The sequence below is a fragment of the Notechis scutatus genome, chromosome 1 (genome assembly GCF_049901735.1).
Source record: "Notechis scutatus isolate UNSWTSFEM ecotype Mainland chromosome 1, rNotScu1.2, whole genome shotgun sequence".
In the NCBI taxonomy this organism is placed as follows: Eukaryota; Metazoa; Chordata; class Lepidosauria; order Squamata; family Elapidae; genus Notechis; species Notechis scutatus.
The window spans coordinates 214923606-215165725 of record NC_142009.1 but is presented as its reverse complement, the minus strand read 5'-3'; the positions used below and the strand labels follow the sequence as shown (position 1 = coordinate 215165725).

The 242120-nt window shown below is 37.8% G+C and overlaps 4 protein-coding genes across 9 annotated transcripts; 1 reads left to right on the top strand and 3 right to left on the bottom strand.

Annotated features, from left to right (window-relative positions):
* Positions 1-15731: 15731 nt before the first annotated feature.
* Positions 15732-57972, bottom strand: ZNF148 (zinc finger protein 148). 3 transcript variants are annotated; one of them, XM_026665440.2, is made up of 7 exons: positions 57693-57972; positions 36252-36597; positions 32745-32870; positions 30709-30832; positions 30141-30224; positions 19901-20019; positions 15732-18967 (listed from the first exon to the last, which is right to left on the bottom strand). In XM_026665440.2, the coding sequence occupies exons 2-7, from the start codon at positions 36579-36581 to the stop codon at positions 17366-17368; spliced, it is 2385 nt and encodes a 794-aa protein (XP_026521225.2). In that variant the 5' UTR covers positions 36582-36597; positions 57693-57972; the 3' UTR covers positions 15732-17365. The 3 variants fall into 3 exon arrangements, with proteins under 3 accessions (XP_026521225.2, XP_026521223.2, XP_087806312.1); XM_026665438.2 differs by having other exon boundaries at positions 32745-32873; positions 57693-57969; XM_087950186.1 differs by lacking the exon at positions 57693-57972 and adding an exon at positions 57401-57470 and having other exon boundaries at positions 32745-32873.
* Positions 57973-69356: 11384 nt separating this feature from the next.
* Positions 69357-95644, bottom strand: SNX4 (sorting nexin 4). Of its 2 annotated transcripts, none has more exons than XM_026665437.2 (14): positions 95330-95644; positions 89404-89522; positions 87470-87608; positions 86239-86388; positions 85061-85108; positions 83185-83240; positions 80586-80658; positions 79306-79367; positions 77380-77445; positions 75996-76085; positions 74043-74142; positions 72428-72573; positions 71688-71802; positions 69357-71018 (listed from the first exon to the last, which is right to left on the bottom strand). In XM_026665437.2, exons 1-14 carry the CDS (start codon positions 95558-95560, stop codon positions 70971-70973), a joined length of 1443 nt encoding a protein of 480 aa, XP_026521222.1. In that variant the 5' UTR covers positions 95561-95644; the 3' UTR covers positions 69357-70970. The 2 variants fall into 2 exon arrangements, with proteins under 2 accessions (XP_026521222.1, XP_087806313.1); XM_087950187.1 differs by having other exon boundaries at positions 95210-95618.
* An 8059-nt stretch (positions 95645-103703) lies between these two features.
* Positions 103704-160385, top strand: LOC113410743 (TGF-beta receptor type-2-like). 2 transcript variants are annotated; one of them, XM_087950185.1, is made up of 8 exons: positions 103713-103993; positions 106379-106561; positions 135981-136131; positions 136727-136929; positions 143048-143850; positions 144878-145019; positions 149796-149923; positions 158408-160385. In XM_087950185.1, the coding sequence occupies exons 4-8, from the start codon at positions 136797-136799 to the stop codon at positions 158615-158617; spliced, it is 1416 nt and encodes a 471-aa protein (XP_087806311.1). In that variant the 5' UTR covers positions 103713-103993; positions 106379-106561; positions 135981-136131; positions 136727-136796; the 3' UTR covers positions 158618-160385. The 2 variants fall into 2 exon arrangements, with proteins under 2 accessions (XP_026521221.1, XP_087806311.1); XM_026665436.2 differs by lacking the exon at positions 106379-106561 and having other exon boundaries at positions 103704-103993.
* On the bottom strand, positions 160110-223988 carry OSBPL11 (oxysterol binding protein like 11). Of its 2 annotated transcripts, none has more exons than XM_087950183.1 (13): positions 222987-223988; positions 201914-201982; positions 197245-197420; positions 195962-196062; positions 193178-193357; positions 190701-190902; positions 188358-188503; positions 185883-186023; positions 180766-181264; positions 171546-171732; positions 165790-165972; positions 163893-164046; positions 160110-161867 (listed from the first exon to the last, which is right to left on the bottom strand). In XM_087950183.1, exons 1-13 carry the CDS (start codon positions 223208-223210, stop codon positions 161790-161792), a joined length of 2340 nt encoding a protein of 779 aa, XP_087806309.1. In that variant the 5' UTR covers positions 223211-223988; the 3' UTR covers positions 160110-161789. The 2 variants fall into 2 exon arrangements, with proteins under 2 accessions (XP_087806309.1, XP_087806310.1); XM_087950184.1 differs by having other exon boundaries at positions 195983-196062; positions 222987-223963.
* Positions 223989-242120: the final 18132 nt, after the last annotated feature.

Sequence of the window (242120 nt, the reverse complement as noted above, 5' to 3'; positions counted from 1 at the left end):
TAAAGAAAGGGATCGTACTTTGACACTGTGTTGGCTGTCGTGATAAACTTTTAAGAATTTTATTAATGAATCAACTTACTCCTTTTTTGTTGCTTTGAACTAGCTTTGAATCCTGAAATTTCCATTTCTCAAAAGAAAGAGGCAAATTCACTATATTTTATTCTTAATTTTCTCATCAATTTTTAGAATAGTTCATTTATAGCACAGAAAAAGGAGAATTGGTAACTTGAAGCATCGTTAAGCTCTTAATGAATTTATCCAGGCTGTTGCCAAAGTTAAGATATATAAAATAAGACTAACAGCAAATGCTAACTTTTATAAATATATTGTGTATCACCGACAAATATTATCTGAAAGAGACATGGTTGGTCAAATATTTCCTAAGATAATATTTTCCGAATGCTGTTACTGAATACTTTGTTTTGCTATAATGAAGTAGAAAAACAGTATTTTGAAATTATATTAGAAACGTTTGAGACAGAATACATCTACCAGACCGTTAATAGTTCGTTTTTGTCTCTTTACAAAATATTAGCTATCTTGCTGAGGAAATTAGTTTACTTACAAACAGCTTTGCAGTTTGTTTAGCTTATGCACTGACAAATTGTCCAACCCCCCTCCCCCCATTGCATAGAGGAAACTGAGTTAAGCACATCCTGATCTCGTGTAAATTGTCTCCTGGAGCAAAGAAGGCTTCCAAGGCATTTTAAAGGTCTAACGGGAACTGTGGAAACACTAAGATGGTTTGCGGTAGAAAAAAAAAAATCTAACACCACAAATCGGTGTCTAAGCACAGACAACATAAGGCCCACCCACTTTGAATTTTTTTTAGAAGCATGAAGAATGCAATTCACAGCTTTAAGTGATAGTTCAAGTTGATCTGAAACTTCGATGGCAGAACATTTGGAGAGAGAATTCTGTAACTGCAGAGATGAGGAGAAAATCTTGTTCTTTTCCTGCTGCAGGCCATTTTCTCTCACAAACCTTGCTCCTTTTGACTCATAGTTTCCTTCTGTCTTTCCCCTTGTGACTTTCCTGTCTTTTTCCTAAGAGCAACCAAGAAAGGGTAGAAAACTCTTAGCAAGATCTAATTTCATTACCCATAGATCTTAATTAACCAAAGAGTTCCACTGGCTCATTCCCTTAAGGTAATCTGGAACTTGTGGCATTGTAAGGGGGGGAAAAACATTACAAATGAAGGCATTGCAGATATTTTGTCTGTTAATTAACCTTGTTAACCAACCAGCTATTGAGGTCTCTCAGTCATTTACAGGTCAAAACAGGAAAAAAAACTTGTTAAAACCAGATATATTAACATCGAAACAAAATAACCAAGTGTGTGTATGTATATAATTGTAATTGTTAAGTGAATCATATGGTTGTTAAGCAAATCCAGATCTCCCCATTTGCTTGTCAGAAGCTGCCTAGTACGGTCGTAAATGGTGACCACATTACCTCAGGATGCTGCAACTGTCAAAAACACAATCCAGTTGCCAAGCAATTTCAATCCTGTAACTGTAGGGATGTCGCGACAATTGTAAATGTGGGGACCAAGTCTTTTTTTTTTTTTCAAAGTTGCTATTGCAACTTTGAACAGTTACTAAAAGAAGAAGTTGAGGACAACCCAGGACAACTCTAGGACTCTCCTATCGGAGCATCAAATAGGACTTACAATTCTTCTGAGCCCAGACCAAAGAGTTCTAATACTACCACATCTGAGACACCTATTAATAACATGAGTATACTATTATTATAATATCTGGAGTAGTCTTCCCCCAAGTCAGTTTCATACTGGGAAGACAAAGCACAGAGACTAGGGTTCAAAACGGCTTAGCTTCACATATGGAAGTTAAGATAACCAAGGTGAAATTTCCTACCATGATTTCCAAAAATTGGATGTCCTAAAATCCAGCTCTTGCCCAAAGAAAAATGGTGGTTGAATTGAAAAGTATGGTACTGAATTGAACGGTATCAAGCAGACAAAATGAAATAGAAAACGTGGCTACAAAATGTTGCAGTGAAGCTCCCTAACGAATGCAGTATTTTTAGGGCAGCAAGTTGCTACAGCAACAGCCCCTTGCCAAATTAGTGAGAACTTTCACAGTAAAGTAGGCATCCCACAGGATCCTAGATTCTGGTAAATAGGAGGCATGGGGGGGGGGAGTCAAAACCTTGCAAATGTTAAACAAAAAAAGGGGGGGCAGAAAGCTGTTCCAAACAATTATTAGATTAGAAACAGCAATTATGATAAATAGGAAATAGGAATTATGATAAATAGAAAAAATATAGTTCCAAGAGAAAATGGTAAGCCAAGGAAAGTCCAACTTGGTCCTCTCTGTAAGTGATGAGCTACAACTTCCATTGTCTATAGCAGGAGTGTCAAGCTGGGGTGCTTAGACCTGGCCTGCAGGGCTACCCTGGAAACAGCGAAGGACCGGCCTGTGGTGCTTCTCAGCAAAAACAGCTTGGGAGGGCCACATGTGGCTCCGTTTTTACTGGCAGAGGATTGTAGGAGGCCGTCACAGCCAAAAATGGAGCTTGGGAGTCCATTTTCGCTGGCAGAGTGCTCAGGCCACCACAGGTGCCCCTGACAAGAGTGACATTGAGCTGGCCCTGCCCACCCCAGCCACACCCACCCTGGCCCCCGAGGTCAAATACAACCCTGCTGCGGCCCTCAATGAAATCGAGTTTGACACCCCTAATTAGCAATACTTGACGTAGCTGATGAGATTTGTGTTCAGTGCATCTGGAGAATGCTAGGTTGAAACCTTTGTATAATAGGTACATTGTATCTGGTCAGTTTAAAACTATCAACCTTTATTTTAGCAACGAGAACCATGTGGTCTTCTAAGGCCATATGCCATTCTTGGCTCACTTTCAAAAGTCCGCTGGAAACAATTAGATCCACCCTTTGACCAAAGCTATCTGTTGCTTCCCTTCCCCCCGGTAGCTTGGGAGAGAGAACATGGCATCTGAAAGAGTATGAGATACAGAAAGGGGAACAATTAAGAAAGGAGAACAAACAAGAAAGAACAGGTGTCCAAAAAAAAACAAAAACCCCACACACACAAAGGAGGAGAGGAATGGCATCAGCTGTTTTAGGCTGTGATGACATCCTGTGTTGGATTCATTTCCACCTCCCAAAGCCACCTGGGTAATGCCCACTGGAATGTTTTTTTTTTAAGTTTCATCTCTGCTTTAAGATAGCTACTGATAGCATAGAAATGACTTTAATTACTATCGTACACAGAAGAACAAGGTTTTCTTTAAAAAAAATATAGGAACCATTGTTTCTTTGATTTCAAATAATTCAGATTTTGGATTGACTTGGTTTTGTTATGAATAGGCTTTGACTGAAGAGTCACCTGAGGATACGAATACTGTAGTTCTGAAAGAGATTTGAAAGTATATGGTTTCCAGTGATTTTGTCTTTTATATAGGTAGGTTGCCTGGTCCCTATGTATGTCCCCTTTGCACTTGTAAGCTCCCAAAGCATTCTTAGATTGTGCTGCCAGATTTTAGTGGGGAAATGGCCATTTCTCAGTGATGTAATTTTTAGTTCAAAAACACCAAAATAAAAGTAGGAATGGGAATGTATATCTGTGAATTGTTGTTCATCCCACTCCAAATCCAGAAAATCTATTTAAAAATAGCCTGAGTAATTTACTCTTTCTAGTAAAGTCACTGGCTCACTGGAAGACCTCCTACAGCAGGCAAGAAATTTTTATGTATTTTATTTATTAAACTTGTATGCTGTCCATCTTGCCAGATGGGCCATGTTGAGACGAAGAGAAAGATGCAAGCTCATTAGAGATAGACAATTATGGGACAGTTGCTTTTTTTGAGTATCAGAGACACACAGCTACTAAATTTGCCTCTATTCTGCTTTGAAGATATAATTTCTAAAAGGAACTAAATAGTGATTACTCTAGAATGTTGGGACACAATTGGACAGAGCAGCAGTGAGTAATAAAAAGTAACACTGCACAATTGGGACACAGTTGGAGAGAGCAGCAGTGAGTAATAAAGAGTAACACTGCCCTAACTATAGCAGTGAGATACTTCCTTGAGAGAGCTGTGCAGATATGAATAAAGAGATAAAACTACGTATTCGTCAGCAATAGGAGTCAAAATATTGCAGAAGTTCAAGGGAGAATTTAGGAGGCTCAAGGGCAATTAATTTTCCCAAAGGGCCACGTAACAAACTGGGACAGTTAAGGAAGGCCAAACCAATGTAACCTGATTTGATGTTCTCAAACTCCATCACCTCAACTCCTTAGGCTGCTACAGGGAAAGGGGAAGCACTGCATGGGCATCGAAATGCACTTTCTCTCCTCACCCTCCCGCAACCACCAGCCAACTAAAGGAGCACAGGGTGACTTTGCAAAGCTGGACCCGACTTGGCTTTTCCTGCCCCCTGTGGTACACTTATTTACTTTTGATTTCTAATTTCCGATTGACCTCATGTGGGCTGGAGAAAGACAGCCAAAGGGTTGGATGTGGCCTGGGGGTGATAAAATGCCCAGGTCTGCTCAAGAGGATTCTTTTCCTCCAAATTAGCTCGTCTTCTTGCCATTATCAATGCAGTTTGTTTCCTTCTCCTGCCTCCCTTTCTCTAGAATCAATTCACATCAGTGTTCAGATGGAAATTGGGTGAAAGAAATTAAGGCAATTGGAGGCTGCGTTCCTTCTTATTGCTTGCAAGCTTTAAGAATGCAGATAAGCCATTCAGCAAGATGAATGGCAGGAATGTGGATGGCCCCTGGCTTCCAAGATCTGGTCAACAACATAGATGAGATTGGAATATGGAAGTATGGAGCATAAGTGAGCATTATTGTTTTGTTCTTCAGTAATCTGAACTCCTGGGACTTAAAAACTCCTCACAACATAAAGAGCAGTTTAAGTAAAGACAACAGAGAACCCAGCCAGTACATGAAAGGGCTTGAAGGAGACCAGATACAACATGACTTGCAACAAGCTCTTCCTTGCCTAAGAGCAAACTGAGGCTGTGTCTCTATGATGTGCTAAACCAGAAAAGGTCATTTAATCTGCGAGGGCATCACCATTTTACTTCCTGTTGCCTGTGTATTTTTAAATAAGTTTTGCTCCTGACCATGTTTTCCAAGCCTAACTACCCTTCTGAATTTCTGAAAAACAGGGCTGTTGCTCAAGGTGAAAAAAAAAAAAAAAGATTGCAAACTTAATTCTGAAAGTCCACAATGGGTTTGCTTCAAGTAAGTCAGCACACCAAATAGAGTAGCTAAAGAACTGCAAGTGATCATGGATAAAGTATCTGTACATGCAGACTTGTTTCTGAAGAATAATTCCATCAGACATTAAAACCAGACAGTCAGGAAACTGACCCCCAACAATATCAATAGAAAATCAACAGAGCCAGATCAATAACCAGGGAGGGCATCTTTACAAAAAAAACAAAACAAAACAATAACACAGGAACTAAACAACTGAACACCACAAGTGGTCACTCATATCTCACAGCATAAGTCATTCAAAAACATTATTAATAAGCTACAGAATATACTAGACAATGACACTACACTGTTGCAGGCATTGGGCGGTGGGCCCAAACTTGCACAGACACAACCACTCAACTTGAAGCAGATTCTCACAAACAGCAAGAAACAACAGGACAAAATGCCGATCATGGGAACCAGACTCTGCAACAAATCCCAGACATTTACTTTGTCTCCACATCTACAACAACAGCAGGCCCCAACAAGCCTATACGATTAGAGGTGTTTCTCCTCCAATAAAATTTGTCCCTCTGGATTCCATTTAGGATAAACAGAAGAAATTTTGTGCAAAAGAAATGACACAAGGTTAGCATCAAAATCAGACAAGGTAATGTCAAAGCATTCCAACATCTCAGGAATCTCCATAGTGACTGTTTTATAAACTTTAAAAGCATCATCAAGTGAGAAACTATTGAACTCAAGAAACTTCAAATGTTCAGGGAATTTCAGGACAGCTCAACAAATACAATGGGTTTCAACACATTACAATTGTCAATTAATAAAGTAATTGTAATCTGTCTCCCATGTAACCTGTATCTGCATAATCAACCTTTCCCATCTCATTCTAATCCTTCTTGAAGCTAGCCATTCCGGGCATCAAATGTGTGACATGAGCTGCAGTTCGCAGAAGCTTATCTTTTAAACAAACATTGTTAGTCAGAAAAGATGCTATCAGAATCCAGATTTCATAGGTGATATGTGGAAACCAACAAACAAAGATGTCCCAAAGGTCTTTTTTTTTTTTTTTTTTCAAAAGGCAACTGGATCTTCTTGGTGTTTTCTTTAAAAATGTTTTGCTTCTCATCCAAGAAGCTTCTTCAGTTTGGAACAAATGTACAGCATTTGTACTAAAATAAATGTTGGTGAAATCCAATTGGCTCTATCTGCTGGAGACAATTGACAGAAAAGATTACCCTCTTTCTACTACACATTCTGCACCCTTAAAATATATTGCTGAGGGCTTGAGGGGAAGAAGAAAAAAGGAAGAAAATGAAGTTAGCATGCTGCATTGGATATCACCAGACTTGTTCCAGACAGTCCTATTCTTTAGAGGGAGAAGAAAATAATAATAATGGACTTGCATTAGTAGAAATAATCAATAGAAATAATTAATGAAGATTCCAAAAGAATTATTAAAGTATACAAACAGTTTATAGCCACCATCCTATGTCAAGTAACATCTTACCTAATCAAATCCTGGAGAATACCATAACTGAATTCTTCCATTCAGTTTCATAGACCATCTTATTAAAACCACTGCAGGCGAAAACATTGTTTCAGACTCTTTTGGTGGTATAAAAAGATTCAAATCCAAAGACAGTACTTCTACTATGGTACTATTCGGTCAAAGAATGTTACTATACTGTAGCTTTGTTGCTATATTCTTCATATAGTATCATTTAGGCACATGGCTGTTTGAAAAGGATGCCTATGTCAGGCCTTTCATCCCAATGGCTTCCGATCAAGGGTGACAATTGTAAAGCTGTGGCCCCTATAGCTACTTCAAATCATACTGCTCTGTTTTTAGGCACAGAAGGAGCCATGCAGTTTCCTGTCACTTTGAGGCCCAAAAGAAACAAAAACTGTAGTGTAAGCCAGTGGTTCCCAACCTTTCTGGCTTGGTGGACCAGTGGGATGGGGGAGAGGGGACGGTTCTCACTGTGAGTGGCAGGTGCGTGGGGGACCGCCCGCCACTCACGCAAATGGAGTTTCGTGTGAGTGCCTGCCACTCGCAATTAGAGCTGCATGTGCACTCACCTGCCGCTTATGTGGCCCGGTTCTGAACAGGCCATGGCGTGGTAGTGGGTCAGGAGCCGGGGATTGTGGACCCCCTGGTGTAAGCCTTAAAATAGGCTTAATTCATATAAACATGTAATTTCCCCCACCCACCCCCCGTTCCTGAAGGAGAAAATGGTAAATTCCAGCTGAATGTGTGCTGCAACCACTTGTTCTCATCCTATTAGTGTGATGGTATATGGGATTTTCTGCAGCAACAGCTAAAGAAAACATTAATTTTCCTTCTAGAACATTAGGCTGTAAGGGGTAAAAGCATAGTATTTATCTTTCCTTTTTTTAAAAAAGAAGCCAATCCCACAGTGCACAGCAAAAATGAATTTCTGTACGGTATCTTGGTGAGACCCAACCGAACTCACCAATCCAGTGAATTTATAACTTGTAATTCATGCTGTAATATGCAAATTGGCTTATATTGAAATGGCATACATTTATAAGCACTCTGTTTAGGTGTCTGTGGAGATACTCAATCATCCAGGTCATGGCTGTCCCAAAGGTGCTTTTACCAAAAGGCAATGGGACTTTTTTTGTTGTTTCTTTGAAAATGTTTCATTTCTTATGCAAGAAGCTTCATCAGTTCTAACTGATTCCCCACCACTCCTTCCACATTGGTCCACCACTTATTCCCCACAGTCAGAACTGAAGGCGCTTCTTGGATGAGAAGCGAAATGTTTTGAAATTTTAAAAAACCCAAGAAAGTCCAGTTGCTTTTTGAAAAAAGCACTGTTGAGACATCTGTGTTTACAACTGTTACCCTAAACAATCCTTGTTTTGTAATGTCTGATTGAAAAAGATAAATCTTCCATACATAAAATATAGTTTTTGAAGTCCTATCTTGAGCAAGAAGGAGTGATCAATGTCATTTGTAACCTTATCATCTAGAATATAACTTAGTAAAAAGAACTAAAATATTAACATTAGTATTAAATGCATGCTGTTGTTAAATAATATTAAGACTACCAGTAAGAGAACATGCAAAATAAGATATTTTTTAAAATATTAATATAACAATGAAAAAGTATGGTATAGAAACTATGCAGAAGCAAGCTAAGCTGTGAAATACAGTTAAGTATCTAAAGCTTAGCCATACTAGCCTATAACTTAATATTTAAACTTTGACGTCTTTCTAGGAATCAGAATATTAATTTATATAAATACAGTGAATATTGGTATCAATGAAATATTAAAAGTTAGATCATCTATGTCATCATGATTTTCCACTGAAAAGTGGAAGTCAGTTCCTGGAGATTATACATGCTGCAGTGCAAAATATAGCAACTGTATATGTTGTTATGGGATCATAGTCTAGGTCTAATAAACAAAGAGAGGCTTGAGCTATATGGGGAGATAGTAGCATTTCATATTTCTTCCTCAATTAACACTGAAAACCATGTTCAGGAAATTTAACAGATCCAGATTTCAGAAACCTCCATGTCCCAGATACATGATGTTTTATTTCCCCTCTAAATCAGTTAAAGTGACAGAAACTTTATTTTGGTCATTGACCAATAAAAGTACATTCAATAAAACAAAACAATGCAGAACTCTCCCCTAACAACAAGAACTATTAGCAACCAATTGTGGGTGAAGTTTACACATAATGCGGCAATACTTAATACTTTTAGAGAGCTAAATTTATCTAGATGGTTTGACAAATAGTTATGAGAGTCCCCAGGAAATTTAAATAAACTTGAAGAGAGGATATCACACATGCAACAGTAGAGGTTTCTAGTTTTAGTAACACTTCTAGATCTACATACTTCTAATTGCATAAGATGTGCCACAGGTACTACTGTTCACCTATAGTATTCAACAGTAAGATTTGAAAGCCTATTTAGGTCAGACTGGTGATCTGTGTCCATATTCATTATTTCAACACAACAGGGAGGGCAGATAAGAGGAAGAGAGATCTAGGAAACCTGATTTTATCATCAGGGATTGCTTTCAAACAGACTGAATCTATCCTCCAAAGGCAGATGAACTGTCCCCAGAGAGAAAATGATAGTTTTAGCCAGTCATTTAGTATAGGTGTCTTTGGTCCAGCCTCTACTATTACCAACACCAGTGACTAAGATGAGACACCTGGATTTGATCTTCAAATTTTAATTTCAATTTGCTCAGTGGACTAGACACAGCTATGTACTACAGAACATTTGTCCCAGTGTTTTTACTATAAATAATATATAACTTTTTTGTTTAGAAGACTCTAATGGCACATGCATTCCTTTGAGTATTTTAGGCAATATAGGAATATGAAAAACCATCCCCAGACACTAATTAATTGCTTATTTGTGCACTGGATATGCCCTCCTAGCAAAATTCAGGGTTTTGATCTTTTGATAGGTAAATTTCAATTTATTCTCTTGAAGACTTATGCCAGAGCCTTCAATACTCTTCCAAGACCTATATTAGCCCTAAATAATATAACAACATAGGAACACGGTGGCTTATGAGGTTAGGACACTGGGTTGACAATTGGCAGTTCTGCATTCAAAACCCAGTTGCTACCATGAGCGAAGGTGAGCTCCCATCACATGGCCTAGCTCCTGGTGATGCAGCAGTTTGAAAATGGATGACCGCAAGTAGATAGATGGGTACCACCTCAGCGATAATGAAAGATGCTCCCAACTAGGTGTCCTCCAGGCAACAGTGATGCCACTGGCTGATCCTTTCAGCGCTTTGGTGCTCCCGACATGGAAGTATAGTTTATACCTACATTGTCTGTATAAATTATAATAATTTCTCATTCAATTTAGGAGGATGAAAGTCCAAATTTGTTAGGTAATTTGCCAAGTCATTTATGTAAACAATAAAGGGGATAATATACATCCCCGTTTAGCTTTTTTGACTCGTAGAGTGGATGTTAAATTACCTTGGGGATATCACTGGTTTATGGCATAACACTGCTTTTATCCCATCCTCCTGATCTCAAACACAGATTCTTCTGCATGGCAGTAACATTTGTCTTTAGCTTTATAACCTCATCAAAAATTAGAATAATGTAAGAGACATTGAGGAAGCTTCTAGCTTCTCCCACAAATCAGAAAATGCTGACTTAATAGTATCCCTGTATAAATGTACTATACTGCCTGTCATGAGTATTTGTTTCGGAGAGATGCAACCTGGATGATTTCAATACTGCTTGTAAGAGAGTAAGGATGATTAAACTCTATTGCCTGCACATATATTCCATTCAAATCATTTTACCCTTATGCCAAATAACCTAGTTTCATGGATGCTACAATTATTACAATGTACCTGAAGACAATTTCTAACATTTTTAAAAAATGAAAAATGTTCATAATGATGGGGCAGTGACGCATCAATGCCCCATCTGAGAATCCTTAAGCATGTTCTTTTAAAAAGCCTAATTTTAAAGAAAAAGATTTCATTTTGATTTTTGAGTAAAATCTTTTCTGTACTAATCCTCTATTCCTTGGGTGTCAAACTCACCATGTCACATTGCCGTCACATGATGTTTTGCGATGTTCTCCCTATTCACGGAAGTGGGGTGGGCATGGCCTGAACATGACACACCCAGCCCATGGGCCACTAGTTTGACACCCCTGCTCTATTCCTACAGGTAGTTCTGGCCAAATTATCAGGAAGTACTTGCTGTTGGATTCTACTTACAGAGTTCATTATAGTCCGCTACTATTGGTTGGAATTGACTGAAAATACAATACAAGGTTTGGCTGTAATAGAACCTTAACCTGAGGTCAGAGGTAAGATTAATGGAAAAAAGAGCAAAGCAGTATTTGTCTATAGTATCTATCCAGTTCTAAGAGCAACATTCTTTTTGATTTCTTCAGTTGCCATATTTAAGGAATCAACTTTTTTTTTTAAATATGCTTATTATTTTATTTGTTTAAAGCACAAAGAAAAAAAAAGAAAAGGCAAACAAATGATGCAAAACTGAAAGCATGACATTAGGAGTGAATTACATGGATGAAATGACACGTGTGATAATTTATTTTCTCATACACACACAGTGGGAGGGAGAGAGAGAGAGACTATTACTGCGTGAAAACGTGGGAGTTTGTTCAAGAATTGCACAATCTATGTTTTGGAAAATTTAATTATTATGCAAATGTGCTCACTAATATTTCTTTTGTTTCTTACAACAACCTGCATTTTTCCAATAAGCAACCCATCATATGTGCACAATCACCACAGAAACACACAGTCATCACAAAATTCCTGATATTCCAGGAATCCTGCATTACCTAATTTATTTCAAATACAAAATAATTACACAAATGTATAGATTCAAGGTTTATACAAAATGGTCTGTATTATTTATACATATTTTTAAATTTTTAAATTCAAACTGGGAATTTAATTGGTTTTGATGAAATCATAAGTAACAGTAAAACAGATTTGTTATTGTATGCTAATACTGTGTTAACATTAAAATAGATACTCATTAATATTAGAGGGGATTTTATGAACTGAAAGTTAAAGGATGCATATGGTTTCAGGAAAACAAATACTGTATCAGAAAATGCATTCCAGTAGAATTCTGTTCTTTCCTTCAGTCCAAACATAGCATTCTTTAATGGGCTGTACAATAAAACTTTATGCTTTCTTCCAATCTTATTTCTGGACACATTTATAGATCACACAGCATGGTTCACTGAGTGCCCTCTAAAATTAAAGTTGGATTTATTTGAATACCAGGACTCTTTTCCCAACACTGTTAAAATAAAGACAAAACTATGGAGACAAAATCCATTATAGTTTCCAACAACAAATTTTCCCCCAATACTGTTGCAAAAATTCCTTCTACTGAAATGATTTGCTACAATAAAAAGCATACATTACATATAAAAAGATACCAGTGTACTAAAAGTGACAGAAGTGAACTAGCAAATCCTTCAAAGCACATATTATATAAATGACTAGCATTTAAAAACATTTCCTCCTATAAAATGTAGGTCATTTACATTTATAAATCTTTTCCCCCACTGAAATGAGTGTTCAAATAATTCTGTTATTCAACTCTGTACAGCTTGAAACCAAAGTTCAAACTTAGTTTCTGTTTGACTTTTTGATTTCTTTCACTTGAATTAAATAAAGCTCATCTCATCAGCTAATAATTCCTATAGCAAAAAGCAATTTTATAAAAATAAACCATGACTCAATGCTCAACTGCAGTGTACAATATGAACAGAACTATCTCCTTGTATTGCACAAATCTGATTTATAGAGATGCATATTCGTATTTTCAATCGGCACAGAAATGGTGTGGGAGAAAAGTCTTTTTTTCTTCCTTCCAGGACACTGACACTGGCATTGGGGTAGTCTTCATCCTCTTACAGAAGTGCAATTGAGCCATTAGTTTCATAATGAATGTGTGTGGCAGGTGCAATACAGATCTAAACTCTGTTCTTCCTGCAACTCCGATTGTGCTGTGTAAACAACATTATGCTTCAAACAGAAAAAAATGTCGGATTTATTGATTAAAAACTTAAACAAAACTATTGACTTCCCCAAACAGTTTTTGGAACTATCCTTATGCTACTTGTACAGTTAGCACGGTTAGGCATTATTGCTTACATACAGTACATCATATGCCTCCTGATATAAAGCAGTACAATGATCTGTTTATGTACAAGGTTCTTTTTTTTTCCTTTTTAGTTTAAAAACAAGCTGTAAAAACATTACATACTTTACAGACAATACAAATTCCCACATTGGTACTCAAGTCTAACAAATGGAATGCATAACATTAATAAAACATCATAAAGGAAGACTGACAGTAAGTCCTTGATTGTCAAGACACATTTATATTTTATATATAAACTCTTAACTGTGCAGAATCAAAAGATTCAATCATAGGTATATCCTTATTTAATAACTCATATTTACAGAACAATATTGCATAAAAAAATAAAATAAACATTTACATATTTCTATTTTTCCATGTACTGGGGGTAAAGAATGCAAGAAACAACTCTGAGAAAATTGCTTGCTTCAATTTGTGTCTACTACCAAAAGAACTCTCTCTCTCTCTTTTAATTATAATTGAAAAGAAAAACAGTGATTTCTATATGTATAGCAAAACCAATTAGAAAACTTCCCTGAAACAAATTAATTGAAAAATAATGGAAGCTAAATTTAACATAATGTTGTTTTTCATTCATTGTAATACTTCCTCAGGACATCCTCCTTGCACGCAAAAAGAATAGTTAAAAGTCCTGCATACCTAAAAAAACATGCATGAACAGAAATTAAAAGCATTTCAAAAAGTTGCAAGGCTTCTGTTGAGCAGAATTTAAAAAAATATAAACATAGTTTTTATTAATAATTTCATCAATTGGAAAAATTACATGAGGTTTTACCAAATGAAATACCCAGATCACAAACACATTTCTGTTTTCTAAATTTCTGAACTAAATTCTAATATCTATATCTCCCTGCAACTTGAGTAAGAATTTCCACCCAACAAAATTTTAGGTTGCAAATTTACAAATACAAAGCAAGTTAATACTGAAATATTCAAGCAGGCTGATCTTGGATCCACTATGGATCTTCTTCAAATATTCATGAAACATATTACACACATCATCAAAAATAATTTGAGGAAACATGGAACATCCAAGTGGAGCTATTTCTGAAGTTAATCCCAAAACTATGGAAATAAAATCCAAAAACTATCATTAAAATGTATTATTCACACTATTGATTTGAATCCCCTTTTAAAGTCACAAAATAAATAAGGAAAAAAAGCAAGCATATGACATTATAATGTATTTCATTCATTTTGTCCACAGCCTCTTAATTTGCAGCACTTACACAAATGCTCTGCAATATGCTTGGCTAAAGTTACAGTCATCGTTTTAGTTCTACTACATGACTTTACACCACTCAAGAGAAACAAGGGAAAAACCACCTTGGGAATTATCAGATATTCCACAGAAATTACAAAAACGTTTTAGGTTTCGACACACTGCTTGTTCTCTTGAAATATTGTGGCAACCTGCTTTACCTTGGAATCTATATTAAAAGTTTTAGACTGATTTCAGAAAAAGCAAGAAAGGTGATCTAACATAAATGAAAAACAAATTATTCTAACTGCTCTTCAAACATGTAGTGCACTGCAATTCATCATGTTGTTTCTCTTTAAATAAATCATTCTTGGTAAATTATATAGCCTGAGTCATTGAGCCCCCCAAAATGATAAGGTAGCTATTTCAGCTCTAAATCAAAACCCAATTCCTTCATTTACAATATTTTTTCAAGAAAGACTCTGAGATCCAGCATATATCCAAATATGATCTACTGAAGACTGAGAAAATAAGAATTTTTAAAATTAAGCAGTATATTTCCATTTAAAAGTGACACCAAAGGATAGTCAACCCGAACTGTAAATATACTGTTGAGTTTAACAGGATTTTAGGACCTTAGCTAAAATGTCCTAAATAAAATGTAATAAAACTTTATTCAAGCAAAATATAGTTTTAGTAGTACTATCTCACAATGTACTGTGTGCATGAAATAGACCTGTAAAATTTCCTCATCTTAGTTAATATAGAAAGCTGCTTTTAGGTAAAAAGTAATTTGGGATCTTACGTTATTTTTATGGACAGGATGACAAACACCAAAGCTAACGCTTCTACTAATACATGAGCTATTTCATGCATACTTCTATGCCGTTTTGGGTTTAAACATTTCTTCCTAAAGCACCCCCTTCTCCAATTAGGAAATGCTGCAGATTTAAGGATGCTATAGAATAGCATCAATGCATCTCATCTCAAGAAGCCATCATAATCAAATAGCCATGCACATAAAGCATTTTAAATGTCTGCTAGAGTTCATTCTCTGCCTCCCTTTACAATATTCATTTTTTCATATTAGGTTTGTTCATATGAAGTAAACACCTACATCTTCTTAAAGACCCAGGCTCCACACACCTTGGGTTCCTCTTGGCTATCTGCAAATGGCTTCAAACTTTCCTCGCTTTTTATTCCAGCTACTGAACATGTCTACATTGTTTTAATTGCCCATCTTGCTTACTTCACTGGAACACAATCAATTGTTAACTAAATAAATAGGGGAACAGTGAGATATCGTGCTGGACATGCTCAGTTAAAATTAACATGTTATTGGGGCAGAGATACAACTAGCAAATGGAAGAATAGAAGATTAATTGTTTAGAAGTATTTGTGTATAACTGCATCATTATTCGGGTTGTTTAATAAGGTATTTAAATTTGTAGGCATTGTGTAGAGGAAAATGGGATGCAATTTCCGAATTGCAATTGAAAGGAATGTACAATGAATGTTGAGACTATGAATCTACGAAGATTCACAAGTAGATTTAAAGAGCTTTATCTTGCCATCCAGAACTCTTAGGTAAATACTATGATGACCTTGATACAGAAGAGAGGAAAACTGCCAATGGGATAACAAGCTATGTTTAATTAAAAGTCACAATTACTTTGGATTTTTTTTCTTAACCAAATTTTTAGATTTTGTGAGAGACAATAGCAAGGAATATATCTTAAAATAATATGTGCCCCCCTATCTGAATTATTTTCATTTGGGAAAGAGAAGCACTCAGCTTTTCAGTAATACTACTTATAGTTTTCTATTAATGGATACATAGAATAGAATTCATGAAAAGAATAAAATATTTATTCTATTACAGACCGGAATAAAAATCATTTTTTCCAGTTTTAAAAATGGTTAAATTATGCCAACATTTATGTTAAGTAAAACCATGCCATTTAAAAAAGTGTATATAGAATTGTTGCAGCATACTGTTTAACTGAGGACAACTTTACAGTGAAATTGGGAAAGGGACAACATTTACACTTTATTGTATATGAAATATATTAAAATAGGGACTGTATAGCTTTCTGTCACTGACACTGTTCACCAGCCCTGGCTGGCAAAAAAGTACAGTGAAATTGCTCATCCAGGTTAAGAGATGCAGCAAGAATAACTGCTTTAGAGAAAGTTTATAGTATCTAACAAGCTGAAGTGCCGAGAGTTTCTGGGTAAGTAAATCTAATTTTGTGGATGTTAAGGCATCCCCTTTATTTTCATTTTTAATTTTTAATTTTTTTAAAAAAAATCTATAATGTGAGGTGAAAATAATGCTGGATAGTGAGCCTAAATCTCAAAAATAGTTTTTTCAATTTTTTTTAAAGGAGAAATATGAGGAAGGATCTAAGTGCTCTAATGTTAATTATTGCAAATTTGTTGGATGAAATACAGTTAAATTTTAAATCCTGGAGTTTTATCATTAATGGAACATTACAAAACTGGGAACATAGACTCCAAAGCTAAAATCTAACCATCTCATTAACTGTCATAACTGGTAAAAATTAATGAAAATTTAAATGCATGAATAAGAGGGACTTAGCTTTTAAATAACTTTTAATTAATCAAACATTTAAATAGGAAAATGTGTCTAGCAAACATTATTTTCATTAAAGAGTATTAAAGGAAATCAATAGAAGGGTGGTAATGTGGATTTAACAGTTTTTTTAAAAATAAGTCCTGTTCTCTCCCCCCCCCCCCCTCCCCAAATGTTTTGTAGCTTCTAACTACAATCTCCTGACATTTAAACTTTTGGATTTGTACAGCTTATTCATATTCCCTGATGAAGTGCAATAACTGGACTAATTAGGAAATGCAATATGAATAATTTCATAATGATCATTCTCTCCCTAATCATCATAGTTAACCAAACTAGGAAATTATTATGGGAGAGATATCGTAACTGGATTATTTTTTTTTTGGTTTGCTTCATTTTTTTAAAATCAATCTCAACACAGCAAATTCCTGATCTCAAAAAAAAAAAAAAAAAAAAAAAGGAAACAGCCACCTGCCTTTTCAGTGGGCACCCACTTATAAGGCAATTCAAAAAGAATGACAATTAATTTAAAAAATTATTAATATGCTGTACCAGCTTACTTTTTCATTATAACACAAGGCCTTCAATCTGTATAGAAGCCATCTTATACAGAAGACACTCATTCTCAACAGACCTGTGGTAAAGTGCCAATGTTATTTCTACAGGTTTTCTTAGCCAAATGTTTGGCCTGTTGTTGCATCAGGTGATGAGTTCATCCCTGCCCGAGCATCATTTACATTCACCAAAGGAAATTCTGGGAAATCAGCACTTGCCCCTGGCCCCCGCAGGTTCACTTGTCCATTAGCAGTATTAAACTGAGATGATAATCCAGCTCTTGTTCCATGATACTGAGCCCTGAAGGGTTGCTCAAACGAGCCTATCTGATACGCTTGATGGACAGGCTGTGCCTCTGCCTTCTTCTGAGAAGTCACTTGTTCCAAGAAGTCCTGGGTGGAGGACGATGAAGAGTGATTTGGCTCATCACCTGAAAAGGGAAAAGAGTGCTGCGAATCGCCAACTATAAGTCCAAAGTGAGACTTGTCCGGAGTTGTTCTCAGGGGAGAGTTCATTCCCGATCGGAAACTGTTAACAGGTATAGATGCATAGACCTGTTTGTCAATAGCAGAGAATGCTGGTTGTCCTGTAAGAGTCTGGTTGTCATTCACAAAATTAAGGCTTGAGTTGTTCAAATAGGCATCATTTTGGCTTGTCCTGTCCAAAGCTTGCTGCAAAAACTTGGAATATTCCTGTAACATACTGGCTTTATCAGAGGATGAGCCTTGAGAACTTGTCCCAACATTTTCCGTTTGTGTAACCTCTGAGACTTCAGAAGAATTTATGGATATACTGGAAGTCACTTCAGTATCAGCCACGTTGAAAGCAATTTCATGCTGGCCGTTGGCTTTATGGGAATAATGGTCTAAAAGAGTCTGAAGTACCTCATCTGGAATGACACTTTTGTCATGGTTTCCTTTAATCTCCACATTCAGTGCCGATGTATCCAATATCGATGCTGTGCTACCTTCATCTATCACACTTGCAACAGCTGCTTGAGTGACTGATGGCTGTGAAGCAATAGTGCCAACATTCAAGGCATATTCTCTGCTGTTACTATTAGCTGCTTGGAGATACCGCCTCTTCTTTAAAAACTGCATTGCATCATCATAGTTTGTGCTGCTGTGGACGGGTTTACTGGGACCTTCCTGTAAAGAATCAACTTGGTCGATATCAGCGTTGCCTTCAGCATCCAGTAAGCCTTGTTTATCCACAAGATCGAAGGCATATTTTGAAACCTTGCTGTCTTCATAAGAAGCTAGGGATGAAATGGTCTGACTCTGTTCTAGTGGCTGCTTGAGGGTTCTCTTGCTGTTAACTTTTTTGAGCACTAGTTTAGGTGGGTGTATCTCTCCAGAATTTGCTTCCTGTAAATGCCCTCCAGTGACAGAAGAATGGGGCATCTCAACTGCATATTCCGCCACCATATATTCATCCTTTATTTTAGTACTGCCAGCATACAATGGCAAGAAATCATTCTTATCTTTCTTATGTTCAGACTTGTCCATCCCAGTTTCTTTATCCATCCCAGATTTCAATTTCTCTGTTTTTTGCCTCTTCTTTTTTGGCAAAGAACAGTCTTTCAAAGATAGAGGGAAGCCTTGATCTTCATCAGGAGCCAAAAGGCCAACTTTGGTGGCACTTCTATTGGGTTTCTTGTCACGGTTTTCATGGCACATACGTTTGTGTTTCAGTACACGATCAGTCCTGGAGAAGAACTACGGGGAACATGGTTGGATTAGAGAAGGGGGAAAAAGCAACCTTTTGGCCAATTTATTTTTTGACATGGGAAGGTCTTCATAAGTCATTTTGCTAATGTGATAATTTTAAAAATTCCCAGAAAGGCATTACAGACAGAAATTGTAGTGTGAAACCCTACCATGTCAAAAGATATGGCTCAGAATTTATGTTAAAACAATTTAAGTTATTACAAAATTCAACCATCTAATTCTGTTCAATGGCGCTGATTTGTCTCAGCTTCTCTGCTTTTGTTTTTTCTGCAGCTAAAAATATGGTTCCCTAAGGGTTTATATTTTTTCCTTGTTGAATAATTCAACCAAATTCAAGTAAAAGTTTTGCAAATAACATAAATAAATGTGCTCCTCTTCTACAAGACACATGTTAACATCACCTACTATAATACAGTTTGTCCTTGCTTACCAATGGTAATTGGGACTGGGAACTCGTGTCACTAAGCAACACATTCATAATGGGTGACATGTGGCCACGCCTATTTACAATGGCAGCTCCATGCTATTGCGGTGTCCCGTGATTGCCATTCCCAACCTTTTCCCCATTGATTTTGCTTGTGGAAAGCTGGCAATGAAGGTCACAAATGTTAATCACATGATCAGAGGATATTGTGATGGCCAAAACTACAAGAATCCCTTTTAAATACCCCTCATTCAGCAGAGTTTAAATTTTGAACAGTCGGTGACTGAATGGATGTTAAACAAAGACTACCGATGCTACCTGTACAAGTTTATCACTTTTCTTATATTTATTTCCCTGATGTACAGAGGGAATTACATGCACTCTTATTACTCAAATAGAGAGATGAATTACCCTCAGTCTTATTAATTAGAGAGTCTTATTAATCAAACAGTTCTAACAATTTTCACCGTATCTTTCTTTTGTCCTTCTCTAATTACCTGAAAGCAATATTCACACTGATAAGGCTTCTCTCCACTATGAGTTCTCTTATGTCTTTCCATGTGATATTTCTGTATGAATCTCATGCCACATTCATCACATCGAAATGGTTTCTCACCTAAGAATAAAAATAGAAAGTATTGTTAAAAAATGAGAAATAAGATATATGTATGCTTCCATATTAACATGCAGTAGTTTTACTGTCAAATACAAGATACCAGCACAAAACGTTACAAGAAAATGCCATAATATTCAGAACATACACTCTGGAATGAAAACCATTATTGAATATATTTATTTTCATTCTGGTGTCTCAGAACTAGAAATGCAAAACAAGTATCAGACACATATTCTCTCCTAAAAAGTTTTTGACATGAAGAGCTATGTGATGGGTGGGGGATATTTCTTTACCATCTAGCAATTTAAAAATAGTAAAATTTTGTACAAAATTTGTTGCATTGAAGATTTCCTATTATTTTTTCTGACTTTTATAAAGAGATCAAGTAACTGTACTAGCTTTGAATACACTGTAGTTAAACTAATTAAATATCCAAATTCTGCATTTATTTAGTTAGGCAATATGGAAAGAAAGTAAATTCCTGGGGAAAATGTTGTATGGTATCTTTAGTATAATTTTAGATTAATCAAAGTTCTCTCTGATCTTCCTTTAAACTACTCCTGAAGAAAAGAAGTAATTCCATGTCAAATCAAGAAAACATAGTCCTTGAGGGTTGTATGAATATCATGGATTTTCTTAAAAATGTACACAAACATAAAAACATAAACACTATACCTATAGTTTTTAAAATGGCTTTCAGGGATCTAATTTTCAACCCCTCAAATATATGCTAAAAGTGATCTTTTCCCATAAAATACACCCTTATTTGTTTTGCCTGAAAATGAGATGTGCAGCATTCACAACTGTTAATAAAGTCTTGTTAATATCAATTCTTTAAACAATGACAATGGCTCTGTATTTTTAAAACTACCACAATTGATAATCAAACATTTAAGAGAAAAACCAAATTCCTTTTTGATTATCTGCTATCTGCTTGTCAACTCTGATCTCCAATTGTACTTTACTTTCTATTTTTCACAGAGATAACAGCTCCCAATGAAAAAAACTCTTAATGAAAAAAAATAAAACTGTAGTAATTGTAATTTTCTTCTAGTTGCAAGTTCTAATCTGATATTGGAAATAACTTTCATGTCTTTAAAATTATATTTGTATGTATACAGGTAGTCCTTGACTTATGACAGTTCATTTAGTGACGTTCAAAGTTACAACAGTACAGAAAAAAGTGACTTATGACTGTTTTTCACACTTGTAACTGTTGCAGCATCCCCATAGTCATGTGATCAAAATTCAGATTGCTTGGCAACTGATTCATATTTATGACAGTTGCAATATCCTGGGACCATGTGATTACCTTTTGTAACCTTCTGACAAGCAAAGTCAATGGGGAACCTAGATCCATTTAACAACTGTGTTACTAACTTAACAGCAGTGATTCACTTAACAACTGTGGTAAGGAAAGTCATAAAATTCCCTTAACAAGTGTTTTGGGCTCTTTTGAGGTTTAAGTCAAGGACTACCTGCATTGACATTCAGTCTAGTTCTGCTTCTAATAACTGAAAGTGCACAGTAACTGTAATATAAGATAAGCTGTAAAATAAATCACAATTCAAAATCTTCACTGATAACCTGTCATAATGCAAGGAGAGAGGTTGCTATTCAACTCGAGGCACAAATGACCTATCTCAAATTATCCTACTTAACATATTATGGAAGGACCTAGTTATCTGGAGAAGGCTCTAAGGCAGAGAAACGTGGAAGGAAAGAGAAGAGGATGGCCGGCAGCAGGGTGGATGGACTCAGGTACAGTGCTGATGAATATACTGTTGAAAGAGTTGAGTCTGTATTGGCCAGGTGAAGGACAGGTCATCACGGAGAAAATCTATGCAGTCACTAGGAGTGAAAAATGACTTGACGGCACATAGTCAATCAGAATTCATAAACCAGAAGAAATAAAATATTTGTTTGAATAGGAAAGCCTGAGGCGAACCATTATTTAATTTTAAAAATAGTGAAGAAAACCTTTGAAACCAAGATTTTGGTTTCAATGGTTTTTATATCTTCACTCTTATATTCAACTCAGGGAGGGAAAGAAAACTTTTTTTGTGGAAAAGATGGGCTAGTCCAGGGGTCTTCAAACTTGACAGGTTTAAGACTTGTGGACTTCAACTCCCAGAATTCCTCCTCCAGTCATGTTAGCTCAGAAATTCTGGGAGTTGAAGTCTACAAGTCTTAAATTTGCCAAGTTTGAAGACCCTTGGTTAGTCCATGGCAGGATTTTGAGGAGAAATCACATGGTTTGAAATAAGAAACGGGGGGGACTTTTCTCTAGAATTTTTCACAAGGCAAATTCTACCACATGCAATTGGATAAATGTTGTTGTGGTGCTTTTTTAACAAATGATCCCTGCAGCATATTGCAGGATGATTATAACCCTAGATAAAAAAATATTCTCTGTACATCAATTATCAAGTTACAAATATCAAAAGTAATCATACTGTAACAAATCTGACATTAACAGTATCTTGGATTTTGAAATGTAAGTTCACGGAAATGTGTTCTTTGAAATGTCAAACATGTCATTTTATCACATAGTACAACATGTAGAAAAAACTACGTCAAAGTATATGTGGTGATCGACTATAAAACCATAGCATACGTCATGGAGTTACCTTTTATGCAATACCTGTGTGGCTGACACTGCTACTCTTGACCATGAGCTTCTACACGTTCATAGGCAGCGTACTATTCTACAGTGAATAACACTTGTTAAAATAGTAAAGTATACTACTGGTGATTCTAGGGTGGATGATTCTGTTAGATATGTAGGACATGGTGAGCAATGTGAAGTTTGGGGATATAATCACTTATAAAAATAAAATTTATTCATGATAAGAAGTTGCAAGATAATTCTCATTTTTGTTCATATGGCATGGAATAAGGACTTTGGAAAACATATCTGTAAAGATAAATCCAGTAACAAATTAGTAGATAATAATGGTGGCAATACTCAGATAACAGAATATGTAAAAATATTAAACAACTGCTAAAATTCTATGTTAACAAAAGACTTACTGATTAGCCTTTAGTCTTGGCACTACTGGAGATTTTTTTTAGAAAAGTGCTACTCCCTTCACATGCTCCTTTTTAAAACATCCCAGACAAGGGTTTTATTTTGCCACCAAAAGTGAATTATTTAGGAAGCCCAACACCACTTCTCCTGTTATTTTAAAGGACTACTTAGTATTATCTTCTCCCCAATACTTATACTTTTCATTTCCTTTTTTAATCTATTGTTTTCCTTTCCATAGGATGTGTTATTTTGGTTTAGTTTAAACCTTTACATTGTAATAAATATTTGGAATTAAACCAATTCAATCTCGCTGATTTAAAACTAATTGAGAATTTCAGTCCATTTGTGCTGCAATTTTCTCTGGCAAACTCTGTTTTCTAGTCCTAAAGCCATATTTGTATACTTTTGGCATACAAGAGCAGCAAGCTAAAAAGCAGTAAGTTCAGATCAAAAACAAACTGTAGTTATTAATTACATTTATCTGTTGCCATCCCCATTCAGATTCTACCAGTATTTTGTTTACATGCAATTAAAATTATGCATCATTAATGTAATTACTCCCTAATTGCATATTCATTTGATCATTTCTTCCTTCTGTTACAGTGAAAGGCTCTGCATTCAAGGTTTTCAGGGAACATATGCAGCACTTGAATCTCAGATTCTGCTCCTTTCCTAAACTGTTTTAACCATGGTTTATAGAATGCGCCACATCTGGATGCAGCTACACAACGTTCTAAGGATTGTATTGTATTGCAAATTGCCAATTGACCTCTGCAGTCAGAGGAATAATCAGATTCGTACATAAAATTAAGAAAACCTTTGAAATTATAAATTATAAATATCATAAACCATAGTTTAGAAATCATAAAGGCTTCATGATATATGAATCAGGCCACATTCCATTTAGATATATTAGTAATGTAGTCTCATTAACCTTAATCTGAGATTATGAAGAAAAACAGTATTTATTCTGGTTTGTATACTGCAATCATTCTTTTCCGTGAGACACTTGGGAGTGAGGTTATGTTATTGCCAAATGTGCCAGAGAGGTAGTTGTGTTCTTCTGTATTGGACAGAAGACCATAACTGCCTTGCTAGGAAAAGGCAATTTCAAGATGTACCTTAAAGGAACTGTGGGAAGCATACTCACACACCTCAGAAGCATAAAATATTTTGGGATATATTAAAAAGGCAGAATATTATATTTCCCTAAAGGGGAAATGGAGAAACATGTTGTAGAGGCAGAAAGCAGCCCCAAGTCTTTCTTAATAGCCCACAGCAGATGCCAGCATTTAAGAGATAAATAGCTTATTGAAAGAGGAAGACAACTATCAAGATGGCTCTATTCATAAGCAAAGCAAATACTGCAGGCAGAAATCCATTCGAGACAGGATATTTTGAAACTCCTTGCAGCACAGCTAAGAAAGGCAGAATGATAGGATTAGAAAATAACTCCTCACCAACACAGGACGAAAGCCATTAGCCACAATAGGAATTGTCTAGCACCCTTTCAGAACACAAGCACCCCCAGAACAGTTTCTTCAAAATCACAGAAAGCTATAAAGATTCATCCACTCATTCAACCATTTGTTCAGCTGACCCAGAACTGCCCACTGTCTTTGTGGTGCTGTTCAATAAACCATCTTTCCAATCAGCCTCCATGTTGTTTCCAGCTTTTTTCTCCCAGCTTGGAACTGAACCAAATGGATTTTTCTTCCAACAGAACCATGTGGATTGGTCAAGGAATTAGCATTAGTAATTTCAAGGTCAATGACAAATATGATCAGTTAAAGGTTCTGGCCAGGGCTTTAGAAGGAAAAGATATGCGACAAAGGAGTTGTTTGTGACTAAAAGAAGCCAAAAGAAGGAAAAGGATAAGTCTTCCCCTCCAAAAGCAACCTTAAATTGGGGAGGTGGTAGTCATATGATATTAAGAAATCTGGACTCAGTACTGTACACCAGGGGTCCCCAACCACCGGCCGCATGGACCGGTACCGGGCCGTGGAGCACTCTTTACCGGGCCGCAAAGAAAAAAATAAAAAAAATGGCGGCTTTCTTCGCCGGTGAATGCTGCTGGGATCGGGATCAAGGACACAAATGAAAGAAGGGGAGGGAGGAAGCAACCGAAGCCTGTCCTGCTCTCTGGCTCAGCCTCTCAGTGCGCCGCTCCTCCACCAGCCCAGGAAGAAACTGCTTCAAAGAAGCCGGGGTGGCTTTTCCTGTCGCCGCAGCTTCCCGAGCGCCCGTTTCACCCCACCCGCCCGCCGCCGCTCGCAGTTCAATCCACAGTGCTCCGTTCTGCCTGCCTGCCTGTCTGGTTGTTTAGGAGCAGCTTCCGCTGAGAATAATAACTATTCGCCTCTTTTTATCAGCCGAAGCTGTTCGAAACGAAGAAGGCAGGCAGGCAGGCAGGTAGAACGGAGCACTGTGGATTGAACCGCGAGCGGGCGGGCGGGCGGGGGGTGAAACGGGCGCTCGGGAAGCTGTGGCGACAGGAAAGCCACCCCCCAGCTTCTTGGGCTGCTGGAGGAGCGATAGAGTGACTGAGAGAGGAACGAGGCAGACACCTGAGGGAGGGAGGGAGACACCTGAGGGATGGGGCTGAGGAGGCAGGGCCGAGGCGCTCCCTGAACTTGGTGCTTTGCTGGCAGGCGTTTTATTACCCGACTAGGTAACAACATCAGATGTTACCTAGTCAGGTAATGAAACGTCTGCAAGCAAACTACCAAACTCGGATTCTCCCCCGGTCCTTGAAAAAATGTTTCTGCTTGAAACCGGCCCCTGGTACAAAAAAGGTTGGGGACCACTGCTGTACACTTTCATGAAAATCTCAAACAGGCAATAGAACTCAGGACCTAAGAGTTTCAGGAAGATGAAGCATGAAGAACAGATCTGGAAAGTGATTCAGCTTGGAAATCAGAAGCAAAAGAAAAAGTGGAGAGCAGCTGAAAGCTGCTGAACTGTGCAGGTTTTGGTTGATGAATTTAAAGGAAATGTGCTCTGAGAGACAGGCCACTGGGTGCTTATTATGTGGAAAAGAAAACCATCAGCGAAGCATACAAAATCTAAATATGGCTATCGTATTTCAACTTGGTACATGGAAAGTAAGCAATTTTTAATTAGGCCAGTTTGGTCTAGTGATTAAGGCATCAGGCCAGATGCTGGGAGGCGGTGACTTGAAAGCTGGCTTTGGGCCAACTCACACCAATTCACTTTACGGGGTTGTTGTGAAGAAAATAGGAGGAAGAAGTAGTATGATGTGTGTTTGCCACTTGAGTTACTTATAAAAATAATAAGGGTGAGATAAATAAATAAAAATACAGTGGAACCTTGAGTCACGAACACTTCTTCACGACCAAATCCGGTGTCAGCCCAAAATTTGGGGGAAATTGTTGCTTTGCTTACGAACAGATCCTCTTAGGTAAATGAATAGTACAGCTGCAGTGGATTTTCCCTCTCTGCGCACTTCCAGCAGAACTGTAGGCACATGCGCAGTCTCGCTTCTGTTCATGACCAAATCGGGTTGCAACCAAAGTCCTGGAACAGTCGTGACCCGAGGTTCCACTGTAAATATTATTTCCCTGCCCAACTAGAATGGTGGGTCTCTAACAGTGGGATCAATTCCTTGCCTTTGCCACAATACCATACAGGATACTGAGATTTTGTTAGATTTACTGTTAATTTTGGTGACAACACTTTTCTTTAATAAAGTCCCACTGACCCAAGCATTAAAAAATTCACAATGGAATGATCATATCATATTTAGGTCACCAAAATCTTGTCAATCACTAGATAGCAGCAATAAAGATACAATAAACCCTACTTGTTGACATCCAGTTGTCCCCTGGATTTTTGCAACCCAGTTCATTTAACAGCCTATTACAATGTGTGACTGTAATGTATACATTATAATGTAAAGCTTCAAGAGAAATCATCAGTAAATGACGGTAGGTGTGGTTGTGTTTACATAACTGGTATATGAATTACATGACACCAGCTTGGGAAAGGTACAATGAAGTCCTACAAGGAGCAAATGTACCCCTTGCCGAAGTCACTCCCTGAACACACAGACTACATGTGGTCAAGAATTCAGTTATCAAACCGATCTTCCAGATTAAGAAGAGTCACAATGCACAATTGAGATTTTGTATATAGGTATAGTGCTTCAAAATATTCTGGGAACTATATTACAGGGTAGAAGTCTCAACCCACTGGCCATGGACCAGTACTGGTCTGTGGCCTGTTAGGAACTGGGCAGCACAGCTGGACGTGAGCAGCAAATGAGCAAGCAAAACCAAAACTATCTCCCCTGGTCTGTGGAAAAATTGTCCACAAAACCAGTCCCTGGTGCCAAAAAGGTTAAGAGACCACTGCTATCGGAGGAATATAGGACAGTTGGAGTTTATCAGCCTGAAATTCAGTACAGTTTATTCCTGTTCATGTGTGTGGTTAAGGTAATTAGAAACACTAGACTACTATTTGTACCTCAGCTAAAATTTGGGATCTATGTTACCCTGTTAGAGGAAAGAAAATGAAAGTGGAAAATTATTTCTTTAAAACAATTTAAAAGGCAATACAGGTAATCCTTGACTTACAACCATTCATTTAGTGACTGTTTGAAATTACAAAAAGGGCCTTGTGGCCATTGTAACAACCCTGTGGTCATGTGATCGAAATTCACATGCTTGGCAACTGATAGGTATTTATGACTGTTGCAATGTCCTGGGATTCTTTGGCGACCTGACAAGCAAAGTCAATGGAGAAGCCAGATTCACTTCTAACAAACTGTGTTACTAACTTAACAACTGCAGTGATTCACTTAACCATTGTGGCAACAAAGGACATAAAAGGAGGCAAAATTCATGTAACTTCTATCTTGCTTAGCAATGGAAATTTGGGGCTTAATTGTGGCGATAAGTCAAGGACTACTTGTAGCGAATTTCCTGCGTATAAAAGGAGAAGCAAAACCGAAACTTCTTCAGAGAACAAAACGATTTCTAAATATCAAATGCATTTTAATTGTGTGCTGAATTTCAGTGACAAAGCCCTTGAAATCTAAATTAAATGTAACTAAAACATTGAAGCAGAATTTCACACACAGAAAGTTACAGCTTATACATTCCAGTTCTTCCTGGTCAAATACATTTGCAAGGGAGCACCGGAAAAGAATTTAGAGAATTTTTGCTACACAGTTTACGGATCATCTGATATTATATATAGCACTTATATGGTCCTAATACGGCTACAGCAATTATACAAATTGCATACTTTGGGATTTTAGCGTTTGTTTATTTATTTGTTTAAAAAGCAGCTGTTGTTGGCTTTAAGTAAGACTTAAAGAAAAGACTTAAGAAAGAAAAACATGCAGCAAATATAGCATCTATCCTCCCCCATTTAAAAGAACCTTACGGGTACTGATCACCAGCTTTTTTCTCCTTTACAAGAAAAGTAATACTGTCAAGATTCTATTTTGGGAGGTGAAAAAATGATCAACAGGGAAAAGGAAATGTCACTTCCTTCTTCGTTTCTGATCGAAGCTTCCTATAGCTAATTTTTATTATCATTCTGGGTAGCACTTTGGATTCTGCTTCCAAAGGATGCTCTGGAGTGCATGAAAGCATGAATGTTGCTACTGTCTCACTACCAGAGCAGCTGCAAAATCCTAGGAAAGGGTGGCTCTATTTTAGTATATTTGCTTTCCCGCACATTCTGAAACATGTTCTGGAAATCAAGTTTGAAGCTATATATAGCTCGGCTATTATTTATCTTAGAGGAGAAACACTGCAAGTTTCAATCATGCCATGTACTAATATAAACTAATACAATGGAATTACAGGTTTATTGGAGCTTGTTTGTAATTTCTTAGCTGGCTTTCCCAATGATAATTGCCCTGTCACAAACAGATTACAAATCCATTCTATTTGGAACCTACTCCTTTCATGTCATCATCTCTTCTAAGTAACATAGGAGTCACATCTTCATAAATTAGAAAAGTGTATATTCTAATAAACTGCACATATTAAGCCGGTTTATGCATATTTTAAAATAATATGAATAATCAATCTGAGTGAATCTGAAGTATTTTTACAAGTGACATCTAAGAATACATTTAGGCAATCTTTCCTCTTTGTAAATGTTGGAAATCTTTTGGAGGAGAAGTATTTTTTATACCAAACATACTGTACATGCTAATCATTTCAATTCACTGTGCAGAATGCTGACACATCCCTAGAGTGCAAAATTAGTTTTTGAAAATAAACTATATGTTTACATACTTATACTAAATTGTTTAACTAAGTAGATATCAACAATATTGAAGAACAGCAGCAGAAGAAAGCCAGGGGGAAAAAGATAAAAAGCATAGCTTGGAAAAAACAGAGGAGTCAAGATGTCAAACCACAAATCCAAATACTGTTAAAACTAAGATGCAAGCATTCCAAGATTTGTGCAGGCAAGTTCACTGTGGAAAAAAATGCTATTGCATTTCTCAAAGCTTACATATAGAATAAAAATTGCTAAGCATTAGTAATTTTACAAATACGAAATATCTCACCAAGCAACATTTAGCTTATGTGCAAGTTCTACTTTTCAGAAAAGGAATCTGAAAATTGGCATCTAGAAGTCCAAGGGGACTGTACTCCTAAATATTTATGGAAGCAATGAAAAGGCATGCACCAAAATGCCAAAAACCTAAAGTCTAAAGTCAAAGCTGTTTAGAAAATGTGGTTTTCCTCAAGTAGATTTTTAAGGCACAAATGCAGTAGAACTGTCTAATTTTGAATCTTTTTTCTTCTATTATCTTTTGTTAAATCTCTACTTCAATTTTAATTTTCCATATGAAAGTTTATAAAAGGAAGGTGCAAACATTTATACAACAGGCATTTGGGCTTTAATAATTTTGGAATATTTCTTTTTATCATTTATCCAACAGCAAATATTTTGCAAGCAGTGTTTGTATCAATTATCAGCACTTCACCACTTCTTTCATATATTAAAATAAAGCTGCCTAAATCACCCCAAACTTGGCCATGATTTGGAGAACAAAATTTTAAAATATCAGCAAAGATACTCAAGGCTCAAAGATACTCACCAGTATGAATCTTCTCATGTCTCTGTAGAAGGTACTTCTGTATGAAACGCATCTCGCACTGATTGCACTGAAATGGTTTTTCACCTTAAACAATATAATTCCACATCTGTAAGTTAAAAGCTACATACATTCATTTTTAAATACTCTCTTGTGAAATGAAATAGTAAACTATTGGAAGCCAGCAACTGTGAGCTCCCAAAATGTTTTAATTTAAAAAGGCTACATAAACTCTCTGGAATAAAATAGTGCTCCTGAGACACTACATAATATATATTTAAAACCTTCATTGGCCAAGGAAGAAACCAGAATCTATTTTATAAACAAACTAAAATATGCTACTTGTAAATACATAGTATCTCTGTGTAAGAGCAACACAATTTATCTTACGTTAACTGTAAAGACACTAATTTTTTCTGGTATTTTTTGACACCTTGGTGCATGAAATACGTAAGCTTAGATGCCAGATGTTCTGCACTTAGGAATCTAAAATATACATCACTTTATATTCATTATTCAGTCAATTGTTTCAGATTGATAATAAAAGAAACAATTTAAATTCAAGCAGTACCTGTATGAATGAAGACATGTCTTTGTAAATGGTAGTTGGTTCTAAAGGCAGCATTACAATGCTCACAAATGTGAGATTTGGTAGTTTTCAGACCAAGTGATCCATCCTCATTTATTGTAAGGATCTATTTTTAAAACGGCAAAATTCAGTCTCACATTAATTTCTGAATAATTATACTCAATAAAAATTCATATTCAGAAGGGGGATATTAAGCACTTTAGTATCAAGCCACAATGCAAAATAGGGAGTTTATAAAGGTGGGTGAACTGCAATTATTTCCTTCGGTGATATTAATAATTTGATTTTTTTTTCAGTGTTTGCAATATAGGCGAACAGCTTGCCTCTTGAAGTTCCACTGTTGGAGGATTTCTAGAAAAAAAATGGACAACTATTGTCTGGGATGGTATAAGGACCCTTGCCTTAGGCAGGGGGTCAATTAGAAGACCCCAGAAGTCCCTTCCAGCCCTATGATTTCTTGTAAATAATGAAGTAGGACAGCTAGAAACATGTTGATACTATTGCTGCTGTAAACATTTTTCCCCCTCTTAACACTGGCATCCTGCAACAACTTTAAATGACTTTCTGGGAGACCTAAGAAAAACAAGCAGCAAAATAAGCTATAAAGGGGGTGTTTGCTTACAACTTACAAACTTTTTGCTTACAAATACCCACCAACTGCGAAGTTGTCGTTTTTGTTTTACTTTGTTTTTGGGATAGCCATAATGATATCATAGTGTGTAATTTGGTCCTTTTGCGTGCAGATTGTTAGTGAAATTGTAAGATTTCTCCCAAAGGAACATTTTTAGTCTTAATTACATGTTCATGCATAAGTGGTATGCTGCCCGACAGCTTCAGCCGGGTTTCTCTGCCTGGCAGAAGCAGCTAGACGAACTACTTCAGTCCATGCTATCTTTAATCTTCTGTGTGAACCATGAATTTTGTCTTTAGTATCATTGCTATGCACTTTCAGCTAAAAGTGCTGAAATTTCTCTGCTGTTTTAAAAACACAAATCTACAGCTGGGGACTCTTAATCCCTAACTACATATATGAAACATGGCAGAAGGCATATTTACTGTCATGCTCTAATTAGGTTAAATTATAATTTTCAAAGTCATTGTTTAAGTAGGACTCAGATGCTACTTTTTGCAGGCAATTTTGAAACCTAATTTATATAAGAAAAAATCTGACGGGCAATGAAAATGGAGAACATGGTTCTTTTAGTGTTTTCAGATTATGAATGAAACAGCTATGTGAAATGTTCAAATGGTTCTGCATACACTTAATGAAAGAAACTGAATTAAACAGGGGAAATATTTTCAACAGTGATTATTTTCAACAGAGACAACATTTGACATTCTCAAGCTTAAACCTCACAGTATGAAACTTGCCACTTAGGACATACTGCTGAGTGGAAATTAACGAGGACAAATAATTGGAGTTCACATTTGCAAATGGCCACACAATGTAACAGGGAGTCTGAATTTTAAAATACGAGTTTCATTCCCAAGATCTTACACATTTTTGACACAGTTAATGGAAGAAAATGCAAGATGTAAAACCTTAAATAATAAGGTTCAGATCAACACAATTTCTTTCAAATTATTACAGCTATGATTATCACTTTTTCACTGTAAGGTAATTATTTCATTTCAGATACACACAATGATTACTTTCAGCACTAATGCATTTTATGGGTAAAAATAAAGTTCATAAAATCTAGTGTTATTTAATTTGCCTCAATACTAAGCCCTTATTAAAGCTGTTTTATTCATCTAAGTATTCTTTGCTAAATGGTCTTTGTACAGCACAATTATAGAAAAAATATTTAGAGAAGGGCTTTCCTGAGATGCTAAAGTACACACTAAAGGTTTATGCTGTGAAAAGAAGTTCAAAGAAACATGCCATGAATATCTTTGCTTTAGAACTGTTGCTAGGTGAATCTATTACTGGCAGATAGTATTTCCAATGGAATGGATGGATTCCATGGTAAATCACCGTGCCCTTTAATTACCAGGTCTTTAATTAATTGTCTTACCTTTGCTGGAGAACGCTGCTTTCTTTTCTTCTTCTTTTGCATATCTATGCCTTCTCGCATTAACTTTTTGTCCCGTTTCTGCTGCTCAGCCACATCAGTAAATGTAATTTCTTGTTTCACACTGATCTGCTAAAATAGCAATTGTAGCATATTCTAAGAAATAATGGCAAATTCATTTGCAAGGGCTCTGTGCTTTTTTATTATGGTGGATTTGAGGGGAGGGGGAACATTTATTGAATGGTCTACTGATCTTGCTCTCTTGTTATATATATATATATATATATACACAGTTATATTTGAATTATGTGCTATACATACAAATAAAACCTTGATTTATTGGAACAAATATAGAGAGGCCATGTTTATTACTGCCAACTGCATTAAATCAGATAGGATGTCATCAGTTGTGATATAATTACAAAAATTATGCAGATTTCAGTAATGATATTATTTAAATTATGTAAATGAAACAAATACAATGAAAATTTTGTCCACTGCACCTGATGCCCATTACGTTAAAGTCTGTTAAACAGGAGATTTACTTAAACATTTAAAACAGATAAACCATTTTTAATTTCTTATTCATGACAATACAAAAAATAAATTCTCCCTCAAATTAAGCTCAACTTCTGATGCCAGATGGACATGATTACATGGACACATCCATCCTATTTTCTTGGCAACAATATTGAGGTCATTACCACAGACTTTCTCTTACATGTTTATTACTTCTCAGCCTTATGAAGCCTTGGGATTCCCGGATAGTCTGTCTATTTCTCAACTATTAACCAATTCCATGTTTAGCTTTTCAAGTTCAGATTGAGTCAACTAGGACCTGACATTTGCTGTCTTAGTCACAATATGCAGGAATGCCAATTTTGCAGTGGAAACTTGAGCTGAGAAATTGGCTCATTGCTCAAAAAGGCAGTAATTAAATTGGTACCTAGGTCATACCGTTGTATTTCTAATCTAAATTTTTGATTGCTATTTCTCAGAGTTACTATATAATTCTCAAAAGAACGTGAAGTTCCAGGATGTTTTTGACTGAAATTAATGTTATTTTTCCTACAGAATAGCAATTACTATAATTCTTTAATGTTTTCTTGAAAAGACAACTTACATTCAAAGCAGGTGTTAAAGTCAAAACAGGTTATTTCCCACAGATAAGTAAGACACAAATGTGTTCAGTTTGGCATTAAGATTTAGACATATGGCTTTGTTCTACCTAAGTGTTTATAATAAAATTCTCATGTTTTATGTTTTATATCTCATTTCCCTTCCCAAGATTTTTAACAGAACCTTCAATTGTAAGATCAAAAGGCAAAATCTGACAACATACATAATGAATTACCGTAAAACATACAAGCAGACCTTGCTTAGCAACTGCCTTGGGTAGTGACCGTTTGATATTACAACTGTGATAAAAAGAAGTAATTCTGTGACCAATGCCCATATTTAAAACCTTTCCAGTGTCTTTCCCTCTCTCTCAGTCATGTGTTTGCCACTACAGTCGGTTAGTATATGCTGCCCTATTCTTGATCCATTTTTTACTCTCCCCCCCTCCAGCAGAGTTGCCTAAGCAAGCTAGTTGTTCCTCAACCAAGTTTTTTCATGGTATAACTGCTCCCTAAAAAGTTCTAAGGCAGGTTAACAAGCTCAGCTCTGTGAACTTAATCAGCAGGCTTAATAGCTGCTGCCTGTAACTGACAAGACTTTAATCATTTTCACAACTTTGACTTTTGTTTGCTTCCTAAGTAGCTCACGCTAAGAGCAGTCAGTATGCTAGGCAAACAGCTGGCACAAGCGTATTTCCCATTGTGTATCTGCTTATTTTCTTATAATCCTTTCTTTTCCAATGAATATACAAACACTACTTCCCTTCTTGCTGATTATCCCAGCCAAAGAGTGAATATTCCCAAGGGAGCGGGAGAGGGGAGGAAAGGACTCTAAAACAGTGGTCCCTAACCTTTCCAGCTTGGTGGCCCAGTCCTGGGGGGGAGGCATGTGAATGGCAGGTGAACGCGCATGCCCTTCGGTCACACAAATGGAGGTTCACATGCGAGCAGCAGATGCTTGTGCTCACACGCAAAGCTCCATTCGTTTGGAGCTTCACCCACAAGCACAAGCAGCCTCCGCTTGTGGAGCTTCGGGCGCGTACTTGCCTGCCACTTGTGCAAGTGGAGTTTCACCTGCACATGCTTGTTCAATTTCTCCCACAGCCCGCTTTCGAACAGGCCCTTGGGGACCCCTGCTCTAAGAGTAGAGTTCTGGAAACCTTACCCACTGTTTGGCTAAGCTGGCTGTTTAGGGTTGTAGCCTTCTGACACAGTAAACCAAAAGAAAGCTGAAGTAAAATCATAAGCACATTCACACTCATGTGATTTTCTACTTAGTGACCACTTTGCTTAATGATCAAGTTGCTGGTTCTATTTGTTGATCAGTCAATGAGGACCATCTGTAGTTGCTAATTCTCAAGCTCAGAAATTCTTCAATTATAATTAACAAAATTGAATTTTTGTTTCATATTTTCAGAATCAAGATTTCTCAAGTCTTGAACTATCTGAAATGAACATGTTTGCCTACACATATAATTTTTATATGGTGAATGAAAATCCATACCTAATTTGAATAAACTTTAGATCTGACATGAATCAAGAAGTGAATTTTACTGTGTAAAATCATCTCAGAACCCTACAATATTCTTTAAAGTTTATCTTCAGTAGAAATTTTGTAAAAACAGATATAAAAATAACTCACAATCATGGATAAATCCCATGATAAAGTTTTTGTAAATTTCATCAACATTAGTCAAATAGTTTGGCTTTAAAAGCAAATTTGTGCTTGTAAAATGCTCATATCAGATATCTTTGTCTTTCATTCAGGATCAAAGTCACCTTGTATATATGCAAAAACTACAGTGTCCCAGCAGAATTTTCAGTGCAGCTTATTACCCCCATGTTTTCTACTACATTCTCAATCCCTCACTTTAATTGCCATGTTTGTTGGCTCTTCTGCCTCCCTTCAGTCCTTATCAGTGTCTTCCTGCTCACTCTCCTCCAATCGCACTCATCTATTCATTTGCTTAAGGGCTGGAACTTTTCTAAGAATTCCAGAATGAACAAGAAAATAAACCTGCAATTCTGGAGGAGGAGGGTGTTTATAGTGTTAATAGAGGAAAACACTTTTTTAGTGTCATAATCCCATCAGTAATTTTAAGAACCATTACTCTCTTTAGACCACAGAGAAGAGGCTAGAAAGGCCTTTAGTAACAAATATATAGTACCAAGATGCACACAACTAGAAAAACTGGATGAAGTTATCTTAGAACAACCTTTTAAAAATATGTTTCCTCCCACTTTGGTTTGTCTTCAAACCAAATCAATCATTGATTAAAGAAATAAGATACCCACAAACCACTGCCTTTTTCTCATGATTACCTTTTGCTCACACTTTGACTCAATCTCTACATAATCGCTGCAGGCAAAATTAGAGAAAGAAAATACTTACAGGAACATTAACTGCGTAATGAAGCCCTTGAGGAAGTCTGTCTTGTCCCTCCATGTCATCATCATTTTTCACCGTCTCTTCATGAACCATAAGTTCATCATGTGGGATCATTTCTTGCGGCCGGAGTTCACTTTCTTGTAAAACTTCATCTGCAGAAAGAATTTCTTGACGTGCCATAGCCCGGTCTTGAAGCACTGCCTCTTGCCGTTCCACAGAAATTGCTGACTGATTAGAGGTGGCACCCATTCCAACCATATCCCTCGATGACTGCATCTGTTCTATGCTACCACATTTAAGAAACAATCCTCCTAGCTTATCTTCAATGTTCATTCTTAAGTGCAGTAACCTATAAGAATGGAATTAATAAACCGAGTTGAACACTATATATATATATGAGGTACATCCTCACGTCTTGCTGACAGCGCTGCTGAAAAGATTATTTTCTGACTTAAGTGCAGTATAGGGAACACAATATACTTTACTGATGAGACAAAAATCTAACTACAAGAGTTTTGTCAATCCCCTCCCAGAAAATGAAGTACACCCCCCCAAACAAATAAAATACTTGTCACCTTTAAATCTCAAGCTTGGCAATTATACAGAATCAAAACCATATACATTACTAGAAAAATACAGAACAGGATGTACAGTATTTGCCCCAGAGATCCAACACTATGGCACTGAGTTTCTTGAAGAATGTCAGAGTGCACCTCCTATGACTATGTTACTGGGAGTCATAGGATATTCAGAAGATTTCCTCTTCTAAGAATGGGTGAGGCTTGGATTTCCGGGGCGGGGGGAACGCTAGCATTGGATTCCCCTCTTCCAGACTGACTGTTTAAAAGCTTCAGCAAAACTCCCCCCAATGAAATTCCAACATCAGAAAAGGGGAAAATGAGGAACATTGGAGACCACACTCAATTGAGGAAAACTTTGGATCTGTGGAATCCAAAGGTCTCCTATTCATCAATGACACTTCCAACATAGGAATACGTATTTATAACAAACCTAATTTCCCTCCCGTTACTTGCAAAGGGGAAAAATAGTAAATAATCGCCACCCTCATTTTGGCTCTGTAGCATGAGTGCAGCAGGGCTTTGAATATGAGAGGCTACAATATCAAATAAGAGGCATAAAAGCTATTAGAAGTCAGCGTTATAAAATATATATATATATACAGGAATGTATATTTGCAAAGTGGAAACCTAATTTGCTAGCATGTAATCTGTGCCAATGTGATTTAATTATGGAATACTTTAAGCACAAAGGAATGCTTAATTTTACCCACTTAATGTGCATTTTCTATTGAAAAGTTGCTTCCAAGGGGTCGTCTTCAAGGACAGCCTCCTTGAAAAGAGAGAGTCCCAGTGTCCAATTGTGAAGTGATTAGAGCCTGAGTGACTGCCTGAAGGGCCTCCCAATCTGGGAACAGGCACAACTGGCACACCAGATGGATCTGTGCAAAGGCCCTCCTAGCCATATCTGCAACCTGCTCTTTGACTTCCAAACTGTACTCCAGTCTCAAATGAGAAAGTGCAACGCAAGGCCAAACTGGGATATTTGTAAACTGATTTAATATGTCAGTTCCTCTATTAACCCAAACACATTCAGACTGGGATTATCCCAAAATGTAAATCTGTTATAAGAATAATGTAATCAATGGTAGAGTTGAAAATCAGGAAAGTTAAAATCCCTATCTAAACCATAATTTAGATAAAGAAACTAGGGGAGTGTTGTTCTTATTAAAAGCATTCTTCAAAACTCACCAAACCTGCTTCAAGTTCCTTAAAAGTATTAGCAAGGAATTCCTTCTAAGAATTTTAGAATAATATTAATTATTACAACATTTTTCTTTCCTTATAACGAATAGGAAATATATCTCTCTCTCTATTATCTATCCGTTTATATAAATATAAAACTGGGGAAAACAGGTTGAAATATTTGTCCAGAAATGAAAAGGCCGTTCTTACAATAATTATTCCAAGATATTTAAATTCCAAGATATTTAAACAATTCTAGAATTCAAAGAACAAACTCCCATTTTTTACAGATTTTCACAAATAAATTACAGCCTATGGCAAATTTTAAAGACTTACTCCAATTAACTGAAATACCTAATAATTTACCAAACTATGGCATAATACCAATAAATTTTGCCACAAAATATTCACAATTTCCAATAAGACATAATATATTATCAATATATAAAAATAATTTGTTCAACTCCAGCCATTTTTATGGCCAGAATATCCTTTGACTGCCTAACAAACGAGGAGAGGTCACACTTGATGAGTTACATCAAACATCTTGACAGGTAAAGAAATAGTCCCATCTGTAATGATCCTGGTCTTTGTATAAATCCAACAAATGAAAAGAAGGAAATCCATGTTTGGCCAAATCTTGACTCAAAATTTCAACAACTCTTTTCTTCACCTAATGAGAAAATTGCCAATTCTATTTTTTTAAAGTAATATTATGCATAAGATATCAATTAATAATAGATAAAGGCTTATTGGCCTTTTCTGAAACTAGACTGCAGGAATTAAAATAAAAGTACATCAAACCTTCAATTTAACTATTTAGGAAGACATTTATTTGTTACATCTAAATGTCTTTAGTCTATATAGAAATAGCACTTAGACTTATATATCACTTTATAGTGCTTTATAGACCTCTCTAAGTGGTTTACAGAGTCAGCATTTGCCCCCAACAATCTGGCTCCACATTTTACCCACCTTGGAAGGATGGAAGGCTGAGTCAACCTTGAGCCTGGTGAGATTTGAACTGCCAAATTGCAGGCAGCTGGCAGTCAGCAGAAGTAGCCTGCAGTACTGCATTCTAACCATTGTGTCACCACGGCTCATATCAGAGTTCCCCAATCTTTTTGGCTTTGCACACCACCAGGGAGGGAGAGGGGATGGTTCCATGCACTGCTCATGTAAATGGAGAGTGCATGCATGCACTTGCTGGGTGCTCCCGCGAGTGGGAATGCACACGTGCACTCACCTGGCGCTTCCACGGCCCAGTTCCAAAAGGCTCAAGGCCTGATAGTGGGGGTTTGGGACCCCTGGTCTATATAACAGGGTTGCTGTCAACATTTTAGTATCAATGTTTATTAAGGAATCAAGCAGTAATTTGTATAATCAGCCAAACCTTTACCAGGCTTCAAAACCACTGTCATATTATCTGGATAAAGGAAAGTAAAAGAAACTTTATTCAAGCAAGTTTCATTATAACTTTCCAACAATGAAGAAGAACCCACCCTCCTTCATTATGTATGTTATATTACTAAGTTGGAGTAGGAATTTTCTTTTTTTCATACCTTAATAGGTGTTAATTCTCATACATATAAAAGTGCAGCCAGATAATTAACTAGTGATATGTAAACTTTGGAAGAACTATAGTAGTTAAAATGATTAATACCTCTCTCAGTAACTTTTTCTTTGTTATGTTGAGAATATTTTTAATTAATTATATATTTTGTCCTGAGCATCCTTAGTAGAAATGTCTTTCCTCTTACTCTCTCTCAATAGTCTTGTCTTATATAATTCTTCTGTCTGTCTGTCTGTCTGTCTGTCTGTCTGTCTGTCTGTCTATCTATCTATCTATCTATCATCAATCATCGTTCATGTTTCTTGATTGCACATTTCCCACCTGGATGAAGTCCATAAAAGGAATTAAGTTCCAACTGAGCAGATACAAAAGCTTTCTATGTTTCAGGTGTAAATTGGTTTATACATGTACTCATAAATTCCTTACTTCTTCTCTCCAAATGCTTTTGCTCAGATTTTTTAAATGTTTTTTTCCATGAAGCATAAGCAACAAATAGATATATATGTCTTAAAATGAATCTGAAACGCAAATAAAGTTCACAGGGTGCTTTTCTTTTTTTAAAAAAATCTTCAAAAACCTTGTTTTACTTTTTTTATAAAATGTGATAATGATAAATAAAACAAAATAATCAAGCATATATTGGGATCAAAAAAGGAAAATATGAAAAATATATTTCCTTCAGCACCGAATTAAAACTGGAAATTTCCAGAATACAAAACAAGGTAAAATGGAATCAGAAGTTTTTGTTGGTTAGGTAAATACAGATGTGTAGCTAACTCTACTAAGGTTATTTTTAGTTACTGTGTATTTTAGTCAGCTTTACCGGCCAATACCCATGGCTTCTATTCAATCTCATGCTATTTGGTTAATTCAGGATTTTGGTGCACAGAATTACCCTTTCCTTTCTGACACATCTATATTATCCAGGAATTTGTCCACAATATTATAATTTTCCTGTGAGTCTATTACAGAACTTTGGAGCAGCAGTATATAATGTCAGCACTATAATCTCATTTATCATTAATTTTTAATGATAATCTTGATTTATAACTTTAATCATTAAGGTTTACATTTTCCTTTTTCTTATATTTAATAAAATTGATCTTTAAATCGTAAAGTGGGTATTTTTCTCCAACTCTCAAAAAAGGGGACAGATTTATCTAGTCACACACTACAGATCTACAGATTTTATTATTGTTGTATAATTCCAATATCACTAATCATGTGTCATGGCCAATGTTGATCAGATGTATTCGTCATTTGAGCTCTATCCAGAAACTTGGGAATTGCATTGGTAGCATCTAATTATTTATGAACTCCACAGCTCCCCTATTTGCACTTGGGCTATTTTAAATTGTTCCAAATTTAGATAAATCAATTTCTAAGTCTTTGTGGTACTGCATCTGGTGCCACAATAAGAAAGCACCCCTCTATTTTGGCTTTTAATATACCATTCCTAAGCCACTGCCATAATTTGGTATTGTCCAACTGCCCTTCAATGTATTTTTTTAAATGCTCATGGAGTGCTTTGGTTGTTTTAGAGTGTTGTTGTCTGCATACAGTCTGCCAGATAGTTCTTCTTGGATCCTGCTCATTTCTATTGTGTCCAAATATTTTTTTACAGATCTTTTAGTATGGTATCTAGCACACAAGCCACTATTGGCATAATTACAACTTTCTTATCCACATTTGCTTGCTATCGCTTTAGATTTCTCTGCTTTTTCTTTCTCACTGACCCTTCTATCACCAGCTACTGTGCTGTCAATTATCCACACTTGGTTTTTTGTAACCACAGCCATAACTGGCTTATTGTGGAATAAATTGTGATTGGTTTGTATGTGTAGGTCCCATGGGATTCAAAAACCTTTCTGTTCTTTTCTTCCACATTGTGACTGGGTTGCTGGTAAGATGTAATTCTTAGCTAGATTCCAATAAATAAGACCACTTTACTGCATCTTTTAAATAGTACAATCTTCTCACATCCACATACCAGGTGTTCCTCCTGTTCTTTGCATAACTGACATGTTTTCTCAGTTTCAGCTTTAATTACACTTATATATTGCGACTGTTCTTGAGTCACGAAAATAAGCTTTCTGTTTCCTTCTTTAATGTGCCTTTTTGAAACCACTGCCATATATATTTTTATTTACTAACTTCCCTTGAATGATGTTAAACTACCAGCCATGTAATGGCTTATTTTGCCAATTGTGCATTTGTATCACCAGCTGCTCATTCTAGTATACATGCTTGATTTCATTGCTTTTCAGTACGGTATACTTCCTTTGTTAGGTCGTTTAGTTTATCTTCTTGGCTATGTATTCAGCCAGAAATCTTTTTTTTCTTCAATTGTTTCCTTCATTTGCAGCACTCCATGTCTGCTTTTATTAAAGGGCACACATGACCTATCCATCTCACTATAGGGATGCAGTGCGCAGTCTATGATCATAGTTTTAATCTAATGCCTCTAGCTCAGTCTGTGTCTACTTTATAATTTCAGCAGAGTATCAAAAAGTGAGGTAACTCAGGTCATGACGGCTTTAACAGCATTTTTTTATCATGAAGTTTGGACTTTCCCTACCAGTGGTGGGATTCAAAAAATTTTTTACTACCAGTTCTGTGGGCATGGCTTTGGTGGGCATTGCGTGGCTTGGTGGGTATGGCAGGGGAAGGATACTGCAAAATCTCCATTCCTACCCCACTCCTGGGGGAAGGTTACTGCAAAATCCCATTCTCTCCCCACGCACTAACCTGCTTTCCAGCTCTGTTCTCCTGCGCAGGGCAACAAAAGAAGACCCAGCCGATCAGCTGGGACTCGGGAAGCAGAGAATAGATGGGGGCAGAGCAATAGATGGTGGTATTTGCAGGTTCTCCAAACTACTTAAAATTTCCGCTACCGGTTCTCCAGTTTGTGGACATCCATATATGTAGCATTGGATCATTTTTCTCAATAAATAGAATGCTTCTGACTCATTTAATTGGGTTCTCTCGTTTCAGGACTTGAATGGATAACAAATCACATTTTAGGTCACATGTATTCAGAAACATTGAAGGTGTTCACAAACTTTTAAGAATTACTATAGTTTCAGGTAATCCATATATAGGAGGTGCAAAAGCTGAGTTGAGGTTTCAATGTCTGATATCCAGTCCAAATTTTACTCAAAATTATTAACAGGAGAATCAACAGTATTACCAATACTGGTCGTAATAATGGTAAGAGGAATATTCCTGAAATATTCTTTTGATGTTAATGTAATGGTATATGGGAAAAATCTTAGGAGTCAGGATGAAGTGATGCTGCCAAGGCCCTAGACAATGGTCAGATGAAAGAATTTTACTCTAGTCATAAAGTTGGTCTTAACAAGTAGACCAGACAGGAAACACAACCAGATAAACTAATTGTACTTTATTGTAAAGCTATATTAACAGAATCTTGCAAATCTGAAAGTAACATTTTTCTGCCATCATCTTTAACAGCCCAAGAAATTAGGAAGGGTCCTTTCTTAAATTCTTGCTCAGTCCACTATGCAGCGGTGGGTTATGTTCTCTCTTATCTGACAGTTCCCTCTTTGCCCCATCTCCCGAAGTCTTTCCCACATATTATTACAGTTAACTTGGCTGATTTATTCATGACTGATTATCATCTATGCTTCCCACAAGTGCATTGGTGTTTTTTAAAAAAATTGTGATTCACTTCAGTCATTTCCAAGCACTCTAAAATCCAACTCTGAGGATAACCAGTCAAACACGTTAGCCAAGCAACATGCTCATTTTTCTCCTTTTACAATTTTCTAAAAGCAGTTTACTAGAAGCTGGTCTTTAATACCCTTTGTGTTTTATCTATTTCTTCTTAACTGGTAATACTTGTTTTCTAAGTGAATTAAATAGTACCTGCTTGAATACCTGATTCTGAACAGTACCATAAAAGTTCATTTATTATTGTTGTTATTTCTCTGCTGGTCAGGTACTCAGGTAAAACAACTATAGGTAATCCTTGACTTACAACCACAACTGAGCCCAAAATTTCCATTGTGAAGTGAGATGTTTGTTAAATGAGCTTTGCCCCATTTTATGACTTTTCTTGCCACAGTTGTTAAGTGAATCACTGCAGGTGTTAAAATATTAATACAGTTGTTAAGTGAATCTGGCTTCCCCATTGACTTTGCTCATCAGAAGGTCACAAAAAGTGATCACATGATCCTGGGACACTGCAACCATCATAAATATGAGTCAGTTGCCAAGCATCCGAATTCTGATCACATGACTATAGTGATGTTGCAATGGTTGTAAGTGTGAAAAACAGTCATAAGTCACTTTTTTCAATGCTGTTGTAAGTTTGAACAGTCATTAAATGAACTGTTTTAAGTAGAGGACTATCTGTACACCAAGGTGGGTCAGGTATGTAAATTCACAGGATTCCTGGGAGAGGACAGTTGAGACCTCCTCCCAACTTTCACATAATGGGCTCAGCTGTGCCACTAAAGATCTATATATTACAGTTCCCTATCAGATCAACTGAGAATCAAGATACTAAGTAACAATCAAGTAAGGGACACATAAAATATGGAACTGAATTTAACCAAATTGAATTCCAACAAATAATGTTATAATACAGTGGTCTCCAACCTTTCTGCCTTGACGGACTGGCAGAGGCGGCGGTGGAGGGGTGGAAGAGAAGATGGTTTCATGCGCATGCATGCACCATTCTCACAAATGCAGCTTCTCAAGCGCATGTGTGCAGGCATGCACTCACCCACCACTTCCACATCCCAGTTCTGAAGCAGCTGCAGCCCAGCAAGGGCCCATGAACCGGGAGGGGGGGGGGTTGGAGACCACTGCTACAATACTTTCCACTTACAAGAAATAAATTTATCAAGGAATAACATTGGGACGTGGTGGGGCAGAGGCTTAATGATGCTGGAACTCCTGGCCAGAAAATGGCCTGCACTCTTGTGGTTTGAGCCTGGCTCCAGGAGATGGAGTCAGCGCCCATCACTCAATCCCGAGCGCCTGCCCACCCAGCAGTTCGAAAGCATGCAATACTGCAAATAGATAAATGTGTATCACTTTGTGGGAGGGGGGGAAACCTAGCTGCATTTGTGTGGGCAGAGAGCAGAAGCCGAAGTTGGGCCTGGCTAGATGTGAAGCATTGAGACACCAGGAGAGGCGAGACTGGCTAAGGAGCCCTGAGGAGTCAGCAACCTGAGTGCCGTTAATTAACTGATATAAGGAGAGGTGTACAACTACCAAAAGGATGAACTAGCAATCTAGGCTGTCAGCAGTGCATTTTGTCTAGCACGTGTGAATTTACCTAAGCTAAATAACTAAATAAGTAAACAGCTGGAATAATATTTTGATCCAAGCAAACAGAACAACTAAATACCTTCACCTTTTATGTTGTGACACATATCAGAGAAGGAAAGCCAATGGTAACTATGGTTCCCAAGTCCCAAGAATATTTTCAGTGATGGTCCTGATAGGTCAGGCACTTAGGTTTACATGGCAAGAAAAAGAAAATTATATGTAACGGTGTTATTTTTCAACAGGCAATGCAGCTTTAAAGGAATAGTAGCTGAAATTTCAAAAAATAGCTGGATATTGAAATAAGGCAGCCAAAAACCAAATTGTATCTATAAGAGAAACTGTTCACAAAACAAGCTAATAGAATATATTTATACTGTTCACACATTAAGGGCATATAAACTCCAGTGAGCTAGTATATACCTTGGTTTTAAAAAGGGTAACTTTTAAACATAGTGTTCTTCCTATTCTCAACATTATATTCAGCTTCCTTGGGTATTCTTAAAATTTAACAGATATGAGACAAATATACAAATTCCTCATTTATGGTGGCCATACAATAAATGAGGGATTTGTATATTTGTATACAACAGTCCCATTTTTAAAAAAATCTGATTGTCAAAATATATGGCGTATGGATGATAAAAGTTGATTTTCTCATTTCTTTGCAAAGAAGTCAAGAGTTGCTTGCATTTGGCTCAAATGCTTGCAAAATTCTAAACCGTGCTTCTCTGATGACCATCCCTGCTATACCCACACAGGAAGCTTTGCATGATTTAATAAAAGCTATTACCTACACAAAGAAAAACATGAAAATAACAGATTCAGAAAAACGTTGCACAACTTGAGATTCCTAAATTTAATTACTGGCCTCTACTATGAAAAGTTCAACTGATCTTTTTTCTGTTGAAATATCAAGGAGGGAATAATTAATTCTTAATCATATTAAACTTTGTGAAAGTGGCTTACAAGTTGCTACTTTTATCTCTGAAATCATTTTTTGCACTATAGTCTACATCAGAGGTGATAAACTTGCATCATCACATTGTCATCACATGACATATTGCAACACTTTCCCCCTTCACTAAACCGGGCGTGGGCATGGCCCACATGTGACGCATCTGGCACGTGGGCCATGAGTTTGACAGCCTTGGTCTACATCTTGGGGATTTCCTGGTGGTCTTCCATCCAAGCAACATTTTGCTTTTTCAAGAGAAAGCGAAGTCAACTAAGTATTACTTGAGATGGATAGTTGTGCTTTTATATATTATTGATAGAAGTATTGGCATTTCTAGTATCCCTTCAATAGAATAGGCTCCATCAACTCCTCTGAAAACTTTACATTCTCCCATCTGTTTTGAAGGTCTCAAGAATCTTCTAATAAAATGGAGAATAAAAGGAAAGAAATCTAGTGCTACAATAAATGTTTTATTATCTTAAATATTAAAGAGTTGTTGAGATTATCTAAAACTTACAGATGCTAAGAATATCAATTAGCAAAAGAAAATCTACTGGTATAATTCTAAACTGCATAAATAATACCGTACTCACAATTTAAGCCAGAAAAAAAGATAGGAATTGTTACTATCATATCTAATTTCATAAAAACAGAATTTAAATTTGTGAAACAGAAATATTGATATTGTCCAGGTGACAACTCCCAGTATATTTTGACTCAATGCCTAGGTCTGATTGAAGTTAGGCAGATTTCTGCGCCTCTCAAGGATAGAAGGCAGAATTGAGGTCCTGTCCCATCAAAAACTAAATGTGTGGCAGACAGATGTAGAGTCTAAAGATATCCTTAAAATCAGATGAAACCCTGGAAAGTAGGATCCAGATTATGTCTGGAGGGTTCAGTTTATAAATGATATAGGATAAGTGGTATTTGATTGGCTTCAAAATTATTATTTTAGTATATACTTCTATACCTTAGCAATATTAACAAATTTATATCTATTTCTAACCCATCCTTCAAATATTTGAGATAGGTGTACTTTAATAACAATAATTAAAAGAAAACAAGTAGTAATTATAGAAAAAGCATTGTATGAAATATTTGCTGTTTTGTTTTTTATACAGGCCAAAAAAATCAGAGTTAAATATATACAGTTAAACTTTCTTAGGAAGCAAATCAGTAATATAAGTATCATATTTTAGAGATATTTACAGAGATGTCTTTTCTTCAAACCCGTTGACTTCAATATAGGTAAATAGGTTGTTATGAATCAATAAAAGTAACTAGCATAAAATGCAAAGTAGGGTTTGAAGGCCTGCACACCTGATTGGTCCTCAAACAACGAACAGGGATTGGTCAGGATGAGGCCACTCCTTATTGGTTATTATTTGAACTTATCACAAAGGTTATTGGTTAATAGGGTAGCAGCCAACCCTATAAAAGGGTTACTGCTGCCCATAGAGTTTGCTCTGTTCTATTCCTATTCCTGTTATTATTAAAGAGTTGAAGTCACTGGTCAGATGTCTGGTCTCCTTATTCTTCAAACGTAACATAGGTAATAGATGAGAGCATTATTTTAAAGATTGCAGGGATTCAGAAGAACCTAACAGCAGTTTTTAAGGCTAACTGAGCAATCCAATATGCTCAATATGCTATCTTCACTTCAAATTAACCAAAACAATGAAAGCTTACAAGTGGAAGTATAAAGAGGAGGTTGAATTATTGATATTTTCTAGAACAAATGCTGCTGGGGAGCTAGAATCTTCCTCATGAGGCAACATACACAATTATATTGAAACTCAGAAGACAACCCATTTAAAAGAGATAAGATTTTAATACAGGTAGTTCTCAACCTACGATCATAATCCAACAAGCCCCAGTCCCCAGAGGAAGTCATGAAGTGTGGTTCCTTAAATGGAGAACGGAGTGCATCAGAGGTGAGAGAAGTCCTGGGAAGCCTAATACAGACCTAGGTTCAAGGACTCATGGGGGGGGGAGAGTTGGGTGGTTTTATAGCCTCCCTGTGGTCAGTCGTAACAGCAAATGACTGAGGGGCACTGCAGCGGCCGTAACTTTGAAACAGGATCTTAGGTAGCTTGATGGGGGGGTGTCTCTCATAACTTAGTGGCTGCTAGGTGACCAGTCATTAAGCAACACTATTTATAATTATTTAAATAAACACCAAAAATGTTTACAAAGTACCTATGAGATCTGTATCACTGTTTCAGCTTCAGAAAAACCAAGAGCTATGGTAAGGTCTATTCTTTTGTACCCTGTTTCTCCAACAATACGGCCTCCCAATAGGAAGTCCCAGCATGTTTTATAGGCATGAAATGAAATTAAGCCCCTCCCGAAATTAAGGCCTATATTAAAACATGCGAAATGGGGGGGGAAATGGGGGGGGGCTTGCCATTAGGAAGTACTTTTGTTGCACACCCGGATATGGTGCTGCCTGCGTTGACCCCGATACGAAGTACCCCACCAACACCGAGGTCAACATCTAAGCCATCGCCGCCCACCCAAAGATGCTAGGGGGGAGGAATTAAGTCACCCCCGAAAAGACAGCCTAGCCATTTTTGGGGGGCTCAAAAAAAAAAAAAGACCCGGCCTTATTATATGAGAAACACGGTACTGCATTTAGAAAATAACAGAAAGAATCCATCTAGATCTGTTCACTTTGTGGTGTACATATTTATAATTTCCCTGACATAAGATCTGGTATCAGAATAGGACTAAAAGTACAGACATCATTGCCCAGAAATTTAGGATGAGCCTTTATTTGGATGAGAGTGTAATTTTTCTATTCTCGTAACAATCAAGGCAAGACATACTGAAAAATATTACAAAAGTTTTCAAAAAATAGTAAGGTAGACATTTTATTAAACTTTCTTTGTTGGATAAGTGCCAACAGATTACAGATGGAGTGGATGCCTGAGAATAATTTTTATCTATGGCTGTTTTAGAAAATACTAATGTCTCTGTAAGCTCCTCATTTGCTATTTTAAGAATAGCTGGATTTCTCCCACACAGTTGCTAATAGTATACTTTATCCTTATATAAAAGTTATGAACACCACCTTTAAAACAAGCAAACAGTAATTGGGAAACCTGGTTGCCTAAGCAATGAAAAGAAAGGATCTCATCATTCAGCTGGATTGGGGGTTTTGTGCATGTCATCTGGTATTAACAGTTCTAAAAGCACTTGGTTTCTGATTGTGGACTAGACTAGTTCATCTTCAGGATGATAATGAATGGTTTCACTTTTGATTAGATAATTATTTCCCACCTCTAAATTACCTTTACAGTGTGTGATAATGCAGCTGTGAGTTTTTCCCAAATTATATTACCTACTGGTAACAAATTCTCACATTATTGCTGTTTCGGTCTCCTCATGCTGCCTATGAGATACAAGGAATGTACTCCTCATAAGTACAAGGATGAATTTAGGAGAATGGGGTGGAGTGGGTTATCACATAACCATTAATTTATTGTAAATCTGGGAACCCCAACTTCAAAAGGTTAATAAGATATAAGCTAATAGCAAAAGTCATTCAGGGATTGGGGGGGGGGGGGACACCTTTTCAAGCCAAAAGTAAATATTTCAAAAACATGGACTATTTTCATTTATGGAAAAGGGTAAAAAGATGGGTCTCTCTAACCGAAGGGAAATATTTAATCCATAGAAGTGGAATTCAAAGGGAGGATATAAAGTGCAGTGGCAGTGTTCAAGATGAGATTATGAAAAAGAAAGGGGGTTGTGATTTATTCTAGTACAAACAGGTCCCTGAGCTTCTAATCTCCTTCTTACTCCCACTTCTCACCAGAATCTGCTTTCTTGTCTCCTCAGAAGATCAAAAAGGTACGAGCGAGTATTAACAACTCTCAAAGGCACTGATGGTAACAGACTGTACAATTTAGACCACCAGGGCCTCATTGTTCCTATTGTATTCTGGCAAGAAGACTAAGCCAATCTGTGGTTGATTTATCTAGTTACCTTTACGGCTTGGAAATGGGGAAAAAATCCAATCCATATTAATGTTCTGGATCTCTGCTTTATAACTCATGGATTTGTTTGTTTTTTTAACCTGCTGTGTGCTGCATAGAGTAAATATGAGATGGCAGCTATTCCTTCTTTAAATAAATGCAGCAGTATATAAGGTGATGAATTGCTGAAGTATACAATGAAGGGATCTGCTTAATATGCTGTTTAATGTTTCAGCAGGTTGGGAATTTCCATGCCATTTTGCTGAAGTGTCAGATTTTCCCAAGCCTTATAGACAGTAATTGAAGGATACAGCTCTCTGATTATTATGCTTACTCTAAGAACTAAGCCATTAAAAATAAGTCCAACAATGTTACGGACAACAATTGTCCATAAATGGAAGTTCTTATTTATGCAGAAGCAGAGTTCACTTCTGTATCGTTTCTTCCAGCCTGTGTAGTGGAATGCCTTGAGGGGGGGGGGGTAGAGAAGGTGGGCTCACACCTTTGGGAGGGGTAAGCAATGGCTCCCTGAGTCTTGTTACTCTAAAATATTCGTGTGATCTCAGACTATTTCCTTCTGATCCTGCCAGAATTTGCCCTCACCACCTTCCTTCCATTTCCTCCTCTTTCTCTTTCTTTTTCATAGATGAGCCTGTAATCTTCTATCTTTCCATTTATGTTTTGATTAAAACTGAAAAAGCCTGTCCACCCAAATACCATCCAGGGGAACCTGGCAAAAGAAGAATGTCCATGATAATGTCAGTCAGTGGTACATTCTAGGAAGCTCTGACAAGATTCATGTGTTCTTTGAAGAAACACCGATTGTGCTGCTTGGAGTTTCTGGTAAAAAGTTCAAAACCTCAGAAATAGGATAAGGTGCTCAAGTGTCAGGCAACAGACACTGGTGGTAGCTACTAGCTGTATAAGTTCTGGAATGGTGACATACAAGTAAAGAATTAACTGAGTTCCTGTAGGTAAGCTTAGCTATATGCAAAAAGATAATTCCAATTGTTTTGTTGATCATTCACAAAGCAAAAACATTATTGGGCTAAAGTACCATTCTTTCAAATTTCCCATCACTTTTTTTGGGGGGGGAGGGGGGTACTAGGGAGAAGAAAAAAGTAAATTTAACAACTATAAAGTAGACCATGAATTGAAAATATCTGCCAGGAACCAGATATTACAGCATGCCCTCATGATCAAAAATCTGGTGAATAAACAGATTGTTTTGGGGGCAAGGAAAGGTCATGACAGGGAATGAACGGCACCATTTTTGAAATCAAGTCAAACTTTGAGGGGAAAAGACAGCAGTCAGTTTCTTGAATATGGTAGATTGGTAATAAAGTCCATATCTCAAGACCCCTGTGGAATGGGAACAAAATCCAACACACCAACTAGAGGTTTAGCATCATAAGAGGTGTAACAAGGAAAAAAATATAATCCTTAGCATCTGCTGGGAAACAAGGCCACCAAAAGCCATTGAACGGGAGCTGAGTAGTTATAACAGTCCAAAATGTCCACCTTGCTAGCTGTTATGATGGAGCTATAAAATGTCCTTTCTTAGAGACTAAGAGAAATTCAGTCAGACATTCTATTGTAGTTCTCCCTAATTCCAAAAAAGGGGAAGAGTGAATTGGGGGAGGGGTGATGATGGTTCCTAAAGGTTATCTAGTCAAGCTCACCCATATGGATCTTCAGCTGGGTGAGAATTTGCTCAGTGATACAGGGAAGCATGTCTTCCAGCTCCTGGTGTTTCATGGACCAAGGGCAGTGGAATTAAGGGACAAAGTTCTTAGGTTGCAGAGTGGAAGCTAGAAAAGGGTCAAGGTGAACAAAATATTTGTGCTGATTGATAGACCATCATCATTTGCTTGTCCTATGAGCTGAAAATTCACAGAGTTAAAATAATGGGAAAATTGTGCCCATTTGATACTCAGTGTATGGATCTGTTGGTTTTCTAGAATCCTGTTGTCTGTCTGTTCAGACTTTGTTGAGTAAGAGGTTCCTTTCAGGAATATGGCACCAATGTTAAAATGTTAAAACCAATGCTAATTGCACCTCTTAGTTATTAGGTGGTAATCACTGCTTCAAGAAAAAATATCCAGATTTTTCCTAAACTTTGGTCAATCTGATCTATTTCAGATTGTATTGAGTGAACACTGGCAAATAATGCTCTTACAAGATTTCAGAGATCTAAACTGAATCCAAAATGGCAGTATTAATGAAAGCATTGGCCATATTCGTATGTTTGAATATGTGCATTACCTTGCAGCACCCAAAATATTTCTGTGTTTCTACTATGACATTTTTGCTCCTGAAGAATATTGCTCTTACATTCTGTGATGGCATTGATTATATCAAGGGTCTTCAAACTTGGCAAGTTTAAGTCTTGTGGACTTCAACTCCCAGAATTCCTGAGCTAACATGACTGGAGGAGGAATTCTGGGAGTTGAAGTCTACAAGTCTTAAAGCTGTCAAGTTTGAAGACCCCTGGATTATAGTGTATCAGTGTACAGTATATCAGTGTAGAGATCATGCCTCTTTCTAAGTCACACATACACAAAGAATTCATGAAATTATAATATGAATAATTAACAGCTTTTTGTCTTTGCTGATTTAACTGAATTAAAAAACAGATTAAGGAGGTGGGAGACAAACTTTCAGCATTACTGTAACTTTTTAAATATAAAAAAATGCAAGCAGAAGGACATTGTCAAACACTGTAAGAAGTGACCAGGAGTTTTAAGATAAGAAAATAGCTAAAGAAAATTATGTTCATTATTATTAAATTATTAACTGTTCATTTAATATAGATTTGGGATGGTAGAGATTGCTTTTTCCCCAAAGCAATCAATATGTATGTCTATTTGTAAAAAGCATAACAATAATTTCATCTGATGCAAAGGATATTAATTGTAAAATTATAAGCATTCTTCTTTTACTGCAAGGATGTCACATTACCATTATATAATCTATTCCAGTGAGGTCAATGCAATTAAAAGGACAAGCATTCTCAGAGCAATCCTTATTTGTGAAATTCAAGTACTAATTAAACACTCTGAAATGGTATTTCCCATTATTGATTGACAAACCTTTCCCATAATTCCATCACAAAATTTATATGGATGTGTCCATTAAATTATCAGAAGTTGAATTCAAGGAAATTGAAAGAATGAAAGATATGAAAGAATCTGACTTCCATTTTCCACCAGAGAGACAGAAAGAGAGAGAGAGAGAAGGCAAGATACATTTTTTAAAAAATCACGAAACCACACAATCATTACTTTTCAAATAAACATTATAGACTTTCACAAAAAGTCACAACCTTAACCCTTTTGAAAGCTATGTCAATATAAAGACATCAACCTAACCCAAAAGGTACTGATCTGCCAGTCTCAAAGAAATCCACAGAAGTAGCGGAGAAATAAAGCCAGAGTTTCTCTCTAAAAAACAATGGTAACACTATCAACATTGCAATCTGAAAAAGAAAATTTCCCAGAACATTACTGATGCTTCAGTATCTACTTGTTTACAAAAGTAACTAGTAATTAAGAGTAAAATACAAGATTTTATTTTTTTTATTTTTTACTTTAGGTAGCTCTGCTTAAATTACTTAAATCAATTTAAATAATGTAAATTTACAACTTTAAGGATAATCATGAAAATATCTTAAAAATATAAATAAATGCTATCTATAACAAGATTTAACATTTCTTCATTTGTAGCAACAGATACCAACTTTATAAATTAGATATGCATAAAAATACATTATATTTAATTTTCATACATTTTGCACATCACGTTTCATTCAATTAAATACAACTGACTCATTTTGCACAGTAGAAACTATTTTCAATCTCTAGCAAACTGGAAAGTAGAGATATAAAATAATTTATAAACCACTGTTTACAAACACATTTAAGTGAGGTCAATAGTATGTTACATCAAAATCAAATAAATATGACAGAACTCACAAAATATTGTTACTAAGCCTCAAAAATAAATACAGAGTTGACATTTTTATAATTTTCTAAATTGATTTGAAATTTTACTTAAGAGTACCCTAACTTATAACTTGAACTTTTTCTCTCTTGTTATGTCCTACAATTCACATGCACAAGATACTTTCACATAAGATTTCTATTATAAAATTGCCCCACCTGCAGAATGATACAAAGAAATGGTAAAGGTGAAAAACAGGTCCACTAAACACAGATGACTCTTTGTAATTCCTCTCCAGAGAAAGAAAGGATTTGAGATCACCTACAGATGTTCCACCAGACAGTTGTTCCTCATGAGAAGACCACAAGACAAAGATCTCCAGATCTAGAGGTCTGGGAGATAAGGGGAAACCATCTTCTCTTATTCAAAAGACACTGGGTTCGCATACTTCCTTTTCTAATCACTTTCAGAAATGGCTTATTAACTGCTTTTCAATTATGAGGCACTTTTGAATCAACAAGTTTTATAGCACCAGGTGAGTTTCCTTCAATTCTTAGTGAAATAAGCTTAAAAACAAGTTTAAGAACTTCAAAAAAATATTTGAAATGCAGCTAAAGGGGATTAGAAATTTGATTTTGGAAAGTTACAAACACATGGATTTGAAATAAGATTTCAGAGTTAATTATAAGAATCCTTTCCATAGGAAAATGCTCTTTTTGAATTTTTTTTTTAAAAAATATGATGGAACTTTGAAGGTTGAACACAAGAGGGAACTAGAAGAAACTAAAGATTATAATTAAAGCAGAATAACATTTAAATTTGACTTGCAAATACAATATCATAACATTGGATATATTGAAGGATATTGTTGAACAATTTTAGAAGTTAATTTTAAAGGTGTCCCTATAGAAAGATTGTCTTTAAATATGTGATGGAAAAGGAACAAGTTTTACAGGACAAGGTTGAGACCTATCTGAAAGTAGATTTAAAAAATGACAACTATAAGAACAATATGGAAAAGATGCCATATTGGATAACAACTGAAAACAGAAGATGTCTTAATAATGAAAAGGGATATAGAAATACAAATCAAAAGAGTGTCCTGGAAACTTTCCAATCTCAGATTTACAAAACTGATTCGTTAAAGCTTTGAAGAATCTTGTGAGAACGGATAAAAACAGAATGAAAAGAAAAATCAAGTTCTAAGACATTATTTAAATGGATTAAAAATCAATGTTGTTAAAAATAAAAAAAATAAAAGGAAGGAATATAAAGTTGGTTTATTTGGTCAAGGTTAAAATAGATATGTTATTGTCTCTGGTAATTAATACACTTTTACCGATCAGGACTGAATGACGAGGCTTTAAGGATCTGTTTATGGAGAAGAAATAGGATATCGGAAGAAGATATATTTTGTTGTAATTTAAAAGAAGTGACAAGTTATTAAAATTGTTTATAATTGTTATGCTGAAAGGAAAAACCATTTCCTTGCATATATTTTCTTTTTCTTTACTATGATCTTATTTCTTACTTCCTTTCTACTCTATTTTTTCTTTTCTGCATTTTTTTCTTTTATTCTTGTAATTTTTGTATTTTCTCTTTTTAATTGTAATTTTTAATAAAAATTATTATATATAAAAATATTTTCTAATATCCAGAAATAACATTATCTTCTGCTGTAACATTAATTTCCTTTTTTCCCTTAATGCAAACAATAATAATCAAGAAAAGATGTTTAGTTTTCTTGGTTATTAAGAGTTAAGCTATCAGTCTGAAATTATCTTTATTCCAATATATTATTTATATCAGAATATTGCCAGCGTTAACATACGGCTAGAATAATTATACAATAGCATAGGTGCATTAAGAGATTTCTGAGCCTTTAGTGATATTTAGGCATGTCTCTACTTAAGTTGGGTCTGAATGCTCCTATCTAGTCTGCAACTACTTTTGATGGAAAGCAAATATTTTGATAGTGAATGAGTTTTGTCATTATCACAATTCATTTTGGAGACATTTTTCAGATTATTCCCATGTGGGTAAATAGGAAACTTGATGCCACTGAAAATGTTCTCCTATGAAGATTTTTACACATGATTTAACAGGTAGCTATAACCACTGCTAATAAACATTTCCTGAAAAATACAATTAACCAATTCCAATATCCCCCGCTGAAATATTTTTACATGCGCTTCCAGGGGGAATAACACTTATTAGAAATACTCCTATGTTTTACGTGCTGTTAAGCATAGGATTTGCTTCAACACGCTTTATGGCTTAAAAACAAGTATATTGTTTGTGATTCTTTCAGAGATGTGTTTCTACCACAATACCTTAACCTACCATCTTTCTACTCACTCAGAGTTTTCTCTGAATAATAGCAGTCTGGGATCTGTAAATGCTTGTTTGAATTGTGGCAAGTAGTCATTTTCAGTTCAACATGTAAATAGATAAATACAAACAATTATGTATAGAGTATCACTTCTTAGCTGTTTTTAGAATTGGACATTTCTACTCATAAATAAGCTCCCAAACATCTTATCATCTTCATCTAATAAAGTTAAAAATAAAATTACAGAAGTCTTATCGTTAGAGTATATATAGCCATCCCAAAAGTAAGGATGCCAAATAGATGGGCTCAATTATTGTCAGTGTTTCTTACTTTCATAATATAATCATGAAAAGGAATGCCATTTAATGGTAAAAGATAAAAAAAAAGACCAAAAAAATGGCAGTTATGGATTCTGCACTTTTTTTTGCATCCCAATGAACATTTATTAAAAAATAATTGCCACTGAGATTAAGCAAATTTGATTCCCTGTGCACACCTGCATAGGCATGCAGCCTCGATCTGTTTCTGACAGTCTGTCTCCAAAAAGAGTAGAATTCTGCACTAAACAGCAAAAAGAAGTCAGATACTGCTAATCCTGAATTATTTATTTTCAAGGTATTCTGAATCTAAAACCTTTTTTGAAAAACGGGACTGCTTCTGCAGGGCAGCTCACTAATCTTTTATCAAAAAATTTTTAAAAAAGATATTCAGAATAGATCAAAACCCTATCCGAGAATGGATTTCACGGATTAGGGAAGTTGCAATTTCTTCTTTTTAAATATATATACGTACATATATATTATATATGGTTCTGTCAGTCCCCTTTGTCTGTTATGTTCAGCAGCCTGTATCCAAGATCCAAGGGAACTCTTTGGCTAAACAGGAAGCAGCTAGAGTTGGACTTGACCAGGTTGTCAATCTTTGCATTCAAGGGAGTTACGATCGGTGTGTGTGTGTGGGGGGGGTCATTCTTGATAGCTAGGACCCTATTATAGCGGCAACCATTCGAAGAGCAACCTGCCCGCCACCTTTTTGTAATCCTAACTTTCCAAACTGGAGCGCCAGAGAACCAGGGGGGAAGCAACCCGTCTTGGGCCAACGCGACAGGAATGCTTCCTACCTAGGGGTGGACCGGCCTTACAAGTCCCTTTGTCTGCCAGGGTCCTTCCTCCAGCCCGTTTCCAAGAAAGCCCCCCTCGGCCGAAGCAAGAAAGTGGGGTGGTGGTGGGGAAGCCTAGCAGAGGAGACCTGCCCGCTCTCCCGCCCTCCCGCCCACCCCCGGAGCCCCCTTCCTTTGTTTGTGTACCTTTTTTCCTCCTGCCTCCCCAAAGCGCCGAGGAAGAAGCGGAGAGCTCCGGCGAGGCCTGCCCAGGGCTGGGAGACACACACTTCACCTTCTGCAAATGCAGGCCCCGGACAAGCGGGGTGTCAAGCAGGGAGATCCCGGAGTCCTTAGCGAACATCGGGCCTGACCCCGCCCGACACCCAGGGGCCACCGAGGCCCCACCGGCGCGGGCCAGAGGGGAGCCCGCGCCCCCAAACCGCCGGGCCCTCTCCGTGCTCAGGCTCCCTCGCTCGGGAGGTGGGGGGGTCCTTACCGGCGGCCCAAAACGGCGGAGTGAAGGGCGGAGGCGGGTGGCGACGTCGGCGACGGCACGACCGGCGACAGGAGGAAGAGGAGGTGATGAGGGGGGCTCAGAGCCCCCAGGCAACCAGCAAGGCTGCAGCCCCGGGCACCATGATGGCGGCGGCGGCGGCAACTGCAGAAGCGGCGGCTTCTTCCTGCAAGCTGCGGCGGCTGGCGGGCACCAGGCCGGTCGGGAAAGCGCAGCCGCCGCAGCCTCCTCCTGGCGGTGACAGCGACGGGCCGAGCCAGAGAGCAGCGCCGCCGCTGCCGCCGCGGTGCAGCTTGGGAAAGAGCCGCAGCATCCGAACCCGCCGCCAGGCTCCACTGGCGACCGCGCGCCCTTCCTGGGAGGGGAAGCTAGTGCTGAAGGGGCCGAGAAGGGCGCGGAGGGGGGCACCCACCCACCCGGGGACCGTCGTTATAACCTCGGGGGTCTCGTTCCTGCGCGGCCGGAGCCTGTTTCCCCCCCCTCCCCCTTCTCGGCCTCGGCGCTGGCTTCGGTGACCGGACCACGGCTGAAAATCCCGTCCGGGAAGGAAACATGAAAGGAGCAAAGAGCAGGTGGGTCCCTCCAGGCTGCCTTGCGGGAAGCTTCCCTGGATATTCCCACGGAGCAAGCGGTCCTCCACGTGAAGCCTGGGTACCCCCCCGAGACCTCTCAGAGGATCCGCGAATAAATCCAATAAATAAACATTGTAAAAGTTCTCCCTTTTCATCCCTAATCCAGTAAATAGCGATAGATACCCATCCACATAAATCAAAGCTTTTGGGGTTTCTCCAGCATACATTTAAGAATGTAAAGGACCTGGAGACCAAAACAAGGAGAAGAGCCGCAAGTGGAGAAGTATCCGCGGCGCCTGTTAGACACGACGGCCTCGTTTTGAGTTTAGCAAAGCCAGCACCCGTATTTAATAGATTGGGGAAATAAATAAAAAAATATTCCGTTGCGTGAACCATAGCTGCGAAGAGCATGAATATATAGGATAGGCACTCCAACCTAGGGATGATTCAGAAAAAAAGACCATTTATAATTAATGTTCCTTACTGACATTTGAGGGAGTCTCCCAACCTGTGACTCTCTTGTATTTTCCTATAGATTCGGGACCTTTTTTTGTAGAAAACACACACTTCTGCACACCCAAGCTATTAAGGAAGGAGAAAGTCAGCCATATTATATATTTTTGATGATAGTACTAAAATCCACCTATCTGGGAGCACCTCTCGTGCATTTTGATATATAAGGGAATAATTATCCTTTGTTTATGAATGGAAGAGGCAGAGTATGCATTAGTCATTTGTGTCCCAACATTAAAAAAAAAAAGTTCTAATAGTTTATAAAAGGGGGGAGCAAATTTGTATCCTGAAGCAAAGAGATGCAGAAGACTATCTGTGTATAAACGTTTTACAAAAGGAAAGCATTATCAAAGATGACTTGAAAGCAGTAAAAGGGGGCTGGGATTTGGGGAGGAGGAAAAAATCCATCACAGCTGCAGAGTTTTCTCAGAAAATGTTCTGTTCTTAATACCATCATTTTTTTTTTCCTTGGTGTCCTGGCCAGACAGCAAGGCCTCAAATAGTAGTCTTGTTCTTAGGGATGCAAGCAGTCTTTCAGATACTAAGTACAGCCCATTAAAGGCTTAAACTGGCACTTTAATTTGTTGGCAATTAATTGGATATCAGTGTATCATGTGCTGACTGCCTTGCTCTTACTGTATTGATCAAATATTTAGTGGCTATATTTTTAACCACTTGCAATTTCCAAATCATTTTTGAAGACACATGTTTAAAAATCAGAAGTGCAGGCATGTATTCTTTAATAACAGGAATACAGGCATGTAGCAGCCAGATTCCCTACACTCTAACTATTCCTCATAAATTATTCCTTCTTAGCCCTTAATCCTTATCCTCTGGACATGCTTTTTTGTCAACAATCTTCCTAAAATATATGTTCAAAAATTGATGTAATTTTAATTGTTTGAATAAAAATACCCATAGCAGGGACAATATGCTCCCAGCCACTTTATATTGCCACTGTGGCAACATTAAATCTGTATTTAATGATCTATCAACACACCAATGAATAGCTATATAATATAAATTGCTAGTGTGGAAAATCCTCAGGGATAGTGTAACTCTGAAAAGAAATTACTTTAACGTTTGTCAATATCTGTTTAAAGTCAATATCTCATTTTTTCATTAATGACATTTATACAGTCACCCAACCCCAATAATGTACAGTACAAAAAAGACCTTCACATCAAATGCAATGTATGGTGACTATCCATCATAACTGGAAGAAAAGGCAGAGTCGAACTTTTTATAATTAATCTAAAACAATTACAGTTCTTATTGTTTGCTCACTTTACTTGCGTTACTTCATTTATAAGTACCTTACCACCACACTTTATTTTCCCTTTCCTCATATGCTTATATGACAAGTATAGTCAAATTTTTATTATGATCATTGACCAACTGTAGTGGAATATAACCATTAAGAAGCATAAAGAATCTAATGTACCAAGAGTGAAAACAAAAATGTAAAAGAAATTATAAAAAGCTAGAAGATGTATAAATTATAAGTTAAAAATTAAAAGTATGTATAAAAAGTGAGAATCTGCAAGGAGTTGTGGAAGTATTAGATGGGTGTAAAGGGAGCATTAAAGGTTAGCATGTGGAAGACTGTATCAAGTTATAAAATATTCTAATATTTACAATAATAAAGTACTAGCCCAATATTAATTAAGGCCCATTAGCTTTAATTTATAAAGTTGAGCACAGGTCGTCATCCAATGAATTTTGAGCACTGCTTCATAGAACATTGTACGTATAGAATATTGTAGGTTGCATTGGTATCTGAAAGTAACAGGCTTATGAAAAAGTATCCTGTGTGTCCTGGGTATTTATGGATAATGATAAGAGGAAACAGGAGTACAGATATCTCTGTAATACAGGCACTGGAGAAATAAGCCCTGTTGGTTCTATGGTAAATATCCAGAGTCAGAATAGAATAGAATAGAATAGAATAGAATAGAATAGAATAGAATAGAATAGAATAGAATAGAATAACAGAGTTGGAAGGGACCTTGGAGGTCTTCTAGTCCAACCCCTGCTCAGGCAGGAAACCCTATACCATTTCAGACAAGTGGTTGTCCAATCTCATCCTAAAAACTTCCAATGTTGGAGCATTGTGTTTACATATCATATATCATACAATTTTACACACCATTCCAGGAAAGATCTCTTGCCTTAACACGGAAGATTATTTAGTTTTGTATTTAAACAAGCATTTGATATGGGAAACCACAAAACAAAAACCACAGCTTAAAACTCCAATGTAAGGAGCAACCAATGTTGATTAACAATTAAGAGCAATCCAAAGGTGCTTTTTCAAGAGGCAACTGGACTTTGTTTTTTCTTTGAAGACATTTCACCTCTCATCTAAGGAGCTTCTTCAGCTCTGACTGGATGGTGGGGAATGGAAGGATTTATACTGCAAGGATATGTCTGCAAGGGGTATAAATCCATCCATTCCCCAGCATCCAGTCAGAGCTGAAGAAGCTTCTTGGATGAGAAGCAAAATGTCTTCAAAGAAAAACCAGAAAGTTCAGTTGCCTCTTAAAAAAGCACCTTTGGGACAACCATGACCTGAATGACTGAGAATCTCTATAGACAATTCATCTTTAGATTTTCTCAACACCAAAAATATTATGAGCAGTAAGCATTTGACAACTAGTGCAGGCTTTTGGTACAGACACCATATCTTTTTTGTCTCTTGCAAAATAAAACCTTAGTTTTGCACTATTTGCAACTTCTGGATATTTTTCAAAGGTTGTCCTAAATAGAGCACACTAAAATAGATGAGAACTACTGGTACTACTAGATCCATCTGATTTGAGAAGGATTGTAACTTGCCCCATAGCCAAACTACCATAGCCAGAGTAAATTCAGGAACAGTTGAAGCTCAAGAAATACTCCCAGAGTATTTAGTTGCAGTTTCATCCCAGCTATTTGCTTTCTGATCAGTGTACAAAATTCTTCCTTAGGGTGATGAGGCAGCCTGATGTGCTATTCACATTTTGTTGTGCCTTAAATTATCAAAAGCCTTGATACAATCTTAGATATGTTTTTGGAGCTCCTCTGCAGTTCCTAACTGGATATGGTTAATATCCATCAGATATTAACAGTCTTATAATCTTAGATCCCATCAGGTACAGGTAGGCAGGAGTCAAACATAAGTAGTCCTCAACTTATAACCACAATTGAGCCCAAAATTTCTGTTAAGTGAGTTTTGCCCCCATTTTACGACCTTTCTTGCCACCATTGCTAAGTGAATCACTGCAGTTGATAAGTTAGTAATCCGATTATTAAGTGAATCTGGCTTCCCTATTGAGTTTGCTTATCAAAAGGTTGCAAAAGGTGGATCGTATGACCTTGAGACACAGCAATGGTCATAAGTATGAATCAGTTGCCAAACATATAAATTTTGGTCAGATGATCATTACATTTTAAAATGTAAAACGACCTGGAACCACACTGTTCACACAATGATGTGTATATAGAAACAAAAAATAAAAAAATGTACTTCAAGGGGATGCTACAAAGGCTGTAATTGCAAAAATGGTCATAAATCACTTCTCAGTGCCATTGTAATTTTGAACGGTCACTAAATGAACTATTGTAAGTCAAGGACTACTTGTGTTTGACTCCTCTCTATTTAAAAAGCTATTTTTAAAAAATATCTAGGAAATTGAAATTGTTGCAATATAAAGGTCTGGTTTCCAGCATACACAATACACTAATCACAGCTAGGCTCACCCAACACATAAACCAACATAAATCACATTAAGCTCTAATGACGTGTGAATCTGTGGACTTAATGTAGGTCCAGAGTGTCTTAGGAAAGAAAGGGAGATAAATACCTATTGAGTACAGAAGAAGAAAAACTTCTGTAGCTATTGAGATGACCTTCCTACAGGGGAAAGCGATAATAAGAATGTGTTTTAAATGGCTTACTAAAATGGCAATGGTTTTCTCTAAAAATAATGGCCTTCATCTTTAGCCTCACCAGGTTAGCTTTCTGCAAAAGTGTGCATTGTTCAGAGTGCTTATGCAAGCAAAAAGACAAACATATCTTCAATAATAATAAAGGACTGCTTTCCAGATGTGTCCATGTACCCTAATGATCTTTTCACTTCACTCATAGGTCTGAATAAAGAGGAAAAAGAAAAAAACAAGAAAATGGTTTCAAAGGTGATGCCATGTAAATAGGATGAGGCCATTGAAGAAAGGGAACAAAGCCGGCCATTTCATAAAGTACACTCCCCTTATGTCCTTGAACAGCAGAATGGTTCAATGTCATCGTTTTAGAAGATTCATATTCCTTGAGAAAATAATGGAAACAAAGCAGTAAAGAATATGCAATTAATAGTTTGCTGAAATATAAGAGACCGCTCTTTTCTAATAAGTTTTGTTGTTCATTTTTGGTTGCCTCCCTTGTAACATGCCTTTATCAAGATACCTTAAAGTCAAGCTGGGCATGAAAAAAAATAATCTCCTACATGTACTTTCTTTTAAAGTAGAGTTTGGTCAGTGTATTTAAGAAGGGAATGGGGAATAAGCCATTGTTAGGTGGTCTGAGCATCACATCTTGCTTTGCTTTTAAGCTAAGATCAGAAATTCACATAGACTAGCAGCAGATCAGGAAGCAACTGAATAGAATGACGTCTGGTTTAGTTCTTGGCCTAACAGAGACACTCTTTTTCCCAAGCCTACATCATCTCGACCTTTTCTCAAATTTGTTTGGAAGCCTACAGTTAGATTGCAGAGAAATTATGGTTAAACCACTGGCACAAAAGTTAGCAAGCCCATAATCTTTATGTCTCGATTCTTCCACCAATCTCTCACCCAGGGTTCAGCAGCACACTACTGCTGCCATCTTCTCTTCCAAGATTTTGTAGCATAAAATTGGTTTGCTTATTGAGCAGCAGTAGCTAGTTGATATTACTGGAGCTAAGAATGCTATTCACACTTAACTGCCTCAAAGGACTAAAATGCTCACCTTTTCCACTAGGTTACCGTAACCTAACCAATAGATTATTTATTACTGATCTGCATCTGCACTTCCTTCTGACCATTTTTTCCCTGTATTTCCAGCATCATCACGAGTATGTGCAGGTAGTTCTCAACTTATGAGCGCAATTGAGCCTAAAATTTCTATTGCTATGTGAGACATTTGTTAAGTGAACTTTGCTCCTTTACTGCCACAGCTGTTAAGTGAATCAATGCAGTTGTTAAGTTAATGACAAGGCGGTTAAGTGAATCTGGCTTCCCCATTGACTTTGCTTGTCAGAAGGTCGCAAAAGGTGATCACATGTCCCTGGGACACTGCAACTGTCATAAATGTGAGTCAGTTGCCAAGTGTCTGAATTTTGATCATGTGACCAAAGGGGATGCTGCAAAGGTCATAAGAGTGAAAAACAGCCATGTCACTTTTTTCAGTGCCATTGTATCTTTGAACAGTCACTAAATGAACTTTTGCAATTCGAGGACTACCTGTATAAAACATTCCCTGTTGAGGAAGAAATAGATGGCAAGGGCTTCTGTGAGAAACAAAGGCCCTATGAAATGCCTTCTAGCATGAGATTAATCTATCAGTGTTTAAGAGCAGTAAATCTCTACAATTTGCTTCCTGTCTGGAAGATACTCAAGACAGAAAATTTTAAAAACAATGAAATATAAAAATGTTAAATCTGCTGAAACAATGGAACTGTTAAATGATTTAATCTTTAAAATCCTGGGTAAATACTTTTCATTTGACTATTCTAAAAGAAATAAAAATAGAGGCTTACTGCAACTACTGAGCGGCTATGAAAACACAAACACGTATACATGCATACATTTCATTTGCAGATTTAAACTATTATTAAATTTAATTTTTAAAATTACTTTAAAATTAAAATGCTTGGGATATATACAGAAATTAAATGGACTCCCCAGAAATGTATGACAGAACAAACATTAGCCTTCAAGATGCCACCAGAGGCTGTTGTTTATTGTTGCAGTGAGTTTACATGCTACCCCTCCTGAAATGGGGCTGCATACATATTGACGACTCTTGTTAATTGTATTATGTTGCTATTATGGTTGCAGCACATAATTCCTGTAACTGGGGGAGATGTTCTCATCTTGAATTTGCATGTTAGATGCCAAACTTATCTGTTTATGGCCTAAAGGAAATGTCATATTTATTGGGACTTACTCCTTTTTTGCAATAATTTTTTATTAGGGTTTACAAATACAGAGATAAAAGACTAATGGAAACTAAGAAAGATATAAAAAATAGAGAGAGAAAGAGATCTGTAAAGAGATAAATAAAAAAGAATCAAAGCTACATAAATGACAATTCCCAGCCAGACAAGTATAAACAACTTCAGTAATTTAACACCATATCTAATACTTCAATAAAAAACAAAATATTTCTTCTTCTGAAATGCAGACTCATTTCTCACCTCAAGGACTATTCTTGCTTTTAAGTAGCATGCTGCTGGCTGGTTTTCTGGCCTTACCTTTTGGTTTGCACAACAGTCCCTACCTCCACAAAAAAAGCGTCTCATAGCATGACAAATGGTTGTCATGCTGGGAGTCCCATATAAGTTACATTTAGCTTTTGTATCTCCCTCAAAACTTCTCCAGTGGAATACCATTTAATCAATGACACAGCTGGTGATAAATACACTGACCCTTATCTTCCCACCAATCTTTCTACCAGTAAGAAGTTGGATTTAGCCATTATATTATGTCTGCTCTACAAGCTAGACCAGACCAGGCACATCAGCAGTGGAGCACCTGCATGATTGGGCAAAGCAACAACTTCTTCAAAGAGTGATTTTCATTTATCTTCTGCTTAAAATAGAAAAAGACGAAGAAGAAAAAGAGCATTTCCTGCCTATTAATATCTAAACAGAAGGTCCTCTCTGTGTACTGAACTCTGAATAGGTGCCGAAAACCAAGAGCATACTCAAAACGTAGTAATATCTAGATTACCTAGGCCAGGGACATCAAACTCATGGCCTACAGGCTGGATGCATCACATGCTGGCCACACCCACCCCTAGTTTAGGGAAAGGGAAAAGTTGCAAAACATCACCTGATGACATGAGCTTGACACCAGTGACCTAGGCTGATGGCATTAATTTGATTTTAAATTCTTGTATATATACTGCATATTCCATAGTATCATCAGTCTTCATTGGCACTGAACTGGCATTGCAATATTGAGTGTAAAGAGTTCTGCACTGAAGTTACTGAGGCAAGCTGCATATATAAATAGAGCAGGAACATGATTTCACAGGAATAACACAATTCCATCTGCTCTTTTGTGCCAGCATCCATATTTTATCTATTCTTTCCAAAGTGCTATAATCCTACTATTCACGTTCCCAAACCCCAAATTTTTAAAAAAGTGATAAGCATTGAACATGCTATACATCAAAAATTATGCTTTTCAAATCATAATTTCCATAAAACATGAACCAGAAAATAGTTGTTGTGGCTTCTGGGTCAGCTCTCAATTACATGTTATTTGTTGAAAAGCTCTAAGTGGCTTTTATTCAAGCACAGCAATATTTAAAAAAAAATCAGACAACAGCATTTTATCTACAGTAAGTGCTTGCCCAAGAATAAGGGTATTCTAATTCCTTGAAATTTCACATAGTATTTTACTGGTTGAGAAAAAGTAGGAAAGGAGCCATTCTGAAAAAATATCAATCCAAAATCCTAGTTATTTGGAGCTACTGTAGTGGTATTTCATGGATCTTTATACCAAAGAGATGTGAAATTTTCAGCCATGAATCCCACTTTTTTCCTTGGCAGTTGTTGGCTTCTTTGGAAATAAAACCAACAGTGGCTACTCTTACAAGCCAGATTCTAAATCCATATACCAAGAGAAAACATGATGGATGTAGAAGAGGGGGGAAAAACTATGTTTGTAGAAAATAAAAATCATTTGGTGAAATATGGATGAAGCTGCTTCGAGCAAAATTTGGAGTGGATTTGTTTATTTACATAAAAATCAAAATAGCTATGCAATTACTACCTATTTTCCACTTTGGAACATATTGGTTACATTCCATATGTTCCTCTTTGAGGACTTTGACCTTTTGAATAGAAACAGCCTTGAAAGTTTACTAAGCCACAGACTACAGAGTAGATTTTTGAATACTAATTGATTTCCTTATTACTTAGTTTCAGGTTAAAAGATGTAGCGTTATAGTTGTTGCAGTCCCATCTGCATAGTCAATCACAGAAAGTTACATTGGATGAAATCTGATCTGCAACATGGCCAAATTTTCACTGTTCTGGTAATGCTAGCTTTTTCTTACACATTGACCTTTATTTTTTAAATAAAAAAGCCTTGACTGCTCAACTAAATTCAGTATATTCACTAGAGGGTGCTGTGTAAACATTTTTGCCTAAGCAATTGTGTTAAGGTACAAATAATGATACTATTCCGGATGTACAGAAATTCTCAATTGTCAAATTTTCAAGAACTCAAAATCACATTCTTTAACATATAAGCACAGTTAAATGGTTTTTTTCAAGTCATATTTTACTTATTGAATGGGATTATGGAGAGTTGTGCTGCATTGACAAGTATTTGGGTTTACTGTCAAACAAAGATATGCTTGCATGCCATACAGACAACTAGATCTGAATCATTACTTCCATTATCCATCAGATTATTTTAACCTTTCATTAACAAAGTGCTTATCTATGATATTCAGAGAGCTGTTTATCCAAAATATTAGTATTTCAATATCAAAGATGTTATTATTTCAATATCTGAAATATTAGGAAATTTCAATTACTGATTTAATTATCATTATTATATTAAAATTACATTCTACTGACACCCACCAACCTTGGGCAGTTCACAAATTATTACAAACATTCAAAATAATTAACAGTACCGGAAACTATATGTAAGATTAAAGTTTGAAAATATTTTTCATTTGGATTAAAGTGGATCAATACAAGACTATCTTTTCTCTGATCCCAAAAGTGCTTTTTTCAAAAGGCAACTGGGATTTAATAATAAGATTCAAACAAACAGGCACTTGCCACATAATACCCCAGATTTGAGAAGAAAGTGCAAGAACAGGTGCCATAATCGTGACTTTGCATCTTAGGGTCTAGAAGCAACGATTTGATAGTTGTTCAGCATTTATTTCTGCTTGCAAACTCTGATGGGTTAGGATGCTTTTCAATATGATGTTTTTGGCCCATAGTTTAGATGGATGCTCCTTCAGATTGAAGGAGAGATTAGGGATTGGTCAGTGTCTCTGGCAAATGGAAGTCAGATGTCTTTAACAAGATCCTTGGATCTAGACAATTATCACCCTGTTTACCTTTTTAGGAAGGGACGATCAGAAGCTGATGTAGGCTTCAGATATACAATGCCTATCAGGCCTGGACATGAATCTGACATTGCCTTGGCCGCTTGTTGCAACCTGGAGTGATGGAAGTGTTCCAAGTTGATTCTCGTTGATGTTTCACAGTTGATTATGGTGTCCTTTTAGATGACGTGTAAGGTTTGGCTAACAGAGGCCTGGCTCTGCAGCAGTGGTGCTCTTCCCTGAGCAGGCAGTAATGCTCAATTGTAGTCCACTGGGTCAGAGATGCCATGGAAGTCTCGACCCAGTGTGTGGAGGCTGTGGAGGCCTGGATGAGACAAAATAAGCTGAACTGCAAGATGGCATTACTGCTTGGGCCAAGACTATCTAATTCTCTGTTGGTTCTGGTTATTACTTTGCCTAGCATGTCCTCCAAAAGAATAGGTCCACAACTTTGAGTTCTTTTTTGACAGCTACTGCTTAATAAATGCCCTGGCTTACTTGAGCTGGTGCAACTGTTGCAGCCCTACCCAGAGCAAGAATTAGTGACAGTAACACATCATGTCCTTATCCCTACCAGAATAGATCAATGCAGTACATCAGGTTACCTTTGAAGATGGTGAGAAACTGCAACTGGTGCAAGATGAAGCTAAGATAAAGTGAGGATGAAAGCCATGTCACCCATGTTATTCTCCTCCTGCGGGTAGTGCATTGCTTATCAGAAGGTTTCCAGGAAGTCATGGAGAGGTAGGCATTCTTTCTCTTGCCAAATAATCTCACCTCTGAGAGCTTCTCATAAAGTTTTCTATTGAGTGGACAGTATGTCAATCATACAAGTAGCATGTCTAGGTATCACTTATTCATGAAATGACCATAGTTCTGCAAGACAGTTTGGAAAGCCTACTTGCTGTAATCATATCCTCAAACTACATGGGGTACAAGAAATTGGCTGGAGAGAAACCTCAAATAGTGGTAAACTCTTACAAGAACTTTCTGGTGTGCTTCAGTAAACAGATTTTAACATTTTTTAAATCACTGCAAATGTCAATCAGAACCTTCTTGAAATCTGTAGAAATATGAACCACCACTGAACAGAAACAAATGCTTGAAAACCTTCCTAAAGCAAAATACTAGATTTTTAAATCACAGAAAATGAGTAATTACAAACCAATAATATGCTTTTCCTAAAGCATACTAATAAAAAGTCAAATTAAAGAGAATCCAAAATCAATATGAAAAACAAAACATAATAAAGGGTAGTTTTATTAAATATATTTGGCACAAACCTTTTGATCCCTTCTCAAAACTCAATACAGTTAGCAAAAGACATACTAATACATTTATTTTATACAGCTTATGAAAGAAGGGTAAGAGAAGGAAGGCACTAGGAAGATCAAGGGCATGGAAAATATTGACTCCGAGTGCCTACTGATATTAAGGCACAACTACTCTAAAAGTCTGCTATAAAAGTCTACATTTGTAGCTGCTTATTGTTTCTGGAATGTAAAAGTTTTATCAGAGTGGGGACTATATTCTACACTTCTCTGAAATGGAACAATGTGGTTGATTTACCTTATTAATATACTAGATTTTCTTTTGAAATAATTATGTAATTACAGTTAATTATTAATCTTTTTTTAAAGGTCATAAGTTTCATGATAGGCTGAAAAAGTTATCTGTAAATATTATTTCATAATGGCCTTAGCAAAGTAGGTCTGATTTGAGGAAATAAAACAGATTAAGTACTTTCTAATATGTGTATTGTAAACTAGTTAAATCGTGCTTGACAAAATTGAGTACCATGATTTTTCAAAGAAGATTCACAGTTATGTCTGGTTTCATTCCATATCCATCTCTTAAATATCATTATGAAGAAAGCAGCCAAGGACATTAGCGCTTTCTGACAGCTGGGAATAAGAAATATAAAGCTAGCAAAAAAGATCTTGCTTTTTGAACACATAGTAAAGATGACAATGCATCCTATACACCCCCTTTTCAAAGAAACCTAGACAAATGTACATTATACAAAATCAAGGCAAAGACGTATAAGCAGTCCGTATTCATATTGCAAATAAAGCCTATTTGATTTCATGTTGGTGTTCTCAAGTATTCAAAAAGGGGACATTATTATATTAAAAAACCAACTAAGAATCAAATTCTTTAAGCTCAGGGATATTGAATAAATGTAAAGTTTATATTAAACATGTTTATTGAGATCGGTGATAGTAGCTGTATGAGGTTTTGAACTGGCAAACAGAAAACATCTATAAGGAATTCCTATTGGTTTTAATTTCTGAGCTCAGAAACATCCCTGATATATAACAAATGAATATCCAAAGCCTGCCTTACAACGTTTAGGGAGTTTTGTGGGATGGGATACATATCTGAGATGTGCAACATATGATCTTTTGGAACATTACCAATAGTCGGGAGGGGGGAATTTAGTTTTGTACCACTATATTTGGAAAACAAAGAAAAAAAATCTTCATCAGCATGTGTTTACAATATAAGTTAGTGTTTTCTGTACTGTAACATATTAAAAGGGGGGCACTTGGAATTGATTTACATAGCTTACAGATTTGTGGTACGGTGAATAGTTTGATTAATGTCATCAATGGAGCCAGCTTGGATCTTTCCTATAGCCTTATCTCAAAACAGAATTACAAAGTTCAGCTTGCTACTGCATGCAAAACAAGCCACAAGGTGGCCATCAAGAAACAAGAGACTGTTTCTTTGTGCCCTAGTTTCCATAAACACACCAATTCCATGATATAGTAAATGAGGCAACTTAGCATCCATGTTCATGCATTTGTGCTTCGTTTCTCCAGCATTTTGCCAAGAAAGACAGAATTTCCTATGTCACATCTTGCTGAAACATTCTTTTGCATTTGTCCAAACCTGAATTCCCTGGAATAACAAAACAGACCAAAATAATAATAATCTGCATTTGAATTAAGCATTCAAGAAAAAAAGTGATTAACTTCCAGCGACATATCCATGTGTTAATTTCTATTAAAATTATCAACTTTTTCTCTGTCATGATGGAAGCATTCTTACAAATTCAACATGAACAAGAATGTTCTACATCCACAAGAAATAAATATACAGATGCTAGAAGCCAGGGGTGGGATACAACAAGGTTAACTACCGGTTCGGGATTTACGAGCTTCCCTGCACGCTGCGAGCCACGCTCCTGTAAATCGTCATCAGCATGCTGCGTGGCAGAGAAGCAGCCTTTGAAACAGCCCTCTTTTCCTGCTTTTTTAACTGCAGCTGTGCCTTGTTCGGCAGCTAAAGTTGAAAAATCAGGAAATAACGATCAGGTAAGAGCCCTGGTGGGCGGGTGGGCAAAAACATCATCAGAACCGGTTCTATGTCTGCTGCTCTTCAGAGCTACCGGTTCTACAGAGGTGGACAGAACTGGTAGAAACCCACCCCTGCTAGAAGCCTATATAGCCTAGAATACAACAAGGACTCTCTTGAGGTTTTCATTAATTTAGGTTAAAACCTCATATTTTAACATTTCATTTTCTGGTTTTGTTTTGTTTTTTTAAATTCCTTCTCTGTCAAGCTTACCTTTTTGCACATACTGATCTGCATCACAGCATAACTGATCAGCGCCTCCTTTAAATCATGGTTCTTTTGCTCCTTGAAGCGTTCAATATCAGCCCAAGCACTTTTCATGAAGTCTCTGAAATGAATTAGAGCAAACAAGAAGTACCTTAGCACAGAACCAGCCCCAGATAAGTGGGCTGATGACACGAGTTTATTCATACATTCAAACAAGAGTGATTCTCCAAATGCTTGCTATTTTCTTGTCTTAATTGCAATTTGTTCTATATCCATTTCATGCAACATTACCATCCACTCAAGATTTCCATTTCCTCAGCCGTTTTATTTCTGTTTTAGAATCTCCCGTTTCAGTTTTGCAATCAATATAACACATTGGCTTTAACATTTGAAGCTATATAAATACATTTAAAACAAAATGAAATCATAATACATGCTTTTCTTATTGCTAGCGTTTCATTAGTTTGTAGGAGTATTCTTGGCAAATTGTTGCTTGAAATCTTAATCTCTCAAAGAAATGTTTAATACAGATGGCTTGGAATATGCATTTAAAACTTTTTTTAAAAATGGGCTAATAAAAGATACATATACATATATGCAGTAATATTACTGAACTAATATAACTTTAGATTATCATATAAATGGGAAGGGGCAACAGTAAGAAAAGTAAAAAAAGACAGAACAAAATGTTGTGTTTAACCAGCAATGTCATAATTGTAATACACATTGGCACAAGCAATGGTTACCTGCTCTCTAAGTTCTTTGCTTTAATCTGTTCTTCTCCATCATGTATCTGTTCTTCTAGAATCTTTATTTTTGCTTCTCTTTGCTCAGGTGTCTCCTGGCCAAAAAGCTTGCTGGTCATTCCTTTCAAGGAGAACGTTCTTATCGTCTGAAAGAAGTATAATAATCAGGCAATTTAAAAAGTGTGTGACTATCTTCCTGAAAAACAAGGCAGCCAAATTTTTGCATGGGAAATGTTTATATGTGCCGTTGCTTTAAAATATTTACTTAAAGGTAAAAGGCTTTATTTTTTATCCCAGATAAAAATTATGTCCGCAGTACAATAGTCTCCCTTTTCCACTGAGTGTACAGCTTTAGGAAGGACACCCAAGGGGCAATGAGAAAAGGAGAGGACCTCCATCTAGCCAGCCATATCACCAAATCAACTCTACCAATTAATGGGATGACAGTTATCACATCCCGATCAGCTTCACACCCAGTCCAAAAGGAAGCAAGATTTGCCCAGTCTAGATTATTGAACTGAGCATCAATCAAGCATTTAAATTCCTATTTTAGTGATTTAAAGCACAACTCAGATTTATCTTCCAAACCGTAAATAGATCAATCAAGAACTTGCTGCACCTTATCAGTTCCATATCCTTATTCCGTATTTGGATTGCTCAGTTCATCTAGTTGCAGTGAAGAGTACTGAGGTCAAAACCCAGGGAGAGTAAAGGAAAAAGGCAGGATGGCACAGAATATGACCAGCAGAATTTTGTTTATACAATATTTTAAACTGAATCAATGAAAAACTGAATCTCTTTTAAAATGGCCATCAGATTCTTCCAAAGCAACAGTAATGATTGTTATAAAATATATTATTATGGAATAAAATAAATTATACGGTATGTATAATTTAATTTTGAACTATGACATATATAGAACTTACTTTTGTTGCCAACATTTAGTAGTGGAATTAAAAAAATTATTTCTGTTCTTTTCAACCATCAAAAATGTTGATAAATTTCTAGCCAAATATCTTCCTTCCTTTCTGCCCTATTCAAAAGACCATTCTCATTAGCATGTAAACTCTTTATGCACGTGTTTACCAAACACGGTATCTATTTCATGATGGTGTATATCATATTATTATACAGTTGAATGCATGTATAACATTATTTAGAAAAGCTGTATCATGTGAACTATACAGCACATTTTTAATCCAAATTAATTACGTGTCTTCCAAGTTCCTGAACACACAAGACTGTTCTATAATCTCATAAAATATCTGAAAAGATTTGTGGCAAGATTACAAAAATCCTGCATCTAATTCAACACCATATTAAACACTGTTACTGTTAAGAAATACACTTCTATTGATGTACATTAATTATTGTAAAATGCATTACAGAAGTGTACAACATGCATATACTTCTTCATATAATTGCTGACAGGAAACTTATAAAACACACATACATATAAACACACAGAGAAAGAGAACTTTATGAGCCTCTTATCAGTAAGCTATATGTCAATGCCATGTTTGTTAAGAATATGACTCTCCCTAATTTTAAAATTTGGAAAATAAAGTGGGTGGATGGAGGGATGGAGGGATGGACAGATAAGAGCCAAACTTACACCTGTTGCCAATTCCTCACACTGCTGTTTCTTTGATAGGAGATCCTGAGCAGCCATTTCAAACTCATATTGCATAAGTTCATGCTTCTTGCAAACTGTCCTGAAAATAGCCATTAAAAATTATAATTGAAAAATTCGGCTCATCAGTCCAAATCTATGTACATTCAGAGCAGAAGAATAAATCTCATAGTCCCTATCTTGAGCACTAAAAAGTATGATTCGAAGACTACTGGAAGTCTCCCAAGACCTTGACAGGGGGCTACAAAATCAAAATTTGCCAATTATTGAAGATATTTGTAAACATTTAAAACAATGTCACTTTTCTTATTACTTTATTTATTGAAAAATAGTTTTTTTTAAAGAAAAACATTTATATTAACATCTAATGGATTTAATACTGTTATTTTTCTGTGATTCAATAAAGAAATGTTATTTGAAAGTACATTTTAATTGTAAATGTGATAAATATCAATAAATATAACCCATACAAACAAATGCTCTTTTGGGATCCTCCATAAGTTTTAAAAGTGGAAAGGGGTCCTTAAAGCAAAAAGTTTAAGAATCACTGCTGTAAGCCATGTGAAATGGAACCAATCTGCAATAGAGAACGTCTTCTATGAAGGTTCTTATTTAATAGATAACCCTAGAAAATTAAAGTCCTTAATCACACAAGGGTCCGGAAAAATAAAAGAGACCCTCTCTTTAACACAAAGAGCTACATTATTTTTAAAAATAAGATTTTAAATATATTTCATTCCAAACAAACTTTAATCATCCCATTTGTGAGCTGCTCTCCCAATGTTAGATTAAACAAACAAAAATCATGCATTTCCATATTTAATAGAATATTCTGCAGAGACAGCATCATAGGTAAGCAAAAATAACACATTTCAACGCAAGTCACCAGAAAAGTCAGAAACCTTAGGATCAGAACTACCTCTTTACTCAAACTATAAGTCAATATCAAGCTTACAAAGAAAACACCATTTTCACCCCATCTTTGCATTTTAGTTTGAACCCAAAATGAATTTTCACAGGCCTGTATATTCTGGAATCATCTCTGGCTAGGCCTGTTTCAGCAGAAATAAAACTTGGGGCACCATTGAGTGTTCCAGTTTCGGAAGAAGCAAACCCCAAAGCAATTGTACACGCTTATTTTAAGCTGTGAATAAGACGGGCCCTTTCTCCACGTGATCTTCCACGTGATCTGCATGCCAGCCTGCCCATATTTGGTCTTCCAATAATCTCCATTCCATCTCCAAGTATTGGGTATCCTGCCCACCTCATTTATCCCTCATCTTCTGAACACCTTACATTCTTCCCCTGCTTCTCTAAAGCCACTCTGACTGGTTCATTGGATGGATAATTCCTAACCCTCTTATACCCTGATAATCTTGATTTCAAGGCTTGTTTGCCACAGGTATCTGCACACAAGTTTGGTCAGTAGTTCAACCTGCTTTAGAAATTGCACAAACACTGGCACACATCTGTCAGGCTAAATAGAAAGGCTAAATAGTTACTAAATCCCAGGTTCTTAAAGTTCTCTAATAACTTTGTAACATACCTGCAAACCATTACTTGTAATTCCAGCCAGTTGTAAATAATTACTTGTTCCACAAAGTACAAATCTCTTCAAAACATAGTAGAACTAGCATAATTTGAGGCTGTCACTGTCAGCCTCAGTATAAAATCTCAAGATAGGTTCTTTTTATTTCTTTGCCTAGTTCATTTATTACAGGAGTCAGCATAATTTCCATGCTATACAAAGATCAAGAAGCAAGGTTATCTGATAACAACTTATTTCAAAACTAATATGCAGAGCAAGTTCTTCCAAGTTTTCTGTATGCCCATTCTGATCATTCATTTTTATCAACTGTTTACAAATGAGTTAATTGCAATGCTTTAACTTTATCAGGAAAATTACAGCAGATGTATGAATATGCGTATGCTTACCGAAGAGCTTCTGCGTAAAAGAGGTATTCTTTCAGCTGATCTGCATAGTGTTCTTCTTCCTCTAGTATATCATCAATAGAAGCTGCATACCTGGGCAGGAAAAAAAAAGAATACCAGAAAAACAAACTCATCCCCCAAACTTCATCAATGTTGCAGGGATATTTATTTAAAAATATTTTTGTAAGGCCTAATTAAAATGCCTTGGTAAAAACATATATTTTCTTTAAAGACAACATCAAAACTGATATGAAAGATTCAGTGTCCCATTTTTGAAAACCTTCCAAATAATTACTACAGTAAAATATAAGTTCTGTAGTGGCAAACATTTCCTGCTTAAAAAAATACGTTTTATTCTAATAGAGGAAAGTATTCAAGAAGACTGGTTACAGGATTGGTAGTTAAGTCATAAACAAAAACAGAACTAAAAGAAAATTTATATTTATTTATGCCCCATAGCCATGATCAAAGAGGCATACATAGTCATCAAATATTAGAATATTTTTTAAAAAATATTGTAAACATTGTGTTGGGGCCAGGAAGAGGATTGCCTCTTGCCAATTAAGAAATAGTGTCTCAATTTATTGCCGGTTGTGGTTTGTTTCATCATTTCTTAGTTGTCTTCTAGGATCACCCTGACTGAAACAATATATAATACAAAGCCTGTCCTCATTTATTGCTATTTTGATGCAACAATGGCAGGTTGATTCCAGAAGACCCATAATTTCCTAATGGAAAATGGTACTTCGCAAAAGAATTACCATTAATGTTGACAATACTATGGAATTATCTTCCTCAATGAGCGATCAGGAAAAGCAAGCTGCTGGGCATTTTAAAAAAAACAACCTCCTGCAACACAGGCCAATAATACAGAGTTTAGAAATGTAGCAAACTGCCAAGTGAGCCCTATGTTCCGCTCAGAATTTTCTGGAAAAATTGGTTCCTTTTAATTCCATAGTCGTATATATTCTCCCCAAATTAAAATATCAAATACAATGAATATTTAAAGAACAAATTTATACAGTTACATAGCATCTGTAAAATGGAGCAAAGCTACTGCTATCAAATAAATGGGGGTGGGGGAAAATCAGGTCTGCATTACGTTGTTTTTTATTCTACAACTTTCTGGCATGGAAACTTAAAGGAAACCTTGGAACAGCACCAGCCACTTCTATAGTTTCAAAATAATAATAAAAAAAAGAAATCCCTTTAAGTCACTAGGGACTCTTTGGGCTACTTAATGCAACAGATTTTTAAAAAGCCCCAACCTAAGAGTCTATGAAATATAGCACAGCCCACACTGCTACTCTTCTCCCCCCCACTCCCCCCAAAAACCTCTTAATGTGTTCATCTGGCTTCCATCAACTCTAATGTAGCCAATACTTACACATCCATGTGATGACCAGCACTCTGAAGCCCATCCCCCATCTCTTTCTCTATTGCACTCCATTCGCTAAAAGAAAAAGAGTTAAATAAGAAACAGCACTGCACATTCTATTTGCTGTTTTTGGCAACCTATTGCGTGTTCTGTAAAATTAAAAAAAAATTATAATATCTTTTTTGAGATCACTAAAACAAAAAAAAATTGCTCTGGTTTTATTTCAGTATATAATCTAATTTCATAATAACTTAAAATTCTGAAATAGGTAAATCTCTATTAGACAAGGGTGAGTCAAGGGAAATGTGTGAATTATCAAAGCTGCTTCCAAGCTAGGATAGTAAATTGTAAAGGATGCTGTGAGCAATACATCAGCGACATCTAAAAGGCCACAATTATTGGCCTAGAAAATTGCATTTACCATGGCAAGAGACCACCCAGTAAGAGTGTCAAATTTCCATCACACTGAAGAATTATGCATATTGCATACTATGTTGGCATTTAAACTATAAACATACCTAAAGACACAACTAAAAACAACGTATCTGCACAATTATATTGGTCTCATTTGTGTTTTTTTAAGTATTAAATAGTTTATATCCAGAAATAATATTCTGCTACATCCCCCTTTCTGGCGGACAAGAGATCACTTCACATGCAAAAATGCAGGATGCAATAAAATAGTTTTACATACAACTGTCATAGATTCAAGTTTATAAGTGTTTTTAAATGAACTAATACAGCTTTATTCTGACCCAGACAGATTTTGAACAAGATTAAACATAGGTGACTTAATAGCTTCTTGCTTCTTTACAGAGTGGCTGGAGGCAAAAACGGCAATGAAACATTTTTTAAAAATTAATAATTTATTGATTAAAGCATTTTTAAATATAGATCAGCTGTATAACAGGAAAAAGGTGGGAAAAGATATAGTGGATAAAGAACAAAACAAAGGATTTACAAGAATCATAAAATTTATTTCACTTATTAATTAAATGTTACTGGGTTAATAAGTAAAAGTAAGTAAAAATCTCAATAGAAATTTAAACATTAATAATGATGTCACCAATGTTTGTCATGGTTTCAAAAATAATTTTTTCTTTTGATATTTTTCCTCTCTTTTGTTTTCCCTTTCCTTTCCGGTTACATGATAAAGAAAAGGGAATCTCAAATACACAGATGCAGCTGGGCTGGAGCCCTTTATAAGCAGACAAATAGCAATTCTTAACTCTCCCCCCCTCCCCCCCCCACTTTTGGTGAGTAACAGCATTTCATACTCTCAGTAACAAACTGCCAACACAGCAAATGGTCTCAAATACTGCTTTTCAGCAATTTCTACTGGCAGGAAAACAAATCCCAATTTAAGTTACATTTTTGTTTTAAATGAAAATAGCAGGCATAGAGAGAGAAGGAGGAAGGCTATTCATGTTCCAATTAAGCCTCCCACCCAAAATAGCCTACACAAAATGGTTATCTTTGGTATACAGCCCAGGATGCAAAGCTCTCTAACCTAAGCAGCCGACTTGGGCCTATGCTTACTGGGCCATCTGATCTCTGCCAATGGCCCCACCCCGAAAAACCATTAAGAGGCTGAAGCTTTTTCTCTACGGAAACCATTCAGGCAAGGCAGAAGCCAAACTGGCCCTATTCCATCAGTCTGTGAAAGTACAAGTTTGACGTCCTCATTTCTGATACACAATTATGGTCCATACTGCAGTTAGAAAACACTAGGGATGTGGCAAGGAATAATATTTTGTTACCTGTTCCTAACTACTCCCTCATTTCATATCCTCTTAATGGCTTATCTGTTGCTTTCAAATTTTGGCTTTTTATCGCTTCAATTGTTTTGAATGCTGACATAAAATTAAAAGGTTGGGGATAAATCTTCAAAATATAAAGGGATGTTTTTACAAAAAAAGTGTTCTTGTGTCTTACCTGAATACTCTCCCGTAATTCCCATGGACTTTATATACACCATATAAACGATCTGCCACTCTCTAAAAAAATAGAAACTATATTTAATTAAAATTATTTCTCATATGCCAGAAAAATATTTTAAAAACCATTCAAGATTTTTGAAATTATTATCTGTTTAGAGTTAGCTTAGTATTGCAGAAAACAAAAATGGCTGTGTTTACACTGATGCTAAAGTTTACTTTTTCCAAAACAAAGCCTTTATTGTGGAACAAACTCTTGTTGGAATCAGACTCCCTTCTTATTAGGGTTGTGGAGAAAACACTAAACAGTTTAAACATACTGTTTCAATTTTCTATATTGCCACTTATATAATTTTATGTGGGCACAGAGAATAAGTTGTCCCAAACCATGAGAATATGAATTTGTACAACACATAATTGAATTTACAAAAGGATAAATAAAATGACAAGAAATGGAAGCAGACTTCCTAGTCTCTTTTCCCTTTTAAGCACTGCTCAAACATATTGAACCCATCATTGTCTTCACTCCATGCTATGGTTCACCAGAACATCTACCAGATATTATACCATGGACACTAACTTAAGCATCAGAACATTTATAAAATGACTTCAGTTTTTTAAAATATACCCGTAACCATATACCCCATAGCCTCAGATTGGGAGAGAGTAGATTTGAGATACAATTTCTATCTGCAAACTGATTTTGCAGAAACATATCAGCTCTGAGGAGTTTTTTTCCTTGTAATATTCTGATGAGTGTTAATTTTGGCGACAAAAAAAGCCAGTTATGAAATCTGGCTTGCTTTCAAGTTAAATGGAGTGTTCTATTAATCAATAATAAAACAAATAAATAATTATTAACCTGAAGACAGTGATAGGTAACATACAGAGAAAACAGATTAGAAATGTGTATTTTAATGTTTAGATTCATGATACCAAGTGCAACTATTAAACCCAGAACTAGCTTTAAGGCACAGAAGCAATTAATTCCACTTCCTACACATGAAACCATCTACATACACTGCTAATTGAAGAGCTTAAACACAAAGCCCACACAACTTCTCTTTTCACAGCTCCCCAGAAAGACATCTCATATTGACTACTTCACCACATATGTCCCTATGGATTCAAATTATCCACATAATTTCTTGTATGCGGAGCATAGGCTTATTTGATTCAATCAGTTTCAAACAAGGAAACAAACGGTCCTGTGTGTTGCACATTAAGACAAGCTGACTTACATTATTTTCATCAGAATCCAAAGATGAAAACACTTACAGCTCTGACTCTCAGAAGATGCGATATGACAGACTGCAGCTCATCACTATAGTGTTTAAGTTCTGTAAATCTCCTAAAAGTACAACATGGTGCAATACATTATTAGCAATAGGGAACACAAAACTTCTTCTTCCCAAAGCAAGACAAAAGTCCTGAATAAAAAAGTCTGACATCTCACAGACAAACCCTACTCAATCCCTGGAAACATATAGACAAATCCCATTCAACCCCTTAGAAGATACAGGAAAACGGGTAGGTACAACAAAAATAATGTAAATCTTGACCCATACATCCCATTCCCAAAAGACCACATGAACAAAAAAAGAAAAAATGTGTTGAAAAATAGAGTTTAGGAAACACAATGAAACTGGTCCATTCAAAATAAAGACAATATACACATACTTAAGAGGGACATGTACTTGTTTGGGTGGCCCAGTTATCAAAGTTCATAGAAAACCTGTGGCTATGAAGGGGGGTGGGGGGAGAATCATAATTCTCTCTCCAGGATATGTTCTAGAAGAAAGGAATAATGTTTATTGAATGTTTCAGGTGTATTTCAAATCAGACTTCGTTATATGTGACTGTGAGTCTTGGAGTCCTAGTGGACAATCACTTAAATATGAGCCAGCAGTGTGCTGCAGCTGCCAAAAAAGCCAACACGGTTCTAGGTTGCATAAACAGAGAGATAGAATCAAGATCATGTGAAGTGTTAATACCACTTTATAATGACTTGGTAAGGCCACACTTGGAATACTGCATCCAATTTTGGTCACCATGGTGTAAAAAAGATGTTGAGACTCTAAAACTTAGAGTGCAGAGAAGAGCAACAAAGAAGATTAGGGGACTGGAGGCTAAAATATATAAAGAACAGTTGCTGGAACTGAGGGTAGAACAAGATGCAATGGGTGAAAACTAATCAAGGAGAAAAGCAATTTAGAACTAAAGGAGACATTTCCTGACAGTTAGAACAATTAATCAGTGGAACACTTGTCTACAGAAGTTGTAAATGCTCCAACACTGGAAGTTTTAAAGAAGTGATTAGATAACCATTTATCTGAAGTGGTGTAAGGTTTCCTGTCTAAGCAGGGGATTGGACTAGAAGACCTCCAAGGTCCCTTCCAATTCTGCTATTTCTGAGACAACTACCTCAGGCAATTTCAGCATCAAATGATACTGAATATGTTCCAAAGTGAGATAATAAGTGGAGTTTGGTCAGACCCAGTGTCCTTTATAACCAATCCAACAGAAAGCTAGTTTGAGCAAATTTTAAGAGAGCAAATTTCAAAGTGCATCTGCACTTCGGCAAAATAAGTAAAAGCAAGTGTAAGTGTAAGTACAATATAGCCCTGGAAGGCTATAACAGCTTCTTCAAATGAATGGACTCCAGAGAAAGAGAAGAGGTACTATGCTACTCAATCAGAAACCATATGCTTGAGTCATGAAAAAAGTCATGAATCCCAACACAGAAATCTTTCTGAGATTGTTTCACAGATAAATCAAAAAATGATATTACCATGGGAGTTTATTATAGACCACTTAGGCAGGAGGAACGTGTGGATGAGTCTTCTGCTATCAGATGATTAAACTTTCACAGAGGTACACAATAGAGACAATGGGAAAGTTCAAATACTTTTTTATGACCCTGTAATTCCTTAATTCAGATAGAGTTGGAGTGATTGAATGGAGCTGAGTGTTTACTGGCTGGATGCCCTTCCTGACACCAGTTTGGAGTTTGCAGCAGATGTTTTTTCTTTGCACCTTGGGAAAGAAACATCTGCCACTACCTAGGATTGAATTCTCAACCTTCCCAGGGGCAGGTGAGCTTCTTCACCACACCGCTCATTAAGTTCAACTACTAGAACATCTATTAATCTAGTTCTGCCAAGCTCATACTTGTTTTGAGATACATTACTAAGATCACTAAATCCACATCGTAGGGACTAATTGCCCACCTCTATTCTTCCTTCTTCAGACCCAATATGGAATATTGCATCCTGTCCTGGACACCAGAGACTAAAAAAACCCTGTCTATCAATTGGAGTAGGGTCAGCAGAGGGCTACCAAGATAGTGAGGGGAAGGGAAGCCAAATCTTGCCAGCAACACTTTCCCAATTTAAGGAGTTTGGAAAAATTTAGGTTTGAACCACTTGAAGACCCAGGTGAAAACAAATGAATGAGTGGCTCCTATGGACACTGCACTGCACTGGAAGAGTGCAGGCCAATATTTTGCTTATATGCAGCTGGATGATACTGTTTTTGTTGTTCTAAAATAATGTTCAAAATCTTTTAGTACCCAGCATATCCATTCTTTTGACTAACAGAAAACAGGACAATTTGATTACTTCTTTGAGCAACAAACTTTATAGCAGGATGACAACGGTTTTTTTTTTTGTAATAATCTTATAATATCTAATTGGCTATGATATCCACTGAATACTAAGTTACACTTAAAGCAGGGAGCTCCTAAAATACATTGTAGTCCTTTAAACTGTAATACTATTCCATGATTTCATTCAGAAACAAATCCCACTGAACTTAACCAGGATTCCATCTTTACATTAATATAATCGTAATTGCTTTCAGGCCCCATCACACTTACTTATCTGGATTTTTCACTCTGAATGTTGCATTAAGAGCTTTTAATCTAGAATCTGCCTGTTGGAGAAACATATGTTAAATTAGAAACAAAAACAAAATTATAACCAAAAGTGATTGTGATAATTCTTGTAAGAAGCATGCAATTTTACAGAACTTCGCAGAACAAAGTCCATAAATGGAAGCCAGAATTAAAATATAAGACATATTTTAATCCAGATCAAATAAACCAACTTTATATTTGTTCCTTTTACTTCTAATGGTCTTAATCTTTAGCTCAGTGGTGGCTAACCTTTTTTGGCTCCTGTGCCAAAAATTGTGAACGCGCTTGCATGTTAGCACCCAGAAAGCAATGCGCACCCCCCCCACACCCCCTGTGCATACATGCACAATCGCCCCTCCGCCGCTCCCTTACCTGCACTATGCCTCACAGCTGATTTTCGGCCTGTTTGAGGCCTTTTTCGCCTCCCAGAGGCTTGAAAAAAGCCTCTGCAGGCTTTGCAGGATGAATAATAGGCCCATTTCATCACTTCAGAAGTGACAAAACAGGCCTATTATTCAACCTGCAAAGCCTGCAGAGGCTTTTTCCAGGTCTCTGGGAGGCTGAAAAAGGCCTCAAATCGGCCGAAAATCAGCTGTGAGGCATGCATGCGCAGTGAGGTAAATCTGCCTGCGGCTCGCGTGCTGGCACAAATGGCTCTGTGTGCCACCTGTGGCACACATGCCATAGGTTTGCCATCATGGCTTTAGCTTGTTCAAATATTGTCATAGGATATATTTCTCTTCATTTCTTCTTTTTCCCAAGTTTTTCAAAATTTTAACAAGCATCTTTTGTAAATGCAATAGTAAAAAAATTATGAGATGAATTATTTATAACCTTAGATAGCGTGAAATCACTAAATCTGTTTATATTTATTGTGATAAATGTTGATAGTCACTTCTTTATTTTTTCTTTCTTTCCTTTTTTCTTGCAATGTTTACTCCTCCTTTCTATTATGCTATCTTTAGTATGTATTCTATTTCACTAATTTAACCACAATTCTTAAAATTATGTACAGTATGATAAAAAAACTTTACTCCACACATAGGAAAAGTTGGCACATAATTCATGCACTAAATGAAACATTATGAGGAGTTAAAGCAGACCAATAATTATGTTGCTTGTAAGCAGCACATACATTCTAATTGCCATCATGCCATATTATGATGTAGCACATTAATTCTCTCATTATAAAACATTTATATATAACATATTTTCAATATAGAGCAAGTAATTTAAAAATCAGCTTTTTAGATTCTCCAAGATGCAAATTATATTAGAAATCTATTTAGGTTTGATAAAAAAAATTACTTTAAGCTACAAAAGCAGGAAAACAGCAGCTGTAATATAAAACCCCAATTCAGATTAGAACAGTAATGTTGGAATATTTCAACATAATGCTAGGCATCTTTCAAAATATTTGTGGTAGCATTAAGTACCTCTTAAAAATGCAAGATTAATGTGTTGCTTGGCATTTAGGACAGAGTTGTATATTCCTTTCCCTGCTATCTTGCACAATCATAGCAGATGACTCCTTTCTAAGTATGATTTATAGTTATGAAGATGGTAAGGTATTGCAGAGTTACTTAGCATTTTTTGAGTGCAAATTCTCTCTTCTAAGTAACATTTTAACCCATATAGATACACATATTTCAGAAGATAATTAGAAGAATATAGAATATTTATTTTCTAAATAAAAGGTAATTATAGAAAAAATATTTTGAACTGCCTGAACTTCAGCACACAATATTAAACTCTGGCACAAAACTTCATTAGTAAGTCAGTTTACATGATTACATCATTTTGGATATATAATTATAGTGCATTATAAAGTAATTACCTTCAATTGAAACCCCGTTTCATTTACCATCTCCTTCCAGCCAGTTTCCTAGAAATAGAAATTATATTCATTATTATTTCAAAGCTTTATTAATGATGCACTGATTGTTATAACAGCACTGTCCTTCCTTACGCGAAGCACAATGCAGTGGCCCAACACTATATAAACAAAGAGTTAAACCATTCTCAGTAGGGTTAAAACTAATCTGACAATCCTAACAATAATGATACACCTATATCATTATTACATCCTATGCCAGTAAATGCCATATTTATGAAGTGGGTAAATAATTTTGTATTCACAGTTGAATACAAATTAAATGGGTAATTGCCAAATTCTATTATTGTCTGAGAAGACAATGCTCAAATTTATATATCGATATAAAATGTTCTATATAATTAAATCACTTCAAGAATAATTAATACTGTCCAGGAAATGGAAGATTGTAAAAGTAATATTGTGCATGTACAATAAATGGTAGTGCAAGGATTTATTTGATTACAGGATTTACAGTTTTAGAAGAACACATTATTTCTGCTCTAAGGCATTTTTCCTCTTAACATAGAAATTAACTTTGTTAACTTGTTTAATGGTCTTTTATGAGACAAAAGAAATTAGGCTACTGAATACACTGGATCTCTCGAAGTATTTGTAAACACTCCCAGCATCATATATTTTTAAGATTTGTTTTTTTTTAATCTTTCATCATGTTTTTAAAGGGGCCAATGCATACCAATAATGTTTATACCATGCAAGTTTTGGAATGTAGTATCAGTGACATGGAATTTTTTTTAATGCTAAACTAGAACTGTTTATCTTAAGCCAATCATTAACTTCCTAAAAAGGTTGAGGTTGGCAGTGTCAAAAAAAATCACCTAGGGATTAAAAATAAAAACAAATCAATTTGTGACATGAAAGCTTGCATTTGTAGAAGTGATGTTTTGTGCACACTCTAATTTTTATAGTTGCTGAGCATTAGAATAAGAGGAGACACAGAAAACTCTCTCATACTGGTTCTGCTATTCCATCTATCTGAATAATATCAATTGTCCTAGTTTTCAGTTAATTTTTAATCCTACTTGAGAAAGAAACCTCAGAGCTTTCTACCACAAATATATATACATATTAATGAATTAGAATTAAGGTGTATAAGTATATTTTACAAAATCCAAACATACTTGGGACAAAAATGCATTAAACATCTTTTCCTGGCAAAGAACTGGATGTGAAGCCACACGCAGAAGAAAGTTTTCCAAGCCAATCCTCCGTCGCTCTACAAAATCTGGATCCATGTTATCAGCCGAGAGCTTATGCCAAACAAATTCTGCCTGTGAAACAGGAAGGAAGTTTAATAATATGAAATATTTATAATCCACATTTTTTAAAAAGCTGTACAATATTTACCTGTCAGGAAAACAACCCTGAATTTAACATGATCCTTTAAAAGTAAGAGAAGACAAAACAATGCGGAACACCCCATATGATCAATTTATGTATAATAGATGTGAGCATTAATTGGAATAATTTTGGAGGTTTCTATCACCCATAAGAGAGAAAGAACGTTCATACACATTAGTATATTTGTGTGGATATATATATCTGCCTCCAAAAGGGGAGGAAGGTAAGAATTAATATTATTGGTTAAAATTAATTGTCTGTAATATTAGGTACCTTGTTTATAAAATTATTTCATTCCCTATCTGCATATATCAACTGTTTTTCTCCCACATGCACTCTGACACAAAAAAGCATGAAAGCATATAGGTGTACTTTTTGCTCTGTCCTTCTAACAGAAACAGAAAAAAGATCATCAAAAGAACAGGACGGAAATTTGTTAACAATAAGAGGCAGCTTCCCTGGAAGGAAGGAGAAAGCAGGAAGAAAGTTGGATGGAGGGGTGAAGTTACAGAGAGTTTATGAAAAACCCTATTCATATTTTACAAATTCATCACTTAAAAAGCTTTTTTAAGCTGCAGAATAATTTTGGAAGATGGACCACGCCCTTTCCCATTATTTCATGGAATAAAAACATTTCCTGTCAGGTAAATATGGTAGTCTAAATTTTCTTACTCCAAATGACATATAAAGTATGTTAGCCATTATATACGATTTGCATAAATTTACAATGAAGCACTAGATTAAAAAAAAAAAAAAAAGCTACACAAGCTCAACTCTTGCTCACATCTCCTATTTTTTTAAACTTTAAATGCTCCTTACATAAACCAAACGTTGTATTTGCAGCCTTAAGGTAAAGATTGCACTGAAATAAAAATATAAACCAAGAATTGCTCCTGAACCCCAAATAATATCTTGGTATGTTATCATAGAGGCATGAACTTTAACAAGCCCAAGTATGAATAAAGTGGTAAAAGAAATAACCAAACAGAATGAGCTGAAACTGAGTCTTACCCTTTTTTCTGGTAAAGGGGGTACAATGACGTGTGGATAGTTCACCAGCAAGTAATTTCTCAACAATTCAAACTCACTGTATCGTCTCCAAAGAGAGTCTGGAGGGGAACACTGTCCTTCACCCACTGACTCCACAGACCTAAACAACATCAGAACCTAATTATGACAAGATCACGTGAAGATCTGTAGAATATCTCATTTAATTTCAAGATACAAAAAGTGTATGGAGAGATTCATCTGCATGTCGGAAAGACTAACAAAGCAGACACTAACCATGCATTTTAAGTTTTGCCTACTGTACGTTTGATATGTGCTTTATTAGTTAGTTGTAAATTGCTAATTTAATTTAAATGTGCTAATTAGTTAGCAAAATAAATATAAGATAATAAATACTTTTAAGATGCTTCTATCAGTATTTGAGGGGGGAAACGATACTGTGTATTCTTCTTTCAGCAAAACAACTATAAACTGTAACAGCAAACAATTGTAAGTTGAAGTATCCAAAAACATTGTTGCATTTGGTATTCATAAGGTGATGTGTGGCAGGATATGAATCGTATACAACCACAGTGACATGTTTCCAACCCACCCTACAACATGCTTGAGGGATGGCTAATTTCCCCCCCAAAAAATATCTTCAATAAATAAGAAATTTGTAGGTTGTAAGGGATTAGGTGGCAAATCTTAGCATTGTTATCTATTGTGCAAGTGCTCCTTGAAAACATACAGCTATTTCCAGTCAGTTTCAAATGGTCTAATGTTCTTTTTTAAAGGTGTGCATGCACATCAGGCAGACAGCAGACATTCCCAGACAATATCTTTTCTCACATATGATCATAAACACCTAGCAGAAGTAGACCTCCCCAGCCATCACCTCCACATACTAGTATTTAATTCATACTGGTGAACCACTTCACTTAATGAGTTCCCAACTCTACATTCCCCAATGTATTTGTTAAATGAATGCATGGGTCATTACATGGAATAAAGGGCATGCCAGGTGCAGGGGAGACCACAGTACAGGCACAAGCAGAGTTGCCTCCAGCCTCCCAAAGTCTCCCCCACCCTGAGATACCCTATGCTGCAGACCCCATCAATCAAAGATTTTTGATTGGCAGGTTCTAAGAAGACAGCCTTTTCTGCTGCTGCCCTTATCACCACCCACCCACCCCAACTCGAGACACCCCCCCCCATTCTTCTGGATTTCTGTAAAGGGGTCAAAACTTGGCTCTGCAGACTTACATGGGGGGGACGGGGGCGGGACAAAGGGCCATGCAATTGTGGGGTTGGCTGGCACCACGAGAGCCCTCCTGCCACCTTTATTAATCATTGTTAAATGGCCATCTTGGGTTTTTTTATTTCTTTGAAATGTTATGTTAAAATTTCACCATTTTAATTTTAATCCTAATTTTAATATTCTAATGCTTTTTATATGTTGATTATATCATACACCTCCCAGAGCCCCTCTTTGAGAGCAATGGGAAGTCTAGAAACATAAATATAATATACATCAAACAAATAAAAAAATACTCTATTTATTATGCACTCTTAGTTTGAGCCACAACTGAAGCAGTAATCCAGTACTGTTGGAAGACAGTGAACCACCAATTAACCATGGACAATCTGCATGATCTGAAGCACTCATGAGCCACACTGTCCCAGCTAATGAACTGTTTTTATGTTTAAGAGGTTTCACAACAGTAAGAATTGAATCAATTCTTTTCTTATGCATTAGTTATCTTAATAAGTATGATTCTTTAAGAACATGGCTCCAAAATTGAGAACAAAACAATATCCAAGCAATTCTACTTGTTCCTAAGCTTATTAATAGAATGGAAAAGTCACATAAACCATAAAATGCATTGAAAATAATTTTCAAACTAATAGTAAAAAAAGCTAATGTAACAGTTAAGTTTATTTTGATTTTAACCTACCTTGTTTCAACTAGGTATGCAGTATACGTTTCTTGCATGTTCATAGTATTCCGTCCAGTCCTCTTTTCTGCTTCTGCAACGCTGATTTCTACTTTTTTCAATAAACAATCTTCCATGATCTTTTAGGGGAAAAAAGGTTATGTCTGTAAACATTACAGCTGTTGCTCTATATCTATTAAAACACTTCACTGCTGCCAAATATCAAATCACTGGCTCTTATAAAGCAGAATCGAGTATAATTAGCTGTATGTGATGACACTAATATCAATTTACAATGCATATAATTTAATATTTTCAATACTACCTCTATTATAATCTTTTTCACACAAGTCAGCGAAAAATGGCTGTCCTATCTGATTAGTTTATCCATTAGACAAAGAACGCAGGAAAACAAAGTTTTGCAGTGCATGTCATGGTAACTTGTTGTATCAAATTATTGCATTTGCCTGGAAGAAGGGCTAGTTTTTCCCATTAATTTGTTTAAAGAGGGAGAATTACCTTAATCCTCCTACTTAAAAGTAGGAGGTTCACTTTATCTCAAGTATTTAATCTATCGCAACTGGAATATCAGGCTTCATGTACTCCATTTGTCAGACCAGCACTCCCAGCTACTTAAGAGATACCACAGATTTCCTAGGAAAACTGAACTCCATAGGCAATCACCCTAGCAAAATTATTTCAACAACCATGGATGCTAAACAGTAACATTTCCCACAAGAATGGACTTCAAGCCATCAAGAGCATCACTGATGCCAAAACAGCATACACTGCCACCAAACTTTGTACCCACCTAGGACCATTTCACCTTTGGCAATCAGTGGCACAACTCAACTGTGGGCACACACATGGCTCATAATAAGCTAACATCTGACCTAGACCTAATCCTAAAACAGGTTTATTATTCCCTGAAACCTCTACATTATTTGAGATTCACTGATAACATCCTTATCAACTGGGCCCATGGAAATTAATCTCTCATCAAATTCCATCATGGCTTCAAAAACTTCCACCCCTCTGTCAAACTCAGCCTACAGAATGAGTCCGTGTCCTTGACATCACTGTAATACTGCAGAACCGATATATAAACACCGCGTTAAATAAAGCTACAGATTACTAGGCATACTTGGCACACTTGCACACTTTCACCTTCCCCAAAAAACACACCACCAAATCATCTACAGCCAGGCTCTAAACATCTGATGCATTGGCAAAGATGCTCAACTGATGGAATTAAACTAGGCATTCAGGAGACTGAACTATCCACATAACAGGATCAATAGACAAAATCAATTGGGCCTGATCAATTCCTTAGAAGGACTTAGTAAAAGACAGACCACACAAACAGAACAATAGAACACTACTGGCCACTCTCCACAGATCACAGCTCAAACCCACTCAAGTGAGTTATCAATTAAAAAAAAACATCCTGTTCTGAACAATGATCCTGCACTTTCTCAAGCCAACATGCCCGTACAGTATTTGCTTACAGAACTATCAGCCAAGCTGAAGCAGCAAAAACAGAACAGTAACAACAACATGGGAATGAGAGTCTGCAACAAACCCAGAAGTCTACTTTGTTCCCACATCTACACCAATAGCACCATCGCAAGACCCAACAAGGGCACACACTAGATTAGAAGTTTCTTTGTATACTCTTCTTCCAATATGATATGTACCATCATCTGCCACCAAGGCCTCCTCTTGATTTTACATAGGACAAATTTTGTACAAAAAAATGAAGTTTGATATCACACTCAGCCTTCCCTCCTTCTGAGGTCAGTAAAAATGAGGACCCAGATTGATGGGGGCAATATGCTGACTTTGTAAGCTGCTTATATGCTACTGCTTCTTCACCGTGTAAAGCACTGTGAAGCAGTATATAAAAGTCTAAATGCTAGTGCTAACCAAGGCAAGATAATAGAACAATTCAATGTACCAGGACACTCCATAGTGATTGAATTCACATCCATCAAAAGGTTTCAAAAATACAATGGGTTAAGACATTGCAATTGTTAATTCATAAGGGTATTCATAATCTCTCTCACATAACCAATATATTTTCTTCTTCCTTTCACCGGCACCTCATTCAACACATCTAATGAAGTACAGCTCATAAAAGCTCACGGCTTTTCATAACATTTGTTAGTCAGAAAAAGTACTACTAGATTCCTGATTTTTGCCATCATAGACTAACAAGGCTCTCTTCCTATGCGGGGGTCCCCAAACTTGGCAACTTTAAGACTTGTGGACTTCAACTCCCAGAATTCAATTCTGGGGATTGAAGTCCACAAGTCTTAAAGTTGCCAAGTTTGGAGACCTCTGCTATAATGTCTTAGATCACTGTCTATGGAGCTTCTCGGTCATCCAGGTCATTGTTGTCTCAAAGATGCTTTTTCAAAAGGCAACTGGACTGGTGTTTGGTTTGGTTTTTTGAGGATGATGATGATGTTTTGCTTTTCATGAGGAAGCTTCATCACTGATGAAGGTTCTTGGATAAGAAGTGAAACATCATCTTCTCCTTTCTCAAAAAACAGTCTAGTTGCCTTTTGAAAAAGCTCCTTTGAGACAATCTTAGATCACTGAGAATATGACAGAGGCATACACAACTTTTTTTGTTTGAACTTTTTTGGGGGAAATAATCTTAAATACAAAATGAGTATCTTATACTAAACACTAACTTCACCCACAATGAAGCTTCTTTTCTCCTGATTTACTTCGTATTTCTAATCAGCCATTTATATCAAATTATATGGAGTTGCATGGTAGTAAGTCCTTCCTTGAGCTTTATCCCTTGTAACGAAGCATTCAGCGTGTATGTTTAAGCAATTAAAATCAAATGTCTGCCCTCTTCCCTAGTTTTAGGCACGTTGTACATTAACTTGGCTGGCTGGCATTAAATCAGCAGGATCCTGACTAGTATTCAACCCAAAATGAAGCATTCAAAATTGGGATTCTAACAATGGGAATATGAAGGCAGATGAAATTTTAGCAGCCTACAAGAATCCTACATTACCCATGATAGAGTCCATATAGTCCATATGCATGCTGAAAATCCTTGAAGAGGAAGGAACATCTGGCCACAGTTAAATACAGCGACATTTATATCAACTAGTGTAAAAGTTAGCTTATGTTATTAAGAATCAGAACAGTACCAATTAAAAACACCTATTCCTTGAAACTTCAGTGATATAAGCTAGGGCAATGGTTCTCTGCTCTAATGTTTTAACATTTGCGCTAAAAAAATGGAACATCATTTCATAAAACCTCGGGAAGAGGGGAACACGTTAAATGTTTCATCACATTCCTCTCCCAACAACAGGTGTGCTGATAATCATGGTGCCTTTCGGCCGCATAATGGCTAAATTGCAAAAATATGCTAAGCTGACTTTAAAAAGCAGATTGCAACTGGCGGGGTCCACACAGTATGCTAAACCATAAATCACAGTTTTCAAGCCAGAATATGGCGTGTAAACACAACACGCTAAACAAACAACAAGCTGCATGATGATGTTGTGTATTGTACCAAACAGCCAATTTAAGACAGTATTTACAAAAATTCCAGATAGTAGGAAGCCAGTAAAATTGGAGACAATTAAAAGATTTTAGCAGTTCCAATTAATTCCTTAAGAAACCAGAGCAGACACCACCAACCTAAATTGTCTCTAGCGTTCTTATTAATTACAATATACAATCCTAAAATCTGTCAGCAAATCTAATGGTAAATTGATCTGTGGTAAGTTACAAAACAAATCCTGGTTTTCGTTTGGTTATTGCTGTTATTGAAGGGCCTTAAACAAGATGCAAGGAGGCAAGGCAGTTATTGAGTTTTGCCCCATTTTACAACTTTTCTTGCTACAGTTAAATGAATCACAGCAGTTGTTAAGTTAGTAACATGGTTGTTAAGTGAATCTGGCTTCCCCCATTGACTTTGCTTATCAGAAGGTCACAAAAAGGCAATTACGTGATCCCAGAAACTGCAATGGTCATAAATACATGCCAGCTGCCAACTGTCTGAATTTTTAATCACACCATGATTGGGATGCTGCAAAAAATTTAAGTGTGAAAAACAGTCATATCCCTTTTTCAATGCCGTTGTAACTTTGAATAGTCACTAAATAAATGGGTGTAAGTTGAGGATTACCTGTACTATCCCTCTCTTTTTTAAAAATAGAGAACACAACCATTGGAAAGCAGATTTGCCTCTAATAGTATTGAAAGCATACGACTGGTTCATAACAGTGGTGGAATTCAAAGATTGTTGCCACCGGTTCGGTGGGCGTGGCTTGGTGGGTGCACTTTGCATGCATGCACACACACTTTGCGTGCACGTGCACGCCAAATGTGCACTGTGCAGGCACAGAGGCATTTGCACAGGCGTAGGGTTTTCTAACTCACCTCCTGCAAGCCTGCACGATCCCGGTCGCTTCAGCAGTTGCCGTGCAGCACTATTCTATGCTGCACAAAGCAGCTGCGCTTCAAATTCAGAGGATAAAGGTGAGTATGGGAGCCCGGGTGGGTAGGTGGGCCCAAAAGCAGGCGGACAGAACCGGTTCGGTCTCCGCTGCTCATCGCTCCTACCGCTCGCCAGAACCAGGCCAAACTGGTCGAATACCACCACTGGTGGTTCATAAAGAACACAACAGACTCCAGATATTTTGAACACCAAAAATAGCAGTCTCCAGATACATTGGACTAGAATACAGGTAGTCCTTGACTTACAACAGTTCATTTAGTGACCATTCTAAGTTACAACGGCACTGAAGAAATTGACTTAGGACCAGTTTTCACAGTTACAACCTTTGCACCATTCCCCACGATCATGTGATCAAAATTCAGGTACTTGGCGACTGTTTCATACTTATAACCGGGGTGCAGTGTCCCGGGGGGTCATGTAATCCACCTTTTGCAACGTTCTGACAAGCGAAGTCAGTGGGGAAGACAGATTCGCTTAACAACCTGGGTTACTAATGTAACCACCACAGTGTTCACTTAACGGGTGGTAAGAAAAATCGTAAAATTATGGAGCAAAACTCACTCAACCCATTTCTCCCTTAGCAACATGAATTTGGGGCTCAATTGGGGTCGTAAGTCAAGGACTAACTCATAGTGGAGGGGTTGCCCTGGCCATCTTTCCAGGCAGCAAAACCATTATGGGAACTCTAAGACATCTGGAGCATATGAGCCATGGTGGCGCAGTGGTTAGAATGCAGTACTGTTTCTGCTGACTGCCAGCTGCCTGCAATTCCCCGGTTCGAATCCCACCAGGCTCAAGGTGGACTCAGCCTTCCATCCTTCCGACCAGGTGGGTAAAATGAGGAGTCAGATTGGGGGTGGGGTGTCTATATGCTGACTCTGTTAAACCGCTTAGAGAGGTCTGTAAAGCACTATAAAGCGGTATATAAGTCTAAGTGCTATTGCTATATCCAATTCTGAAGTTTTCCCTTTCCTTCCTGGTCGGTCCCAAGTCTCTGCAAAGCGAGCCGGAGCCCTCCAAAAAGGAGTTTTTGGAACACATTACAAAAAGGGGAAAGAGGTGGGGGGTCGCAGACTTTTTCAACGGGAGCGGCTTTTCCTCACATGCCCAACACCTGCTTCCCACTGGGTACAGCAAGCAGTGGAGACACCGGAGCCTTCCCCTTCTCCTCCTCTTAGGCAACCTCTGCCCCCAAAACCAGAGGTGAGGGGCTCCAACCATCCCTTCCCCTTTCCTCCTCCACCCCAACCCCAGGCTTATCACTCGGCCCAACCCCGATGCCCCCCCCACCCCCCACCCCGCTTCGCCTTCTTCCGACTGCGCTCCGCTTACCAGCGCGCCCGCAAGCCGAGCCCGCCGCGTTCGCTTCCGCCGAGGAGGCGGGGACAAGCCCGAACCACGGGGCCGCGGCCTAACCTGGTGCCCGGGGTGCAGCGGCGGAGCTTCCCTTACCGAACAAGCCGGCGGTCCGGTCGCCGCCGCCGTTATTGCAGCTGTGGTCGCCCCTGCTGTCACCGCCTTCTGATGAGCCCGACTTGGCAGAGGACCGGGAGGGGATTCGGGCTCGTCGCCTTCCTTGCCGCCGCCGCCTCCTCCTCCTCCTCCTCCGCTGCTGCTGCTGCTGCTGCTGGTCGTGCTGGTGCTGCTGCCGCCGCCAGGGCTCTCGGCGCGGGGATGCTCCATTGCGAGCGAGCCGGGAAGACGAAGAAGAAGGAGGAGGAGGAGGAGGGCTCGGAGGCCGCTTCCGCGCACGCGCCTGGCTCTTTTCAGGCGGAGCGGAGGGGGAGGAAGAGTGTGAGGAAGGGACGCGGGACGGGGAAGCCTCGCCTCCAACCCCTCCCTTCCTCTCAGTTTCGCTTCTGCGACCGTGGGGGAAGCCCTTTCCCCGCTCAAAGTCGCCTCAGGGACTGTTGCCACCATTCGCCTGGGGCTTTCACCCCGTTCCCCATGATTGAAGGGATTTCGTTTCAGATAGAAAGCGGGCAGATAAGGAAAACAAAAGAGACTTGGCGTTTCGAGCTGGGCCAAGAATTGCTCCGAGGCGTTTCCCGTTTCCCAGGGAAAGCGTCGATCTCGACCGCGGAGGGTGGAGAAAGGCGAATGCGATTTCTGCTTACTCGGCGCAACCAGTCCGGCTACTCCCGACCAAGAGAGGGTTTTCCCCCTCCCCTCCATCCGTTTTCACAGAATATAGGAAGCCAGGCGCTTGAATTCGCTTTCCGCGAAGTCTTACAACATTTAAAACAAATAAATACATTAAAACGTCAACATATAATTAAATCGTTTAAAAACCCTGCCCCACTCCGAAAGCAACAGTACAATTAGATTAGAGAAGTGATAATAAAAGCGAGGACCGAAGTATATCCAGTTTTTCTTTCTTTTTTTCTTTTATTGTTCCTCCTCCAGCAGCAATCCGTATACCCAAAATCCATAAGGTTTCTTCAGTCTAAAGGCCCCCCCGTAAACTTTTAGCTGAACATTTCTTGAATTTCTCCAGTACTAACACGCGGTTCAATTATAAACTTAGATAATATAAACTTCCAGTTATTTTTCCTAATCGGTAGTATTTCTTTCCGGATTTTTAAGCACACAGTTCTCTTTTAAATATTAAATGCAGGTTTTAGAGCAGACCCATTTGGAAGGGTAAAGGCTGGTGTTTGCTGGCAGGTTGTTCTGGTCTAATCCCTGCTGTTGGGTTTCTCGCCAGGTGCTCTCTGACAATATTTTTTAAGTCGAGTAATCAACCATGCAAATATTTGAAGCATAGCTTAGAGAGAACAAGGGAATATATTCGCACTTACTATTTAGTCCAAAGATAATTGCTACAAAAAAAATGGAGCAATCTCAACAACAGATGTGCTGACATACTGATAGGTAAGAAAGTTAAAGAGAGTCCGTAAGAAGAGAAATTGGAACACAAGTTAGTTCATCTTTAGAACCCAGCTGTAATAATAATGAGATTTATTTAGAACGCACGCAATTATTTCAATAGTATCACTGGTGTGAATTGAGAAAATTCCAAAATGTTCATCTTTTAAAATACAAATAAAAAATACAATTGACCCAGGAGACCTGTTGCAATATACATACATGCATGCATGCATGCATACATACATACATACACAACAAAGATCCCAGAGACCTTTCATAATTGAAATGAGATTTGGAGCAATAGTGGGCAATCATGCATTAAAATGACTTTTGGTTTGTAAAAACAAATCAGTCATATTTAAAGGTTTTTTTCAACTATGCACATAAGCAAAATGGGCCTATTCTACAAAGATATTCATTAGTGTAATAAGTTTGGGATGTTCCAACATCAAGAAAGTAACCATTAAAATAAATTTGGAATGAATTTGTACAAACACGAAAGAACAGAATACTGATGCACCAGATACACTTGAAGCACTCACAAATTAGATTGGCATGTATTTTAAGTAGAGTTGTGAAAAAAGTATACATGAGAAAAAGCAATAATACACATGTATTTTTTCCCTAAGCCCTAAAAGCAAAAATGTTCAGGAGGAAAAACTATTTAGAGAAAAATATTGACAATTAAGTTTAAAAATACTGTGGCCCACAGGCATCTTTTAGACCAGGGGTCCCCAACCACCGGGCTCCGGACCGGTACTGGTCCGTGGATCATTTTGTACCGGGCCGCAAAGAATGAAAGTAGGGCCTACTTTGCTTGGGCGCCACCATCTTGTTTCGACGGCGCTTGAGAAAGTGCTTCCGGGTGAGCTTGTTGGTCGTCGGTTGGAAAGCGGCGTTTGGGTGCTGAAGGAATCCTCGCGCCTTAGTTTCGTCGAAGAGGGGGGGGGGCGGCTTCGAACGAAGAGCCATCCCGATGGCGGTGGAGTCTCGCGTTACTCAGGAGGAGATTAAGAAAGAGCCCGAAAAGCCCATCGACTGCGAGAAGGTACAAAGGAGGAGTTGAAGGTGGCGGGGAGAAGTGGGGGACGGCTGGCTGGCCGGTCACTCGGCTCGCCTTGCCTTGGTCGTGCGTGCTGATGCCGGTACCGGTCCGTGTATCATTTTGTACCGGGCCGCAAAGAATGAATAATCGTGAAACTGGTCCCTGGTACAAAAAAGGTTGGGGACCACTGTTTTAGACAAAGCAAGCAAGTCAAGATGGCTACTGCAACTGACGCCTGGCTTGCTCTTTTTTTTTTTTAGCGCACCTCTACATGTAAAGGTACCCAAAGAATCTGGCCCTCCTGTGCTTTTGACATCAATTAAGTACATAAGAGAAGGATCCCTGAGATAAGGTGGTTATAATCATGGTGAATTATTATTATTAGCATGTATCTTTTTTCAGTACAAAAGAGGAAAGTGTCTCTTCATGAGTTCTCCTTATCTGCTGGATGAGCCCTCTTGTTAGTTCTCATGAAGGACGGATGAAATTTCCCTGGTTTGCACTGTGGGCGAAGGCAGGTGTTTGCTGGCAGGTTGTTCTGGTGCTCTAATCCCTGCCATTAGGTTTCTTGCCAGGCAGTCTCTGAAAATATGCCCCAAGGCTCCACAATAAAAACAGAAAGCATCATCCTTGACTCCACATGCGAATACCTTGACAGCAATCTTCATTGACTCCCCCATTTCTGGATTTAGGAATGCCACAGCAAGAGGGAAAGCGGGACCCATGTGTCACATCTGCACCTGACACTCCAGTTCTGCTTAAATTCGTCTAGTTGGGCATCAGTCACAATGCAACACTGATACAACTCATCCAAGATGACTGGAGTCGCTTGCCCTCAGTTCATCTCAGAGGTCATCCTTCAACCCCTCTCTAAACTGGTCAATAAGGGCCACCTCAACCCATGCGACAGCTCTGGGCAATAGTTTAAAAATCTACGATGAACAACCTTATTCTCCTGTTCTCCTATTTGAATTTCTGAATCTCATAATAGCTGTGATCCTTTGAAAGGTATTGCCTAAATGGCTTCTAAATCTCCCAGGGAAGTTCTGGTAGTTGTCCAGTAATGGCTCATAGCCTCCTATCAACAGTTACTATTGATACAATTAATACCTACCTACCTATTTACCATTAAAGAAAGATACAACACATTTGATTTTGCTGACTAGTATGTTTATCAATTGGACATAAATTCTGCTTTCCACACACACACACACACACACACACACACACACACACAAATGTAATATCTTTTTTGAACAATCATTTTTGCATTCTGGTATGCTGTGAATCTTGGACACATTGTTAATTTATTGTCACAAAGGTAATGAAGCCAAATACACTGAAGGCTTCTGATGCAAAAGCAATATGGTATGAATAATCCTACTGGTCAGTGATTAAAAGTAAATAAACTTTGGTGGCCCCTTCCAGCCACAAAAGCATTTTCAAGAGGAGCCAAGACCTTGTAGAAACAAGAGTACTGAAAAAGAAAACATCAAAGATGCTTCCCCATGTCAATTTCAGAGAAATTGCAGAGGCCACAAAGACAGCAGGAGGAGAACCAAACATTGAGCCAAGCACCCAGACAGAGAAACACAAACACATTTAAAAAAAAAAACTTGGAAAGTTTTCAGAGAAAAGAAAGTACCCCTATCCTGCCAGTTCTAAAGTCAGAAGAAAATGTGCTGCTCTCTCTCACTCTCACTCTTTTTTTTGGGGGGGGGGGAATAATGGGAGGGGAAATTGGCCCATAAATACCAATGTGGAAAAACTGACAGGCTTTTGAAAAAAGCCAGATATCCACATGGATTGCATGAATAAAAATTTATATAAACGAGAAGACTCAAAAGGAGGAGGCAACCCAAATCCAAAGCTTTAGTGGAAGATTCACTTGGTTTGGCAGAAGAGTTCGGGAGATAAATCATCATTATTGTGGTTGCTCCACTTACATATGATGCAGTAGTGAGCAGACCTCAGCTGAAAGTTGTGATTCTAAACAAAAAACAGGTCAAGTTGTTTGGAAGCTCACTCTGAGCCTTGGATCCTACATTTTGAATATTTGGAATAATGTCTACAGTACACTGTGCCATTTGGAGGCAGGCTGACTTTTCAACTTCATCATTGTTCATGTGCTGTTATTTTTTAATTTATTATGTCTCCTGTCTCTTTGAGGAGAGGAGGAAAAATAGGTCATGATGTTGGATTCAGTGGCATGTCAGTTTTTTGGGGGACTCCAGATTCAAAGTATTCAAGATGTCTCCTAATTTACAAAAAGAGAAAAACACAGGAAGAGGTGACCTAATAGGCAAGATTAGGTTCACATCCTGTCCCATGTCACAAGAGAGATCAGCTTGCTTTTGGCGTAGCACATTGCAGGAGATTGAACACAGTAGCTTATAAAAGCATGATTCCTGGTTTAGTATCTTGTATAAGCCAACTCTAATTAACAAAAAAGAATTGTTAAACCCTAGAGTAGTATGGTATTTGACTTTAACCACTACTTTGTGAAAGTCTTTAATAAGATTTGGTTTTAGTGGAATAAAATTGGAGGGATGAAATAAGTGGGAAAACCCTTTTATGGGATGATGTCTGGTTAAAAATCAGGACTGAAATAAACAATGGACATACACAATGTAGGTGTGTAACATATGAAGTCTGCAAGGATTTGCATAAACCCCTTGCTCTTAAGGCTGGAGTGAGTATGGTTGGACCCGTGTATGGATGATACTAAATTATTCAGAGGAGAGGAAACCAAAAGAATTGTAAGCCACTCAGAGTCACCTTATAGGGGAGATGGGAGCATGAAAATGTAATAATAAATTAAAATAAAGAAACACCTCCAGAATAATGCTGCAGCTTTGACTCCTTCCTTACATTGGACATAGACCAATTCAATTCTCCCTCTCCTAGAAATTAGCACTTCAGAATGAAATACCCTGAAAAAATGTGAAATCTCATTTCTGGGGCTTGAGGAGTTTCTCTCCCCCCTCACTTGTGCAAGAGCATATTCTCACATCCAAAGTATGAATAAGTCAACATGGATAAGCCAGTGTAATTTGTCTTCTGCCTCCCCAAAGTTCATTATGATTTATCACTGAAACTGTGCAATGAACTCCATTGTGTAAACAAAAGCTGAAGTCATCAAGGCTTTGCTTTCTTGGCCATTGTCAGCTTTCCCCTAGAAGAAGATAGAAACTCCCTACAGTGTAGACTTTTCACAGAGAAATGATTCCTAGGGAGCCCTGTCGGTATGTGTTTATCTCCCACTGGATATGTTCACACATTTGCAGTGTTGCCAGTCACGATTTGCTTGCCTGATGCTTCCTCTCCATGAGCAGCAGAGCTGCAAACCAAAGACCCATCTGTGGCTTTACTTTCTAGCCGCAAATGTCACACAGTGATTGCCTTTGGTCAGAAGAACCATTTGCTGGATGTTTGTTTTCGTCATACGTTTCTTCTGTGTGTTTTGAGTGGAAAAAATAACCCCAAATAAAGTATAAAAACCTGGGCTGCAACTGGGTTATTGAGAGGAAGAGTCATCGAGTAGATTCATGGCTAAACTATGGAAATGCCCCCACAAAAAGGCAAACCAAGCTAACTCTTTGATAGAATAGAATAGAATTATTTATTGGCCAAGTGTGATCGGACACACAAGGAATTTGTCTTGGTGCAAATGCTCTCAGTGTACATAAAAGAAGAGATACATTCATCAAGAGTCAATAATCATAAGGTACAACACTTAATAATAGTCATAGGATACAATAAGCAATCAAATCATGCTAGGAAACAGTCAATATAGATCGTAGGGATACAAGTGACAAAGTTACAGTCATACAGTCACAAGTGGGAGGGGATGGGTGATGAGGAGTGATGAGAAGATTAATTGTAATAGTAGTGCAGACTTTATAAATAGTTGGACAGTGTTGAGGGAATTATTTGTTTAGCAGAGTGATGGCATTTGAGGAAAAACTGTCCTTATGTCTAGTTGTTCTGGTGTGCAGTGCTCTAGCGTCGTTTTGAGGGTAGGAGTTGAAACAGTTTATGTCTGGGATGTGAGGGGTCTGGAAATGTTTTCACAGCCCTCTTTTTCACTCGTGCAGTATACAAGTCCTCGATGGAAGGCAGGTTGGTAGTAATTGTTTTATCTGTAGTCCTAATTACTCTCTGAAGTCTGTGTCTGTCTTGTTGGGTTGCAGAACCAAACCAGAAAGTTATAGAGGTGCAGATGACAGACTCAATAATTCCTGTGTCGAACTGTATTAGCAGCTCCTTGGGCAGTTTGAGCTTTCTGAGTTGGCACAGAAAGAACATTCTTTGTTGTGCTTTTCTGATGACGTTTTTGATATTAGGTGTCCATTTTAGGTCATGTGATATAGTGGAACCTAGAAATTTGAAGGTCTCTACTGTTGATACTGTGTTGTCTAGTATTCTAAGAGGTGATATCCATCTTTCTAAAACTAGGCTGAGTTCTTTACAAATACGTCTAATCATTATTTTGTTTCACATTGCAAAAAAAAAACTATAAAGCTTTCATGTATGTTTTTATGACATATGTATCTTTCTTCATCCATGGAATGCCACACAAAATAAAAAGGACAAATAAGGATAGGCATGACCTCTCTTAGGCATTGACCTAAGCCAGATCTATTTTGCTTCAATCATGCATCCTCGTTATCTGCTTCCAACAAACACACCAATGAGGCCTCTACCAAAGCCAACAAAAAGTCTTTTCAACCCTCTGAAAGGCAGAAAAAGTCATTTTCCATCAGCTTCATTCCTCTTTTCTCTGGAGATCCTGAAGATAGAGCGAGGCCTGAGAAATTGACTCAAATGAAAGCTCTGAGAAAAGGAAGGATTTCTGGAAAATGAATGGTTCTATCAGCTTTTAGCTGGATTAGAAAACCCTGTGTGCAGAATTAAGTTTGGAAGACACTCCTAATTACCACAAAGGGTTCATCTACATAAGATCACTGAAACAGGGAGGGGCATATTGTGCCCTGCACTCCTAGGTCAGATGTGCACTGTTCCTTTATTCAACCCATTAGTAATTTGGCAGAGTAGCAGCCATGGAGCAAGGGCCTAAACCAGGTGACCCCATCCTTATTTTGAATCAAGGAGAGAAGCAACCTAGAACTAAGGAGAAATTTCCTGCCAGTGAGAACAATTAATCAGTGGAACAGCTTTGCCTCCAGACTCCAGAAGTTGTGGAAGCTCCAATACTGGAGGTTTTAAAGAAGCTATTGGACAGCCTTTGGTATGAAATGGTATAAGGGTCTCCTGTTTGACCAGGGGCTCGGATTATAAGACCTCCAGGGTCCCTTCCAACTCTTATTATTCTGAAAGTAAAAAGTTGGAACTGGAAAATAGTGGCTCTAGCAGTCCTTCCCCCCACAGAAGGACAGACAGGCTGTCTGTTGGACTGTGTAGCATCGTTGCAGCTGTGCAATTTTATGTTACACAAATGTTTCATCGGTTTGGGGAGAGTGTATTTTCTTTTGCTGATAGGTTTACTGTTTCTTTTTCCTTTGTTCTAAAAAAAATTGCCTTTAGCAGTGACTGTAAGGAAGAGCAGAACCAAAGTGGAATGATGACCTAAAAGCAGAAACAGTGATAAATGCACAGAGGTTTTCCTAATTTCTAGATCTGTTCCACATTACTTTCTAATGGAAAGAGGTCTGATGGGGAAAGAGCTGCCGTACATGCCTTGATTTATGATTTCATCCTTTTTCTTCCAAAGAAAGGATTTGTATATTTAATCTCACAGGCAGGCTAAAATTAATGGCAGACATGAGGTGCTCTGTGCACAGCTCTGGATGGCAAGTTTTTTTTTCTTCCTTTCCTGTTCCTGAAACGGCTCGGCGTTGTCATCTTTATATCAAGCTTTGCTCTCGGTGCCAACTTTTCCTTCCCCCTTCTTCCTCCTCCTTCTCCTATAATTGTGTGCGTTCAGAAAGAGCCAGCATTCGTCGGCTCAGAAACTTCAGTTCCTGGGCGGACCCCACACACTCACACAGCTGGATTTGAAACAGCTGGATCTGCCTCCCCTTCACTGTTAGCAAGGAGCCTCACAAGCCCTGGACAGGCTGGCTGGCGGGGGATGAACCGAGCAGCACCGCAAAACTGGGATTTGGTTGCTGGCAAGATCCAGAAAATGGGTTACTGGAGGAGGCTTCCTCAGCTTCTGCTATTGCTACTTCAGCTCTGTAAGTAAGGAACTAACTTTCACTGTTTATTTTCCTTCTCTTTAAGCTTCTTTCTCCTCTGTGGGTGATTAGCTGAAGGAGACGGCCGAGAGGTTGGAGAATTTAGAATAAACTGACTTGAAAATCTAATCTGTGCTTCTTTTCAGCAAGCGGTTGGTAATTCACTTCAGTTCTTCAGGTTCTTGAAGGCAACACAGTCATTGCCGTAGCCAGGTCTGGGTCGGCATTAAAGTTACGCAAGAGAACTTTTTAGAAACGGCAGTTCAAAATTGTTGATTATATTTAACCAGACTTAATCCAGCCGAGACGTTTGGTTGAATGGTTGCGAGTTCGGCATATTTGAATGCTGAGATAGTTACAGCAGTCCTCTTCACCACCCTCTTTTTCCCATGCACTTTCACAGATTTAAGCAGAGAACTAATTAAGCTTAAGTAAACTATTGAGAAGTGAAAGGCACATTTGGGCAACAGCATCTTAACTATTTGAAGCTCAGCGCAGCCAGCACATAAGCAAATAATTCCTTGTTACGCATGTTCTGTTTATATGTCTATAATGGTCTGTTACAATTCCCATGCCGGACTTTGGAAAAACAGCCCCACGATACTACAAAGGCTACTTCCTTGGTTTATAACTTGAAGGCACTAACCCAGAGATGCCATATGCAAGTCAAAAAAAAAAAAGTATACAGACTTCTCAGATGTGCGTACTCTAAGGTATATAACACCTGCAAATATGTATATTTATATGGCATTTGTATATTTTACTGACACACCCCATTTCCATTAAAACCAGATTGTTCATAGTTCTGAGAAATCCAAGGTGAGAACTTCCAGGAAAGGTCTTCCTAATTATTAGGTGTGCCAATCCTGTGCGTTCAGTGTTCTATGAGTAAAGGTTTCCCTGTGCTGCTTATTCCAGCTTCTTTGGAAGAACAGACCGTGCACGAGGCTGTTCTTCAAAACTAACCTAGCAACCTAGAACTAAGGAGAAATTTCCTAACAGTGACAACAATTAATCAGTGGAATGGCTTGCTTTCACTAGTTGTGGGTGCTTCCATCACTGGAGGCTTTAAAGAAGAGACTGGACAGTTACTGGTTTGGAATGGAATAAGATCTCCTGCATGGACTAGAAGACTTCCAAGATCCTTTCCAACTCTGTTATCTACAGATAGTTCTTGTCTGGTGATATTTTAGAATCCAGCTATATTGGCATCATTTACAAAACTATTTGGGCAGCATTCCTGCTGCCCAGAATTCTATACAAGCTGGAGTTTCTCATGTTTCTTCTTGATTGCTGAACTGGACAACCAGATCAGTGATGAACTATTGAATGTAGGAACCTATACACAAAAACCTATACAGAGCTGTCCATACAGGCCTAATCCAACTGATCCAGTAGTACTCATTACAACTTGCAGTAGATCTGCAAGGCCTTAGGAAAAGGCACCATCTGGGATATTTTAAAGATATTTTTGACATATTTTTAATTTGAAAAAAAAAAGCGGAGGATGAACTTCCTGCATGTGACTAAGCTATGACACTTGCCTAAATAGATTTACCATTTTTACAATGGCATTTTTCTGTTTTATTTTCCTCCAGAAGATACATAGACAAACACATATCTTTTAATGTGCTAGAGATGACAACTAGAAGTTGGATACGGGTGTTTTTTTTAATTTATTTCCACTAAAACAGCCTTCCAAAAAAATCAGATTAGAGATGTGTAGCGTTGCAGTTCCTATCATATCCATATGTCTGAGGAGCTAGAGGAATTAAGTCCACATGAGGACACCAGTGGGGGAGGCTGCTGTAGGAGAATGTCTCTGATTGAGGCTAAACTGGAAGTTCAGAAAATAGGATGCAGAGCAGAAAGGAAGAGATGTATTTTATAGGATTTTGTGCAACTTTTGCCAAGAAATGTTGCATCACTCCTACTTAGCTCTTTTAGGAATTAAAAGAAGGTCCAATATAACTCATGGGTATCAGCAGCTAGAAACAGCTAACCTGAGTTAAGATTACAAGCCCTGAAGCTTATCTGCAGGTCTGCAGAACTCAGTACATAGAACTGTGCACAGGAATAGGTTGTCAAACAGGACCTATGCACATCTATTTGCAGAGACTAAAGGTAAAAGAGGAGAATAGTTCAAATCTTTCCCATTAGTTTCAGTGAGATCCTAGGCGTGGCTGAATGCTGGTCATCGGCATCTTCATGCTCACCGGCTTTCTTGAATATAAAATGTAAGCCAAATTAAATTCAACAGCTCGGTTTGCATAAAGTAAAAATAAATCCAGGTAAACTAGGGCACCACCATCACCAATACACAACACCACTTTCTGGATCATTCATATGCAGTTATTTAACTTGAGTTTATTGTCTTCCAAACAGAGCACTCAACACTTTGGGTTTACAGAAACTGTAATTAGTAACCAAATGTCAGTTAAGAGCCGTGATGGCACAGTAGTTAGTATGCAGTACTGCAGGTTACTTCTGCTGCCTGCTGGCTGCCTGCAATTTGGCAGATCGAATCTCACCAGGCTCACGGTTGACTCAGCCTTCCATCTTTCCGAGGTGGGTAAAATGAGAACCCAGATTGTTGGGATCAATATGCTGACTCTGTAAACTGTTTAGGGAGGGCTGTAAAGTGGTATATAAGTCAAAGTGCTGTTGCTATTGCTAAATTGGTTGCTAAACAAGGACTAACAAAAGTCTGAGTATGGTTATCCCCTCCCTGTCTTTGCCTTTGTGAGAATTAGGGAAGGTCAAGTCTGAGATCCTTTCTCAAATTACATTTCTTCCTTGAACTCAATATCTTTTATCTGACTATTATCTTGGTTGCACTTCATCTTAAGGCTCCTCCAGGTTATTCCTACTGCCCACTATATCAAGCCACATCCCATTATTATTGTCCTTAAATGTTGCTATCCAATGGGACCTGGGAAGGGTGTAGTACCTCCTGCCCTACTGAAGAACTTTCTTCCTGAGATCCAGCAAACCCCTCACCTCTTTACCCTTTCAAAAAGCCATAAAAAGTTGTTTTCTTCCCCACATGTATGGGAAAGCTTGGAGCCTGAGGATTGTATGGATAGATGGGCTGCATATAGTGAGTCAGGCACTTAGGATTGTTGCTTTTATGTTTCTTGCAAGCTGTCCACAATTGTGTTTTATACCATGGGCAGCAGCACACAAATCAAATCAATCAATCAAATAAACACACTATTAATACCAATAAAAATAAGCAGTAATTTTATTCATATCTGAAATGTTTCGCATTTAGGTAAACTTTGGATGAGAGGCTATGTCTCTAGCAGATGGATAATCAATTCAATCTCGGCAGCAAACCAGATATATAGAACAGGCAATCATATAAGATCAGCTAAGCCTCCAGAACTTTAATTTCTGTCTTTAATTTGCAAATGGGCATCTTTCCAGAATCACTGGAAAATGCTGAGGAATATTCTCACCAGATGTACAGGAACAAAGTCTTTGGGTTGCTCTCCATTGAGCACATGCTTTTCTTCTTCTTCTTCTACCATCGTTATCATAATCTGCCCCTCCCCTACACACTAGTATTATCATCACCACCACCATTGTCTTCAATCCATTTCACAAAAAGAAAATTATCTAGTTCTCCCCAAACCAAGGAGATGTGGATTATTGAGGTTCTTCTAGCAGAAAACTTTGAAAGAACTAGGGGCATTGAATCAGTGTACTTGACATATTCAATCCCCTGAATTGAATGCATCCCTTTGTAGATGAGTGGAGGCACAAAGCCAGCTGAGTGATTTTGGGCCAGTCACTTTCTCTCAGTCCTAGGAAAGAGGCAATGCCATTTCTGAAAAACGTTGCCTAGAAAATTGCAGGGACTTGTCCAGGCAGTTTCCAAGTATTGGATCTGATTAAACAGAAAAAAAAGGAACAATAAAATTGAGAGCCACTTTGGTGCAGTGGTTAAGATTTACAACAGAAACTGAGGGAGTGTGAATCCTAGTCCCACTTTGGGCATGAAGCCAACTGCTCTCAATCTGTCAATCCGAGGAAGCTGGCAAGAGCAAAACACTTGTGTGAATTCTGTTCTAAAATAGCCAAAGGACACCATGTTGATTATTCCCATAATATATTTATTTCTCTTATACTTGATGAGGAAGTTGCATCAGGAACATGGCTTAGTTGTTTCTGCCCATTATAGGTTAATGCATCACAGTAAGTTAAACCAAATAAACCATGTTATTTATGGTTTGATGTGTTTTGTGAAGCCATTTGGTTGGGGTTTAGTCACTAAGGCAAATCAGGATTGTACAAAGCAGGTCTGTTCTTCACTAGGAGGAAGTAGCTATCAGGAAAAATTCCCGGTTTATTTAGCACCTCATTGTAACAAACTCAAGGTTGCAGAAGCCCAACTCAGCACAACAGGATTTCCTTTCTGTACGAAGGACATCATGGCTTCCATCTCTTATATGGAGTTCACAAAAGTCATTAGAGATTTGCTTTTCTTCATTGGTGATCATAATGGCACTTCCATCAGCCTCCTTTACTCTCCCCATTTGTTCAACCATCTTTTCATCGATCACCTGTGATTTAATCTTTGGTTTTGGGGCAATTGTGTTTAATTGCTATTGGGAAATAGCACTTTCAAGAAGCAAAACTAGGTAGCATCCAGCTCCAGGGTTTGTTGATGCTATTTTAAAAAAATGAAAAAGAAGCTAATTCGAGATCTTTGATTATGTTTCCTGCAGAAATAACTCAGACTATGTCAAATGAAAAATGATATTTAAATTTCATTTAAGTAGATATTTAAAAATTCAAAACAACAGTCTTATATAACACTTTTCATTTATATGTTTGCATTTTGCATATGTTTTGCTTGTGTTATGTTAGTAAAGTCCAAAAAGATCCAATGTTTACATGCAGAGTTCTTCAAATCCTTTTACTTGAAAGCCAGGAATCAAAACCAAGTGCATTTTTTTCAGTCAGCACTGTATTTCTCAAATTTGGAAGCTTTGGAGGCTTTGGCTTCTGAAGGACTATAATGAAATTTCATCTGAATATGTTTTAAGTTTTTATAAACTATTATATAAGCAGCTAGCTGGAGCAGTTCATCATTTACTAGTAGGACTTATATCTGACTAGGTAATGTATAGGGTTACAATACAATCTTGGACCACCAAATAGTTAAACAATCCTTTATACATCTTTTTAGTCCTGTGGCACTGAGTAGGAGATGTTTTTCATGGGTATACAATATATCAAATATTTAACATTAACACATACGTGTACAATTTAGTGGCTCTGAACAGTGAAAGAATATTTTTTTTATGTTTTAACGTGGCACTGAGTAAAGGGATATATGTTTATCTGGGTGAAATGAAACTCGTTAGGGAAAAAGCAAGGGAGCAGGGGTAGGGTTTCCCTACTAATGAACCATTTTTATTGGATTTGAGTAGTTAGGCATGTGAGGAGAGAGATGGAACATTGGATGGAAGAAAGACAAACAATATGAGAACACAGAGATAGTTTGAGAGAGCCAGGAATTGCGATATGGGCTGAAATCCTGAAGCAGTTGGCTGCAGATCTTGCTAAGAGATGGTTGGCAGAGAGAAACTGAGGCAATGGAAAGCCATATAAAGACAAAGCCTGGTAAGATCTTCTGGAGGTAGTGAGGGGCACCAAGTTGTTAGTGGTGGTGGAGGAACATCATTTACAGTCGATGCAGCACTAACAGGGAGACATCTTAGGTGTTCCAACAGCTGTGGCTGCAATGCCAGGTGTTTTCAGCCAGGGTGAGTTCCAAAAAGGAAGCCAACATTGCAATAGCATGCCTGCAAGCAAGCCACCATAAAGTTGTAAGCAGTTGTAGAGAACAGCAGGAAACCTGTCTAAGGCCAAAGGAATTGATGAGGAAGAGGGAGAAAGGTTGCAGAAACAGGAAAAAAACTATAGTGATTGAAACTGTCCCTCAAATGAGAAACAGTAATTGAGGATAGGCTTCTTTGAGGCCTAAGTAAGTACAGAATGGGTGAGACAGAGGCTAGTTGGATAGGATGTTTTGGGGAGCTATATAGGTAAGGGGTGTTAGTGAGAAGTGATGTGAATGGCTATTGAGATACCTATAGAGTGACACAATCAAGAGCAGCCACTGAAAGAGTGTCATATTTTGGGATTTGAATGGAAGCCTGGTAGATGCAGAAGAGTGTGGTGCATCTCATTGTTAATTGTCCTGAGGGAGGAAGGGAGGAGAAAGTAGAGAGAAGTAGAGAGGAGGATGAAAAATTGAGGTTCTGGTGACAGAGAGATATATGGCAGGATGCAAAGACCAGGCTTCCTTCAGAAAAGGTAAATTGGAAATCAGAGACCGATTCCTATTTCTAGTCTTCTGACTTCATCACAGGAGGTACACAGTCATCCAGAACTCTATAAGCGACCAGAAGCAGACTTTTACTGATAATTCTGATGCGATTCAGGATGGTGAGCACCATCTTTAAAGTCTTCTATGGTTTAGGGCAGGGGGTCTCCAAACTTGGCAAGTTTAAGACTTGTGGACTATCTCCCACAATTCCCCAGCCAGCATAGTTGGCTGAAGAATTCTGGGAGCTGAAGTCCACAAGCCTTGAAGTTGCCAAGGGAATTATTATCTCAGAGCTTGCCTGCTATGAGTGGAATCTGATACGTTGAGCAAGAGAAGGTATGTTAAGAGTCTCTCTGCAGATGGAAGTCTACCTTAAGTAGTCTCATGTCTTTTCAATAATATAACCCCCCACCCACCCTGGCTCCTTCAGGGCAACTTTCTCTCAGATATCAAGACTGTCTCTTTCTTGTTAAGTTTTTGTAACAGCTGGCTGTTCTGGAGAACATGGGATAAATAGATGGAATATTGAACTATCTCCAAATTGTGGATGCCTTTTATTCTTGCTGGAAGACTTAATCATGTTTGTTTGCTTGTTCTTTGTTATTGCTATGGTTTTTAATATTATCACTGTGATCAGCTAACTAGTTGTTCCGAGTCTTCAGCATAGAAGGCCAGAATGAACCCAAATATTTTAGGGACACATAAATCTGACTGGAAAAAAATAAAATAAAGCAAAGCAAAATGAATCAAAACAAGCAGGATGAGCAAAATGGTTTTGAGTATGTGCCTAAATAAAAATAAATAAAAATGGAACAAGCTTTATTTCTAAAGCAAGATGTTTTCAGAATTAGTGGTTGTACAGAATAGGATTACTTTCATAAAAGTGCCACAGTAAGGAAGTTCTCTATTGAAATCTCATCAGTCAGACAGCTTTGTATGGGAAATGGCATAATATCAGGTATTCTACATTGAGAATAGAACAGTACTTATGCATGACCTAGAGCTAGTTTACTTCCAGATAAAAGGATATAGAAATGGATTTTCAGCCTAAGATTTGCATATACATTGCTGTGTATGCATTGATTCTTATGTACAATAACAAACAAAAGCTTGGTATCATGAATCAAAGACTAATTGTAGGACCCAACAACTGGATTAAGATAATACCTTACTCTTCCGCCCCATGTAGATCTAAATCAAGCACATAATTTCCTTTTTAGGATAAAGCCATTATAGCAAGAAATCTAAACTAGTATCAACTGAAAGAAATACACATGAAACAGTTTATTATAATAGCACTAATGGCTTTGAAGTTGTGGTTTTTGAGATTATGTTCCTTCAGAGCTGGAGAATTGCTGTAAAATTGTATACACTTTGGGAGAGAGGGGGAGGGGGAGAGGAAGGGGGAGAGAGAAGAGAGAGAGAGAGAGAGAGAGAGAGAGAGAGAGAGAGGAGACTCTGTCTATCCTGGCACCAGCTCACTGCATCAACCCAAAATAAGATTCTTTCCTTCTATGTTACAAAGGACAGAATGTATTTGTCCAGACTCTCTGTAGTTAATGCATATGACATATCTGTAGATAATGCCTCTAACAGTTGTACTTTTTGAGATTACAATACATTCTTTCAGAGCTAGAGAACTGGGTAGAATTCTCCTTCCTCCCCAGTCCTTCTATGACTTCTCAGAATCTGCTAGGAATTGGGCAGGAGACACATTGAGAGATGCAGGTTGGGAGAGGAGCATACAAGAAACTCTATTTGCATAGAAACAGTGGACCAATTAAACTGATCAATTGAATTAATTATTAACATTAAGATATAATTTAAAATTTCTGGAAGATAGAAATGGCATCAGCTGAAAACTGAATCGGATGCAGAAATATGGTTGCTCCTGAATCGATCTGTTTTTGTTGTTGTTGCTGTTAAAGATCGTTAAACCCCTCTCTTCATTTCTTCAAAGTTAGTGGCATTTCTAAGAATAAGGTTCATCACTGTAACAAAACAAGTTGCAAAAACACTTAGCTTATTGGATCACAGAACTGGATCTCTGAGTTACAGCAGCTGCCTTGCTCTGACGTCTCTATGTTGGCTCGTCAAAGTTCCCCCAGATGGTCAATGGAGCGCTTGCAAAAATTTCCAAACACTTCCCAGGCAATTCAACTAAATCAGCAGGAACCGATTTGCATTTAAAACAGAGCACAAGCCCTCATCTCTCATATGTTATATACTGTAATACATAACATTTCTGCCATATTTCCTGTTCCAAAGATAAGGCTAGATCTCTTTATGTTGCTCTTTGGAATCCTTTCTCACCCAGATCTATATCTTCTGCAGAGCAAAGAAACTCTAGGCAGCTTAAGTCTCCAGGTCAGATTTCCACTTGAAAAAAAATCAGTTTCTATAATACATCATTTGGTGTGTTTTTGTTCAGTCATGTCCAATTTTTTTGTGACTCCATGGACCACAGCATGCCAGTCCTCCACTGTCTCTCAGAGTTTGCTCAAATTCGTGTTCATTACGTCGATGACACTATCTAACCATCTCATCTTCTGCTGTCCCTTTCTCCTTTTGCCTTCGTTTTTTTCCCCATCTTTCCAACATCAGGGTCTTTTCCAAGGAGTGCTCTCTTCTTCTTTGGTGGCCAAAGTATTTATGCTTCAGCTTCAGTCTCTGTCCTTCCAAACAATAGTCAGGGTTGATTTCCTTTAGGATCGACTGTTTGGATCTCTTTGCAGTCCAAGGGACTCTCAAGAGTCTTCTCTGACATCATAGTTTGAAAGCATCAATTCTTCAGTGCTCAGCCTTCCTTATAGATAATTTAATATCCATTCATTCGAAATGCATTCTACTGAGGTCAATGAGATTTCCTTCCAGATGGAGTGTGCTTGTCTTGTAGGATTATGAAGTTGAAAGTATTAAGTTGCTATTCAGCCATGGAGCTTATGTGATGACTGTGGAGCTATCAGTTTTTCTCATCAGAATCTACTTCACAGGGTTAAAAGTCTGTAGAGATTCTCAGTCATCCAGGTCATGGTTGTCCTAGAGGTGCTTTTTCAGGAGGCAACTGGACTTCTTTGTTTGTTTGTTTTCTTTGAAGACATTTTGCTTCTCATCCAAGAAGCTTCTTCAGCTCTGACAGATAGATTTATATTCCTTGCAAGATTGATCCTTCCATTCCCCACTATCCTATCAGAACTGAAGAAACTTCTTGAATGAGAAGTGAAATGTCTTCAAAGAAAAAACAAGAAAGTTCAGTTGCCTCCAGAAAAAGCACCTGTGGGGTACCTCACAGGGTTATTTGTGTGAGAAGGCCTATATGTGAGCCACCTTGTATTCTCCCCCAAAAGGCGAATCTATAAACATATTTAACTTCAAATATTGGATTTGGTTCAACCCCACTGAACGATTACCTGCATGCTTATTGGCTATCCACAAAGCCAGACCGTATTTATAATAATGTAGCAGATATGAAGAGTGGGCAGGGGACCGTTCAGCCATTCCTAAATATATTATGAATTCTAGTCAGGGCTGTCAGTTCTGCTGCTTGCTGATGAAGTGCCTGTTCACTTCCAATGTGCTTAGTTGATATAGATGTAAATGAAATAAATATTACTAGCTACCACAAGTCCCAAGTACTCTCTCATCTAAAGAAAGCTAAACCTTAAATAGAGGCCAAAATAGGTATATTTTTAATAGTGTTGTAAGTGTGGGTTGCAATAAATCAAAAATAGTTAAGGCTAGGCAACTTGGTGCCTTTGAAGACATTTTGAATTACACTCCCCCCCCAAATCTTGTTCCCCCATGCTGATTGGGCCTGATAGCACAATTGGTCCAAAATATCTGGAGGGCAGCAGAGGGCAGCTGCTGCCTAAATTATGCAAATGCAAAAGAAAAAGTGATTCCATGCATGCAATTAACGCTGTGGTTTCTGTTCTCAGTAAGAACGACTTCTTTTTTATTTGCTTTTTTATAACTTAAGGCGGGGCTGCTCCTGCCCGCAGGCTGCAAGTTTGACAGCCCTGACATAGGGTGTTGCGAGACCCAATAAGGACACAGCCTAAAAATTCTTAATAACATCCCCAAAAACCCCTTATTGTACATAAATGGTTTGTATGTGTTACCACCACATTTAAAATACTGATAGGCAGAAAAGGAAAGTAAACCTTGTTTTGTTCAATAAATTTAGTTGTAAAGCTGATTATGATGGGATGGTAAAAACACTTGCTAAATTAATACAAACTGGATATAGTTAGAAAAATGGATGGATGGATATGATAGATAGATAGATAGATAGATAGATAGATAGATAGATAGATAGATAGATAGATAGATAGATAGATAGATAGATAGATAGATGATAATAGATAGATAGATAGATAGATAGATAGATAGAGATAATAGATAGATGATAGATAGATAGATAGATAGATAGATAGATAGATAGATAGATAGATAATAGATAGATGATAGATAGATAGATAGATAATAGATAGATAGATAGATAGATAGATAGATAGATAGATAGATAGATAGATAGATAGATAGATAGAGATAGATAGATATAGATAGATGATAGATGATAGATAGATAGATAGATAGATAGATAGATAGATAGATAGATAATAGATAGATAGATAGATAGATAGATAGATAGATAGATAGATGATAGATAGAGATAGATAATAGATAGATGATAGATAGATAGATAGATAGATAGATAGATAGATAGATAGAGATAGATAGATAGAGATAGATAATAGATAGATGATAGATAGATAGATAGATAATAGATAGATAGATAATAGATAGATAGATAGATAGATAGATAGATAGATAGATAGATAGACAGACAGACAGACAGACAGACAGGGGTGGAGAGGGAGAGGGAGAGGGAGGGAGGGAGGGAGGGGGGGAGAGAGAGACTTTATCCTGGGACTAGCATCAACCCAAAATAAGAGTCTTTCCTTTTATGTTACTAAAGACATAAATTTGGGAAGTTTTGGTGACTTCTATATCTCGGACATAGTTTAAAAGCTTTAAAAAAAATTGCTATTTTTTTTTTTTTTAGTCACATAAATCCTTTGTAAAGCATAATTTGGAGATGGCGAGGTAAAATGTGAACTCTTTTCACCACTTGCCATGCAAATATCAATTTGGAACAGCTTGAAGGTTATATAAATTGTTTTCATTTAATGGTACCTGCTTAAACGTGTATCTGGGTGCAAGTATTTGCGTTCTGATGTTTATCTTGAAATATTTCCTTGGATTTCATTAAAAAAAATAAATCCAAGCCAGTGGGAATGTTTCTGCTAGTACCAGCAGGTTTGAGAGCAGGCCAGGGGTCAAATGCTTCTCGGTTTTCATTTCTTTAGTATATGAATACTTCTCTTCTCCCACTTTCTTAAGGATTTGCTTTGTTCACTAATCTGATTTTTTTTCATGCTTCAGTAAAATCGTGGTCCCAAATCAATTTATGAGAGGAAACTATAGTAAACTTGAGCTTTATAGAGCCCCAAGTTGGCTTAATTACCACTAATATTTATTACTTGGATTGCCATAATGCATATCCGTTTACCTGGGAATAAGACTGCATTTATCTTGATTCTAGAGTAAGTGGAGGAGACTCCCGCTTAATATTTGATATATCCTGGATCTTGCTGTGCAGATCCAGTAGAGATGACAGAGTCTTCATTTTGCAACATTATGAAGGGTGAGTTGAAGCCTGCTGGTCCCGAGGAAGGGGATAGAATTCTCCAAGACCTCAGTCTCACTACCCTGCAGTCTAGAGTCCTTCCCTTCCTGATTCATGAACGCCTCCAGGAACATAATGGAAGGCTGAGTCAGAGCAAAGACAAAGATGTCCTTGAGTGGGAGGGTGAATGAGGGAGGTAGTACTTTCTACCTTGAATGAGATAGTTGTGCATTCAGGAGAAGCTATTGCTCAATTGGAAATTTTAGATAACTATCAATTGGTTTCCAATTTTCATTTTTTTTTTTAAAGGAAAAGTCATTGAGAAGGTGATGGGCCTGCAATAACAGAAGGAAGAAACACATTACCTGGACTGTTCTCAGTCTCTAGATTCAGGCCCAGGTATATAATTAAATCCACATTCATCACTGTCACATAGATGGAATTTCTTCATGATGATCTATCCTTAACTTGTTATTCAGGACTTCCAAGAGATTGCTCATCAGCTTGGTGCTGGTTATTCTCTTCCTTCCACTTTTTCCAAATTAGAGCCTTTCCATAGGGTTGGAATTTTGCGTAACGTAACTGAAATGGAATAATTTGAAGCTGGTCATTTGTGCCTCCAGTGCGAACTCTGCATTGGATCTATTGGTTTGTTTTCTAGGTTAACCAGGACCATGGTATTCTCAGTATTTTCAGCACCAAGATTGGAAGACGTCAATATTCCTACTATCCTGCTTGTTTAAAGTCTAATTGTTCTGTAAATTGTCACAGGGAATACTATGGTTTGCTTTTTAGATTCCCATAGTTTTTACTTTTTCAACTAGTGTTTTTTTCTGTTAATAGGAAAAGATATAGGAAAGTCAGTCTTTTTTGGTTCTTTTTCAATGTTCCAGAAAAAAATATGGTCAGTAAGACCACTAAAGAATTTTTGGAGCTTTGTAATCTTGGCTGAGTTGATTTTCCAGTGTTAAAATTAATAATTGGTCAATAACTTTAGAGTCTCTGGAGGAACCAAAGCTTCTGGAACATCCCACATGGACTTATGGCCACAAATTGTGCAGAAACAGGCAGCAGAAACTAAATTTTCATAAGTTTGCATTTAATCTTTCTCTCATTTCACATTTGTGTGTGTGTGTGTGTGTGTGTGTGTGTGTCCAAGTTTGCAAATTTACATCTGGATCTGTGTTAAGCTTTGGAAGACTTACAGTCATTTCATTTTAATGAAACAATGTAAACTAAATGGACAGCCTTAGGACTGAGCAGCTTCTCACTTTACCGTCTATCAAATTCTTTCAGGGATAAACATGAGTAGGTATAATTTTCCCCAGAAAATAACTTAGGAAACCTACTGTCAATTAAAATTATACTTTAGGTCTAATATATCAATTCTGTCAGAGGAACTTCACAGACTTAATATGAGGCCTCACTATTCCAGGAAAGAAGAAACCTTGATTTATTTACATATTCATAGCTGAATCTGCTTCTGATCTGAATTTATTCCCCTTGATATTGAATTCTTTCCAGTTGGATGAAACTTAGCTCAACCCCTTTAAAATCAACTGTCCAGCATTCATCTTTCATACTGGATCTATAATATACTAGACATGTAATATAGAGATCCGATGTAATATAGTGGTTAAAGAACTGAAATAAGATTCAAAGTTTCAAATTCTAGTCCATCTGTAGTCATGGAAACACCCTGGGTGGCCCTGGGCCTGCCCCTCACTCTCATCTCAGCCTACTTCATGGATTGTTGGAGAGATAAAATGGAGACTGTCATATAACTATCTTGAAATTATTTTTGGAGAAAACCCAAGAAAGCATCAACAGCAGCAAAACTTCTGTAGATTAGCTCATTGGTAGCTGTATCGTGCAAACAGGCAATAAACAATGCTGTGATAACATTGCAAGAATTGTCCATTGGAATTTTTTGTAGAAAACTTGGCTTTATTGTTTGCAAAAACTAAAACTATTGGGAGCATGTGTCTGAAAATGTGTTTGAGTTTTTACAAAAAGCAATTAAATTTTGTGGGATGTCAAAATTTATATTGACAGGCCAAGTCAGAATGTAATAACTAGACACTATTATAGAAAGGAAGAATGTGTGATGTGCCAATACTGGAAGGCAGTTGAACTGCTGGAAAACAACTGGAGAAAGTAACAAAATATTATGATTTACAAATTAAAGTCAAAAGGGTAAGGTAGAGGAAAAAATAACTTTTCATATTGATTGTCACTGAAACTCATGCTATATTACCAAAAAGATTCACCAGATTCCAGACCTTTTAAACTTCATTGGACTTGACACCACTAATTTTGCACAAGATCCCTTTAGTTGGAAGAGTATACATTTTGTGAAGAGATTTCCAATATTTAGTTCTTGGACAGGACCTGAATCCACGGCATCATTATACAGTTGATTAGATAGTGACATTTGCACAACAATAATATAGCAGCAACAGAAACAACCATCTAATTACTTCACCCATGTGCATCTATCCAGAACTTTTTCCACTTGTATACCCAATTTTCTGACCTAACAGTCACATAAAATTTTATTCAGAATTCCAACCAATTGTCAAAATGCTTTTTTCAAGCTCTCACACAAGGAACAGCATCTTTCAATGGAATCCTGCAAACATTTTTTGAGAAAAGATATTATTTTTTTATTATTTCTCGCTCTGGATTCAGAATTGGATTTGGACAGAGACGGTATTGGCTGTACTGCAAGACAGACAAGAAAAGTGCAACAGTGTTGTTACTTTGGATTCTCTTGGCAGATTTAAATAATTTTAACTGCATTTTAACATACTGAAGAAGTGGAAGGAAGGAGTTATTGCTTGGTGATGCCTTCTTCATCTCTGGGTCCTATTCAAAAGGTGGCAAATGCCACCAATATGCTACTGACACCTAGCTGTACTTCTTCTTTCCTGTGAATTCAAGTTTGGGCTTTCCAAGAGCCTTCCCATGGCTAAATAGTGCTGAATATGAGCAAATAAGCCAAAGCTAAGTTCAGACTAGATGATTATGGGGGTTGGATTGAAGGATTTGGGTGGAATGCCTCTTCTCAACCCTCTCCCTTAAGGAAAATGTTTCTAATACAGGGAATTTCTTAATCCAGGGTCAATGATGGATGGTTGCCCAACATTTGTGACAAGAAGGGGCTGTTATCAACTTCATCTGATAATCCCTTGTATTTTTCCATAAAGGCCAAAGGTAATACATGCCAGACTAACTTGAAGGCAGAATTATTACCAAATGCTATCCATGGGATAGCCCTTCAAGAGAGGACAGTGAAGGGGATGATGACAGAAGAGGCAGGGAAGGGCACAGAGGCAGAGGTGGTATTCAGCAGGTTCTGACCAGTTCTGGAGAACCGGTAGTGGAAATTTTGAGTAGTTCGGAGAACCGGCAAATACTACTTCTGACTGACCCTGCCCCCATCTATTCTCTGCCTCCCATCGAGTCCCAGCTGATCGGCTGGGTCTTCTTTTGATGCCCTGCACAGGAGAACGGAGCTGGAAAGCAGGTTAGTGGGGTGGAGAGGGAATGGGATTTTGCAGTAATTTTCCCCTGGAGTGGGGTGGGAATGCAGATTTTACAGTATCCTTCCCCTGCCATGCCCACCAAGCCACGCCCACAGAACCAGTAGTAAAAAAAATTGAATCCCACTACTGGCACAGATGGTTGCTCGATCTCAGGCAACACAATATCTTGGCCAGGATTTGTTCAATTAATCCCTGAGGAAAACATATTTATTACTTTGGTTTTGGTCAAGGTACTTTCTTCCTCATCAAAGAAACCCAGCTATTCAATTTCAGCCAAGCAGAACCAACCTTTTCTTCACACAGTAGACACAGCAGTTAAACTCATTCAACACGCCAAACAGAAAATAAAAGCATCCGCCTGACTGTTTAGCATTTGCGGGGAACCTGGACATTGTGTTTTAGTCAACAAATCATTACTTGTAACTGGTGGCTTTAACACAATGTCTGAATTCCATCTCCATTGATAGTTACCCCTCCTGCCCTGTTTAAGAAGTCATCTTTTAGAGATGCAATGGATCTGGGTGGGTATTTCAAATTTGTAGGAACACTTGATTTTTCTTTTGAGGCATTTCTAGCCTTCTCTCTCTCTGGTTAATCTGCTCTGGAACACAGAAGAGACCAGTGCAGATATTTGAAGTAAAACAATTGAAAGTCACAACATCCTTAACTGAATTTCATTTCAGATTTATTTATAGCCCATGGTATAGAAATACAATTATTTCCAGAAAAGATCTGATTGGGGCAAGTGATCACAGATGTTCAACAGAAAGCCAGTGTAGAACAAATGCTTGAAGAGCCTATGCTGGGGTCGGGCTGAGGCAGAAAATAGCCAGGAAATCTACAAGAAACATCCATACTTTCAACATCTGTATTAGGAACACTCAAACATATTGAAAACTTGGAGAAGGGGAGAGAATCCTCTTCCCCTTCCCTTTAGATCAGTGGTCCCCAACCTTTTTGTACCAGGGACCGGTTTCAAGCAGAAACATTTTTTCAAGGACCGGGGGGAGGGGAGGGGAGGGAAGAATCCGAGTTTGGTAGTTTGCTTGCAGACGTTTCATTACCTGACTAGGTAACATCTGATGTTGTTACCTAGTCGGGTAATAAACGTCTGCCAGCAAACCACCAAGTTCAGGGAGCGCCTCGGCCCTGCCTCCCTCAGCCCCATCCCTCAGGTGTCTCCCTCCCTCCCTCAGGTGTCTGCCTCGTTCCTCTCTCAGTCGCTCTCTCGCTCCTCCAGCAGCCCAAGAAGCCGGGGAGGGGTGGCTTTCCTGTCGCCACAGCTTCCCCGAAGCGCCCGTTTCACCCCACCCGCCGCCCGCCCGCTCGCGTTCAATCCACAGTGCTCCATTCTACCTGCCTGCCTGCCTGCCTTCTTCGCTTCGGAGCAGCTTCGGCTGATAAAAGAGGCGAATAGTTATTATTCTCAGCCGAAGCTTCTCCCAAACAACCAGACAGGCAGGCAGGCAGAACGGAGCACTGTGGATTGAACCGCGAGCGAGCGGGCGGCGGGTGGGGGTGAACGGCGCTCGGGAAGCTGCGCGACAGGAAAGCCACCCGCCCGGCTTCTTTAAGCAGTTTCTTCCTGGAGGAAGAAGGAGGAGCGAGAAAGCGACTGAGAAAGCTGAGCCAGAGAGCAGGACAGGCTTCGGTTGCTTCCTCCCTCCCCTTCTTTCATTTGTGTCCTTGATCCCGATCCCAGCAGCATTCACCGAAGGCGAAGAAAGCCGCCATTTTTTTAAAAAATTTTTCTTTGCGGCCCGGTAAAGAGTGCTCCACGGCCCGGTACCGGTCCGCGGCCCGGTGGTTGGGGACCCCTGCTTTAGATAACACCTTGGATTAAAAAAAATATGAGATCAAACGTTTTCATGCATCCTTACAATACAGTTAACTAAAATGCATCCTCTAGTCTATCATATTCAATCATATAGAATAGAATAGAATTATTTATTGGCCAAGTGTGATTGGACACACAAGGAATTTGTCTTGGTGAAAATGCTTTCAGTGTACATAAAAGAAAAGATACATTTGTCAAGAGTCAAGAATCATAAGGTACAACACTTAATAATAGTCATAGGATACAATAAGCAATAGGAAACAGTCAATATAGATTGTAAGGATACAAGTGACAAAGTTACAGTCATACAGTCATAAGTGGGAGGGGATGGGTGATAAGGAGCAATGAGAAGATTAATAGTAATAGGAGTGCAGACTTTGTAAATAGTTGGACAGTGTTGAGGGAATTATTTGTTTAGCAGAGTGATGGCTTTCGGGAAAAACTGTCCTTGTGTCTAGTTGTTCTGATGTGCAGTGCTATAGCGTCGTTTTGAGGGAAGGAGTTGAAACAGTTTATGTCTGGGATGTGAGGGTTCTGTAAATATTTTCACAGCCCTCTTTTTGACTTGTGCAGTATACAGGTCCTCGACTGAAGGCAGGTTGATAGTAATTGTTTTTTCTGCAGTCCTAATTACTCTCTGAAGTCTGTATATTCATATTTATTCTATGTAATACTAGTTGGATATCTGAGCTTCACTACAAAACTGTGTGGTCAGGCTTAGTTTTTGAGGAGGAAAATAAGGGGGGGAAATTCTGCCTCTGCCTACCAGCATCCACCAGTATTCATCTGGCTAGCGTCTTGTCAGTGTGTGAGAGTTGAGGGCTGTTTGGAAAGTGAAACAGTATTTTCTGTGTAAGCAAGGAGGAGACAGCAAGGAGCCTGGGCATGGCTTACCTCAACTGTTCTATACTAAAGCTGCTTGATGCTGTGAAACTAAAATTGCAATTCCTTCCCTCTGCTTGTGTTTTGTATTTGGAACAGATTTCTTTTCAGGGGGGGAAGGGGGAGTAGAACTCCTTAGCATCAGAGCATGTTAATAATAATATACAAAATACTAATGCTCTGGTGGTCATTTTGAAAAATCCTTTCTTAGTGAGCACCTAGAAGCCAAGAGGAACATACGTGCCAAATTTCAAGTTTGTAGGCTTTACGGTTTTGGAGATTTTGTAATGATGTGTGAGTGGTATATATCTTTCAATCATTGTGGATGGATGCTTCCTTGCTTCCTTTTAATACATTTCTAACTTTATGGAGAGAAAGGATTCAGCTGAGCAACATGGACAATTCCTTGCAGTTGTCACAGCTGTACTCTTTCTAATGGTCTTCAGGTAGAAATATATCCCAAGTGTAGAGCCTGCTCCATGGTTACATTTTCCCTTGGCTATAACGTTTCTAGATACATTTGTGTAGAACAACTGGAAGATTGAGTTGGCCCTTGATATTGATGGTTGATAATGAGGCCATTTGAAAATTACATTAAAGAGTGGGCCAATGGGACTGAGAAACCAGGGAACCAGTCAGTTCTCTAATGGACCATGGTGATCAAGCCCACAAATGTAATTCCTCATAAACTAAGAATACACACACACACACACCCCAACAGGGATGTCATTGATTGATGGATTGAATATGTGCCATCAGGTTGTTTTCCATTCCTAGAAATCTAAGTAGAGTTTCTGCGGGGGCAAAAGATTCCACAATACGGGCGCCACAGCAGAAGAGGCCTTCCCTCTAAGGCCAACCAAATGTAGCTCCCTAGATGTGCAGTAGGAACATCCTATGTAACATAGCCATTCTTGGAAATCTAATGTGACAGGCAGTTGAAATCAGGGAGGTCTTGAAAGGTCAACAGCTGCATCTTGAATTGAACCTGGAAACAAATTGGTAGCCAATGCTGCTTGCGCAACAGAGGTGTAACATGTGCTTTACCAGAAACACATAACTGCTTGTGCCCCTGCATTTGCTCCAGTTGAAGTTTCTAGATACCCTTCAAGGACAGCCCCATATAGAACAGATTGCAGTAGTCAAACTGGGAAGTGACCAAGGCATGACTGGTCATGTTTAGGGCTGCTTAATCCAGCCATTCAATCAATATGCTGATTTCCCAGGCTATCGCTAAAATGATAAATTTCACCCAAGTACACTTAGAACTGGAATCTTGACTCAAAATGGGGAGAGCATCACCATGAGTTAGCTAACCTTGAGAGTAATCTTAAAAGTGCTAAAGCAATTCAGACAGTTAACAGTTGGATAGAAGACCACCAGAATATCCCAAGATTGAAGACTAGATGTGAACATTTTTTTAAAAAAAAGTTCTGGAAAATGGCATTGGCAAACAATTTCTGCATTTTTGCCAAGGAAGCTTCATGGATGTAAATAGTTTGTGATTGAAGCAGTATATAAGCTGATGAATAAAAATAAAAATGTTGTCACCAGGAATTGACTTAAGGAAAGCTTTTTTTAAAAGAATTACCTTCCAATAAATTTCCACTTCTTTCAAAGACTTTCAGTGGAAGAATACTGCAATGATGCAAAGCCACATTATCTTTTTTGAAAGCAATTTTTTTTGGTGATGGAACATGTGTTGTTAATTAATGAAAAAGTAGAGTAAGAAAGTTGCTAAACCTACTATTAGAACGTTATGTCCCTGAACCATTAACTCAGTTTAACTTCATTCAACTTAGCCCAAAATAAAACCAGATGAATTCTTTCAGTGCTAATATGCAGATAATGTTATAAAGCTGCACAAGCATTTGAAGTACTAGCAAACTTTTTTCAAAAAGCTTCCAGATGTGGCTGAGGTAAATACAACACATCAAAATAAAAACTTTTTAAAAAGTGGAAAAAAAGGAAAACATGGAATCAGCTCTAAGCTAATTAGGTACAACTCACTCTCCAAGAATAAATTGAAGACAGAAGGAATTAACAATAACATGAATCAGCTTTCTTGCAAAGTGACACACAGGCACACACTCATGTGAATTCACCAATTCACCAATTTATTTCAAACACTGGTTCTTCTGTCATGCAAAATATGGCATCAGGAAGTGGGGCGGGAGACTTACTGCTGGTGTCATGCCAGGACAAAGGACTTCTCTCAAAACAGTAAGGAGTCAAATAATGGAAAATAATAGATATTGTTTGGAGGAACACCTCAATGACTCTGATAATCAGAACCAGGGACTTGGTTTTCTTTGCAGCTTGTGCAAGAATCCCCATTGGCAGGACCTCACTGGATTGAAAGAGAGAGTGGTAACTACCTCCATATATCACCATTCAAGGTTTTAAGTCCCTAAATTCTATCTTATTCCAGTTGTTCTAGGACCTGGAAATATTTTTGTAACCTCCCAAGGGTCAGTAACAAGTGATAGAAAGTTAACAGATCAGAGGACTGTCAAATCCAGTGTTATCTTGAATCTCACGCTGAGCAGTTATCCAACCTTTTGTCTGATCCAAGCATAATGCTATCCCAGGATTTTTCAATTGTTGAATAAGTTTTATTATTTATTTAAAAAAAGATTACATTGCTCATTTATATAGGTGGTGGTTGGTTTCCAAAATAAAATTAAAATGTTTGAAATCATAACTGCTGCCCTCACCGCAATCAAAACAACCTTGAATGGCTACTCAGCCATCATTGGATTAGTGGCTGATAGTCCACTGGAAGAAAAAAGCATGGTCCGTGCTTTTCAGAATGTGAGGAAGGCTCTGGGAACAGCGTACCCATAATATCAAGGCCATCACCAAGCAGACCTCTCACGGCAGACTTTTGATCATTGTAAAAATTGTATTATCAATTTTTAAATTCTTGTCTAATACTGTAAAATGGAGGAATTTCATCTATTCCAAGTGACAGTTCCATATCAGTAATAGGCATCTTGGTTCCCCCTGGATGCCGCCCTTGACAGATTTCTCTTCCTCCCCTCCCCTCCATTCCCTTCCCCTCCCATTTCCTCCCCTTCCCTTCCCTCCCTCTTTCCCTCCCCTTCCCCAATTTAGTTATAGTCCTATACCATTACATGCATGGCCAAATGCCTTTCGTTTAAAATGTTGGTCCTTTTCATATTCTGTGAGATCTCTCTGTGGTATAATTATTAGCTGCTTCCCAAGTGATGAAAGGAAAAGAAACTGCTTTTTTTTTTAAAGTGTTTTTTTTTTTCAAACTTATTTTTCAGTGGTCCGTAGCAATGCTTCTGCTTCTCACAATAAAATGGGTTAAATATAATTTAAAAAATTCTTCTGGGTCAAGCTTCAGTCCTGGTGACTTTCCCGAAAATATTCCTGTAGTTTCCTGGTAACAATAGGGGAGTGATTTGCCATTGCTGTCTTCTAAGATCTTTTTTTTCAACTTCCATCCAAGGAACTGACTATTCAGCTACAAAGCCCAGGCAAGATTGGTCAGTGCTGTCATCTACTATTAACTGAGGGGATAAACTAGCAAATTGAGTTTGTTAACCTCAGAGAGAATGTAATGTTTTTCTTCAGAAAGTCAGTCAATTTCTTGTTTACATTTTTTTCCTGAGCATTCTGACAAGTGATTTCAGGAGGGGTGTAAGGAACCACTTGTACAATTGTATTTGTACAATGCTTTGTCCCTAGCATTGCCCCTAGTGGTGGCTAACCTTTTGGGGCTCCTGTGCCAAAAATTGTGTGCACGCTTGTGCACATGCGCATGCCAGCACCCAGAAGGCAGTGTGCACACCCCCCACCCCCCTGCACATGCATGTGCAATCTCCCGCTCCCTTACCTGCACTGTGCCTCCCAGCTGATTTTCAGCCCATTTGAGGCCTATTTTGGCCTCCCAGAGGTTTGAGGAAAGCTTCTGCAAACTTTGCAGGCTGAAAAATGGGCCCGTTTCGTTACTTCCAGTATTTCCGGAAATACAGGAAGTGATGAAACGGGCCTATTTTTCAGCCTGCAAAGGCTTACCTCAAGCCTCTGGGAGGCTGAAAAAAGGCCTCAAACAGGGCAAAAATCAGCTGTGAGGCGCGCACATGCACAGTGAGGTAAGTTTAACAGATAACAGATAATCAGAGTTGGAAGGGACCTTATAGGTCATCTAGTCCAATCTCCCAAGCGGGAGACCCTACACCATTTCTAACAAATGGCAGTCCATATCTGGCACTGCCTGCGGCTTGCTTGCCAGCACAAATGGCTCAGCGTGCCACTGGTGGCACGCGTGCCATAGGTTCGCCATCACGGGGGCTAGGATGAGTCAGAAATTTTTACAACTTATCTTTTTCCCCCACCAAGCCTATTTAACTGGCAGTCTTCAGGCCTGTAGTATATTCCCAGTCTTTCCATTTTTCCTTAGAATATTTTTTTCTTTAATTAATCTTTTCCACAAGTCATAATTTTAGCCATAACTTTCCTTAAGGATCTCCTCTAAGATCTTGTTAGATAACTTCTCTTTGAAACCATAAAAGAAATGTTATTTTAACTTGCAAAAAAAAACAAAAACCAACAACCATTAAGCAAGTCTCTATGCTATTGTTTCACTATATGTTTAATATAAATGTTCAACAATATGTTGGAAATTGAAACACTGGTTTACTAGTCCCATTGAAACTATAACTTCCTTATTAATTAGATAGCATCCATCTATTCCCCTTTCTATTCCCCCTTTGGGTTTAATGTGATGTGCCAAAAATACAACAATTGAATAACTGATACCTTTTTCTTGCTGGATAGGCCACTCCCCTGGATTGTAGTTAGCTGTTGGAAAAGGAAGTAATGGCTTCCTCGCCAACCAAATTTTCATAAAACTCAAATCCTCCGAGTTATTTTCCATTAATGACAAGAGGAATAACAGGAGGCTGAATAATTGGCAAAGTCTACACTGTTGGTACTCCTCAATACTTTCAGGGAGCCAATTGCCTGCAGATGTTTGTGCACCATTTTAAAACTGAAAAAAACCCATCAACCATTCCACTTTTAATAATAGTTTTTCTGACTGGTTGTTTGGAAATTATTTTACTTTACCACAGGTAACCAACCAAGCAATTTTACATATTTTCAAACAGAAGGCAGACTGTGATAGAATCTCAGGGAAAATTATCTAACACCAAAAACAGTTCAGAAGTTGCATCAGTTAGGCAGAAATGCAGTGAGCTTCCTTACTGGGGTTGGTTTTCTTTCTAATAATTTTGTTGAAGTTTGTAATAAACAAAGTAAAAACTAATGTGAATTAAATTAGAAGGAAAAGAAAAAGAAAAAAAAGGAAAGCTTAGAAGGTGCAGGAGAGAAACCAATTTTTAAAAATAGAACCAAAAAAAACCCTAATATACTTTTTACCCTGTTTTAAGATTTTCAAGTTAAAAAACTCTTCTTCCCATAATATCCACATGCACTCCCCAAATCATCATCTTTACAGTCTTGGTTCAGAAAAGATCCTTTAGGAATTATAAGAACTATCAAGGATTTTATCCTTGATCAGATATTCCAATTTTGTATTCTTATTGGTTCTTCTCACAATCATGACCTTTAAATAGTTTAAACAGCATCATAGGATTTGATCTTTCATTAACTTTTGGCAGTCAAAAGAAGTCTTAAAAGCTTTTGCCAGTCCCTTTTGTAAATCCCGTAAAGAGCCAGGATTTTTTGTTGCAGCTGTTCCATGTCCAGATCCTCTTCTTGATTTGTCTTTTTTATTCCTATTTTGGTAATCTCGATTTTGTTATCTTCTATGCCTTCGATGTTTGTGTCAAGTAAGAATTGTTTTTATTTTTTCTCCTCATCCTGTAAAAGTTTAACCACTGAAATCTGTATCATTTCTGAGAAATATTTATTAATATTTTACTCAATTTTTTGAAGGATTCTGTAAGAGAAGTTAAAAATTGTAAACAACTTAATCATTTTAATTATTTTCTGGTCCTTTAGTTCCCTCTAGTGTCCATTTGCAACCTTCCAGTTTCAGTTCTTAATATTTATTTATTTATTTTATTTTATTTTGTCAAGTGAATACAAGATAACAGGTATAAGTATAAACATAGTTATGAATACATGAAATGGATACATATAAGAAGAAAAAACAATAGGACAGGGACGGTAGGCATGTTGGTGCGCTTATGTACACCCCCTACAAACATTATTTTAGTTCCATTCCAGTTGTTTCCCATGAATATATTATTTAATTATATAGTTTTTCAAATCTTACAGAAAAAATAATATTCCAAATCTCCCTGGTCTCCTAGTCCATTTGAAATTTTCTTCAATCAAAAAAGTAGCTTCCCCCCACCCTTTTTTTTTTTTTTTGCTATTTGTATATTACTCTATTTGAAACTGTTAAGACTGTTTAAAATTCCTTACATTCAAAGATGAAGGTGGAACTCAACAGATGTCAAACTTAAACTTGCCGATTAGAAGGTCTCTAATATCCATAATATGGTTAAATTGAACATTTCCAAACGTGATTAAAAGTGAATTTGACTGACTTAGTGTCCTTATCAAAAGATCTACTGCTGCTGAGAGCAAAGATGTCATCTCCCTCAGGTTCTGATATTCAAAACTCTCGGGAGACCACTGTTTTATGGTCTCCTCAGAGGACTTCTGGTGATCTCCCTTTCTTTCCTTCTCTAGAAAGCCCCAAAGAACAAGTCTACTTGCTGGTATTTCTTGTTTGTAGAGACACCTTCAGCCATCCATGAGTCACCCAAAAGTACCTTGTGGGGTGTTTTCTGATGGAGATTAAACAGCTGTCTGTCTGGGAAAGCTCCCTGCCCTAAATAGCCTTTAGTCTTGAGGTCCTAAGTGGCCACTTTCAGTTCTCTGATGTAATGATCAGAGACAGAGAGAGAGAATACTAAAATAATATATTAAATACCTGAATGTTTAATTTCAGTGGGGAGAGAGAGAGGGAGGGAGGGAGGGAGGGAGAGGCAGACAGAAACTGGATCTTGTTTTGCTTACTTACTTCTTTCATGCCTTTGTACCATATGTATTCTCCACACATATGACTGAAAATATTCAAATATTCCTAACTGGACAAAAAGGCAAAATTAAAAGATCATAATGTCACGATCTGAAATCTGTTTAAAAATCACATTTTTCATCTATCAGGAAAATCCTAGAGTTTATATAAAAAGTTGGGAAGCTTAGCCCATCCCTTCTCATGCTTTGTTTTGATCTTTGACATAACTCTGTTGTTTTAGTTCTTTTGATCTTTCCCAGATCTGGGAAATCTGCCAGAATGGAGTGGGATCATTAACAATGTTAGTGTGAAAGAAAGCCTTCCTGTGTTATCTGCCAAATTAGGTCCTACCATATCTTCATTTTTGCTTGACACTCTCTACTTTTTGCCTATGTTTAAACAAAACAAAACAGGTTGTTTCTGAAGGTGACAAATATGTGAAATCACCCACCATGTCATACACAGCAGCCTTCTCCAACATGGTGCCCTTCAGAAATATTGAACGTGAATGTCCATCATTCTCTGTTAACAGGTACTGGCTGAGGATTATAGAAGCTGAAATCAAACCTTACTGGTCACCAAACTGGAGGTAGGAAATGCAGGTAGTCCTCAAGTTCTGAATGTAATGGAGCCAACCCATTACATTTGTAACCCAAGGAGTTGCGGGGGAGTGAATCCAGTACCTTGAACACGATCACTCCCTCCTTTCGCTCACACATTCATTAATCGAATGCGCAGCTTGTTAAGTGCACATGATGTTGTGAATCAATAAAAGTTGATATTCTAAATGCAAATCAGGGGTTGAAAACCTGCAGACTTGATTGGTCCTTGTACAACAACTTGGGATTGGGCCAGAACTAGACCCTGATTGGCCACTTTGGGAATACTTCTTATTGGTTAATAGTTTGAACCTGTTGCAAGTTCATTGGTTAATAAGGTAGCAGCTAACCCTATAAAAGGGTTACTGCTGCCCATAGCTTTGCTCTGTTCCATTCTGATTCCTGTTATTATTAAAGAGTTGAAGTCACTGGTCAGATGTCTGGTCTCCTTATTCTCCAAACTTAACACATGAGGTATTTCAGGGTAGGGAAGACCATGGGGGGGGGTCCTAGTGATGGAGCAGGCCATTTGCTTAAGACCACCCAAGGCCTCCCTGACCCTGAAATACCTCATGCTCCCCACAAGTGCTTTCCCACCCACCCAACCTGCCACACCGGGTCAATTACCATGTGAAGATCTAGCAAGCTGTCTCTTCTCCAGCCTTTCATCTGTGCGCGCCTCCTGACGCTCCATTTCGGCCTCCACAGGCCAAAATGGTGCTCCATTTAGGCCTTGCCTGGCACATTGTAGGCCAAAATGGAGGTTCAGAGGGGCGGGCCTGATGATAATTTACACCCCACTCTGCCAAATCTAAAGTGGCTTTTATGCAACACACTTACGATGGCCATTTCCAGATTCAGCATTTTATACTGGTTTCTGTATCTATTGGGGACACGAAATGAATCACTCCAGCCTCTTCAGTGAATCAAAACACTGTCCCCCAGTCATGCTGTGTTGTGTGACTCCAGAAACTTAGTAACCTCTCAGATGTGAATAAAGCAAAATAAAGATGTGGGGCCAGAAGGTGCTCCATTGCAAAAATGGATTGTGTGTCTGTGTGTCAAGGAGTCAAGATGTTGGTTGTGACTGCATGGTCAAAGCCCAGTCTGGGTTACTGGCAATTTGGTTAATGATGTGCTGTGAACAAAGCCTAAAAGTCTTGTTAGGTGTTACCTTCAGGCAGTAATTGGTACTCTTCATACATGTTGAATTGCAATGACCCCTCAACCTATTTCAATAAGTTCAGTGTGTATTTCCACAGACAAATACAGCCTCCTTCTCCATTTATACAGTATATGTGACTAAATTAACAAATTGGTTTAACTTAAGAGTGATTTGTTTAATTGTGTGATTTGGTATATCATGTGAAACCAGCCATAACGCCTAAAAAGCTGTAAAGCTGTATTTATGATTTAGCATGTAATGCAAATCTAGTCAAATGTAGTGTTGTATATAAATCATTATTAGATAGGTGATGGCTTAGAACAATATGTGAATGCAGTTAATGTGTAATCACTTGGATTGATGAATTCAAATAGATGATTTATCCATACGACAGTGTATGGCCACCTCATCTGAATTCTTTGCTCACTGTGAATAATTCATTATATGAGGAATGTGAACTGACAGCCCGCTTAACCTTCTAGCATGTTGTAAAAGCTCCTACAGGTTGTTTATATTTCAGTGTATCATGCAAACAGGGATGGGATCCGACTGGTACAACTACCGGTTGCTCTGTATTGCTGAGCTGCCCGGACAGCTGAGTAGCGCTGTGTGTGAGTGCACAGCGGTTGGAAAAGCCCTTTTTTCCTGCTTTTTCAACTGCAGCTGTGTTGCGCAAAGCAGCTGCGGTTGAAAACGCAGGAAATAAAGGTCAGGTAAGAGCCCAGGTGGGTGGGTGGGCCAAAACAGCAGCAAACATAGAACCAGTTCTATGTATGCTCTCTGTTTGCTGCTCTTCAGAGCAACGGTTCTATAGAAGTGGACAGAACCGGTAGAACCCCAACCCTGCATGCAAAATTGTGCTTCTCCCAGAAGCCATGTCTGGGTGAACAGAATTATAGAAGGTTCGGCACACAGCACAAGAACAGTGTGAATTAAATAAATTTCAAGATGGCTGTGGACATGGATGCTGCGGCTAGCCGTTCCTTCTTTCAGTGTATGGTGTATATGATTCTGTGTGTTTTAGATCCTTTCCTTGATTGAATCCTGTGGGGCAAGGAGCATCTATAGTCAGCAAGCCTTGTCACAAATTGGACTGAAATGTTAAAAGGCTATTACGGATGATTTTATACATTCTCATAACCAGGGGTAGGATTCTACAGGTTCGCACCTATTCGCTAGAACCAGTTGTTAACATTCTAAGCAGTTCGGAGAACTGTTATTAGAAGAAATTACTGACCTAATCCTGTAAGGAAGGCAGGAAGGAAACATTCTGATGTTGCTTACAGAAACTGCCTCTCCGTTAACTCTTATTACATTCTTGGCAGGACTAGATTTCCTGTCTCAGGAACCTCTCTGGAGTTTTTTCCCCCTTCTTTGCTGGTACTTTACTTGTGTTGAGTGACCATTCAAAGTTACAATGGCACTGAAAAAAGTGACTTATGACCATTTGTTCACATTTATGACTGTTGCAGCATCCCCACAGTCATGAGAGGCCAGGCGAGGAGATGCGTGCCTCGATGGGAGTGATGTTGAGTTGGCCACACCCAGCCAGTCACAGGACCACCAAGCCATGCTCACCAACTAAGCCATGCCCACAGAACCAGTTGTTAAAAAATTTGAATCCCACCCCTGCTTATAACATACCAAAGGAGGTAGCTAGGCCCCTGGGGGAGCCATAGATCACTATCCCTGTAGGAAGGAGGAAGAGGCGGAGAAAGAAGAACAGGAAGAGGAAGAGAGGATGCTGTGCTGGGGTTTTATTTAGGCTGAGTAAGTTTCGACACAAGCCTTCAATTCCAAGTATATTTGTTACCAATGCAAGATCTCTGACTAACAAAATGAATGAATTAAGGCTACAGATTGCAAAGACTAAATTCATCAAGAACTGCTGTGTTTTGCTAATCACAGAAACTTGGCTTCATTCACTCATTCCAGATGCAGCTGTTGAGCTGGAAGGCTACATAGCTCACTGGCAGGACAGGAGTAGAGATTCTGACAAGATCAAATGGGGAGGTTTAAGCCTTTATGTGAACAAAAGCTGGTGTATCAATACAAAGACTGTAGACAGCCACTGCTCCATGGATCTGGAGTATATGACACTTAAATGTAGACCCATATATCTTCCATGGGAATTCAGCATGGTTTTGATTACTGCAGTCTATATCCCACCTGATGCCAATACTACCATAGCTTTGGGATTCTTGTATAACATTGTTAGTAATCAGCAGAATAAGTATCCTGATGCTGTGCATATCATAGCGGGGGACTTTAATCAAGCTGATTTAAAAGAAGTGCTCCCTAAATTCTATCAGCATGTTAAGTGTGCTGCTAGAGGAGCAAACATATTGGACAAAGTATATACCAACATCAAACATGGCTATAAGGTTATACAACTACCACATTTAGGACAATCAGACCATATGTCACTGCTTTTAGCACCAGCTTACATCCCTCTTAGGAGATGGGCTCTGCCTATAATACAGTGAAATCTTGACCAGAAGATGCTTCCCAACAACTTCAGGATTGTTTTGAGAACACCAATTGGGACATCTTTTACCACCCTGACCTAGAGGTACACACTGCAACTGTTCTGTGCTGTATCAAACACTGCACAGATACTATCACTGTGGCTAAATGTATTAGGATCTATCCCAATCAGAAACCCTGGATGACCAAGGAAATCCAGCGCCTCTTGCATGACAGGACCAAGGCCTTTAGGTCCGGTGATGGGGCAAGATACAATGTTGCCAGAGCTAATCTGAAGAAAGGTATTCGGAAGGCCAAGACTGACTATAAGAGGAAGATTGAGGATAATTTTATAGCGATAACATGAGGCAGGTGTGGTGAGGGATTCAACAAATTACAAACCATCAACCGACCAATGTCATCCCTGCTGAGGGGGATGCTTCATTGGCAGAGGAACTGAATCATTTCTTTGCTCGCTTTGAAGTGGAGACATCAGAGACCGATAAAACACAACTACCAGCCAATTGTAGCCCCCACCTCATTGTGGAGGAACAGGAGGTGAGGAGCATTCTGAGGGCTGTGGACGCTGCCGGTATCTCTAGCCTAGCCGAGTGCTTAAAGACTGTGCTGATCAGTTGGCTGGAGTCTTTACCAGGATCTTCACTCGGTCTTTATCCCAGTCCACTATTCCATCTTGTTTGAAGGCTTCTACCATTGTTCCATTGCCAAAGAAGTTCCTTATCAATAACCTCAACGATTACAGAGCAGTGGCACTCACTCTATCATCATGAAATGCTTTGAGAAATTGGTCTGCTGGCACATCATTTCTGGTCTTCCGCATAAACACCAGTTTGCATACAGAAAAAATAGATCTACAGAGGACGCTATAGCCATCACTCTTCACACTGCTCTGATTCATCTAGAACAGCGAGAGGGCTATGTGAGGATGCTTTTTGTGGATTTTAGTTCTGTGTTTAACACAATTCTTCCACATAGACTAGTGTCTCAACTTCTGGACCTTGGGCTTTCTAATTCAATCTGCTTTTGGATTATGGATTTCCTGTCTGGCTGCTCATAGAGGGTCAGATTAGGTAATCATACCTCTTCAGCCCTTATACTTAACACTGGTACACCACAGGGTTGCGTGTTGAGTCCCTTACTCTATACTCTTTATGTGCATGACTGCATTCCCACTCACATTCGTAATACTATTGCTAAATTTGCAGATGATACAACAGTGGTGGGACTTATCTCCAGGGGTAATGAGTCTGCCTACTGAGATGAGGTGGACCAGTTGCTTTCGTGGTATGGAGACTTGGTCCTCAACACCAATAAGACCAAGGAGCTTATGGTGGATTATAGAAGGAACAGATCAGACATCCAGCCCTTGCTTATCAATGGAGACCGAGTGGAGCAAGTGACCAGTTTTAAGTTTCTGGATATTACCCTAAAAGAGGACCTGACCTGGGGTGCTCACATTGCAGCCCTGGTCAAAAGGGCCCAGCAGAGATTATACTACCTGAGACTTCTCAGAAAACAACAACTGAATGAAAAACTGCTGGTGACCTTCTACCGCTGCACCATAGAGAGCATTTTAACATACTGCACTTCTGTATGGTTTGCCAATTGCACAGTGGCAGATAGGAAAGCACTCCAGAGGGTTAATGTCATTGTCCAGAAGATCATTGGTTGCCCTTTTCCCTCTTTGGAAGAGCTTTATAGCTCCCGCTGCCTTAAGAAAGTTCAAAACATTCTCAAAGATCCATCTCATCCTGGGAACCCTTTTTCTCAACTATTACCATCTGGCAGATGGTACAGAATAATAAAAGGACAAATGGGCTGAAAAACAGCTTCTATCCCAGGGCAGTAGCTCTTTTGAATTCTGCTGTATAGTGCAGTGTTGGTGTGGTGTTGGGGGTTTCCGGTTCAATGTGTGAAGGGTGAAGGATGTGTGTTTGTGTTTCTTTTCATGCTCATGGTCATGATGTGCACTGAAGATGGTGCTTGATTTCGTTGTACGAGGTGCAATGACAATAAAGTAAACTAAACTGAACTAAATTAGGTGTAGCTCAAAAGCACTCTTGGTGCAATCAACCCTTTGCACTTGGGTGTATTGATTGGGCCAAATATTTCTGCTCTTATTTGACATTTGTTGGGATTTAGGAAGGCAAAATGGATATATTAGGTTTCTGCAAGGCTTACGATCACAATTCCAAACAAGTTCTTCCAAATTACTCAGACCTGTCAATTTTTAGATAATACTTCTTTTTCTCCTACTAAGGTACATCACCTTAGGCCCTTCTTTAACCATTCATAGTTGATGGAAGACCATGTTGAAAAGCATACCACGGCTCACATGGTCAAGTAAGGCTCAGAAACATTTTCATGCTGATGCTGAAATTTTTTTTGTCCACTTTTATATTCACAGCATACCCCAGCCAAGCAGGAAGGAATGTGAACAGCAATGTCTGCAAGTGGTGTGACAATACCTACCCCACCTGTGAAAATCAGGTGTGCTACACCAACTGTAATTTTAGCTCCTATTGTGAAAAACCAGAAGAAATATGTGTTTCTCTATGGTAAGCAAACATTTAAAAAAAATTCCCAAAGAACAACAGCCTAAAATAATTGTCTATTGTTTAGGTTGCTATGTAGCCCTTTTTTCTCTGGTATTTGATTTAATGGAATCTTGCACTGGATGCATTTGCCAAAATGGAGCAGTTCATGGAAACAAAAGGACATCATTTTGCATAACCTACATTCAATCATCACAGATAAAATCTGTGTGCCTCTCTAAGAGAAAGAGAGAGAGAGGGGAGAGAGAGAGAGAGAGAGAGAGAGATCAGTGATAATATTTGTAATGCAATCACCTATTAACACTGTAATTATCTTCTCATTGGCTGAAAGTTTTTCTGAACAATAAAAATATGTTTGGAGTGGGATCATTCCTCATCCTAAATCATAATATGGTATGTTTAATTTACAGTTTAGCCTGATGGTAATCTCAGTCAATTATGTTTTATTTAAGAAACTGTGGTTAAGAAAAATATAGCTTAGTGTGAGGTGTGACCCAGGTCTTCTGCTCTAAAAAAATGAATGACAAAAATGGAAAGCAAAATATCAGACAGTATTAATATCCGTACATTAATATCTGTATCTTTTTTGTCACTTCAGGAAACAAGTCAATGCAAGTATAAAAGTAAACACTTTCTGCCACAACCCAGAGCTGCCAGTGGGAAATATCATGATATCAAGATATAACACGTCACAGTGTGTCATGGTCCGGCAGCAGAATGCAGATGGCGTTTTTTACATCTGTGGCTGTGTGAAAGAGCAGGAATGCAACGACAAGCTTATCTTTGAGAACCATACCAATGGTGAGTCTGCTTAGTGGTGACTGGCACATAACTGGAACATTCAGATATTCCCGAGTTCTCACTTATTCCTCTTTCCCACAGGACAGTCTGTGGGAGGCTGGATATATGGTCTCCTGGAAAATTAGGGCATTTTCATTATATATATGTGCGTGTGTTCTCCCTTTCCTCCAGTTTCCTCCAGGAGGATAATTTTCAGGAAAAGGCCTCAGATTTTATCCTAAGGCTACAAGAAGGAGTATTTATGTGCTGGATATCTGGTCAATTGTGATGGAGAGATCCTGTGACTCCAGAGACCAAGAATGGCCTCCTCTTAGACTCTTTGTAGATCCACCACTGCAGGTCTCTGCCTTAATCTTATCAGAAGTTAGTTTTATAAGGAATCTGACCTGTTTCCTGTTACAGTTTAAAAATAGAGATAGCATACTGTCACCAGTTCCTCAAGCATTCCACAAAACATTTGCTTATCAGGCAAAAATATAAAAACAATAAAATACCAGCCTGGAAAGAAACAACTTGTGGGAATCAGATATTTTTCCCAATCTCTGCTGGTCTTACTGGAAATCTGCACATTTTCAACCATGAATGTAGCTGTAAAATTTCAAGCAAATGTTGTGCTTTCTGGATGATGCTGAAATTTACCCTGGCAAACAGCTCTGCAAACTATTTAATGGGTTCGAATCCTCTCTGTGGCAAAACATATTGGCACATCTATACATACAGTCCTCTAGCTTTGGCTTCAGAAACACAGGAGTTTGGCATTTAAAGTAGCCCAGGATTTCCAGTGGAAGGTGGCCTTTACACCAGACTGATTTCTAGATTTATAAGCTATAGTAGCTACTGAAACGTAGTGATGCTGTCATTCATTGTCTGAACCCAACCTATATATATGTCATCCAGGGCGTGGAGTGGGGGGAGATTTCTGGCAGAGACCCAGCTTTGAAACCACAAAGAAATACAAGGCAACGTCTTTCTTTCTTTCTTTCATTTGTTTTCAAAGAAAGCAGCCTGTCTGAAACTTTTTTAAGGCTCATGCAACAATCACTGCTGCAAATTGATGACTTTGCATTTGTGGCCGAAACTTATTTAAACAGTTCCCAGGAGGCATTACTTCAGGTTTGCACACTGCAGCCCTGGAAAAAGCTCAAAAAAGGCTCTGCTTTCCATCGAATGTCACCATTTCAGGGATGTTGTCAGGCCCATCAGGTAAGTCCATTACCGAAAAAGATACCGGGGCCTCACACTTTCCAAAACAAACTTAAGTTATATCATTTGACACTGATCTTGTGGTTTAAACTTGGTGTCTTATTTTAGAAACATTCACAGCTCAAGCAGAAATGAACTGCAGCAGACTTTTTTTTTTTCCTTTTCAGAAAATGCCAAGTCAAACAGACTTTAGCTGTTTGGCTTTCTTGTTCTGGAGGGTTAGGGTTCACCCTCTGAAGTCATGCCCTGAAGTGTTTAGCTTGAGGGATGGTTTTGAAGGGCTCCTTTATTGGGCAAGAAATCCTTGCTTTGAATTTCATGAATAAGAATGGAGGGACTGTATAGGTCTCTCCATCAGTGGTGGGATTCAAAAATTTTTACCACTGGTTCTGAGGTCGTGGCTTGGTGGGCATGGCAGCGGAAGGATACTGCAAAATCTCCATTCCCTCCCCACCCCACTAACCTGCTTTCTAGCTCTGTTCTCCTGTGCAGGGCAGCAAAAGAAGACCCAGCCGATCAGCTGGGATTCGGGAGGCAGAGAATAGATGGGGGTGGAGCTAGTCAGAGGTGGTATTTGCCGGTTCTCCGAAGTATTCAAAATTTCTGCTACCGGTTCTCCAGAACCGGTCAGAACCTGCTGAATATCACCTCTGCTGTCCATGCTGGGGCCAAGAGATAAAATTTAATTTGTACTGAAATGAAACTGTTCTAATAATGATCACAATGAATTCTAAGGCCCCTGTCTTTTTTTTTTTGGCACCCTACTTTAGACCCAAATACTTAAGACCAATGGTGGTATGCTACCAGTTTGGACCAATTTAGCTGAACCGGTAGTAAAGAAAGCCTCCCATGATCAGCTGAGAGGAGGGGAAAAAAAATCCTCTGACAATCAACTGAGAGGAGAAGGAAGGGAAAAGTGCAGGATCATCCCTCCCACCTGCCCCTGCGTTTTTCTCTTCTTTATCCTCTCAGATGATTGGCGCTACAGGCCTCAGCTGATGTGGGGAAAGCTACGCGCCAGCGTTAAGCGAAGTACGGCCACCAAGCCACACCCACCGAACCGGTGGTAAAACAATTTGAATCCCACAACTGCTTCAGACCCAAATACTGGTTGGACCAGCTCTTCCATATCACTTTCTCTGCCCAATGGAATTGTTCCTTTTGGGAGCTTTTTAAATAGGCATTTCTGTTCATTAGCAGGTTGATGGAAACCTTTCAGCAGTGGCTCCCTCCTTTTGAAACATCACCCACAGAAAAACACTCTGATCACTACTAGCATTGAAGAGCTGGCAATTCGTTTTCCCGCCCCCCAAAATGGTGACCTTCTTTGGAACTTCTCAGAACCTGGTCGGTGTTTGGATGGGAGAATCCCAAGGCTGTCGGTTAGATCAGGGGTCCCCAAACTCCAGACCGCAGCCCACTACCAGGTCGTGGCCTATTCAGAACCGGGCCGCATGAAAGGCAGGCTGGCATTTGTGCGTGCAGCTCAACTCCTGTGAGCGGTAGGCCAGCACGCATGCTCAACTTGCAGTTGAGCTGCATTTGCATGTATGTGCGCACCGGCCCGCCATTTGCATAAGTTGAGCTGCTCATATGCACCATCCCACCACTTGCACGGGCCTGGTTCCCCTCTCCCCACTCCCCAGCCAGGCCACTAAACAACAAATGTGGGTTAGAAGATTAAAACAAAAATCTGAGAAGGCTATGGATGGAAAACCTCTTCTATTCTTTGCCAATAAAACTACATGGACTGTCCAAAAGGTCACTAAGAGTTCAACTCAACTCACAGAGACTTTATCTACTTGTTTCCTTAAGCTATTAAGCATTGTTAGTCTTGCCTTTCCATTTAAAAGTGCTTTGACTTTAACAGTCTGAATGAACGGACACTGTTTGAGGTAGTTGCATTTCTTCATGAGGCTTAGTTTAGCAGTTTCCACTTTTTAAAAAATCCATATTGTTTCTTAGTGAACTTAGAGGAGTGCATGCTTATCAAAAAGATAAAGCACTTTGGTTTCATGCCTTCTTTAAAATGCCTCATAATTCATAACGGCTGTTTATATTTTTAAAAGCCTGGAACAAATGAGTTACCCAAGTTTTCCATCCCCATTCTCTTGGGTTCAAGAACAGGGAGCTGTTCAAGTAAGAATTATTACTTTCCATCAGCAAAACTATTTGGCTCAGACACGTGGCTGTTCACAAGATTCTGCTTTATGCTGAATCAGTCGATTGGCCGATTGTCCTTTTCCTCAACCTGGCACTTTCCAGAAGTTTTAAAGAATAGTTTCCATTCTGTCCCGCCTACATGAGATCAGAAGTTAGAAATCAAATGTGAATAAGTGAATGCCATATACACAACTGCATTGCTTTTATTTTCAAGGCAACTTCCCCCCGCAATATATGTGTGTGTGTGTGTATGTGTACACGCACCTTCGCAACCCTATTATTTCAGCCCTCCACAATAATCCTCGTTTCTTTTGTGACCCCTTGGGAAAATTAATTGCTCACCCCTGCTTTAGAGGACACAAGGTCAAACAGAGCAGAGAGCTTAAGCAGCAGGAAGGGAGCTGGGAACAGCCCTGCGCTGCCTTTCCTGCTAGCTGAGAGATAACTTTCTAATATGGGCAACAACGCCCAGGAGGTGCAGTATACAATGGAGTGGCTATCCAAGTCAGCATTTTGATGTCCTGAAAAAACTTCAAAATGCCTTCTCAGAAGGCTGCCTGGAAGACCTCTGGAAAATCCAGATGTCACTGCTGTAGCATCCTCACCTCTGTTAAAGGTGAAATAAAAGAGGAGGAAAGGGGCCGGTGCCTGCTAGTGCTGTCAACTCTGAAGCGAACCTGGCTGAGGCCATCTTGTGCTGCCTCAAAGTTGCCACTAAGCCTGAGAGGGGGAAGGGAGAGGGGAAGTAGATAGCTAGCAGTCAAAACAAAAAGGTTTCCTGTGGGAACCAAGGTCATTGTAACAGGTGACTATTGGAGGAGGAGACGTGCCTGTCATCCATCCTAATTGGACAATGTGACTGGTGACACCTGGGTAAGGTAAAGGTTCCCCTCGCACATACGTGCTAGTCGTTTCCGCCTCTAGGGGGCGGTGCTCATCTCTGTTACAAAGCCAAAGAGCCAGAGTTGTCCGAAGACGTCTCCGTGGTTATGTGGCTGGCATGACTAAATGCTGAAGGTGCACGGAACGCTGTTACCTTCCCACCAACGTGGTCCCTATTTTTCTACTTGCATTATTTTACATGTTTTCAAACTGCTAGGTTGGCAGAAGCTGGGACAAGTAATGGGAGGTCACTCTGTTACGTGGTGCTAGGTATTCGAACTACCAAACTGCTGACCTTTCTGATCGACAAGCTCAGCGTCTTAGCCACCGAACCACCGTGTCCCTCTTTGACACCTGGGAGGGGGGATTTAACTCTTTTAATTAGGGGAAAACCAGGGGAAATGTTAGAGTTGGTTTTCACCGTCTGTGCTGACATGATCTATCCAATAAAGTTGTTCTTTGAGGAATCTACCTGCCTCAATGGGTGTGTGATTTGGAAGGCTGACAACGGCCTTGTTATAATTGGGGAATGAGAGATAAGAATACTATATAGATAGTGCTCGACTTACAACCATTTGTTTAGTGACTGTTCCAAGTTACAATGCCACTGAAAAGGGTGACGTATGATCATTTTTCACATTTACGCCCGTTGCAGTCTCCCCGGTGTTCACGTGATCAAAATTCAGGCATTTGGCAACTGGCACATATTTATGATGGCTGCGGTGTCCCAGGGTCATGTGATCACCTCTTGTAACCTTCTGACAACAAACTCAATGGGGAAGCCAGGTTCACTTTCCAATTGGGTTGCTAATTTAACAACTGCAGTGATTCACTTAACAACGGTGGCAAGAAAGGTAATCAAATGGCGCAGCGGGGGAACCCACTTAACAACTATCTGGCTTAGTGATGGAAATTTTGGGCTCGGGTTGTGGTCATAAGTTGAGAACTAGCTGTAATCTTTTTTAAAAAAATAAAACAAGAACAAGCATAAAAGGGAAAATATTATACAGCCTCTCCTTTAGTAATATAGGGAAGTGATACAGGTGATATAGAGGAGGAGCAAGCAGCCCCTCTCCTCTTCGTCTCATGCTGAAGACATGACTGAAGAGGTTGCTAGTTAAGAATGATGGGGAGCCTTAGAGTCCTTCCGAAATCTTCTGCCGCCATGTGAGCAGGAACCCAGGAACCCTTTCCTGTTGTGGAAGCAGGCATAGGCAAAGAAAGGCTCCTCCTCCAGACCACTGTGCATTACTGGGGGAGGAGCAACCTTTCCCTGATGTCACCGGAACAACCGAGAGAAAGATGAACTTCCTGTACTTTATTCACCAAAGGACTGTTGCCTGTATTGGATGCTAAAATTAGGGGACCTCTGGATTGTGGCCCCAAGTTTTGGGCTGAAAAGTTTGGTCCAGTGGTGGGATTCAAATTTTTTTACTACCAGTTCTGTGGGTGTGGCTTGGGTATGGCGTGGCTTGGTGGGCGTGGCAGGGGAAGGATACTGTAACATCTCCATTCCCTCCCACTCCTGGGGGAAGGTTACTGCAAAATCTCCATTCCCTCCCCACCCCACTAACCTGCTTTCCAGCTCTGTTCTCCTGTGCAGGGCAACAAAAGAAGACCCAGCCGATCAGCTGGGACTCAGGAGGCAGAGAATAGATGGGGGCGGGGCCAGTCAGAGGTGGTATTTGCCGGTTCTCCAAAATACTCAAAATTTCTGCTACTGGTTCTCCAGAGCTGTTCCGAACCTGCTGAATACCACCTCTGGTTTGGTCCCTAACATGCTACGGGTCCCTGGGACAGCTGTTCAAAGTAATTGCTTTGCATATGTGGAAACATTCTTGGTAATCTCTGCCTTTTCTTTTCCCTGTAGGATACTCCATGCTACATAGCAAGGAAATCATCCCTGTGGCAGCCATCAGCCTTCTACCCCCGCTGTTGGTGGCTATCATGATCACCGTGATATTCTATCTCTGCCGAACCCATCGGCAGAAGAGGCTGGCCAAGGAGTGGGCCCAGAAACACGCTCCATGCCGTGAGCGGCCTGAATCCAGCAGAGCCACCACTTACGATGAGATCCTGTCCGTCAAAATAGATCATCATTCTGCTCTCCGTGCCGGCAACCTCAACCATATCAACGAACTCCTGCCAGTTGAGTTGGAAGAAAGAGTGGGGAAAGGGCAATTTGCGGAAGTTTGGAAAGCCAAACTAAAGCACACATCTTCGGGCAAGTATGAGATGGTGGCCGTGAAGATTTTCCCTTGTGAGGAATTTGCATCCTGGAAAAATGAAAGCCAGATCTTCACCGATGCCAACCTGAAGCACTGCAGCATCCTTCGGTTCCTTTCCGCGGAGGAAAGACACTCTGGGCTTCAGAAAGAATATTGGCTGATCACTGCCTATCACAGCCAAGGCAACCTTAAGGATTACCTGTCCAGGAATATCCTCAGCTGGAGAGACCTGCAAAAGATGGCAGGTTCCCTCGTGAGTGGCGTGACCCACTTGCACAGTGACTACACTGCCGGTGGCAGTCCCAAAATCCCCATTGCCCACCGGGATATCAAAAGCACGAATGTTCTCATTAAGAACCATCAAGAATGCGTGCTCTGTGATTTCGGAATTGCTCTGAGGCTGGATCCATCTTTAAGCGTGGGAGATTTTGCCAATAGTGGACAGGTGAGCACTGTAGATCAAAACTAGTAGGTTATTTTGCTTGTGGAGAACTTGTTGACTCAAGCAAAGAGGACAGTCTCCAACACACCATTGCCATCGCCCACACCCACATAATTTCTTGCATTTTTCCACCCCACTTGTTTCTTCTCCTGGAATGTAAAGAGAAATGAAATCCTGTGTATGCTTCCTTCTGATCAGGAACATGTTCCATGTTGCATGGAAACACACATATATAGGACTCTCCATGTTTTGTGTTCTCCTGTGCAAAGGTTCATGTCGGCATGAAGATATGGCATACAGTATTAAAATTTTAACATGGTGCATGCAGGAGTTTTCTTATTTACAATTTCCCTTGCTTGAAATCAATCCAATGAAAGTTGTACCTGTACCAGTAACCCTTTAGATCAGACGTGCCACTTTGTCCCTGCATTCATTATGAACAGTTAAGTCAGTTATCATTTCCTTATTTTGGATCTGGCTCTACCCCATAACAGTAACATGGTGGCTAGTAATGTTTACAGATGGCATGGATTGCTTTCTGATGCATACACAGCACACACACACACACACACACAGAGCGCACACACACCTTCTTTATTCAGTATTGGTTCAGAATCATCTCTGTTGATCAGTTGGTTAGTGTCTCAGACTAAAACCAAGCTATTTTCCAGAACTTCCTTCTTTTTCTGTCTTTTGGAAAAAGCAGCAAAGGTATGGAGCAGCATTTATCAAACCATCATGAGTACAAATGAGTATTTCCCGAGGATATTTTTTTTTTGCATATTCACTACTAATTTCAACATAAATGATTATCATATTCCTTGGGTAAAATTCTGAAGATTGGAGATGTTCTGTATTTTATGACAATGATTTAAAAATGTATTTCTTTTATTTTGTATCCAAAGCCTACGACAAGACATGGGATGGGATGGATCAGTCATAGCTTTTTGTGTTGCCTTTAAATTGACATGATTTATCTCTCACATTTACACAAGTGTACCTGTTTTAATCTGTATGTGGTTATCATTAGGTGGGTACTGCCAGATACATGGCTCCTGAGGTTTTGGAATCCAGAGTGAACCTTGAAGATCTGGAATCCTTTAAACAAATGGATGTCTATTCTATGGCTCTGGTTTTATGGGAGATAGCCTCCAGGTGTGATGCTATAGGAGGTAAGGCAATCAACATGTCTCAATTGTCTTTTTCTGGACCAAAGGAGGGGAGCGAATCACCTCTAAATGTCAAATGATTGTTGCAATATTGTTTCCATCTGGATATTCCAGCAAGTACTGGCCAGAGGACATGGGAAAATGCATTCCTGAAATGGAAGGCATTCCAGAACCAGTAGAGAAGAAATCTGGTCATTAAATTGAAAAGTCACCTATATCCAAGAACCATCATATCAACATTAGAGTAATGACTGAGTGATTTGGCTCATTGCAATGCAGTTTCATAAAATTCACACGGGATTGCACTACTTGCCCGCTACAAAATAATTGTTATCATTAAATTACCGTATTTGCCGGGCGTATAAGGCGACTGGGCGTATAAGGCGACTGGGCGTATAAGCGACCCCCAACATTTCCACTCAAAATATAGAGTTTGTTATATACTCGCCGTATAAGACTACCCCTCTTCCACACACCTTCCACTTTTGCACTTTTTTTTTTGACGCACTTTTCTGCTTTGGACAATTTTGAAATGAGCTAATCCAATTTTGAACCAAGAATATGCAAATAGCTATGGAGTTTAGAAATGAGTTTTAAAAATATTTTTCATTGCTTACCATTAAGCGTAAAATATGTTGTAAATAAAATGAGAACACAGGAAACGTTCTCTTCTCAATACAGCTGATCTCTCTCTCTCTCTCTCTCTCTCTCTCTCTCTCTCTCTCTCTCACACACACACACACACACACACACACACACACACACAGCAAAAACCCGGACACTGAAAATGCCTTCTCTTTAATCAAGAAACAAGGAATTCCTTAGAATCTTTTTTTTTCCCCAAGTGGCCCTCTTTAAAAAAAAAAATGGAGGTAACACTTTCATTCAAAAAGTCTTCCAGTATCTGGAGTCGCTCAGACATATTGAAGTGAGGCAGGAGAGTAAGTGAAATTTGAAATGATCCAGCTACCGTTTTCTTCCCCTCCCGCCCGAAGGCCATTATCTCCACGTCAAAACGAACGAGGGGAGGCAAAGAAGCCAAACACGCTAAAAAGGATCTCTTTATTTTCCTACACAAGGTCACACCTACTTTTCCGCATTCAAAGGACAACCTCTCCTCACCACCACCACACACACACACACACCCCAATACCCGCAAACAATGTTCTGGGCATTAATCACCATTGCTACATTAACCTGGTAAATTTATACCATGCCTCCCCAGTGTTGCTTTGACGGCAAGATTTCACACAGCGGGCGCTCGTCGCTCTCTTCTCCGCTCTCCCACCGTTCGCACATGTTGGAAGCACCGTAAAACCTGATAACCCACCCGGGGCTCCCCATCCTTAACCTACAGCCGCCCGCATGCAAAACCTGCGTGCAAAAAGAAAAAAAAGAAAAAGAAAAGTACGCCACACGTGAGGATCTTCGAATCCTCTCCTCCCCACACCGCTAAGGAAGGAAGAGGGGGAAAGGTTGCGCAGCGCGTGGCGAGTGACACCCGCCACACACACACACACACACACACCGCTCCCCCAGCCTCCCTCCCGGCTGCAACTCAAGCTCGAAGTGGGAGTCGGGTCCTCCCGGCGTATAAGACGACCCCCCACTTGGAGGCATGTTTTCAGGGCAAAAAGTCGTCTTATACGCCGGCAAATACGGTATATTAAAATTGTTCTCCACTTTAGCAGAGCTCAGAATCATCTTCGCTGACATACATTAGTCTCAAGACTCATTAGACTTGGAGAAAATAGTCAAGAGAATCAAATGATACTAAATGATATATATTGTTTCAATGATAATCTCAACAGAAGTGAATGAATAAAAATTATTTTGTAGGAACAATAGTACTCTTTTACTAATTTCTAAAATGCTTAGGATTGAGAAAGGAAGGAAGGAAGGAAGAAAAGGGAGGGAAGGAAGGTAGAGAAAGAAAAAAGAAAGGTAGACTGCAGACTGTAGTTCAAGACTTCTAGCTTCACCAGTTCAAAGTGCTGCTGTATCCTGCTGATTTACAATCAAATGCCTTTTTTTTGCTCGTTGGCAGCTGTCTAAATCACAAGTAACTGTTCCAAGCAAGATTTCCCTTCTTCAGCAAGATTTATTGAGATGTAATGGATAGGATTATTAGATGAATTTCAGCCACTGAACTATTTCCAAATTAGAATCAAATTTTGAGAATTAGAAAATAGATTTGGATAGAGATATTTTGAGTTTGTTTCTAAGGATGTTCCTATGAAATGGTGATACGCAGTTCAGAGGTAGTATTCAGCAGGTTCTGACCAGTTCTGGAGAACCAGTAGCGGAAATTTTGAGTAGTTTGGAATACCACCTTTGATTGGCCCCATTCCCATCTATTCTCTGCCTCCCGAGTTCCAGCTGATTGGCTGGGTCTTCTTTTGTTGCCCTGCACAGGAAAATGGAGCTGGAAAGCAGGTTAGTGGGGTGGGGAGAGAATGGGGATTTTACAGTATCCTTCTCCTGCCATGCCCACCAAGCCACGCCCACTAAGCCACACCACGCCCACAAAGCCACAACCACAGAACCGGTAGTAAAAAAATTTGAATCCCACCACTGATGCAGTTTATTTCCATGATAAAGGAGCAGGTTGTTTATCAAAAATTCCTGAATCCTTATCAGTCTGTGAATCAACCATCAACAGCAGATTATACTTCACGCAGCAGTTATCATATACAGTATATGTTAAATAATACAGGAAAAAAGACCATGTTCATTGGTCTGTGGTCAAAGACTCCACTATTTATCTCCCATGACTATTCCAAAAACTGTAGAAATGGAAACACTACAAGATGGTGCCTCTTATTCTCCATCCTTGCAGGTGGTCCAGAAGGATACTGTTCTGCTTATTAATATTTGGATGGCATAAAGCAGACAGATCAACTCCACAAAGCATCCATGAAAAGTCTTTTTATTGGTTCATCAGGCATCCTGTCAACTCACATTTATGACGAGGTTCTTCTTAATGTCCAATCCTTTGCATATCTGAATTGTGGTATAGAAAGATAATAAGGTCTCAACCCCATGATGATTGAAGCAGCCGCATGGTAATAGATTCAGGCAAGAGTGAGGAAGCCTCCCCCAACCCAACAAAGGTCAATTTAGTGACCAATCAGGATTACAGATGTGACCACATGACATGGACTACATTTCCCAGGATACCTTAACTACATTTACCATGATGCATTCCCTTAAGGGGATAGTTCACAATTCCTAACTAACTATCCCAAATCCCATTAACTCTAAACTGTCTGGACAGCACAGATACCATGGGAGATGACAGCGAAAGCTGCTAAAAGGTCTACTGAGAAGGATGTATTCCTACCATCTAGGTCCTGATGAAGGACATCTACTAAAGTGACTAATTTTGTTTCTGTGCCATGATTAGGCCTCAGTCCCAATTAAGGGAGACCTAGACAATTCAGAACAATTGAGAGAAAGACGAACGTCCTGTACTGTATTCACCAAAGGACTGTTGCCTGTTTTGGATTAGGGGACCTCTGGATTGTGGCCCCAAGTCTTGGGCTGAAAAGTTTGGTCCAGTGGTGGGATTCAAATTTTTTTACTACTGCTTCTGTGGGCGTGGCAGGGGAAGGATACTGTAAAATCTCCATTCCCTCCACAACCCATTAACCTGCTTTCCAGCTCTGTTCTCCTGTGAAGGACAACAAAAGAAGACCCAGCCGATCAGCTGGGACTCAGGAGGCAGAGAATAGATGGGGGCGGGGCCAGTCAGAAGTGGTATTTGCCGGTTCTCCAAACTACTCAAAATTTCTACTACCGGTTCTCCAGAACTGGTCAGAACCTGCTGAATACCACCTCTGGTCTGCAACCTGAAACACTCAAAGAGCCACTTGGGCCCGTTTCCCACAGAAAACAAAACACTGGGAGCCACAAAACTTGGGTGGGCGTGGACAACTCAATGATACTCCCACCCAGTCACATGACTCCCCTTGGCCACGCCTAGATGGTTGTGGCCAATTCGACATCATTCCCACCCAGCCACTCCCACCCAGCAACAAAAACATTTTGAACACATGTACTGGGTGCAGTCAATTCTCAACCTGAATAAAAAAAGGACTGCTGTACTGAACAATGCAAAATATACAGTATATTTGCAAAATAATAGCCAATGAAAATATCTATCTTATCTATCGATGTTTGTACCTCAGTGCACAGTGTCTGCCCATCAGGGCTGTAAGATCTCACCTTCGTCTTCATGCAAGATTGTTGTCTGTGAGGTGCGAGTGATGTTTGCTTTTCAGGCGCAATCAGCTCTCAGGCTTTTCTGCGTGAGCTGCGGGTTGGACTAGAAGACCTCCAAGGTCCCTCCCAACTCCGCTATTCTGTTCATAGAGTGCCTGCCATTTTCTCCACAACCCTCCTCTAAAAGAGGAAATTTCGGAGAAGAATAAACTTGTCAAATATGGCGCTATCAAGACATGGAATCTCCAGGGGAGATTCACCTCACACCTCCTTTTCCTGAGAAGCAGGTACAAGACTCTTCCTCACAGAAAAAATCATCGCCTCCTGAATCCAGCTGCACATATTCTACCCGGTTATACGAAGAAACCAGCAGGGACATGGATCCAGCTATGCAAAGGGCAGAGCTCAGATATTTATTGGTTGATTTATCTGCAGCCCCTTGGTAGCATCTGAACATTGAACCAATAAGCACATAGGAAATAAGCATGTAGGGCTTTTCCTCCCTGTATCTCATTTACAGCAACGCCATATTTGTGATTTCTTCCATTATTGTAGAGGTGAAGAATTATGAACCACCCTTTGGATCAAAGGTCCGAGAGCAACCCTGTATGGAAGTTATGAGGGACGTTGTGCTGTATGGTCGAGAACGACCAGAAATACCAACTAACTGGCTGGCCCACCAGGTGAGTTCTCAAGCCATTCCAGACCAATGAGATGTCTGTGTTGCTAATTTTAATAAAATTATTAAAAGATAGTAATGGGAAGTCCACCAGTAGAATCTTTTCTTTGGTTGAACGTCCACCTTCTTGCAACTAAGATCAATGCAACTATATAACCAAAAAGTAATTAATTACTCTGAAATTATATTTCTCATAGTGAATTCTTGCAAAAAGCAATCCAATTTAACTACCAAAGTGCCTTTTTCCTTTCTCTTCAAAACAGTGGCCATTCCAGTGCCAACAGAAAGAAGCAGTGCATCACAGAACCCATTTCTATTTAATTTTTCCTTCAAAAATTAATTAACATTGAAATGTCTCTTAAAACATAAATCCTTGGAGCAATATTTATTTTAATAACCTTAATCTTGGCCCACCAGCTTGATGGAATTTTAATCCATCTATTAATATCCATAGCAATCTTATCTGTAACATTAACCATATTACTTTCCATATGTTTTGAAATGTTTTTGCAATATGTGATCCTAATTATTTAATATATTCTGTACAGAATGCAAAGGCCAACCTCTTGCAGTGAACTATCATATATCAAAGAAACTAAATTGATTTTTCCAATGAATTTATAACCTGAATATTTAACAAATTGTTGAATTATCTGTATCAAGTTAGGCAATGAAATAATTATCTGATGTTGCCAAAAATGTCATCAGCATGTAGAAATAATCCATACTCAGAATCCATGTAACGTATCTAATAACATGAGGTTGCCTAACACAAAGTCCTGATGGTTTGATCATTAAATAAAAAACCAGCAAGGAAAGTGAACAAGCCCACCTGTTGCCTTGCTTTAACTCAAATATTCCAGAAACTAACCAAGTTGTTATTACTCTTCTTCAGGCTACAAATAGCAAATTGCAATCCATTTAATAAAATCTGACAACCATATACATATATAATTTGCTTTACAAATTTAATGTAAACCATATCAAAAATGTTTTACACATACAAAGGTATTATAGCAGAATTCAATCTAGTCTAAGATCCAGAACATATATTAATGAATAAAATTGACTGGGTTTACTTGCATGTACCAGCAAACATCTTTAAACAGATTTCTATTTTTCCTTTTTACAGATATATAAGCAATAACTGACCCACCAATATAAGCCTTTATATGCATCTACCTGTAGATTAGTATAATTTTACTGAATTCAAAGAGTGGTGTTGTTTGTTATTTAATATAAACAAACATCATATTGTGTCAAAAAAGTATTAAAATGCCACCAACGAAGAACTGACTGAACATTTTTTTTCTATGAAATCTGAATATAACCGAGATCATAGGGTTAATTCTTGAAGCTAAAACATTTTCAAGTAAAGAAATGGAAATAAAAAATAATATTTAAAACTAGTTCTGTGGGTGTAATAAATAAAAGTGCAGATAATCCTTGAGTTATGACCATTTGTTTAGTGACTGTTGAAATGCGCTGAAAAATGTGGCTTATGACATTTATAACTATTAAAGCATCCCCGTGATAAAAATTCAGATACTTGGCAATTGGTTAATGTTTCTGATGGTTGCAGTGTCCCAGGGTCATATAATCCCCTTTTGTAATCTTCTGACAAAAAAAGCAAAGTCAATGGGGATGCCAGATTCACTTAACCGGCCTGTTACTAACAACTGCATTGTTTCACTTAACAACTGTGACAAAAAAGTTCATAAAATGGGGTAAAACTGATTTAACAAGAGTCTCGCATAGAAACAGAAACGTGGTCTCAATTATGGTGCAAGTCAAGGACTACCTATATACTCCCTTTTGTGGGTTGATATAAATTCTTCAAGATAAATATAATTTGCGTCACTTTCCAATTTTGATTATAAATCCATTGTAGGAGTGTCTGTGGGAGATTCTCAGTCATCCAGGTCATGGTTGTCCCTAAGATGCTTTTTCAAAAGGCAACTGGGTGTTCTTTTGTTTTCTTTGCATTCCTCCATTGTAGGAGGAATATTTTTACGGTATATAAAATGCATCAAATTGTCTCCGACAACCATGACATGTTCAAAAGATGCAGGAAACAATGTTGTGAAGCATCTAGGAAAGGTGTCTGTTGTTCCAAAATCTCTTTTGACTCAAGGCTTCTGGTCAGGTTTGTGCCTTAAGCCTCTTCTTTATACCAAAACCATCCATACATTTTGTTTAAGTTTCTTGGCTGCTCTATCGTTGTGTGTGTGCAGGCATGCCTTTGAGTCAGTGCTGATTTTTAGCAACTGCTTGGACATGTCCCTGCAGTTTTCTGGTCAAGGTTTTTCCAGAAGTGGTTTTCCATTGCCTCCTTCCTAGGGCTGAGAAAGAATGACTGGCCCAAGGTCACCCAGTTGGCTTTGTCCCTAAGGTTGGAGAGACTAGAATTCAGTCTTCCAGTTTCTAACCTGATGCCTAAACCAACTACACTAAACTGGCTTGTTCTACCCTTGCTAGCTAATATTTTTATCCTGATCTTCATATGATTTGTAAGCCATTTTGAGGTTGCTTCAAGGTGTACTTAGGAATGTTTTAGACTTGTGGGAAATATTTGAACTTATCCGACATTGTTGCTAGGGTATTCCGGAGGCAACGTGCATTGTTTATTGCTGCAAGTGACGTTGTTTATTGCTGCAAGTGATTATTTAAGCCAGGGGTGTCCAACCTTGGCAACTTTAAGACTTGTGGACTTCAACTCCCAGAATTCCTCAGCCAGTTGGACACCCCTGATTTAAGCCTTAAACATCTCACAACAGCAAGCCTTAATATAATAAACAACCTAACAATAGTAATTGATATTTAAACATAATTAAATATTAGTCGTATTTCAACATAATTATCAATGCCCTTTTTCTATTTAATTTCTGAATCAGTACAATTTCTATAACGCATGCATGTATCTGCTGAGCTAAGGCAAGTCATGTCTCTATCTTTTAAAAATAAAAATTTAAGCCTTATCCTTAAGCTGATTGATGATTATATGGACGTGTACCAGTGATCTTCTTGGCACTAATATTTAAGTATTTTATTTTCTTCTTCCAACATTTTTTTTTACTTCCCACCAGTTTATAGCCTTATGTATGTATGTACCCTTACGTATGGTAATTTGCTAACTAATAATTCACCAGGTTTGAAGAACAGCTAATAATGCGCCTCTCTCTTTGAAGAACAGCTGATTGGCTGGACACTGCAATAGTTTTTCCAACCTTCCATAGCTGAATGTCCTCCATGCTACCTGTGGGTGGAGCTGTGGACTAACAATCCTGTTGGTGGCTGCCTTCTTGGGAAGGGCTGATATTTCAGGTGTTGCGAAGCAACCAAATCCAAGTGAAAAACAAATTTTGCAAGAAGAATCTGGGACAAGATGGGAGAATTGAAACATTTAGACCAGGGGTGTCCAACCTTGGCAACTTTAAGACTTGTGGACTTCAACTCCCAGAATTCCTCAGCCAGCTTTGCTGGCTGAGGAATTCTGGGAGTTGAAGTCCACAAGTCTTAAAGTTGCCAAGGTTGGACACCCCTGATTTAGACAACTCTGGGAAGATTCAATTTTTTTGAATACTCACTTTCTCAAATAATTTTTATAGCTATTTTTCTATTTGTAGAGGAAAAAAGGTGCCCTGTGTGTTCAATGTTTTAAAACCCAGGTGGGCATTCAAAACACTCATTTTCAGTTTAAGTTGATGGAATCCACTGTACATCTTTCAGCTTTAATAGATGGCGCCAAATGCAATACTGGATGTCCTCTGAAATTATGTTGTCAAGAAATAGCCACTAGATAAAAATCCTGCCTTATTAAACCCTAATTTACTCTACTGAATCAAAATGTATAAAAGATAACGTACAGGATTATACCAAGTTATGACTGCATATTGCTCTTCTATGTATGTTTTGTGTATTACCCTTAATTTGACTGCCAAATGAACAATACAGGGAATTTTGGTCATTGCAAAATGATACTTTAGTAAGCCTTTTGTTTCAGCTTAAGTTATGCTAACATTATTGTGAAACATGAAATATAAAAGCTGTAAAGCAGGCTCTGTTCTTTTTAACTATCATCTGGAATCTGTCATCTGTGGCATCTTGCAATTAAAATACAGTATTAACACTTATGAAAATGGCAGCACCAGATTTAGGCGATTCCTACTTACTATGCATTCAGAAAGTCTTCAGACCCCCTTCACTTTTGTCAATTTTGTGGTGCTGCAGCCTGATTCTACAGTTGTTGAAATTCATTTTCTCATTCATCTACACATAGTACCCCCCAAAGGAAAAAAACAGAAGTATGTCGATGTGATTTTTCAATTTTTTTCTTTTTAATAAATTTACACACATTTCTAAACTTCTGTTTTCACTTTGTTATTATGGGGTACTGAGTGTAGATGAATGAGAGGGAAAATTGAATTTCAACAACTATGGAATCAGGCTGCAGCATAACAAAATGGACACAAGCGAAGGGGGTTTGAATACTGTCTGAATGCACTGTATCTGCAAGGTTGAACCTGGGTATAATCCAAGTGGGAAAAACATGGTCTGTCCTGATAGCAGGATATGGATAAGTTGTGCTGGACATCACAGTGGGAAGGTGGAATATCCAGCTGTTATCTTTGACAGGAACTTAGGATAGTTTGAGCCTGTGTTCAGCAAGCAAAATGAAGAAGTGCAGTTTGAAAAGGAAGAAAATGGAAAACTTGCCTTGATTACAATAACTGATCAAGAGACAGCTTTGCTACCATTCTCTTGTTCTTATATGCAACTGCAAAAATTAAGTAATCCATATCACCTCACCATCTGGGCTAGATTTTTTTGTAAAAATTCTACCCTAAAATTAGCTATTCGTACAAAGACTCACTTTTTAAAGTTAGAGTGCAGAATTCTGTGAGGCACAGCTATTACTTCATTTTTAAAAAATTTTCTGTTATTTCAAAACTATCCTCTCTTTCCATCACTTTTATTTTTCAGTAGGGACTAGTAGAGTCCCTTCATGCAGCTGAAGATTTGAAAAGCAAAGGAAACCCCCAGGTACCTATGAATTAACGCTTGGATGCCTTTAAAGATTAGCCTTTCTGCTTCGAAAGAGCTATTTGCCTGTTGAATTTTAAATGTTTGCTAATAAATAAAGTGTCCCTTACTTCATCTCTGTCAAGTTTCACTTCTTCCTTTCTCAGTGCAGCCACCACTCTTTTCTATTTTCATGCTTTCTAGTACTATTAGGAGGAGGAAGCAGAGAGTATCTGAATGCCTATTTTGTGTGTTAGAGGCAGAACAGTTGATATATGCACACATGAGGATTTTATAAGGCAGATCATTTTACAGAGGCACACAAGGGTTAGGGCACCAGGTTATAAACTTGGGAGAGTTTCATTTCTAGTCCCACTTTAAGCACAAAATCTTGGCAAGAAAACTGCAGGGACTAATTCAAGCAGTCACTAGGAACCCACATGGACTGGAAAGCACAACATAATGTATAGGTTATAATGTGCTTTCCACCTAGCCTTGACTCCTACAGCATCCAGGAACCAAAAGAACCTGTACTGAAAAATATGAGTTCAGTTGGACCTGTGCAGATCATGGTCTTGGAGGTGTCATCTCCAAACCTGTCAATGAAGCACCCTAGATTATCTAGGTGAGAAATTTTGCATTGGGGAAAAGAAAACATCATTTCCAACCCAGAATAAATGAAGACCACTTTAGGATGCCTTAGCAGGAAGTTGGGGATAGGATGGAGACAATGACATGAGGTTCTGTCATTGTCAAGGTGGGATGGTGGACATTTAAAGGTCTGTTTGTATTGTTAGGTTGGCTGGCTGATTTTGGAGTGGATGAGAGGGAATAGTCTTGAATTCAAGCGATTCTCTCATCAAGAAAATATGGCTCTTTCAACTAAATTGTAGCTTTAATTGTGGAACTAAGTTTGCAGAATAGTTGAATGTTATAGTTTTATCAAATGGAAATTTACACTAGGGAAGGGACTGGAGAGAGGTTGACAATGGACAAGATGTCTCTTGGCAACAATTAAGCATGAATGCTACTGTATATGCACTCATCCCACCATATTTATGGTGCCTCTGAGTAAATCCTAGCCACAAAATTACCATTATAAAATTGGACTTCCGGTTTGAGTTCCTTCACCGATGGATCGAAACTGCGATCGTGCGTGGTTTCGATGCATGCTCGCCGCCGGAGCGCCCCGAGCTGGCTGGTTTCGGGGCTAAGCCATCCCATAGAGGTGGTGAAGAGGGGGGAGACCGCCAGCAGGGTTGAGGAGAGCTGCATCTCTCCTCCTCAGCTGGCCATTACTCCCTTTCCCGAAGGCGGTTGCAGCGGTGGTCAGAAATGGCCACCTCAAAGAAGAACTCAACTGGAAAAGAATGTGCAGGAGGAAGGTAAGAAGAGAAAGTTTTGGTTGACCGGGTTAAACTGAAAAAGCAACAACATAAGGTACCCTGGAATTTAAACTATAGAAAATAACATTGTTCCCAAAGAAGATTTTGAAGCAGCGAAGGAGAGAGGGAAGGGAAAGGATTTGGGTTTTTTTTCTTCCCTTCCTTATACTGACAGCTAAGAGACTTAAGCAAGAAACTGAAAAAAAAATCCACTTTGACATTAATAGGCATTTAAACTGAAAATAAAATGCCAAAGGGATAATAAAGATTTCTGGATGCTTAAAAGCTTTTAAAAGCAGGAAAGGAGAGAAAAAGAATAAAAGGGCAGGATCTGGAAAAATGGAGGAGACTGCCTGGTACTAAAAGGAATTTACAGTGAAACCTCAACAAGATTCCTAAAAGATACATTTTAACTGAAACTTGGCAACAAAATAATAGAACCCCAGGAAGAGAAAGTGGAAAAAAGAAGAAGAAACAGCTTTGGATTATTTGGATTACTTGGTGATTTTTGGATTTTTGGTTATTGCATTTAAATAACTAAAATCAATCGGGTGGTTGTTTAAAAGTGTTTAAAATGGCATCACTCTTAGAAGAACTGAAAATGGAACTTAAAAAACGGAAAGAAGATGCACAAGAAAGGAGAGGTTTTTTTGGCTTCGTATTTCAATTCTTAGAAATGGAGATCTGGAACTATGAGAAACAACAAGAAACGCTTGCAGAACAAGAAGATTGGGACAAAGAAGAAGCCATCTTTAATGATCAAGTAATTTTATGTGGGGAGGAAAGAGGGAAGAGAATGAAAGTTTAAGATTTGAAAAAACAAAAAAAGAAGAATAGTTTGAAAAATAAGTATAATATTAGAAAGCAACAGAAGAGGGGATTACAGAAGAGAGAATTAGAAGTAGAGAGACAAGGGGGTAAAAAGGGGAGGGAGAAGAAGAGGGGGAAGAAGGAAAGGAAAAGAAGTTATGAAGGACAGAAACAAGATATAGAGAAACAGGGAAAAAGTATAAGAATTGAAAGTATAAGCCTGATTAGAGATAATGGGTGAAAACTTAATTGTAAAAGGGATTCTGCAAAGGTACATAAGATAGTATTGCTATATTACAAATAGAAATAATTTTAGAAAATATGATTAAAATGATGGATAAAATATTTATCGTAATGTAGTGGAATGTTTGTTAATAAATAAATGAAATAAAGTGAATGAGAGAATTAAATTAGGAAAGGATGGGAACATTTTAATTATTATTAATGATTTATAAAACATAAGTGAAGAGAAATATGGGGGGGGGATAATTAATTATGGAAAGTTTATAAGTGTTCCCAAGGAAGTATGATATTCAATTGAAAAGAAATGTTAAAGATGTTAAGATTTTAACGAATATTAATGATTGAATTGAATTGGAATGGAATGAGTGCTTTATTTACATATATATATAATCTTTTTTTAAGAATATAGTGTGTATTTTAAGAATGTACCAAGAAGAATTCGATTGGAATGTTATGTATTATATTGAATGTTATAATCTTAAAGGTATACATTGAAGCTTAAATAAGAGTTGAATGGATAAAATTAAAAGATATAAAGGTGTCATACTCCAATTAGTAAGTACAGGGGAAAATTTGTTTAATGAGAAAAGATAATATGAAATTGAAACAGGACAGACAAAAGTATAAATATAATGATTTGAATTGAGATAAGATAATCAAAAATAAAGTTGAGAAAATTAAAAAAGGGGAAAAACTATGTAGAAAATGTAAAACAGTAATAAGATATGGAAGAGAACACAAAAATGAGCATGAAATTGAGTTTGTGTCTGTATGAAGAAGTGATAACCCAGGACCATGCTATTTTCAAAAAAAGATGTTTTATTTATATTATGTTTTTTTTGTGAAAACCCAAATAATTTTTTTTAAAAAAAATTACCATTATAAAATTAGAATGTCTAAATATTGCAAATTGACCTGCATGAAATTTCCAGTAAGAGTTAGATCTAGGAATCTTACTTTTATGGATTTACAGCATGATTTGCTTTAAAATGGAAGTTACATAATAGTTTCCTTCTTGTTCATTTCAGGGAATGCATTTTCTGTGCGACACCATCACAGAATGCTGGGATCATGACCCCGAAGCTAGACTTACAGCTCATTGTGTTGCAGAGCGATTCAACTTGATGGAACAAACAGATTGTGATGACATTCTCAACAACAACAGCATCGACAATGAAGCAAACAAAATGGGTTGTTCAAGAGATGAGAACCAGAATAATGACAGGAACATCCAATGACTAGAGAAATAAAAGCAGGACAGAACCACCAATAGGGCATGTCTTCCAAGAAATATATGCCCCATCATTTAGTCTCCTGGACAGATAAAAAATGTGTAAGACCCATTTATATTAGATTATATTAAGGTTTGCTTCAACACAGAATCTTAATCATTTAATACTTTTTAAAAATGTAGTGAAATGCAACAGTATTCCAAGAATTAATCACTCTGCAGATTTCACATCAGCAGAATGGAAAGTGGTACTATAAGGGCTACTGCACTGGTAAACCTTGCTGTGTGAATAAAGACCACTCATGCTAAAGCAGATACATTAATGCACAAGGCATTTGTTTTTGCATTTTAAACATTTTTCTTCTTAAACATTAATTCTACAAGATGGACTAAATATTGACCCAGTCTATCTTTTTTTCTAAAGAATACTTTACAGAAGTTAAGAGGGTAAAAGCTGAGCGGTCTTATTTTTTAATAACCAAATTCTTATCACAGATTTCCTAGTTTTAATAGAGATTCAGATAATGCACCAAGCCAGATTACAGTTTGGCTTTGGGTTTAAATGTGACATATAAAAACCACCATCACAGTTTTAAAGCCATGATTTGCGTCTTACATATGTGGGAACCACGCCATTATGGGTTTAAAGGAATGGTTTAGAAATCACTTCTTGGAATGTGTTAACCCAATGTCTTTGCTGTGAACCATTCTGTTACATCATTTAAAGAAACTGTCAACCAATATGAGTCCAAAATTTAAATCTGTTAGCTCAATCCTGAAGTAACATTGTGAATTTTGCTTAGAAACAATCTTTTCTCCATTACAGCCAGTCCATATTTTAACTGAAGAAAATGTGAATCGCTTGTTCTTTAATTCTCCCCCCCACCCTATATCTAAGAAGCATAAACAAATTATCTATTTCAAGCCAATTTATCTGGTCCCCTAAACAGCCATTAGGACTTTTCAGCACAAACATCCTTCTCATCCAAGTTCCTTAGTTTTCCTTGTGAATTCAGGGAATTCATTTATATCATCCTGATATAAAGCTTGAGTTACAATTGGATTACATCATAAAACTTTCTACATGCATAAGTTTCAGTTATTTACATATATGTGACTGTCTGCAATGCGTATATCATAACCAAAATGAAGTTCTATGGAAACTGGTGAAACTTATTTTGGGATAGATTTGTTTAAAGTTATGAACTGTCTTGACATTTTTTCCCCCATTGATTGGCACCTCTCATTGAACGTTCACATATTTCCAAGTACATTGTTACTCAACAGAATTCTAAAGATCCTGAAAGCGGAGTGCTTGCTTGCAAGATCTCAATTACCTAGAGTCGCCATAAACTGCCAGGTGAGTTTTTCTAAGGGAGGAAGAAGAGAGATACTTACAGTATCCGCAATTAAAAGGAAACTTGGCATCCACACTCTGCAGCTCCAAGTACAATCAGCGCTGATTACTTCATTATTATTAAAGCAGAGAAAACAAAAAGTTCCTTTTGATCATTTTATTTCCGTCCCTCCCCGTTAATCACACATGGTATCATACACAACTCACAGTAAGGCTTCAGTGCATTTCACGACAAAAAGAAAAGAAAAAAAAAAAAAAAAGAAATACAAGGGCATATCAACCTGTATGCAGCTCATTCCTCTGAGTTCTTTTTAGCCTTTGTGGAATACAAGCGTGGTTATTTAACCACGTTTGGGTGGTTAAATATACTAATATATCCCTGTGTATGGAAGAAAAATAAAAGCACTTGACAAACACACATACGCACACATTTTCATGATGGAAGGAAGAGGCTGTTTTGTTTTTGTTGACTATGGTATATATACACTGATTGGAAGACTACATCATAAGAAATAGAGTAAGGCACAACTCTTAGAAAAATTAAGGTAGCTCATAGTAATAAGAATGAAAGCCATAAATCAGTACTATTCTTAATTGCCAGCAATTCTTGGACTTCAATAAAATATTGGTAATATAAAAACAAGGGGTACATTTACCTGACCATGGGTTCCTGATATCAGATTGCATTTGGTTTTGTATGCACCCCCATAGCAAAAAAGCAAGCCTTTTCAGGTACTATAGAAAAATTAAAGGTACAGTCCTTCTATTCAATGGGCACATACAAATGCTTGACCTTGAACAGAGAACAGAAAGGAAATTACTCTGCCTGGACAGCTTAGAACACTAACTCACTTTTGGTGATGACCCAAGGAGCAAGGAGAGAGAGGGGCAGAGAGATAAAGGAAGTAGCTTTTTTTTAAAAAAAAAAATGTTGCATAATTCAAGTCTCAATTTTCTTTTATAAGGAGACTAAATAATTTCATGGTATTTACAGCGTGAAACAATTATAAACAGCTCAGGAAGGAAATGAGGCTGGAAAAAAAAAATCAGCTGGAAATTGGTCTGAATTTTACCCTCTGCCCCATCTTCCTCTTCCACTTTATTTTTTTGCAGGCAGGCAGGAGGGGGGAAAAAAACCCTTAACAATTCTAATCTACACTACAGTGTTTTAAATATGACGTAGCTTACACGAATCCCCCATTCTTCCACAGCTATGCACGCACTGCCCTCCAAGAAACAACTTTAAAAATTAGTATCAAGTTCTGATCCAGGCATCCCATAACACTGATTTCAAGGTCAGATCTATGAAAAGTTTTCCTCTTCATGATTTTCAGCAAAAGGTAATCCAAAGCAGCAAAAAAAGGTGGCTTCTCTTTACAGGAGCACTAAAGTAGTCCAGATATGGGTGCAAACTGAACCCGAGATTTTAAAAACACTGTTCTGGTTTTATTCCGGATGTATATCCATTGGAGCAAAATAGCCTAGCCAATTCTCAATGCCTCTGCATTTAAGTTAGTTGGTTTTTTTTGTTTTGTTTTTTTAAAAGAAATCTTAGGCAGCTTTTGCAGAGTGTGCTTAAAAAGGCAATGTCCAAATAAAGGTGGTTGGTTTTTAAACGAGGGAGCAGAAACATAGCCAGAAATGTCCTTTCTCCTACCTTTTGATTTCCTACAACTTTAAAGTGCCCTAAAAGTTTTACTCTTTTTCTGCTTATTTAATTTTGTGCAATTGTATAAAAATCCAAAAGGATTCAGTCAAGATACAGCATTTTGGAAGTTGTACAGATTAGACAAAAGAGAAGAATTATAATGTAGAAATGCATCTAGTTAGTGTCCACTTCATGATTTTGTCCTGCAGGCATCTTTTTCCAGAGAGGGTTATAATAAACCCAGCCATCTCCCTGCGGAGAGAGAATGGATTGAATACTTGAATGGTTTCCTCATTAACCCTACAGCAATCACACTTTGCCCTAAGCATCAAAATAGTCTGTAGCTCTGTATATCAGATCCCAAACTATAACTTGATTATTCCCACTCACTGTAGCTGAAAGCCACAGCAGACCAAGTTTGGACATTGTAGGCAACAGTGGATGGTTTAAACCAGGGGTGTCCAACCTTGGCAACTTTAAGCCTGGAGGACTTCAACTCCCAGAATTCCCCAGCCAGCTTTGCTGGCTGGGGAATTCTGGGAGTTGAAGTCCTCCAGGCTTAAAGTTGCCAAGGTTGGACACCCCTGGTTTAAAACTTAAAGGGAAGACTGCCCTCTGGTGGACATGAATGGAGACAGGAAAAAAAGCGGTTATGGGAGCCCAGGACACCGTGAACTTATTATCACAGGAGAAAACTATGGGTTGTATTTGATCTAAAAGAACTAATGAGTTACCTGAAGCTTCAAAGAGCAGCAGGACATCTGGTCTGGTGTCAGTTTTGAGACATTTTCCTACCTAGCACGTTACACTTGTGCTAGTGACTTGAACTTGTATTATAAGTCAATATAGCTGCCTTGTTAAATCCCATTCCAGCCATGATGAGCCCTCTTAACTACCGCCAGTCTCCATCAGCAATTCAGGGAATAAATGTGAATGAAAGGAGGCAGATGAAGCCTACCGTAGTCTTGAGATTGGACAGCAGTTTTACAATAAAAATAAAGAGAAGGCAAGAGCATTTTGTCAACTTCATATTTGACAAGGAATTGTGTCAGTCGGTAACTGTGATGTATTTTAAGTAGTTCATGCTGTGTGCACATAGGAAGAAAGGTAAAGTTTTAGCAACTTGGCTTTTAACTTCCTCACATTAATGTATAATTGTATCCTTTCCCCTGAGAGATATAATCAATTTGAATACTTACAGAACCAGGGCTGAAGTTAACAGGCCAGACTGACCAAAACCTTGCTCTGAATTCTTATTGTATTATCGTATTATCCTTATCGATTATCGTATCATCCTATCCAACCATTTCACACTGTTTAAGCCTGATCCCCAAATACTGTGTCCGGTTCTAGAAATACTATAAGAAAAATGCAGGGAAGGGCTACGGGAATGACCAGGTGAGCAAAGACTGGACCTTAGGAGAATCTAAGAAAAACGGACTTGATAAACCTTGGTAAAAGTTAAGGGGCAGATGAGGTGATCACACTTCACCACCTGAAGAGTGATCGCTTGGAGGAAAGCCATGGTCCCTTCTCTAATGTCTAGAGTGGGATAAGAGTCTTGAATTACGACAAGGCAGATTTCAGTTCAGCAGGAGCCAGAAAGGCAAACAAAGAAGCATTTACTAAGCTTCCCTCTGAATAGGTGCCAAACTATTTCTCAGCACAAGCCTTAAAGCCAGAGGATTGTTGCTGGAACTGCCCATCCCTTTCAACTCTTATGATTCTACAAAGAAGCCAAACCAAAGCTACATTTGAAAACTTGTAAAGCGAACAGAAGAGGCATGAATCTCTTCTCTTCTGGGGGCTGGGAAAAATATACTTGGGGCAGGGTGTGTGTGGAGGAACAGAAGCGGAACAAAAGAGGACACCGCTTGCAACCCTCTCTCTGCCATCCTCTCTCTTCTCAGCTTCCTTTGCACATGGCAAACACGCCCAGAGCAGAGAGAGAAAAAGTGTTAAGGGGGACCTGAATGTATCTGAAGAACCCCGCCGGGCACTGGCTAAGGAGTTTCCATCTCATATCTATGGAGGAAGGAACTTATCTTGCATTGTTCTTCTGTTTAGATAACAGGCTGTGTGCAATGCCAAGAAATAAAAATAGGCATGAGAAAATGCCCTCCTGGAAAGATACCCTCGTGCTACCCAATGCTGCAAGCATTGAAACTCATACAGGGGAACCAGTAGCTGAGGCCTCCACGATATTTCAAAGCTATACCGCAATAGCCCTATTTGGGTTTTGAAGGTTCACCTTTCTGTTTATGTTTCATTACTTACATCCTTAACAAAGTATTTCGTCTGCCATGGGGTGCCTGTCTCCATCCGGAGCCTCTCCTCATTTCGTTGCTGTTCTTCAAGGGCTTTCTTATGTTCTGTGGCCTTTTCAATGTCCCCTTGCCTCAAGGACTCCGTCACGTGTTGCCACAGCTTCCTGAATTTGAAAGGAAGGAAGGGAATTTAAACCGAGGCTGTTTGCCACCTTTACTAAATGCAAGACCACGAGTATAAACAGAATGGTGTAAAAAAGTGGCATGAGGCGAGAAAGACATTATTGAATACTCCAGGAACCTGCCCTTGCTGTCCTTCAGGTGCTAGGATCATAGATTTATTTGAACCAAAAAACCAAACAAACAGTTCTCAAGTATTGGATGATTAATAGGCTGAAAATAAGTGCTTCTTTCCAACAGCTGCTCAGATCTGCTTTGCCCCTCAATTGGGTCCTGGAATGCCCTCTCTTGCTAAATAAACTTTTCTAATCTCTTGGTTAAAACTATGGGTATTCTCTTCCCTTCCCACTTTTACCTTTAAATTTTCCTCAGCCCTTTCCCATTCTCGTTCCACAATTCACTTATTATCATCCCATGGGGCGAAAAACAGGTATTGTCACCTTCTTCATCGAAACACTGTGTTCTCTAAAAATAGAGCCTTTAAACCAGAATGGATACTTGTTTCATCCTTTGTTTTTTTGCTAATGACTCCCCTGATCTTACAAATATCCCCCCTCAGGCCTATCTCAGCTCAAACGATCATTGTAAGGCAAAGGATTAGAACAGTGTTTCTCAACCTTGGCAACTTTAAGGCATGCCGGCTGGGGAATTCTAGGAGTTGAAGTCTACCACATGTCTTAAGGTTGCCAAGGTTGAGAAACACTGGATTAGAAGGTCATCTTTTAAAGTTCTGTCCAACTAACCCCTGAAATCTCACGCTAGCACTAAACAAGCAGCCCATGTGTAATTTCTTCCAGCATTCTCCTGCAATGTCCAAGATACTATGTCCCCCCCACCCAAAGTAAGGAATTTAGCATTGTATTTCAAGTTCACCACAAACCCCATGTTCCAAAAACAATTGTTGTCACTGAGGAGACACATGTGATATCTGTATCTGTGGTTAGTTTTCCAATTAAGAGAATGGATGATTCCTCTCTGATTTATGTAAAGGGGGATTGAAAGACACAAGGAAATGCCCAACAATTGGTTATATTTCAATGTGCACTAGAATGAAACTATCACCCACTTAAGAGTTAAGACCTCCCTGCATTTCCTATATGGATATGCCTCTCTTAAAATAAAAGATTGGAAAACTCAATATTTAATAATTGGACACACTTGATAAAAATGAGTAAATCACTGCCATTATATATCAAGTTAGATACAACTGGAAACAGACAGTGGCACTGAATGGACAAGTTGCACTGATGAACAATCCTAGGAAAGGGGTAGATAGCTTTTCCTTGGTGAAGGGCTGCATCTTGCTCCTCCAACCAATTAGATACTGGAAGGTCCATCATCAGAAAAACAGTAATATCCCAGCAAGGGTCAGAGCCAATTTTCCAGTCCATTCAGTAGGTGCAATTCAGGTTTTTAAATTCATGAATGGGAGCAAAAAGCCTCTAGACAATGAACTGCTTGCAGTTTTATTCTTTAAAAGCAGCTAAGGTCGGTCCCTCCTCCCAGATCCAATAGCCTAAAATTAAATGTATTCTGAGGACCACATGCTGCTTGCAGGCCATAGTTTGCCTATTGTAATAGACATACAAAACACATGCACAAATGCTGGCACGTCAAATAATGATCTTCAGTTGAACATGAGCGGAATCGTATAGCCTGAGCTACATACTGTAGGCACCTGAAGTTATATTCCATTAAGAGATCATTTTGAAAACAGTTTCTCTCACCTGGATTCGAATGGCCCTTGCTTTTCTATGGGCCGCACCCTTTTCCGTGTCACAGACAACTTTGACAAATCCATACATTTAGTTTCTCCGTTACTGTAAGTGAACTCAAGGATACTATTCCATTCACCTTGTACTTTACAAACCACTGTGTTAGTAGCATTCTGCTTCACCTCACCCGTGACCCTGAAAGCAGCAGAAAAAAAGATGTGATAAAAGATAACCTGGAGATGACCATGATATATTGCTCAAATTTATAAACAAGGAGTAATGCAGAACTTGGCAGAGTTATAAATGGCCACTGCCTGTAACCTTATTTATATCCCTATTAAAAAACAACAACTTGCATTTCGCACGCTAATGAAAACTGTTCATTTTTTGCATTCTCTTCACTAAGCTTTATGTAAAATGAATTTTTTATTTTAAAATAAATAAAATTGTTTTTACTATTAATAATCACCCAATACAGGATAATAAATATACTGTTAAAAGCAGATGGTATATTGTAATGTTAAAAGTATAATGAATAAAATAACAATGGCTCTTTGCCCAGTTTAATATACCACCAAAACAGTATTTTTGCTTACATTGTAGTGTGTAGCTAAGATTCCTCTTAAAAAGAGATATTATACTCAGTATACATTCTAATAGGCAGTAAAATTTGGAATGGATAAAAAAAACTGCAAGTTTTTCTGATACACTGATCTTGCTTTTCTACCTACAGTATAAATCAATTAAATTCATTTTATATAATGTTATACAGAACTTATACTATTCAAATAATACAATTAATTAGTATAAGCAAGTAGAAATGAAACTACCACAGCCAGAAAATAAATCACAAAATGTTATTTAAGCAAAGAAGCAATTCATCTTGCAGAATTTTGACCATTAGCAATATATTCCCTAATGAAATGTACAATGAATGTATAATGCCTGAGAAAAATACTACTCCTTATTACAGCAGTATTTAAAGAATACTTTTTCTCCATCTCTGATGGATATCTAAGGACAAACAAAATAGCTAAGAAAAAAAATAAACCAAAGATGGAAAATGGGAGCTACACATACACATACTTCCAAATGCTGCTGTGCAACAATGCTATAATATTTTGATTTCCTGCAAAGGGTCCAATTTCAATAAACTTGTTCTGGGTATGGACCATCCCATTGTCCTCTAGAACAGGGGTGGTCAAATTCGATTTCATTGAGGGCCGCATCAGGGTTGTGTTTGACCTGGGAGTGGCTCTATGTCACTCACTGAGGCTCCGTTTTCAGCCATGACGGCCCTCCTGGGCTCCATTTTGGGCCACAATGCAGGCCACTGCTAGCAAAAACAGCTTGGGAGGGCCGTGGCCTCCCTGAGCTCCATTTTCACAGGCAGAAGGTTTCAGAAGGTCATTGTGGCCCAAAATGGAGCCTGGGACACTCCCAAGCTCCCTTTTCACTGGCAGAGACACTGCAGGCCGCTCCTTTGCTGTTTCCAGGGTGGGCCCCCAGGCCAGATCTAAGCACCCTGTGAGCCAGATCCTGTCCCTAGGCCTTGAGTTTGACACCCCTGCTCTAGAATGTTCTGTTTTTCTCTCAAACTATGATCCTTTCACTGTAGAATGACTTAGGACCAAACTACATATAGAACACCATACACCAATCCACCCCCCACTTTTTTAAATAAAAGTTTTATTTAAGTTTTCACAAAACATATAAATACAAATAAAATATCTTTTTTTGAGAACAGCGTGACCCCGGGTTATCACTACTCCATACAGACATAAACTCAATACATCTTATACATTCTAATCCATATCTTATAACTATGTTTGTAATTTTTTCAACAGCTTTTCCCTTTCTTTACTTCCTATAGCCTTATTTTAAATTATCTCATTCCTTTCTTAATTCAATTACATATCTTTTTCTAATTTTTAAAATCTTTCTAATCAATGTTTTTATACTTTCGTCTGTCCTGTTTACAATTTCATATTATCTTTTCTCATGAAACAAATTTTCCCCTGTAATTACTAGACTGGAGTGTAACAACTTTGTATCTTTTTTCAAATCTTGTTTAAAAATTTAAGTTACACCTTTATAGTTATAACATTCATTTTTTTAACCTCTATTTTATAACACATACTTATTTTCAATCAAATTCTGCTTGGTACAGAATTCCCTTAAAAATACACACTAAATTCTTAAAAAAGAAAAGTATATATGTATATATATCTGTATGGTATTCAACTCTGTTCGGATATTTTCCCACGTCATTATAGTTGTGCTTTTAAAGTTGTAGCGACGTTTTGGCAGAATCTCATCTGCCATCATCAGGCTTGTGTATTGTGTTCGTCATCATCACAAGCCTGATGATGGCAGATGAGATTCTGCTGAAACGTCGCTACAACTTTAAAAGCACAACTATAATGACTTGGGAAAATACCCGAACAGAGCTGAATACCATACATATAAATACCCGCGAAAATTTAAGAAAACATATATATCTGTGTATATATGTATAACAATAGTAAATGGAATAATTATTCTATTCAAGTACAGCTCTGCCATTAATATTAGTAACAATCTTTTACATTTCTATTTCTTTTAACAAACATTACCTAGTAATATCAGTTGTCTTTCACTTTAATCATCTATGTTTCATATTTTACTTATTACTGTCTTTAAATAAAAAAAACAAAACAATAGTTATTAACAGTAGTCAATAAAATTATTATTCTTATTCAAATTCATCTTGTCAACTGATAAAAATCTTCCATGTTTCTTTTCAGGTTTTTTTTAACTTTCTTTTTAAATCATTGAGAGCCTTATTCTCTTTACAAATATTCCATTACACATCAATACAAATTTTTTCTACCACTTTAATCATTTAAACATATTTTCTAACCCTTTTCTATCTCTAATATAACAATGCTATCCCATGCACCCTTGCAGAATCCTCTCCTTAAGTTAAATTTTAACCATTGTCTCTGTGTCTTTTAAATAGGTTTATACCTTTAATTCTTGTATGCTTTTCCTGTACCTTTATATCTTGTTTCTGTCCTTTGTAGCTTCTTTTCCTTTCCCTCTTCCCTCTCTTCTTCTCCCTCCCCTTTTTATTTCCCTTTCTATCTGATTCTCCCTTCTGTGATCCTTCCTTCTGCTTCTTCTTGATATTATGATTGCTTTTCAAACTACTTTTTTTGGTTGTTGCTTAAGTTTTTAACTCCCTTTCCCCCCTTTCCCTTTTTTACCCCGCTTAAAGTTGCTTGGTCATTAAAGATGGCTTCTTCTTTATCCCGCCCTTCTTGTTCTGCCAGCATATCTTGTTGTTTTTCATAGTTCAAAATCTCCATTTTTAAAAATTGAAATATGAAGCCAAAAGATCCTCTTCCCTCTTGTGCTTCTTTTTGTTCTTTAAGTTTCATTTTTAATTCTTTAAGGAGTGATGCCATTTAAAAAATTTTTAGACAACCCCCAATTGATTTTATTTTGTTTCATTAGGATCCACCATCCAAAATTCCAGGAATCATCCAATAATCCAAAACTGTTTCTTGCTTCTTTTCTCACTTTCTCTTTCCAGGGGATTTGTTATCTTGTAACAAAGTTTCAGCTACAATGTATCTTTTGCAAGCCTTGTTAAAATTCCACTATTGATTTTTTTAAGTTCCAGGTGGTCTCCTCCATTTTCCAGATTCCATCCTCTTTTTTCCTTTTTCCCTTCTCTGCTTTCTTTCTTTTTAAAGAAAAATTTTAAATTATCCAAGAATCTTTATCCCTTTGAAACTTTATTTTCAGCTAAAAATAGCCTATTAATGTCAAAGTGGATTAGTATCAATTTCTTATTTGAATCTCTTCTTCTTAACGTTCCAAGTCAATTAAAACTGTCAATATGAGAGGGGAAAAAAGCCAATTCCGTTTCCTTTCCCTTTCTCTTTCGCTGCTTAAGATCTTTTTTAGGAATAGTATTAGTCTTTAAAATTCTGGTTCCAGGTACCTTAAATAGATGTTCTCCATTCAACCGGGTCAGTCAAACTTTCTCCTTTAAACTTCCTCCTGCACAACCTTGTCCGGTTGGGTTCTTCTTTGAGGTGGCCATTTCTGACCACTGCTGCAACCGCCTTTGGGAAAGGGAGTAATGGCCAGCCGAGGAAGAGAGATGCGGCTCTCCTCAACCCCGCTCCCCCTTCTTCACCACCTCTACAGGGTGGCTTCAGCCCCAAATCTAGGCGGCTCAGGGCTCTCCAGCGGTGAGCACGGATCAAAACCGCGCATGATCGCGGATTTCGGTCCGTTGCTGAAGAAGCCCGAACTGGAAGTCACACCAATCCCCTTCTGAAAGACAGATTTCTATAGAATCACAGTCGCTGGAACATTTTCTCCATTTTGAATGAAGATATCAAGCAGTTGATTTTTTTTTTTTGTTTAATCTAATTCTATGCTGCTAAGTAATAGACTAAGTGTATTACATTTCACTACTTCAGGGGCTGGGAGAAATATCCCGAAATGAAGACACCACTGCCAAAAAGAGCTTCCTCTGACTGGAATACTGGCATGTAGAGAAGGCTCTGATGAGTGCAGCAATTTTCAAACCTGGCACAATAACCCTTGGAAAACCTTGATTCGGGCTTGGTAAACCATTGGCTGCTAGAAAATCAGGTTTTGCAGAAAACTGCACAGTGTAACCTGGGATACCTGTAGTATTTTCAGACTAGGACTGGGAAGACCATTTCCAAATATTCCTAAAACCATCTAACTTCGAGGGCTGGTGATTTTCTTTCTCTTTCTCTCTCTTCCTCACATACCACCCCCATCCCCTCCAAGGCAGCCACATTCCTAGCCTGCCTTTGAGCTCCATTCTCAGGCTTCATGCAAGGAAAGCAGCACAAGCAGCAGAAGTCTTTCTTTCTCTCCCCCCAAACTTCGCCAGAAATGAGTCTTTGCCGGCGCAGCCTCTTGGAGCAGAATTCCTTGCAGGGTCCCAAAGTCTCATTTCTGGCGGAGTTTGGGGGAGAGAAAGGCTTTTGCTGCTTTCCTTCCATGCAGCCAAAAGCAGAAGCAGAAAGAAGCAGAAAGAAGCAGCCCGGTGGCCAGGCAAGTTTCCCCCCCCCTGCCCTTTCCCCCCTCCTCTCACTACCTTGTATTGTTCCTAATGCAAGCGACACAAGCCTTGTGTTCCCGTGTGCCATGTGGGCAGCGCAGCCTTATGTTCCCCCACAGCCTGGATTAATTGCTTGGGGGGTGTGCTCTGGGGGGTGACATTTCTCTGCGGACCACCAAAATTTTCTCGTGGGCTGTGGCCCACCGCTTGGCGACCACTGCTCCAGAATAGATGATACATTAAGGTTCTTCAAATAAAGTTGAAGAAACCATTATTCCTCTTTTTTTAAAAGCTGGGGGGAAAGTAAGAAAATACCTATCTAGACATACTGTTTGGCAATTATGGCCTTAGAGTCAAGATAAGCAAAGGCATTTATTGGATGTTTTTGCTTGGAACTTAAATCTGACAAAATTTATATAATTTTGTTAAGCCATCGAAGGTTACTTTGAAATTAAATTTAAAAGCGTTTTACAAAAATGATTTGACTTCTTTCGATTCATTTTCCAAGTTTTCAACATTAACAAAAAGATGAGTTGAGACATAATTACTTTGATGTCTAGTATCTTGTTACAAGAGCATTTCAGAAACACACGCAATCAATTTACAATAAATATTGCACAGCAGTAAAAAAAATTTTTTTTAAAAAAAAAGTCCTGCCAGCAGGAATACTTGCCGGTGAAGTTTGCCACCATAGAAAGGCTTGGTATGAAATGTAATACTTGCAGAATATCCAGTTTTTGCACAATTAACACTGACTTTCCCTCCCAGTTCTACCCAGGGGACTGTCAAAATTGACCGAGCATATGCACAAGGCAAGGAGAATGTGTAATCCTCTCCAAGTTCCAGAAGACTTAAAGTACCTGTGAGGGAGGAAAGAATAAATATGAAAACCACATTAACTAAAAGTAACTTAGGTCATCTGTGCTTAAGTCACAGGATGTAGTAGAGATTTCTACTGGGCCTCTATGCAGATCCCGAATTTTGGTATCATTCTCATTCTGTATTGCCAGTGAGTTTTGCAATGCAGTGTTATTTAAATGACAGTAAAAATTAATCTCATCTTTGTACCACTAGATAAACTCGACTTGAGGGAACATATTCATTGTAAAGAGAGAAAAAACAGGATTTTGGAAGTTTATCCAACAGGGATAAATTAATCAATTCATTTATATACTTTTTCTTCCATGCAAAAAAATTAAATCAGTTTTTAATTGGGTTTTTCAAACTGAATTCCACCAAACTTTTAGAATTCTGTGAGAACTTGAATAGATTCCATGGGATTAAGAAAAAAAATATGAAAAAGCTTAATCCCCTGTGGGGTGCGTTCCCCTCACCCCTTTAATCACTAAAATGCAGAAGAAAAAGTGGAACTTGTCACTCGCCATTCTAAAGCCCCGCCTGTTAGGGTTTGGGGATTAACCCCTAGCAGAGTAGCAGCAGTAGTCAAGCCAGGAAGGGCCCCAGAGTATACACACACTGAACACAAACACTGTTTGTAGTTTAAATAGTTTTTAATCCATTTAGAGTTTAAAACATTGTCATTCAGTCCAATAGTCATTCACTATATTTCCATCCAGTAAGACTCACTATTACAGTCCAAGTTAAGAGTCCTTACAATATCTTTATCAGCCGATAAAGATATCTTCTCCTCCTCCGGTGCCTCTCTCCAGAGGAACAAACGCTGGATATTCAGCAAGAAGTTCAAACAGTAGAACAGTAGAATTACGCAGTAAATCAGCAAACAGTAGCAAACAAGAACAGTTCAGTCACAGGCACTCACAGTCAGTAATCACAGTTAGTCACAGTAAGACACAGTTAGTCGCAGGAAGCTTTCCAGCTTCTAATGCTTCCTTATATTGTAACTTCTAACCGCACCCTTAATCGGCTAATTGCCTGCAGCATTGTGCTTAAAGTGATAAGCACTTAAACCATGATATCTAAGTTTTATATATTTATTCACCCAAACCATATTTGGTATCAATGTTATACCTAACATACTCCCCTTTTGGGTGAAATAAATATATAATACCTTTACAATCTAACCCCATAGTTTTCACAACTCTCCTGGTGCTTACTGGCACCTTGGGCTTTAGTAAAATTATCAGCTAAATTGTCCTCCGACATACAGTACTCTAGCTGAATCATCTTACTTCTTACAGATTGTCTCACGTTTAGATATCTAAGATCTGTATGTTTGCTCCTTGTTTTTATTCCAATATTTGTGGCCATTTGAATTGCTGCCTGATTATCTTCATGTATAATTATAGGATAATCCACAGTTATACCTATATCAATTAACATTTGTTTATACATTATTAATTCTGTACATAACAGAGATAAACAGGAGAATTCTGCCTCCATAGTAGACAAACTTATATGCTGTTGTCTTATTGACTTCCAGCCTATTAATGTCTTACCCAGCATTATGGCTGTTCCTGAAGTCGACTTTCTAGTGTCTCTTTCTGATGCAAAGCTAGCATCTGCATAAGCACTCAGAATTAAATCACCCTTTGGTTCTAAATACAATGAATAATTCATTGTCTTTTTAAGATATCTTAATATCCTCTTAGCTGCAATCCAGTGTCTTTCACATGGTGCAGAATTGAATCTAGCCAACTGATTCACGCAGTACGATATATCTGGTCTAGACCAATTGCTAATATAAGACAAACTACCTATTAAAGATTGATAAATCACCTTATCAAACTCCGGGCTTTGTTCATCAGTGTTGCTAAACTCCTGACTCATTGGAGTCTTAGCCGGCTTACAAAGCTCCATCTTGTAATCTTTTAGCAATTTGCTTATCTTATCTTCCTGAGATATCTTAAAACCTTTCCGTGTTTTCTTTATATTCAAACCGAGATACTTCTTTATCTCCCCTAATTGCTTGATCTTTATTCTCTTTCCTAATGATGCTATTATTTTATTTGCTTCATCATTAGTTTCAGTAATCAATGCAATGTCATCTGTGAATAGTAATAATAATGATACTTTCCCATTTGTCTCCCTCTTAAACAGACATGGATCGGCTAAACCAGCTTTAAATCCTATATTGTCTAGTTCCTTTACAATATACTGGTTCCATTCATAGCCTGATTGTTTAAGACCATAGAGGCTTTTCTTTAACAACCAACAATCATTATTATCCTTATTTTCACTTTTAATACCAACAGGTTTTTTCATATAAATAGTATGTTTTAATGGGGCGTGCAAGTAAGCAGTTTCCACATCTAGATGGTTAACTATATAGTTTTTACTAGCTGCCCACACTAAAGCTGCCCTCAAGGTTGCTGCCTTAAGACTAGGTGCAAACACCTCATCGTAGTCATTGGCATTCTGCCTAAAACCTTGGGCTACTAACCTTGCCTTATGGATTAAATTGCCATCCTTATCTGTTTTTACCTTAAATATCCATTTGCAGCCAATGGATTTCTTACCTACAGGTAATTTGGCATTCTCATACACCTTCATATCTCTTAATGAATTCAGTTCCTTATTCATTGCTGCATACCAACTTTCTTTTTCCTTAGTAGGATACTTTTTAATTTCTTCAACAGAATTAGGAACTTGATTAATCTGGCACACTGTGTTAGCCTGGTACCTATCAGGCGGTCTAGATACACGTGTAGTTCTTCTGGGAATTACAGGGCTTACAGGAGGACTTTGTTGAACTACTACCTGTTCATCTTCCTCATCCTGTTCAGCTATTGAATCTGTTTCTTCCTTTATGGGCACTATTTCATCCTGTATTTGTCTCTTTACTTTATTTTTAAAGTTACAGGGATAACTAATGGGATTTCTATAGGATTCAATAATTACATCTTTATTGGCATCCTGTTCTAATTTCTCCCATCCTTCATTTTCTAGAAATTGGGCACTAGCACTACATAACACTTTAGATGTGCCTTTCTCCCAAAATCTATATGCCCTATGGTTTGCCTGATAACCAACGAAGAAAAATCTTTTAGCTCTATGTTGCCCTTTTTTTCTGAGTTGTGCAGGAATATGCACCCATGCTGGTGCACCAAATGTGTGCAGGTAACTTAGGTCAGGTTTCCTGCCATGCCACCTGGTAAATGGTATTTCACCTGTTGTTGTATTAACAACGTTGTTCAATATGTTATTAGCACACATTGTAGCCTCCCCCCACAAAGAATCAGGTAACCCAGAATCATTTAACATTGTTCTAACCATTGCCTGTAGTGTTTGGCCTCTTCTTTCAATAAAAGCGTTATGTTCTGGCCTGTATGGAGCAGACTTCTTATGCTCTATTCCAGCTATCTTAAGTCTGTTCTGGAATTTGTTATTAATAAATTCCGTACCATTATCTGTCACCAGGGTTATCAGTTGCCTTTTAGTTTTTCTTTCAGCAAACCTAAGCCAATTGAAAAAATGTTGATATGTTTCAGTTTTGCTTTTCATTAAATAGCAAAACCCATATCTAGAATAATGGTCCATAATGCTCAGTATATATCTAGCACCCCCCATACTGGGTTTCTTTGGACCTATTATGTCTGCAAATACTACTTCTAAAGGTTCTTTTGTTTTGAAACCATTTAGCCTATTTGCAGGCAATACCTTGCTCTTATCTTCACAGCAAACATTACAACGCAAATATTTATCACAAGGTTTTAACCTTATTCCTTCAGATAACTCAACTGTACGTTTTAGCATTTTAAAATTTACATGCCCCAAACGCCTATGCAATAAATGGATACATTCATTATAAGGTTTTATATTATTAAATACAGTCTGTGCCTCCCCTTTCTTACTATTATCTAAGACATATAATGTTCCATTTAAAGCTGCAGTTACCCTTTTGTTATCTTTTTCAATTATGCAATTATTATCTTTAAAAGTAATTACATAACCTAATTTATCTAATACCCTTACTGAAAGCAAATTAAACTTTAGTTGTGGTACATACAACATTTTTATATCCTGGTTTATGCACGGACAATGTGCAAAACCTTCACCTTTCGCTTTAAGATTCCAGCCATTGGCAAGTGATATATGTTGAGAGCTTTTAGACATTTTTATAAATTTTGTCTTATCTCTTGTGATGCAGTGGGATGCGCCACTGTCAACCACCCATAGATCATTCTTCACATCAGAGTTGCTAAACATGGCTAGTTCAAATGCTTTCTTTGGCTTTTTTATATTCTGGCTTTTTCTCTTTTTGCAGTATCTTGCCAAATGTCCTCTGCCTCCACAATTAAAACACTTTTTAATTGTGTATGCCGTCGAAGATAAATTCTCTTCTTCGGGGTGCTTTAATTTGCTTTGCTGGTTTCTTTCAAGCTTTGAAGATAATTTCTCTTCTTTCTTATCTTCTCTCAGCTGGTCACGCTCACGCCTTCTTCTGGCTTCTTCTAGTATCCTGCCTGTTATCTCGGTTAATGAGAGGCTATCCTTAGGCAATACTTCCAACGAAGTTACATAGTCATCATAGCTTTGATCTAATGAAGATAATATTATGTAGACTTGTTGCAGTTCATTAAATATAAGCTCTTTTTCTTGCAATTCTTGAAAAATGCTTTTCATACAGTTTAAATGAACTAACATATCTCCATTCCTCTGAAGATGCGTTCGAAAAAGCTTCCGTGTAAGATTTATATGTGCTCCTACACTGTCCCGAACATAAATCTTCCTGAGGTTCTCCCAGCAGTTTGCAGCATTTTCTTCTCCACGAATATGGACAAGCTGCTGATCACAGAGAGTCAGTCCTATGATGCATAAAGCCTGCTCATTCTGTAGTTTAAAGTCTTGTAACTTTTCTTTATCATCATCATCAGCAGGATCCCAGCTACTCACATCTGGTGGGTTTGCTATAATGTCCCACAAACCTTCTTTACGTAGAAGTAAACTACATTTCATTGACCATGAAACATAGTTTGTTCCATCCAGCCTGGATATCATGGACAGTTGTGACAAATTTACTTGTGCCATTACTCTTCAGATATTTTAACTATTTTAAACTAATTAAAACAGTTTGTTTTTTACAGTAATGTGCAACTCACACCAACTCTCTCTGCTATATCCTGGTTAGTTAGACTATGCTGCTGGGCCCATAACCAATGTTAGGGTTTGGGGATTAACCCCTAGCAGAGTAGCAGCAGTAGTCAAGCCAGGAAGGGCCCCAGAGTATACACACACTGAACACAAACACTGTTTGTAGTTTAAATAGTTTTTAATCCATTTAGAGTTTAAAACATTGTCATTCAGTCCAATAGTCATTCACTATATTTCCATCCAGTAAGACTCACTATTACAGTCCAAGTTAAGAGTCCTTACAATATCTTTATCAGCCGATAAAGATATCTTCTCCTCCTCCGGTGCCTCTCTCCAGAGGAACAAACGCTGGATATTCAGCAAGAAGTTCAAACAGTAGAACAGTAGAATTACGCAGTAAATCAGCAAACAGTAGCAAACAAGAACAGTTCAGTCACAGGCACTCACAGTCAGTAATCACAGTTAGTCACAGTAAGACACAGTTAGTCGCAGGAAGCTTTCCAGCTTCTAATGCTTCCTTATATTGTAACTTCTAACCGCACCCTTAATCGGCTAATTGCCTGCAGCATTGTGCTTAAAGTGATAAGCACTTAAACCATGATATCTAAGTTTTATATATTTATTCACCCAAACCATATTTGGTATCAATGTTATACCTAACACCGCCCCCTCTAGACCCGAGGTTTGGGGAACTTTCTTTTTTAACAGTTTCCAAATCTGGGAAAAGTTTGAAAGCACCACAGTAAGGCCACCTCAACCTGGTGCCATGAAGAAGAGTTGAACAGCAAACCCAACAGTCTTCTCAGCCAGGAGTAGGCAATTAATTTTCCCAAGAGACCGCATGGGAAACTGGGACTCTTGTGGAGGGCCAAACCAACAGGGCTGCAGCGGCCACTGCTGCGGCACAGACAGAGACAGCCAAAAGATTGGATGTGGCCCACAGGCCACAACAGATCAGATGTGGCTCATGGGCCATAAAACACCCAGATCTGCTCTTAGCCACTGTGGCAAATGATTCTGCTGGGCTAGCATTATTAGTGCTGTAGTCCAGTACATCTGAGGAACATCTTGCTTTTTGTGTGGTGATTTCTATTATTTCCACTCCCCTACATTTATGCTGTTCTGAGGTGATAATAAAGGCTGGATATATACGAACACAATACACATTAACTAAATGCCTGATGATGGCAGATGAGATTCTGCCAAAACGTTGCTACAACTTTAAAAGCACAACTATAGTGATGTAGGAAAATACCCGAACAAAGCTGAATACCACACATGTAAGTACCCGCAAATACTTAATACACACACACACACACACACACACACACACACACACACACACACACAATTAAAACAAAACAAAAAACCCCAAACTCATAAATATTGTCATATAGATTCATATTACAAACATGAATTATGGAGCAAAACTGGCTTTTTTTTACTGCTTGTCCTGGGCTGGATATGTATCAACCATCAAAGCCAATTATTTATAGATAATATTACAGATTCACCAAAGGGACCTAAGATGTGGCATAAATGGAAATGCACAAGCAGAAGAAAAACTAAAAAAAAAAACCTGGATGAAACACACAACGTATCGTCTGATTGGGGGGGGAAATTCACATATGGAAATTAGGAAACCTGTGGAGACTGAAGCAACGTTAATGATTTTTTCAATCATTAAATTTAAAAGTCATCTTGCTTCTAAAACAAAAACATATATACCAGCTCTATTACGCTTGTTATAACTCTCAAAATATTTTTCCTAACTCCTTCGTGCTTTAGAGAAGCCTTCATTACAATTAATTAGCAGAGCAATTGTCTTTGTATGCACTTACAAGGCACTTCATATTTCATTTTTTAAAAAATCTGGTTTCTCCCAGACAATAACAAAATGCATTGTATGGCAGGATCTGGTATTTTGAGACGCAACTCAATTCACTCTCTATCCTTTTTTGATAGAATAAATGATTAAATTAACTACAGGAATGAGGTAGATATTGTGGCCCAATTTCAGCAAATCATTCAGTAGAGCCTCCCTTGAGATCATAGTGGAAAATATGGCAAAATACAGACTGAATGATACTGGTATTAACTGGATTCAGAACAATCATACCCACACAAAAATATATAAAGGGCATCATGTCAAGATGTAATGATGATAAGCAGTTTCCGTTTAGCAGAATGAGAGAAGCCACAAATGAGACCTGTACCTCTGTTGTTATGTGAAACGAACACTAAGCAAAAATGCCACTGTGCTCACAATCTTGCTTCAGTTTTTCTTTGGTTTATGGACCTGCGAAGGTCATAAATGTGACGATTGTAAAGTTACTTTTTCATTACTGTCGTAGCTGTAGAATTTGTCACTAAAAGAGAAATTTTATAGAGAATTCTATTCTAGGCCCTCATATTTATAAACTACTTGCAGGAGAAATTAATAAATAGGAAAAAATTCCTGTGAGATAAAAATGAGGAGAGACAGCAAAGAGGATAGTATCAAGATGCAGAAGGGCTTTGATTAACCAGAACAATAAGAAGGTGAATTTCAGTACAGATAAATGAAAAGTCTTTCATATGGCAAGGAAAAATGAAAGGCGTGAGTTCAGGAAGTGGTGGATTACAAGCAAACAATAGTGTGGCACAGCTGCAAAAGAAGCAAATTCAGTCCTAGACTGCATCAACAGAAGGATTTAATCAAGAGAGGACATCATTTCTCTATTCTACATTGGTAAGAGCACAATGTTTAGTTCTTGGTGCCACATCTTAGGAACTCATATTGCCAAATCAGAGTATGTCCAGAGAACTGGAACCAAGATGACAAGGGGCCTGGAAGGAAAAACTTAGTGTTGTATGTGTTTGTTCTGGAGAAGGGAAGACTGTGGGGAGACATAATAGTTGTACTCAAGTATATGAAGCGCTGTCACATAAAAGACATTATAGATTTGTTCAGGGGCCTTTCAGGAATAATGAGCATAAATTACAGAGCAACAGATTACAGGTAGTCATGAGGAGGAACATCCTAGGAATAGGAGTTATTAAACAACAGACTGCTTTAGAGGTGGCGATCTTTCTTTCACTCTAAGTATTTAACTAGTAGCTGCATGGCCATTGGTTAGGGATGCTGTAGTGTTATTCCCATACTAGGCCGAGACCACACTAGATTATCTCGTAGGTCTCTTTCCTACTTTAATTCCCATATAGGTAGTCCTTGACATATTAACCCATTTTTACTGATTGAAATTACAATAGCATTTTTCACACTTAACGACCATTGCAGCATACCCATGGATCAATATTTGGACGCTTGGCAACTAGCATGTATTTATGGCAGTTGCACTGTCCCGGGGTCATGTGTTCCCCATCTGTAACCTTCCCAACTGGCTTCCAACTAGCAAAGTCAATGGGGGAAGCCAGATTCACTTAATGACCACATGATTCACTTAACAACTGTGGCAAAAAGGTTGTAAAATGAAACAAAACTCACTTAACGAGTGCCCAGCTTAGCAACAGAAGTTTTGGCCTCAATTTTGGTCGTAAGTCAAGGACTACCAATAATTACCAGCCCGTTATCCAACACTTTAGGGCAGGGGTGTCAAACTAGGGGCCCCGCAGGCTGGATGTATCACACGCAGGCCGCACATACCCCAGATCCACGAATGGAGAAAACGTCGCAAAACATCACATGACGGCAACGTGACGCTGCGAGTTTGACACCCGTGCTTTAGGAAGTCATTAGACTGGAGCAGGCTGTGTCAAAGGATTAGCAATACATCGCAGCTCAACGAATAATAACATTTTTTTAAAAAATGCAGCAGTCCAGAGCTGTAGCTTGTAAGTGTCCGAAGACCGTAACGAGCACTGCAACATTTCCCACTTACCTTCACCAACCATGGTTACTCCTATTGACATGCCCAGGAATTTGCTTTTTGTCCAAACATGGGCGTTAACGCACATCTTTCTCTCCACGCATTCAGCATAGAACCCTGAGACTGGAGGATGATGAGACACTTGTTCTGCGACAAATCGGACGGCGTAAGAGTCTGACTCTTCTTGAGCCTGGCTCTCTTCTGAAACAGGCACTTGCTCAGAGGCAGAATGAGAGGAAGGGTTACTGTTAGTGCCATTCAGTACATCGCTCTTCCCCATCTTCCACGAACAGTGAAATGTTTCCCCGATGATTGGATTGTATGGTTTTTTGGCAATTGCCCCTTTGCGTCCTTCATGAAAGGAAGTGAGATAATACTCAACAAAACGGATCATCCTCTCCTCGGGACTTGTGGCATTGGAAATGGAAATGAACAGATCTGGATGGGACATGAAATCGGCATACATTTCCAACAAAGAGCGCTTCTCTAAAATAAAAGTGGGAAGAACCACCTACAATAAAAGAAAACGACATTACAGAAAATGCAGAACGACTTTCTGGTTTTCTTTTCTTTTTTTAGAGCGCTAACAAAGTGGGGGGTGGGGTGGGGAGAAAGGCACAATGGTATACATGACAATTGTACATTTGTGGCTTTTAGCGTTTGATATTTTCTCATACTCCATGCTTTAATATTTCCACAAGACATTTTGGAATTAAAAGAGGTGGAGGGGAGGAAGGAGAAGGGGAACAGGAAGTTGGGGGCGGGGGGAAGGAGAGTTGGCTCAGCCTTCTATCCTTCTGAGGTTGGTAAAACAAGGACCCAGATTGTTGGAAGCAATATCCGGACTCTGTAAACAGTGTAGAGAAGACTGTAAAGCACTGTGAACCTGTGTGTAAGGCTAACTGCTATTGCTAAGAGAAAAAGAAATGGGGAGGGGGAGAGGAAGAAGGAGGGGGAGGGGGTAGAGGAGGAGGAGAAGGAGGAGGAGGAGGGGAGGAGGAGGAGGAAGAAGAAAAAGAAAAAGAAAAAGAAGAAGAAGACAAAGAGAAAGAAGAAGAAGAAGAAGAAGAAGAAGAAGAAGAAGAAGAAGAAGAAGAAGAAGAAGAAGAAGAAGAAGAAGAAGAAGAAGAAGAAGAAGAAGAAGAAGAAGAAGAAGAAGAAGAAGAAGAAGAAGAAGAAGAAGAAGAAGAAGAAGAAGAAGAAGAAGAAGAAGAAGAAGAAGAAGAAGAAGAAAGTTTAAACTATCACTGTTCGCTATATCTTTCTATACATTCTATTCTTGTAAGCAATCATTGCTTTGGCCTGGCTTGTTCAAGTTTTACATATTTCATTTGTAATCCAAATTCATTTAGGATCCATTTAGTCTTGACCCTACACCTTTGTGTTATGTCACACATGCTTCGTAAGCAACCCATTCCTGTTGCATTCAACTTATTTTGTAAATTTCTTTTGGTACGCCTAATTCATGTGCAGGCCATAGCACATTCTGAGCTATTTTTGGTTCTTTTCACAATGGAACACATACTACCCACTACTTTTCAACCAGCTTTTTCACATCTTAAAATTGATTTAGCTATCTTTCCCTCTTTAAGAAATATTCTACCAAGGCACACAAAATAACTGCTTGCTTCAGGTTTTTTTTTTTCATTAAATACATATAATTTCCAATTGTTCACTCCATTTCCCCCATCACACAACTACTTGATACATTCACTTATAAACCCATAATTTTCACTCCGTTATCCAATTTTACATTCACTGAAGGTCAACTGGATTCTTCTAAAAAAAACATGGTATCACTTATATACACAGACATCCAAATAACTTCTAGCATTTGCACGTGCATTCCCTGTATATATCTCTATAGCCAAGGGGACATCACAAATCCTTGCCTCATTCCTTGTTCTACACTGAAACTGTTCATTACGTTTGCAATTTAGTCTCACACCTGCTTTACTTTCATCATCACATACTGCTTTTATTGCATTCAGCAACCAACCTTAAATTTCACAGTCACACCAAACCTTCCGTAATTAATTCCTCTTAGCATATGTTTTCTCTAAATTGACAAACATACAATAAACTTGCTTTCTCACATTCATATGTTTGACAAGGACTTGTTGAAAATCAAACCTGATATTTTCTGCCTGGCATAAAGCCACACTGAACTTATTTTACTTAGTGACAATCAAAATTCTGCCAAATGGCTTTGCAGGAAGACTTAACAAACTAATTGCTCTGTATTTCAGTTTCATCCCAAATAATTTCATCCTTAATTCCATTCCATTAGCTTTGCTGGGAGATCCTTTTTTTAGCCCTCTTCTACACATTTGCAAAACTATTTTTTAATTCCCATCAATATTTTTCATTTCTATCCACTTTTAATCTTCATCAAGCCTTGCTTGCTCTAATCCAATTCTCAAGAACTATTTTTGTTTTATGCACATTACACAGCAAATCTCACACTCTCCCACTTTCAGCCTTCATTTTCTCATGTGTATTTTTCTCCATCAACAGTATCTTTCAGCTTCTTGCTCCATCAAACATTATTTTTGTTACCTCCCATTAACATAACTTCACACATTCCTGTGAGGTGCTGAAACAAAATTCTTTTCATTCTGTTCCAAGCAGCTTTCACGTTTTTTCCCCTTATTTCCTTATTCTTGAGACAATAATCTACCTTTTTAAAATATAGCTAGTACTTTCTCTTCCTATAGTTAATTTACTTTCACTCTTTTTTCTTTCACTTTTTTCTTTTTCTCCTATATCAATTCCCCCCCCCCCAAGAGAACCTTTTTCTGAAGATGAAAAGAAAATGACATCCCACATATTAAAGAGTGGATTTAGAAAATGTGTTTTTTGGATTGTTGACTTCTACTATCAGGGATGGGATTCAAATTTCTTAACAACCCGTTCTATGGGTGTGGCCTAATTTGTGGGTGTGGCTTGGTGGTCATGTGACTGGCTGGGCATGGCTTGTATGTAAATATTATATTTATATAAATATTGCATCTTTTATTAAAAAAGAGCAACTTTTACCCAAAATCAGGCAAAGCAGGCAGGCAGAGTGATTTGCTCACAGAATCACAGATTCATTCAGAGATCTATCTTTCTGCAATCGGCTACCTGAGTTTCACATAAAATTTGCTTGGAAGCAAACTCATAAAATTTGCTTGCAAGCAAACTCACAAAATTAACTCATAACACACCATGTATGTAAATATTGAATATTTTTATAAAAAAGAGCAACTTTTACCCAAAATCAGGCAGAGCAGGCAGGCAGATTGAGTTGCTCACAGAATCATAGATTCACTTAAAGATCTGTGTTTCTGCCATCTCCTACCTGAGTCTGCACTGAATAATAGAAGCTTCAGGCTCAGCTCTGCTTTTAGATTAGTTAGAAAGCAAGAAATCCAACGATTTCCTGCTTTCTAGCTAATCTAAATCTCCCAGCACAGCAAATCAGCTGATGGTCAGGGCAGGGGGAAGGAAAAATAGCAACTTAGCAGGCAAGTTTGATGGCGTGCATGACAGATAAGGAGTGGGCGGGGTGGGGCAGGGCCAGCCAGTGGCGTGATTTTCCAGTTCTCCGGCAGGTAGAATCCCACCCCTGGTGAGAGTGCATTTTGCGTGTGCATGTAGACCATTTCCTAAAAACCTCAGCTATGCCACCTGGACAGCTGACAAGCGCTGCACAAGGATGCGGAGCGTTTGAAAATCCTCTTCTTTCCTGCTTTTTCAATCTCAGATGTGCCGCGCAAAGCAGCCAAGGTTGAAAAAGCAGGAAATAAAGGACAGCCAAGAGCCCGGGTGGCCAGGTAGACCAAACAGAGCAGCAGACACTGAACTGGTTCGGTGTCTGCTGCTCTTCAGAGCTACCAATTCTATAGAACCGGGCCAAACCGGTAACATCCCACCCCTGCCTAAGATGTCTTTAGGCTGTAAAACTAATAAGATCTGTTTTGATTTATAGCATGTTAAAGAAAGAAACGAAGTATATGTGAACTTATATCTATATATGAATCTCTTTAAGTTTCATTTTATTTCTCTTGTTGATCATGCTGTATTTTTATTAACAAGCAAAAAATAGAAAAATACCAGTTTTTCTGATTTACATTCTCAGAATCCTTCATTAAGAATCAAGTCAATCATGCTTTTTCATTTACTACTTTTCCATGGATACATAGGAATAGATTTACAATTAAGTACACAGGCAAAACATTATGCAACAATCACAACCCATGGACTCCAACTATCATATGCACCCACACAGTCCAGTTGACACCAACTCTTATTTTCGGATATACATCCTAGCCCCTTTGTTCACAGTTAGTCTTATATCTTAACCTCCTGTATCTATTCAACAAATTTACTCCACAACACCAGGCCATTTTCATTCTAATATATTACAGTTTTCTTTCAGTATCATGGACACACAGCATATCTTTCTTCCTTTTTCCCCCCTTTCATTCCTGAACTCATAGTCTTTGCCATTTACTGCACTAACTTTCTAAGTCACATTTTTTCATATGTCCCGTAATCACCACATAAGTCCATGCATTAATCAATTGATGCTTTCTTTCTTTCTTTCTTTCTTTTTTTGAAAAATAGAGAAGGTTATCAACTTGAGTAATATCCATCTAACTCCCAACATTCTTTGCTAATAGTTTTGACACCTTTTGATCAGTATTTCACAAGAGCAACCAAAGCCCAATTTTACCCCAATCAGACTCATAGTATTCTAAGGCACTTGGTGCCTGTAAGGCTATCTTGCAAGTCTACAAACTGTTGCTGCATCTCACCAATTAGGAAGTACCTGTAATGTACTGACATATAAAAAGATACACGCAATATGAAACAGTGTGAATTATACAGTTACACTATTAACATGTCTTAAACTCACAAACTTAAGCTTTGAAAGTAGAGCAGGTAGCTCATTTCAGATCCTTTCATGGGCAAATCCTAAACATCACGTTTGAGATAACGATTTTAATATGATGGCTGAATCCCAAGTCAGTTCTCTGAATTAACTCTAACATGGCATGGCTAAGACGAGCTCCAGTTTATAGGAGCGCATTTTTCTGCTTTTAATACAGATCAATATTTAGTATCAATATTTAGTAACTTACTCTTGTTAAGTCCATGCCAAGTTTGAGTTGAGAAAGAAGGTGCAAGATAACACTACGCTGTTCTTCCACAGCTCCAAGGTCATCCTCTTTATTCTCACATGTGTCTTCCAACTCATCTTCTGGATTTATTTCCTCTGGTTCCTGAGATAAATTTAAACAAAATGTAAGGTATTTAAAATACTTTAATATTTCAAACTTTTTTTGTTGCCCTAACTCAGTAGAGGCAACTTCTTAAATCCCACAAACGATGTTTCTCTTCTTAAACAACGAATAATATCAAGCTCCATATGTATACATTCTCCTTCTTTTATTCTACCTACAGATGAAGCTATAGACTATAAGGTCCTATAACAGTTTGGTTTTTTTTTTTTAAGTACTGGCAATGCAACCACCTCACATATTAAATTATGTTACAATATGGAATTTGCATCAAATAATCTTTGCAGCAAATAGAAATTAAATCGCTTCTGCACATAAACCCTTAGAAGAAAACTGCCTATTTTTATCTAGATGTCATGCCTTCCAGAGGGAGCTGTTGCTGTAGGTGAAGTATGACTTTCTATTTCTTTTCCCTGCTCTTCCCTTACACTCTCTCCCAACAAGCACACACAGGTCTAGATTCTACCACTTTGCCACTCTACAGGGTTATCAGAATTTTTTCCACAATTCAAGCTCATTATTTATTCCCTTTTATTTATAACATGTGGCTTGGTTTCACTTCTGCATGTCATTTGTCACCAGACAAATGTGACGTTCCCTAAGGCCATAGTCCAGTCCATGTGCAGAGGTCATTGGATACTTTTATTGCTGAAACAGCTATCTTTCTCAGCCACCTGAAGCCAAGAGCTGGCAATTATTACAGTCTGGCTAAAGAAAACTTCCACAATCACAAGACTACGTCTGATTTACTTTGGCCATGTCATGCGTGCCAATTCATCAGAGTAGTCAACAATGCTAGGAATGTGTAGTGGAACAAGAAGAAGGGGCAAGCAAAGAACCCGCTGGCTTGATAACATCAAAGCTGATACAAAGGTGAACATCCAACAACTGAAAGAAGCTGTGCTTGACAGGGTAGCACAGAAATCACTTGCCTCTAAAGTCGCTAAGAGTCAGACACAACTGAATCATTAAAACAACACAATAGCACCCCCATAGCTTTTGCCCTCATAAACCAAGTGCAGAGAAGAATATAGTCACTTGTTGCCTTTCTATGATGGATGGTAATCCCAACCACCCCATCTTTGCCAAAAGAAGAAAGCAGGAATGGAGCAACTAAGTAGGCTGAAAGACATCTCTGTTCCTTAGTTATTTCTGTACTCTAGCAACCATCTTACGTGGGATAAAAAGGAGAAATAATAGCTACAGGAGTAGTCTAAAAAGAAAAAAAGCTACAAAGAACTAACAGCAGCTACGAAACTAATACAATACATTCTCTACTTTCATCCTCCCACAATAATTTATCTCACTTTTATTATTTACTTATTATAGTATATACTTTTACTCTCCCTTCTCTTTCAAATGTGTACTATACACTATATTATGATCTGAAGCTGCATTCTCAGCTCTGTTATGTTCATAAGTTAGGAATGTTTGGGTGTGGAGAATTCTCCTTCACTGAAGGAGAAAAGTTGGGCATCAAGTCTTTTCCAGTGCAACTCTTCTAGGTGGTTGCAAATGCTATGAGCAAGGAAGGGCCATTTCCTGGATTATATTATATCACAGCAGAAACAAGCAAAAAAGCAGCTATTAGAATTGAAGCAGCCTCTCCTCTCCCTCCAAGTGCTGGCATTTGTTGAATACTACCTGAGCAAAGTCATCAAGATGCACCATCCCTGTTAGTCTATTAAGAGCTCCACTGATTTATGTCTAGCAATAGAGAAAGGAAGGAATAATAACCTCCCTTGCTTTATAAAGTTTACTCATAGGGACACTTCTGAAAACAATTCCTGCAATAAACAGCCATGCCAAAAATGTTTATACCCATCTTTATATAGTTGCCTCAATAACTTAGCATTTTAGAACAACCTAGTATTTTAGGGCATTCTTTCAATTTGCCTTTAATAAAAATGTAGTGATGGAATGTGATCTCCCAAGCTCATTAATATTACAAAATATCCCTTTATCTAGGTCAAGCAAAGCAAATTACTGTTAAATTCCTCTGGAAGTTCTTGATTTTGCATTCCTTGAAAGTTTTCCGGTTTAACCCCTATATTACTTTAAAACAATATACAGCTACATTAATTAAAGTTTCACTAATGTTCACTTGTCCTAATATTCAGCAACATTTGTTGCTTAAAAGAACAACAAAAAGTAAGAAACAATACTTCTTCTAAGTTTAAACTCTAGTCAAGCAGACTCTATTCTTTTATCAATAATTCTAACCATAGTTGAATATTCCAAGAATGGTCCTTTTCTTTAAAATAAAGTAGGAAAAAACAAAACCACAATACAGAGCTAATGGTTTTAAATGCTTACCCTGGTTAGCTGACCAGATTCAGAACTGGAATCTTCCTCTCTGACTGATGCTGGCTTCATTTGATCCGCAGGTAAATTTTGATCTGCTCCATTTTTGAAATGATTTGGCAAAGAAATCTTTGGTTCCAACCAGCTGATTGTTGTTCCTGAAGAAAGAGAGACCTTACGCTGAAATTTGCTCATATTTGAGGAACTGAAGCTTTTCTTAAAATTGCTTCTGCCATTCAACAGTGTCACACCCTCTCTTCCAAAACACTACAGGCAACTAAAAACTTGCTCTGCAGCAAGAAAGAAAACAGGTGGGTGCAAAGTAGCACCACCTTCTCCTTCTCTTCTCATTAGAATGAGGCTTATGACTGGGCAATGAGGACACAGAACATGTTCCTGACTAGAAGGAGATGGGGTTATGAAAGATGTAATCAGACACTAGATAAAAGAACTCAGTAAGACTAGATTGTTATATAATATCGTTAAGACCGGCTGCTGAATCAACATTGTAGGCATGCCATTAAAACAGGGAGAAGGAAATATAACCAGAATTGAACAATGCAAGCTTAAGTCAAAAAGAATGCCACCAATGGCATGCTCTGTTATATAAATTACAGTTGCTTGAAAATTTAAAAAAAAACAACCTATGTAATGATGCTAGTATCTCCAATTACCTCTCCACCCCCAGTCAGTCTTCCTGAATGGATACATTTCCTTATCAATAATGAAAATGTTCCATTCTGTTTTCAAACGCTAGTGTTTGCAGAAACTAATAAAGTCCTGTTAAAAAGAAGCACATACATAAACGAGAATAAAGGAACATCTGGGTTCAGACACTATTGACACCCTGGTTGCATCTTCAGCTTATAGTCCTGGATTTATCAGCTTATTCTTTCAAAAAAGAAACTTGGGGGAAAAAGTGCTTTACGGTGTACTTATCTGGATATACTGAACATATTTTATATACAGTACTTAAACTTCAAGGCAACTGCAGCGAAGTCTCTCAGGAGTCCTAAATATTGGAGGAGTGTGTATGTTCTACTTTGCATGTAAATCCCTACACTTACCACTTTGCATAATAATCACATTTCTATATGGTGGGCATTGTTTTCATTCCTTTATTTTTACATAGGCATATTAAAAACTTCTAAAGCATGGAAAACAGACACAAATTCAAGTGCATTCAGTTATATAAATTAAATGTGTTCTTGAAAAAGGAACATCTTCAGAGAACTGGGATCCTAAGACCATCCCAGACTAATTGTGGCCTGGTTTACAGACTGCATTAAATCATGATTGGTTTAACCACTATTAACTAAATAAGCCATGATGGCTGGTTTGCATAATGGCCTTTATTATATGACTTAATGCCAGACAGGTAACATACCTTTACCCACTTAGAGGAAAAAGCAAAATCATTTATAAATAAGCTACTCATGCTTTGATCTTCTAGTCCCAACAAGTACAAGACTATATAGGTAAAGCTTTCTAGTAATAGGAGTGTTTAACAGAGATATTTCATTTTTGTATTATCAGTACTGCTCTCTATAAAAACTGTCTGAAACAGAAATACAAGTCCAAATGACACTGAGAGTAAATTCCCACAATAAATTCACAGTAAATTCCCACAATAAATCCACCTTTTGAAGAAGAATAAACCACAGATTGCTTAGAGGTTTCTAGAAAAATACTGTATAAGATGCATTTTCCCCACCCACCCACTCAAAATTGGGTGGAAATGCCTGTGCATCTTATACAGCAAATGTTGCCGAAGCCCCGCCCATCCACCGGCCCCCACTCTTCGACATCTGCCTCCCAGCAATTTGCCTATTGCAGCAAACAGCCTGGTCAGCTTCAGCACAGCCTGATTAGCACAAGCAGCTGATTGTCAGTTGGATCAGCCTCCCAATGATCAGCTGTATCAGGCTGCAGGGATCGCCACCATCTATTGCCGCCTCTTAGTGTCCCATTTTCAGACTCTGCATCCTGTTTTCAGCCTCGGCACACCTCATTTTTGGCCACTGTGCACCCCATTTTTGGCCCAAACAGAAGCCAAAAATGGGGTGCACAGAGGCGGCAATTGGTGATGGCGATCCCTGCAGCCTGAAACAGCTGCTCCTCAGGAGGCCAATCCATTCGACAATCAGCGGCTTGTGCTGAAGCTGACCAGGCTGTTTGCTTCAAGGAGGCAAATTGCTGGGAAGCAGAGACAGATTATTATTTTTTCTTGTTTTCCTCCCCCAAAGCTAGGTGTATCTTATACTTCGGAGCATCTTATAGTCCAAAAAATACGGTAAAATGCACAACTTCTGATTTTAACCTTTTTATTCAAACAGAGCAAAGATAATAACTCACCAGTAGATAAGGATCCCTTTTGTTGTGAGGCATGCTGCAGCTGGAGAATGTGAAAACAATCATTTAAACAATTCATTGTTGCCATTGAGGTTGCCTTGAGCATCAGCAGGTCTTGGTCTAAGGAGGAAAGATGACCGGAGGCAGGAAGGCATTCAATACTTCTTACCAAATCTCTCTGCTGTCCTTCAGCTTGAGACATCTTCTGCAGATAATCAAGGCATACAGGTTTTACAATGTCGTTAACATAAAAATTCAGAAAAACTTTTTTTTTTTTTAACTTAAAACACGTCCTTGGTCAAAATGGCATTTTGTGAAAATAGCATTCCTTACAGTTTAGTCAAACGTGACCATTCCTTACAAGGGTTGTAAAAATCTGTAATTTACTCTCTAGCAAAGAAACAGGTGTCGTTACAATAATTGACAACTTATTTGCTAGTCTTCGTACTTATGAATAAGAAATAATAGTAAAGAGAAGAATCAGGTAAAAGGGGTTTTTTAAATCCAAAACCATTTAATTTCTTAGTCTCAGTGATTAACACCCAAGTTCTCTGCTTCTCAGTATAATATACTACCTTGGTCTTTGATTCTTACCCAAGATTTCAAAGTTCTAACAAGTTGTCAGATTTTATACTGAATATTGTATATAAATTAATTATGATTGTCTTCTATTTTGCATTTAAAATCATTTTATGAAAATGTGATAGGTGATTTGTTTTTCTCCTGAAAATGAGATAAATTCATCCAAGTGGAAAAAATAAGAATTTAAAGAAGTCAAGGCATCTAGAATTTTGCTACATGGTCAAAATCCAGCACAAGTACTTTATGTATTACTTCAATATTATATATGTATGAATATTATACTATCTCTTGCATCTGAGAAACCAAGAGTTGGAATCAATTCCAAATCAATAAAAGAAACAGGACTACAAAACAGCCTATTAGAAATGCTGATGCCAACAATTTTTCCAGAACTCAGGATTGTTGTTTTCCCACTTTTATATCCAGGCACCATATATGCATATTCTCATTAGTTGTCTTCAACTTTCTGAGAGTTCTCAAACATGATTCTTAAAATTTGCCTTCATTGTAGAGCTATGAGAAAAAGTAAAGGAATAATGTTCTACATTTGGTAACCTCCAATATTTAGACTTTTTTTGCTAGATCTTAAAAGTATTTGAATACAGAAGAGCCCACTGAACATTTCTGGCTGCATTTGATATTAGTTTTCATGCAAATAGAAGATTTTGTGTTCTCTTACACCCAGTTTACATGCTGTTTTCCTCCCCTACTTAAAGGCCAAACAAATCCATTTCCATCCATGCTGAATCAAATATTAATACCAGTCAGCTTTCCATCAGTGTTTGGATTCTATTTCTAATTCTGCTGCCAAACTCTAGTGCATTAAGTAAGGGTAGCATTTAGCAATGTTAAGATGTAAAGGCATACATAGATCACGCTGAAAGAGAATGGAGGATGAGATGTACAGAAGAATAATGAGAAAAGCCAGTGGGCCAAAGAAGAGGAAAAGAAAAGAGTAGATGAGGTCAACTGGGCATTCTCTGGCTCCTAACTATGCCTAAGAAATCAAGAAATATAGTGACTACACTGTACCTGACTTTCATCCATTGTTAACTAACATCTATAATGAAAAAGGAAAACTGAATGCAGGGTTGCAGAATTCTCACAACTTTAGTTTTTAGTTTGCATTACGGTACTGTCCAAAATTACATGCATTTGATGTTTTATACAGCAATCCTTTGTTCTCACAAGTTAAGATTTGTTTTAATGCAACAACAAATAAGCATTAGAAACACTCTTTTACAAACTGCCCTAGTAAGTTACAACAGTAACTCAAGATATGATGAAAAGCAACATCTAACTAATGTAAGCTGATGTACAAAATATACAAAATAGTTAGGTCATTCAAACCTGCGCTATAGATTTTTGTTAAGTCACTAGTTCAAATGTTTTACTAACCTTTTTGAAAAAAATATTGCAAGAAAGTAGCTTCTAAATAAGCCTAAGCAAATAGTAGGCAAAATATTACTTGATATATTTTAAATATTAAATATTCCTTGATATATTTCAACAACCAACCAAGTTGCTGGAAGGTGGACTGCACATACATTTAATTTATTAGTAACAGTACTAGCAAAAGAATGTCATAGACATAGAGGGAAATGTGTACATTTTTTAACATGCAACTACAGTACGCAAATAGAAATATTCAACCTAAAAGGACATGTGTTGTATCTGTGCATCCTGTGGTATTCCAATGTAAATTAGAATTATCATATCAGCGCATATTATATAAAGAAGTGTAAGCCTCAATAAGTTCTCAAAACTGGTAGGGTCCCAGTGTTTTTCCACAAAAATAATCATGGTTTTTAAGAAGGCGCAGGGGGCTTCTTCTTCTTCACCTTCTAAAGGCAAACCTTCTTCCAGAGGAACCAAGAAAAACAAAGATCCATACCAACCTCTCGTACATCGATTAAGTGATCTGGCTGCAGAATGGGAATTCTCTTCCCAGCTGGCAACTTGTGATGGCCAACACTGAAAAAGGAAGCTGCGTTTTGGCTGGGTCTTCTCTGCATACCAGGAGAGCCACTTCCTTGAGAGGCGAGAGAGAAGCTGCGAGATTTCAGAGGAGGATTGTTCTGGTGAACAAACATACATATTAGGAAATCCTTGAAAACTAATTGTTTAAACGTTCATCCTTCTCACTTACCCATTTTATTAAGTACTTAACTATTCCCTTATTAGACTGCTTCTAAATTCCTGATAATATATTGTAATACAGTTAATAATACAATCAGGTTTGGAGCATGTATTAAATATTTGGCAGGGGGGTAGGCTCCCAAACCCAGCCTCGCATGGAAGACAATGTACAGTATTGCAGTATAATCGTTAAGTGTTTGCGTTTCACTTTTCTTATAGTAAAATTTGATGAATCCTATAAAAGCTCTACATTGAAGCAGAGGGCAGGAGGTACTGTTCTTTTTGCAGAAATTCAATTGTTTTTAGCACTACTTGTTGCAAGATATACTTTTTTTAAGATACACTAATTTTTAAGCATAAGCTGAAGCTCCATCCCTCTTTATGTGAAAACTGATAGTCTGAGATAACTGAATGTTTTAATACTTGTCAAAAAATTATTAACATTCTAGTGCAGCATATTATTATTTAATTACTCTAATCCTGTGTAAACACTTGGGATGATCTAAATATATTCAGCTAAAGCATTTTTTATTTCTCAGTTTAGATCAGATGTTTTAGCTATTTTTGAAATTCCCAGATTACTTTCCCAGATTGGAAAGTATCTTAGATGAATTTTTAAAATCATAGTTAATTTGCAAGAATTTTGAAATCAGAATTAGAATAGCCTACTAATAAATAAACTTTAAAAGTTTAAATGTTTAAAAGAATATAAAATGAATTTGTTATTTTAAGGTTAGATTAATTCATCAAAAGATTTTTGTTTAATGAACAGCTCAGCATATATTAACAATTATAAATCTTTTTATCCTGAAAATAATAAATTTGAAGACATTAGATACATATTAAATCTACAGTTAATATTATTTTTATTATTGTTGATATTATTTGGAGAAGACAAGTAAAGTCTAAAAATAATAATGCAACATTGAACTATATACTGAAAACATGGAATTTTATAAATTTATGAAGAATTTGGGACATATCAAGCTTACAGTGTAGTTAAAAAGAGAAATTTGGATGATTGCAAAGAAACAAACTCTAAACTTTAAATATTGGACTGATGTACTGGTAATTAATACATTCACTCTCAGCTTTGAATTAACAAAATAAAAAGGCTAATCAGTATGATCCTATGAACAAGATTTAGTTATTTGCTTAAAATGGATTAGCTTTTATTTATTAATACTAAATATTTTTAGGTTATTGCCTTTGTTTTGCTGTTTCTTTTTCATACTTTTGTTTTTATTTTGCACTTTGTCTTTTTGCACATTATAGCAGTGCAAAAAATGAAAATAAAAACATAAACATGTGGAACGGGGGAAGCTTCTTCCATAGATCAAATCTGCCTTAGTAATTTTATTTTGGCAAAGATATAATACTATGTAAAAACAAGTATTCTTTTCCAGATGGCTGGCTAATGATAATGCTTAATGCTTAAAGACAAATTCCACGGTTTATGAGTAACTGAAAGAGGACATGATAAGCTTAATTTTGCAACCTAGAAAACTGGTTTATCAGTCATGCAGCAGCAACTTACTTAGGAACTGCAAGATACAGAGAATTCATTTTATTCCATGAATCACTTAATAGAATTCCTCAATATGTTACAAAACCTTATTTGAGATTTTCTGAGCTACCCCAGCTACAATCACTTTCACACAGGCTAGCTGCTGACTCACAACAATTGCACGATTAACTGAGCATTAACCAGGATAGTCAATACTATCAGATAAATAGTCAGATAAATATTATCCACCTTTTCACTTCTGCAAGAGCAAACACGTTCACAACCCATTTTTTTCACCTATGTTCATTCTGAAACAAGTCACACCACATTTAATACACTTTACTCCCAGATATTAACACAGGATTGCGGCTTTTAATTTTACTAAGTGAAAACAGATCCAAGACTTCCCAACTGCTCCAAGAGACAATTATACATCAAATAAATTAAAACAATTAGAAAATTACAGAGGCTCATATAAATTGACCAGATTAATAAGCCAATTTATAAAAGGACTACTGGAGGTGTATATAGCTGCTTTGTTCCTCTTTTTGGACTGTAAACACAGAAAATCTTTCAAAACATGACTTTCATCAAAGTTTCATCTAAACTTCAAATAATAGTTTAATACTTATTGCTTGTTTTAAATCCAAGGACTATGATTTCCTAAGTCGTCTTGGATTGTTTCAGTTCCTATAAAGATAAAAGTAACTACATGCACATCTAGGATTTTTTTTAACGAAATTCTGTCAAAAATAACTGAAATCTTCTCTTTAAATAATTCTGTATCATTCGTATCATTTTTTTGGATAAAACTTCAGCTGCACATTAAAGGAAAAAGGAACCTATGTCAGCTACAAGAAGAAGTTTAATTCTTAATCTGTAGAACTGTTTTTCAAATTAAATTTAAACCAAATTAAGACTTTGCTGTTGTTCTCTATTGGGTTTTCTTTTCTTTGGTAAATGTAAGTAGGATCTGTTGGTCTATTGGTCCACATGATTTGTAGACATTATACATTCTTATTGCTGCATGACTTACAGTGTTTCTGACAGACAATACCTTTCCAATTGCTTCAGTGTGGTGTTGTGTGCATATCTGAAGTCTGCTGACCCAATGCTGTCTTTCTTTGGCATCCGTAGCTGAATAAAAAGCAAAAGGAGAGGAATTTTCACAATACAGTTTCAATTCCAGTTATATCGAAAGAGTCTAACTTCCCAAAAATGGACAAATGAAGTCCCCCACCACCTACATAGCAAATGACGAGCTATTTCCACCTCTCCTAAAAACTGTTTTTTTCCAGAAGAATGTGAAAACTCCTAAACAGGAAGGAGACTATGCTGGATATTGCCAGAGGGGGAAAGCAATGTTCAAAAGTAAGTTGAATGCTCAAGGGAAACTAAACTGGAAAAATTTAATGACAGACTCAACCTCAATGGCTACAGTGGTGTATTTACCAAAACATAAGTAAAATGGCAACAATAAGAGCTAATAACAAAAGCATATTCTGTCTTTAAAATTTCATTCCTTTTCACATGGCAGAACAGAAAGTAACACCTAACAAAAACAATTTGAACACCAAACTTGATATTAAGTTTACACAAGCTAGTCAGTGTTTTCAAAGGTCTGGGTGCAGATATCTTCAAACTACTTCAAAACAACCACTGTGTTACTTTACAAATAAAACCTATAAAGGCCTGCAGCCTTGAGTTTCTCAGAAATCTCTCTTGCTGAATTATGAATTAGTTCAATGAAATAAATACCTGGATTTAATTTTCTATAACATGCCTGCTTCTCTCTCTTTCTTTATACCAACAAATACCCTGCCTGAATTCAGACAGAATGAAAGCAAAGGCCAGTACAGTTAATCCTCAACTTACAACAGTTCGTTTAGTGTTCAAAGTTACAATAGCATTGAAAAACGTATGACCCTTTTTCATAAGTATGACCTTTGCTGCATCCCCATGATCATGTGATCAAAATTCAGAAGCTTGGCAAGTGGTTCATATTTATGACCTTTGCTGTGTCCCAGGATCATGTGATCCCCTTTTGCGACAAGCAAAGTCAATGGGGAAGCCAGATTCACTTAACAAACCAGGTTACTGACTTATCAACTGCAATGATTCACTTAACAACTGTGGCAAGAAAAAGTCACCAAATGGGGCCAAACTCATTTAAGAAATCTCTCCCTTAACGAAAAAAATTGGGCTCAATTGTGGTGATAAATCCAGGACTATCTGTATAGACCACAAACCAAAGAAGTAGGATTGCATCCTAATGAACAAGCAGCAATGGAACTATTTAAAAAAACAACAACCCCGTACCTCTCAGTTTATACTGTTCTCCACTGGCAGCGTTCACTGTAAAAGTATGAGAATCTTCATCACTAGGGGATATCACAGCTCCAGCCAGCTGCAAGGTGCCTCTAGGTTTCTGGTTTCTGGACTGTTCATTCACAAAATACTCTAGGAGGCCACCTTCATTGTTTAAGACAAAATACCTGTAAATGGTGAGGGAAAAGCAAATTCAATAATCTCCCCACAGCTAACTTCCAAATTTGAGACCTTTTCAGCTAATATGCCCACATATAGATCTCAATCCAGAAGGCCGCAATCCTGTCCTACTAGTGACTATCTGCACAGAACAGCTTTTGAAAGCCCTGAATGCTTCGATGTGAGCTGGAAGCTGAACAGTGCAGTTCCTTTGGAAGACTCTGAGCTGAACTCATGTTGTCCAGCCATTCAATGCCGTTCAATGACATTACCACACAATTCAGAGAGAGGAAGGGTGCTTGCTGTTTGTCCAGTGTTAGGACAATACCACTGCAAAAATTATAATCTAAACCAGTGTTTTTTTAACCTGTCAGTTTTAAGAGGGATGGACTTCAACTCCAAGAATTTTCCCAGACAGCATGGGAAATGGGGAATTCTAGGAGTTGAAGTCCACACATCTTGACAAATTCAAAAAGCACTGAACTGATCTAAACAGAAATCATATACAGCCTGGATCTTGACTTAATTCCTTCTTGGAGGAATATAACTCACTCTGAATTTATTTTCTTTTTTTAGAGAGTGAGTGGAAGTATGGGATATATTTTACAAACAAGGGTAATTAATTTTTAAGTATTTCTGCCTCTCAGATATTTGTGCCCAATGATGTTTTTGCCAGAACATGGGAAAATAATCTGTGGAAGGTGGCATAGGGAAATGTACAGGAAGGGGACCAAATGTTTAGAAAAAACTGCCTTCTGCCATTCTTCATCTTCCACTGAAGGATGGAAAAATGTGGACTCAGCCTTTGGGATTAAGCAAGTGAGCTTTCTGTTTTCTGCAATGTTTGCATAATGCCCCCGGAACAACAACAGGGAAGCAAATGATGAGGCAATACATCAAAACCAACCAACCACATTGTAAGATAACTCTCTAAAATGAACACAAGGATGAAAATATTTGGAATATCAAAAAAAAAAAAAAAAAAGTCTATAAGGAAAATGAGGCCTGAATTCAGTTTTGAAGCTTTTATTATCACTGAGGCCTCTGCTGAAAGACTTCAAAAATCCATGAAACTGAAAACTGTGGGGTGGCATGCCATTCATACTCAGCAGCCAGCCCAAAGCAATGTCCTTGGATACACAGCCAGCTGAAGCTGGGAAGTTTTAGTAGAGGAGCCTTATATTTTGGTAGAAGCAAGAAAGCCTTCCTAACACATACAGAAAAATTCATACATATATTTATCAAATCTGTATGTTGCCTGACTCCCAAAGACTGTGTACATGTTCAAAGGTTTTTCATCTTTCCATTTTTTAAATAGGATTTTGCACATTCTTGGAGATTTTTATGCTTAGATTGAAAAATTGTTCATATAAACAGAAGAAACTGGAACTACAGAGGTCATAAGGAATCAGAAGGCATGGCTACTAATATATCCCGATTTCTTAGCTGAGGTTTTTAAATAACAAAGAAGCAGTGAAGACGCCAATAAGTAGAAGTAACATTCCAAACTTTTCCCTAATTTGAGCTAACTTGCAATCACTAATCGAAAGAAATATCTATTTTAGTCACACTGAGCCATACGATATGGCAGATCTATTGGGCAATTTAGATTAGGCAAATGATGCTGTGCTTATTATTGTTATAATAATGGTAGAATATATTTTAGCTTCAGTGGACAAATGAGAGGACTGACAATGTCACTACTCCAAATAATACCTATGCTATGGAAACATGTTTGTTATTTAAGAAGATTCCATTTTATTACAATGGTAGCACCTCTAAGATCAAGATAGTTACTACTCCATTTAGAAGCTATTGGAGGTTTCGGGGCTAAGCCACCCCGTAGAGGTGGTGAAGAGGGGGGAGATCACCAGCAGGGTCGAGGAGAGCTGCATCTCTCCTCCTCAGCTGGCCAAACTCCCTTTCCCGAAGGCGATAGGAGCGGTGGTCAGAAATGGCCACCTCAAAGAAGAACTCAACCAGAAAAGAAAGTGCAGGAGGAAGATAAGAAGTGAAAGTTTTGGCTGACCGGGTTAAAAAGCAACAACTAAGGTACCCTGGAATTTAAATTTTATAAAAGATAACATTGTTCCCAAAGAAGAGTCGGAAGCAGCAAAAGAAAGTGAAAAGGGAAAGGTTTTTCTTCTCTCTCCTTCCTTACATTGACAACTAAGAGATCTGAATAAGAAATCGGAAAAATCTGCTTTGGCATCAATAGGCAATTAAGCTGAAAATATAATTAAATGCCAAAGGGACAATAAAGATTTCTTGACATTAAAAACTTTTTCTTCTATAAGCAGGAAGGGAGAGGAAAAGAATAAGGGCAGGATCTGGAGGGAGGAGACTGCCTGGACTTCAAAAGAATCTAAAGTAAAATTTCAATAAGACTTCTAAAAGATACATTTTAACTGAAACTTTGCAACTAAATAGTAACCGCAGGAAGAGAAAGTGAAAAAAAAGAAAGTGTAAAAAGAAACAGCTTGTGTGTATTTGGATTGCTTGGTGACTTTTGGATTTTTGGTTATTATATTTGAATGACTAAAACTAATTGTGTGGTTGTTTAAAAATTTTACAATGGCATCACTTCTGGATGAATTGAAAATGGAACTTTAAAAATACAAAGAAGATGCACAAGAAGGGAAGGGCTCTTTTGGCTTCGTTTTTCAATTCTTAGAAATGGAGATCTGCAACTACGAGAAACAACAAGAAAAGACTGCAAAACAAGAAGACTGGGACAAAGAAGAAGCCATCTTTAATGAACAACTAACTCTATGTGGGGAAGAAAAAGGAAAGGGGGAAAAGAGAATGGAGAATTTAAGACTTAAAAAAACAACCAAAGAAAAGAAAAATAATTTGAAAAATAAACATAATGTTGGAAAGCAACAGATAAGGGGAATACAGAAGAGGGAAATAGAGGTAGAGAGACAAAGGGGTAAAAAGGGGAGAGAGAAGAAGAGAGGGAAGAAGGAAAGGAAAAGAAGTTACAAAGGTTTGGAGCAAGATATAAAGAAACAGGACCTATTTAGAGATAATGGGTGAAAAACTAACTGAAAAAGGGATTCTGTAAAGGTACATAAAATTGTACTGTTATATTTGTAATAGAAATAACTTTAGAAAATTGGAAACAACATATGATTAAAAAGAGGGATAAAATAGTTAGTGTAATTTAGTGAAATGTTTGTGAATAAAATAAATGAAAAAAAATGAGAAAATTGAATTAGGAAGGAACGGGAACATTTTAATCAGTCAATGTTTTATAAAATATAAGTGAAGAGGGGGGGAATTAACTATGGAAAGTTTATAATTGTTCCCATAGAAGTATGATATTTATTTGAAAAGTAACGTGCAAAATGTTAAGATTTAAATGAATATTAATATTAATTATAGAATTGAATTGGAATGGATTGTTGTTTTAATTATATTATACATTTATAATTTTTTCTTTTTTTAAGAATACAGTGTGTAGTTTTAGAATGTACCAAGCAGAATCCAAATGGAAGTTATGTATTATATTAAGTGTTATTATTTTAGGGGAAAGATATAAAGGCGTCATACTCCAATCAGTAATTACAGGAGAAATTTTGTTTAATGAGAAAAGATAATAGACAATTGAAACAGGACAGACAAAAAATATAAGTACAATGATTTGAATTGAGATGAAATAAATAAAATAAAATAAAGAAAATTAAAAGAGGGGAGAAGCTATGTAGAAAATGCAAAATAGTAATAAGATATGGAATAGAATATAAAAATGAGCATGAACCTGAATCTGTGTCTGTACGAAGAAATGTAACCCGGGATTATGCTGCTTTCAAAAAAGATGTTTCCAGCATACTGTCATATCGTAACAATTTTTATTGCAGAAGGAAAGACAAGAGGAAGATAAACAAAGAGCAAAAACGTAGCTTCCCCAGAGCCTTTGCAAAACTTTGAAAAACTCTGTGTTCAGATCTTATTTTCAAATTCACATAAATATTCACTAGAAAAAAGACAGTTGTAACTATGTCACACCAAGACTGCAAATTCTTAGTCCTACCTATTAGGGATTAAACTACAGAACAAAACCATGAAATTTGTTTCTGAATTGACCGGCAGCAAATAACATTGTAATTATACTTTCAGAAATCTCAAAATATGAGCTCCAATCTTTTAAAATCTTGCAAACATTATGACTAATCAAAAGTCAATACTGCATTCAAAATCATCTTTCTGTTGCTTATAATAGCAACTGTGCTATATCCTCCATGTTCAGATATATTTCGTAGCTGTATTTTTTTTTGCATTACCTCTTGAAGGGTAAAATACACAAAGCCCTCTGGTTCAATTAAAAATTTACCATTCCGGAAATCAAATATATGCACTAAAACAACAGATTATTGCTAAAATAATTCTTCATTCACATATTATTTTCTAAAACAATCAGAATATTACTAACAATTTCTGCCTTATAAATAAGAGCTATTCCATCTGAAATACTGCTGTTTTGGAAAAATGGACTTACCGGTACTGCCAGCCTGTTACAAGATTTGTATATTTCATCAAATAGCCAGAAATGTTTTCCATGTGATCACTGTGACAAATATAAGAACAGAGTTCATCAGCTATAGGCAAATAACAACAATTAAAATATCTCACATACATATTGCGTAATTTCATATTTGATAGAGTAATAGAAGAGACTTCATAACTCAGCACAAATGTTAAACGACTTTTAAAACAGAAATTCCTGCAAGCTCTTGCTCCTTGTTTGTCTTTGCAGAATTGATTTAGAACTGAGATGCTTTAAATAATCTACCAATCTGAAAACTGGGACCAACATTACTGATGCATAAACTACTGGAATCAGTAATGAATCATTGGACACCTCTTGTTTATAAAGCTTCAATATTAAAGATTAAATTTGGACACCTCTTGTTTATAAAGCTTCAATATTAAAGATTAAATTTGGACACCTCTTGTTTATAAAGCTTCAATATTAAAGATTAAATTACTAAATACCCTTCAGGTTTCCAACCTTAAAGAAATGTTTTTGGGCTCTTTACCTATTATTCATTATGAAAATGGAAGTTGATTAAGGTTAAAAGAATACCTTTAAAATTGAACTATACAAATAAATCACTGGCCACTATTAATTAAGGAAAAGTATATTTAAAATTTTGAAATGATACACACTTCTTGGACTCCTGAGTATCTATCATAAATCATCAACATCATTGGATACTTTTATTTTGCTTTGTGTGCCACATCTAGCTTTTCGGTGTACCGATCTGATTTTTTATATGAAAAAAACCTTATTTTAAAGCAACATTTAATTTAATGCCAAAAAAAAAAAAAAAGATTCCACTTTTCAATCACCTTTATTTATTTCCAAAAACGTCTTTTTCCTCATAAACATCCATAGAAAATAAAAATTGTGTTTTTCTTTCCGGTATGCCCACTTAAATAGAAGTTAAGCAGAACTACAGGAAAATATACTAGGAAAAAATATACTAAGCAATAGATAGGGAGGGCATTTGTACACTGGTGCTTTATAACTGTTACACATCCCCTTTAAAGCCATTTTTATAAATGTGCAAATTCTCCCACCAAACAAGTTTCCAAATGCAACCAGCAGACAAAATGAGTAACTAAAATAAGTGCCAATAACTGACACTCACTATATTACACTGTTTGGGTAATGAAATGTCTGCAAGAAAACACCAAAGACCCCTCACTAAAATATGTGCATCACAGAGCAAACCAACTCCATGTTATGTATGTTCTTCTATATGATGGATGCACAGCATCCATTTTTGCACTGTTCCCTAGGAATTATATTAAAGTCTCCCTCAAACAAAGTCTGTCCCCTTCTTGACAGCAATAGAGAAGTGGTTTGCCATTAGAGTTCAAAACCAATTAGATGCTGCCATCTAGCGGAGTAGCAATTATTAACAATCACAAGGTGCCAACAATAGAACGAAAGAACGAAAGTGTCCTTGAAAAAAATTAACACACACACACTTCAAATACACGAAATTAATTTCTGCCCAGTAAACCACAAAGAAGAAATATTGCTGCATCACATTTAAGAAGCTTTATAAGGCAGCAGAGCATTCCTCCAGGAAATTGAAGACAGGTCTATTTTTTATGTTCCACAATTAGAACTCGGGCCTTACATAAAGAGGGGATTCCAAAGAATTAAACCAATCTCAGAAATCACCTAAGCCCCTTATTAGTTCATAACAGATTAGCACTCCGAGTAGAGCTACACCTGAAAGAAATTTTAGAAATCAGAAGCTACAAATGAGTCTTGCAAATCTGAATTATCATTATTTCCTGCTCCATGTAAAAGTACCTTAAATGGTCAGAGAAACCATTCCAACCAAGATATTTAATCATGTCGCCACATCTAGATATCAACAGTGGATTATATAAAATTGTTTTAAAGTTTAATAAATAGCTATGAATGGTGATACCATATTTTACTAGGCTTTTCAACAAAAGAAATCAATACAATTGGAAACTGGCCTCCTAAACAAGCAACTGTAATAATTACCTGAAAATGGCTGCAAAATACCAATTTAACCTATTTTTCATTCAGAAGTCTATGTCACAGACCTGTCCCTCAGAATAATGTACAATGTATGTGAATAACTGAAACGCATGAAAGGATTCAGAAATATGACTCATTTTAAGTTACTTAATGAAGAAATACGCCAAACCTTTCTTGAATAACCCAAATGACAGAATCCAGCTACCTAGAAATGTCCTCCAAGGAGGCAGCAGGAGTCATTTTGTCACAATTTCTGAAAGCATCTGAAACTATATATTTATTTTTGGCATCTTCTCTCCATATACAATAATTTTTTATGTAATAATGCCTTTGAATTCACAGATTGATTGTTGATTGTGCACCTATTCTAAGGAGTTATTTCAGACCAAAATAATTCATGCAGAAAGTGAGAAATTTATGAATGATGATGAAGACCAAATTAATTGCCTACGCTCAGTAGAATGAAAGTGATATATTTGTATATCATAAATCTGGAAGCAGGTGATAACATATTTGTGGCAGAAAACTGTGGAGAAATTCCGCACACCACCACCACCCCGCAATAGAATAATCCTGAGATGAAACCGAGTCTTGCCTGCTGCAGGAATAACTTCATGTGAATAGTGTAAATGGTTTTTAAAAATTATGCTTTTAAAACTTTTGTGGTCATGAAACAAACTGCTTGGCTGAAATCTGAATTTTGGTTCAAAAATGATTTCTTCTGTCAAAGCTCATTCGTACTGACATACGGGCTGAAAAACTGCAAAAAATGATACTGCATTTGCTACTGTGCTCAGTTAATCCCATTTAAACACATAAATGGCTTTCATAAGCAGCTATGCAGGACTTTCACTTAATTAAAATCCTACACAGAATCCTCCACAGAAGACAAAGAGCCTATTCTACAGACTCAAATGTGATTAAATTCAAATCCTGATTAAAATCCTGTAGAATTAGTTTCAGAGGCTTATTATTTATTTAAATGTACAGTCACCATAAACATCCTGACTCTGGGTGGCTTACAATATCCAAAATAACTAAAAATGAACACTGCAAATTTAAATGAAAGCACCTTTAATTGACAAGTAATTGGCAAGCAGGAACGTGCAAGTGTTAAACCTCCTCTGAACAGGACTCTCATCATCCTAGCCCCTGTACCCAAGGAAACCTCCAGGCTGTTGATGTTTTAGTAAGGCCAATAGATTTGGGACCATACATGGAGGGGGGGGGGATCATTCCAGAGGGCAGGCCCCATCACAAAGAGAAGCAATCACTCTCCTTGAGTTTCAATTATTTCCGTAGAATGTAAAGAATTCTTATTTCATGGGAATTAAATTATTCAGTATTTTATAATACATTGTATACACAATTATTTTTGTTCACTGAATGCTTGCATATTTTAAAAAATGCTTAATTCTTTTGATGTCTCCTGTAATATATGAGCAATGGTGGGGCAGAGCTGAAACTAGATTTTCTCCCCTCCCCCCACCAAAAAAAATCCATTTTAAGAACAACACTCAAATAATTACAGAAGCATTTCAACCAATAAATAATCAGAACTGAAATTTAATGAAACTAGAGGAGGGAGCACCTCATTGATTGGCAGCTTTCTTGTTGATGTCATAATGCATCCTACTCACAAACTATAAGCAAATTTCAGAGAAGTAGCACAGAAAAATTAGCAGAACTGGAAAGAAGCAAGCAAGCAGAGAGGATTCAACCATGCCTGCCTCGACACAAAATAATCAGGTGAGTATTCTTAAAGTGGAAGAAACAAAGAACCTCCATATAGTAATACTGTAGCACAGGCTGTCAGGAACTTGTGTCTATCTAAAGTCGTAAACTATTCATCATAAAAGTTGGATCATAGTAAGATCACTATTATAGTTCTTATTTTCAGTTATCAGCTGACCTACTTACAAATAGGAAGCTGATCTGAAGGTTGTAAAGATTAAAATAACCCAAAATTTTATGTGCTATATAAATAGGATAGCATTTCATTCCTTAATCTAGGGATGTCCTTCAAATATTCTGAGTTAGAATGCTTATCATTCCTTGGCACGGTCAATTTTGTTTTGGCTGGCAGGAGTTGTAGCTTCATCAGACAGCCTGCCCAGTCTTATCCTGGAAAGAAATGTAGAGATAACCTTGGCGAAGGAATGTATAAGCCTGCCTTTTGTTCTGATATAAAATGGGGCATGTAGAAACTCTGTCAAGCTTTCAAGATTCTTGTTATAACCTGCAACAATAATGAGAGATATACAAGCTGCTTTTGAAAAAACACAGAAAATAGAAAAATCCAGAGATGTTGAATCAAGGCAACAGTTTCAACCACTAGTTAGTCAGAAGACCACTGTAACTCAACCATCATATCACCAACTATTGATGGCAAAAGTTTCAGCTCTACATATAACCAAAGCTGCTATGATGAGAAGTATCAGACATGAAGAGACAAGCCTAGATAGTACAAAATCAAAGGAAAGACCCACTAGTTCTCTCTTAGAGGAACGGAGCAAAATTCTAAACAGGGAAGTAGATATGTCAAGTAGAAGCAAACTTAGCACACAATCTTTGCAAAAAATATCTAGTCTTTTTCCATTTGATATCAGCAAGTTTTCTGCTGATATTGTGTTGCATGAATTACTAGAATACAACAGGACTCTGCTTCCAGGCCATAAAGCAAATCTTCAGCATGCATGGCAACTTGCACAGCAAAAGATACTACAACAATAAGTTAATCTTGCTGAAAAGTTCAGAAGCTTGTCAGTGTTTTTGCCTCAACCGGGTGTCACTACTAGGTTCCACGATTATTCTGGCCATCCTTCAATACCAGCATGGGAAGCAAACCAGCTGGGACCAGAAATAAAAAACAATATAAAAGGGGCCAGTTGTTCTTCAGCCTTTCAAGGACTAACTACTCAAGTTCAAGATTTGGATTCATTCGTTATTTGTGGAAAGGGATGCAGTCCTCTAAGAAAAGATGGAACTTCCCCAGTTATATGGCAAAATCCAAGAAGCCACTGATCTAACTTTGATCTTTTGGATTAATTCATTATACAGCAACCTTGTAACTTTCAACTTTATAATTATGATAAGGAAAAATTAAGGCATTCATACATGAATCTCTTTTGAGACCTGTGAAAACTGTAATTTGCAGTGTAAAGGCAGTTAAAATATATGTAAACTGAACTACCAAAAAAATGTAGCAGTTGATTCCTGGAATCCTTGCAGTACTGAGGATTTCCTGACCTTGTCTACCTCAAAAGGGTAACATCCATTTGGAAAGCCCCTCAAAATTTTTTCTCTGCCTGATCTTACACCAATCAGAATCAAAATAGGGTTATTCCCCCCACCCACCCATGCTCTCCATTTTCCTAAGACTAAATTACCATTTCTTGGCCCTTAATGGTTCATCCATTCCTTTATCAAGGTCATCTCTACATTCCTATAGCAATTTCTACTGAGCAAATAAATCAGAAATATTATGATGCTGTATGAATGATTTGGAAAATGAAATACCTCCAAAATTAATCATGGAAACAAATAAAGATATTTAATAATTTGCACAGAGGAGATCCAATAGGAGCTTTTCTAAATCAACATTGGAACAGAGCACGGTACACAGGGTAAATGGTACAAATAAAAAAAGCAGACATGGAGAAAGTCTAGCTATTTTTAAAAGCATAAAAGAAAGAAAGCTATCGCAAATTATATATACAAATCACCTTACTCATCAGAAGATCAAAAGCTCTCAACTTAATGGATTCTTTGGCAAAACTTCAACAGTTCAATCTGCATCAGTCCAATTATTAATACTTGCACAATCCTATGCATTGGGTAAGAATATAACAAGGTATACACAGTGCCCTGCAGGATTGGACCCCCGACCCATCTAGTCCAACACATTTCACGTTGGCCAACCAACTGCAGAAGGAAGCCCCCGAGTATCCCAGCAAATCGACTCAGAAGCAGTCACATTTCCATCGTGATTTCCATGAATTGGTCAAACCCATTTTTGAAGATAGACAAAAGCTTTTTGAAGGTAATCATCATACGGTAGCAAATTCCAAACCTGAATTATAAATTACCTACAAAGATGGATTAGGCTCTGGTTCTAATATTTTGGAAAAAGAGAAAATAGCTTCTCTTTGTTCTTTTTATCCACAACATGCCTAATTTTGTACACCTGAATCCTACCTCTTTTCATTTTCTTTCTTTTGAGACTAAACACCCCAATTGTCATAAGCATTCCTGCTGTAACCCCAAGATCCTCTTTGCCCTCCTCTGAACCTTGTCCAACTCCACTATATCTTTTTTGAGCTGCATTGACCAGAACAGCACAGATGTGGTCACATAATTGGTTTATATAAGGGCATTACGGTAATGGCATCTCTATTTCCAGGATAATTTCTTATTATGCCTAACATACTATTGGCCTTTTTTTTACAGTGGATGCACACTTTATTGGCACCTTTATCGAATTGTTTACCATTATTCCAACCTCTCTTTCCTCATCAGTCGCTGCTTGCTCTGACCCCATTAATTTGTATGAGTAGTTAGGATATTTAGGATCTATGTGCATCACTTTTTGCATTTGCTCATAGAGAACAACTTCTGCCATTTTGATCCATACTCCCCTAATGTGCAGAGCTCTCTCTGAAGTTCTTTTCAGTCACTGTTTTGTTTTTACTTCTTTGAACAATTGAATGTCATTAGTAGGCTTGTTTATTCTACTAGTCATCTCCAATTCCAGATCATTTATCAATATGTTAAAAAACACTCTGTGACAGAAACGCCTGCTAGTTAGATCCCTCCATTGTGAGAAATGTCAATTTAACAATAGCAATAGCACACCGCTTCACAGTGCTTTACAACCCTCTGTAAGAGGCTTACAGAATCAGCATATTGCCCCCAACAACAATCTGGGTCCTCATTTTACCAACTTTGGAAGGATAGAAGGCTAAATCAACCTTAAGCTGGTGAGAATCGAACTGCCAAATTGTAGGCAGCCGGCAGTCAGCAGAAATAGCCTGCAGTACTGTATTCTAACCACTGTGCCACCATGGTTCATTTACAGATAGTCCTCAATTTACAACCATTTATTTAGTGAGCATTTGAAGTTACAACAGCACTGAAAAAAGTGACTCGTGACCATTTTTCACACTTATAACCATTGCAATATCCCAGTGGTCACATACAGTAATCAAAATTTGGACACTTGGCAACTGGCATCTATTTATGATAGTTGCAGTGTCCTGGGGTCATGTGATTACCTTTTGTGACCTTCTGACCTGCAAAGTTGTTAGGAATCTGTCCACCAATTAGTTGGGTTGGCAATATATAAACCAACAATGTATGTTTGTAGCTTTAAGACAGGATCACTGTATTGATTTGTACTATGTTCCGATTGGTTGATTGTATTGCGAATTGCCATAAGAGGGAGCTAGAGATCATGGCTTGCTCTCTCTGACATTCTGTCTCTCTCACATTCTGTACCTCTGACATTCTGTTGCTATCTAAGCTGTACTTTTACCTTGATATCTTTGTTTACTGTAAATGACAAAGGCAACGGGTAAGAAGACTTTGAAATTGGATATTCTTTGGACTGTTAAACGTATATGACCTGGACCATTTATTGGACTGTGCTATTTCTTAAAGTACACTTTAACTCAATTTAATGTAGCTGTGTGTGGCTGAGTAATTATTTATAACTATTCTCATAACTACTCTCAAGGGTTATTCTGTACATATCATAACAAAAGTCAATGGGGAAACTAAATTCACTTTACAACCATGTTACTAACTTAACAATTGCAGTGATTTCCTTAACAACTGTGGCAAGAAAGGTGGCAAAATGGGGCAAACACAACATCTGTCTCCATTAGCAACAGAAATGTTGGGCTCCATTGTGGTTATAAGTCGAGGACTACCTGTACACCTATTCATTGTTTTCTATGCTTCAGACAATTGCTTACTCACAAGAGGATCTGCTTTTTATTCCAATGGGTGCTAAGTTTACTGAAAAGTCTTTGATGAGGGATTTTATCATAGGCTTTAATAAAAAGATGTCTACTGACTTGACATTATCCACATGCTTATTAATATTCTCCCCTATGCCCTTCCTATCTTTCCTACAGAGTTTGTAACAGGTGCCCACTGATTTTCTCAAATCCACCAGATTTCGGTTACATCCATAATATCTATACTAACTTCTTAGATCAGGCATGTCAATTCACCTATTCTGTATTAGTGAAATTTAGGGTTTAAAATATTTATATGTCATCTCTTGAAAAGCACATGCCCTAGTTGTGTACAGTTAATTACAGATATGATTTACAACATTAAAACACACACATATATGACAACCTCCTTACGAAGGTTTCGTATTTCTCTAAGGAAGCATCTATCTATTTATTTCTTTGAGACCAACAAAAAGGATGCACAGGAGGAAAATAATCCCACCAGGTTTGATTTACTGTTTGTGATTCCAAAGGAAGACATTTTGTCACAGTCATAGATAATAGCATAACATAAATTATACGACAATTAAAAAAGAGGTGTGCATTCCAATTTATGGAGTACTATTAGAAAAGGAAATGAAAATAAAATAGTATCGTAATGTTGCAGTATAAATAAGCCTATGGTACAGCCCTATTTCACCATTTCTGAGTCTGATAAGCTGATCTAGAAGAAAAATATTTTGAGGGGGGGAAAAAAAGGTAGGGAAATCACTCAAAATCCTTCCATATAAGAATTTAAAGCTCTTTTTTAAAAAAATGATTTTAAAGCCTTTCTCTCAAACTCAAAAGACATACAGAAATAAAGGAAAAAAATAACATGGAGATACAGAATAAGTACATGAAGGTTTTTTCCATTGTTTTCAATACTGGACAAAATGATAATGATTACTTTAAAACAAATAAATATTTCTAAACATTTCACCATACAGGTATAACAGGGAATTAATAGTTTGGGGCTAAAACGTTTTGCAGGTCCTTAGATTAAATCATGGAGAATAGCTTTATTAACAGTTCCCACGACAGACATATTTGTACCTCATTTCGACCCTGAGTATTAAAATAAATAAATAAATAGATAGATAGATAGATAGATAGATAGATAGATAGATAGATAAATAAATATGTAGACCCTGTGGGTTTTTCCTGGCTATGCTTGGAAGACCACACACCAAGAGAAATTGAGCCCCTTCTCTTTCAAGATGCCACTAGGACCCTGGATGGCATGATTTCTTAACTCTTCCTTTCTTACTATGAACAAGGAGGGAAAAAAAGAAATGCTTCTTCACAAACTTTTTATGCTACCACTGGTGATACAATGCCCAGTTAACATACTTAAGAAATACACTTTTGACTGTGATTATGTTTCGCCCAGATCTATTGTTCCGCCAATTTCTTTCTTCCTATTACTGAGAATGATCCATACATTTTGTGAATGGGACTGTTCTTCATTTTTCAAAACATCAGAATGCGCTGTCTCTGCATACAACATTTGCCTTTATTCAGTGAAGGAACAATTTAGATGCCTTTAAAGCAGGTTTGACAGTTTCCCAGAAAATCTCAGAAAATGCTAGAGGAGAACAATGCAAACCAAAGCTATTGTTGCAGGGCATTCAATGTACTCCCTTGGGATCAAAGAGAAGAGCTTCAACCAGTGTAACCATGCACCCAAAGATTTGCATTCCTTCAGCTTTATTATCTTTTGCAGGCTAAGTTTGCAGCTTTGAGAATAGTGAACAATGCTGGTCAGGATGCACAGAGCAAAGCAACCCAGCAATTTTATTTAAATAAATGTTAGCAATTAAGCAAGATAAAACTGTGTGTTAAACTATGGAATTCAGTTGTAATTATGACAGCCAGTCTGGATGGTTTTTGAAAGGGCCCAAACTAGTTATTTCAGATCAATGAATTCCAATACTGATGGCTGTTTATTACTACTACATTATAGGCAGCACACATGTATAGCTTGCTGTAAAAAAACAATTGTGAGCTTCCCAAATGCATCCAGTTGGTCCCTGTATGATATAAGGGGCTGGGCTAGATTAATTGTGGTCTTATTCCACTGTAACACAAAGCTGAATTATTTTAAATATATAAAATTATATAATGACCAAAATCTCTCATGTGATTCTTGACCCTCTTCCCTGGATACTTTAGATAAAGTTACATAAGAACCTGATATCTTCTCTGTGTTCTAACAATCAATCTAATATATAAACATTATTTAATATCCAGATTCCACAGAAATTGTCCATGCAATGCCATGTCATATAGTGTGTTAAAAGAAACCATAGTTTCTCACTCAAAGGATTCTACATTCTTTCATAAAATAGGTTTGGACATTAAATAAGTCACAGAAAAGCAGATCGAACAAGCCTTAGCACAATTTATAAATATGACCTATAGTACAAATTAAAGTATCAGAAGACTGAACATGTCATATCTATGAAATTCCATGAAGGAACTTGTTAGTGCAGAATTGGCACATGGAATTCTGATTCATTTTTCCCCCACAGTCTTCGCTTATTTATTTCCAAAATTATTCAGCTCAGTTCATTTTATGCTCTTCTGTGAATGCAAATGACTTCATTCGTCACTGATGAATGTATTTTTTCTTTTATTTATACTGAGAGTATTTGCACCAAGACAAATTCCTTGTGTGTCCAACCACACATGGCCAATAAAGAATTCTATTCTATTCTATTTATTCTATCAACAACATTACAGGCAACCCTATGAAGACTCAAATTAAAGATAATCCATTCACCTCAATTCTCTATCAAGAAAAAACAGATTTGCAGTTACCCCTCTCATACAACTGATTTTCTAATTTAACTTTTAACATATGTTGAGAAATACATTCATCAGTATTGTTGCAACTATTAAAAAGTACTTTGTTAAAATATTCTATATAATATTCTATATAATTTCAACATGCTGAATCAGTCCAAAGGTTATCTAGTCCATAAATGGTAGACACCCTTTCCAGGTGGCAAGCATGTTTTTTTCTGAGAAACCCCCAAAACAACAATTTGAAACTATAATTCAACTAGTTTTTTCCAGCAATTTTTATTTAGAGGTATCCTATCTCTGAACCGGGATGTAATGAGTAACTAACTCTATTATAACTAATACTCATTAATAACTTTATCCTCCATGATAGAAAAGAATGGGTAACACATCACCCTTCTCAAACATATCTAAGGTCTGCTATCAAATAATCCAAGCAAGTAAAAAGATAAGACAGAATATCTTCCATCTCTAGATAATCTGGAGGTTGAAATACTAAATACCTAAGTGTTTTGCTCAGAAATGTAAGCTTAAATGTTATACACCCTGAAGGTATTCTATGGATAGTTATTTACTATTGGTAGAGCCAAGAAACTGAAAAATTGATAATGCCTTATTAGTAGTATCCGTTGGCATCACCACTGCAGCTGCCTCTATGAGTTGTAGAGCTATGCCAAGCCTTCAGTTAAATAGAAGTCAGTTTGATACATATGGAGTTCTTTTTTTCTTTTTCCATCCAATCTTTTGCTCAAAATGAGGATATGCCTAAACTGTTTGGAGCCAAGACACTGGTTTATTCTTTCCTTTTTATTTGACCCCCCAAAAAGCCTTTGTTAAATAATGCAACATAGCTGAGCACAAGCCAGTTATACGTAAGGATTCAAAATGCATTTCAATACTGGATTTAGTTAGATGGTAGCTAACTAAGGAAGCAACTGTAGTAGACTAATGTGTGCTTAATCTTTTATAAATATGATTCTGGCCTGGAAATCATGCTAACCTCTCTTATCATCCCTGACTAAATAGAAGAGTTACCTAACAGTTAAGATGCTGGGCTGTCAACTGGAAGGCTAAAAATTTGAAAGTCAAGTACTGTGTGACAGGGTAAACTCTGTTCTTGCCCTAGCTCCTGTCCACCTAGCAGTTTAAAAGCAGGCAAATGCAAGCAGATAATTTGTACCACTTCAGTGGTAAGGTAACAGCGTTCAGTGCGCTTCTCCATTCAGTCATGCTGGCCACATGACCACGGAAAGGATAATACTAGCCACTTCAGCTAGGAAACAGAAATGAGCATTGCCCCCTAAAGACAGACACAACTAGACGGGAATCTTCACCTTCACCTTTTACTATAATCTACTCTCAAAATGTTCTTCCAATGTATGACTTCAATGTATGACTTCAATGTATGTCCTTTTCAGATGCAATTAGATTTCTGTTTGCTTTTTGGAGATGGTCATGCCAATGTTAAAATAAACCTACGTTAAAATGGTAAATTTATGCACGACTATCATTTCTACCCTTCGGGACATTTAAAAAGTGAGCACTCTGCTATGAACCAGGAAACTATTTACACAAATAATGAGGTGGTTTGGTTTGTTCTTCCATTTCTAAGCAACGTGTGTGTTAGGGAAAGAGAAGTGAATAGGGAGAGAGAGAGAAATTGAGAATCTGCACACAGGTCTATTTGGTATTCAGAGCTAGCACCTATTATATAAGTGGCTTACAAGGTGAGAAAAAGTAGGTTTTTTTTGTATAAGATAGAAAAGAAATAGATAAGTACATTTTTCTCCTCATGTACTCTCAAGACAACTTCAGAAGCCTTTGCATACTCTGAATATTTTTTTTCTTTCTCCCTTTCAACAAAAAGAAGAATGCACGAGCCTAATAATTTTTATAGGCATGTTTGCAAAACTCATACGATCCAAGCATAAATCAATATGGACTCCACACAATTCTTCCCTGTGACATATTTTCTGCTGTGTTTCATATCTCCAAGGTTAACACCAACCTTTCAATAACAAATCATTTGTAAATGAGAAATATACAGATACAAAACAATCTCTTTGGAAGATTTTAATGACTCAATATTACCTCTAATATGCACCGGCAGCATTTCATGTAAGTTCAGATAGCAGCGGCAAAGGACATTTCAAAGTGCCCGATGGGGAATGCAATCATATGAAGATGCCTTATGTTGAGTCAAACTACTGTCCAGTTAGTTTAACCTCACTTGAAAAACTGTTTTGGGGTGTATGGTTCATTGTCTCACAGGACACCTCCCAAATGTTTCATGATATCACTGTCTAGTTCAAAGCTTCTTTCAAACTACTGATGAGGAAACAGTGAGTTACTATCAAGAGCAAGACATTTTCTTCACAGCTGAATCAATATTTTATCTTTCTATGCAGAAAGCGCTTTTCTATTTGCATGCAGAGATACAAAACAATATGCTCATGGAATTAAAAACAAACAAACTTCCACTACATTTAGAGTATTCTATTCTTTTCTGTGCATGGAGAATTTGGCTGCTTTTTACAAAGCTACATACAGACAATATGGTGATGGGGAAAAAACCAAACAAACAAACCTGAGTCTCTTCTCCATGATCAGTACGGTAGTCCGTGACATACCACAGTTCATTTAGTGGCCGTCTGAAGTTACAAAGAATTGACAAAATGACTTATAACAAATTTTTCACATTTATGACCATTACAGCATCCCTACCTGTACAGGACTATCTGTCTGCAGAAGAGAAATTTTACTTGGGAAGGTCCTGTAAGTCAGAAGTTTCCCCATCCTGCTTTGCATTAACTGCTTTGACTGTTCAAAGTTATTTCTAGCTTTACCCAAATATGCACAGGATTGAAACTGGGGCCTTCTATGTAGATTAGAAAATCTATGTTGTATCATTGGCATACTGCCATTTCTCAAAAGTCAATTCCTGTATGCAGGTAGTCCTTGACTTACAAAAGTTCATGTAGTGACTATTCCAACTTCCAATGGCACTAAAATATATATATATATAACTGTTTTCCACAGTTACTACTTTTGCAGCATCTTCATGGTCACATGATCAAAATTCAGATGCTTGTAAACTGGCTCACATTTATGACCTTTGCAGTGGCCTGGGATCATGTGATCATCTTTTGCGACCTTCTGACAAACGAAGTCAATGGGAAAGCCAGACTCGCTTAACAACCATGCTACTAACCTTAACAATTGCAGTGATTCACTTAACAACAGTGGCAAGAAAAGTCATAAAATGGGGCAAAAACTCATCTAACATCATAAATTTGGGGCTGAATTGTGATTGTTGAGGACTATATGTATTATGCATTTCTCTACAGAGAACAAACGAAGCATTTTAAGTTTAGAACTTGTTTTGTTTTGTTTTTCTTTTCAGTCACAAATTAAACCATCTATTTAAGAACTTCACCTGTTCAAGAACGTTGTCAAGGTCAGTTTGCAATACATAGCCAATTAAGTCCAAATATGATGATTCTTAAAAATAATGTAAGATACAGGAATAACAATTTTCTGCTCATCAGAAATAGCAAAAACAAAAACAAAAAACCCCAACCCAACTATAAGCATCATGGGAGCAAAAGCTAGAAATCTGCTCTACAGTATTTTGTCTTTAAGAACCATTTATGCATATTCTTTAAAGCAAATTTGTGTCTAGATGAACCTATTGTAGAGAAGGAATTTACAGACTCACAGGCTGTTCATGTAGAGATGGAAGGCTGTATTTTTATGTATTATTGCCTGCAGTAAACAGATAGTGTCCTTCTAGTTATCTGCAGTCTACCAAATTCTGCAAACAGCATTTTAAGCAGATGCCAATGAAAAAAAAAAAAAACTGTAACAATTTAACTGATACTGCTGTAACTTTTTCTTTACTTCTTTGGACACCACCCTTTGCTAGGCCTGAGCTAATGTTAGGAACATTTTCCTTTTAAAAACTGATACATTTTTTGAAATAGATAAAGTATGCTTATCTATATAAATACATTTCTAGACGTTGCTATGGTTTTAAGAGCAATGTCTGCCCACTAAAATAAAATAAAAATGATTTGTCTATACAGAGATGGTCAACTAAATGTCATTGACTTCTGCCATGCCTTCAGCTGATACTAAGTTGTTGATTTTAGAAAGCAAGTTCAGTTACAAAATATCACTGTTACATTCCTGGAAGTCTTTACACAGCTTATACCAGTGATAAGAAAGCTTTTAGGCTCAGTGGGTAAAAATTCAGAAAAGGCCACCTGACATTGGTGCCCCCCCCAACACACACACATGTATACCCCCAAACAAAGAGAAACAATTCCACCACCACCCAACACTCACGCATCTTGAGGGCCCAAAGGCTGTCACCCTTTTCTCACATAGCCTCTAAACTCACAAGAATAATTGTTACTGGATATTAGTGAATACTCCCATCTTACCCACAATGTTATGACTTGCCACCTACAATACATGCAACATAGATTTGCCATTACTGGCATAGACTGGTATGATGCAGATATTGTGTCAAGCCTTGGTTGGTTTAACTATAGTTTATGAAATAAAACCACTGCTTCCATCTTGTAGTCTGAACATTACTGATGTTCCATGTGGCTACTGTGCTGTGTCTATGGTGTGAAAAACAAGACCAAATTATTATTATTTTTAAATGATTATACTCACATGACACTCATAAAACTTGGAATTTATAAAACTTTGGAAGATAAAACTCATCCAAAATCTTACAAGTTTTCTGATAATAATATCGAAATGTTGTAAGATTTTGGCCATTTTAGGTTAATTTTGAGGTCTACCGTTTGTGGTGTATCACAAACAACATGGTGTGTAGAAATGCTATACTGTCAACCTAGGTTATATATTGTTATCCTCAGTGGTTTTTATGCCAATGTACTAATCTATCCCAAAGGGAAATAACTCACAACTGCTGGAACCTGACAACAAAAAAGGTGAAACCAGCACCCTTTATTAAGCCTTACTGAAACATGCATTGTCAAATAGTAGGAAATTAATTCATTGATCCAGCAGCTTCATACACAACATATTTGTCAAATTTGCAAAATGAATTTGGGTTAGAACATGGTCTAATCCTTCTGGTTTAAATCTTTTCACTATCAAATAAAGCTAAATTATTTGGAAACCATAAACTTTCATTATGATCAACATCATATCCTGATTTGTCATTCCTGTCACAAACTCAGGAATTAGAAATCCATTTCAAACAACGGTTTCAGATTCTGAAAGTTCTGCTTCCGAAACAAAAGGATTTCCCTCCCCATAATCAGTTTCTGGTGAGTTTAGCCATATCCACTGGTAACTAGGGGCAACTATATAGGATGCATCTATACAGTCCTCCTGAAAAGTGCTAAGCACAATTGTAACATCACACAATCTTTTTAAATTCAAAGATGGGCTTTTATTTAAAATTTAAAGTTAGAGTAAGCTTCTCTTTCAACATTCTCTGATTCAACAAGTCATGCAATTTCAGGTAGATGCAGAGCTACTTCTTATCAAAAGGATATTAAATTATAGATTCAAGTTTAATATAACTGTATTATGGTCCCCTACAGTTCTCTTTGGAGTATGTGTGTTCAAATGCCTGAAGGTGACAGAACAGTTATTTGTAATTTAGAACAGTCTATTGTAATTTCCATTTGAATTCAAGCTAGAAAAAAAAAAATCAAACATCTATTTTTGCATTTTCCCCCTCCCCAACTTTGTCGTCCACATGGGATATTTGCTCAAAATGTAAATCAAAGGCAAATGCCGAGTGCTATTTTAGGAACTCGTTGGGTGTCAGACTTCATGGTTTTAGATTTTCTAATCTCATGTCTAGAGCATTCAAGTGTAACAACAGTTCCCCCCCCCCCCTTTAATGGCACCTATTGCTGATAAATTTGACAGGCTGCTTAAACTGACTTTCAATTACCAGAGAAGTTAAACATGAATCATCTTCACAGAACTGAAAATAACATTACACTGTTGACTTGGGGCATATTGCAATAAATAATATTGCACAATCAACTATTTCTTTATAGTTTTCATATATTATAAGTAAAAAACATTTGTGTTTTTTCAGAAATTTATTGTATATATTTTGTTTTATATTCTTCTAGATCCATTTTGTACACTAACTGATTCACTATTCGAAGATATATATTTTTTAAAGTGTGAGATATTCTTTTATTTTTACAAAAACCCCAGATAGCTCACAATATCAGAAATTCAATAAAGTACCCTGTTTCTCCAACAATATGGCCTCCCCCAATAGGAAGTCCCAGCATGTTTTATAGCCATGAAATGAAATTAAGCCCCTCCCCCAAATTAAGGCCTATATTAAAACATGCGAAATGGGGGGGAATCGTGGGGGGACTTGCCGTTAGGAAGTACTTTTGTTGCACACCCGGATATGGTGCTGCTTGCGTTGACCCCGATACGAAGTGCCCCACCAACGCCGAGGTCAACATCCAAGCCATCGCTGCCCGCCCGCCCGAAGATGCAAGGGGGGAGGAATTAAGTCACCCCCCGAAAAGACGGCCTAGCCATTTTTTCGGGGCTCAAAAAAAAATAAGACCGGCCTTATTATATGAGAAACATAGTAGTTTAACATAAAGAAATAATTAATGGCTTATGATAAATCATCTGAGATTTAAGGCTCAGTGGAAAATTACCTATTTCCCCATAGCCATTGTTAACTAGACAGAAGAAATTCAAGTCTCTTCTCCATGGGGAAGTCTATCATAGACAAGTTGTATAGCTGTCAAGGAGGGGTAATTTCCTTTGTAGAATTTTTCTGAAATTATTCAATTTTCATTATTTCCAATCAATCAAACCATGAATTATTACCGTTTATTTGTATTGTTTTAATTGATGCTGACTGAATTGATAGGTTTAATCTTTTTATTGTATCTGTTAATCTATGGATACTGGTAATTACTTGTACTATGTTGCAAACCATTTTAGGCAGAAATGAATGACTAAGAATCAAGAGGAACTTGACAGCAAATAATCAAGCAACATGCTGTAGTAGAAAGACCAAATTATAATAAAACCAGTATCCCAGCATTTTTTCAACATCTCCTATGAATATTCTTTCACCACTATTTTAAACAACAAATCTAACAAAAAAAAAAAACCAGAGGGAATAATATATTCTCTGAAAAGGTAGACATGTCTTAATATTACCTTGTTCCTTTTTATTCAGAATTAATTTTTGCTAGATTTGTAGGACCAAGCAAATGTGGATATGATGGTAATCTTAACAACCTTACAATTTAAAAATTAATTGAATAGGTATTTTGAAATTACAACTAACTTGCATACAGCGTTGATTCAAAAGCCAGGCAAACCTAGCAGCTAATTAAAGTCTAGACTCTTTAACCATTTTAATTTGACTTAACTTCTAATGAAATTATAATTCAACTGGAATAGATTGGTTCATATAGATGTCCATAAATGTTAAATGATCAATTTTTCAATTACATCTTTTCTACAGTCACCTCTTTTGTCTAAAATGCACTTCCTACTAAAGGGAAGCACCCTTGTTGACAATTTAAAAGGCTTTAAAAACATATTTTAATGTGTTTTAATTGTTGATGGCTTTATTTTCATGCTTTAATTGCTAATTTAATATTCTATAAAATATTTTATATGTTTTAAAGTATCTGCTTTGTTTCATTATAAAACTTGAGAAGTATTATGTACAGCTATATTAGTCAATAATCTAATAGTTAGAAATAAATAGTCATGCACTGACAAGTGTTCCTTTCTTCTCTTCAAGGAAAAGGGCATATATTAATATTTAGAAGGAAAGAAAATAATTGTTTAACACAAATCAGAATTTTTTAGGACAAATGCTAGTTAACCAGTAGCTGAAAATATTTTATTAGCAGCATTTTTAATGCGTTCATATTTTAAATGCTCACACTATAGTTTAAAATAATCAAATTACAAATGCTTTTTAAAATAATTTTGGCTTAAGTTTAATAGAATGGCTAAATTTTAAACTGGATAAAATTTGAGAAATAGTAAATTGATACCCAAAACAGCTGTGAGATTACACAATATTGAAGAATATACATAACTGTGAATGTAGCAACAAGTAAAACTTGCACTTTATATTGGCATATCTGTAGCATTCAAAATAGACAAAAATATATTATATTGTTATTTATTTTGTACAAGGAACCAAATAATATCCCTGCCTATTTTTCCCCACAATCAACTTATGAGCTGTATTGGGTCCAGAGAGAATTAGTAGACCAGGTCACACAGCTGACTTTCATTCCTAAGGAAAAACAAAAACTCATTCTTTTAATTTATTACACAAAAGTAAATTTACATCTTACCAGATTATAAACAATGCAGATTGAAAATGAGCTTTGGCTGAAAGCAGGCACACTGACCTACTTCAAAAATTCCAGTGCCAGATTTGGTGATTCACAAACATACACTCAAGTAGTAGTTCCAGTTCTATCACAATTCCATGATTAGCTGTCCTGAATAATGACCATAACCAATGAACTGGGTTCTGGTTCATATAATTTTAGTTTAGTTTAGTTTACTTTATTGTCATTGCACTTCGTACAACGAAATCAAACACCATCTTCAGTGCACATCATGACCATGAGCATGAAAAGAAACACGCACACCCTTCACCCTTCACACATTGAACCGAAACCCCCGACACCACACCAATACTGCACTATACAGCAGAATTCAAAAGAGCTACTGCCCTGGGATAGAAGCTGTTTTTCAGCCTATTTGTCCTTGTTTTTATTATTCTGTACCAACTGCCAGATGGTAATAGTTCAAAAAAAGGGTTTCCCAGGATGAGATGGATTTTTGAGAATGTTATATATAATATATAATGTTATATATAATATATAATGTTATGTATACTTATATAATGTGTAAATTTAACAATCATTCTATTATCTAGAAGAAATTGTGACTTAGCCTAAACTATACATACAGCTTATAGGTTTATAAACTATTTCAATGTGTTTATATTTCCTATATTCATTAACACACCTAAACACATAACATCTATGACTATATTAAACATACGACATGTATCATATTGCAACATATTTATACAAATGTTCTCTCTGAATAGTGACATTCACTATACACAACAGCAAGAAGCGTTAACTGATTATAATAGATTAGTTTTACTTCCTCTAATGATTCTGACATTTTAAATCAAACTCATTCTCAGAAATGGGAAGCATGTCAAAGCCCTCTGTCCTACTGCTCTTCCTCTAGTGTTTCTCCCTTATCTGTTTACCAATTGTGTCTGGCTTTAATTATCTCATTTTTGAAACAGACAAAGTAACTTTGAAAGTTAAGTGAACCTGGTTAGTGGCAGTGGTGAAAACATCAGGCTAGAAACTGGGAGACTGTGAGTTCTAGTCCAATCTTAGGCACAAAGTCAGCTGAGTGACTATGAACTCAGTCACTTTCTCTCAGACCAAGGAATGAGGCAATGGCAACCCACTCCTGAAAAACGTTGCCAAGAAACCTACAACAGTTGTCCAGGCAGTCTCTGAAAATTGGACATGACTGAACTGGGAGCGGGGGACTGAAGGGTTCACAATACATTTCCCCTGTTGGGGGTTCAGAAAAAAAGGATTTTGAAAATACAGCTCCCCGCCCAGAAAGGCACAAAGTAACGCATTTAACAGAATGACAGAGTTGGAAGGAATCTTGGAGGTCTTGTGGTTCAACCCCCTGCTCAAGCTGGAGACGGCTATATCATTTCTGACAAATTGTCCCAAAGCTCTTCAAAGAAAAACCAGGAAGTCCAATTGCCTCTTGAAAAAGCACCTTTGGGGGCAACTATGACCTGGACTATGGAGAATCTCCCATAGACATTTCAGACAAATGGCTGTCCGGCCTTTTTTTAAAAAAAGCCTCCAGTGACGGAGCACCTATAACTTCTTTGAAGGCAAGCTGTTCTACTGGCTTTATTGTTCTGCCAGGAGCATAACCTATAAATTATAAGATTCTGAAGGAAGCATGACCTATAAATTATAATGTGAGTAGGATTTTGAAGGGGGGGGAGAGAAAGCATGGTCACCATTTCTTACAATCCTTTTTAAAGGTGCGTGTGCTCACCCTCCCAGTTACAAAAGCAAGATCACAGCCAGCCAGCCGGCTTCGGATTCCTAAGCTGCTGTTCCCACCTGGCTCCAGTGAACAGCACACCTTACCTGTACTGCCACACTTTGCTACCGCTTCCTCCTCGGCTGTTGTTCAGCCCACCGCCGCCGATGCTGCTGCTGCTGCTGCTGCTGCATTTGCTGGAGCAGTTTTGGGCCGGGAGGAAAGTCTCCAGCTTGCCTTCGCTCTCCGACACTTTCATCGCTGTAACCACCGTAGCTGCTGCTGTTGCTGCTGCCGCTGCTACCGTCGGCATGGGCTCCCCGCTTTGCATGGCAAACGAAGACACGAAGCAGCCACAGACCCCAGTCCACCGGACGGGTGGGAGGAGGAGGCAAGGCAGGGCTGCTTTTGCACAGGAGGGCCACAGCCGGGCAGGCCAAAAGGCAAGGAAAATGGCATCAATTTAAAACAAAGAAACACGGTCCGCAGCCAAGCGGCAGCCTTGGAAGGAAACTTTTCCTCGAAGGGGGAGAGTCGGAGCCGGAGAGAAGGAGAAGGAGGAAACCCAAAGACCGGAGGGGGCTTTTTTCCCCCCCTGAATGGCGGGGAAGGGAAGAGTTCGCTCAGGAGCGACGCCGGCGAGGAAGGCGGCCGGGGCGGAGGCGTAGCCCGAGCTCTCTGGGACGGGTAAACAAGCGTGGGGAGGCGAAGGGGAGAGAGAGGGCGAGCAGGAGCCCTAGGAGGAGGAGGAGGGCGGCGGCTCTTCTTCTTTGCCCCTGCCCGGAGAAGGATGCTCCCCGCCGCAAGGAGACCGAGAGAGGGAGGCTCAAGGCGGCTCTCCACCCTAACCCAGAGGCGGCCGGGGGTTGCTCCCGCCCTCGGGCGACAGCCTCCGCCTTCCCCTTCCTCCGCAGGCCTCCCCCGTCCTCAAGCCCGGCAAAGAAGCCCGCTCCTCACGCCCTCCCGTTAGATCCACCCAAGGAAGGAAAGGAGGAGGGAGAGAGAGAGAAAACCCGGCTCGGCTGAGCCGCCTCTCCCCGAGCCAGAAGAAGAAGCAGCAGCAGCAGCAGCAAGCAAGCACCAGGTCGCCACCCCTTCCGGGTTAGCCTTAAACCCCACCCCCTCACCGCCCGAGGAAAGGAGGCGATGCCGGCGCCGCCATGTTCGCTAAGGGCAGAGTCCGCCGCGCTCCTCGGCGCGCGCGCTAGGAAATCAAGCTGCCCGACCCCCGTTTTGTTGTGCGTTGCGTGCAAATTGCAAATACAAATGCATGATTTTAAATGAAACGTAGGCGCGTATCGGGGCGTTAGGTGCGTATTTTGGGGAGGGGGGGAAACGGGAGGGGATGGGTTGTTGGAGGCAGAAGCTGTGAGGTCGCCCTTCGGTCGGTTTGTAGTTCCCCGTCCCTGCACGTGATGTGGTGGGAAAGGAAGGGAAGTGGTGGGGGAAAAGGTCTCCGGCGGAGTTCCAGTGCTCGTGACGGGGGTGGATTCTTTCTTGTGCAGCTCTCTTTCGTGGACCGAACTCATTTTTATCTATCTGTCTGTCTGTCTGCCTACCTACCTACCTACCTACACTGGTGTCTAAACTCGGTTTTAAATAGCCGCGCTTTTATTATTATTATTATTATTATTTTAAAATGGAGCTTTGTGATTTTTTTTTAAGCTAGATATATGCATCGGTACTACAGTCATACCCTCTATACACTCAGGAAAGATGCAACTGGGTGAGCACGGGTGTGTTGGGGTTGTTTTTTTTTATGTCAAATACTGTACAACACTATTTTTTTAAAAAAGAAAAAAAACTGGGAAGTAATTTCTAATAAATTAATGTATTTAGTTAAAGCCCCCAAAATGCAGATCGGAATGGTTGGTCATTTTTACAAACGCTGCCATCAGTGGTGCAGGTTGTAAAATAGCCCACAGAGTAAGAAGGTTTATAGGAATATCTTATGCTCGTCTAAATCTCCCCAAATCTTTTTTTTTAATGTGTTATTCTCTTAAAACCGTCAGGTAGAAACATGCTTTCTGCCTATATCAGTTTGGCATAGGCTGCCAACCGAAAGCAGGGAGTTTGAAATCACTGAATCTGAGGCTTCCCACAATTGCAGGTGCCTCATTTATGGGCCTGTTGCTAATGAAAACACCCTGCCGATGCCAGCTACAATAGTGGAAATTTCCTTATGCAGGCAATAGAAGTATCAAAAGGAGAAGTGCTACATTGCTATGACTGTTCTCCCTGAATTGGCCCTATATCAACCTTCACTGAAAGAAGTTACATTTATCCTCCTGAATACATTTCAGAAGTTCTACTAAAATCTGATAATTAAGGTTCCATGCAATGCATAAACTGAGTATTTATTAGCCAAGCTAATTTTCTTCTAATGTCAGTTTAAAATTTTATGATAGATGGATGGATAAATAGATGGATTGATTCACCACAACATCAATACTATGAGTACTGTATAGTTTTAATAATATTAGTATCCAAAATTTCTAGTACTGCTTTTTATCCCAGTTGTGGCTGCTTCCAAATGGAATGCTTCCTGTTTATAATACTTGGCCAAATTCTGGAACTACTTCCTCCTCATTAGCTTTTTATACTGCCTTTCCTATTTAGAGTGCTTTACATGCTGCCTTATTTATTTTGTTGACTTGTACTGTGTTTTATTGTGTTAATGTACATCTATATCAAAATGAATAAATGCATTTACTTGCAAGCATATATAATAAAGTAAGTACTGTTTTTATATCTCTTCTCTGTGTATTCTTTTATACTGCTTCAGTAGTTCAGATATCTATCACTATCTCAGACTACAATAGTGCTAAATTATGTCAGCCATAATTGGCCTCTTCTGAATAAAAATTATTATAGGAGTAGGTATAGGAGTATAGACCCTATAAGAGTTACAGAGGTAGCTATAGTAGGGAATTGCAATAAGAGTTTGATGATCATCTACTCCAAGAATCTTCAAACTTAACAGCTTTAAGGCTTGTGACTTCAACTCTCAGAATTCCTCCTCCAGTCATGTTAGCTTAGGGAGTTGAAGTCCACAAGTCTTAAACTTGCCAAGTTTGAAGACCCTTGTACTATTGTAATCTACTAGGCTTACTATATAATTATGGTAATAGACATACTAAAAATACTAGTATATTTAATAATAAGGGAACTACTAGGATGCAGATTCAAATTAACAAACTTTGCTGGGTGGAGCCAATGAAAAATAAGGCATTTTATAGCAAGACAAACCTGTCTGCTCGGTTATAAGGACTTATTACTAGTTCTGTTGAGCCTGTTTTACATCTAAGCCAAGTAAATATTATTGAACTCTTATGTCATGCAATTCAATGTATTTCATTCTGCTAGTAAGTGTTGGCTATATTGTTCAAGACTTTCAACTGTCACCACAATTGGAGAAGTGTTCAGTAATTATGCACATATTCACCCAGTTACTAGTTAACACTAACCAGAATTTGAAATGAAAGTCACTTGTTGATTCCAAATTTATATAGTATTAACTAGAAGCTATGTCTGCTCTGCATTTATATGTCACATCTTGCCAATGACTGTGATTAAGCACTTCCTAGGAGAAGACAGGTTGTGAGAATGTTCACACACAAATGTGAATGATTTTTAAAGTGTTGCAGTTCATTAATTTCAAGATGTTTTTGCACTTCCTGAAATAATATTTGTACCTATATACAGTAGATTAGAAAAATATTAAGCCTGTAGTCTTGCTCATTTATGTGATTAATAAACCTTGTAAATGGTATTAGCATAAATAAAGCAAGTATAAACAAGAAAAAGATCTGAGATAATTTTCTTCATCTCATGGCAAGGTTTGCATTTTTAATTAATAGCTAAAGGTTTAAGGTCAACTATAAACTAGATGAAGTACTGATTTAATGAAGCTTATTCCTAGTTAGACAGCCAGTTTAGTATAGTAGTTAAGACACCAGACTGGGAGATTTGGGTTCTTCTGCTACCTTAGGCATGGAGGCATTTGTCAGCTCTAGGAACATGACAATGGCAAACTATTTCTGAAATACTGTCGAGACTTGTCAAGGCAGTTGACAGTAATCAGCACAATCCTAAATAATAATAAATGAAAGAATCCCAGGTTATTATGGCGATGGTCATACAGCATCCTCAGCCAGGCATATACAAGGCTTTGGAGGGTTCTTGTTTTTGTTTTGCTGATAGATTTGCATGTCTTAAAATTATTTTGGCCTCTATGGACCAAAGGGTATAGTCTATCAGTCTTTAAATGTCTAAATGTCTTTGAAGTAGACATTTGTAGGTATCAAGGAACAAAATGTAGGCTCATAGAGGATGAAGTTACCTAAGTCTGTTTTTTCCCTTGGAAAGTACTCTTATTTGACCATGAATATTCTGCCCATAAATTCAAAATCTGGTAAAATTTCTGGAAATTTAAGAAATTGGCTAGAACAATCTCTAGAATAATTGGCTAGAACAATCTGCTCGTAGTCTCTAACAGTCTCAACGGCAGCACTGTGAGAGGTGACACATCCATATGGTATTATTGGGAGAGATAGCTCATCGCTACTGCCACTTGATGAAAATAAGCAGGCATAGCCAGGAAACCTATATATAGAGGTGCTTTTGGCCACAAAGCAGTGAAAGCATGGTCAAAAATTTGGAGGTTGCTCTAGCCATAATATCTTGGGCAGGAGCAGTGACACCCCACCTGTTATGTATAATCACACATACGGTAGAACATGAAACATGTATGTTATATCATTTGCATCATGACATGCCTGAAGCAATTTCCACAATTTAATTAATAATGTCAAGTAAAGGAATTTAGCTGATCTTGATATAGGGGAAGAATTAACAGGTGCCCATTTTAGAATGGCTTCTAGAAAAGATTACCTCTTTTTAGGGAAGAATAATACATAACAACAAAACTCAAAATAACCGTGGCTTGATTTTGTTTAGTATAAGATGGAATAGACATAACTTAGGCAGCTTTTTGAGATTTTAATATTTTACCTTATTATAATGAAGCCGCCCTTCCCAATGCCCTTGTAGCAGAGGAAACTTTGCAAGCCACATATTAAGATTCTCAAGAATGCATGCAGCTTTGAGGCCTAAGGAAGCCTCAAATGTTATTACACTTAATTTGAGGGGTTTAGGAATACCCCTGCTCACCATGCATTCTAGGAGCTACAGATACAAATTCATAGATACTTTTCTTTTATGAACTGGAAACATACATTAGGGTTGTTCCAGATTAGGAAATAAAATAGAGTAGGATATCTTCTTTCCCTGCACATTTGCTGTAATAAAGATGGAAGATACAATTATTTAAAATTCTGGAAAATAACAATGGGGCAATTAAGAGATTTTATAACATGAGGCATGCCACTTCTGACAAATGGGTAAAAGGGTCATTTGTAGATAAAAAAATAACTGTTTCATCATCAAGCTCAAATGCTATGGGAGAACATTCCAAAATCAATGGCAAAATTAATTTATTGTACAGAAATTTCCTAAAACTATTAGCATACAAAAGTTATTCCCTCATATTGAGAATGACGTTACCTGCATTGTACATATCCGACTATAATCAAACTACAGGTTACAATGTGCATTGTATTGCAGACTGCAATGTACAGACCACAATGTACATTTAGGCACGCTGGATTTTGCACATTCAACAAGAACTGAAGACATGACTCATGTTTTCATTTTTGGCTTTATAAATCTTTCGATTTGCAGCTGGACTCTTCTTTCTAAGAGCTACAAAATATGTGTAAAGCAATTTATGCTGTAGAAAATCCTATTTGTAGAACACATGTTTGCTACATAATAAAAAAAGTCACAGATTCTGATAAAAATGCTGGACCCTTCTGTTGTACCAGACTAGAGGCTGGAAAACTGTGAGTTTTAGTCCTACCTAAGACATGAAGCCAACTTGGTAATTTGGGGCCGGTTATTCTACTTCAACCCTGGAAAGCAGGCAAGAGCAAACCAATTCTGAAAATCCTTGCCAAGAATTGCAGAAACTTGTCCAGGTAGTTGCCAGGAATCAACAATGATAAACACACATACACATAAATGGCTGCTAGGGCCACGGTAGCAGTTTGCTAAAGAACACCCAGGACAGCTAATAACATTCAGAACAAAAACTTGGAAAGGATCCTATCTCTGCTATTTTAATAGCAATAGCACTTACGGTATATACCACTTCACAGTGCTTTACAGCCCTCTCTAAGTGGTTTACATAGTCAGAATATTGTCCCCAACAATCTGAGTCCTCATTTTACCCACCTCGGAAGAATGGAAGGCTGAGTCAACCATGAGCCGGTAAGACTCGAACTGCACTCGAACTGCAATACTGCATGCTAACCATTGTGCCACCATAGCTTTACACTTCTTGTAGAATGCAAAATACATTTCATTATTCTTTGTAAAGTCCAGGATAATACACAATAGAAATAAATCTCATTATTCTTTGTAAGGTCCAAAATCACATTATTCTTTCTTTATAATACAAAATAATAAAGCATTTTTGTTTCCAAAATACTCAGCAGGGTAATAATATATACCTACCAGAGTCACTTAATTTTTTCAGGGTAATAAAACACCAACTTCAATATTGTTTTAATGGGATATATAGTATTAATGTTGATTTTCCCTTACTTTTATCTTTTATCTTCAATATATGTTAGAAATCTATAAGATCACATTAAAGCACCAATTATCATTAACGCACCAATTATCACATTAAACAAGAGGAAAACCTTCTAAGCACCAATTCACCGTGCTTTTACAATTTTGTAAACAACAAACTAAAAGACTCAAGGTCCATCCCTCCCTTGATAGGACCTGATGGTAAAGACTGCAACGACGACACCCTTAAAGCCAACATCTTTAACACATTCTTCAGCTCAGTATTTGTAAACAGCAATGGATCATGCCCAGTATTTCCTAGCCGTACCACAGATAACAATAATGATCTGATACATATCGATTTCACAGAAGACAATGTTGAAAAATCACTACGCAATCTAAAACCATCTCTATCTATTGGACCGGATGGAATATGTGCCTACTTCTTGAAAGCTATCCACTGCCATAGCCAAACCTCTAAGCATAATCTTTGAAAAATCTTTCAGGACCAGCTCCTTGCCTAACCTATGGTCACAAGCCACAGTCATCCCCATCTTCAAAAAGGGAGACCCAAGCCTAGTTGAAAATTACAGGCCAATCTCCTTATGCTCGTCACCTGTAAAGTCATGGAATCTATTATTAACCAATCCATCATCCTCCATAGAGACAAATAACCTACTCTCCAATAAACAATTTGGTTTCAGAAAAAAACTATCCTGTAATCTACAACTCTTACACTGCAAAAACATATGGACGACACAACTCGACCAGGGCAAAGCAATAAACGCAATCTACATAGACTTCTGTAAAGCCTTTGATTCAGTGGTACACGACAAACTACTCCTAAAAATAAAATCCTATGGTATCTCTGGACAACTGAATAACTGGATAGAAGCAGTCCTGTCAAACAGACAACAAATGGTCAAAATCGGGAGCGTCCTATCAAATCCAGTACCTGTCAATAGTGGTGTCCCCCAAGGCAGTGTTCTAGGACCAACTCTCTTCATACTCTACATAAGCGACCTCTGTGATCATATCAAGAGCAATTGCGTTCTATTAAGCTGATGATGTAAAGCTGTTCAATACCACAGACAATACTGCTACCCTACACAAAAAGATCTTGACTATGTATCAGAATGGTCAAACAAATAGCAACTTCAAATCTCAACAAATAAATGCTCTGTCTTACATATTGGCAAAAAAAATCAGAAAATAAAATACAAGCTGAATAGCCAAGATCTTGTTGATGACCCAAGCTCTGTAAAGGACCTTGGAATACTCACCTCTAATGATCTAAGTGCTAGAGCCCACTGCAACTACATAGCCAAAAAGGCATTAAGAGTTGTTAACCTAATCCTACGTAGCTTTTTCTCTGGTAATATCACACTACTAACCAGAGCATACAAAACATTTGCTAGACCAATACTCGAATACAGTTCATCAGTCTGGAACCCACATTACGTATCTGATATTAGCACAATTGAGAAAGTCCAGAAATATTTCACAAAAGAGTTCTCCACTCCTCTACTCGTTGTAGAATATCTTATGCCACCAGACTTGAAATTCTAGAACTAGAAAACCTTGAATTACGCCGTCTTCGGTCTGACTTAAGCATGGTATATAAAATCATACATTGCAATGTCCTACCTGTCAGTGAATACTTCAGCTTCAACCATAACAACACAAGAGCACACAATAGATACAAACTCAAAGTAAACCGCACCAAACTTGATTGCAGGAAATACGACTTCAGCAATAGAGTGGTCAATGTCTGGAATACTCTACCCGACTCTGTAGTTTCTTCCCCAAACCCCAAAAACTTTAACCTTAGACTGTCTACTATTGACCTCACCCCTTTCCTAAGAGGTCTGTAGGGGCGTGCATAAGCGCACCAACGTGCCTACCGTCCCTGTCCTATTGTTTCTCTTATTCTTTTATTTTTCTTATATGTACCCATTTCATGTATTCACAACTATGTATACACTTATACTTATTATCTTGTAAACAATTGGCAAATCAAATAAATAAATAAATAAAATAAATAAATTATTCAGAATACTTTTGGACATAGAATAAATTCTATGAATGGATAGAGAAAAGAAGTAGAAATTAGAAAAAGTAAGATTATGAAGGTTAATATATACTGTATATTGAAAGTAAAGAGGTAGATGAATATAAATGTAGTAATTGATAAAAAGGTAATTAACCTAATGTAAGAAGAAACCTAGATCAACTCTTTTGGTTATACTATTAGTACTGTTATTATACCATTACTATTGCTATTAGTTTGTATGTTGAGATTTATTACCAACATATGTCGTTCGTGTTTTATTTGTAAATAATGCGCTGCCAATGCCAATGTTTATGAATGAAAATTTATAATAAAAAATTTATAGATTATATAAATTTCCTTAAGATGCCATATTTCTTCAGTGCCTGGAGTGAAATTTGTTAAAGGAAGTTGCTCCAGCATTCAGCCTATTTCAATATTTGGTCACAATGAGTGTTGATAATAGACTTTCATAAAGTTAACAGTGAAAGAAAAGGAAGTGGTGTCTTCAAAGCCTTTGCACTTAACAGTTCATATTGTCTATGAATGTTCTCCAAAGTTTTAGTGATAACGTGGGATTTAAGAACTACTCTGCCGTCATCACATTTCATTTATGAATAAATAGGCCATTTCTTTGCCTACTGAAATGGAGTGAAACTGAACTCTATCAGAAAATTTATGTTAGATTTTAGAATTAGGATATGGAACAGCTTCAAGTTATTTAGGGAATACTGGCATTCAACAGAACACAGTTCAAGAAACAAAAATGGTTGAGTTCAAACATCATTGCTAGCATTCCTCCCAGAAGCTTGGTTTCAGATTTTAATCTAATTATAAAATAATCAGAATAATCAAAATAATAGAATAATCAAAATAATTATTCTAGATTCCAAACATCTATTGAATCTCAATTAAGCCACAGTGGAAGTTAGGAGGCTGTGTAGGATGATGCTAATATGATCTATGTTCTCATTAATCAACCTCAGTGACTAAATGTGTTTATGAGAGCATAATTCTTCAGTTTAGCATAATGTGTAAATGCAGTCAAGAAACAGTAACCTTCAGTGAGGAAGAACAAACTTCTTGGGTATTTTGATGTTATTTAACTTCTTAAGATCAAGATCAAACCTGGGCATTTTACAGCCCCCCAAGACACATCCAATCCTTTGGCTGTCCCTGTCCAGCCCGCATGAAGTCAATCAGAAATTAGAAATCAAATGTCGATTTGATGCAGCTAATCAAAACCATATAATTTACTGCTTTTTATAAAGTGATAACATTAATATTGAGCAGAATTAAGTTCAGCCTGTTGGTTCAACTGTCTACAACAATCCTGGTTTCTCATGTGGCCCCTTCGGAAAATAATTTACCCACTCCTGCTCAAAATAGTATATATAGAATTTCTCCTCCAGTTTTTGCCACTACAAATTTGTAAATTGGACTAAGATGCAATGACTGGTCTAAAGAAGGTCAGTGAGTTTTCAGGGCTAATGGACTTTAACCTGGATCTCTACAAACCTACAATCCTTTACAAATCTGAACCTTTACAAAACATTGGTTTTTTTTAATCAAACGATTCATCAGAGCATTTCACAGTAGTGTGTACCTCAATGGAAAAGAAAGGAAAACTGAAAATAGTGGCTTTAATTGCATAGGTACAGCTCCCTGTACTTAATTATTCACTTAGTGTAGTGATAGCTACCATAGGATAAAGCCCAGCAGGTGGCATCAGTAGCTGATCTTTGTCATTCTTAAAAAAGCAAAGCAAAGATGGACCTGCTTAGTACATAAATTTGAAACCACTGGAGAAAATGCAGAGCTGAAAAGTAAACTAGGAAGTGGACAAAACAAACACAATTGCAGATCACTACCATATTGGTGCCAAGAAAATTACATGGATGTGGCCATGTAGCAATCAAAATCTGAACTTGATTCAATGGAAACCTTATCAAATGGTAAATGATTTAGCACAGTGTTTTTCAAACGTGGCAACTTTAAGATGTGGACTGCTGGAACTCCCATGCTAGCTGTTGGGAGTTGAAGTTGCTAACTTTGAAAAACATTGGTTGAGCATTTTCTATGCGGGTCCTAACAGAAGTAAAGTACACGCTAAACTGTAACTTGTAAGATATTGTCCATAGCTCTACAATTTCTTTTAAAATGTGCATTGCTAATTTGAACCCGATCATTTATTTAGATATGCAGGTCAATGAATCTTTTTAAAATGTGCAGTAGCAAACATCATTACAGAATTAAAAACAAATTCCATGCTCTTTTTAAAAAGTATGTAACAATCTTACTATTTAAATTATGCCAAAGGTTTATTTTATGGTTTGCATTTTAGTGTGCTTTGGAGAAATGTAAATATGCTTCCTTGATAACAACAATCAAACTACCAGAGGGCTAGAGTTATAAGTTTATAAATGTGACTCACTTATGTTTGACATTTGCCTCCAAGGGATGGGCTAGAAAACAATAAGTTTGCCAGAACTATACTATCGGAAGAGAATAAAGAAAAGTAAACAGATCATTATATATTATTGTGGGAAATTAACTGTTCTTTCAAAACAAAGTTAGGTTAAAACCTGGAGATGGACACCAGCATAGAAACTTATCTTAGTTTGTTTATTGACGATTTCTTGAATAAATATTATTGACTGTATTGATATAACTCGCTATGACAAACTCAATAAATCACAATTGTTGGTCTTAAATAACATCAAAGCATTCATGGCTTAGTAACCTGTATGAACCCATTCTATTGTGAATATAAGCCATAGTTATGGCCTAATATATTTTGACTACCAAGGAAGTCTTTCCAATTAAAATTCACCATAGAATACAGTTTGTTTATGATGACTGTGTTGCATGAATAGTATGCATTGCTGGACTGAAAAAAACCTGTAAAGGCAGTTAACTGGGAAAAGCTGATCTGTTTGATCAACAATGAAATGGACAATCTGTGACAGCAACCAATGAGTTTCATATGCAAGGTCGGTTCCTTGCAGGCTGACATTGAAATGAAAGCTCCAAGGGTAGAAAATTGCCACCATTGTCACACTAGATGAATGGTAAGAAATTTCTTTACAGTATGTAATAGTATATAGAAATGACTTTGGGAGACAGGGGGAAGAGCCACAGCCAAGAGAATGGTTGCATAAGAGACAATTTAGCCCACAGCAGGGATGTGATTGTGCCAAACAGAAGAAACCTTCCCTAGTTTCATGGGCTGTAAAGGCAATGGGGGAGAAATGTACTTTCAGACTTGCAAGATTCCATTAATAACTCCTTCAATAAAGTAGAATTAGTTTATCTGGGCCTGCTTCTTGTCTGGACTGCCTTGCAAAGCTGATAACCATTATGGCCTGGAAACGAAGCTTTCTCTATGGAATCTCGTCACAAAGTTTTACTTCTGAAGAAAGAATTCAAAACCCAAACCTCAGGAAAGTCCAGTTGCCTCTTGAAAAAAGCACCTTTGGGACAACCATGACCTGGATGACTGAGAATCTCCATTGACATTTAGGGAAAAGCCATGGTTACAGTTTTTTGGAACATACATGGGATTTTCTTGAACCCGACTACACTATAAGCGTAGTGCATTACTCAAAACTAAGAAACAACAATTAAGCAGAATTTAGAAACACCGGGATAATTTGATGTAACATGTCATGATCCATCCAGGTATCAATTGCAAAGTGGGATCTCCCTATTTTACTCCATCTGCCACACAGCCCAAGCTTGGTGCCATGCAACTTCTGTCTTTTCCCAAAATTGAAGAAACAGATGTGTGGGCATCTGTTTGATTCAGATGAAGAGATGGAAAGGATCACGAGGACTTGGAGGAAGAGATCAAGCATGGAGTTCCTTTGTAATGGCACCAAGAAGCCCGTCCATGGTTGGCAGAATTGTGTAATGAGTGGCAGTGATTAAATGGATAAATAAAAACAAGTGGCAAAACAGTTCATTTCAAGGATTATTTTCCTTTTCATTCATCAAAATGTTCCTATTTAGACTAAAGCGATAGAGGTGGAGGCATTAATTTTCATTCCAGCCTTGCCACCTATATTTTACTGTATTAGCCACATCAAATGTATTGAATTTCTTCTCCTCCTTGTATTTGCCGAACAGCTTTGCTCTTACTACTCCTACTTGTAATTTTTTTTTGTACACCGGTTTCTATGGCAACCCTGAATCTCTACATCTGCCACCCACTCTAACTTAATTTCCCAGGCCTCAATTGCGGTTCTGATATTTGGCAGATTAACTGCTGGGAAGGCAAATGCTATGCCTGGCTAGCCAGGAATTTCTGTGTACGCTGGGAGTAAGGAGAGAGGGAGCAGGAATAGCAATGGGCTTTAGACATTATTGCTGGGTGGAAATTTACAGCAGATAAAATTGTGTTTGTTGCCTTCTTCTATCAGAATGAGACTCCTATATGTCACATGAGCATTGATTTCCCAGGTTGAAGAATGGGTTTTGTACAGTGTAAAGAGCTGTGGGTTTGATGATGTTATCCATTCAGTCATGTCCGACTCTTGGTGATTCTATGGATTCTCTCTCTCTCTCTCTCTCTCTCTCTCCCTCCCTCCCTCCCTCCCTCCCTCTCTCTCTCTCTCTCCACAACTTCAGATCTTGCACTACAGTGGTTTCAGTGAGTTTTTCTATGCTGTGGCTGGTGTCAGCTTTAAAACATCTCTCAATTTGTGTTAAAGTGATTGTGTACTAATTAGACATCTTTTCTGCCTGGGGATGATAAGAATGGTCTTAGCAATAGCAGTAGCATTTAGACTTATACACTGGTCCATAGTGCTTGACAGCCCTCTCTAAGCAGTTTTCAAATGTCAGCATATTTCTTCCAACAATCTGGTCCTCATTTGACTGACCTCAGAAGCTGGGAAGGCTGAGTCAACCTTGAGACAGGATTGAACTCCTGGCTGTAGGCAGAGTTTGCCTACAATACTGCATTCGAAACACTGCAGCACCACCACGGCTCCTTCAATAAATAACCAGTTTCCTTGCAACATTTCTGAGTTTTTCTTGGTAGGATCTGGTTCATATATTGGACGAAGCCATAGTTTATTGAATAAGCCAAAATTGACTTGGCTGTGCATTTCACAAACCCCAAACCCTTAATTTTGAAACCACGGTGACCAGGCGCATGCACATGTTGATTTGGCATATATTACATGACTCTGTTGTAGAGTTCAGTAGGGCTTTATTTTAGGTGGGCAAGTTGCTTTTACACAGTTGCTTTATACCAATTTATATTGAACAATTATAATTATTAATTTGCTTCCCATCAGGCCATCTGCAAGTGGGATTTTAAAAAAATCAAGATGGTGGCTATTACTATATGATCAAACATTGCTTTTTAATTTGTGACACACATGAGAGGCATAAAGAACCAATCGAGTGGTTCAGTTGGCGTGCTAGGCTAGAAACGGGACGACTGTGCTTTCTCATTTTGTAAATTTTCTCATTTTCTCACCTGTAAAGTCATGGAATTCACCTGTAAAGTCATGGAATCAATTATTAACCAATCCATTATCCTCCACTTAGAGTCAAACAACCTACTCTCCAATAAACAATTTGGTTTCAGAAAAAAACTATCCTGTAATCTGCAACTCTTACACTGCAAAAACATATGGACGACACAACTCGACCAGGGCAAAGCAATAGACGCAATCTACATAGACTTCTGTAAAGCCTTTGATTCAGTGGTACACGACAAACTACTCCTAAAAATAAAATCCTATGGTATCTCTGGACAACTGAATAACTGGATAGAAGCATTCCTGTCAAACAGACAACAAATGGTCAAAATCGGGAGCGTCCTATCAAATCCAGTACCTGTCAATAGTGGTGTCCCCCAAGGCAGTGTTCTAGGACCAACTCTCTTCATACTCTACATAAACGACCTCTGTGATCATATTAAGAGCAATTGTGTTCTCTTCGCTGATGATGTAAAGCTGTTCAATACCACAGACAATACTGCTACCCTACAAAAAGATCTTGACTATGTATCTGAATGGTCAAACAAATGGCAACTTCAAATCTCAACAAATAAATGCTCTGTCTTACATATTGGCAAAAAAATCAGAAAATAAAATACAAGCTGAATAGTCAAGATCTTGTTGATGACCCAAGCTCTGTAAAGGACCTTGGAATACTCACCTCTAATGATCTAAGTGCTAGAGCCCACTGCAACTACATAGCCAAAAAGGCATTAAGAGTTGTTAACCTAATGGTAGCTTTTTCTCTGGACATTATCACACTACTAACCAGAGCATACAAAACATTTGCTAGACCAGACTAAAATACAGTTCATCAGTCTGGAACCCCTTCTTCTGATATTAGCACAATTGAGAAAGTCCAGAAATATTTCACAAGAGCATTGATTCTCCACTCCCAGGTTGAAGAATACCTTATGCCACCAGACTTGTACTAGAGTGTAAAAAGCTGAATTGGGTGACTTAAGCATGGTATGTAAAATCATATCCATTCAGTCATGTCCGACTCTTGGTGATTCTATGGATTTTCTCTCTCTCTCTCTCTCTCTCTCTCTCTCTCTCTCTCTCTTGCACTACAGTGGTTTCAGTGAGTTTTCTATGCTGTGGCTGGTGTCAGCTTTAAAACATCTCTCAATTTGTGTTAAAGTGATTGTGTACTAATTAGACATCTTTTCTGCCTGGGGATGATAAGAATGGTCTTAGCAATAGCAGTAGCATTTAGACTTATACACTGGTCCATAGTGCTTGACAGCCCTCTCTAAGCAGTTTTCAAATGTCAGCATATTTCTTCCAACAATCTGGTCCTCATTTGACTGACCTCAGAAGCTGGGAAGGCTGAGTCAACCTTGGAGACAGGATTGAACTCCTGGCTGTAGGCAGAGTTTGCCTACAATACTGCATTCGAAACACTGCAGCACCACCACGGCTCCTTCAATAAATAACCAGTTTCCTTGCAACATTTCTGAGTTTTTCTTGGTAGGATCTGGTTCATATATTAGACGAAGCCATAGTTTATTGAATAAGCCAAAATTGACTTGGCTGTGCATTTCACAAACCCCAAACCCTTAATTTTGAAACCACGGTGACCAGGCGCATGCACATGTTGATTTGGCATATATTACATGACTCTGTTGTAGAGTTCAGTAGGGCTTTATTTTAGGTGGGCAAGTTGCTTTACACAGTTGCTTTATACCAATTTATATTTAACAATTATAATTATTAATTTGCTTCCCATCAGGCCATCTGCAAGTGGGATTTTAAAAAAATCAAGATGGTGGCTATTACTATATGATCAAACATTGCTTTTTAATTTGTGACACAAATCAAATAAATAAATAAAAATAAATAAATTTTCCCTTACTCACAGAAACCAGCAAAATGATTTGGGGCCAGTCACTCTTTCTCAGTCCAATCCATCTTACAGGATTACTGTGGGGAAAATAGGAAAGAGCATAACAACACTTCACAATAGCACTTACATATTGCTTTACGATGCTTTACAGCCACCTCTAAGCAGTTTACAAAATCAGCCTATTGCCCCTGACAATCTGGGTCCTCATTTTACCCACCTTGGAAGGATGGAAGGCTGAGTCAACCTTAAGCCAGTCAGATTCGAACCGTTGGCAGTCGAATTAGCCTACAATACTGCATTCTAACCACTGCAGCACCATGGCTCTATTAGGTGTATAGGTTGCTTTGATTTGCATAAAAAGAAGGTACAATATAAATGTAATACAAAATAAAAGATAAATATGAAGCAATATAAAAGGGATATAACTTAACCAGTTCATACAAACTTGCCTTTTTCATACATGCCGAGAGGGCACCTCAGCCTGACAAATAGCCAGATATTTCATCAATTTCACTTTGACAGATTTCCCACATCTGTTTAAATCACAAAGTGACTTGTTTTGTTCTGGTTTATTATCCAGCCATTATTGTATGTAAAGTACATTTTGTAATTTAGCATTGAATTCCATTTTTGGTTTAGCAAATTATTGTGTATAGAGATACATAATCCTATCCCAACACCTCATTAATTGGCAGGCCTATGATTAAAATATGGGCACCAGACAAACAAAAGTTGAACTGCTTGTTTCAGGCATAGCAACATAGATTAACTACACCACAGTCTGGTTTTCATATTTGCAGCCATTAATGTGGATTATAATTTCCATTTATCTAAAATAAAAACTTGACAACTTTAAGACTGGCTGGCTGGGGAATTTTGCGAGTTGAAGTCCACAAGTCTTAAATTTGTCAGATTTGGAGACCCCTGATCTAAAACAATGTTTGAAAGAGGTGGGAGGGAAAGTGTCCAAGCTTTGGTTGATGTTTATTCATCTTATTCAAGGGGTAAGTAAGCAATATTAAAGGATTTTGATTAAGGCTCTAGAAAGAAACTATAATCTTGAATGTAAATATATAATGTGAATAGAATGGAATTTTTGAATGGAAGGGTTTGGCTAGGATGTCAAAGGGACAGATTGTGATATATTTTATATTGTAACCATTTTTGGAACGTAAAATTCTAGCCACTGTTGGAAACAGAGTTTGGATTCCTTAACTGGCAATTTTAACCTGATATAGGGAGAGAGACATAGATTTGGCAGGTGAGAGCATCTGGATGCCTCAATTGGGATTTAGATACTAAAGAGGTCAGCCCAGCTGAATACTTGGGGCTTCTGTGAAATCAAGACAAGACAAGCACCCCAACAGAACACAATGTTGTTCATTTAATTTGTATCCCACCTGTATTCTTTTTACAAGTAACTCAAGATGGCAAACATACTCGCCTTTCTCGTCTTAATCACCCAGCTAGCTTTCATGGCTAAGACAGGACATAAATTCCTGGTCTCCCACTTTTTACCCTGGGGCCTTAACCACCAGACCAACTGGCTCTACATCACTCAATAAGGGCATTTCCTTTCCTATGCCAGGTCAAGTTTATAAAGAAGTTTCAAAAAAAATTTTTTTAAACCAGGCAAATGTGTTTGAATGAAATGATACTAAATAGAAAAATGAGGCCCGATGTGGCTGGCATTCAAGCTAATTGGTGAATTCCCTTCCAATGTTTTGTGTCCTTTGTCCTGATTCTCCATACCTTTTACAGGTTCTTTATATCGCAGCTAGCCTAGCCTAATAAGTGATATTAAAAGGAAGGCTATTTTGTGCAACCCCACAAGCTAATTATCTGTTGGTGTTGCAGCACGCCATGACTCATTCAGCCAACTTGTCTTCCAGATTAAATGCTTTATAACAGAATGGAATCTAGAAGAAGGCAAGATAAAAGATCTCTCATCCTTCCTCTAGTAAAATGCTCTACAAGCATAGTTTTGCTTTCAGATAGTCTGGATCAGTTTTCCAGGCACAAGGTGGTACCGTATGGATTTGCCTGCTGACATGGCCATGTCAAGTAAGGGAAGGCTGTTGGAGTCCCAGCCCTTAGCTCTTCTTCCCTAATCAACCACACTTCCATTGTGTTGACTGGAGATTACTGTAGAATCTAGACTGGGGGGAAGATGCTGTAGGTATCTTCCTGTAGGCAATGTGTTGTAGCTTCAGCAGAAAATAACTTCGTTGATACTGATCAGCCTTAACATAGGCTGAAACTGGGGTCTTCCAGTGTTAAAAAAACAATTTAGTGGTTTTTAAGGCATAGGATAGAAACCACAAAACTGCGAGTTCTAGTCCCATCTTAGACATGAAAGAAAGGTGGGTGACTTTGAGCCATCACACTCAGCCTACTTCAGACTCTGGAGACACTACAGTCAATCAATTCCTGTTGCAACCAATGGATCAACACTGGGCTGTTGGCCCTGTACTTGCACGAAAATACTAAGAAGAAGAAAAAAATCCCACTGGTGTCTTCCAATGTTCATAGATTTAAAGATATAATTACAAACTGCTTTGTTGCTTTGCAAATTTCAGGGCTTCAGAATGTAAGAGCTGATTTGCTGTTTCAGATGAAAGGATCCGTGTTGATTCTCTTCCTTTTCCATACATGAACATGGGAAGTTCACAAACAGGACATATGAGAGATTACCCCTACCTTTTCTTTATGCCCAGAGTAGGACAGTAGTTGCTATATAGGACAATAAGTTCCATGTTGGATTGCTTTAACTAAGAACTGATATATAGACCAAAAAATGAAAGCTACGGTATAATTTTTCATCTAAATAGAAAATACTCATTTTTAATCTACTTTGGAATGAGTCATTCTGTTTGAACTGCAGTGGCCCCTGAACCCAGGAGATTAATTTTATCATTCTTGCAAAAATTTATTTCTCATCCCATCAAAGCCTTTTTGCACAGAGGCAATCTTAACTGATTGAGGAAACAAAGTTCAGTGTACAGAGACACATCTTTGAAGATTCAAATTATTAGCACACATAATTGAGATTACATTTGCATTGCCTTTTGGTTTTCAGAAGTGGTATTTTCTTTATCTTCAAATCTGATGCTTCATCTAGTTTCAGAACATTTAAGCTGAAATCAGGATCTACAAAATACTTTCTCTTTCCTTTAGAAAGACTGGTTTGAAA

Bases quoted from the DNA above. Each gene is read 5' to 3' on its own strand.
- ZNF148 (XM_026665438.2), bottom strand. From the start codon at position 36,581: ATGAACATTGAAGATAAGCTAGGAGGATTGTTTCTTAAATGTGGTAGC. The intron at 30,833-32,744 runs GTAAGACAATTA...TTTTAAAAATAG, and splicing joins AGCAGCGTTCTCCAGCAAAG to ATCCTTACAATAAATGAGGA. The intron at 20,020-30,140 runs GTGAGTATCTTT...TTTTATTCTTAG, and splicing joins ACATGAGAAGATTCATACTG to GTGAGAAACCATTTCGATGT.
- OSBPL11 (XM_087950183.1), bottom strand. From the start codon at position 223,210: ATGCAAAGCGGGGAGCCCATGCCGACGGTAGCAGCGGCAGCAGCAACA. The intron at 197,421-201,913 runs GTAAGTCCATTT...CACCATTTACAG, and splicing joins GTAACAGGCTGGCAGTACCG to GTATTTTGTCTTAAACAATG. The intron at 193,358-195,961 runs GTAAGTCATGCA...TTTGTTCACCAG, and splicing joins TATTGTCTGTCAGAAACACT to AACAATCCTCCTCTGAAATC.
- LOC113410743 (XM_026665436.2), top strand. From the start codon at position 103,888: ATGAACCGAGCAGCACCGCAAAACTGGGATTTGGTTGCTGGCAAGATC. The intron at 103,994-135,980 runs GTAAGTAAGGAA...TTATATTCACAG, and splicing joins GCTATTGCTACTTCAGCTCT to CATACCCCAGCCAAGCAGGA. The intron at 136,132-136,726 runs GTAAGCAAACAT...TTGTCACTTCAG, and splicing joins GAAATATGTGTTTCTCTATG to GAAACAAGTCAATGCAAGTA.
- SNX4 (XM_087950187.1), bottom strand. From the start codon at position 95,560: ATGGAGCATCCCCGCGCCGAGAGCCCTGGCGGCGGCAGCAGCACCAGC. The intron at 89,523-95,209 runs GTAAGCGGAGCG...TTCCCCTAAAAG, and splicing joins CTCGGCTTGCGGGCGCGCTG to ATCATGGAAGATTGTTTATT. The intron at 74,143-75,995 runs GTAAGCATACGC...GGCTATTTTCAG, and splicing joins TTTTACGCAGAAGCTCTTCG to GACAGTTTGCAAGAAGCATG.